Raw genomic sequence first — 282,920 nt, forward strand, 5'->3', positions numbered from 1 at the left:
TTATTATTATTATTATTATTATTATTATTAACAATAATTGTCTTATTTTTGTACTTTGTATGTCTAATTTATTTTGACCTGCTGTTCACATTTTATTATGCTTTTTCCTTTCTTTCTGTATGTTATATATTATGTCTGATTTCTACTTGTTGTTTACATTTCATTATTATTATCATCTTATTCAGATTTGTGTGTAAAATTGTAGTGTACTTTGTAAATTTGTAATGTTTTCTATAACGCAGTTTTACTCCTGGTTAAGTATTAGAGAAGTCCGTATGGCCTTAAATCTGCCAGGTTAAATATATCATTACTATTATTATTATTATTATTATTATTATTATTATTATTATTATTATTATTATTATTGGGGGTCATCAGTGTGCTTTTAGGCGTAATAGATCGACTATTGATCAGAATTTTTTGTATTCGACAAATATTAGAGACAAATGGGAGTATAAGGGTACAGTAGGGTAAAGTTGCCTAATTCCGTGACATATTTAATGAAGTCTACATTTATGCCAAAATTGTAATACAAATTTTCAAATAACACCTAAATGACGTTATTTGGACCTTTAGCTACAGCTTTTACAACATTCAGTGTCAACAGTTTCACAAGTTTGATATATTATATGATTTTTCATTGTTGTAAAGTGACTCCTAAATCCGTGACAGGGATCCAAATTCCGTGATAGTGGTTTCCTAGTTGCGTGACTAATATCCTAATTCCGTGATATTAAAATAATCCTCATTAACTGCTCAGAAAACAAACGTGTATTTGTAAAAACACATTATATTGTTTTAATATGGATTAAGCAATAAATCAGAACATAGAAAAAGGGCCTAAGCGACAAAATTCATAGAAAATACTTGTGTAACTACAGGAATACATATTACATATTAATATATTATAAACAAAGTAAACTGAAAGTTAAATTCAATACAAAATTAAATTTGAATAAATTGAATTATAACACAATTATTTCTCATTATTTATATTTCTAACAACAGCAGTAATTAAGTTAAATATATGCCCTATTATTTTATTATAATTATAATTTATGTTTTCTATAACTTATTTCTATTATTATTTTCACGAACTATTTTCTTTCATAGACATTAATTTTCACAATTTAGCGTTGGCATCACTGGTCGAGTGAGCCACGAAGGAGAAATATGAAAATACTGTAAGTCCGAAAATTGGAAAGCTCCTGTAGTATTGTTATTGTCTCATAATGTTTAAATAACCATACACATCGATTCAGCTGACTATAATCTACAGTAATATATCATTTTTGTAATGCTATATTAATTCTTACCTCAAATATAAAATGTTTCTTCAGGAGCGGTCACAAGAGAAAGAAAAACGCACTGGTCAACCACCTTTCACTGAACAAAAGCTTCTGCAGTCGATTGCTTCTATTCAAAATGCGGTTAGTCAGTAGAATTGAAAAGAAGACATCTACTGGCATCTGTTAGTTATTTCAAAAACTTAAAAGTCAGAGACCACAACTCCATGGCAGTCAATTGAAATTTTATCACGGGATTAGGGGTATCACGGAATTAGGCACTTTTACCCCACATCAGTTGTTCATTGATTTAAAAAAGGCATATGACTCGGTTAAGGAAAATTTTTATATAATATTCTTATTGAATTTGGTATTCCCAAAAAACTAGTTCGATAAATTAAAATGTATCTCAGTGAAACGTACAGCAGAGTCCATACAGGCCAGTTTCTGTCTGATGCTTTTCCAATTCACTGCGAGCTGAAGCAAGGAGATACACTATCACCTTTATTTTTTAACTTTGATCTAGAATATGCCATTAGGAAAGTAAAGGAAAACAGACAGGGCTTGGAATTGAACGGGTTACATCAGTTGCTTATCTATGCAGATGACGTGAATATGTTAGGAGAAAATCCACAAACGATTAGGGAAAATACGGGTATTTTATTTGAAGAAGTAAAGAGATAGATTTGGAAGTAAATCTCTAAAAGACAAGATGTATGATTATGTCTCGCGACTAGAACATAGTACGAAATTGAAATATAAAAATTGGATATTTATCCTTTCAAAAGCTGGAAAATTCAAACATCTTGGAGCAACAGTAACAAGTATAAATGACACTCGGAAAGAAATTAAACGCAGAATAAATATGGGAAATGCGTGTTATTATTCGGTTGAGAAGCTTTTGTCATCCAGTCTGCTCTAAAAAAAACTGAAAGTTAGAATTTATAAAACAGTTATATTACCGGTTGTTCTGTATGGTGAAACAGAAGTTAATAGTGTTCGAGAATAGCCTAAGGTGCTTAGAAAAGGTGCTTAAAATTTTTGTTTCTTTCTTTCAGGGAAAATTATTTTTTATAGCTCTTGTAATTGCGTTTGAGTGGCCAAAATTTGTATAAGCACTTGTTTTTGGTATTGCTAACATGGTGGAAGAAAAAAAAATAACGTTTTTATTTGTCCCCATAAGAATGTTTGCTTGCAAGCTGGATGAAGTTACAGGAGAATGGAGAAAGTTACTTAATTACTTACTTACTTACTTACTTACTTACTTACTTACTTACTTACTTACTTACTTACTTACTTACTGGGTTTTAAGGAACACGGAGGTTCATTGACGCCCTCACTTAAGCCCGCCATTGGTCCCTATCCTGAGCAAGATCAATCCAGTCTCTATCATCATATCCCACCTCCCTCAAATCCATTTTAATATTATCTTCCCATCTACGTCTCGGTCTCCCCAAAGGTCTTTTTCCCTCCGGCCTCCTAACTAACACTCTATATGAATTTCTGGATTCGCCCACACGTGCTACATGCCCTGCCCATCTTAAAAGTCTGGATTTAATGTTCCTGATTATGTCAGGTGAGGAATACAATGCGTGTAGTTCTATGTTGTGTAACTTTCTCCATTCTCTTGTAACTTCATCGCTCTTAGCCCCAAATATTTTTCTAAGCACCTTATTCTCAAACACCCTTAACCTATGTTCCTCTCTCAAAGTGAGAGTCCAAGTTTCACAACCATAAAAAATAACCGGTAATATAACTGTTTTATAAATTCTAACTTTCAGATTTTTTGACAGCAGACTGGATGATGAAAGCTTCTCAACCGAATAATAACAGGCACTTCCCATGTTTATTCTGTGCTTAATTTCCTCCCGAGTATCATTTATATTTGAAGAGTCCACTGCAAGAATGATGGATGTTACTTTCTTGTCGAAAATTAACCAAGAGTGTCAATGCATAGCTTCAGACATATAGAATGTACATATAGAGTTATATGACATGAACACTGATAGTCATTGTACAGTAATGATCGGAAAATCAGAATTAAGCTTTGAGCGCTAAGCGTTTCAAACTTTCATTTGCTTCTCCTGCAAAATGTATTCCAAATGACATCCATCATTCTTGCAGTGGACTCTCCATTTGTTACTGTTGGTCCCACGTATTTGAATTTTTCCACCTCTTCAAAGGATAAACTTCCAATTTTTATATTTCCATTTCGTACAATATTCCAGTCACGAGACATAATCATAAACTTTGTCTTTTCGGGATTTACTTCCAAACCTATTTCTTTACTTGCTTCAAGTAAAATTCCCGTATTTTCCCTAATACACAACGCAGAGCTGCACACATTGTATTCTCACCTTACATGATTAAATCCAGTTCCACATTAAAATCCACATTAAAGCCAGACGTTTGAGATGGGCAGGGCATGTAGCACTTATGGGTGCATCCATAAATGCATATAAGTTAATAATAATAATAATAATAATAATAATAATAATAATAATAATTTATTTTACCTGGCAGAGTTAAGGCCTTCTCTTCCACTCAACCAGCAAAAAGTATATATATATACATATGCATGAACTTACAAAGAACTTAATAATTTGATTTAGATGAGAGTTACATGTATACAATAGTTATTTACGAATTGAACAACAAAATACTATGAACTATTAATTAAATACTGAAAATAAACTGTGTAGCAGAATTAAGCTAAAATACATAGAATATTAATATATTTCAGATAATATTAGATAATAGAAAGAGATTATTATGAGACAATTTTGAAAATACAGCACTATCAGGATGATGTCTAAAGAAAGAAGTAACATTGTAGTCAGTGATAGTTTAAAACAGTATGATTGGAGTGAAATGCTAATAAGGTTATCTTTTAAGCTGTTTTTAAAGGTTTTTATTGTCTTGCAGCAGAGTGTTAGTTGGAAGACCTGAGGGAAGAAGATATTTGGGGAGGCCGAGACGTGGATGGAAGGATATTAAAATTGATTTGAGAGAGATGGATATGATGGTAGGGACAGGATTAATCTTGGTCATGATAGAGACCGATGGCGGGCTTGTGTGAGGGCGGCAATGAACCTCCGGGTTCTTTAAAATCCATTTATTCTTTAACTCATATAAAAGGCGACTTGGACGTATCAACTTATTAATTTAGCCGAGGTGTCCCAAAAGATAACATAGGAGGCACACGGATTTTCCGATACGTCACTGGTCTTGTATAAACAGAAGTAAGGAGGCACCAGCAATCTCTAATATTTGACCGTTGAACGGAGCCCCGCAGGTCACGGTTTGCGGCCCCTCACCGTCAGCTCGTCCGAGTTTCGTTATCAGGACGCGCTGAGATAAATCGCGGGATGGACGACAGTTCTTCGAGTCGTCTGTTCGCGTCGCCACATCCTGCTGGTACACTGCCATTCATAATCCTAATATATTATGTCGGTTATTAGTGTTTTCTTCGGATTCACGTAAAACAATAGTGCTAAGACTATCGGTATTTGTTCTTCGTATGAAGTGACGCCAATTGTTTGTAGTTCTCTCGTTTGCTAATACTAAAATCTCGTGTGCAATGAAAAATATTTGTCGCTGTATTTAAACAGTTGATGGTGTGATAGACGAACAGTGCCTGTAACGTGAAGTTGAATTAGTTTTGTTCGTGCTTTTATCTCATAGCCAGCCGTCGTTGGTCCAGAAACTTCCAGCCTTTTCAGTGATTTACTGTGGACAACAGAAGATTTAACGAATAACTAACCAAAGGTGCGTCATATAATATGTTTTAAATGTATAGGCAACTTTTTTAGTATTGCGCTACATAAATCTCATTTTTACATAAATGAAATCAAGACTTTAAAATACCTGGGAGCAACAGTAACAAATATAAATGATACTCGGGAGGAAATTAAACACAGAATAAATATGGGAAATGCCTGTTATTATTCGGTTGAGAAGCTTTTATCATCCAGTCTGCTCGTCAAAAAATCTTAAATATAATTTGTAAAACAGTTATATTACCTGTTGTTCTTTATGGTTGTGAAACTTGGACTCTCACTTTGAGAGAGGAACATAGGTTAAGGGTGTTTGAGAATAAGGTGCTTAGGAAGATATTTGGGGCTAAGAGGGATGAAGTTACAGGAGAATGGAGAAAGTTACACAACACAGAACTGCACGCATTGTATTCTTCACCTGACATAATTAGGAACATTAAATCCAGACGTTTGAGATGGGCAGGGCATGTAGCACGTATGGGCGAATCCAGAAATGCATATAGAGTGTTAGTTGGGAGGCCGGAGGGGAAAAGACCTTTAGGGAGGCCGAGACGTAGATGGGAAGATAATATTAAAATGGATTTGAGGAAGGTGGGATATGATGATAGAGAATGGATTAATCTTGCTCAGGATAGGGACCAATGGCGGGCTTAAGTGAGGGCGGCAATGAACCTCCGGGTTCCTTAAAAGCCAGTAAGTAAGTAAGTATGAAATCAAGACTAGGCGCTTACTATAGGGTTTCATGGAGTTGTCATCCTGAGAAGATAAAACGGTGCAGTATTTTTCCCTTCCTTTTTGCTTCAGGATTCAAATTATCATGAAAAAAGATACAATTAATTAAATCCCTTGGATTGTGTAAAACTTCTTTATCCATAACTAGTACCTAAACTGGTCTTTATTTCAACATCCTTATCAACCTAAACAAATGCTTCATTCACAGCACTGTATTGAAGCATTTAATTCACTATTGTCAATTAAAAACTTTTTTCATGACAACCAACATATTAGCAACCATAAAATTCATACTTTCATTCATTTCTCTACGATAGTGCGTAAAGTTGCATTTTGTGCGAGATCGTGCGTATTTGCTTGGTTTCCGCACAAAACCAATCCGCGGTAAGTCTAAAATTCCACATTCAGTATTCCCAACATAACACACATAACAATTTCCCTCTTCTTATCGCTTAAGTGACATATTCATTTTACTGCTTTAGGCTTTTAACATATTATTTTTAGAGACGTTCAATATAGTAATAATTATAAATTGGAAACTTACCACTGCAATTTCACCTAAATTGTACTGTTAATTATTGTTTTTAAATATTTGCAAAATTAAGTAAACTCTACAACTCCACTAAAGTTACTGCATTCGTGATGCATGTAACATTAAGGAAGCCGTTTGTTTTAAGTTCGCATTTATAGACTGGGGAACAAAAAAAAAGACAGACGTATAACACGGCCTGCTGGAGTATAGTAAACACAGAAAACATTTTAAAGCAACAATGTTGAAGATAGATATTTTTGTTTTGCAAATTTGCCGTCATTGAACAGAAACCAAGATGGAGATTTCATTGCAACTAATTAGAAATTCCTCTTTGAGGTATGTAATAAACGATCTTCGCACAAAATAATGTACGATACGCGAGCGGTATGTTTTCTTTCAATTCTCGGAAATTATAAAAAGCTCAACTACGTTTCGCTTTTTCAAACTTTTCCTCGAACATGAAAACTTCAACATACCGCTCTTGTAACGCATATTACTATTACCCACTGTTACCAGTGCATGAAGTGAGTCTTTAAAACACTAGTTCCTAAAAAAAAGTAAGTAATCACTTTAGGCACTTCTATTCATTTTACGCACTGCCAAAGAAATTGTAATATTCAATGTACAAATTTCATTCAGTAAGAAATTAATGCATTATCTAGATCTTTCATTACTTAAATATTACACGTACACGTAACACAACTAACAAGTAACAAATTTAACATTCATATCTATTACATTTTAGCCCGTATTATCACAGTCTAGTATATACAGTCGCGAAGCTCAATACGTAGGGAACATGCATTCAATGACAGCTGAACTTTAGTTGCTAGCCACTAGGAACGTTACTAAAGCCTCATCACGGACAATGCGAAATAGTACCGGAACAGTCTATTGTTCCTAGTACTTTCAGTTGTTAACCGCTTGGAGCATTGTATCGCGAGAAATGCAAAAAATTACCTGAAGCTTCTTGCCTGTATATACTAGATTATGGTATTATTCTGAAGTTATATGTGTAGTACTCATTGTAACACGTTTTATCATGTAACTTTGTGCGAGATCGTGCGTATTTGCTTGTTTTCCGCACAGAATCAATTCGCGGTAAGTGTGAAATACCACATTCAGTATTCCCAACGTAACACACATAACAATTTCCCTCTTCTTACTGCTTAAGCGCGACATTCATTTTACTGCTTTAGGCTTTTAACATATTATTTTTAGAGACGTTTAACATAGTAATAATTATAAATTGGAAACTTACCACTGCAATTTCACCTAAATTGCAATGTTAATTATTGTTTTTAAATATTTGCAAAAATTAAGTAAAGTCTACTACTCCACGAAACTTATTGCATTCGTGATGCATGTAACATTAAGGAAGCCGTGAAAAAATCAACGAGATTCCAGATGCCGATGTTATTACTGCAATATGTTATAGCCTATAAGTAATATTGTTAAAATATTAAAATGAAAAATAAATCATTACATAACCTTACCGTTTGTTTTAAGTTCGCATTTATAGACTGGGGGAAAAAAAAGACAGACGTATATCACGGCCTGCTGGAGTATAGTAAACACAGAAAACATTTTATAGCAACAATGTTGAAGAAAGATATTTTGGTTTTCCGAAGTTGCCGTCATTAAACAGAAACCAACATGGAGATTTCATTGCAACTAATTAGAAATTCGTCTTTCAGGTATGTAATAAGCGATCTTCGCACAAAATAGTGTACGATACACGAGCGGTATGTTTGTTTTCATGTTCTCGGAAATTAAAAAAGCTCAACTACGTTTCGCTTTTTCAATCTTTTCCTGGACCATGAAAACGTCAACATACCGCTCTTGTAACGTATATTACTATTTTCTAACCGCTTTGTTGATTATATGGCCGGTTTAGGTGGCCATGAAATTATGAACATGAATAAAACAGACTCCCATTCCATGGATACTTACTTCTTAATGGTTCTGAGTTTAGATGACCATGACTAGGGCTAGAATATTGATGAAATTGCATCTTTTTTCTAGTAAGCCAGAAACATAGCTGCTTTAGTATTTATATGTTATGTGATAAACTGAATATTTTAAGATATATATGTTAGGGCATTTTTTGCATTTTTTGCCTGTTTCAACTCATAAGACCATCTCTTGTTTTTCGGACATTTTTGAGGCATTTTCATTTAATTTTGCCCATAAATCCTCATTATTTTTTACTTGGTTATTTAACGACACTGTATCAACTACGAGGTTATTTAGCGTCGATGGAATTGGTGATAGTGATATATTTGGTGAGATGAGGTAGAGGATTCGCCATAGATTACATGACATTTGTCTTACGGTTTGGAAAAATCTCGGAAAAAACCCAACCAGATAATCACCCAAGTGGGAATCGAACCAGCACCCGAGCGCAACTCTGGATCGCCAGGCAAGCGCCTTAACCGACCAAGCTACACTGGTGGCTAATACACGTTATTTTGTATAATATTTTAATCGTTTTTCTACACAAATATTGTCATTTTAACGTAGTACACTCCAACCACCCTTTCAATACAGACTCCTCTGTACTTGCTAATTCCGGATAAGAGTGGCCTTGTGGTGGACTACATGGAAACTACATCAGGTAAAATAATTAATTGAAGTGTACTACTTAGAAAAAAATATGTAAAATTAAATAAACTTAAATGTTGGCACTAGAATTTAATTTAATTACTAGTCTAAATATTAAGTAGTACAAAACCTCTTTTCCTACTAAGCCAATTATGTAAGATCAATTTTTAGGGCATTTATAGGGGCATTTTTGAAAGATTTTTAGGTCATAAATGCATTGCTTTTAGGACATTTTCTCATGATATATAGGTCATCAAAATCCTAGCTCTAGTAATGAAGTATCATAATAGAGTCAGTCATTGTAAATATCTGTACCAAACTTCAAATGGATAGCTAAAAAATTGTGGATCAATGATTAATTACATATAACAGTGTATTTGAGGCTACGTAACCCCTTAAAACGATCCACGTATAGGACGATCTTGGAAATTATCTATATCAGTGGTTTCCAAACGGGGGGTCGTTTATAGACACAATAATCTAAACTCTAGTAATGAGATAAATAGCCTACATTAAACTCAATAGATCACAGTTAAGAGAAACCCATTTACACTTATCTGCACTTTAATGAGGCACACATATAGCCGAACAGGCAGATAAGAGCTCCTATACTAGACATAGGGTTCGTATTTCCATGAGGCACAGAGGACTAAATCGATTCGGTGAAGTTTTCCTCAGAGTGTTCTCGAATTCTCTGTTGAAATCCATCGTATTTCCAAGATAATAATTCCATTGGAGAAGAAGGCAGAAAGAATTCCTACATTTTACACCAGTGTCCGAGGCAGTAAGTCCAGTCAATCACATAATCAATCAGTCAGCCAGCAAGTAAAGTTAGTCAATTAATCATTCAGTGAATGAGTCTGCCAGTTAATCATTTAGTCAACCAGCCAATCAGACATTCAGCCATGTCAACAAGTCAATCTGACAGTAATTTTGTCAATCAGTTAATCAGTCAGTAAAGTTGTAAATTAATGACCCAACCAATCAGTCATTCAATGAATAATTCTGCTAGTCAACTATTTATTGAGTCAATCATACATTCAGCCATGTTAACAAGCCAATCTGACATTAATTCTGTCAGTAACTTAATCAATCCGTAAAGTTAGTAAATTTGTGACTCAGCCAATCAGTCATTTAGTGAATGAGTCTGTTAGTCAATCATTTAGTCAGCCAATCACACATTCAGTCATGTCAACAAGTCAATCTAACAGTAATTTTGTCAATCAGTTAATCAGTCAGTAAAGTTAGTAAATTAATGACCCAGCCAATCAGTCATTCAATGAATAATTATGCTAGTCAACTATTTATTGAGTCAATCATACATTCAGCCATGTTAACAAGTCAATCTGACATTAATTCTGTCAGTAACTTAATCAATCCGTAAAGTTAGTAAATTTGTGACTCAGCCAATCAGTCATTTAGTGAATGAGGCTGTTAGTCAATCATTCAGTCAGCCAATCACACATTCAGTCATGTCAACAAGTCAATCTAACAGTAATTTTGTCAATCAGTTAATCAGTCAGTAAAGTTAGTAAATTAATGACCCAGCCAATCAGTCATTCAATGAATAATTCTGCTAGTCAACTATTTATTGAGTCAATCATACATTCAGCCATGTTAACAAGTCAATCTGACATTAATTCTGTCAGTAACTTAATCAATCCGTAAAGTTAGTAAATTTGTGACTCAGCCAATCAGTCATTTAGTGAATGAGTCTGTTAGTCAATCATTTAGTCAGCCCATCACACATTCAGTCATGTCAACAAGTCAATTTAACAGTAATTTTGTCAATCAGTTAATCAGTCAGTAAAGTTAGTAAATTAATGACCCAGCCAATCAGTCATTCAATGAATAATTCTGCTAGTCAACTATTTATTGAGTCAATCATACATTCAGCCATGTTAACAAGTCAATCTGACATTAATTCTGTCAGTAACTTAATCAATCCGTAAAGTTAGTAAATTTGTGACTCAGCCAATCAGTCATTTAGTGAATGAGGCTGTTAGTCAATCATTTAGTCAGCCAATCACACATTCAGTCATGTCAACAAGTCAATCTAACAGTAATTTTGTCAATCAGTTAATCAGTCAGTAAAGTTAGTAAATTAATGACCCAGCCAATCAGTCATTCAATGAATAATTCTGCTAGTCAACTATTTATTGAGTCAATCATACATTCAGCCATGTTAACAAGTCAATCTGACATTAATTCTGTCAGTAACTTAATCAATCCGTAAAGTTAGTAAATTTGTGACTCAGCCAATCAGTCATTTAGTGAATGAGTCTGTTAGTCAATCATTTATTCAGCCAATCACACATTCAGTCATGTCAACAAGTCAATCTAACAGTAATTTTGTCAATCAGTTAATCAGTCAGTAAAGTTAGTAAATTAATGACCCAGCCAATCAGTCATTCAATGAATAATTCTGCTAGTCAACTATTTATTGAGTCAATCATACATTCAGCCATGTTAACAAGTCAATCTGACATTAATTCTGTCAGTAACTTAATCAATCCGTAAAGTTAGTAAATTTGTGACTCAGCCAATCAGTCATTTAGTGAATGAGTCTGTTAGTCAATCATTTATTCAGCCAATCACACATTCAGTCATGTCAACAAGTCAATCTAACAGTAATTTTGTCAATCAGTTAATCAGTCAGTAAAGTTAGTAAATTAATGACCCAGCCAATCAGTCATTCAATGAATAATTCTGCTAGTCAACTATTTATTGAGTCAATCATACATTCAGCCATGTTAACAAGTCAATCTGACATTAATTCTGTCAGTAACTTAATCAATCCGTAAAGTTAGTAAATTTGTGACTCAGCCAATCAGTCATTTAGTGAATGAGTCTGTTAGTCAATCATTTATTCAGCCAATCACACATTCAGTCATGTCAACAAGTCAATCTAACAGTAATTTTGTCAATCAGTTAATCAGTCAGTAAAGTTAGTAAATTAATGACCCAGCCAATCAGTCATTCAATGAATAATTCTGCTAGTCAACTATTTATTGAGTCAATCATACATTCAGCCATGTTAACAAGTCAATCTGACATTAATTCTGTCAGCAACTTAATCAATCCGTAAAGTTAGTAAATTTGTGACTCAGCCAATCAGTCATTTAGTGAATGAGTCTGTTAGTCAATCATTTATTCAGCCAATCACACATTCAGTCATGTCAACAAGTCAATCTAACAGTAATTTTGTCAATCAGTTAATCAGTCAGTAAAGTTAGTAAATTAATGACCCAGCCAATCAGTCATTCAATGAATAATTCTGCTAGTCAACTATTTATTGAGTCAATCATACATTCAGCCATGTTAACAAGTCAATCTGACATTAATTCTGTCAGTAACTTAATCAATCCGTAAAGTTAGTAAATTTGTGACTCAGCCAATCAGTCATTTAGTGAATGAGTCTGTTAGTCAATCATTTATTCAGCCAATCACACATTCAGTCATGTCAACAAGTCAATCTAACAGTAATTTTGTCAATCAGTTAATCAGTCAGTAAAGTTAGTAAATTAATGACCCAGCCAATCAGTCATTCAATGAATAATTCTGCTAGTCAACTATTTATTGAGTCAATCATACATTCAGCCATGTTAACAAGTCAATCTGACATTAATTCTGTCAGTAACTTAATCAATCCGTAAAGTTAGTAAATTTGTGACTCAGCCAATCAGTCATTTAGTGAATGAGTCTGTTAGTCAATCATTTAGTCAGCCAATCAAACATTCAGTCATGTCAACAAGTCAATCTAACAGTAATTTTGTCAATCAGTTAATCAGTCAGTAAAGTTAGTCAATTTATGACAGCCAATCAGTCATTCAGTGAATGAGTCTGCCAGTCAATCATTTAGTCAGCCAATCAGAGATTCAGTCATGTCAACAAGTCAATCTGACAGTAATTTTGTCAATCAGTTAATCAGTCAGTAAAGTTAGCAAATTAGTGAGTCAGTCATTCAGTGAATGAGTCTGCCAGTCAATCATTTAGTCAGCCAATCAGACATTTAGTCATGTCAACAAGTCAATCTGTCAGTTGGATAATCAGTCAGTAATCTACTCGGCCAGCCGGTTTTTCAGTCAGTGAGTAAGTCAGTGAATATATGAATAAGTCAGTGAGTCAATCAATAAGTGAGCCAGTCTGAAACCACCTAGTCAACAGGTTCCTCAGTCGAGTCTAACAATAAATCAGACAGTAATTTCTTCAATTAAATAATCAATCAGACAGACAGAGAGCTTGTCGGCTAGCCAATTGACCAGTCAATCAGCAAGTGAGCGAGTTGATCAGGCAGCGAGTGAAATGGTTAGTCGGTGAGTCGGCAGGTCAGTCAGTCAGCCAGGCAATCAGTCAAATTTTAGTGTAGCCCTAGAATTACATTTTCCATGTTCTTAAGCGACTTAAAATTTTAATGTTCTGTTTTACATGTATTGTCAACAGCCTCCACTCTTTTTTATTGATTTAAAATAAAAATATTGATGATAACTGAATGAACTAAAATATACCCTCTTACACGTGCACATTTCTCAGGTATTTGGAATTAAAACGAAGGTAAAAATTTCGCAACACATATCTATGTTTGAGAGACACCGTAGTTGTTCTTACATGAAACAATAGGTACGAATGACTGGCGCCGACAATTTTTAATCTGTGAACCATATTATGTACTCTAGATAATACTGTGTATGTTGTATGTGGGAAATTTCCGTGATAGTTCAATAACAACACTTTCGAAAGACAGCACTGACACTTATCACGTCCTTCTTTTAGGCCATCATCATCATCATCATCATCATCATCATCATCATCATCATCATCTTAAGGTTGACTACTTATCCGTATTGTCTTCTCTGTTGAAAAGAATCTGGAACCACATTAGACATACCCGATTACTGGTACGGTATTTCCCAATTAACACAATGAAAAGCCAAGGGTGAAGGCATCGCAATGATATTATCAAGTGCTGCCCTGGCCTTAAATTATTAGAAAACTATCAACGTTGTTGATTAACAATAGCAAAGACTAATTTTTGGTGCAATTTCGGTATTTATATGATGACTGTTACTACTTATAGAGAATTTATGTTTTTCAAACAAAATAAAAATCTTACATTTTCAATATTAAAGTTGAAAATGAATAACTAATTGGTTCACAACTCTCAACTGTTGCTGGATGATGTAGGATATATTATTCTTTAAATTAGTAAAGTTCGAATATTTGTAAAAAAAAATCTTTGTGGATGTCCTAGCAGTTTCTAAGGTTTGAAGTTAAAAAGAAATTGGGAAATTTTGTTATTGGTCGGTTCATCTATAACTGTTGATTGGAGGCCTCGACATCTGGCTCCATATTCTTCATCTTAAATATTATGTCTATTACAACTCATCGCTACGAGTAATTGAAAACCTAACACACATAGAATGCCAATGCTTATATCTTTTAAGTGACTTTTCTTATCTGAACATAGTATCACTAGCGGGTAATTACTGCTATTTTAAACTTCTAAATATTTTAAATTTCAAATATATGTGCATACAACATGACCTAAATTATTGGCTATATTACATTTATAGACTCAATTAAAGTGTGGTTATCATTATAAAAATACAGTGGAACTCCATAAATAGACGCTCACTCTCGTGTACTTCACGATACAAGGTAAGTCAACGCATCCTGTCCCGTGCTGCACAGGGCTGACCAGTTGAACCAGTGCAGTAGTGTGCAGATACTCGTACACGTTGACAGCATGGCAGGGAACAAAAAATGTGTACTTATGTTGAAGCAGAAGTTACAAATATTGGAACGGTTTAAAAAGGTGAATCAATCAGAGCCATCCCTCAAGAATTTGACATTTCGATCAGAACAGCATAGGATAAAACAAAATTCATCTACCGATTACGAGGCATTCTGTACTGATTATAAGAAGCTTTGCTATTATCAGTTGATTGTAGGATGAAAACACAGCTTATTTTGTGTATTTCCTGAATTTAATCAATAGGGATGATTTATGTTTTCTCTTAAAGGTTATACACCATTTTAAAATAATTTAATACACAAACACAACTATTACAAGAAATGCTCAATATGTTTTTGTAGCTTTATTCTCTTCGACTCTAATCAACAATAAGAAAAATGCAGGTTGCCAGGCGACGATAGAAAAGAAAAGATGCGAAAACAAATTAATGTGGTGTATAAGCAATTGAATGCTCTTTCATATTCAAGTATAAAAATGTAGGGGTGCCGTTTGAAATTTCAAAGTGGGGGTGGCGGGGGGTGGGAGGTGAAATCTAAAATGCAATTAAGCCTTGTTTAAGACTTCCCCCTTGATATCTAAATTTACGTGTTTTTTTTTTTTTGGTTTAAATTGAATTCAATTAATCAACTAGTTATTTAGAGTGGAAAGTTTTGAAATGAAAGCCCCGTATGTAGATATATTTAGAGAGTTTTTCCTCCAGAAGTTTGTTTTATGTTTCAGATGTATCACGTTTATATTATACTTAATCACGGATTTGTTTTGTTATATATTTTGCATATACTACAATATATTATTTAAAATTATATACAGCACGTTAATTATTTATGTTTCGGTCCGCACGCCATAAAAACATTGTACAGCCCTTATGTTTATCAATGTCCGCAGTACTCCGTAGAAATACAGCGTTCGTACCTCGTCTCGCACACGTACCATTGCTGTGTCTACTTGTGGAGTTCCACTGTAATTTTAACATATTACAAGTTTTATTAAATGTTACAACTTTTGAGGTTGCGAGCCGCCACTGAAATGAACATGTATAAAAACATTATAAAATTATGTGAATACTAAAGTGGTTCTGAGTCATTTTGGCATGTTGTGAGAATGCAAGATGATAGAGTTGTGAAGAGAGTTCTTAAATTTATTCCAATGGAAAGAAGGAAGGTTGGGAGACCGAGATTGAGATGGGAAGACTGTGTGATGGATGACATCAAGACTTTGGGTGTTAGAAATTGGAGAAGTTTGGCATTGGATAGGGAGGAATGGCGAAAACTTCTGAAGAAGGCCAGGGCCCATGAAGGGCTGTCGTGCCATTGATGATGATGATGATGATGGTGATGATGATGATAGGATAATCAGCAAAATATTCAAAATAAAAATTCAATTCCGACCTAAATATATCTTTAAATAACCTATAACTTAAATAAATATCTGAAGTTAAACATATTATTGACTTACTTAGGCTAAATCAAATCAGTTCGCTCGCTATAACTTAATGTGTAGCGCGTGCGCTTTCCAACCAAGAGATCCGTGGTTCGATTCCTGGCGTGGGTCAATAGTGATGATGATAATAATAATAATAATAATAATAATAATAATAATAATAATAATAATAATAATAATCCGTGTCACTACAGCCCGTGAAGGGCCTAGACCGATCAGCCGGCTGCTGGCCTCACGCCCACATGCCGAAGCAGAGGTGGACGATCATCCAACCAGAATGGAGGTATCGTGTGGTTAGCACGATGATCCCCCCAGCCGTTATAGCTGGTATTCGCAACCGGATTTCGCTACCTATCGTAGCTCCCCAAGTGCATCACGATGCTGGGTGGGCACCGGTCCCATACAATGGTCGAAATTTCATGAGAAAATTTCTTCCCCAATGAGGACTCGAACCAGCGCGCATTCCGTAACGCGAGTCCTAGGCGGGATGCCTTAGACCGCGACGCCACGGTGATGATTAGACTTCGTTGAATTGCCACACGCAGCATGCAATCGGGTTGTCGATGTTGGTAGTATAGAGGAGGTGAGCGACCGTCCGGTCTCGTAGTATAAGCAGTTCAAGTTAAGAGATGTGGCCGGTCCAAATAGATAGAGCAGCTACAGCTAATGTATACCTATGTAAGCACTTGTTTTTGCATTACTGTGGTTGGAATAGTCAAAGCTTAACATTTGTTCAGTGCAGACAAGAATTCAATCAAACATGCCGCGATATAATGCTTCATAATTGCGTGTGTTTATGGAGGAGTTTGGTACTAAGTATTTTAGTGTTAAAGAACAAACCATTTTTTGTAAAATATGCACCTATTACATCGTGTGTTGTTCAACGTACATTTTCCTAATATAAAAACTGTTTAAGTGACCTCGGAGGAGGTTCACTTTGCAATCGCTCAAAATGTACGTAACTCTTAACTGCAATGCACATATTCAAGGATGATGTGAGTATCTTAAATTTAAGAGTTAATATATCTCACTATAAAATAATTGTGTATTTACATGTTTAGATATTTGCTACTTCAATGATCATTCATTATCTATATATATATATATATATATATATATATATATATATATATATATATAATTTGAACTGGTAATGGAAATTACGGGAAAACGGCTGGACGGATTTTAATAAATGATCCCTCATTTTGAAGCTTGGAACTCAACGTTTTTCGTTTTCAGTGAAATGTCAATTTTTAAACATAATTTTCCTATTTTCCAAAATCCATCTGTCGTCAATTTTGAGAACTAGCTAATAGCATTCACGGCCGACTTGATATACCCTTCGCTTTTTTGTAAAGGAGAAGCGAAGCGAGCATCAAGTCGGCCGTGTTGCATTTCAGAATAAAACAAAACACACACTACAGTAAACAATATTACACGAAGGCCATGATCTGCAAGAATGCTGACATATTTAGAGCTCAAATTAAATTGGTTATTAAAAACTTAACTTACTAAAAATAATTTATAGGTTCGATTCTGCGATGTGTAATTTTCTGTGTACAGCTGTGTATTGGATATTAAAAACTACAAAACTTGAGGTGGTTTGATGACATTATTACCATTAGAAATGAAATATTATTGTAGTTAATGCCATGATGTGACTATTTTTCATTAATTATACATAGTAATCCAAATATTGATGATATGAAAGTGAAACGTTTTGGGGTTATATAAGTAGATGTAGAGAATAACTTAAATTAGATTTTGATTTCTATATTTTACTGAGTGGCGGCTATATAGTATATATAGTATATGTTACTGAAATCTATAAAACTTACGAAAGATAATAATATTATTAAAAATCAAATATTTTTATAATTATTAATGAAGTGAGGTTGGGTCTTTTTCATATATTTAATGGCGGTGTGGTGTAGATATTTTATATACGTGGTTCTCTTCAATATTGGCTCGAGAGAGAGTATCTTTCATTGTTATGGAAGAAAATAACTTTCCGAACGTCTGTTATTCTTCATTGAAAATAAATCTGAAAAATGTTTATTTGAACGTCTAATGAACTTAGTTTGCAGCATTTGCTGCACAAGCCACTAGTATTTCTTGAATGCGGGGTACAGGTTTTATTGTATACTGCTCAGTGTTCACATAAGAGGCATACTCCATTCGTTGCACGCTCCCTTCTCATCAGTGTTGCCAACTGGACGGAAATTCCGTCGAAATTGACGGAATTTCAACGTAGCGGACGGGAAAAAATTGGCTTTGACGGGTGACGGATTTTCTGGCGGAAATTACGATTTACATCGTCTTTTGACATTTTTAGCTGCTGTCATTTTTAATTGTTTAATTCTTGGGAGATTTTACTTTTTATTTGAACGGCCCTGCCTGTTCCGTACTATGTTTAAGAATCCCCTGTTTCAAATTAGCTCATAATCAAGTCAGATGTTGAGGAATAATTATTTTAATCAGAATTGGTAAGTAAGTTTTGTTAAAATTTGCTTATATATGTAGGGTCTTATTATTATTATTTTTTTTTCAATTTTGACGGATTCTGACGGATTTCCACGTGTTATGTTGACGGGGATACAATTTATGTGTTGGCAACACTGCTTCTCAGTCTATACCGCGTGCGCAGTAAACCTTACGATTCTCGTGGCAATTCCACGAAGTCTAGTGATGATAGTGACCGATATTCTCACTGTGTATTGGAGATATGTTGAAGAACTAAAATTCTTGTAAATATTAATACTATCTTATTATTTTCAGAAAGATTCGACAATCTTCATTTATGTGGCCCGCTTCCAATAACAAGCCTGACTAAGAAGTATTTAAAAATCTAATAAAACGGAGAAAAGGCGCCGAATTCGATATCCCAAAAAGAGAAGACAAGTGAATCCAAATTAATTGACTTTAAACGAGAATGAGGAGAGATAGCGCTGATAACAATGGAAATGTAAATCCGAAATTTCCTACACACCTAGTGGACTACAATCCCGTGCTAACGTCTATTAACGTCGTCGAGAGGGAAGGCGCTCGTGTGATCGACGGCGTTAAGTTGAGTGTTCGGGCCTTGGAGACTGTGGACCTGATCGCTACTGTGGGGGTGGTGACTCCGCTGGTGATCGGGCAGTGGCGAGGGACATGGATGCTCTCGGAGTACTACGGCATCCCGTGGTGGGTGTCCTTCCTGGTGGGCAGCGTCATGCACCTCGTGTTCGCGCTCCTCAAGGACTTGCTTCAGGACTTCTTCAGCAAGCAGCGCGAGGAGTGCCTGCTGCAGTCGCCGCTCGTGTTCTTCGTGGTGTCCCGCCTCTACACCTGGGTATTCGGCATCGCCTGCATCTCCTACTGGCGGGGATTGTGGATCGTGATGGACGAGTACTCGGGCCGACATATCGGCCCCGTGCTGGCCGTCACGCTGGTCAGCCTGGCGCTGCTCTCAATGATGAAGACGTTGAGGACCATCAACGCTTCTCCGTTCAGTGTCAGCCTGGATGGGCTGGAACCGGGCTTCTCCTTCCCAACCATGTTTCGCACCTCAGTAAGTACTCAGCACATTACAGTATCTACTGGGTGTTCATTTCAAAGTGTGTCATGACGTCACTGTTGTGAGTCAGCGATATGAAGCGGGTTTCAGCTTTTATGTCAGAGAAGTTGCCTATTAATCAAGGCGTTTAATCTGAACTTGAGAACCAGTGGCGTAGCGTCAATGTAAGCTAAAAAGCTCAGCTTCCCCAGTTAATAATAATTTCATAATAAACCTGCAGTCTATAGACAAAATTATTTAATAATTTTAATAGAGTTTATATTTACGCGTTAAATAGTGTGATGCGGCAGCTCAGGATGATTTGTGATGCAGCAGTAAACAAGAAGCCTGCACATACCAGCTTCCAAGTAGACTGGTTTCTTACACTCATTCTTCTGTGTAACCCACCCCGCAGATTTTCCATCCCTTTCTAACTAAACTATCCTGGTCGCAAGGCACGCAAGAAGCTAGCTTTGACATTGAAAATAAGTAGTTTCCGAGTTATCCCTTTTCGTCAGTTGTGTTCAGTTGAAGTGTTAGTGCGCATTGTGGCTGATATAATAAATAATGAGTAAAATAACAGTTCCTGACACTAATTTACTTGAAATTTGTTAGGACAATTCCATTATCAAGACTGACTTACGAACAAAAGTGTGATCTAAAAAACAAATGACCGACTCCCTTTCTGTCAATGAAGGACACAACCAAAAGACAGATGCATACTTACGTAATGATACTAATACTGTATCTATCGAACGTTAATATTGTGATTTCTGTAACTATGACAGGGAGTGAGCTAATGTTATACGTATACGTGTCTATTTGTTAGAGATATGTGTAAACCATGAAATAATATTTTACTACGTACCATTTGAGGTCATGCCTTATTGGTGTTACTTACGAGGTTCCATACAATCTTCGACTGCTGACTTGACATTGACTACTATTTATTTTAAGACTACACTTTTGTAATACGTTTTCTCATATTGCATGAAAGACAACTTGAATTAGCTTCCCCTGCTCAAAATTTCATGCTACGCCACTGGAACGTGTACGGTATAACTTGAACTGTCTTAGCAACAGATGGCGGTCTGTACGGTCTGTGTACTGCCATAACCTCTTTCGAACTGTGTTTTGCGCGGGCAAGTCGTCGCAGGGTATTTATCATCGATTGCGTACGACAACATTCCACAACACAAATCAAATGCTCCGTGTCCATGTTGACCGTCGAAGTTAATGTCAACAAATACGTAAGTAATCGTCTTAACCCTCTCCCCATATCCCGACAGTACGTATTTCCAAACAGTTCACATTCCTGCCACTACTGGCGTTACCGTACGTATCGGTAAGTACTCTTCAGAATGAACGCCATAATTGCTAGGCAACGTCTCTGGCATATAGGTAATACGCCTCTGCGGAAGTGTAGGAAGATTGAATTTTCTAGGCTCATCGGCTAGCTACATGACGGCATACAGCGAGCCACGACACATTTTGAATTGAACACACAGTACTACAGTTCCCACGGTGCTTATTTCTGTGATGGATTGCATGCTGGGAGCCCTGATGAAAACTCTGCGTGCTTGCTTGCAGGAAATCTTACCTCCAGGGCCGGATTTAGGTACAGTGCCGCCCCTAGGCAGTGCTAAAATTTGCCGCCCTCCAACTCCCACAATCAGTTTATGAGCAGCTATTATACGGGCCATGTTTAGTTTAAATTAGTTTTAAATGAAATGTTACAATTCAGAAAACAATAAATTACTGGAATCAGAATGCAGTGAAACCTCTCCTTACGGACACCTCCAAGATACGGACACTCCTCATATAAGGACAGATTTTTATGTCCCAACAGAAATAATATAGAAATAAGATAAATTTAACTCTCGTTTACGGACATTCTCAGACACGGACACGGACAGCTGTTTAACAATCCTACAGCTTTCTTTACCTCCTGACTGCGGACAGAACTTGGATTTCAAGACCTAATGTGTTACAAAAAGTGGAAAATTTAGTTTCGAGAAGTGTACAGAAATTCCTTAACATGAAAGAAGACAATAAGAGACTCGAAGGCTACCAATAGCTCCTTGTTAGCTAGAAGCGGGTGGATAAACAAAGTCATAAAATTTAACCTGTCTGATGAGTTCAAGGTTTCCGCGATCATGAAATCGTATTCGACACATGATAGGGTTAATAGGATTTTTCTCTTCACTTCAATCAGTTGTTCTGTTTCGAGAGACATGGCACCTGAACGTAAAGGTCAAGTTGAAAACTGTAAATTAGTACTGCATAACTGTAGACCTAGAATAAAATTGCACGGCACAGTATTGTATTTTCCTTTTTTGGTCTTATCTACTATAGTTCGAAGTTGCAAAGAATTTATTGTAGTATACTGTATTTAGAATTAAACTACATTAATACATATCATTTAAAGAGTGAAGGGTACATAATGCATATTATAAATTTACTGTTAGATTGGGGTGCCTCCCTCCCAATAAAGGACACCTCCCAGAAGCGGACAGATTGTTACATACCTTCGATGTCCGTAACCGAGAGGTTTCACTGTACATGCTTCTTACTTGTGAAGCATGTCCACCGAATTAGCTCTGTGGTAACGTGTCTGCCTCCAGACTAGCCGGCCCGGGTTCGATTCCCGGCGGGACTAGGAGAGATGGCGGTGCACAACTTCTAATCACTATATTGTGCAACAATATGCCTGGGTTAAATCCCAAATCTCTCCGCAGTGCATATGAAGAGAAGGCATATTGAGTAGCTTAATATCAAAGCCGGACATCTGTCGTCCCCATAGTTTTGATCTAGACGCAATTTTTTAATTCACAGTGTTCTTTGTAATATTTAACACAATTTATTTTATAAATGTAGTGTTAAAGTTTGCATATGGTTTCACTATAACTGGAAAGAGCATGAAAAATTGTATAAAAGCCACAGCTATCTAAATTTCGATTGAGATCAGATGTCCGTCTTTGATATTAAGCTACTCATATGTCCGTCGGATGGGGACGTTAAGCCTGGCGGCACCCTTGGTGCTATTCGACAGGAGTAGGCTACGTGTCGGCACCGGGTTTCCCTTCCTCATCTTCATCATCATCATCTTCATCTCTCATTCCAGACATTACACTTACACATACACTCACCCTAATACACGACATAACTCTCCACAGATACACATCATGTACAATATGACCCGCCGAAGTGGTGTACAACTAGAAAATGGGTCACAGTTCTGCCATCTATCTGCAGCATGCGGAACCTGAATCACGCAAGTGAAGTGGGTGGGTATTGGATACACACACACTTGTGAAGTATAAAGATTTCCTTCGCATTTTCTTCACAGAGAAAGCTTTGATGATGTCATAAAAGTCGATCTGACGAAGCACATGTTCACATCTGTAAAGTAACGGTTAGCGCGTCTGACCGCGGACCAGGTGTTCTGGGTTCGGGGCAATTTACCTGGTTGAGGTTTTTTTCTGAGATTTTCCCTCAATCCAACTTTTGGTGCTGGACCCCGGACTCATATCACCGGCATTATCACCTTCATCTCATTCAGACGCTAAATAACTTTAAGATGTAGATAAAGCGTCGTAAAATAACCTACTAAACACTAAAAAAGGTATGAACAGTGATAGATGTGGAAAATTTCTGCTTGGCATTTCTAGAGGTCTATGAACTCTGTGTCCCTGTGGAGGAAATGGTTGTTTTAAATTGTAATAAGGCTTGAGAAGGGCGTTGACCTCCCTTAAGACCTTGAAGTTACGCTTCCATTCATGGTCATTAGCGCAGAAGTTATCGAAAATCTTACGCAATTGGGCAAGATTATCTTGGAAAAATTTCGTAAACATTTGCTTAATGGATTCTAATTCCTGCACTTCTGTTCCAAAGCCATTTCTTCAAGGTCTTCTTTAAAAAGCCATGGAGCGTGGCTATCAAGTGATTTCCTGGGTGTTAATGACCTACAATTAGTTAACTACGAGTACATTTTCTCTAGGTCTATACTGTCGAACAATGGCATGTGGTACTAACGTAAACTAAACATTGCAGGCAGTGAAGTGAAACCAAATACCTTAATATAATACTACCGTACAGCTAGCAGTTCTGAGCGCGAACGACGCTGGTGCTGCTACCTATGCGGCCGGTGTGGAGATACTCACGAAACAAGCTGTAATCAACTACAATGTATATTGTTGCTGGGCTAATTAATAGTTTTATTAATTGGTGCTATGTAAAAATGTCAGGGTGTATATGTGCTGTTTGTAATTGCTACAATTACAGTATTACAAATTGCTCCAAATCGTACTTTCGATTTCCGAGAGTTCATAAAACGTGAGCCAACAAAATTCTTTATTAGGCCTAATGCCTTTGTCTCTGTGTTGATAGAACAACAAAAATTAGCTTTTTTATTTAAGCCTAATAAATGAATAGAAGTTAAAATATATTGCAAATTTTAAGGTTTTAGCAAATTAAGTTTTGTATACTATTTTAATGTACAGGTACCGAAGTACATATTAAGTTTTATTGTTGTCCACATGCCTTTACTAATTACTACAAGCATCAGATTACTACCATTTTTATATTTGCAGCTGTCAGCAATGGGTATATAAAGCGTTATTGTAAATTCATTCTTAATGTCAGAATTAATTTTGTCTCACTAAAGCAAAGAAAAAATACGCAATATTTCTCATAATATGCAGCTTTGATATAAAATAATGTTACATTAAATACGGTACTATTCAATTAATATTTGTATTTGTGGACGTAATTCCACGCCGCTCCGCTAGATGTCAAGTCCATGATATTTCGCACTCACGTCAATGCTGCTAGTACACAGCTGTCCGGTATTATTATAGTAAGGTATTTGGTGAAACTAGCGAACGCAGCGTTGCCTGCCACCTACATAGATATTATTTTCTAAAGCCATCACAGTCCTACCATCTAGATGTGCGTAATTTTGAAATTGTGTAATTCACACTATCGTAATTCGAGAGGAAACTTATATTTCTTAATTTGATTCAATCGTCTGTGATACTGAGCGATTCATTATTTGTAGAAGAGTGAAGCCGACCACATCACGTTGTAATCCAGAGGTTGCAGAGGTTAAGAAAACATGGGAAATATAATTCCTTGCTTTCTGTGGGCTTCTATTCAAAGTAGCCTACACCGATGTCCCTTCTCAAGACGCAATCGTATTCATTTTACGTTTCTCCAGTCACTCATTTTGGTCGCTCTTTTTCGGTCGGAAGTTAAGTATTATGTAAAACAAAATATAACAGCGCTTGAAATTGCCAAGTTCTTAGTATTCAAAGTTTCGATCTGTTGCCTGTTTATTTTATGTATCTACTACCTTCCAACTTCTGTAAAGTAGTGAGCAAATATTATACGATAGAAAAGAGATTCCAAGTTCAAAACAAGCTCAGTTTAAACTCTTTTCCTTTTTTTCATGTTACTGTACGTAAATTTTTATAGCTATACCTTATTTATGAGTATGCTTGTACTATGCTAAAATAACGGAGAAAAAGAAGAGCTGATTATCTTCTATATTATATAATTTGAACTGGTAATGGAAATTACGGGAAAACGGCTGAACGGATTTTAATAAATGCCTCTCATTTTGAAGCTTGGAACCCAAAGTTTTTCGAAAAAATAGTAGTTTTCTGTTAAATGTCAATTTTTCAAAATAATTTTCCTATTTTCTGAAATCCATCTGTCGTCACTAACTAATTGCATTTCAGAATAAAACAAAACACACATTACAGTAAACAATATTACACGAAGGCCGTGATCTGTAAAAATGCTGACATATTTAGAGCTCAAGTTAAATTGGTTATTAAAAACTTCAAGACTTACTAAAAATAATTTACAGGTCTGATTCTATTGTGTGTAATTTTCTGAGTACAGCTGTGTATTGGGTTAAAAACTAGAAAACTTGAGGTCGTTTGATGACATTATTACCATTAGAAATGAAATATTATTATAGTTAATGCCATGATGTGACTATTTTTAATTAATTATACATAGTAATGTGAAACGTTTTGGGGTTATATAAGTAGATGTAGAGAATATCTTAAATTATATCTTGATTTCTATAATTTACTGAGTGGTGGCTATAGGCTATAATATATATAGTATAGCCTATGTTACTGAAAACTATAAACTTACGTAAGATAATAATACTGTTTTAAAAACCCAATATTTTTAGAGTTAATAATCAAATGGGGTTGGGTCTTTTTCATATATTTAATGGCAGTGAGGTGTAGATATTTATATGCGTCATTCTCTTCAGTATTGGCTCGAGAGAGTGCAAAAATTAGGGTTCCTAAGGTAAGACCAAAAGGTATTACTTACTGATAAAATAAGAGGCCTACAAAATTATGTAGTCTCCCGATCATTTCAGCAAGATCTCTTAGCAGGATAAAATGATTTTACCCTCTGCATTTCAAGCTCTACATGCAGCAGCTATACCAAGATGCTATGTCTATTGTTCGAAAGCATAGGAAACCTGACTTTCGTTTAATTTTCACCTACAATCCACAATGACCTGAAATAGCTATTGCTTTACTCTCACATGAAAAACCTACTGATCGTCCCGACATTGTTACTTGCGTTTTCGCATTCAAACTAAAAAACTGAAAGTGTATAGGTCCAAGAAAAAGTATTTGGCATAAAAAAAACCATTCAGAGGGAGTATGTTTCATTATTATGGAAGCAAATAACTTTCAGGATGTCTGGTATTCTTCATTGAAAATAAATCTGAAAAATGTTTATTTGAACGTCTAATGAGCTTATTTTGCAGCATTTGCTGCACAAGCCACTAGTTTTCTATAATACGAGTGTTTATAGTTTTCCGGTAATTTAATTGAGCTTAACAAATGTTTGTTGTCATGATAACGGAGGTCGAGAAATAATTATTATCTAATGACAGCAAACATGAGTTTAAAAAGCAAAATTAAATTACCTGAGGATAACTATTATCACTAATTGTATTAGGCAAGATAATCCCAATGCGAACAACTGTAATTCTGAACAACTAAACATTCGAGGTTATAATAATACGAGTAACATCCAGAAAAAGTCGAATGGAAGCAGAGATGATAAGAATAAAAGGCTCCTTGGAATAAAAGCAACTGAACATTTGAGGTTATGACAGCACTTTATTTTGAACTCTTTTATCATTGCTTATCTATAATTCTCAACATGTTTAATTTAATTGTAAACATTTTACTTGTAGTAATTAATTGTGTAATTATTGTAATTAATTATTGTTGCATGTTGAGACTGCGAGTCTGACGTAATTGCTTGATTGCTGATGCATCGAAACAGAGACGATACAAATAAAACAAATGAACATAGGAGGAAAAACTATCACTTGTTAAGTTTAGCAGCATAGTCTAGTACATATAGTCACGAAGCTTGATGTGATTTTTTGCATTTCTCGCGATACAATGCTCCACGTGAATAGCAACTGAGTACTAGGAGCAATATACTGTGCGATAGTAGCGATTCTAGTGGCTAGCAACTACTGAAGTTCAACCACAGTCTAGTATATACAGTCACGAAGCTTGAGTTGTTGAGAGTCAACGAGTTCGTTGTTGAGGGTACTAGGAACAATAGACTGTGCCGGTACTATTTCGCATTGTCTGTGATGAGGCGATAGTAGCGATCCTAGTGGTTCAAAATTTAAATACGCATTGCTATGCGACCACTTGTACAAAACTTAGGCTGGTTGCAGCTTCAGAAAGTCGCAAAATATTCAATTTGCCTTGTTGAGTCAGCAACTTCTTCGACACGTGCATTGTGCTAGTTGCAGATACAGTAGGCGTTGAGATTGTAATACAGTGTTATAAAAATTGTTGTATATTTTTCTTAATTCAAATTTAAATTCATACCATATGGCAAAAGGTGCTAAAAATCTTTGTAAGTTTATTGTCGTAAATATCTTTCTCTTTCCATGTAGAATTTGATATTATTCTCTCAGTTCTGAAACAGCAATTTATTAATTAAAGCTGATCCTTTCTTCCTTCCTTTCGAAAGGACACACAGTGATCCAAAACGTAAATCAAGCTGGCCAAAATTAATAAATTTTCTCCTATCTAACAGATTCTCGTGAAACTTTGTGCAATAGTTAAAGGTAATATATTTGTTTTGTATACAAAATTTCATTACATTTGTTTAAAGAAACTGTCCCATTATAAATATTCATTTAAGTAAAATTACTCCTTCCTTCCTCTCTTTCTAACGTACAGAACATGCTGTTATTCTCACAGAACATGCTGTTATTCTCACAGAATATGCTGTTATTCTCACAGAACATGCTGTTATTCTCACAGAACATGCTGTTATTCTCACAGAACATGCTGTTATTCTCACAGAATATGCTGTTATTCTCACAGAACATGCTGTTATTCTCACAGAACATGCTGTTATTCTCACAGAACATGCTGTTATTCTCACAGAACATGCCGTTATTCTCACAGAACATGCCGTTATTCTCACAGAACATGCTGTTATTCTCACAGAACATGCTGTTATTCTCACAGAATATGCTGTTATTCTCACAGACCATGCTGTTATTCTCACAGACCATGCTGTTATTCTCACAGAACATGCTGTTATTCTCACAGAACATGCTGGTATTCTCACAGAACATGCTGTTATTCTCACAGAACATGCTGTTATTCTCACAGAATATGCTGTTATTCTCACAGAACATGCTGTTATTCTCACAGAACATGCTGTTATTCTCAGTCATTCACAATCTACACCTCTCAAATCTGGTATCTTCTTCCCGCCGATATTAGAACCTGTTGGACGGTATCGTCTTTCAAAACTGAAATGCACAGTTACCTAATTCAACAGGCATAATAAATAAAATTACGTTCGCTCTAAAATAAAATACTCGTAAGGAATAATTGATCATTTGAGTTTTTTCAGATCAGTTTAATGCATTGATTTCCTCTTCATATGATCAACAGTGATTATATTTAAATATCTAAATAATTGTATTTTTACTTCCTAAGTAATTACCTTTACATTTCTAATGTATTCACATTAACTGCCAACTTAAATAAGTTTCAATAACAGTATTTCATATTATTATTATTATTATTATTATTATTATTATTATTATTATTACTTATGCGCTTGTATTAATTGTAGATCTGGTTGAGTGTAAGAGAAGGCCATAAGGCCTTAACTCTGCCAGGTAAAATAAATTATTACTTACTTAGTTACTGGCTTTTAAGGAACACGGAGGTTCATTGCCGCCCTCACATAAGCCCACCGTTAGTCCCTATCCTGAGCAAGATTAATCCAGTCTCTACCATCATATCCCACCTCCCTCAAATCCATTTTAATATTATCTTCCCATCTAGTCTCGGCTTCCCCAAAGGTCTTTTTCCCTCCGGCCTCCCAACTAACACTCTATATGCGTTTCTGGATTCGCCCATACGTGCTACATGCCCTGCCCATCTCAAACGTCTGGATTTAATGTTCCTAATTATGCCAAGTGAAGAATACAATGTGTGCAGTTCTGTGTTGTGTAACTTTCTCCATTCTCCTGTAACTTCATTCCTCTTAGCCCCAAATATTTTCCTAAGCACCTTATTCTCAAACATCCTTAATCTATTTTCCTCTCTCAAAGTGAGAGTCCAAGTTTCACAACCATAAAGAACAACCGGTAATATAATACTGTTTTATAAATTCTAACTTTCAGATTTTTTGACAGCAGACTAGATGGTAAAAGCTTCTCAACCGAATAATAACAGGCATTTCCCATATTTATTCTGCGTTTAATTTCCTCCCGAGTGTCATTTATATTTGTTACTGTTGCTCCAAGATATTTGAATTTTTCCACCCCTTCGAAGGATAAATCTCCAATTTTTATATTTCCATTTCGTACAATATTCTGGTCACGAGACATAATCATATACTTTGTCTTTTCGGGATTTACTTCCAAACCAATCGCTTTACTTGCTTCAAGTAAAATTTCCGTATTTTCCCTAATCGTTTGTGGATTTCCTCCTAACATATTCACGTCATCCGCATAGACAAGCAGCTGATGTAACCCGTTCAATTCCAAACCCTGCCTGTTATCCTGAACTTTCCTAATGACATACTCCAGAGCAAAGTTAAAAAAGTAAAGCTGATAGTGCATCTCCTTGCTTTAGCCCATAGTGAATTGGAAATGCATCTGACAGAAACTGACCTATACGGACTCTGCTGTACGTTTCACTGAGACACATTTTCATTAATCGAACTAGTTTCTTGGAAATACCAAATTCAATAAGAATATCATATAAAACTTCTCTCTTAACCGAGTCATATGCCTTTTTGAAATCTATGAATAACTGATGCTCTGTACCCTTATACTCCCATTTAAATTATTAAATTATTATTATTATTATTATTATTATTATTATTATTATTATTATTATTATTATTATTATTATTATTATTATTATAGCAGCTTGAGGACATATTATGCTTGCCGGTGAAATTGGTGATCTACGGCGCGAGACGGAATTTTGGTGATATGAAGATGTTATTTCGTGATATGAGTACGAGATTTCACTTTAACAAGAATGTCAGATAATCGCAACTGCCAGTGTTCTGATGACGTATGATACAGTATTTTTCCTTTAGTTTCTTCGGTCGGTGACAATGATCATATTTTGGTTTTTCGGAATTTAGATTCTGTTTCAACATACCGACACAGATTCACGATCCTTGAACTCGATTCGTAACTGTCTTGCATCTTGTAAGTAATTACAGTGCAACAACCAGACTTATTCAGCACTAAGTGTCATGCCCTCGACATCGGTTTCACGTAATCCCTAACAGTCGAACACGTTTGCCAACCTTGGCACAATTTTTAATCTTCCCTTCATCAATTTCAAAGACATGTTGGGTATTTTAAATACATATGGGTTTATTACCGTCTAAGTTACTTATTAAGAAGAATCATTCAAGTCATTAAATTATAACATGAGGTAATACGTAGTGAAAGATGAACGTTTTCGCCATAAATATGGTACAGACGTGGACAAATTATTAGCAAAATTGAAGATTTTTATTATATATTTTTACAAAATTCGATTCTTCAATTTTGGCTACAGTTGACATTTTTGCGTATTTCCAAATTATTAGCGAAATTGAAGATTTGTATTGTATATTTTTAGAAAATTTAACTCTTCAATTTGGAGTACATTTGATGTTTTTGCATATTTACAAATTACTTGCAAAACTGAAGGTTTTTATTATATATTTTTACAAAATTCGATTCTTCAATTTTGGCTACAGTTGACATTTTTGCGTATTTCCAAATTATTAGCGAAATTGAAGATTTGTATTGTATATTTTTAGAAAATTTAACTCTTCAATTTGGAGTACATTTGATGTTTTTGCATATTTACAAATTACTTGCAAAACTGAAGGTTTTTATTATATATTTTTACAAAATTCGATTCTTCAATTTTGGCTACAGTTGACATTTTTGCGTATTTCCAAATTATTAGCGAAATTGAAGATTTGTATTGTATATTTTTAGAAAATTTAACTCTTCAATTTGGAGTACATTTGATGTTTTTGCATATTTACAAATTACTTGCAAAACTGAAGGTTTTTATTATATATTTTTACAAAATTCGATTCTTCAATTTTGGCTACAGTTGACATTTTTGCGTATTTCCAAATTATTAGCGAAATTGAAGATTTGTATTGTATATTTTTAGAAAATTTAACTCTTCAATTTGGAGTACATTTGATGTTTTTGCATATTTACAAATTACTTGCAAAACTGAAGGTTTTTATTATATATTTTTACAAAATTCTATTCTTCAATTTGGAATTCAGTTGACATTTTGGATATTTCCAAATTATTAGGCCTAGAAAAACTGAAGATTTTTATTTTATAGTTTTACAAAATTTGACTCTTTAATTTAGATTGTAGTTGACATTTTTGCTAATTTACAAATTATTAACAAAATTGAAGATTTTTATTATATATTTTTAGAAAATTTAACTCTTCAATTGAAACTACATTTGACATTTTTGCATATTTCTGTCTATTGTTATGATAGAGATATGCAAAATTGTCAACTGTAGTCTAAATTGAAAAATCAAATTTTGTAAACAGAATTATCACACAAATCGTCAATTTTGTTAATAATTTGTCCACGTCTGTATCTTCAGGTCTCACGGCGACGGAAACACAAGATGAACACTTATATCTCTGGTATGTAGGCCTATACGATCTTTGGAGTATATGCCTGGACAAACAAATTTAAAATGGTGACCAATACAAACATATATGGTTATGAACGCATGCGTTATTTTAGATTTTGTTGTGTTCATGTTCTGTCGTTCCATCTTCTATTACTGTTATATTTTCCAAATCAACCGTTGTAGTGCAACGGGCATTACATAGTAGGTTACTCTTTGTTCGTTTATTTATTTAATTTAATTTAATTTAATTTTATTTTATTTTACTTTATTTTATTTTATTTTATTTTATTTTACTCTATTTTATTTTACTTTATTTTATTTTACTTTATTTCATTTTACTTTATTTCATTTTACTTTATTTTATTTTACTTTATTTTATTTTACTTTATTTTATTTTACTTTATTTTATTTTACTTTATTTTATTTTACTTTATTTTATTTTACTTTATTTCATTTTACTTTATTTCATTTTACTTTATTTCATTTTACTTTATTTTATTTTACTTTATTTTATTTTACTTTATTTTATTTTACTTTATTTTATTTTACTTTATTTCATTTTACTTTATTTTATTTTACTTTATTTCATTTTACTTTATTTCATTTTACTTTATTTTATTTTACTTAATTTTATTTCACTTTACTTTATTTCATTTTACTTTATTTTATTTTACTTTATTTTATTTTACTTTATTTTATTTTACTTTATTTTATTTTACTTTACTTTATTTTACTTTACTTTATTTTACTTTACTTTATTTTACTTATTTTATTTTACTTTATTTTGTTTTACTTTATTTATTTATTTATTTATTTACTTATTTACTTACTTATTTACTTACTTACTTATTTATTTATTTATTTATTTATTTATTTATTTATTCATTTATTTATTTATTTATTTATTTATTTATGTCTATAACAGAGCAAAGCCCCAATTACTGTAGACAGTACAGATATTTGTTTTAAAAATATATAGAATTGCATATAACATGAAAAAAAGAGATAAAACAGATACAAATGCAAGATACAAGCGTAATTACAAATTAAAAATGAATAAAAAACAAATAGATACTACCTAAATCAAAGACACAGATATAGATGTAAATGAAAAATATTAAAGAAAAATAAATTAAAAAGATTTAAGTATAGATATCATAGCCAAAAATGTATAATGTAGCTATAATTGGCAAATTACAGGGTAAATATAACACTATGTTAATAAATTCAATGTACAGTATTATATAGTAGGCCTAATAGGCTTAATTTATTATTTTTTTTAAGAAATTCACTTGTACAAAACATGTGTTCCAATTAGTAGGATACTTGATTATCACTATAACTAACATGCAACTAGAATTTAACATATCATGAAACTATTGCTGTACATATATATAGATACATATATTGTTCTTTGTAACATAAGATACACATTTAAATATATAAGCATGATAAAATACGAATCAGCTCTAATAATTAATTCTTAACAGTACTTAAATCATTGACATCAAGTAATGCTTTACATAACTTTTTCTTGTACATATTGTACGATAACGAAAAGTCTAAATCCTGTTTATTTGATAGATGATTGTAAGTTCGAAGCATTAATAAAAGTAGAGACATTTTATGAGATTGTGTTTTTAATGTCTGTAAATATATCCAGTAGTGTCCAGTGGCATTACGCTTCATCGAGTAGAAGTAGTAACAAAATGAATGTAACAGAAGCATTGGCTTTCCTTTACTCGTGTAGATCATTTCTACCAGTTCCCAAAGTGCTAAAATGAACTGAAATTTAGAAAATGTATCATATGAAAGAGTAACGTTACTATGCTCACATTCAACAAAGTAGAAATAAATGGAATAATACCGTTACTGGACAACTAGAAATGTCTCGTTGGAAGATACGTTTTACAGGACGATATGCGCTACGAGAGAAGCTTGTTGGACGAAATGTCTGAATGGACTAAATATCTAAATGGACGAAATGTCTCATTGGACGATAAGCGCTATGGACGAAGCTTGTTGGACGAAAAGTCCTGTAAGATAGTGAACTACTGTATGTACTGTCTCGAAGTATGCTGAAGAAACAAAGACTACATGAGACAGGTAACACTGAACAACAAATTATTACTTTTTGCCTTGCTCCGACATAAAAGTAGGTGAATATTACTAACATGTGTGCTCTAAATATGAATTTAAAATCCAAATTTCCCCATCACGTACTATTTTCCGGGGAAAATAAATTGAATTTTTTAATGAAAAAAACTTCTCTTTTTTAATTTTTCACTGCTACTGGTAAAATTACAACACACTAGGGATTCAAAATGCTTCATAATACTTGAAAAATGTGTACTGGATACAAAAATGATGCTATATAGTTTAAGACACAATAAAAACATTTCATGCTACAATAAGAAAAATCTCGGAATTTGAACTTAATATTAAAAGAATTTTCTGGGTGACTTCCGTTTATAATCAAACACGGGACTGTCTTTTACAAGGAACCAACAATAGACTGCAAGCATGCTGAATGATGAGCTTCCTTTATATCACCTTTCCATTTCATATATTTCTTGATGAAATCTTTTCCCCATGCTCGTCGCTTACCGCTCCAAGGTTAGGGGGGAAGAAATCCAAATGATAATGTAAAAAATGTATTTTTAGGGACATATTACACCCCATTTTATCATATGCACTTGATATGGTTTCCACAACAAGTTTTATGTAGTTGTCTGCCCTAGAATTTCCAAGGAAATTTGGGGAAACATCTTTGAAAAGGCTCATGCCATTTTTTTCTGTAACGGAAAGTTGTTTCCTCAAATAGTCAGCCATAACTTTGTGAATATATGGACCGATGAAAATGCTCTCTTTTAATTTGCCTTCACTCAAAATGAGAAACTGAAAACCACATCTTTGTTTGTTCATTGCGTAGACCTCATTTTGAACTGTTATGAAATTTATTGAATAGAAGGGACCAATATCTGTTTATTTATTAGAAGTACAAAAGAATGTGCCAACAACCATAAGAAACTGTAAATCTATACTAATAATAAATCTGTAGCCAAAATTTTTCTGGTAATTTTCGATTTTCCAAAAATAATTGATCCTAACATATATAATTAACAACCCTGAAACCGAAAATCGCATTTTTGAAATTTTTGTTTGTATGTCTGTATGTTTGTTACCTATTCACGCGATAATGGCTGAACCGATTTATATGAAAATTGGAATATAAATTAAGTTCGTTGTAACTTAGATTTTAGGCTATATGGCATTCAAAATAATTTATTTAAAAGGGGGGTTATAAGGGTACCTGAATTAAATAAATCGAAATATCTCGCGTATTATTGATTTTTGTGAAAATGTTACATAACAAACGTTTCTTTAAAAATCATTTGCGATAAGTTTTATTCCTTGAAAAATTGTGATAGGACTGATATTTAATGAGATAAATGAGTTTTAAAATTAAAATAACTGCCATCTAAGGCCGTGTAACGAAATAAAAAACAAATTACTTGGTCTATATGGGGCCTTGGACAATAACAATCGAAACAGGAGCCTTGGACATCAACAATCGAAAGCTATTAAACGTAGCCTACAGAGAATGTTTCTGTGTTTGTATGAAGTCATATCAGAAGCTAAATTAACCGATTTGTATAATTAATTATTATTTCACCATTGGAAAGTGTAGTTTCTCTAGATGGACATAATTCTATAATGTTATTACAGTAACGTCTGAGTAAATCGAAGACAGGTAAGATTAAAATAGCTTCTTATGCACAGAAAATTTGATAGACTATTTTGTACATTCGTTTTTCTGTATTTCTTAAAATAATATTTATGTACACTCATTTTAATATCAGAGAATTAACGAACAACGAGAGTGTATTGATTTAGTATGCAGTAATAATACGTTAGTTTAGCAATCCATTATTTTATAATTCAAATTTTAACTATGCTCAATTGAATCGTGTTGAAATACATAAAATATATGTGCAACAAATGCAATGCAAAAAAAAATGGGTAATGAGCGAAGCAGATTATCTTGTGCTGTTGTAAAAGTTGTTCCCTGGATCAAACGTCCTATTTTAGTTATGTAATTACTTTATATTTATTTCTAACAGGTGCACCGGAGCGCACGGGTACGGCTAGTAAGTCATAAATTCATAAAATGCATTAGCTTTTGTTTTGGTTTACAACCCACAATCCACGCCAGATGTTTCCTGGGGGAGCATTTATCGAAAAGTGAAATCATAGTCTATCATAAAACCCTTACGTGATACGAAGAAAAGAAATGCATTTTCGGATTAAACGCACACCAAACCAAAGGGACACATTGTTTGAAGTCGGAGCAAAATTCTTGCTGTTCAGTGAAAATCGAGACACTCCATCTAAGATTACAGAGCATGTCACACTGAAAATAGACAATCCATGACGCTGGCTTCCACGAAAGTTAATGGCACATGGACATGCCATGCGATGTGCTGTGTTGTGACTATCGGTTGTTTTTCCAGTTTCTGCATATGACCCCTCATACTGCGATCCTGTTACGGGTCAAGATTGCGATAAATAGGAACAGTTGCGATTTGTTTGTATTTACAGACACATAGTCTATTTGTTTACATACATTCCGTAATAAATTAACTCTATAATCATCGTAGATGTGTTTCTTCATTTAAATATTTATTTTTAAATACACACACTAATCATAGGCATTGATAAGATGGTATGTAAATAATTAGGGCGTATTAAATACAGTATGGCCCAGAATAAAATATACCGAAGTTTGATTATGTTGCACTCGGTGAGAAAAAAATTTCTGGCGGCTTTGTTAATTGTTACTTCAATTGTTGCTAAAGAAGGCTGTTAAGGATATATGTACGTGACGACCATAAATATTATCAGAAAATGTAGGCTCTAAATTTCTACAATTTTGTAAGAAAATGAACTCACAATTGTACAAAAATTACAAGGTACCACAACAAGACTTATTAGAACTTAAATATCTGATAAAAGTATAAAAAGATTACTAATAATATTTTTCAAATCAGTTTTATCAAAGTATGAAAAAAAAAAACAAAAAAGTTCTGCAGTTACATCATTTGGTAATCATAACATTGTTATGGTCTCTCTGATATCTTTAATATTTTTCCTGCATGTAATAAAACATTTATTTCTGAAAAGTAGACTACTCTCAGACATGTAGAGTTGTTTACTTTAATACAATTAATTTTTCATTTGTCCTATATAAAATATATTAAAATTTGCATAATGTTTTGTGACCTAATTTTTTATATTTTCAAAGAAATGGACATTATTTATAGTCTATCTTTTGCATTAATGGGTGTTAAATCAGTGCACAAAATTTCAGAATTCTATCTCTAATGGTTGTGGAGTTATGAAAAAATGTGTGGAAATTTTCAAATTATGGAAAATATAATTTAAAGTAAAAAGTGAATTCTTAAAAATATTATTAGTAATTTTTTTATACTTTTATCAGATATTTAAGTACTAATAAGTCTTGTTGTGGTACCTTGTAGTTTTTGTCCAATTCTGAGTTCATTTCCTTATAACATTTTAGAAATTTAGAGCCTGCATTTTCTGATAATGTTTGCGGTCGTTCACGTACATATACCCTTAAAGAAACATAATCAGAATGGTGCTCAGTACCCAAGAAAAATATTTCTTCAAAGAGCGTTATTTCCGTTGATGTACGCAGCTGGTCGAGATGGCGGAGTTAGTGTGAAAGCGGTATGTGAACTTTATGAAGAGGAGTTTCTCATCAAAGCGGACAATATTACTCTTGGTGAGTAAATTCAGACGAAATGGCTCAATTTTGTGTCAACGCAAAGGAAGAAGTGGGAGGAAAAAACAGCTACAGACAATACACATAGGCGTATCACAGTCTACTGGGTGTTCATTTCAAAGTGTGTCATGACGTCACTGTTGTTGGGTCACCGATTTGAAGCGAGTTTCAGCTGATATGTTAGAGAAGTTGCCTATTATTTAAGGCGTTCTTCAATCTGAACTTGAGAACGTGTACGGTATAACTTGAACTTCGTAGCAACAGATGGCGGTCTGTACGGTCTGTGTGCTACCATAACCTCTTTCGAACTGTGTTTTGCGCCGGCAAGTCGTACGCAGGGTATTTGTTATCATCGGTTGCGTACGGTAACATTCCACAACACAAATCAAATGCTCCGTGTCCATGTTGACCGTCGAAGTTAATGTCAACAAATACGTAAGTAATCGTCTTAACCCTCTCCCCATATCCCGACAGTACGTATTTCCAAACAGTTCACATTCCTGCCACTACCGGCGGTACCGTACGTATCGGTACGTACTCTTCAGAATGAACGCCGTACTTGCTAGCCATCTTCTCTGCCTCTTAGGTTAACACCTGAGCTGCGGAAGTGTAGGAAGATTGAATTCTCTAGGCTCATCAACTAGCCACATGACGGCATACAGCGAGCCAAGACACATTTTGAACTGAACACCCAGTAGTATATACAGTCACGAAGCTTGAGTTTATGAGGATACTAGGAACAATAGACTGTGCAGGTAATATTTCGCATTGTCTGTAATGAGGCGATAGTAGCGATCCTAGTATTTAGCAACTACCTATGGATGCATATTTACTACGTATTGAGCTTCGTGACTGTATATTCTAGACTGTGGGGTTATGGTGTATGATGATTCCTTGGCGACCCGTAGCTGGAATTTTATCCTTTAAATGTACAGAAATTTGATCCGAACAAATATAACATTTTAAAATTCTTTTGCAGAATGAAAGTTGCATTTGTGCCGAACAAATATCTGCATATTTAAAGCAATATGATACTTAAACCAAGATTAAGAATACGGAAGATCGATAAAATGGAATACAGAAGAAAATCTTAAATTGAAGCACACTACAGGAGTTATATTTTATTTATTGCAATCTGACAACTCGCAGACAGTGCACTGTTGTCGGCGAATCATTTTGGATAAATCCTTGGTAATCAAAAAAGCACTGCATTGCTGACTCTGTGCAAATTTACAATATTGGGATGTTATGATGGGTGAAAGTTGTGATTAAAAGAACAGTTAAGTTATTCAAAACAAGAAGCCACCTTATTGTCTATTCCGCACGTGCATAAGATTTTGTCGCTAGAACGCTGCAATATGATTGGAACAGAAGTTACAGAAAGTGTTCATAAGCTTCTTTGCACTCGCTAAACTCGAATTTCTTCACCTGTCAACAATAATACAGGCACGATAATGGAATCTTCCGTCTTTTACGTATACCAACGTGACAAATCAGAATAATTCATTTTATTATAATGACAGATCTTAGAAACTTGGACAGTGTGTAGACTGCATTGTATTTTAGAACAGCTTAGCTGCAAGAAAATTATTAATTTTATCATCAATGCCTAACGAAAAATGTGCTAAAATGTACTGTTTAAGCTGTGGGTTGGAGGACACGCAATTTTAGCACTGATGGCGTCTCAATATTCTTATAATAATAATAATAATAATAATAATAATAATAATAATAATAATAATGTACTTATTTATACTGGCAGAGTTAAGGCCATAGGATCTTTTGTTACACTCTACCAGGTCACAAAGTATACAAGCAGTGAAATTTAACAAAAAGTTAAAGAACAGAATATTAACATATTATTACAAAAAATAATAACATAACAAAATCGATACTAAACAATATCAAAAATAATGTAAAATATAGATCTAAAGATTGGAATATAATAAAAGCAACTGAGTTAGTACAAATAGTTAACAGAAAAACGTAAGGAAGAATACAACAAATGGAATGTAATAAAATAATAATAAAAAAGAAGAAAAAATGCGAAATTTAAATAAAATCCACAATAAAAAGGGCACGATAATAAATTCATCTGGTGGTCAAGAGAACAAAAAAAAAAAAAGGAAAAATGAAAAATAAATATATATTTTTGACAAAATTATCGCAGAGAAAAGGGTTTGTAATTGAAAAGAATCTGAATTGAAAAAGCGGAATTTTATTTCATTTTTGAAACTAGATAATGTCTGACAGTCTTTGACATGTGATGGTAGAGAGTTCCAGAGATGAGGTGCAGAGACGGTGAAAGATGAAGAGCATGAGGATGTTCTGTGTTTAGAAATGGATAGTGTGATATGGTGTTCTAAGCGAGTATCTATTTCGTGATACATTCATTCATTCATTCATTCATTCATTCATTCATTCATTCATTCATTCATTCATTTTATTCCATAGATCTTACACGAGCAATGAAGCTTTAAGATGTGGAACAAGTCAAAATTTTACAATATTACAATTAAAATTTTTACAGTTTTACAATTCAGTAATTTTCTACAATTTTTACAATTTTGTGCAATTTTTTACAATATTTTGGCGAGATTTAGTGAGATGAGATGAGGTCCGAGGATTCGCCAAAAGATTACCCGGCATAAGAGGACAAATGTTGAAAACGAGAAGCTGAGTAGGTAGGGTTAGAGTTCTGAAGAATATTGAAGAGTAACGTAAAAGTTCTTCGCTCTTTGAGACGGACACAGGACAGCATATTTATTCTTATGTGTAACAGAAAAACCATCAATAATAGTAAATTTATATTTTTTTTTTGTTTTCAATTTTAAGAGTGCATAATTTGTTATTTTTAGTACATTATATCGTAGTTATAAGTGTATAAATATATGCATATTTTGTCGTTTTTAGTGCATATGAATCCGCCTACTAATTATCATGTAATTAGGCCTAATTAAACTGTTAAGGCCTCCCCAAACAGACGCGATACGGAATGCGTTACGATAGTGTTACGATTTCGCGGTAACGCAATATCGCACTATCGCGAAGAGGTGCCCAAACTGGCGCGTCCGCGATATACGATATTCTAACGTCCCCAGTCAATCAGAGTATCGTAATGGGTGACCACATATGCGGATTTTAGTTTTCCAGCCACAGCGCAAGGACCAGTTACCTTCAGCAGGTGTATATCACTTGTGCTCACAGATTGCGATTTCGGATTACTTGTAAACGAACGTGGAATTTTTTATTGAGTTCGTAAAGGAAAATCCGTGGCATGGAAAAGGAGAAGAAATGGAAGGAGATAGCTACAAAGTTAGATGTAAACAATAAGTGCAATTATTTATTTATAATTTGATGTCGTACTGGCTTGTAGACTGACGCGGGGCTTAAGCTAGAAAATAAATAACTGTCGCAAAAATGCACAAATGGAAAAAAATATATTTGTGCAAATTGCGAAATGCTTGTACAATATTATAAATAATTGTGCAGAAAGATAAAATTAATAAAGTATGTGGAAACAAAAACTTATGTAATTTGTTTGTCGGAGTTTTATTACTTTCAATATCTTACCACACTCTAGATACACTTATGTAAGTAAATCATTAGACGTAGGTATGTTTAGAATAAATTACTACTGAATTTACTTCACATTAAAATTCGTTATTTTATGGGTACTCTAAACATTGAAATTCTTTACTAGTAGGCTCTTCAAGGTTAGCAGAGTGCTAAGGTTAGTTGTTGAACTAAGGTATAAAATTAATCTTTTTCTTCCCTTGTGGCATTTAACTCGTGAATCCACAACCTCCTGCAACAAAAAGAGCAAATTAAAAAAAAAATAAAGTTTATAATCGGGTAGGCGTACTTGTTATTTATTTCACGTTCTTGGCAAAGAAAAGCTAAATCATCACTTTATACCTTTTTATATTGTTTATCTTAACCATACATGACTACCATGGACTTACCTGCACCTGCTTTGCCTGCGACGATTCTCATCCAAGAAAGAGAAGTTCCTCTTCCTTTGAAGATGAATCCATAAATGACACACTTCAACCCAGCATCAAAATAAACGCGTGGCGTTCTCGCGATCTACATCTCCGGGAGAATAGAACGCAGAATCGTCGCGTTCTACTTGCTGCGATAATAACGCATCTTGCGATAATCGCGTGTGTGTGAACACAATCATTGAACGCAATGAAAACATTTATCGCAAAATCGTAACGCTATCGTAACGCATTCCGTATCGCGTCTGTTTGGGGGAGCCTTTATAATATATTCGAACATACTGGTCAGTGCTACTAGACAACAGGACAATAGATAAAAACACGATCAAGAAAAATCGTAGTGCAGGCGATTTATTCTACGCGCGTCGTTGGTAATTAGACCTACATCAACCGAGTTGAGCCCCGCTGGCCTGTAGTGGGAGGAGCGTTTTGCATTTAGGGAAGTAGGGGGACGTGATGCATCTGTGACAGACACCGAGACCGTGTAGGTGGCTGCGGTCCGCTGCGAGTGTTAGGCAGGTCTGATGGGTTTACACGCTGTAATCACGATGATTGTGACAGCCGCAATCCACGTCGGCGGTGTCTGGTAGTCGCTGGCGGTCAGTTCGCACGGTCACCATGAGAGGTAGCACTGCTGGCATCGCCGACAACTTCAAAGGTTCCAAAAGAAGGCACTATGTGCTGCTGTCCGTGCTGGACACCATGTTGTCCGCGCTCGTCGTCTCCCCGGGGGTCGTCGGGTACTGGCGCGGCACTTGGTGCGTGATGGATTACTACGTCTTCCCGCAGCACCCCAGTTACACCGCGTGGGTGTCCATCGCCATCGGCTTCTTCGGGCACATGTTCTTCACGCTGCTCCAGAGGCAGTTCACGAGGTATTTCCACCCGGATGAGCACCGTCTCGTGTATTACGTCGTGTCCAGAGTGTACACGACAATCTTCGGCTTCGTCTGCGTCAACTCCTGGCGAGGAGCGTGGAAGATGCTGGACCACTACACGGGCCTGGAGGTGTGGTCCGTGACATCCACCATGGTGGCCAGCGCCGTCATCCTGGCGGCCATGAGGACGCTCAGGAACATCTCGGCGCCCCCCTTCTCCATCGTCACAGACAACTGTGAGGGGTACTTCCAGGTTCCCACCATGTTCAGAGTCTCGGTGAGTCATGAGACCAAGATGCTACCGACAATACAATGCTTGCGATCGTTTAACTATAAATTAGGCATATACTTTTCTATCTTTCACCTCTCTAAGTATGGCAATTAGTACATTGTGCGTTCCAACAAAAATTTGAATTTAAAAACCAATACGTGTCGTAAACACCGATTGTGCTAATTCTTTCAGAAAGTGTTTAATATGCGTTATGAAACAGTATTCTATCACTCGTTTCGATTTTCTACTCAAACAAATTTTTTCTAAAAATTTAGTTTTTGCGAGATTTTAAGCTATATAATCATGAATAAAAACTACAAATCCCAACGGATTTTTCTAATTTCTTAAACAAATATTAAATTCATGTGTAAGCACCAACTTCTATCAAAAGATTCATGTTCGTATTCGGAGAAATATGGGTTTGTTACTGTAAATCGTCCAATTGGGAAAATCGTCGTTTCTCGAACTAAAAACAAGATTTTTGTATAAACGTTAATAAAATCTATAAATTCCAACCGACTGTGTTAATTCTTTCAGAAAGTGTTTAATATGTGTTATGAAACAGTATTCTATCACTCGTTTCGATTTTCTACTCAAACAAATTTTTTCTAAAAATTTAGTTTTTGCGAGATTTTAAGCTATATAATCATGAATAAAAACTACAAATCCCATTGGACTTTTCTAATTTCTTAAACAAATATTAAATTCATGTGTAAGCACAAACTTCTATCAAAAGATTCATGTTCGTATTCGGAGAAATATGGGTTTGTTAGTGTAAATCGTCCAATTGGGAAAATCGTCGTTGCTCGAACTAAAAACACGATTTTTGTATAAACGTTAATAAAATCTATAAATTCCAACCGACTGTGTTAATTATTTCAGAAAGTGTTTAATATGTGTTATGAAACAGTATTCTATCACTCGTTTCGATTTTCAACTCAAATTTGTTCTAAAAATTTAGTTTTTGCGAGATTTTAAGCTCTATAAACATGAATAAAAACTACAAATCCCATCGGATTTTTCTAATTTCTTAAACAAATATTAAATTCATGTGTAAGCACCAACTTCTATCAAAAGATTCATGTTCGTATTCGGAGAAATATGGGTTTGTTAGTGTAAATCGTCCAATTGGGAAAATCGTCGTTGCTCGAACTAAAAACACGATTTTTGTATAAACGTTAATAAAATCTATAAATTCCAACCGACTGCGTTAATTATTTCAGAAAGTGTTTAATATGTGTTATGAAACAGTATTCTATCACTCGTTTCGATTTTCAACTCAAATTTGTTCTAAAAATTTAGTTTTTGCGAGATTTTAAGCTCTATAAACATGAATAAAAACTACAAATCCCATCGGATTTTTCTAATTTCTTAAACAAATATTAAATTCATGTGTAAGCACCAACTTCTATCAAAAGATTCATGTTCGTATTCGGAGAAATATGGGTTTGTTAGTGTAAATCGTCCAATTGGGAAAATCGTCGTTGCTCGAACTAAAAACACGATTTTTGTATAAACGTTAATAAAATCTATAAATTCCAACCGACTGCGTTAATTATTTCAGAAAGTGTTTAATATGTGTTATGAAACAGTATTCTATCACTCGTTTCGATTTTCAACTCAAATTTGTTCTAAAAATTTAGTTTTTGCGAGATTTTAAGCTCTATAAACATGAATAAAAACTACAAATCCCATCGGACTTTTCTAATTTCTTAAAAAAACATTAAATTCGTGTGTACGCACCAATTTCTATCAAAAGATTCATGTTCGTATTCGGAGAAATATGGGTTTGTTAGTGTAAATCGTCCAATTGGGAAAATCGTCGTTGCTCGAACTAAAAACACGATTTTTGTATAAACGTTAATAAAATCTATAAATTCCAACCGACTGTGTTAATTATTTCAGAAAGTGTTTAATATGTGTTATGAAACAGTATTCTATCACTCGTTTCGATTTTCAACTCAAATTTGTTCTAAAAATTTAGTTTTTGCGAGATTTTAAGCTCTATAAACATGAATAAAAACTACAAATCCCATCGGACTTTTCTAATTTCTTAAAAAAACATTAAATTCGTGTGTACGCACCAATTTCTATCAAAAGATTCATGTTCGCATTTGGAGAAATATGGGTTTGTTTGTGTAAATCGTCCAAACACCAATACGTGTCGTAAACAAAAATGACCCACTCAAAAATTGTGAGCTTGTAAATTTTAATAAAGGAACGAATGAGTGGTAAACGATTACAATGAATGAATTAATTAAAATAAATTCATTAAGTGTACGAATAAACAAGAGAATCAATAGATGAACGAATAAATAACTAGATAAAACTGACTGGATCGATTTGCGAATGAATTAAAGGAAAGAAATCGATGTACAAGTGAACGAGTGCAAGAGAGAATGAATGGTTAAATGAGTCAATGAGTGGATAAACGAATGGAAGACCGCAGGTACTGTATATGTCTATGAAGGGATAAAAAAAGTACAGTAAATAAATGGGTAAATGGATAAGCAAATCGGTTAATAAATGGACGATTGTATATAGTATGTGTGCATGCAATTCGTTAATAATATAGTTAATATGCAAAAATTAACTATACAGTTAACGAATTAAATTATTGGGCAAGTGAATAATAATAGTAATAATAATAATAATAATGATAATAATAATAATAATAATAATAAAAACTAATAATAAATTTATTGCTAGAATAAAAATACATATGTTTTATAAAAAAATCTCTGGCGCCCACAAAAAGAGTACATAAGCGTGCTCAGTAAGCATTTCACAAAATTTGAAGATAAGTATTTTATTAATTAACAGAATAAAATGTAAAAAGAGGAAAAGAAGAACACATATAATACAATAATTAAAATTTTATATTTTCTCACTAAACAATAATTTTATCGAAATGGAAATATAAAAATTGGAAATTTATCCTTCGAAGAGGTGGAAAATTTCAAATATTTTGGAGCAACAGTAACAAATTTAAATGACACTAGGGAGGAAATGAACGCAGAATAAATATGGGAAATGCCTGTTATTATTCGGTTGAGATGCTTTTGTCATCCAGTCTGGTCTCAAAAGACCTGAAAGTTAGAATTTATAAAACAGTTATATTACCGGTCGTTCTGTATGGTTGTGAAACTTGGACTCTCACTTTGAGAGAGAAACAGAGACTAAGGGTGTTCAAGAATAAGGTGTTTTGGAAAATATTTGGGGCTAAGAGGGATGAAGTTACAGGAGAATGGAGAAAGTTACACAACGTAGAACTGCAGGCATTGTATTCTTCACGTTTCATAATTAGGAATGGGCATGGTATGTAGCACGTATGGGCAAATCCAGAAATGCATATAGAGTGTTAGTTGGGAGACCTTAGGGAAAAAGACCTTTAGAGAGGCCGAGACGTAGATGGGAGGATAATATTCAAATGGATTTAAGGGAGGTGGGATATGATGATAGAGACTGGATTAATTTTGCACAGGATAGGGACCGATGGCGGGCTTATGTGAGGGCGGCAATGAACCTCCGGGTTCCTTAAAACCATAAATAAGTAAACAATAATGTTATAATTGATTTTTTTAAAGGAGCGTCAGCAAATTTAATGTTTGGGAATTTATCTGTTATCTTGTTATAGAGGCTTGGACCGAAGTTGCCTGTGATTGTAAGCTACAGTCGTGTTGCATCAAGCATATGCTGTCTGATGTTTTAGTTTCACCTATATTTATGTGAATATAAATTAAATATATTTCGGTTTTTATGTAAGAAATTCAATAAGATATTATTATAAATTTTATGGACATCAAGTAGGCCTACTTTAAATTCAGAACACAACAGGTTTGAGGGATAATCAAGAGGCATATTGAGACATATTTTTATTATTATTTTCTGTCGTTGTTGGCATCAGGGAGGTACTGAAAGTACAACTCTATCCTATAATACCGTATTGTAATGTAGCTTGTACTAATGCGAGGTAAATCATTCGTAAAGTATGGATTGTCAAGTCATTTTGTAGGATAAGAAAATAGTGAACAATGTTTCTTAATCTAATGCTTAAAGAACGAGAACAATGGATGGATTAAAAAGTTTATTTATAAATGTGTATCAAATATGAATGAGGTCTCGCCCACCTCATTATATTTTGCTCGACTAGTATGTGGCTCGAAAATCGAAGGAGAATTGGGAGGAAAATTTAAAAGGTACGCAAAACGCGTCCTTGCAATGGGTTGGGGGCTGTACAAAACTAAATATGTGAGCTCCAAGCCTGTTGGCCACTAGTCTCACTCCGGGTTACGCTGCTCCCCTGAGGGAGCTCTAGATAATTTTGAAGGGGAAGCCGAAATTGGACGTAACCTCTTAGGTACCACATACGCGGGAGGGGGCTGACATTGATCAATTGATCACGGAACGGGGCGAGGAGGAGTTGGCTGGTGTTTGCCGTTAGAATGGCAAGACGCCGTCATCTGTTGTTCGATGACAAAGCACGTGAAGGCCGTCGGAAGAAGCGCCGTGAAATCTAATCTGCAATTTGAGAGTTCCCTGTCCTTTCAATTTGCTACTTATTGAGTGAAATCGTATATTTAATAGACTATTTATATTATCTGAACTAGGGCATACATAGTTTATAATAAGGGTGGAATATATATGGGGAAGGGCATATAGGTCCGTGTCCCATTTCTTATATGGCTCATCCCGACATTTATCTCACGCCTGAGGAAAACCACGGAATACCTTAGGCGAGATGAGTTGTCTCATGTATAAGAGACTAGCCAATTTGGCTATTATGTAGGAGGTGATTGTTGTCATAAGCCTTGTTGAATCGTCTCAATTTTGAGACAAGCCATTTGGCTATATGATGGCTCAATTACGAAGAGGGGGGAGAGATGTAATTAGTTAATTAATTTAAAGTAATTAGGGAGATTAATGGGGATATGAGTGCAGGTCCGTGGCCCATTTCTTTTAGGGCTCATCCCGACATTTGTCTTAGCGCCTTAGGAAAACCACGGAAAAACCTAGGCAGGATGAGTTGTCGACTAGTATGACTAGTCAGTTTGTTTTTATACCATTAAGTACGAGAAAAATTCGTACCGGCACCGGGAATCGAACCCAGGACCTCTCAGCTGTGCGCGCTGAGTGCTCTCTAACCAACTGAGCTATGCCGGGACCCGATTCACGACGCCGGCCGAACTCCTCTCGTAGTATCGTGTTACGGCCTTACTGCCTGCACTTGAGACGATACACGTCATATATGTACAGGAGCGCATATTACATGACTTTATGGCCATATTCAACAACAGTTTCTTTAAACTGTTAACATCATATATGTATCAAATATGAATGAGGTCTCGCCCACCTCATTATATTTTGCTCGACTAGTATGACTAGTCAGTTTGTTTTTATACCAGTTGGTTAGAGAGCACTCAGCGCGCACAGCTGAGAGGTCCTGGGTTCGATTCCCGGTGCCGGTACGAATTTTTCTCGTACTTAATGGTATAAAAACAAACTGACTAGTCATACTAGTCGAGCAAAATATAATGAGGTGGGCGAGACCTCATTCATATTTGATACATATATGATGTTAACAGTTTAAAGAAACTGTTGTTGAATATAGCCATAAAATCATGTAATATGCGCTCCTGTACATATATGACGTGTATCGTCTCAAGTGCAGGCAGTAAGGCCGTAACACGATACTACGAGAGGAGTTCGGCCGGCGTCGTGAATCGGGTCCCGGCATAGCTCAGTTGGTTAGAGAGCACTCAGCGCGCACAGCTGAGAGGTCCTGGGTTCGATTCCCGGTGCCGGTACGAATTTTTCTCGTACTTAATGGTATTATTTATAAATTATTTTTTGAATGTAAAAATAAACGAGTGAATGAATAAATTCATGAATAAACACATGAATAAATGGAAGAGTAAATAATGGAATGAATGTGTGAATCACGTAAAGAGTATATGAACAGAGTAAACAAGTCAATTACATTTAATTAACGCATATGAATAAAGTAAATTCCACTGAAAGCAAAAAATAAAAGCAGGAAAGCCTACCAAGCATAAGCTGTCATGACATGAAACAAAGTTGCTTTAACATTGGAGATTATCACGTCTCAACTTCAGAAGTTATCTATCTGATGATTTCGTAAACATGTCACTTATTGTACTCAGGAAGTAATAAAAACGTGTAAAATAAGTCAATTGTGAAGCTTGATAATAAGTGTGACGACATATTCACGCAGTACACTTTGAAGAATGTTTCTACGACTCTAAAATGAATTCGGGATAAGTGTTTCGCCCAGCTTCTCTTCTTCTTCTTTTTCTTCTTCGTCAATATTATTTATTTCAAATTGAAGCTTATGCAGTACACGTGACAGCAATATCCTTGGCCTTCCTTTCCTGTTAACTACTTAAAATCGATTTTTTTCATTATATCCAAAGGCTGTCACTTAATTTTAACGCTAACTCTCCTTCTGAACGGAGGATTAAGTTAGACTAGTAGAATTCGAGTATGTAACCTATGTATGTATAGAAAGAGGGAAAGTCAGGATTGTTTTCAAATCGCTTAAACTCTGTTAAAAACAATATTTTTGCACGATAATGAGTTTACTTGTTTTTATAGCAAACGGCCACTACGATTGCAAGTTGATTTTACTGAATTCAGAGTTGCCAACCTAGATAAGTATGTTGAAATATTACAAATAACTGCTCTAGAGTTGTAATGAAAATCACTGCCTTCTATGTGTGCTACAATCCTACAATGCATATAAAATTCATATTCAAAAGGCAGTGTTAATTAATATATATTTTCTTTAATCCAATGTCATTCGACATTTCTGGTCTTTCCTGGCCATGGCTTATTTGTAACCCACTTCTGAGGTTGGGGCGCCCGGAAGGCGGAATTACGCTGCCCCGATTATGATATTATGACAGGATGGTTATGAAATGCCAGGAGAGGTCTTAAACCTAAACCTAACATAATTTCCAGATCATGGACGTACACAGGAACATTCCCCTTTAAGGAAAAATTCCTGTGTACTAACCGGGAATCGAATCCGGGACCTCATGAACTGTAGTCAGCTCTGACCACTAGCCCATGAGGCTGATCATGTTGATTAATATTATGTTATATGAAACAAATCACTGCATTTGAAATGTACTGAACTTCATTTAAATAATTCAAACTTTACTTAACTAAAACAAATAAAAATTATTCTAATTGAACACGAAATATTACAAGTATAGCTTGCGCAAGAAACGATTACCGAAAACTAATGGTGGCGTTGCTGTCTGTTTTGACGTGTGTATGTAGACACGCCGAGGGGGGAGAGGTGCGAGCCGATAGAAGTACTGTCTCTTCCAAGAAGATGAACAAATGAGGACATCGCTGTGGAAATAAAGAACGTAGCAAGAGAAAAATTCGAAGCTAATTAAACGCGCAACATATGTTTGTGCGAGATCGTGCGTATTTGCTTGGTTTCCGCACAAAACCAATCCGCGGAAAGTCTAAAATTCCACATTCAGTATTCCCAACCTAACACACACAACAATTTCCCTCTTCTTACCGCTTAAGTGACATATTGATTTTACTGCTTTAGGCTTTTAACATATTATTTTTAGAGAATTTCAATATAGTAATAATTATCAATTGGAAACTTACCACTGCAATTTTACCTAAATTACACTGTTAATTATTGTCTTTAAATATTTGCAAAAATTAAGTAAACTCTACAACTCCACTAAAGTTACTGGATTCGTGATGCAAGTAACATTAAGGAAGCCGTGAAAAAATCAACACGATTCCAGACTCATCGTAGACTGGGGGAAAAAAAGACAGACGTATATCACGGCCTGCTGGAGTATAGTAAACACAGAAAACATTTTAAAGCAACAATGTTGAAGATAGATATTTTTGTTTTGCAAATTTGCCGTCATTGAACAGAAACCAAGATGGAGATTTCATTGCAACTAATTAGAAATTCCTCTTTCAGGTATAGCGGTATGTTTTCTTTCAATTCTCGGAAATTAAAAAAGCTCAACTACGTTTCGCTTTTTCAAACTTTTCCTCGAACATTAAAACTTCAACATACCGCTCTTGTAACGCATATTACTGTTACGAATGAAATAATAATACCGTGCGATATAAGACACGTATTCACATGCAATGGAACAAACTAAAGTCGTAATGTGACTATCACAACGCAAGACTGATTCTATCGAAGTCATTTCTCTTCCGACTGTACTCTCGAATATCATTCAAGTTATCTCGTGACCTTTCCTCTCGCCCGCTCTTCCTTATCGCATTGTTTGATTCGCATTCCTTCCGTCGGTAATCCCTGCTTGCGAGACCTATACCTGAATCATTTTTACTCCTTCACATTGAAGCTGATGGTGAAGTTTGTACGTTGGCCAGACTGCTAATCTTCAGTCAGCTATTTATAGTGTAATCTACGTACTGCATATTAAGATTTTTTAAAATATTATTTTCAAAACGTACTACGTGCAAGAAATACTGTAGTCTACAATACACGTTTGTGAAGTGCATTACAAAATCTCGGAAATTAAAAACCGCGCTCCGTTCGTTGTTCAGACTTTTCCTCGATTTTGTAATAATTAGTTTCTAACCTTCTGTAGTAATATAATAATAATAATAATAATAATAATAATAATAATAATAATAATCCGTGGCGCTACAGCCCGTGAAGGGCCTAGACCGACCAGCCGGCTACTGGCCTCACGCCCACATGCCGAAGCAGAGGTGGACGATCATCCAACCAGAATGGAGGTATCGTGTGGTTAGCACGATGATCCCCTCAGCCATTATAGTTGGCATTCGCAACCGGATTTCGCTACCTATCGTAGCTCCCCAAGTGCATCACGATGCTGGGTGGGCACCGGTCCCATACACTGGCCGAAATTTCATGAGAAAATTTCTTCCCCCATGAGGACTCGAACCAGCGCGCATTCCGTAACGCGAGTCCTAGGCAGTATGCCTTAGACCACGACGCTACGTGTGTAATAATATACTATTACATAGACTATTACACTCTTACTACGTCATACTACTTTTGACCAATAAAACGGTACGAAAGGACGTATTTCAACCAATCATGGCTGCTTATCGCACAATTTTATCGCGTCCCTAGCATTTGTTTAATTTTATCGCGTCCCTAGCATTTGTTTAATTTTATCGCGTCCCTAGCCTTTGTTTCTTTGTTTGCCAACATTTGAAACTGCGCTGGTCTGGACGTCAAAAATATATATAAAAATACAAACCACTCCAGTCGACGCACAGCAGTTTCAAATATGACTCGCATTGGCATTCAAGAACAAGAATTAATAAAAATCACTGATCATACCTATGCATCTTCAGAAATCCGATTTACAAATAAATGAAGAGCACCATTCGGAAATCCTGAATAAGTTGAATACACCATGTAGGCCTAAATCAACGAGTTCCACTTCTATTACGCACACGTCCAATATAACATCAATTGAACCACCAACCACATTCAAATTTGAAAACTGTTCATTTAATAATTATTCCTTTTAAAATTATTCATTCGGAAATCCTGAATAAGTTGAATACACCATGTAGGCCTAAATCAACGAGTTCACTTCTATTACGCACACGTCCAATATAACATCAATTGAACCACCAACCACATTCAAATTTGAAAATTGTACATTCAATAATTATTCCTTTTAAAATTATTCATGTTTATTTTTTATGTCATCGTCGTTAATTAACACTTTTCTAACACTTGTGTATATTAGTTAGGTTATGTTATAGCTTCCGCTCTGAGAGGATAAAAAGAACTTCTGCTATATGATATTATGGATAGTCACGTATCAGAGATTGTTTAATATTAAGATTTATTGAATAGTTATCATTACAGTGTCTGTATAAAGACACTACTGCCATCTAGCATGCATCTAGCGTAATATTTGTAATGTTGAGATGGTACAATAATACATTTGAAGACAGTTGTATTTTCGTAAGTCAATTAATATTTTATTGTATTGGAGTACTTCGTTACTTCTAATCTTTATATACTTTCTTCTAATCGTGTAATAGTCAATTAAATCCCACTCGAGTTTTGATTTTCTCTAGATAAATCAAAACGTCTAGTGAGATTACTGTTGATAAAATAAAACCAACATTCCATTTAAAGGAACGGGATTTAATATCAATATGCTTATTGTTAATTGTCTTATTTGAATTGCTATAACAATATTTATTTCAAAATGTGAAAAGTCTATTCATGATTCTTATGTTGGTTTATTGCGTACTTCCTCGCACATTTATTCCTGGAAATACTGATTCTGTGTCTGTTCTCCGCTAACTCGAATTGGTCTTATTTGGCGTAATTATGGGTATAATTGAAAATTCTCCAACGCCTCAAAAGATTAAGGAATCTAAGAGATTTGAAGTGTGGGCAATGTCTTTATCCTGTAAAAGACAGGCCGCTTGACAGATAAAACCGTTCTTATAGGGTAAAGTAGCATAAATCGCACCGCTTCCTAAATGGCACCACTGCTAGTTTAAGACAAGTTACTGTAGTAGTATTGTACAGAGATGATGATGGTAATAATAATAATAATAATAATAATAATAATAATAATAATAATAATAATAATAATACCACTTAACCTTTTAATGTTTCATGAGTGACAAGTCGACCTGGTTGGCGAGTTGGTATAGCGCTGGCCTTCTATGCCCAAGGTTGCGGGTTCGATCCCGGGCCAGGTCGATGGCATTTAAGTGTGCTTAAATGCGACAGGCTCATGTCAGTAGATTTACTGGCATGTAAAAGAACTCCTGCGGGACAAAATTCCGGCACATCCGGCGACGCTGATATAACCTCTGCAGTTGCGAGCGTCGTTAAATAAAACATAACATTAACATTCATCGAAAAATCGAAAAATCGAAGGAGAATTGGGAGGAAAATTTAAAAGGTGCGCAAAACGCGTCCTTGCAAGGGGTTGGGGGCTGTACAAAACTAAATATGTGAGCTCCAAGCCTGTTGGCCACTAGTCTCACTCCGGGTTACACTGCTCCCCTGAAGGAGCTCTAGAAAATTTTGAAGGGGAAGCCGAAATTGGACGTAACCTCTTAGGTACCACATACGCGAGGGGGGCTGAGATTGATCAATTGATCACGGAACGGGGCGAGAAGGAGTTGGCTGGTGTTTGCCGTTAGGATGGCAAGACGCCGTCATCTGTTGTTCGATGACAAAGCAGGTGAAGGCCGTCGGAAGAAGCGCCGTGAAATCTAAGCTGCAATTTGAGAGGTCCCTGTCCTTTCAATTTGCGACTTATTGAGTGACCTCGTATGTTTAATAGACTATTAATATTATCTGAACTAGGGCATACATAATTTATAATAAAGGTGGAATATATATGGGGAAGGGCATATAGGTCCGTGGCCCATTTCTTATAGGGCTCATCCCGACATTTGTCTTACGCCTGAGGAAAACCACGGAATACCTTAGGCAGGATGAGCTGTCTCATATAAGAGACTAGCCAATTTGGCTATTATGTAGGAGGTCATGAGCCTTGTTGATTTGTCTCAATTTCGAGACCAGCCATTTGGCTATATGATGGCTCAATTGCGAAGAGGGGGGAGAGATGTAATTGTTAATTAGGGAGATTAATGGGGATATGAGTGCAGGTCCGTGGCCCATTTCTTTTAGGGCTCATCCCGACATTTGTCTTAGCGCCTTAGGAAAACCACGGAAAAACCTTAGGCAGGATGAGTATTAACATTCATGAGTGACATGTAGTATAATACCGTTTTAAGTAATGCAACCGTTTTCCTCGTAATACTTGTGAACAAATCATACATTTAATATTCTCATCATATTGACAGCAAAAAATGCGTCCTCCCATCCTACTTGACACTTCCGTTTTTGTAGAGGTACATGGTTGAGAGAGAGAGAGAGAGAGAGAGAGAGAGAGAGAGAGACATTGCGGCAATACGCCACTCGCAGGACAGAGACAAATACAAATGGAACGGAGTTTGACTCCAGTGAGTGAGAGGGTGGGTGTTGGAGGAGGTAGGAAGCAAGAGAAATGCATAGCTATCATTGCGAGCTACAATGTGCTCACGGGTCACATTTTCGCCACGGCTGCCTTAGATAAATGGCGGTTTGACCTGGGATGGACGCGTTTAATGGAATTACTTTTAGCTACAATGTCCAATTTATAATTACATTACGTTACATTTGTCAATTTAACTTTACTTCTCTTCTGAAGAAAACAAAAATAAGGATCTTTTTCATCTCAGTGTAACACTCGTCGTCGGCCAGATTTGAACCTGCGAGCCTTGGCAAGCTCGGTAACCACTAAACCACTGAGGACGAGTGAGAGTTCGTAGTTTGTAAACAGAACCACGCTGTGAAGCACAGGGAACCGACAACCTCAGCAACCGCGGTTGTTGTTACTGCAATCAGAGATGAGAATGACCTTATTTCCATCTGCACCCGATTTAACAGCGCCATGCGTTTCAAGTGGGCCCTACCAATTGATGCCCTAAGGACTCATTTAATAATAGGACGCAGTACCAGTCAAAAGTAGCACACATCACATAAGTGGGAAGAGCCGATTTAGATAGAAACTCCTATCTAAAACTTACGAACAATAGAGTTTCTGGCTACAGATATGTCGGAATAGGATTCGATTCCCAGTGAGAGATTGGATGCAGCTTCTGCCTTTTGTTTATCTTAAGCAGTGTATAAGGGTACAGTACATCAGTTATTCATAGATTTCAAAGAGGCATATGACTCGGTTAAGAGAGAAGTTTTATATAATAATCTTATTGAATTTGGTATTCCCAAGAAACTAGTTCGATTAATTAAAATGTGTCTCAGTGAAACATACAGCAGAGTCCGTATAGGTCAGTTTCTATCTGATGCTTTTCCAATTCACTGCGGCCGAAAGCAAGGAGATGCACTATCACCTTTACTTTTTAACTTCGCTGTAGAATATGCCATTAGGAAAGTTAAGGATAACACAGAGGGTTTGGAATTGAACGGGATACATCAGCTTCTTGTCTATGCGGATAACGTAAATATGTTAGGAGAAAATCCACAAACGATTAGGGAAAACACTGAAATTATACTTGAAGCAAGTAAAGCGATAGGTTTGGAAGTAAATCCCGAAAAGACAGTATATGATTATGTCTCGTGACAAGAATATTATACGAAATGGAAAACTTCAGATATCTTGGAGCAACAATAACAAATATAAATGACACTCGGGAGGAAATTAAACACAGAATAAATATGGGAAATTCTGTTATTATTCGGTTGAGAAACTTTTGTCATCTAGTCTGCTGTCAAAAAATCTGAAAGTTAGAATTTATAAAACAGTTATATTTTCGGTTGCTCTGTATGGTTGTTAAACTTGGACTCTAACTTTGAGAGATGAACATAGGTTAAGGGTGTTTGAGAATAATGTGTTTTGGAAAATATTTGGGGCTAAGAGGGATGAAGTTGCAGGAGAAAGAAGAAAGTTACACAACACAGAACTTCACGCATTGTATTCTTTACCTGACATAATTAGGAACATTAAATCCAGACGTTTGAGATGGACAGGGCATGTGGCACGTATGGGCGAATCTAGAATTGCATATAGAGTGTTAGTTGGGAGGCCAGTGGGAAAAAGACCTTTGGGGAGGTCGAGACGTAGATGGGAAGATAATATTAAAATGGATTTGAGGGAGATGGGATATGATGATAGAGAATGGATTAATCTTGCTCAGTATAGGGACCTATGGCGGGCTTATGTGAGGGAGGCAGTGAACCTCTGGGTTCCTTAAAAGCCAGTAAGTAAGTAGGTAAGAAACTAGTTCGATTAATTAAAATGTGTCTCAGTGAAACTTACAGCAGAGTCCGTATAGACCAGTTTCTATCTGATGCTTTTACAATTCACTGCGGGATAAAGCAAGGAGATGCACTATCACCTTTACTTTTTAACTTTTTGTTGAAAGCAAATTCTGAGAGTTATAGTGGCAGGAAAAAGAGATTGATTTACTGTGAAAGGTGTGAGTTATAGTGAACGTGCTAAAATAGCTTGCAATAGGTCTAGGATAACAATTTTGAGATTAATATAGTAAGTAGGATTCTACGGAATAATAAGGATGTAATTGATATTTTGTTATTTGAAGTGTTGTGTCAGTGAAATGTGTTTGTGTCAGTGAAGTTTTATAGTTTATAGTATTAGTGCAAAGTATTTTAACAATGAAAGGTTTTTGAAGTTTTAGTGAAATCAGGATAGTGTCAGTGAAATGTGTCGTAGTTCCAGTGCAGTGAGCGAGTTCAGAGCGAAATGAGTGTAGTGCTGAAAGGTACTTGTGTTTGTATGAACATATCATACAGTATATACTCGTGGATGTAAGTTCGAACTTAGTGTTAATATAGAAATTAGATTTGCCTTAAATGTTATTTTAAGTGATCGTGTTTCATTTAAATTAGGATGCTCTTTGCTAACATTATTATATTTTATTATTATTATATTTTATTATTATTATTATTATTATTATTATTATTATTATTTGTAATTTATTATTTGTCATTATCGAGTGTAATTAGTTACCACTGCCACCGAGTATTTATCCATGTTCTTTTCCTATTTTAAAGATAAGTATTCTTTCCTAAATTCCTGTACAAGTGTAGTGGGCGTAGAACGCTTTACACTGCCGTGTTTTCAGCAAGTTCCCTTTGCAAGTAGGAATCCCAATCAACTGATTATCAATGTATGCGAAATGTAGTTAAAGAAGGGTAAAATGGCTGTGTTTACTTGTTTCAGGTAGACAGTTAATTGCTTTTGTTAGTAAACTACGCCATTTTAACTACCAATCACGATCGAAAGGAACGAAGCACAAAAGTCAGCAATACCACGTAATGCACCATGACTAGACCGCTTGAACAGCTTGCCCCTACCTCATGACGTCTTGACTATACAGTAGAACCTCTATTATCCGTGGTAATGAAGGGGGTGAGCTGAACGGTTAATCGAGAAAATCGGATAATCCGTACGATAAAATATTTTCGTAAATTTAGTGAATAATATTTACACTTTCGTAATTCCCTACGTGGTTTTGCCGCTGTTGCGTTTAATATGCTAGATAGTGGATCAAAAGTTCACTAATTTAAGTCTGGTTATCAACGATGGGTTTTTAACCCTATATTGCATAGTGTTGCCTCAAAGCAACACACTACTTTTTGTTTTTTGTTTTGTTTTGTTTTTTTTTTCTGTGATGTTTATATGCATTCTGTAGCTCTGAAGCAACGCTCTGAAGTTAGCAACGAAGACAGAGTCGAAGAAAATTTAAGAAGTTGGTATTTCTGAGTCTATGGCGCCAATAAAACAGCTGAACGTTATTTGAGAAAAAAATAACTCATGCCATTGTAATGGCTGTCTGTGGAAAAATATCAGTATTAGAGGTCTCGTGTTGTAGATTTACGTACTTTCTACACTCCAACCTCGTATTCTTATGCGAGATGAGCCACGCTTTATCTTTCCCCAAACCACTAAATTATTTACACTTTTTTTCGATTCTTATCACAATGAGTGTTCGTTTAATAGCCGTAGAAAATATTTCATATGGAAGTTATACAGTACGACAATTCGAACAATAGACCATACTGTGTAAGGGAAAATGCTTGTAATAACCCTCTCTAGAAAAAAAAAAATAACGTGCTGATACAACGTGTCATACTTCATATACTTCTACAGCAAAAAAAGCGAGAGAAAGACAGACGGTTAATCCAGCAATCGGTTAATAGAGTGACGGATAATCGGGGTTCTACTGTATATTCACTGTAAGCAACTAACTTCAATCAGGTGTCTAGGGTACCTGTGTCTGGGCATTAGTGATCAACAGGGAAAGGATTTATATGTAAATACATATTTACTTATAAAGCTAATATAATTTATATTTTGCATTATCTTTATGTTTCACAATGTGTAGGGTTGAAAAATCCTACTTTTATTTTCCATATTTTTCCATATTTTAGAGTTTAGTACATATTTTCGTTAATTTCCATATATTTTCCATATTTCATATAAAACAGTCCATATTATATTAGGTTTAACAATAAAACAAAACAAAATTCCATTAACTTTTAAAAATACATTTCAACAATAGAGATTTAAACACATGTTCAGTAATCCCTTTAACATCAGAGTTATTTGAAAATTAGCAGTCCTATCAACAATGGGAAAGTAAGTTACAAAACTGTATTAATTTAATTTAAAATTTTTAACAGACTTCAGTTGTGCAGCTCAACAGTTAAATGCCAGTCAGAGTACACATAGGTTCAGTTTTGTAAATCATACTATAAAGACGGTAAATATGCCAAAAGTACGTCATTCAGTCAATTTAAAATCAAAACTAACAAGTTACATTTCAGAATTTAAAGAAGATGGTTTATCAACTGACAATAAAATATTATTTTGTAATTTGTGTCAGTGTGCAGTATCATCTACACAAAAGTTCCTGGTGCAACAACACATTACAACTAGTAAACATCAGGCCAACAAACAACTAAATTCCAAGCAGAGACAATTGTTTTTAACACAACCAACAACATCGAATGTAAGATCTGAGTTTAACATCGACCTGTGCCGTTCTCTCATCTCTGCTGATATTCCTCTCTACAAACTAAAGAATAAGGTCTTCAGGGAATTCCTTGAAAAATATACTCAACATACAATCCCGGATGAGTCAACACTTAGGAAGACGTATGCTCCATCCATCTACGATGAGACAATACAGAAGATAAGAGATGAAATTAAAGATAGTTCAATTTGGGTTTCCATTGATGAGACTCCCGACAAAGAAGGTAGACTTGTTGGTAATGTAGTTATCGGTTTGTTAAGTGAACAATATTCTGAACGAATTCTTTTACATTGTGATGTTCTAGAAAAGTGCAATAACAAAACTATAGTTAAACTGTTCAACGAAGCTATGGGTATCCTGTGGCCAAAGGGTATTATGTACGATAATGTGTTATTCTTTATTAGCGATGCTGCCCCTTATATGGTCAAAGCTGGACAAGCATTATCTGTTGTATATCCTAAATTGACTCATTTTACTTGTGTGGCGCATGCATTTCATCGTGTGGCAGAAGTGGTCAGAGACAATTTCCCTAAAGTAGATTTGTTGATTTCATCAGTGAAAAAAGTATTTCTCAAAGCTCCCAGTAGAGTTAACGTGTTGAAAGAAATGTACCCTGAAATTCCATTGCCACCAAAGCCAATTTTAACTAGATGGGGTACATGGCTAGAAGCAGTTGAATATTATGCCGAACATATAGACTCTATTAACAATGTTCTCCTTGCATTGGACTCTGAAGATGCAGTCTCAATTGATACTGCGAAAACAGTTACCTGTGACATAAGTGTGAAGAATGACTTAGCTCACATTCAGCATACATTTTCATGCATCATAAAAACGCTCAAAAGTCTCCAAAATAGGCACCTTTCACTATCTGAAAGTTTTGAAATTATAAATAGTACTGTGGAACAACTGAATCGTGGTAGAGGTAAAGTTGCAGATGCAGTAAGAGCTAAGGTGGACACTGTACTTTCAAAAAACCCTGGATATGAAGAACTACAAAAGGTTGTTGCTGTGATGAGTGGTGAATCAACAGTGAAGATTAACTTGGACTTATCCCCAGCAGACATTGTGAAATTGAATTATGTACCAGTTACTTCTTGTGACGTCGAACGCTCTTTTAGTCAGTATAAATCTATCCTCAGAGACAATAGAAGAAGATTCACTTTTCAGCACTTGAAAGAAATGTTTGTAACCTATTGTTATGGTAACAGACAATAAAAATTGTGTTTTGTTGAAACTACATTGGAAGATAAGGTACGTCCATTATATTTTTTGTTTAGTTTGATTAAAATGTACCAATATTTAACGTACATAGTCATTTTTTTATAATTTTAAGTCCATATTTAATTCCATATTTTGGTAAAAATCCATATTTAATTCCATATTTTGGTAAAAATAACTACATATATATTTACATATTTCATATATTTTTAGTCCATATAAATCCGTTCCCTGGTGATCAAGTATGTTCCGAAGGAAAAACACTCCACGACGTTTCAGAGTATGTTATTGTTTTTGTTGTTATTATTGTTGTTGCTGTTGTTGATGATAACGATGATGAATTTAAAATAACTTACTTCCGTTTTTCGAGATCCTTTTTACATGAAAGCTGAGAAGCAAACAATCTCATGGGGGGCAGATAAAGAAGTTTTTTTTCTTCCACCATGTTAATAATGTGAAAACAAGAGCTTGTACAGGGACATAATTTTATTTTTACTTCAACTTTTATTGTACCTGAGTTTTTGAATGTACTTCACTCCCACCCCTTCTACTAACGAACTCCACACAGAACCAAGGCCGCAGTACTGAGTTAGTGAGTATAGTACGTTTCACAAATATGTTCGCGTTTTGCAGTGACGAAAACTTCCAATATTGAATCATATTTTCGCACAGGTACTGTCGTCCGTTTGCCTACGTCGCATCCCGATTTCCCCCACCTGCTTCTGCTCGCTCCACTGTAAAGACTAGTGGCTGGGCTTTCTTAGCTCTTTTCTGATAACATTAATTTCTGTTAGGAATGAATTGGACGTCTACGTAATATTGTCCAACTGTTTAAAATAACTGAAATAAAAGGGCCTCGTTAAGTAATTAACTATCACGTGATCCCCCCCCCCTTTTCTACGATCCTGCGACATAACCACTTGGACGGACAGTAGATAGCATGTCTGAGTTATTTTATCTGTGCGGGTCGGGCAGAAGTGAAGACTGAATTTACAGTACGTAAGGTACTCTTTTATAGAGTAGGTACAGAATTATTTCAACATGAGTTACTAAGTATGAAGGACGAAACTGGCAGTTGGAATTAGATGCAATAGTCTATAGTGCGATAATAGCCACAAAAGATCTGAAGCCTGTATCGAGATGAACGGCCACCATTTTCAAAAATGTGTTTAAATATCCATATTATGATTATTTTTCAATTTAACTTCATTCTCTATATTGTACGCCAATGTGCTGTAGACAGTATAATATATGCTGCATAATGAATACGTTCACATGGATAACTCAGTTCGTAAGTATCAAACTCAAAATCGCGATATTTCCTACTTTACGTAAATGGATGAACTACTTTTCTTCCCTCTTATACCTAATAAAGTGATTTGTTTGTATTTTACGCCAGTATCACTGAACTCCAGTCGTGGAAGAAGGTAGCAAACTGTGTTTCCGGGTCTCAATCATTAATCCAAAGGTATAGCCAGGTTGATATTAAAAATGTTAGTAAAAATAAAATCATGTCCCTGTACAAATTTTGGCCACTGGACCGCAATTACGAGGGCCATAAAATAAGTTTCCCTGGGGCCGTTTACAGAAATAAAACACAATGTCATTGGAAACATTTATTGAAACAGATACAACAACAGTTGAGCTATTTTTCAACATAGTCTCCACTGGAATTGAGATATTTGTCATACCGTGGGATCGACAGAGAGGTGCAGACGGCTGTCACACACTGGTTCTGATCCCAGAGGCTGACTTCTACGACACACGGATACAAAAGTTGAAGCCACGGTGTGTCAAACGTCTCAATTCCGCTAGGGAATATGTTGAAAAATAGCTCAACAATTCCTGTATCTGTTACAGTAAATCTTTCCATTAAATTGTGTTTTTTTCTGTAAACGGCCCCAGGGAAACGTATTTTTACAGCCCTCGTAATTCCGCTCGAGAGGTCAAAATTTGTGTAAGCACTTGTTATGACATTATGAACATGGTAGAAAAAAAAACTTCATCTACCCCCATGAGAATGCTTGTGAGAGGAAATAATGACGAGGATGGGATTTACTTACTTACATATGGCTTTTAAGGAACCCGCAGGTTCATTGCCGTTCTCACATAAGCTCGCCATCGGTCCCTATCCTGAGCAAGATTAATACAGTCCCTACCATCATATCCCACCTCCCTCAAATCCATTTTAATATTATCCTCCCACCTACGTTTCGGCCTCCCTAAAGGTCTTTTTCCCTCAGGCCTCCCAACTAACACTCTATATGCATTCCTGGATTCGCCCATACATGCTACATGCCCTGCCCATCTCAAACGTCTGGATTTAATGTTCCTAATTATGTCAGGTGAAGAATACAATGCGTGCAGTTCTGCATTGTGTAACTTTCTCCATTCTCCTGTAACTTCATCCCTCTTAGCTCCAAATATTTTCCTAAGAACATTTTTTTCAAACACCCTTAATCTCTGTTCCTCTCTCAAAGTGAGAGTCCAAGTAACAAGGGTGGGGTTTGCAGGAGAATACAGAACTTTTCCTTCCACTCCACACCAAAAATCATTTAATCTCTGTCCTTAATGTTTATCTCAGCCAAATATATATCCCTTATTCGACTATTCACAAAGAAATAATTATAACTTCTACAGTTAGAATCAAGTTTACAGACATACAGAATAAAACAATATTATGTAAAACATGAATAAGACTCAGTTTAGCGTATTCTTCTGAAATTCGGATTCTGACAAAGATGAATGAATGAATGTATAGCCTGATAATGTCCCTGTAGGGAAAAGGCCTCCTAAGAGAGGGGTGGCTCGATGTAACTTACTTGGTGAGCCATTCCAAGTAAGACTTGTGGCACTCTGATATACATCACTGACACTAACTTTCCTCTTACAAGCTATTTACACTTTAGATTGTACAATGTTCACTTCACTCAAGTGTTACTCTAGTTCCTTCCACTTTTTCCTGTCTCTTGCTATTCTTGACCGGCCCTCGCTGCGAGTATGTCTGCCCATCTGCGCCTTGGTCTTCTCTTCCCCGTGTATGGGTCCCACATTGTAGCTGCGTACGCCCATCTTTCTGGATCTAGCCTTGCCACGTGTCCTCCTCACTTTCATTTTAGCTTTGTTGCCCTTTCCAAGACATCGCGTCGCTGGAGAGGTTGCGTAGTCCTTCGTTTGAGATCCTGTCGTGGAGTGAGATACCCAGTATCTTTCTCTGCATATTCCTTTGACATACTTGAATGGATTGTTTGAGTTTATCTACTAACGACCACGTCTGGCATCCGTATAAGAATATTGGGAGTATGCGTGACTCGACGACTTCGAATCTAAGTTTTCTGTTAATGGATTTTTCGAGTAATTTGGACTTTAGGCTCCAGAATGCTTTCCAGGCTGCAGATGTTCTCCTGTTGATTTCTTTCTTTGTGTTCTGTCGGAATGTGACTAATTGTCCCAAGTATACATATTCTGTTGTGTCTACTCTAATGGGCATCTCTGGTGCGTTCGTCATCACTTTGGCTTTATCTTTATCCATCGTGAGTCCTATTTCTTTGCTTTTTGTGTGCAATTCTTGTAACATTTCTTGCAGTTCTCTTGCTGACTTGGCGAACAGTATTATGTCGTCTGCAAAGCAAGTTTTTTAGTCTTTTCCCATTCATACTTATTCCGCTTTTCTTCTTCCAGTTTATTTTACTGAAGACGTACGTCTTCAAGCACACATGTGAATAGTTTAGGAGAGATTGGATCGCCTTGGTTTATTCCTCTCTCAATTTGGAATGGGCGCCTAGATAAGCAAAATATTAACACATTTCGAACACTATATGCAATGCGAGTACAACAAGAAGCTCTACGAAGTATAGAAAGAGGCGGATATAATGACTTGTGTAAAAGTACAGGAATTAACACAGGCGGACATGTAGCAAGGCTGGGTAATCACTAATCACCTACCCATCTAAGGGATTCTAACTGCAACAGTTGAGGGCAGGAGAGGGAAAGGAAGGCCTGAGCTCAAATGGGAAGATGGAATAATTAGAGCTGTAAAACTCCAGCGTCAATCTAATTGGAGGTATTTAGCAAAAGATAGAGAAGCCTGGTAGGAGATTCAGAGGAACGCTCTATCCCAAAGAGAGTTCTAAAGCCTTGGTTTTTCTGAACCGACGCATGCGACGTGCGGTGGTTTCTATGACTGCGAGGTACGAGGTCTGCGCACTAGAGATGGCCGATATTTCACAAACCGATATTTTGTCACAGATAAACCTGTGACTGATGACGCGAAATATCTGTGACAAAATATCTCTACCGAAATCTGCTCCATATTCAGTACTCTGTGACTGATATTTTCTCCTCTACGTCGTGAGTTTGCGCATGCGCATGATACAATAATATCAATCGGGCGGTACGATTTAAATAATAATAATAATAATAATAATAATAATAATAATAATAATAATAATAATAATAATAATAATAATAATAATAATAATAATAGCATTGGTTACCAGTACTTATGTAAAATCCTGTCTGATCAACTGTTTTGTTTTGTAATTATTTTCCAATATTTTTCCGAATACTTACAGTATGTTTCGTTAATTTTTATTATATGACTCAATATTATAATGTTAATGCACGACTTAAAATAATTTATCCATTATATATACAATAAAAAGGATCAATTTTTAAAACGATAAAATAATCACATAACCTCAATTTTTCCATACCCAACTACATTTAAAAATTATCAAATGATTCACTATCTACAATATAACCTCTTGGTACATGAGGTTAACTTTCCGACATACTGTTTAGTTAGGTAGGTATTTATTTGTTAACGGCATATGTACATAATTTATTTGTTGGATTTTCCCATATAAATCACTGATGTGTGGTGTGTATAGAGAAATCGCATTCACATTTCATTGCTCTTTAATATTTCCTGTTAATTTTTATCGGTGTGACAAAATATCGGTGTAATTCATGCATATTGTGCTTACTTATCGATATAAAATATGGGTATGACAAAATCACCGATAAAAGTCACAGATATTTAATTGTCACAGTCACAGTTGTCTCTACTGCGCACTATCTCTTATGTAGTCCGGACTTGTGAGAGGTGGGCCTCGCACCTCGCACGTCGCATGCGTCGGTTCAGAAAGACCAAGGCTGTAACACTGATTATCAGGCTTCGAGACTTCGGACCCGATAGAGCAGTTCATTGGGAAATCCGCATAACGGCGAAATGAGTATAGTGGTAAAGCGTACAGTGGGTGGGGGTACTGTAGAATAAATGCCAACAAATACGCAAAGGAAAACGCTCTGGATTTGAAGGTTCTGACGAATCATCTGGTTTTCATACAAACTGTGTCTGAAACTATTACACGGTTAGAGAAGTCAGAGCAAGAGACGCCGGAAGCCCTCAAATTAATTTAGAAAATGATGCAGAGAATTAATGAGACATCAAGTACACCAGTTACTGAACGTCTAAAACAGAAGTGGAAATCAATTTTATGTAAAAAAAAATAACGGATATGGAACATTGTGTAACATAAACAGCAAATTAGTGGACATAGAGTCACCCGAGAAAAAAAGGACTGTCTCTTAGAGACTGCAATGATGTTAGGTTTTTTTCGTTTTGCTTCTATCACGTCATGCGACGTAGAGCGCAGCTTTCTACAGTACAAACTTTGGCAGATAACCAAAAAAGATTTACGTTTGACACACTGAGAATGTATCTTGTAGTAGGTTACATTGCAATTCGGTAGGCCTACTGTAACTGCACTTCCTAAAGACGACCAATAGGATAAATGAAAAAATTAAAATTGCTACATGCTTATTTCCACCATTAACACTGTGTATAATTAAACACAAATGCTTATAAAAGACAGGAGAATAAATGCTTTTCACATTCTTTTGACATTATCATTGTGTAATGTATATTTACTTTCAGAATGTACAAATGTGTGTTTCCCCATACTACCGTCCTCTACTCTAAATAGCAACGTTGTTACCTCAACACATCTCTATCTACCTGCAGCGAGTCAACAACCTATAGTGCATGCACAGTAAACTTATTGTATCGGGTCCAAAGTCTCGAAGCCTGCTGATTATACAGATATTTCGGAAATACTTTGACTAACCTTGGGGGCATGTTCCTCACACCAAAACAAGAAAAAAAGTTCATATAGACATATGTCCGAAAATCCTTAGTTTTTAAGTTATTAATGAAAGAACATACTGAAACATCTGTTCGATATTGTCAGCTTGGCAGCAAGTGTTGCAACTTTAATCAATTCAGAAACTCATAACAAATGTTCAAATGACAAATGACTGTAGTAAACAAGTCTCCTTGGCGACACATAGCCATCTAGGATACAATGGGTACATCAGCAGACTTGTATCGATAACATCATTCGATTATCTAACAAAATTAATATTATTATCGATTAGAAACTTAAGTTGTTGGTTATACCTCGAAACGCGTTGAATATAAACTTTCATTGTTATGAGTTTCTGAATTGATTAAAGTTACAACACTTGCTACCAAGCTGACAATATCTAACAGATGTTTCATTATGTTCTTTCATTAATAACTAAAAAAACTAAGGATTTTTGGACATATGTTTACATGAACTTTTTTCCTAGTTTTGTTGTGAGGAACATGCTCCCAAGGTTTGTTAAAGTATTTCTGAAACATTGTGTATAGTATAGGGTGAAGTGTGCAGATTGAAGAGTGAATAAACTAAATTTTATTTTAACCGAAGGATGTATGAATTAATTAATTAATAAACGAATGAATGAATGAATGAATGAATGAATGAATGAATGAATGAATGAATGAATGAATGCTTTGTGTTTAATTACATAATGAATGTATGTACTGAATATAATTACAATGAAATGAATTAATTCAATTGAATTATTAATAGGAAATGAATGAAGTGAACTTAATCCAATTCTATGAGTGCGTTACATTTTATTTAATCGAACAATGATTAAATGAATGAAGTAACGAACGAATGGACGAAGAAACGAACGAATGAATAAATCAATGAAACAATCAATCAATGAACGAATAAATAATTAAATTTAATGAATATATTAAAATGATTAATTGTAATAACGAACCCTCTGAATTAAATTCGAATGAATAAATAGGGAAAATGAAGTGAGTTTCATTCAACTAAATAGAGACATCAAATTTAGTTTAATCCAACAGTGTGTGAACGATTGAATACAATGGGTAAGATTAAATTTAATGAATGTATAAATAATTATATTCTGGAATAATTCAATTTTATGATCGAACGAATGAGTAAACAGTGAGGAAGAGTGGGATAATATTCTAGAACGGTTGTATTGAGTTCTACCAAAGGGTGAAAAGACTGATTGGAATTATGTGGACTCCCACGTTAACAGTGTAGGACGTAACTCATTCCATTTGGCACTATTCCATTAAGAGGCTTGAGATGGCTTCCCTTACGATACACAAGGAGGATGCTGTAACATGACGGGTCCGCCGTGTGCCTACTGCCATAGGCGCGTGCCGCCCCAAGGTCGGATTGTCGGCAGACGTCAACGTGCCCTATTCGTTCTTAAAGAAAAAGATTTTTTTAAATGCAGCATCATTAAACCGACCTATTGTTTCTTTTCTTGTATCCTCTATCGCTGCAGACCAGTGGTGGGCAAAATGAACGCAACCCACAAGACAGGATTTAAATGGCAACTACATACTGTGGGAGGGGTTGCACTCTACAGTGCAGTGACGGATTTACAGACAGTTGCGCCACTACACTCCTATCTACCATATGTAATTAGAATAGTCCATTCACGTGATATTTAATTAATCATTTTTCAAAGCAATTTCTTCGAAATAGGGATTTATCTGTGCATGCTATTTTCAGTTGCGCAAGGAGATGAGCATCGCTTAAGCAGGATCTGTGGCTGGACTTTATAAATTTCATTTTAGAAAACAGCTGTTCGCATTGGTAGGTTGATGAATATATACCGTCATTTCCCATAACTATGGACCTGGAACACAACTATGGTCCACGATACAACCATTCAAAGATCATTGTAGAAGTAACATAGACCGTTCGTAGATAGCTGCAGTGACTTGAATTCAAACTACAGTACAGCAAGAATATAGATAAACGAGGTACTACGTTATGGAGTACAAAATTTGAATAGTTGTATCGTGGACAATAGTTATGTTCCAGGACCATAGTTATGGGAAATGACGGTACTCATTATTTTTTAAGCAAACTGTCTAAGCAGTGGATATGTAGTACTGGACAGCTTTTAAAAAATTTTAGCCCCCAGTAGACCTTCACATTCTGCTTTCAAGAAGCCATCATTCTGCAAATCCAGTACCTCTAACTGCAATTCTGGGATAACATTTTCAATTTAAACGTGAACAGGAGTGGCAAAAATATTGAAATCTATCTTCAAAATCTTTCAAAATTACTGAATCTGTGTTCTTTGAACTCGTATAACAGGTGATCTATTTTAAGAATGTACATATTAAGTTCGCGTCCTGAATATTTGTAACTGATCCTAAACATGAGAAAGGAAAGAACCGCCTTTCTTGTAAGTGTGATATCCTCTCGATTCATATGATTCTACGAAAGACATTGTATCACTAATGAAGCTCCGAAGTACAGCAATCCAGTATAATCCGCCACGTACACGCGTAGTATTTTCATGGAGTGGGGGAAGGGGAAAGGTAGGGGGTACGTTTTATGCTTCGCTGAGGTCTGACGTCACTGCGGCAATGCCCCAGGAATGTCCACCATTGCTGTAGACGAACCATGGACGCCCATAGATCTCTGAGAACTAGCCGATTTTCGATTTTGTGATCATAATAAATTATTTCACTACAAAAAGAAGCGAACATTTCTTTAACAAATAGCGACGACGATTACCATTATCGTCCTATCTTATTTTTAATTACCTGTGGCAAGGCAAGATTTCTGAGAATACATTTTGGACTGTAGCAAAATAAAGTTTCAGAAAAAAATACATTTATTTTTGAAGTCAAACTTCTTTAGCCAGGGTACGAGCCAAATGCTCTGAAACAAAATTCTGATGAGGGAAATAACTATCTTTATGTGCTGAATATAATAAAAATGTACTAAATAATAAAAATATTTGACAACATTCAAATTATTTTACGTATATACAGGAACATCATTTTATTTTTAATAACATTTCTAATATTAACCAGGGTATATCTTTGGATCTATGATTGAGAACCGGAAACACCTTTTGCTACCCCCTTCCACGATTGGAGTTCAATGGTACTGACGTAATATACAAACAAATCACTTTACTAGGTATAGGAGGGAAGAAAAGTAGTTAATCCATTTACGTAAAGTAGGAAATATCGCAATTTTGAATTTGATAATTTTCATTAGGTTTTTCTTTAATCAAAATACAGTATAGTATTAACAATAAGTGTTTTTACTCACGAACTGAGGTATCCATGCGGACGTATTCATTATGCAGTGTTTATTGTACTGTCTACAGCACATAGAGAATGAAGTTAAATTGAAAAATAATCTTAATATGGATATTTAAACACATTTTTTAAAATGGTGGCCGTTCATTCCGATACAGGTTTCAGTTCTAATGTGCATATTATCGCACTATAGACTATTGTACGTAATTACAATTACCAGGTTCCTACTTCGTATCAGTAACTCATGTTGAAATAATTCTGTACCTACTCTATAAAAGAGACTTTACGTACTGTAAATTCAATCTTCACTTCTGCCCGATCCGAAAACATAAAATTACTCAGACATGCTATCTACTGTCCGTCCAAGTGGTTACGTCGCAGCGTCGTAGAAAGGGAGGGAATCACGTGACATTTCATTACTTAACGAGGCCCTTTTATTTAAGTTATTTTAAATATGGGTATAATATTACGTAGACGTCCAATTCCTAACAGAAATTAATGTTCTCAGAAAAGAGCTAAGACAGCCCAACCACTAGCCTTTACAGAGAGGCGAATAGAAACAGGTGGGGGAACCCGGGATGCGACGTAGGCAAATGGACGACAGTATCTGTGCGAAAATGATTCAATATTGAAAGCTCTTTCGTCACTGGAAAACGCGAACATATTTTTGGAACGTACTGTTTACTACGACCGTACGGCTACTATGACTGTATATGCGGTCTTGGATCTGTGTGGAGGACGATTGAACTTCATTAGTAGAAGGGGATGGGAGTGAAGTACATTCAAAAACTCAGGTACAATAAAAATTGAAGTAAAAATAAAATGATGTCCCTGTATAAATAATATACAGCATCCATTAGATATTATTATACTAAGTCACGCTAACGATTTATTTTATTTTATTATTATATTTTAAGATGTGAACAGAAGAATAGTTCCTAAAAGGCTAATTTGGCCGTCTCTTCAGTGCTGCCAACTAATATCAGATATCACCAAAGAGGGTAAAATCATAATGTCATGTACAGTAGTGGAAAAAAAAACCGGACCGACCCTTGTACCTGATTTCAGAGCCTTATTCACTCCAGAGCGTGATAGACTGGTAACTAAGACTTTCGTGGTTCGAATCCTGCTTGGGAAGGAAACTTTTTTTTTTGTTCCTTATTCAAATTTATTCCCAATTCTTTTCGTTTGCAGCGACATTTTACCAGAACATGAATTTTACCAGCTTATTTTCTAATGGCTTTCGAAATGGGCTACGTCAGCAGTCGAAACTACAACAATTTCAATAGATTACTCGCTATCTTGTGAATGCGGGCGTGGCATGCGCAGTGGCTCATTTCGGGGACTTTGATTATTCCGTCGGTTCGGATTTTTGCCACTACTGTACAATAATAATAATAATAATAATAATAATAATAATAATAATAATAATAATATAGTATTAGCAATAACGATGTCTTGCTTATTTACCACATCTCATCTTTATGTTGGGATGATATTTTCTAAATGGTTCAATAATTTCAATATATCCCTTCTAGACCTCTCGCACATTATGTTGGTAATTAATAGATTAATATGATCTAATATTAAAATGTACTTTGTCTGACAACATGAAATTCATTGCTTTGACTAAACGGTTTACGATTCACTAGATCTAACCTAAAAATCTATTTTGTTTGCTCACGTGAAATCAGTACAAACTCCGAAAACCGAATGTCACTTTGAAATGTATGCTTAAGAATACTTACTTCTAATAATTTTGCTATTCTAGTTATAATCCCTGATGCTGTGCGCATAATTTCTTCTTCATTATCTTCTTTCTTCAGTTCAATATACATACATATGAACTATAGATTCTTGAAGCATACTCTGAATGGCACACGCTTTCTTTCTTGGAGGAGTCACTGCCGTACTATTTCCTCTCTTTGTCATTATTGTAATAATCTATACACGAAAGAAATTAATTAAAATGTGAAACAGTATTTCTATCGATCGCTCAAGTGTATGTACGCACCTTATGTTATATTTATTTACACTTATCTGACTATAATCTTGAATTGTAACCACAACGCAACGCAACACATAAAATAAGTATTATGTATTAATATTAATACTGATATTAATTAATTATTATTAGTATGTTCAAATTCCATTAGCTTCCAGTTATCAGCTCAGAAATCTAGACCAATTTTAATTTTCAGAATATGCACTACCGACAACTGCTGTCATTGCTGCCAACATAACAGTTAGAAAATCACTACCAGTAGTAGTATTTCTCAGTATACTGAAATTCGAAACAAAGTTGGAAAAAGAAAATTCAACCTTCAAACTAGAAAATCACCACAATTCACTAGAATAAGTTGTAATGGGGGAAAAATGATTAGTTTCACCCTTAGAGTATTAAGGTAGGCCTATATGTACACCTTTACATACAAAAATTTTGTTTTGCATAATTTTGCTCTCTAAAATGTTTATACAATTGAGAATGGTACCAGAAAGAGGTTGAAGTGAACAGATCCCTTGAAATTAGGTCTAAATTGTTTATAAAAATTATTTTGTTTATAATTTTGACATACAACTTGAAACATGATAGCTCATGTAGTTTTTAAGATAGAGCCACAGTTTCTTCACTGTTTTATAGCTAAAACTATTCTTTCGTGCCTGACATAGAGCTATTTTTTATTTTCATTTACATTAAATAAATATTACCATATGTGTAACTTATACTAATATTTTATGTTGGATAAATCATATAAAAAATCCATAGATAATTATTAGCTACAATAATGTTATTTTACTCATTGTCAGGCACTGGGGGACTTTTCAAGCTTCAAAATGACACCAATATCTTCTTGGTATCACCATATTTGGCTGAGATGTCATGTTTAAAAGTATTAAATATTCTAAAATTACTATTTGCAGGAAATGATCCACAAACTTTCTGAGCCTAGAAGACTCCATCATCCTATGTCACCCCTTAAGCAGCTTCATGTCGGTCCAGTTTCAACTTCTTTCTGCCTCTCAAATACCTCCTCCTTGTTTTAACTTCAAGTGTTGAATGTTTTTTGGTATTTTTGTCCTTATTTTCCATTGATGCAACAAATCCTGCGATGGTGTTTGTCCCAGGACTTATGCCCATCCTCCTCAGAATTTTAATTTCTACTTTTGGACTCTTATTAAAATGACGTACAACATCACTGACACACAAATTTACAGTTTTATTACTAACAGTAAAAGATTATAAATTACTTCATTATGTAAAAACGTGTTTTCAATCTAATGATCATGCCTTGATATCTGTGCATCTATTTTGGGACTAGAAAGAAGTTTATTTTACAAGCAATGCTGGACGAGGGGATTGACAGCTACGAGGATCACTCCAAAAGTATTCCACAATATTGATTTAAAAATTACATTTTTATCCTACAGCTTTGCTATTTTCATAGAATGTAGATACATCCTTCAGAAACAATACGTCACTTTTCCACATAATCCCCGCACCTTTCAAATGACCTGCATAAAATGTAAAGGTTTAGAATAAAAAATAAATTTAAAAAAATGTTGTGCATTGCTTTTGGAGTGATCTTCGTAGAAGTGACCGTGCCTGATGACGCAGAATTTTGGAAAATGGGACTTATCTGGAAAACCATAAGGCATAAATCGAAAATTCTTATATCAAATTAAAGCGGAGAAAATTCTCTATTAAAATAGTTACATTTTAAAAATTCTAATTTTTCATCATTGTTTGCGTTTTGTGGGTGTACAGTACATATACCTTAAGTAATCTGATCCGGACTACAGGAGAGGGATATCAGAGGAGGCAAGGTTTGAACGCATGGTTTCGCTGGAAAGAAATTGAAGAACAGCACAGAATAGAAATGGATGACATCGCTTTAATAACAAATGAAACAACAAAGTATCTCCTATGAAACATAAAGTTAGAAAGCTATAAAACTGCTTTGATTGTGCGATTCCGACAAGGATATGAAAACGCGAGAGAGGGGGGCGAAGAGAGAATTCTGCACACAATTCATGCAATAAATCATCGTCTGCTCTATTAAAGCCCATTGAACTTAATATATTTCGTTGTAGTACTCAGAACATGCAGCAGCGCATTTCCATGAGATTTCATGTCATATTCGTTCATTACCCCTTACTTTTTATTCCCATACAACAAGCTTATACAAGATCATTCGCAACCCCGTTAAAGTATATGGGACTTCGTTTCAGCACTTCTGAATAGCTTCATTAGTTGGAAATGAACGTTAAGTTAAGGATCACCCTTGCTATTACCATAAAACTGTGAAGCAAACAACGTCACATCCATGGAACATACTTTATCAGCACAATTTTACGCAGCTATTACAGTCGCGTTTGCATATCATATTATGTCACATGAGCCGTCTCTGCACTTTGTCCCAGGAAGCTACGAAGTTAAGTATTATTGGAGTTTTTACTGTAACGGATGAGTGCGTGCATGTAGCAAGCGAAGTATTTCTTTCTGCTCACGCGACTCTTGTTTTATCAAGTAGGGTAGAAGAAAACATAGACCACTTTAACAATTACATTAATAATTACAATTTATATTATTTAAACTATGTACAGTAGTGGCAAAAAAACCGGACCGACACTTGTAGCTGATTTCAGAGTCATAGATTCAAATTTTGCTAGTCACAAAACATATCTATTTTGTATAATGAAAAGTCCTCACTACATTTACAATCAGATATCATGCATAACTGGGGGAGGTGTGACTACATAAATTCTTGTAACAAAGATAGCAGAGCAGGTTTACCGTGGCTAAGATTGGGGGCATGGAAGGGTAATAAAATTGTCAACGAAGAAGGAGAGCACCTTTGTGCGATTTGCAGAGAAAAGGACTCCTATAAATATATTTTATTACAGTGTGTCGAATTGGAACATGTACGGAGAAAAATATCTACCACCCTCGACGCTAAGTCAGAATAGGAATTCGCTTGCATGTCTTGACCTCATGGGGAATAGAGAATGGGAACAAAAGACTGGATTGTTCCTCTTGAAGGCGAGAAAGATTAGAACTTCAGCTGTTGAAGTTTGTGACACGAACTGAGGAAGGGATAATAGTATCCACCCAACTGTACACTTTTATGTCTGTTTTAGGTTAGGATATATTATATAATATGTTTTGTGTGCCATTTTCATTTTAATATGTGTGTTCTTTTAGAGAGTAGTGGATATAAACAGAGGTGGGAGGGGGGGATGAAACCTATAACGTAGGACTTGTTTTAGGTACAAAGCACGTACGGTCAGAAGACCCGTGCACTGGATTTTAGAGAAAACTACGATAATATAAATATCTGTATGTATAATATTACTCAATAAATCCATCTATCAAATTAATTGTAACAATGACATTTATTGCATCTGTTCGATTCTTACCGTCATTTGTTTCCTTCAATGCCTCAAACCTACAGACGAAAAAACTTTGAGAGTTGTATTTTCATTTCTACCTCTATACAGCAAAGATAACTGCTTTTTTACATTAAATAGCAGTACATACCTCTGGCTTCACTATCCATATTGAAATTACCACAGTTTGACACAATACACAGCACAGGATTCTTTTGTATCAGCTACAAGGGTCGGTCCAGCTTTTTTTGCCACTACTGTACACTAGAATGCTCTATTTTTACTGTTTAATTATGTGGACCTACATTGATCAAACATTATTTACAATATTATGTACAGTCTTAGAAAAACGTTTTGTCGCACGGATATTTCTTAAGTCACAGAAAGGAGACAGTGCGCATGATCGGACATATAACGAAACAAAACTATTTATTATCTCAACTAGTCCTTCTCTTGTGAACCAGGTCGCTCGTCTTATGATCATGCGCACTGTCTCCTTTCTGGTACTTATGAAATATCTGTGGGATAAAACTTTTTCTAAGACTGTACAGTGTTGTGTATTGTAATGAAAGGTATTTTGTTTAAATATACTATAGCCTACTTATTTTGTAAACAGTATATAAAGGTGCTTCATACATTGACTACTTTCAAAAATCGATTGTCAAAAAGACTGCTTTTCGTCTCTAGAATATGATCTTTCTTCGTATATAACTTTTGTGGAATATGATTTTTATTTTTCATACATCAGTTATCCTTCATTATGAAATATCATTTCTTTGATACAAATTGTCTTATTTAACATTAAATTGTAATTGTTTAACTCTTCGAATTACATGTAACTAAACACATCTACATTTTGCTATTATTATTATTATTATTATTATTATTATTATTATTATTATTATTATTATTACTATTATTATTATTAGTGTTTACTTACTTACTCACAAATGGCTTTCAAGGAACCTGAAGGTTCATTGCCGCCCTTACATAAGCCCGCCACCGGTCCCTATCCTGAGCAAGATTAATCCAGTCTTTATCATCATATCCCACCTCCCTCAAATCCATTTTAATATTATCTTCCCATCTACGTCTCGGCCTCCCCAAAGGTCTTTTTCCCTCCGGCCTCCCAACTAACACTCTATATGCATTTCTGGATTCGCCCATACGTGCTACATGCCCTGCCCATCGCAAACGTCTGGATTTAATGTTCCTAATTATGTCAGGTGAAGAATACAATGCGTGCAGTTCAGTGTTGTGTAACTTTCTCCATTCTCATGTAACTTCATCCCTCTTAGCCCCAAATATTTTCCTAAGCACCTTACCCTCAAATACCCTTAACCTATGTTCCTCTCTCAAAGTGAGAGTCCAAGTTTCACAGCCATAAACAACAACCGGTAATATAACTGTTTTATAAATTCTAACTTTCAGATTTTTTGACAGCAGACTAGATGACAAAAGCTTCTCAACCGAATAATAACACGCATTTCCCATATTTATTCTGTGTTTAATTTCCTCCCGAGTATCATTTATATTTGTTACTGTTGCTCCAAGATATTTGAATTTTTCCACCCCTTCAAAGGATAAATTTCCAATTTTTATATTCCCATTTCGTACAATATTCTCGTCACAAGACATAATCATATACTTTGTCTTTTCGGGATTTACTTCCAAACCTATCTCTTTACTGCTTCAAGTAAAATTCCCGTGTTTTTTCCCTAATCGTTTGTGGATTTTCTCCTAACATATTCAAGTCATCCGCATAGACAAGCAGCTGATGTAACCCGTTCAATTCCAAACCCTCTCTGTTACCCCGGACTTTCCTAATGGCATACTCTAGAACAGCCGTGGCGAAAATGTCATCGTGCGCCGAGCCACTGTGTAACCTGCAACGTGCATAGCACCTATGAAGGGAGGCGGAAACCCGAAAGGGAAGTGAAGCAACTGTCTGACTTATTAACGGATTTTCATTTTCCTTACGTCAAGCACTTAAAAACATTTTTATACAGTACAAGGCTACAAACTAATGTTTAGTACGTGTAACGAAGAAAGAAATGAACAATGAATCATAGGACACAATATCGCAACCTAAAATTAACTGTCTTCAGAATGTCTCTGCGACAGATTTTGAAAATCAGGAATTATGTCACTTACTGCCAGTCGCAGTTGATCACGAAGGTATTTGTCTATCAGTCGTGATCTAAACATGGTTTTTACTATTTTCATTGTTGAAAATAATTTTTCACAAACGTAAGTTGCAGCGAACATGGCTTCAAAAGAGAAAGCAAAAGAACGAAGCTTCGGATATTTATTTTTTTGGCAAAGATTTGAAAAGTTAAACATTTGTCAAGTCCTTACATCTAGCTTTCATTTAACGTCACATTGTAAATCTGTGAGTTTAAATTGAAGATCTAACCGCATTATTCGTACATCTGCTGAAAAAGGATCGACGTACAGAGGTAATAACACTTAACCTTTTAATGTTTCATGAGTGACATGTAGTATAATGCTGTTTTATGTTATACAACCGTTTTCCTCGTAATACTTGTGAACAAATCATACATTTAATATTCTCATCATATTGGCAGCAAAAAATGCGTCCTCCCATCCTATTTGAAACTTTCGTTTTTGTAGATGTAGCCTACATGTATTTGAGAGAGACATTGCGATGATATGCCACTCGCAGATCAGAGGCAAATACAAATGGAACGAAGTTTGACTCCAATGAGTGAGAGGGTGGGGTTGTGGGAGGTAGAAAGCAAGAGAAACCACTGCGAGCCACAATGTGCTCGTGAGTCAGATATTCGCCACGGCTGCTCTAGAGCAAAGTTAAAAAGTAAAGGTGATAGTGTATCTCCCTGCTTTAGCCCACAGTGAATTGGAAAAGCATCTGACAGAAACTGACCTATACGGACTCTGCTGTACGTTTCATTGAGACCCATTTTAATTAATGGAACTAGTTTTTTGGGAATACCAAATTCAATAAGAATATCATATAAAACTTCTCTCTTAACCGAGTCATACGCCTTTTCGAAATCTATGAATAACTGATGCACTGTACCCTTATACTCCCATTTAACATAAAATTATTACTTACAATAATTCTGACAAAATTTATAATAGCTGGCAGTGAAACTAGGGTCCTTTCCGTGAATAATGACTGTAAGATTAAAGTGGATTGGCTGCACTCATTCATAGTGGTCTGCCCAAGGGCAGGTCTTTCACTGTAAATCCAGCATTCTCCAGTCTTTCATATTTTCTTTCTGCCTTGCTCTTTGTCTGCTCATATGATCCATATTATTTTAATATCGTCTATCATCTGATACCTTCTTCTACCCCGAACTCTTCTCCCGTTCACATTCTTTCCAGTGCGTCCTTCAGTAGGAGTTTCTCCTCAACCAGTGACTCAGCCAATTTCTTTTACTCTTTCTAATCAGTTTCAGCATCATTCTTTCTTCATCCACTCTTTCCAACACAGCTTCGTTTCTTATTCTCTCTGTCCACTTCACACGCTCCATCCTTCTGCATATCCACATTTAAAATGCTTCTAGTCGGTTCTTTTCACTTAGACGTAATGTCCATGTTTCTGCTCCATACGATGCTACACTCCAAACAAAGCACTTCACTAGTCTCTTCCTAAGTTCTTTCCCCAGAGGTCCACAGAAGATGCTCCTTTCTCTATTAAAAGCTTCCTTTGCCATTGCTATTCTCCTTTTGACTTCTTGGCAGCAGCTCATGTTACTGCTTATAGTATACCCCAAGTACTGTCCGTTACTCAGGAGAAGACGAGCGGAAAGAATGTGACCCCTTCTTGATTATCGCTGTTGATTATTATTAGACTTCGTTGAATTGCCACACGCAGCATACAATCAGGTTGTTGATGTACGATAGTATAGAGGAGGTGAGCGACCTCCCGGTCTTATAGTATAAACAGTTCATGTTAAGACCGGTCCAAATAGATAGAGCAGCTACAGCTAATGTATACCTATGTAAGCACTTGTTTTTGCATTACTGTGATTGGAATAGTCAAAGCTTAACATTTGTTCAGTGCAGACAAGAATTCAATCAAACATACTACAATGAGAGTGTTGCTGTTCCAAACAATTGCCCCTGGAATACCTTACCCCCGCAGCCAGTCTTGACCCGTTGGGGAACGTGGTTGGATGCTATTAATTATCATGCAGAACATTACGACAAAATAATGGAGGTAATTGATGCATTGGATAGCATAGACAGTTCCGCTGTTATCCAAAATAACAATTCACTAATTTCAGAAAAAGTGAAATGTAAGTTGAGAAAAATTATTGCTAAAAATTCTGCTTATTCATAACTTCGTATTATAAATGATGTACCATTAGGTCACGACAAGACGTCTGAAGTTGGTGTACTAAAAAGTAATGACTTTCCGTTCTTCAAATAGCTATGTACGTATTACATCGTCTGATGTTGAAAGTACATTTTCCCAAATTAAAACCTGTTTAAGTGACCATCGGAGGAGGTTACTTTGCAGTCGCTAAAAATGTTCGTAACTCTTCCCTGTAATGCACATATTCAAGGATGATGTGAGTATATTACACTTAAGAGTTAATATATCTCACTACAAAATAATTCTGTATTTACATGTTTAGACGTTTCCTACTTCATTGATCATTCATTATATTTCTTGAATGCAGATACAGGTTTTATTGTAACCGCAGTATACTGCTCAGTGTTTACATTAGAGGCCTACTCCATCCTTTGCACGCCCCCTCCTCATACAGTCTATACCGCGTGCGCAGTAAACTTTGCGATTCTCGTGGCAGTTCCACGAAGTCTAAATATTATAAACATCGCTCAGATAAGCATCCCAGTAGCCAGGTTATTACTCGTGCAGGAAACATGAGTAACAATGCGTATGGAAATTAAAGCTGAGTTGAACAGAAGGAGACCTAATGTTTCCGCTTACTGCAGTACAAATATTGATTATTATAAACATCGCTCAGATAAGCATCCCAGTAGCCAGGTTATTACTCGTGCAGGAAACATGAGTAACAATGCGTATGGAAATTAAAGCTAAGTTGAACAGAAGGAGACCTAATGTTTCCGCTTACTGCAGTACAAATATTGATTATTATAAACATCGCTCAGATAAGCATCCCAGTAGCCAGGTTATTACTCGTGCAGGAAACATGAGTAACAATGCGTATGGAAATTAAAGCTAAGTTGAACAGAAGGAGACCTAATGTTTCCGCTTACTGCAGTACAAATATTGATTATTATAAACATCGCTCAGATAAGCATCCCAGTAGCCAGGTTATTACTCGTGCAGGAAACATGAGTAACAATGCGTATGGAAATTAAAGCTAAGTTCAACAGAAGGAGACCTAATGTTTCCGCTTACTGCAGTACAAATATTGATTATTATAAACATCGCTCAGATAAGCATCCCAGTAGCCAGGTTATTACTCGTGCAGGAAACATGAGTAACAATGCGTATGGAAATTAAAGCTAAGTTGAACAGAAGGAGACCTAATGTTTCCGCTTACTGCAGTACAAATATTGCACGTGTTGTCGTACGTTATCTGTTCACATCCCTTCCTCCTCAGTCCGCTCTCGTCTTCTCCTGTGTCACCGACAGTATTTGAGTTGGCTGCATTAATATTCAATATTGGGTCTACGGTAGCTACAATATAATGTAATATAACAAGAGAAATCATCTACGATTCTAGTAAATACTATATTTCTACAGGGACACCACTTTATTTTTACCAACATTTTTAACATTAACCTGGCTATACTCGGAAACACTGTTGCCCCCTTCCATTACAGGAGTTTGATGTTACTAGTGCAATATGTAAACAAATCATTTTACTAGCTATAGGAGGAGAGAAAAGTAGTGTATCCAGTTATGTTGTAGGGAAATGCGATATTACGATTTTCAGTTTGATCATCACTTTTAAGGAATTTATCAAAATACAGTAGAGTAGTAACATTTTTTTTCAAAAACTCAACTTTTCAGGCGGCTATGTTCGTTATGTAATGTCTACTTTATTTAGCATATTAATTATTGATGTTATCATACAATATAGAGAGTGCATTTAAATTGAGGGGGTCATAATTAAAGGGCTGTAAGTGCACTTAAGTTACTTTTGAGAAAATGGGGTTTAAATGTTTAAGCTTTCGTAAAATCGGTGAAATTTTTTATTTAAATTTTAATGTGTGATGCGATTAAAATATCCCTTTGCCACTAAAATTTTAGATACTTTTGCTTACACTGGATGCACTTAACTCATGTTATTACAAATGTCACTAGCATTCCTAGCCACCTCAATTCAAAAAAAGCTAATCTGAATTTTTAAACAAGTTGCTGAAAATGGTCGCCGTTCATTACAATGCAGGCTTCAATTCAGTACGCATATTATTAAAAACATTTTGAAGCATATTCTCTGAAATTGAATTTATCGTTTCTTGAATATAATTTTTAGAACGATATTATTAATATAGGTTCTTTCTTCTATAGAAAACGCAATCATATTTATGAAACACACTATACACTGCAGTGTTTACTTCACTGCTTGAAGACTTCGAATGCAACAGCGGCCGTAAGTTTGTGTGTCTGACGGGAGCAAGGACATTAGTGAAGGGGTGAGAGTGAAGTACATTCAGAAATGCAGGTACAATAAAAATGCAAGTAAAAATAAAATGATGTCCCTGTACAAGATTGACGTAAGCTTTAAAGTTTAAATCAACGGTTTCTTCCACAGAGGTGACGAAAACTCTTGCAATCGTCGATGGCATGTTATTGGAAATATCTACGATAACCATGAACTTTGTTTTGATTTATCATACATTCAAAAGCACACATGTTTCCATATTTCCCGGCTGCAGCCAATCGACAGTCAGCAGTGTAGTGCTTTTTGAGTGCTATCAACAAGTTCGGTGTAGTTAGCTTCACGTTTCTCACAAATCGGAACCTCGAGTAACACAATTGTATCCTTCTACCTAAATCGACGGGCCAACTGTTATCTACCCATGTTTCGGCTAATAACAGGATGTCCTTGCTACTGATAACAGAATTCGTGACAAAGTCTTTGGCAACAAACTGCGACGTAGAACACTGTCACTTTGTAGCAGGCATTGCACGTATAGTTTCTTAGTGAATCACTCTCTGTAACACGAAAACCATACCGATTACATAGAATTCGATTGCAGGCTCTGAAATCTCAGATGTCCAGATTCACGTCCTTTAGTTTGGGAGAGGCAGATATCTAAACGTGTTTGTTGAGTAAATTTTACATCCAAGTCTTTTAAACAGGTATTAAATGTAGACCTAATATTAGGTAAGGACCGGATTTTTAAGTACTGTAGTCTACTAAATGTTATAAATGGAGGTAGCGCTGCCAATTCAAGCGGTCCGTGGTTCGATTCCCGGCGTAGGTAGTGGAAGAAATTTTCCTTCCGTCTACGGGACTGAATGGTTGTCTATTGTCTTGTGGTTGTCCTGTGATGTCTCTTTGGTGGCCCTACGTTGTGCCAGGGAGGCCCGCAAGGTGCAGACGTCTAGCGCTGACTCACAGATAATACACTCACTCTTCTACACCGTATAGGTCTGGAAGTCGGTACTACGTACATGGGAGGTAAAACGGATGAAGAAAGAAAGAAAGAAAGAAACAAACAAATAAACAAAGGAAGAAAGTGAAAGAAAGGAAGGATAGAAAAAGAAAGAAAGGACGAAAAAGGAAGAGAAAAATAAAGAAAGGAAGAAGGAAAGAAAAAAGAAAGAAAAACAATGAAAGAAAGAAAGAAAGAAAAAAGAAAGAAAGAAAATGGAAGGAAGAAAGAACGAAAAAGAAAGAAGGAAATAAAGAAAGAGAGAAAGGGAGAAAGAAAGGAAGAAGAAAAGAAAAAGAAAGAGAGAAATGAAGGAAAGGAGGAAAGAAGAAAGAAAGAAAAACAATGAAAGAAATAAGGAAAATGAAAGGAAGAAAGACAATGAAAGAAAGAAAGGAAAAGGAAGAAATAAAGGACGAAAAAGAAAGGAAAAAAGAGAAAGAAAGAAAGAAAGAGAGAGAGAGAGAAAGAAAGAAAGAAAGAAAGAAAAAGAAAGAGAGAAATAAAGAAAGAAAGAAAGAAAGAAGGAAAGAAAAAAGAAAGAAGGGAAGAAGAAAAGAAAAAAGAAAGTAAGAATAAAAGAAAAAAGAAAGAAAGAGAGAAATAAAGAAAGGAAGGAAGAAGGAAAGAAAAAAGAAAGAAGGGAATAAGGAAAGAAAAAAGAAAGGAAAAATGAAAGAGAACTGAAAGAAAGAGAGAAATAAAGAAAGTAGGGAAGAAAGAAAGAAAAAAGGAAGAAAAACAATGAAAGAAAGGTATAAAAAAGGAAGAAATAAAGAAAGGAAGAAAATGAAAGAAAAAGATAAAATGAAATAAAGGACAAAAAGAAAGAATAAAGAAAGAGAGAAAGAAAAGAAGAAGGAAGAAGGAAGAAAAAATAAAGGAAGAAGGAAAGGAAAAAGAAAGATAGAAATATTAGCCATGGGCTCACCTCTGTCACCTGCCATAGCCAATTTGTACATGGAAGACTTCGAGCACAGAGCCTTGGAGAACGCGCCCCTGAAACCAGCTCACTTCTACCGCTATGTAGATGACACTTTGGTCGTCTGGCCTCATGGAGAAGAAAAACTTCAGGAGTTCCAAGAATACCTGAACAATATCCACCCGAACATCCAGTTCACGAAAGAGGTGGAAAAAGACGGATGTCTCCCCTTCTTAGACATTCTCATCTCCAGGAAGTCAGATGGCACACTGGGTCACAGAGTATACAGGAAACCGACTCATACCGATCTATATCTCAATGGACACAGCCACCACCATCCGGCACAGAAACGAACGGTCCTGTCGACTCTTCTACACAGGGCGAGAGGGATTTCGGACAAAGAGAGTCTCCCTTCTGAGATCTGTCACCTACGTAAGACGTTCCTACAGAACAACTTCGGCAACAGGGAAATCGGCTTGGCCCTCAGAAGGGCCTTTTCGGACAAACCACCTGCCGAGGAACAAGAGGAGACAAAGGGCATGGCATATATCCCGTTCTACGGCCCCATCTCGGGCAAAATTAGCAGAATGCTAAGAAAACACGGGATTAAAACCATCCATAAGCCGCCCACAAAGATCCAGAACTTGCTGAGACCAGTTAAGGACGACCTTGGTCTCAGGACACCTGGTGTCTACAGAATACCTTGTGAGTGTGGGAAATGCTACATCGGGCAGACGGGACGCACTATTATGGAACGCTGCAAAGAACACCAACGCAGCATAAGACTATATTATCCTGATAAGTCTGCAGTAGCCCAACACAGCCTAGAAACTGGCCACAAGATAGATTTCAGCGCCACCACCATCTTGGACAAGACATCAGGTTACTGGGACTTAGTTATCAAGGAAGCCATCGAAATCCAGCTAGATGGCAATAATTTCAACAGAGACGGGGGTCTACAGCTGAGTACGGCATGGAAACCTGCCATCAATACGCTTAGACCACCAGCACACGGCAGACAGTCGGGACCAGCAAGTAGCTCCTGATTGGCTGACGTGTCCACCAACCAGAATGCGCCTGGCGGTCGGGACTGGGAACTAGCTCCTGATTGGCCCGCAGCGTGAAGTCCTACTTTTGCATATATACCGGCTAGACGTGGTCCCTGAAGAAGATGGCAGAGCTAGCCGTCGAAAGCTTGGAAGCTAATCTCCAACTCACCTGGCTGAGAACCCGAGAAGAGTTATTCTACATCAAACGCCGGGAAAGCCTCAAGTCATACACATTACTTACTGTTCACTTTGTATAGGCCTACCTAACTTTCTTTAATAGGAATGTTATAGACAGTCTGTTTCTGCTACAAATTCTGGTATATTTATCTTTTAAAAAATATTTTCTCATCAAATAGCTAAAAATGCACACATGGCCCTTAAATTAATTCTTTTTGTTACTGAACTGGAATAAAAGCTATGGTACTTATTGCTTATATCATCTGAAACAGGATGAAGAGTGCAACAAATTTATTAGATAAAATATAGAATGTCTCAATTTCTTTAAAAAATTGATGTTACTACGAATTTCTGAAATATTTTGTATAATTTCCAACTACTAATAACAGTAGGCTTTGTCTATCCTGTAACTTAAATAGGTCTACATAACTACTTTTAGACACACTAAAGGGTTATGGGTCACAGTGTGAATGTGTACTTACTTACTTACTTATAGCTTTTAAGGAACCAGGAGGTTCATTGCCGCCCTCACATAAGCCCACCATTGGTCCCTATCCTGTGCACGATTAATCCAGTCTCTATCATCATATCTCACCTCCCTCAAATCCATTTTAATATTATCCTCCCATCCACGTCTCGGCCTTTTTCCCTCCGGCCTCCCAACTAACACACTATATGCGTTTCTGGATTCGCCCATACGTGCTACATACCCTAATATAATAATAATAATAATAATAATAATAATAATAATAATAATAATAATAATAATAATAATAATAATAATCCGTGGCGCTACAGCTCGTGAAGGGCCTAGACCGACCAGCCGGCTGCTGGCCTCACGCCCACATGCCGAAGCAGAGGTGGACGATCATCCAAACAGAATGAAGGTATCGTGTGGTTATCACGATGATCCCCCAGTCGTTTATAGCTGGTATTCGCAACCGGATTTCGCTACCTATCGTAGCTCCCCAAATGCATCACGATGCTGGGTGGGCACCGGTCCCATACACTGGCCGAAATTTCATGAGAAAATTTCTTTCCCAATGAGGACTCGAACCAGCGCGCATTCCGTAACGCGAGTCCTAGGCGGGATGCCATAGACCGCGACGCCACGGCGCGGGACGTGCTACATACCCTACCCATCTCAAACGTCTGGATTGAATGTTTCTAATTATGTCAGGTGAAGAATACAATGCGTGCAGTTCTGTGTTGTGTAACTTTCTCCATTCTCCTGTAACTTCATCCCTCTTAGCCCCAAATATTTTCCTAAGAACCTTATTCTCAAACACCCTTAATCTCTGTTCCTCTCTCCAAGTGATAGTCCAAGTTTCACAACCATACAGAACAACCGGTAATACGTACAACTGTTTTATAAATCCTAACTTTCAGATTATTTGACAATAGACTAGATGGCAACCGAATAATAACAGGCATTTCCAATATTTATTCTGCGTTTAATTTCCTCCCGAGTGTCATTTATATTTGTTACTGTTGCTCCAAGATATTTGAACTTTTAACCCTCTTCGAAGGATAAGTCTCCAATGTTTATGTTTCCATTTCGTACAATATTCTGGTCACGAGACAATCATATGCTTTGTCTTTTCCGTATTTACTTCCAAACCTATTGCTTTATTTGGTTCAAGTAAAATTTCCGTGTTTTCCCTAATCGTTTTTGGATTTTCTCCTAACATATTCACGTCAACTGCATAGACAAAAAGCTGATGTAACCCGTTCAATTCCAAACCCTCTCTTTTATCCTGACCTTTCCTAATGGCATATTCTAGAGCGAAGTTAAAAAGTAAAGGTGATAGTGTATCTCCTTGCTTTAGCCCACAGTGAATTGAAAAAGCATCAGACAGAAGCTGGCCTATACGGACTCTGCTGAAGTTTCACTGAGACACATTTTAATTAATCGAACTAGTTTCTTGGGAATACCAAATTCGATAAGAATATTATATAAAACTTCTTTCTTAACTGAGTCATGTGCCTTTTTGAAATCTGTGAATAACTGATGTGAATGTGTGTTATGTTAAATTTTAATATACCAAAGACAAAACTCTAATTCGCAGAAATTTAAGTTTCCTACATCCGTGAATGAAAAGAAAACGGAATATGTAATTAATTATACATTAATTTATTTTGACTTTAGTTATAAGAAGAATTATTAACAATGAGTGGAAGCAACGGGTTTAGTGTTTGAAATATTTTCTAAGGAAGAAACACTTGCTTCATATGGACTTGGGCAGACTCTTCAAGGACCGCGGAGGCGTCATAGATTGAAGTAGTAATCAGAAAAGTGCTAAGTGTTACCTATCACGATTGTCAATACTGTTACAAAAAATATTTTAACATAAAGATCAAACTTCCTCTAAGTGTAACCTTAATAAAAAAATGTTTGCAACTGTTGGCAGTTGTATTATAACAATGTTCAGTCTGTTTCGATACACGTGACTTACTGAACACAGTTTCATTGATAAGTAGAGCATACCGGCTGAATACCGAGTCGTTCAAGGACAGCAGACATATACATTATTTCCATATGGGCTATTCCATCTCAAATCGACCGAAATATAGAGAAAATTGATCTGCAATTTTTAAATACAATGAAACTTTTTCTGTCCGTTGACAACTGTGATACAATACTTTGTGCAAAGTTTGAGGCATCAGAACTTCATAGTGTTTAAATTAAAAATATTTAAATTCATCGTATTTTCATAAAATTAGCAACTTTAAACTGTTGTGGCTCCGAAACCCTTTCACCCAATGATCAAAATCATGGTTTATTTTGATGCTTAAAAGTTAAAGTTTATATTGACATGTAAACAGTTTTTCTTACTTTTTATGGAAATGGAGAAATTTAGATTTTTCTTAATTAAGACACCTTTGCCCACGAAAAAATATTTTTAAAATATATGGTTAGATTCCGCATTGAAAGTACAAATAAACACGTATCTTTTACTGGTGCAACGTTAGTAAGAAAGTATTGAAAAATCAAATAAAGAAAATAAATAGTACGCGCGTGAGCTAACCAGCTGACTGTGAGGCGGGAGCTAGCCTAGGCAAGCAAGGCCAGGAGACATAAACACGTGATGTTTCGTCTAGTAGCGCATAGCTGTGCTAGCTTTATCACAGGTTTTCATAAACACAGGAGTAAAATGACGCCCAATGCTCGCTTATCTTCATCTCTCGGCCAGTGTGTGCTGTGATGCGCCTTTCAAGTCTAGGCGTGTGAAAATAATTTATTGCCGTGACACTAATCAAACAATGCCGAATCCCTCTTAATAATGCAAGGTTTTTTCTCAATATTTTTTTACATTTTTACAAATGGGCAGAAAGCCTAAAAGTAAGTAAAATCAGATTATCTGTCTCTCTGTATACAATAAAAATAAGGATTACTTCTTATCATAACCTAACAAATGTCAGCTTCAAAATGAGCTCTCGTTCAATGTTCTGCAGTAAATGGTTCCAGAGTTCTGAGCGCTGAAAGAGGCTTGTTTTTCTAAAATACGCTAAATTTGTCGCTCAATAACACGAAAACCGTTTGACTTTCGATAGTATATTTTTGCAAATGCACTCTCCTCAGCACCTTGTATAAATAGGGAAAAAATTGGAGTATTAAAAAATGCGAGGTTTTTTACTGATCGATTTCATATGGAATAGCCTATATGTGTATTAGGCTCTATGTCTACAGGGTGATTCAGTGACTATGTTACAAACTTTTAGGGATGATACAGAAGACAATTATGAACAACTTTCATATAGGAACCTATGTCCGTAAACGTTCCATTTGCTAATTACAAACCTAGATATGTTAGTCTGTGTAACCAGCTAGAATCGAATTCAAGGTCATCCTTTTGAAATTTGGTTGCAGAACGTTGGTGATTTCTCATAAACATGAGATAAGCTAATTGACATCGTAAATTATGAGTATATTTTGACTCATTAAAACTTGCATTTTCTTTTGCTCTTCATAAATGAAATATATATCAGCAAGGGATAAGGTTTAATCACTCAAAATATTATTTACGATACCAACTAGCTTATCTCATATTTATGAGAATTCACCAAAGTTTGCAGAAACAGGTCGTCTGCAACCAATCTTAAAAAGGATGACCTTGAGTTCGATTCTAGCTGGTTACACTGACTAACATACTAGGTATCTAGGCTTATAACTACCAAAAGGAACGTTTTCGGACATAGGCTCCTATATGAAAATTATTCATAATTGCCTCCTCTATTATCTCTAAAAGTCTGTAACATAGTCACTGAATCACCCTGTATATTGATCTCTACCATCTTCTGCTGCTGCTGCTACTGTTCTCCATCCAGGAGATCAACCGTGAAAGGAATGTGCTTACTATTTCGTCATCTATTGGAGCGAAGTAGATAATATTACCGTTATAACGTCAGTTTAAAAAACATGCGCTCTCCTGCATATGTTATTTCCTGTATGGAGGGATTAAAAGACCAGAAGATTAACAGTGATCTAATTTTGTAATTAGGGTAGTATAAGAATGTGTGTATCAGTGTTACCGTTTGTGCTTTGAGAATTAGCCAATAGAGATACGTGTACCCACGTGTGTGACCTTATGACATCTTATGACATCAACATTCATTCACAGCATTACCCCGCTTCGTTTCATTCCCCTGAGACTTTCTCCTGGTTGGAGTACATTACTACTGCTACTGCTACCGCTATTACTACCACTACTACTACTACCACTACTACTACTACTACTACTACTACTACTACTACTACTAATAATAATAATAATAATAATAATAATAATAATAATAATCCTGCTCTGCATACCCTTTTTGACAGGTTTGGTTACTGTATACCTGGTGGTAACAGACACCCCACCTATTCTTTTGGGCCTATTGTGTACCTTGGCTTTTATTTTGTATTGTATTCTTTATGGATATGTTATGCAAGGATTTCTGGATTTTTTTTACTTGGTTATTTAACGACGCTGTATCAACTACGAGGTTATTTAGCGTCGATGGAATTGGTGATAGAGAAATGATATTTGGCGAGATGAGGTCGAGGATTCGCCATAGATTACCTGACATTTGCCTTATGGTTGGGGAAAACCTCGGACAAACCCAAACAGGTAATCAGCCCAAGCGGGAATTGAACCCGCGCCCGAATGCAACTCCGGATCGGCAGGCAAGCGCCTTAGCTTTTTGGATTATGAAAAAATAAATTTGAAGTTGAAAAGGCAAATTAATTTCATAAAATTACAGGATTTCTGAACTTAATAACTAATAACGGAAATGTCAATGTTTGGAACTTGCTGATAAGTGATCAAACAAGAGAAAACAAAACATATTTTTTCGTTTCAATGTGAAAACGTTTCCTGAATTAGGCTAAATGACGTATTTCCGGTAATATGATTATTAACTGGCGATAAAATGCGAATACTTACTTACTGACTTTTAAGGAACCCGGAGGTTCATTGCCGCCCTCACATAAGCCCGCCATTGGTTCCTATCCTGAGCAAAATTAATCCATTCTCTATCATCATATCCCACCTCCCTCAAATCCATTTTAATATTATCTTCCCATCTACGTCTCGGCCTCCCTAAAGGTCTTTTTACCTCCGGCCTCCCAACTAACACTCTATATGCATTTCTGGATTCGCCCATACGTGCTACATGCCCTGCCCATCTCAAACGTCTGGATTTAATGTTCCTAATTATGTCAGGTGAAGAATACAATGCGTGTAGTTCTGTGTCGTGTAACTTTCTCCATTCTCCTGTAACTTCATCCCTCTTAGCCCCAAATATTTCCTAAGCACCTTATTCTCAAACACCCTTAATCTCTGTTCCTCTCTCAAAGTGAGAGTCCAAGTTTCACAACCATAAACAACAACCGGTAATATGTTTTATAAATTCTAACTTTCAGATTTTTCGACAGCAGACTGGATGATAAAAGTTTCTCAACCGAATAATAACAGGCATTTCCCATATTTATTCTGTGTTTAATTTCCTCCCGAGTATCATTTATATTTGTCACTGTTGCTCCCAGATATTTGAACTTCTCCACCTCTTCAAAAGATAAATTTCCAATTTTTATATTTCCATTTCGTACAATATTCTCGTCACGGGACATAATCATATACTTTGTCTTTTCGGGATTTACTTCTAAACCTATCTCTTTACTTACTTCCAGTAAAATTCCCGTGTTTTCCCTAATCGTCTGTGGATTTTCTCCTAACATATTCACGTCATCCGCATAGACAAGCAGCTGATGTAACCCGTTCAATTCCAAACCCTCTCTGTTATTCTGGACTTCCCTAATGGCATATTCTAGAGCAAAGTTAAAAAGTAAAGGTGATAGTGCATCTCCTTGCTTTAGCCCACAGTGAATTGGAAACGCATCAGACAGAAACTGACCTATACTCACTCTGCTGTAAGTTTCACTGAGACACATTTTAATTAATCGAACTAGTTTCTTGGGAATACCAAATTCAATAAGAATATCATATAAAACTTCTCTCTTAACAGAGTCATATGCCTTTTTGAAATCTATGAATAACTGATGCACTGTACCCTTATACTCCCATTTTTTTCTCCAATATCTGTCGAATACAAAATATCTGGTCAATAGTTGATCTATTACCCTAAAACCACATTTCATCTATAATGCGAATATAGGCTAGTGTTTATATAACGAATATTTCCTAAGTAAATGCGAAATACTGTGGTCTCTATTCATATCGATTGCTTCACGTCCGTTCATAAGCGTGCCTGGAACTATTTCTGTTTGATTTGTAAATGATATCGTAATTACTGAGTAAACTCTTCATATTTGTTTGGTCTTCTCTTCAAACTGTTTTTGTTACTTCGTTTGCACACGTGGGTTGCAGATTGCAGTTTCTTGACACAGTGATACAGATCCATTCCGTACGTTCGTTGTACAGTAGTATACAGACCGATTATTTAGTCCTGACAGCTCAGCGACGCAAAAGAGGGGAAGCAATAGGAGAAGTGGGGAGAGTTCCGGAGTAGAGATAAGGGCGAGCGATCAGTAAAGGAATGCAGTACAGCTTAATTGTACTGGAAACATACCGCTCTACCGCACGCATGACATCCGATCGCTCCGAAGGCAAGCGAGTGAATAACCCAAACACCCCTTGGCGTAACTAAGTGGACTCGTCTGACCCAGGCGCAGATCGCCGGGGACTGTCAGGACTAAATAATCACACTGTACCTATTAATCCTTCAGGTATGTAATAATCTCATAATAACATTTTGTATTTTGTATCATAGCGTGTTTGGGAAAGCCATTGATTTAATTCCCAATATGCTCAGTCAGCTTAAGAGAACGGTGTATTAAGATAATAAATTATTGAAAGAATTTTAGTTTTGTCCTTTAAATGAGCCGTTGAGAGCAGAAGTGGTGTAAGTCAATGGGTAATGAGGGTTAAAGTAAACATTCTGTAAAATACAGCGCAAAGTAGCAATTAATATTCAGTTTATTTAAACTATTAGTAGTCAGTGGATAGCATGAAGGACATATTAACTGCTACTTTGCGCTGTATTTTACAGAATTTTTACTTTAAACCTCATTACCCAATTTTGACTTACACAACTTTTGCTCTGAACGGCTCAAATATACAGCAATTTGGTCCGAATAAATATAATTTTTCGTTCCGAAAAACCCATCACCACCTGACTATGAACTTGATCCCCTTGTTTACTTCGCTTATCTTAGCTATAGCAGAGTTCAAGATACACTTTCAGACCCCAGGGCAGTAAATTCGAAACGTGTAGCAGCTATAAAATTTAGGGAAAGTTAAATTTCAAAACGCACAGCTACAAAATCCAAAAACATCATAACCAAATCATCTAGAAGTGGTTTGTTGTTGGGACGACAATCCAAGCCCCCGCTTACCGGTAAGGCATCATGTCACAAACACGTTCACGTCTGAATATATCTCACAAAGTAAAATGACGCAGATACTAAGGATATTGCTGGAGAGTTTAAGGTAATACTTATTTACTTATTACTTGTTTATTAGTTAATTACTTTTTTATTAGTTACTTATTTGTTTATTAGTTACTTACTTTTTTATTAGTTACTTATTTGTTTATTAGTTACTTACTTTTTTATTAGTTACTTATTTATTTATTAGTTATTTACTTTTTTATTAGTTACTTATTTGTTTATTAGTTACTTGTTTATTGGTTGCTTACTTTTTTATTATTTACTTATTTGTTTATTAGTTACTTTTTATTAGTTACTTATTTGTTTATTAGTTACTTATTTGTTTATTAGTTACTTACTTTTTAATAGTTACTTATTTGTTTATTAGTTACTTATTACTTGTTTATTAGTTACTTATTTGTTTATTAGTTATTTATTTGTTTATTAGTTATTTATTTCTTTACTAATTACTTACTTATTTGTTTATTAGTTACTTATTACCTGTTTATTAGTTATTACTTGTTTCTTAGTTACTTATTATTTGTTTATTAGTTACTTATTACTTGTTTATTAGTTACTTATTACTTGTTTATTAGTTACTTATTTCTTGTTTATTAGTTACCTATTATTAGTTTATTAGTTACTTATTTGTTTATTAGTTATTTATTTATTCTTTTACTAGTTACATATTTATTAGTTACCTATTACGTGTTTATTAGTTACTTATTTCTTTATTAGTTACTTACAGTATTATTGGTTTATTAGTTACTTATTCTTCGTGTATTAGTTACTTACTTATTTGTTTATTAGTTACTTATTTGTTTATTAGTTACTTACTTTTTAATAGTTACTTATTTGTTTATTAGTTACTTATTACTTGTTTATTAGTTACTTTTTATTAGTTACTTATTTGTTTATTAGTTATTTATTTGTTTATTAGTTACTTATTTGTTTACTAATTACTTACTTATTTGTTTATTAGTTACTTATTACCTGTTTATTAGTTATTACTTGTTTCTTAGTTACTTATTATTTGTTTATTAGTTACTTATTACTTGTTTATTAGTTACTTATTTCTTGTTTATTAGTTACTTATTATTAGTTTATTAGTTACTTATTTGTTTATTAGTTATTTATTTATTTTTTTACTAGTTACTTATTTATTAGTTACTTATTACGTGTTTATTAGTTACTTATTTCTTTATTAGTTACTTACAGTATTATTGGTTTATTAGTTACTTATTCTTCGTGTATTAGTTACTTATTAGTTTATTAGTTACTTATTTGTTTATTAGTTATTTATTTATTTTTTTACTAGTTATTTATTTATTAGTTACTTATTACGTGTTTATTAGTTACTTATTTCTTTATTAGTTACTTACAGTATTATTGGTTTATTAGTTACTTATTCTTCGTGTATTAGTTACTTATTATTAGTTTATTAGTTACTTATTTGTTTATTAGTTATTTATTTATTCTTTTACTAGTTACTTATTTATTAGTTACTTATTACGTGTTTATTAGTTACTTATTGCTTTATTAGTTACTTACAGTATCATTGGTTTATTAGTTACTTATTCTTCGTGTATTAGTTACTTATTAGTTTATTAGTTACTTATTTGTTTATTAGTTATTTTTTTATTTTTTTTTACTAGTTACTTATTTATTAGTTACTTATTACGTGTTTATTAGTTACTTATTTCTTTATTAGTTACTTACAGTATTATTGGTTTATTAGTTACTTATTCTTCGTGTATTAGTTACTTACTTATTTGTTTATTAGTTTCTTACTTGTTTATTATTTATTTATTTACAATATAGGGTAAAGGTTGGTAATATTGTGATACTAATAATATTATGATAGTACTTTTTGAGAATTTTTTTACAATTTTACTGAGCGAGACAAGGACCGGTTTAGTGCAGAAACTTGTCCACGAACATTCCCTTAAACGTTGACGCAAAAAACCGATCTTCCTCTCGCGCAATAAAATTGTAAAAAATTCTCAAAAAGAACTATCATAATATTATTAGTATCACAATATTACCAACCTTTACCCTAATACGTCGTCTATATTACGTTGTCTCAGATACATTTTTATAATCAATTAAGAACTCTTAAATATCCATTCCCGTACGATGTATTTCTTACTATCCATAATAGTCCTTGATTCATGCTCTACCTAAACATGATGCTTGCCGATTGCAGGGGACTTGCTCCAATATCGACTGAGCAGTGTATAGATAAATATCTACTTCCGAAACGGTGATCGAACTTGGATACTCTGAATTTGTAGCTAGAATACTGTCGTTTGAGACACGCCGAAGGAAATTAAAATCTCCTTGTGACTGATGCCATCTACACTGAAAATAGCAAACGTGCATCAGTGTGAATACTGGTTTTCTTGGGCCGATCAGCCAGGTCTACATGTTCCCAAGCAATCTTCTTTAAACATGCTGACGTGAGGCCTGTTTGAGGCTGGGTGACGTGACAGAGCGGGGACGGGAGGGCCGGCCGGATGGATCTGATGAAACGACCCGAACTGATAGGTTGGGTGTTCCCCTAACACACTATTCAACATCTTTCCAACAAGTGGACTGCTTTTTACATACTATGCTTGTCAAAGAAATTCTCCGTTTGCCTTTAATATCCCGGGAATAGAGATGCTTGTTGACCGCGATGTATGTAACGGCCAATAGCGTGATGATTAGTGTGTTGGACATTGTGCCACTGTCACAATCTGTGACACAGTGCATGAGGGTGGGCCACTAAAGGTGCATACACAGCGAACGAACAACTAACGAATGATGAAGCAAAACTTCGTTGTTCGTTCGCTGTTTGGAGCAACGTACAAATCATCAGCAAATGGTCAGAAAACATTCACGTTCGCTGATTATCCGCAATAAAGGCAGACGAAAATATAATTATAGCAAGTGCAGCCATTGTTATTATAGGCAGTTTAACAAAAAGAAAGTTAAAAAACAAAAGGCGGTGGTGGCAGACGCCACTCTAAAAGTCGCAATCAATATAGAGGCACTGACTTGCTTCATGATTTACGTCGAATGGAATCGGGACAGTTTCACAACTTCTGTCGCATTTCAGAAACAGACTTCGAAATAATACTATGCAAAATGGGGCCAAAAATTTCCAAGAAAGACACAGGCTGGCGAGAAGCAATACCTATTCATGAAAGGCTAGCATTAACATTTCGATATCTCGCTACAAGGAGATTCGTACCTATACAAGTTTAATATATTTATTCAAACAGCTGATTACCAGGATTATTCCCGAAGTACCTATGTAAAGCTATAATTGAAGAACTGGAAGATTTTATTAAGGTATGACTGCAAGACAGGGGAAAGTTTCAATATACGGATACCTCACTGACAATAATTATCTTAAAATACTAAAAAGAGAGATTTGTCTGTGTTTGTCGAATGCGCATCGTGCTTACGAAAAGGCACTTTTCAGTGTCAATAATTTATTTTGTGTGCAGAAGGTTGCAACTTTGTTTTTTCTGGGCGTGAATTTGTCCAACAGGAACGACATATGTTTATACGCGAACCAAGTTCCACGTCATCACTCCCCATTCCAGACCTTTTTGTGGACTTCCGTCTTTCCCTCCGGAATGATGTCAGTAGGGACTCAGTTTTATTTTTGACTTCTGCTTCCACAATAAACAACAAATATGCACCCACTGAAAATAAATAAACAAAAATAATTTTCAAATTTTGCACGTGTTTGACTCGCCCAACTTGCAGCTGAAATCTTTCCAATAGCTTCCCAAACATCATGTTTTCTTATTTTATTTGTGATAAGTAGGATGCTTGGGATTCCATAAAATTTCCTGCTCCCTATATGCATTAATAAGATTTATAACAGCGTCTTCCGTCCACTCCAGTTTCGACATCCTGTTGGTGAAATTGAACTAAGCGCTGCGTTCTGCTACGAACTACAAGCTAGTGGCAAATCCCGTTCACAACAAATACCAACTTCCTTTGATGTACCGACAAGCGACGGATCACTTCCGAAGGCAAACCAAACGATCGGTTTGCCTTTGCTGCGACGAACACACATTCCGATTTCAATCAGCGAATGCATTCGTTTGTCGTTCGTTCGTTGTTCGTTCGCTAAGTGTGTACGCGCCTTAAGGGAAAACTAAGAGGTGGAGCTTAAACTGAGAGGATTCAATCCGGCATCGTAACAGGAATTCGGTATGGCTTAGTGGATAGAGCGTCAGCACGTACAGCTGAAAATCCGGGTTTGAATCCGGTGCCGGAGAGAATTTTTCTCCACTCCATCCATCCTTCATCATATTATGATAATGCAGAATTCCTGTATGGAAATATCAAATGTACTTCGGTACATCGCTATAATATGATATGCGTATATAATCACTTAGTGATTTAAGACGGCGCTCATTCCGTCGGATCCCGGCCACCTAGTCACTCGTAATGAGTGCACCTCTGCACATTAGTGTGTTGGACATTGTGCCACTGTCATACATCTGTCACACAGTGCATGAGGGTTGGCCATTAAAGGTAAACTGAGAGGTGGAGCTTAAACTGAGAGGATTCAATCCGGCATCGGAATTAGAATCCGGTGTGGCTTAGTGGATAGAGCGTCAGCACGTATAGCTGAAAACCCGGGTTCGAATCCGGTGCCGGAGAGAATTTTTCTCCGTTCCAGCGATTCTTCATCATATGATAACGCAGAATTCCTGTATGAAAATATACCGAATGTACTTCGGTACATGGCTATAATAAATTGACTTACTAAAATAGTAAACTGTCTCGAAAATGTATTATTGTACCATCTCATCATTACAAATATTCCATTAGATGGCAGTAGTGTGTTATGATTAGCTGTTCTCTTGTTACCAGTTATGCCTATTATACAAACTTAATTAAACTCTATGGACGATTACTAGTTAAGAAGGCTTTGTTGATTCAGTTCCATTTTTATTAAAACAGTTTAATAGTTTAAATTACATGTCTAAAAACAGTATGTATAGACAAGGTCAGTTAAAATGAAACAATTACAAAGAGATTGTACAATCAAAAAATTCGTCAAGTTATAAAAAGGATTTGAAATTAACCAACTAGAGGTGTAAAATTTGAGAGTAGCTCTGCTTAAATTAAAAATATGTGATGGAAATTTATTTGCAACCTTCAATGACATTTGACAAATTTTTTTTTTTTTTTTTTTTTTGCGATTTAGCAAGTCTACATGTAAAATCATTTTCTTGTCTTGTGTAATAGGAATGAATATCATTTCTTAATGTTAAAGTTGGAAGATTGTCCTTAACATACAAAATTAACTCTAGAATATATAAATTTATTACAGTCATGATTTTGTTTTTCACAAATAATGGTTTACAGTGTTCATTAAAGGTTGCATTTGATATAATTCTTATGGCCCTTTTTCGAAGCAATAGGACACTATTTATAAAAGCACTGTTGCCCCATAGAAATATTCTATAGGTAAGAGGACTTTGAAAGTAAGCAAAATAAGCATCTCGAATATAGTTTTCAGGTACAACAGTTTTTAATCTCTTAAGGAGAAACAAAGTTCTTGAAAGTTTAGTAAAAATATGATCAATATGATTTTCCTATGTCAACTTAGAATCAACAATAATTCCTAACATATTAAGGGTATATGTATGTGAACGACCACAAATATCAGAAAATGCAGGCTCTAAATTTCTAAAATTTCATAAGAAAATGAACTCACAATTGGAAAAAAAATTACAAGGTACCACAACAAGACTTATTAGAACTTAAATATCTGATAAAAGTATAAAAAAGGTTACTAATAATATTTTTCAAACCAATTTTATCAAAGTATGAAAAAAAAAAACAAAACAAAAAAATTCTGCAGTTACATCATTTGGTAACCATAACATTGTTATGGTCTCTCTGACATATTTAATATTTTTCCTGCATGTTATAAACACTTATTTCTGAAAAGTAGACTACTCTGAGACATGTAGAGTTGTTTATTTTAATACAATTAATTTTTTATTTGTCCTATCTAAAATATATTAAAATTTACATAATGTTTTGTGACCTAATTTTTGTATTTTCAAAGAAATGGGCATCATTTTAGTCTATCTTTTGCATAAATGCATGTTAAATCAGTGTACAAAATTTCAGAATTCAATCTCTAATGGTTGTGGAGTTATGAAATAATATGTGTGAAAATTTTCAAATTTTGGAAAATTTAATTTAAAGTAAAAAAGTGAATTCTAAAAAAAATATTATTAGTAACCTTTTTTTATACTTTTATCGTATATTTAAGTTCTAATAAGTCTTGTTGTGGTACCTTGCAATTTTTGTCCAATTGTGAGTTAATTTCCTTATAAAATTTTAGAAATTTAGGGCCTGCATTTTTTTATAATATTTGTGGTCGTTCACGTACATACACCCTAAACTGACTTTGTTCATGATCGGTCTTCTTTAGGGTAAAAATCACACTTTCAGTTTTAGCTGAGTTCTACTTCAATTCTACTTTAATTTTATCGATATATATATCAGCCGCGGCGAAAATGCGACTCACGAGCACATTGTGGCTCGCAATGCATTACTCTCGCTTCCTACCTCCCCCAACCCCCACCCTCTCACTCACTGGAGTCAAACTCCGTTCCATTTGTATTTGTCTCTGACCTGCGAGTGGCGTATCACCGCAATATCTCTCTCGAAACCATGTACCTCTATAAAAAACTAAAGTTTCAAGTAGGATGGGAGGATGCATTCTTTTGCTTACAATATGATGAAAATATTAAATGTATGATTTGTTCACAAATATTACTAGGAAAACGGTTGCATAACATAAAACGGCATTATAAGTTACTACATGTTACTGATGAAACATTAAAAGGTTAAGTGTTGTTGTTGTTATTATTATTATTATTATTATTATTATTATTATTATTATTATTATCATCATCATCATCTCTTTACGTCGATTCTTTTAAAGCAGATGTACGAATAATGCGGTTAGATTTTCAATCTAAACTCACAGATTTACAATGTGACGTTAAATGAAAGCTAGATGTAAGGACTTAACAGATGTTGAACTGTTCAAATCTTTGGAAAAAAATACATATTTGAAGCTTCGTTCTTTCGCTTGCTCTGTTGAAGCCATGTTCGCTGTAACTTACGTTTGTGAAAAATTATCAACAATGAAAATAGTAAAAATCAAATTTAGATCACGAATGACAGACAAATACCTTCGTGATCAACTACGACTGGCAGTAAGTGACATAATTCCTGATTTTGAAACTCTGTCGCAGAGACATTCTGAAGACATTTAATTTTAGGTTGTGATTGTGTGTGCTATGTTTTCTTGTTCATTTCTTTCTTCGTTACACGTCCTAAACATTAACTTCCCCTTCGGTTGTCCGCCTCCCTCCACAGGTGCTATGCACTTTGCAGCTTACATAGTGGCTCGGCGCACCATGGCCTTTTCGCCACGGCTGATATATATTAAACAATCTCTGATACGTGACCACCCATAATTACATGCAGCAGAAGCTATAACATAACCTAAATAATATAAATAAGATAAATTATAGAAAAATTTTAATTAAGGATGATGAAATAAACATGAATAATTTTAAATTGTACAATTATTGAAAGAACAATGTTGGCAAACAAAGAAACAAATGTTAGGGAGATGATAAAAACAAAGAAATGCTAGGGAGGTGATAAAAACAAATGCTAGGGAGCTGATAAAAATTGTAGGATAAACAGCCATGATTGGTTGAAACACGTCGTTCCGTACCGCTTTATTGATCAAAAGTAATATGACGTAGTAAAAGTGTAATAGTCACATTAATATATTCACCCAACACAGTGCGGTATGATTGACGTACAAACGGCATCAGTCTGAGGAGACTATGACCTGAAGACTTGCATGCTGTCAAGTTTCGTGTTTCTAATCTTTAAGTAACACCGGCATTAACAAATTCTTAGGCCTACACCATGTATTCTAAACTTAGCTCTCGTGATATTAGGTTGGCTCTTAACTAGTTGTCTGCTTGCAATGCTGACTTAATTTAGTCATATCAGATCGCACGATAACATTTTCTTCCGTTACATAGCATCACTTTCTGTCAGTGGTGTTATATTTAGGATTAAGTGAGATTCCCTGCATGCTTAAGGAACAAATCTGTAACATCACAGTCCCCATCAAATGTTTATAAAATTATGGTATTATGTCCTCGCTCACCTACTCGGAAAATATCTCAAATTGATACTTTTTGACGTGAAACGTGTATGCCCGAGAGTGTAATGAATAAACCGTTACTAAAATTTCAACATCTGACGTCACTTAAGCCCCATTCACAATGAAAATTAAACATAAAGGTAAAAGGTATAGGTATCCCCGTAACATGCCATGAAGGCACTTGGGGGGCATGGAGGTAGAGCCCCATGCTTTCCATGACCTCGGCACTAGAATGAGGTGGTGTGGTCGGCACCACGCTCTAACCGTAACATAAACACAGAGGTTTGCGCCCAGGTTAACAAATGGGATCATTCACAATGATTCACATGAACACCGACATTAACATTACCGTAAGACGTTAACATGAAAGTTTGCAAACTCCAAACTTTCATGCTTATGCTTACGTGATTTGCAAACAGAACACAATCGTGGAGCGCTGAAGTATACGACAGAATACGAGGAAATGGCGTCGTTCTTATGTTTCCATGGTTACTAAGTATGTTTGCTGTTATGTTTATGTCCCCATCGTGAATGGTGACTTCTTGATTTTACCGTAACGTTTAAGTTAACGCTTACGTTATGTTTAATTTTCATTGTGAATGAGCCTTTACTTAGGAATAGCAATGTGTTCGTACGTCACACTATTCTGATGCACGAATCAGAGTCACATGGTTATCATGGTCTAGTCATGGCCATCTTGACAATCGCCTAATATAAATACATGTTCAAAGTTCTAAAAAAAAAAAAAAAAAAAACAAAGTAATTGCTATATTAAACTCATGTTAAACGTGTATATAAACTTATTCAATGTTGGCCATGTTATGACTACGAATGTGACGTCGCGCCGTAGTCTGTGATGTCAGTTGCTTAGCAACGGATCAGACTCACATTGTTATAGTGTTACCTAACGGGATGGGCTTACATTATTGCATGAATAATTATATTTCTTACTTATATATATTACTATTATTATCATTAAGTACGAGAAAAATTCGTACCGGCACCGGGAATCGAACCCAGGACCTCTCAGCTGTGCGCGCTGAGTGCTCTTAACCAACTGAGCTATGCCGGGACACGATCCACGACGCCGGCCGAACTCCTCTCGTAGTATTATGTTACGGCATTACTACCTGCATTTAAGACGATACACGTCATATATATAGGGACATCATTTTATTTTTACTTCAATTTTTATTGCACCTGAGTTTTGGAATGTACTTCACTCCCACCCCTTCTACTAGTAAACTTCCAACCTTTCACGATACAGAGCAGAGGGCGCGTAAACAGTACTGAGTGAGTGAGTATAGTACGTTCCAGAAATATGTTCGTATTTTCCAGTGATGAAAGAGCTTTCAATATTGAATCATATTTTCGCAAAGGTACTGTCGTCCGTTTGCCTACGTCGCATCCCGGTTTCCCCCCACCTGCTTCTGTTCGCCCCACTGTTAAGTCTAGCAGCTGGGCTGTCTTAGCTCTTTTCTGAAAACATTAATTTCTGTTAGGAATTGGACGTCTACGTAATATTATATAACTGTTTAAAATAACTTAAATAAAAGGACCTCGTTAAGTAATTAACTGTCACGTGATCCCCCCCCCCTTTCTACGACCCTGCGACAAAACCACTTGAACGGACAGTAGATACCATGTCTGAGTAATTTTACCTTTTCGGATCGGGCAGTAGTGAAGATTGAATTTACAGTACGTAAGGTACTCTTTTGTAGAATAGGTACAGAATTATTTCAACATGAGTTACTCGTACGAAGGACGAAACTGGTAATTGGAATTAGGTACAATAGTCTATAGTGCGATAATATGCACAAAAGAACTGAAGCCTGTATCGAAATGAACGGCCACCATTTTCAAAAGTGTGTTTAAATATCCATATTATGATTATCTTTCAATTTAACTTCATTCTCTATATTGTACGCTAATGTGCTGTAACAGTACAATATACATTGCATAATTAATACGTCCGAATGGATAGCTCAATTCGTGTGTAAAAACACTAAGTGTTAATACGGTACTGTATTTTAATTAAACAAAAATCTAATGAAAATTATCAAACTCAAAATTGCGATATTTCCTAGTTTACATAAATGGATGAACTGCTTTTCTTCCCTCCTATACCTAGTAAAGTGATTTGTATTTTACGCCAGTATCATCGAACTCCAGTCGTGGAAGGGGTAGCAAACGGTGTTTCCTGTTTCAATCGTTAATAGAAAGGTATAGCCAGGTTAATATTAAAAATGTTAGTAAAAATAAAATGATGTCCCTGTATATACAGGAGCGCATATTAAATGACTTTATGGCCATATTCAACAACAGTTTTCTGAAAACTGTTAACATTATATATGTATCGAATATGAATGAGGTCTCGCCCACCTCATTGAATATTACACGACTAGTGTGAACTAGTCAGTTTGTATTATTACCATTAAGTACGAGAAAAATTCGTACCGGCACCGGGAATCGAACCCAGGACCTCTCAGCTGTGCGCGCTGAGTGCTCTTAACCAACTGAGCTGATCCACGACGCTGGCCGAACTCCTCTCGTAGTATTGAAAGTATAGAAGCCTTGAGTGTACATTGTAAGTGTATCCTAGGTAACAACATTTGTTTATTAAATTTAACGTGAAATGAAAAGTAGGCCTAATGGATAAATTAAGTAATGTGATTCATTGTATTCAAAATGGAATTACTAGTATTTCAAAACATATTTCGTGGCAGAGCTTGGGAAAGACAATACTTCTGTTTGGGGCATCTCACATTTGGGACTATTATTTTAAAAAACGAGAAATTACAATCGAAGATATTAGAACCACAGTCTACTATATACAGTCGCGAAGCTCAATATGTAGTAAAAATGCAAACATGGGTAGTTGCCCACCACTAGGATCGCTACTATCGCCTCATCATCGCAGCTCTCTCTCCTAGCAGACGACAAAATATGTTACACTTTCGTTGTCGTGTTCTTTTTGAAAAATTAACACCTTCCTTCCATTATTGAAATATTAAATGCATAAAGTTAATTTATTATTTTAATGAAGTATATTAAATTCCACCATAAACTCGAATATACCTGCAAGAAATAAGTTAATATAATGTTTGTTTGTGCAAAACGAACTGAAATTTACTATAATAGCTTCACTCATTCAAGATTATAGCGATAATTAACTATGAAACCAATAAATATTAATTTGCATTTCCCTTTACAACAATAATAATGGAAATATGAATTAATGGAGTAACTTACGTGCACCGGTATTTGTAGTGTAGGCTTACGTAGTTAACAAAGTGGGGTGAGGTTAAGCGATAATAATCACACCAGAATTGGAAATAAAACGTGATCAATAAATTTTATTGTAACAGACTTTTTCTACGTCTCTAGTGAAGCAACAAATAAAAATAACAACAAAATTAACAGCTATAATTAAAAACATATCTTTTGAAGAAAAAAAGTAGGCCTAAGCAATAATAATCCCACCAGAATTGAAAATAAAGCGTGATCAATAAATTTCATTAAAACAAACTTAATATTTCTACGTCTTTAGTAAAATAACACATAAAAATAATAACAAAATTAATAGCTACAATTAAAAATATATCCTCTGAAAAAAAAAGTAGACCTAACCTTTATTTCTCTGGAAATTTAGCAGCCTAAGTGACAGAACTTTAACCGGTATCTAATGTCCTTTCAGTTAGACTGAAGCATTTTATTGTGAAATTTAAGGATATAATGTATTCTAACAGTCACAAAGAACTATAAAAAGTAAGAGTTTTGTTTCTGCACAGCATTCTTGTGGAAACCCAGGAACCTTTCGGAAATCGGAAAAAGGATAACTCTGGCCTCTTTCTCTTACTGTTGCTACAATTTATAGCAGTACAAACGTCTCCTCCTTGTCCCATATTATTATTCAAATTATTATATTTTAGCCATTAACATTTACATTAAAACCAATAACGAACATTTGACAAGCATCAATGTGAAATACGCAATGAGCTAGCACTCGATAGAAATACGACACAGTCCAAAGTCGACCATGGGCAGTCTATTGTTTCTAGTTGCTAACCGCTTGGAGCGCTTTATCACGAGATTTGCAAAAAAACACCTCAAGCTTCGCGACTGTATATAGTAGACTGTGTTAGAACGATCGTCCGAGCTGAACTCTGTGAAATGCGTAAGGCAAGCCGCCAAACAATTCTCAACAGATTACGTGGGTAAAGTCACATAAAACATTATGATGTTATTCGTGTCGGCCTATAATGTATAATTCTTCGTAAATGTTTTGTTACGCGTCATGGGACATATCTGTGGTGTTTGGGTAAAGGGAGATAAATCATAAAAATGAGTTCGGAGAGAAATGAAAATTAAACTTGGAACCCTTGACATCTAGGAGAGAGAAGTTGAAGAGAAAACAGAAGAAGGGGAGACGTGCAGGAAAAAGCCTTAAAATTATTTTAATTCAATTCAAAAGAATTGAATCAAGAACTAATTCAATTGAATTATTGATTCAGCGACATCTCGTCTATAATTAACGAGGGGTTTAACACCAGGGTAATTGACAGGTTCTGCAGTAGGAAGGAACGTCGTATGGATTTCATATTTCGTCACTAGGCGAGTCTCAAATTAAGATAAATACATATAAGTGTATACAGTAGGCCAATATAGAAATTGTAGCACACTTATTATTTTGAGCACCAGCCGCTACTGCAGTGAAAGTCATCCGTCTATAATGTAATAAACCTTACGATAAGTGTGCGGCCCAGTGGTAAGAAGTCTGACATCTGTGCCAGAGGTTGTGAGTTCGTCTCCTGGTGCTGTAAAGTTATTTTTTTTATTTTGACTTTTACTTAATTTATTAGTTTAAATGTGAAATGGCATTTGTTAACAAACTTCGTTATGCCTGCCTTGTAAAAATATTATTACCCATCACCTGTGGGCTATTAATAGGCGAGACCTGGTCTATATAAACAAAAATACTTGTTTCACATCCTAAAAAAACGGACGCATATCAAACACAAATAAATAATTAAATTAACAAAAACAAACAATTTGTTAATATATTAACAAAAGAAGGCTGTGCCACAGTGGGCCAGAATTCGAATCTAGCAGGAAAAAAATAAAAATTCAGCTTACTTTATTCCCCATTTTTTTTCCTCTGAATCTGTTAACAGATAATCATAGCTTAAGAAAATCGACCTTAGAGATGAAAAATAAACGGACATGTTTATATATAATAACCGTAATCTGCACTTCCTTGAGGGAGCGTTCCGTCTCGTCGCTAGTTATGTGTTAGCAGTGAACTTTGTTGGTTGTTAATTTGGTACCAGTGCATTATTGTGAATATCTGAAGTATGGAAAAGAAAGCTACAGATATGCACTTGCACATCAATATAGTTAAAATTCTCATTTTTTCGTCAGTAATTTATATTGAAGGTGTTAACAAGCTGATGTAATCAGCGAGTGAAATTCTTATTCTCTAAATTTACACAGTAATTTAAAAATGTATCCAAATGTATCCGTTTAGATTTTTAGACCAAAATGTGTAGAAACTCATAACGATTGAGGGTAAAGTTTCAGTATGTGCCCAAATTTGCCCCATTCTTAGATATTTTATTTTATTTGCAGAGGTGCGCGTTTCGCAGCGACCTCCCATAACGCATCGTGAGCTATGAAAAGTGTTGAGTGATAAAACACACAGTGAGGATCAGCTGGTGCATTATGTAGAATCTAAACTAAACATAGAAGACTCTTCTTCTTCTTCTTACGTTGTATTAAATTGACATTGAGTGTTTTCAAATGCAGATTTCAAGAGCAATGGCAAAAAGTAATAGAATGAAACTAGGTTTCTAACAATAAATTCCAATTCGCTAGAAAAAGAACTACATTTTTCTGATGAAGTTTATAAAGCTACATCCCAAAATTTTAAAATGGCCAGTCCAGTTCCGTTCACCTCTAAACGTGGAAGGCCTAGAAACCTCTTTGACTAAAGAGAAATGAAAACTAAACAGAAAAGGTTAGAAGCTTTAATTAAAGACCGATCGCAATAAGAATTAACAGTGGCTGCTCAAATCTCACCTCGAGCTTCCGGTAAAAGGGACGCAGAAAAAATGATTAAGAACAATACCGAAACTACCCCTTGCAGAGCCACTAGATACAGAAAGGCATACGAGTCATCCCACCCATTACCTATTACATATTCTCCAGAAGAAGGTTTGTCATTTCTTATAGACAATAATTTATCTAAAATCCAATAGAGTAATATACGCATGGGAGCTAAACAGAGGCACAGTAATATTATCCATCATACAATACTGTCGGGGAAGCAAAATTAAGAAGTTATCCACCAAAAGAAAACGAGAAAGTTACAGAATATTTCGCCGAAATAGATTTACAGTCATTGTTAGATCACATAATTGAACGACTTGTGAAGATAAATGCAAACAAGTCGAAGAGTGAAGGAAAATAAAGCAACTAAAAGTAAGAATTCTAAATGAGGCAATAGAACAAGTGGACAGCTTCAAATATTTGGGGTGTACTGTAAGCAGTAACATGAGCTACTGCCAGGAAGTCAAAATGAGGATAGCAATGGCAAAGGAAGCTTTTAATAGAAAAAGAAGCATCTTCTGCGGACCTTTGGAAAAATACCTAAGGAAGAGACTAGTGAAGTGTTTTATGTGGAGCAGAAACATGAACATTATAACGAAGTGAAGAGAAACGACTAGAAAGGCTTTTGAAGTATGAATGGAGCGTGTGAAATGGACAGACAGAACAACAAATGAAGCTGTGTTGGAAAGAGTGGGTGAAGAAAGAATGATGCTGAAACTGATCAGGAAGAGGAAAAGGAATTGGTTGGGTCACTGGCTGAGAAGAAACTGCCTACTGAAGGATGCACTGGAAGGGGTGGCAAACGGGAGAAGAGTTATCTTGCCAATTGGAATGTTACCAGAAGAGGCCCTAGAGGCAAGAAATAAGCACTTAACAAAATACAGGGAAAGCCATGCTAGAAAGTTTTCTCGTAGGGCTCCTATACAGGATGTTTTTAATATCTTACTTGTAACTTCGGATCCTGTGATTGCTCAGTTGAGTGCAGCATTGAGGAATAAAAAGAAGGTATCATTATCCTTAGATGTTCGTTGTTTGCTAATGGAACCAAGAGTAACTGGAGCTTCTTATGAAAAGGTAAGAACCGAGGTGGCGGTGACGACAACGACGACGACGACGATAATGACGATGATGATGATGATGATGATGATGATGCTAACAATCAAGACGACACGAACGAAAATGGTGATAATTCTACAGATGATTCTAGTCCCTCATCAAACGCTAATTTACAATTCCGAATAGGTAAGCTCCAATATTACTAAAATATTTGCTTGTGGTACCTAACCACTGAGTTCTTGGGCATTCTTTTGTTTTTTCTGTTATCTATTATGTTTAATTTTCCTTATATAATTATTTTGTCGCCTACTGATATAACATTTTATGTAAATTAATTTTTTCCCGCTAGAATCGCATTCTGGCCCACTGTGCTGTGGTGGGGACTAGCATCTCGTCCACAAACCACCTGCGTCAACATCTGCCCTCATTCTGCGCGGCATGGAATCCACAAACTTACGGAACAGGTCTAAATTCTTGGCCATCTTCTCCCTTGCATCTAGAACTATGTCCCATAATTCCTCAGGTGTCCGAACGGGTGGTTGTTCTGCCCAATTAGAGCGTAGGATCCTTTTGACTGCAGCCCACAAATTTTGAAACTGATTCATATCTGGTGAATTTGGAGGCCAGTCGACTGGGTCGACATCACGCCTCCTCGTAAACCATCTTTGAATCCGGTTGGCGGTGTGTATCGGATGATTATCCTGCTGGAAGAAAAGTGTTCCTTCTGGATATCGTTTTCGGGCGGAAGGGATCATTACATTTGCCAAAATGACATTTCTCCAATCGAAGTCCTGTCAGAGAGTAGCATACGCAGAATAACCTATGCGAACCAGGGCAATGAGTTATTGTTTCTGCGCCATCTTCAAGCGTAATGACGAGACAGAACGTTATATTAACAGATAGCAGTATTGCTTGAAAGAGAGAGGGAGGTTTATTATTATTAGAGTTTGGGCATATTCTAAGATATATCGCCACATAATTATAGCTTTGCGAGACACATATGATGGCAAATTTGTAATAAAAAAAAGAAGAAAATTAGGGGAGAATCGAACGTAGAGCTGCTACAGTACTAACTTGTTCAATATAACAATGCCGTGACAACTTACGCTACTGCAACTGTTTATATCGGTTCGGCATGATACATGGTTTTTCTGTTCATATTCGCTCCGGTCGATTTTGTATTTATCAATTTTATTACTATTTCACTCTTCAGGGCCCTGATGTATCTAGAATCAACCCGCCATTCGATTTTATTACAAATTTTAGCCTCTTAAACAAAATACAGCAAATTTAAATGGTTTAATTATGTGTTATCTAGTGAACTATAGCGTTGACGAGACGAGCATGCGCAATGTAAGTCACTGTAGTGTATCCTAGGTAACAACATTTGTTGATTAATTCTATTGAAATTTCTGTAATATGGACATGGAAAGATTAATATCAATCACAAAAAATGCGCTCGTATGGTTTTCAAATTCTTATACATCAGTGGCAAAGCCAATTTTTTTATTTACAGTTTCTAAACTATGGGATTCTTATTTCGGGGAGAGGCGTATTTCAGTGGACGACATTAGAGAAATTGTTCGTCAAGAATTGCGAGAGATTAGGAAAGAAAGAAGATTACGACGTTTTAATGCTCTGCGAGGGTAAGTTCAAATAAAACATTATGATGTTATTCGTGTCGGCCTATAATGTATAATTCTTCGTAAATGTTTTGTTGCGCGTCATGGGACATATCTGTGGTGATTGGGTAAAGGGAGATAAATCATAAAAATGAGTTCGGAGAGAAATGAAAATTAAACTTGGAACCACCTTATGGGTAATTATAGACGAGATGTCGCCGAGTCAATGAACGACTCCTGTTGCTAGGTGACTCGCTCAGAATTAAATAGTTCACTTAAAGCAACGATTCTGTTCATATTCGCTCCGGTCGATTTTTTTGTATCAATTTCATTACTATTTCACTGTTCACGGCCCTGATGTATCTAGAATCAACCCGCCATTCGATTTTATTACAAATTTTAGCCTCTTAAACAAAATACAGCAAATTTAAATGGTTTAATTATGTGTTATCTAGTGAACTATAGCGTTGACGAGACGAGCATGCGCAATATAAGTCACTGTAGTGTATCCTAGGTAACAACATTTGTTGACTAAATTCCATATAAATATCTGTTATACTGTCATGGACAAATTGTTATCGGCCACCAAAAATGCAATTACCTGGTTTTCAAATTCCTGTTCGTCCACGGCTAAGCCAATTTTTCTATTTACGCTTTCAAAGATTTGGGACTCATATTTCGGAAAACGAAGTGTTTCGATGGATGATATTAGAAAAGTCGTTAGACAAGAAATCCGACAAATTAGAAAAGAAAGGAGACTACGTCGTGTTAATGCGCTCCGCAGGTAAGTTCAAATAAAACATTATGATGTTATTCGTGTCGGCCTATAATGTATAATTCTTCGTAAATGTTTTGTTACGCGTCATGGGACATATCTGTGGTGTTTGGGTAAAGGGAGATAAATCATAAAAATGAGTTCGGAGAGAAATGAAAATTAAACTTGGAACCAAGTTTATTTCGTTCAGTAACAATGCAATTAATCGGATTGCAAACGTATGTTCCTGGTCAAGCCTGGCGAAACCGATTTTTCTATTTGGATTATCACAAATGTGGGATTTATATTTTAAGAAACCAAACATTTCAATCGAGGACATTAGGACAATCGTTCGACAAGAAGTTCAACAGATTCGAAAGGAAAAGCGCCAGCAACGTCTTGATGCGCTCTACGGGTAAGTTCAAATAAAACATTATGATGTTATTCGTGTCGGCCTATAATGTATAATTCTTCGTAAATGCTTTGTTACGCGTCATGGGACATACCTGTGGTGTTTGGGTAAAGGGAGATAAATCATAAAAGTGAGTTCGGAGAGAAATGAAAATTAAACTTGGAACCCTTTGGTAATTATAGACGAGATGTCGCTCAGTCAATGATTCAATTGAATGAACGACTCCTGTTGCTAGGTGACTCGCTCAGAATTAAATAGTTCACTTAAAGCAACGATTCTTGTTCCTAGGTGACGCTCAGAATTAAATAGTTCACTTTAGTGAACGATTCTTTGGTGATTGCTGTAATCAAAGATGATTTGCTTATTGTTTATTACACGCACATGATGTAAATAGTGTGGTATCCGACGTGTAGCACATGATGTAAAAAGCGGGGTATCAGGGCTGCAAGCCCCGATGATGATCCGACGTGTAGCACATGATGTAAAAAGCGGGGTATCAGGGCTGCAAGCCCCGATGATGATCCGACGTGTAGCACATGATGTAAAAAGCGGGGTATCAGGGCTGCAAGCCCCGATGATGATCCGACGTGTAGCACATGATGTAAAAAGCGGGGTATCAGGGCTGCAAGCTCCGATGATGATCCGACGTGTAGCACATGATGTAAAAAGCGGGGTATCATGGCTGCAAGCCCCGATGATGATCCGACGTGTAGCACATGATGTAAAAAGCGGCGTATCAGGGCTGCAAGCCCCGATGATGATCCGACGTGTAGCACATGATGTAAAAAGCGGGGTATCAGGGCTGCAAGCCCCGATGATGATCCGACGTGTAGCACATGATGTAAAAAGCGGGGTATCATGGCTGCAAGCCCCGATGATGATCCGACGTGTAGCACATGATGTAAAAAGCGGGGTATCAGGGCTGCAAGCCCCGATGATGATCCGACGTGTAGCACATGATGTAAAAAGCGGGGTATCAGGGCTGCAAGCCCCGATGATGATCCGACGTGTAGCACATGATGTAAAAAGCGGGGTATCAGGGCTGCAAGCTCCGATGATGATCCGACGTGTAGCACATGATGTAAAAAGCGGGGTATCATGGCTGCAAGCCCCGATGATGATCCGACGTGTAGCACATGATGTAAAAAGCGGCGTATCAGGGCTGCAAGCCCCGATGATGATCCGACGTGTAGCACATGATGTAAAAAGCGGGGTATCAGGGCTGCAAGCCCCGATGATGATCCGACGTGTAGCACATGATGTAAAAAGCGAGGTATCAGGGCTGCAAGCTCCGATGATGATCCGACGTGTAGCACATGATGTAAAAAGCGGGGTATCATGGCTGCAAGCCCCGATGATGATCCGACGTGTAGCACATGATGTAAAAAGCGGGGTATCAGGGCTGCAAGCCCCGATGATGATCCGACGTGTAGCACATGATGTAAAAATCGGGGTATCAGGGCTGCAAGCCCCGATGATGATCCGACGTGTAGCACATGATGAAAAAAGCGGGGTATCAGGGCTGCAAGCCCCGATGATGATCCGACGTGTAGCACATGATGTAAAAAGCGGGGTATCAGGGCTGCAAGCCCCGATGATGATCCGACGTGTAGCACATGATGTAAAAAGCGGGGTATCAGGGCTGCAAGCCCCGATGATGATCCGACGTGTAGCACATGATGTAAAAAGCGGGGTATCAGGGCTGCAAGCCCCGATGATGATCCGACGTGTAGCACATGATGAAAAAAGCGGGGTATCAGGGCTGCAAGCCCCGATGATGATTCGTCGTGTAGCACATGATGAAAAAAGTGGGGTATCGGGTGGAGGTCGGGGTTTTGAATGGCTCGCAAGCAACAAGTTATACTAAATATGTTTAGGATTAGTGTAAAACTGGCCTATGTCTCCTATAGTGGGCGGGACATAAGTAACATTCACCTAATTGAACACTTCTTTAACTGAACACTTCTCACAATCATTGTTCTCATTGTAATACGAAGCTAGGTAACACGCTCAGAATTAAACTACCAATAGTTCATATAAATGAGTGATTCCTTGGTGACCGCGTATACTATTCACTGTTAACTGAAGACTTCCTACAATATTATTCGTATTATAATACGTAACACTGTATAGTTCGCCAAGTTTTTCTTTCAATAATTGAACACTTCCTAAAAAAAAAACATTGTTCGTATGACACTATCACTCATTGCTAAGGAATGTAGTCTTTAGGTTTTAATCCTTCTATTCCGTACCCTGGATATGTGTCGTGGATAAGCTGTAGAAACTGCGGAAACATTTCACTGGGTGTAGTCATTCCTTTCAGTTTCTGTTGTTCACGATATAATAACTCAAACACGTATAAATGATCATTTTCACTTTCCCTGTCTTCTCTTTTTAAAACCGATTTCAGCGTTTTCCACATTCGTTCCACTTTTTGGGTGTGTACAGAACGATCATCTTCACGTACAAATTCTATCGAGTGATTCACAACTTCATGGATATATCCTTCATCTTTCAAATCACTGTAAGACTTCCAAACATCCGTCATAATTTTAGTATGTGGTTTGATGAATGACTTAATTATGGGTATCAAGGTATTTTTATCTCTTTTTTCCACTTTCAATACAAACGATTCTTTCGTCTCTCTATCGAAACCTCCAAAAACACATACGCTATTTTTCTCGTTTTTGAGAAGTCTGCCCCTTTTATATTTTCTGGTGTAGACATGTGTTTCATCTAATTCCACGATGTGTCCTTCTCCTCCTATGGGTTTGGTATTTTGTGTAATTATAACATAACATATTTCTCTGCAGAAACAGAAATAATCTAGTGCAGTACTGAAGTGAACTTCTGCCTCTGAAGCAGCTATCTGAAGAGTTGTTTGAAGCAACCACATATAAATAAGAACCAAGCTTTGACGTATAGTTATTTTTGTGTTTTCGAACCATGTGTTGTGGGTTATAGACGTTTCCTGTTTACACTTTTTACACTTCAAACAGAATGAATAGTTTGAGTATTTTGCCCTTCTCTGCCAATTCACACTATCACTTGATTTGCAACTCACACATTTCTTTGCACTTTTGTCAGGTATAAGTTTATATGACATGGCGAAATCAATCTCTTCTTCTTCACTGCTCAAATTACTGAAACGTTTTCTCAAATTACAATTATTTTTACTTTCTATGGCTCATGCAATAAATTATATTACTATCGTTACGTCGTAGTATCTTGGAAATGGCGCTTCAACTATCAATGCTTGTTTATCAGGTTGCTTTGGAAATGTGACGTCATAGATAATGTTCGTCAATATTGTCCTCTTTATTGATATTGATATTTATTTGTCATTCAACTTTACAATTCACAGTTATGGTGGACCTTCACATTTCTGTTTTTCGATCCACCATCCCTTTATCCATATAACTCTTTTCTATTAATGTATTCTTTGCCGAGAATTTCTTGATTACTTTCTAATATTCTGTTATGACTGAATTGCTATATGTCCTTCCCCCTCTATTCTCTTCTATTCTCTCCCTCCTACCTAGACTGTCTCCCTTCCATTTCTCACTCACCTATTAAATATTGCATATTCCTTCCTTAATAATTTGCGTTATTTATTTGTTTTCTTCTCTCACCTCGAATCCTACCTACTCTTAATCATTGTTTTCCCGCTATTTTCTCCTACATTACTTGCTGACTTTTCCGTTTACTCTATTTTACAACACTTACATCACTTTTTTTTCCCCCATCCTCTGATTATTTACATATTTATCTCTTTCTTTTCGCTTCGATCCTAAATTTCCTATTTTATTACCCCTATCCATATATTTATTTCGATAATACTCCTACAGTTATAGTACCCCTGCTACTGCTCCCAATCCAATACATTGAAAAACATCAAATATCTAATTCACTTAAATTCACTTCCAATTTCTCTCTCATTCCACTTCACATTTGTTTTTTTTTTTCCCCCCACTTTAATTCTCATTGTATTCATTGTTTGATAGTTTATCTTATTACACTCTTACCCTATCTTCTTACACTTAACACTCTCTTCTCTGTTCCTTTTCTTACACTTTTGCCACCCCTAACTTTCCTGCACTCACTTTTTAGCACTCTTCTTCTTCGCTATAACCTCTCCAACGCCCTATCTATTCAGTCTTCACAATCACTAATATCTGGTAGTCGCTTCATTCCTTCGCTCGTTCTTCTCATGTCTTCTCTTGCATTTCCTCCATTAGTCTTGTCTAGGCTCCTGACCTCAGACACTACCAGCTGTTTCCCTAATCCTTCGTCCGCAGTATTTTATATCTGCCTCACGTTATGTTTTCCTCCTTGGTTTATTCTGGTCAGCTGTTTCGTACTCGAAGTAGACGTCAGGTTCGTCATTGTCCATCTCTCGTTTCATTGATATTGAAGTTTAGTGTCGTATGCAATTGTCCTCTTTATACATATTTTTCCAGCTTTCCTTTACTATAAACAAGTAAGTTAATTTATATACATATATACTGTTAACAGTTTTCTGAAAACTGTTGTTGAATATGGCCGTAAAGTCATTTAATATGCGCTCCTGTATATATATATATATATATATATATATATATATATATATATGACGTGTATCGTCTTAAATGCAGATAGTAAGGCCGTAACATAGTACTACGAGAGGAGTTCGGCCGGCGTCGTGGATCGTGTCCCGGCATGGCTCAGTTGGTTAAGAGCACTCAGCGCGCACAGCTGAGAGGTCCCGGGTTCGATTCCCGGTGCCCGTAAGAATTTTTCTCGTACTTAATGGTAATAAAACAAACTGACTAGTTCACACTAGTCATGTAATATACAATGAGGTGGGCGAGACCTCATTCATATTCAATACATCGATAGGGCCTACATACTACCTATTACTACTATATATTTTTTTCTCCCTGTAACATAGTTCTAGTAAGCTTATATTAAATTAATTTTCATCATTTTACTAGCTATCTCCAATCTCAAATTAATCATAATTGATTGAATTAAATTAGCTCATAAATTAAGTTACTACTTTACCTTATAGGTTTATCTAAATTTAAATAAATATGTGGTGTGCTAGTCGTTAAAACTTAACTGAAGAATATTGCTGGAGAACTTTTTAAGTATAGTGTAAATATTCGTAATTTAAATATGTATTGTATTGATTAAGGCTGGTTGAGTGGAAGAGAAGGCCTTATGGCCTTAACTCTGCCAGCGAAAATAAAATAAATTATTATTATTATTATTATTATTATTATTATTATTATTATTATTATTATTATTACTTCTCTAATCATACCCACACTCATACGCCGATGAAAGACAGTAATTTATTCCATCACAAATATCTTTATAGATACGGTACAACATGAGATGTTATCTAATCAAGATTGTTCAAAAGTTGCTTTCCCCAATATTCTCTCTTTGGCTTCATACTTGTACACATATAGACCTACAGATGTCATAACTTGAACAAACGAATAGCTGGTGTAAGAAGTGGTGTCCACACCTGTGGAGTAACGGTCAGCGCGTCTGGCTGCGAAACCAGGTGGCCCGGGTTCGAATCCCGGTCGGGGCAAGTTACCTGGTTGAGGTTTTTTCCGGGGTTTTCCCTCAACCCAATACGAGCAAATGCTGGGTAACTTTCGGTGCTGGACCCCGGACTCATTTCACCGGCATTATCACCTTCATATCATTCAGACGCTAAATAACCTAGATGTTGATACAGCATCGTAAAATAACCCAATTAAAAAAAAAAGAAGTGGTAGGTTGGCAACCATGTTCGTGCGTCAACTGTTTTTCCGATGTCATGTCTTGTTATTGTTGTTGTTTTGTGTTTATTGTGTTGGGTCTGTACGTAATAACTGCTAGTTTCTAAAACAATTCTAGGGACTGATGAAGCCACATTTAAGCTAAACGGCAAAGTAACCGGCACAATTGTGTAGAATATCCTGAAAAATGATGTTTTTTCCTAAGAAACCTCAGCAGCTGCATCAGTTGCGACAGATGATCGAAGTCATTCGTGAAAATCGATTAAAGTCTTCAATTATGTTCTGCCGTCTGTAAATCTGTGCCTGAAAATTATGAATCGAGAAGCAGGGCCTTCATTTTGAACAACACCTGGAAAGGAATGTGTAATCAAATGTAAATTGAATGTAATCAAATGTAAGGAAGTGTTTGGGGAAAGCGACTTTTAACCCACTCTATATATTCAATACAGAAATAAAGAGGAAATAATCATTAATATTTAATTAATACAATACATAAATTTTATTAATTTTCACTTTCAATCATATTCACAGTTCTTGTAAGTTAAGTAAGAAACATTTTTTTTTTTTTTACAAATTTTAATATCACAGTGTAACAAAACCCAGCCGACAATATAAACGTTTCCTGCAATTACAAAGCTCCTCAGAATAGTCTGTCACTTTTCCTAACAGTTATGTATAGACTTCGTGGCATTGCCACGAGAATCGTAAGGTTTACTGCGCACGCAGTATAGACTGTATGAGAAGGGGGCGTGCAAAGGATGTAAACACTGAGCAGTATACTGCGGTTACAATAAAACCTGTATCCTGCATTCAAGAAATATAATGAATGATCATTGAAGTAGCAAATGTCTAAACATGTAAATACACAATTATTTTATAGTGAGATATATTAACTCTTAAATGTAAGATACATTATCCTTGAATATGTGCATTGCAGTTAAGAGTTGCGTACATTTTGAGCGACTGCAAAGTGAACCTCCTCCGATGGTCACTTAAACAGTTTTTATGTTGGATAAATGTACGTTCAACATCACACGATGTATAGTAGGTGCATATTTTAACAACGGAAAGTCACTACTTTTTAGTACACCAACTTCAGATATCTTGTCGTGACCTGATGGTACATCATTTATAATACCAAGTTGTGAATAGGCAGAATTTATAGCAATGTTTCTCAACTTACATTTCACTTTTTCTGAAATTAGTGAATTGTTATTTTAGATAACGGTTTGTGATACTTTATCCACTATATTAAGGGCTTCTGAGAGTTGTAGTTTAGACGATTCTAACAGGGTGATGCTTTTGGACACGGTTTTAAAATCAGAATAAATGAACAATATCTTCCAATAGCTGTTCAGAAGGCAATGATTTTACAGCTGCAACAGCGGAACTGTCTGTGCTATCCAATCCATCCACTACCTCCATTATTTTGCCGTAATGTTCTGCATAATAATTAACAGCATCCAACTACGTTTCCCAACGGGTCAAGACTGGCTGCGGGGGTAAGGGTATTTCAAGGACAATTGTTTGGAACAGCAACACTCTCATTGTAGCATGTTTGAATTCTTGTCTGTACTGAACAGATGTTAAGCCTTTGAATATTCCAACCACGTAATGCAAAAACAAATGCTTACATAGGTATACATTAGCTGTAGCTGCTCTATCTATTTGGACAGGTCACAACTCTTAACATGAACTGCTTATACTATGAGACCGGGAGGTCGCCCACCTCCTCTATACTACCGTACATCGGCAACCTGATTGCATGGTGCGTGTGGCAATTCAACGAAGTCTAGTTATGTAAAATGGAGTGTTTTTGGAAAGGATCAAGTAAATCAGATCATTTTGTCCTAGCACGAGCATATGCTCATTTCGGGTATCTATTCATATGTACCATTTCAATTGTAAATTGTGAATAAATTTGAATTTGAATTTGAAAAAAAAACTTAAAGGCATTTCTTATTTTACTAAATGTATAATATAGGCCTATAGATCTTTAACTATAAAAAAGGCTTCCTACTGGAAACTACTTGATATGAATGCGAAGAACGTCATTTTAGAAATATTTCAAACTGTCTTATGTTGTTCTTTGCAAAATAATTATTACAAACTAGCAACTTTAGAATAAATTAAATCTACAGAGTGAACCATTAGTGATGTCATTAGCTTAAGGGGTTATTCTTTGAGATACTTCAAACACAAAAGTTGAATACAATTTTGCTCGTTTTTTGCTTCCTTTCCGAGATAAAAATTGTTTTATATGAAACAGTTCATAGCGTGTTTCAGGAAAGACATTGATTGAATTCCCAAAATGCTCAGTCAATTTAAGAGAGCTGTGTATTATGCTAATAAATTACTGAAAAAAAATTGAGTTTCGTCCTTTAAATATGCAGAAAATTGATCCGGACAAATGTAACTTTTCGTTCTGCAAATGAATTTTATAATGTAATATGTATGTATAATTGTATATCACCTTGTTTAAACCTATGCAAAACACATCTTATTAATTAATAATTTTCATGTAAACTGACGCTGAAAGAATCTGACCCTACTAATCCATAGTGATCGATAATTTGTTGGTGTAAGTCTGGCTTCTTCAGTTATTACTTCTATGAATAGATGGCGAAGATAATAGTCAGTGTAGTCATTCGTACATAAATATATCCACATTATAGAATTCACTTTTTCATCCCACTCTACTGATTGTAAAACAACACCGAGTTTAGCTGGAAACCGCTGATATTGTCAATTATGAAAATAATTCATCATAATCATCATTTTCCAGGCACGAAATTAGGCCATTGTTGGCCTGTTTCTGTTCCAGCTATACAGGATCCAATAGACGTTTCTGTGGACGTCCAGGTCGTCGTCGTCCTTGAGGATGGTATTTTAGCATTTCTTGGGATGTCCGGCCAGCTTCCATACGAGAAAAGTGTTCAAGCCATCTGTTTCTGTATTCTGTAATTTTTTCCTCTTGTGGTCCAGAAGTGTGTATCCTGCAGTTCGTCGCAGATATTTCATTAATCTGCTGATATCTCTTTGTTTCAGAACCCAAATTTTGCTTCCATAGAGGAGAGTTGGTAGTGCAAGGGTTTTATATAGCTTTATTCTGGAATGTTTCTGTACTAAACTTGGTTTTAGGGTATGGTTTAGCAGTCCTAATATTTGTGAAAATTTGTTAAATTTCCTGCTTACATCATTCTCTCCTTCGTATGATATATTACATATTAAGTATGAAAAGGAATTTATCTGTTCTAAAATCATATTTTCAACAATGATTTTGCTTCGGATTGGGTTTGTACCTTCAAATGCCATTATTTTGTTTTTTTTTTTTTTCTGGTGAAATCTTCATGCCATGTTCTTCTATGATTTTATTTAGTTTAGGCCTAAATATACCCATCTGTAGATGCGCAATAGATCTTATAGGTCGCAGTGCTTGGGCCGGAAGGAACACCCCTGTTAAATCTAATCTAATCTAATATACCCATCTGTAAATTGTCTTCGGAGTTTGCAACTAATACTTGGTCGTCCGCGAAAAGAACTTTGTTTAGTCTTATGGAAGTTGAATTTTGAACTCTTAATTTGTACTCCTCACACCAAAGGCGTATTATTTCATCCATGTATATATTGAAAAGACTTAGTGACAATGGGCAACCTTGTCGTACTCCTTGATTTATGGATCTATAGTTAGAAGTAAAATGATTAAATTTTATATTTATTATATTGTTAGTGTAAATATTGCAAATGTTTTGAAGCAGGATATTTGTTACATTGAGAATAATTTATGCTTAATATACATAATCAATTTCCTGACACTTTTTAATGACTCCAGTAATGGTGCCACCTATTGAGAACTAGCGGAACTCTTTCAAAGTTTGTCAATTTTTTATATCTTTGGTTCTGACTTATCCCGTAGTTGGAAATTTCGCTTACACGATCATAAAATCGTAGGTCAGATATCTTTGAACGCCAGTGTACACTCTTTGATACGGAAAATGATCGCTGTCCCGTAGGGTGAATTTGTCTAGTGTTCGAATTAACTCGCGATTCGCCGTCAAAACGACAAAAATTAAGCATCGAGGATGAAATCAAGTCGTAGCAGTATGTCACGAAATTATATATTCCCCACGAAGCCTTTATGGCTTAGCGATAGAGCTCTTTCTTCTCGTTACAAAGACCAGGCTTCGAATCCCTCTATGTAAAACGCACGCGTGTAAACCCAGCGCACACGAAGATTCCCGAGCTATTCCGAGGTAGAACTTAAGGCTGGTTCACAATAAACCGGAAACGAGAATCGGAATGAAAACTAAAACGGTAAAATTGTTAAAATATGTACATTTAAATGTGAGCATTCACAATTAACGAAAAGCTTGCCGGAGCCCGGGATCGGGAACGGAGAGTTGGCCAAGTTTCAACTTTGGCTTTCACGTTTCCGATCACAGCCCACTAGATTTATTCTATTGCCATCTAAAAGTTATTTTGTCGTCCTAGCCTATATATTTTGTAGCAAGACGACCGTGACATAACCTATGCATTATTTTGTTCTGTGCTGTGCATTATGGAGCAAGTTTTATTTGAGAATATTGAGTGTTGAGGAAAATCCTCACGTTTACGATAGGCGGCGCGCCTCGTATAAAGATGAGAAAATGAAGGATAATAGCCTACGTGGCTTTCAATAGCTGCGTCTTTGAACACGATCGGAAGCGAATCATATTGTATTGCTGTATTGGTTGTATTACACACTACATATTTATACTTCAATTCAATAACTACTGTTGTGTTCATTTTTGTTCTATTACAAATGTTTCTTCCCTAATTATTTTACGTTATGATAGACTTAAAATAGGTTGTGATAATAAAGATGCATGGGCATATTTATAGTAGGCCTACCTTACCTAATGAAATGTTTCAGTTGAAGTTTCGAAGTTGGTTAACCTGTGTTTATGTTGGCTGCCTTGTACTCATGAGAGAACGCCATTGGTCAATTATACACAAATAACATCAGAATGCGTAATATCGACTTTACATATCGTTATTGACATACATATCGATATGCATAGTCGTCTACGTTCTCGGTTTATTGTGAATCAAAAATTTTCATATTCACGTCTTCTGCTTCTCGTTTTCATTCTGGTTCTCGTTCCCGGTTTATTGTGAACCAGCCTTAAGCCTCTGAACAGCAATCAATTTCCGTATCAAAAGGTGTCTCAACGTATTTACGGTCGAGAATGTGTTCCTTAATGTCACAACTTTTGTTTTTTTTTAATTGGTTATTTTACGACACTTTCTCAACTGCTATGGCTGTCTAGCGTCTGCTTGTGATGAAGTTTATAATGCGAGATGAATCAAGGGTCCAGCGCCGAAAGTTACCCAACATTTACTATTAATAAGTTGAGGGAAATCTCAGAAAAAAACCTTAACCAGATAACTTGTTCCAACCAGGATTTGAAGCCGGACCCGCTAGTTTCACGGTCAGACGTGCTAATCGATACTCCACAGCTAGGGTTACCATCTGTCTGGCAAAAGGAGGACGGGTCCTCTTTTTTTAATCATTTTATCCTGTCCGGCAGGCATTTTTTTTTAATTTGAAATGTCCGGCATTTCGCATTTCAACTAGAATTAATATGAATATTGAATAATGTGCGATATTATGCATAGAATATCTAAACAAATGGTGAAAACTTATGAAAGAATTTAACTGCTTTCAATGGTTGAAGCTGGAGCACATAAAAACATAAAATATGATGACCTATTGACATGCATTGAATTCTTACACTCTGAAAACGTCACTATTCATGATTCTAAGCCAGCCGTGGCGAAAATGTGACTCACGAGCACATTGTGGCTCGCAATGATAGCTATGCATTTCTCTTGCTTCCTACCTTCTCCAACCCCCACCCTCTCACTCACTGGAGTCAAACTCCGTTTCATTTGTATTTGTCTCTGACCTGCGAGTGGCGTATCGTCGCAATGTCTCTCTCGAAACCATGTACCTATACAAAAACGAAAGTTTCAAAGTAAGATGGGAGGACGCATTTTTTTGCTGACAATATGATGAGAATATTAAATTATGATTTCTTCACAAGTATTACGAGGAAATCGATTGTATAACATAAAATGGCATTATACTACATGTCACTCATGAAACATTAAAAGGTTAAGTGTTATTATTATTATTATTATTATTATTATTATTATTATTATTATTATTATTATTATTATTGCCTCTGTATGTCGATCCTTTTTCAGCAGCTGTACGAATAATAAGGTTAGATCTCCAATTTAAACTCACAGATTTACAATGTGATGTTAAATGAAAGTTATATGTAAGGACTTGAAAAATGTTAAACTTTTCAAATCTTTGCCAAAAAATAAATATCCGAAGCTTCGTTCATTCGCTTGCTCTGTTGAAGCCATGTTCGCTATAACTTACGTTTGTGAAAAATTATTTTGAACAACGAAAATAGTAAAAACCAAACTTAGATCACGACTGACAGACAAACACCTTCGAGATCAACTACGACTGGCAGTTAAGTGACATAATTCCTGGTTTTGAAACTCTGTCGCAGAGACATTCTGCAGACAGTTAATTTTAGGTTGTGATAATGTCTCCTATGTTTTCTTATTAATTTCTTTCTTCGTACTAAACATCAGTTTGTAGCCTTGCACTGTATAAAATTATATTTGAGTACTTGACTAAGGAAAATGAAATCCGTTAATAAGTCAGACAGTTGCTTCACTTCCCCTTCGGATGTCCGCCTCCCTCCACAGGTGTTATGCACGTTGCAGGTTACACAGTGGCTCGGCGCACGATCACATTTTCGTCACGGCTGTTCTAAGCTATTTTATCAATTTTATTCTGCAATGTACAAAGATATGCCAATCAAGTTAATTTAGACAAAGATTTAAATTTAGATAAACAATGGTGCAAATTCTACAATTCCAATAGTTCTGCGATCACTGAAACTTTCTCAGAACTCTTAAAAATATGTCAATTCTATTTATTTATCCCAAGTCACAATGGAAGTGCTGAGAGAGTATTTTCCCCAATATCTGCTCAATGGACAAAAGAGAACGAAGTCGCATGCTTATAGAGACAGTCAGAGGTATCATCATGGTGAAATATAATTTCAAGGACATGTCCTGTGAACAGTTCCATAGTTATTTGTTACAAAATATAAGTTTGTCCCTTCAGGTTCTTGTGCAGAAAATTGGCTCCACCGATAAGTAGGGTACAGATGTAATACTGATCCAGCAACTAGTGAGAAAACTAAGGTGAGCCATTGTTGTTATCTTTAATTTTGTTTATACCAATTTTTAAAAAGTCCTTTTTTCAGCAATGTCCTCTTATTTTAGATTCCATGTTCTCCTATAGAATGTCTTCTCATGGTAACCCTATCCACAGCGGTGGACACAACTTTTGTTAAGAGTGTACTTTTTATACAAAACTCCTCGATGTATACGAGACACCAGCAAAAATATTTCGTATACTAGAATGATCATAGCACATCTGTAATATGTTAGCCACGTTACTTCAGTTGGTGAAGCAGGTTGCTAGGCACTGAGACAAAGAATTCTTTTCTCCCCGCTATCAAACAGTGGCGTGGCCTTGATCAAACAAGCAAACTTCCACGATGAGCTATCTCAGACGAAAGCACCCTCTTAAGCGATCTCCTCAAGTTACTTGCTCCATAAAACGTATGAAAAATATTTATAATTCTGTAGTTCCGCATTGTACGTGCTTTTCGACGTTGCCATTAAATCCCACTAGTGGCTTGTGCAGCAAAATGCTGCAAACTAAGTTCATTAGAAGTTCAAATAAACATTTTTCAGATTTATTTTCAATGAAGAATACCAGACATTCTGAAAGTTATTTGCTTCCATAACAATGAAAGATACTCTCTCGAGCCAATACTCAAGAGAACCACGTATATAAATATCTACACCACACCGCCATTAAATATATGAAAAAGACCCAACCCCACTTGATTAATAACTATAAAAATATTTGATGTTTAATAATATTATTATCTTACGTAAATTTTATAGCTTTCAGTAACATATACTATATATACTATATAGCCGCCACTCAGTAAAATATAGAAATCAAAGTCTAATTTAAGTTATTCTCTACATCTACTTATATAACCCCAAAACGTTTCACTTTCATGCCATCAATATAGCATTAATATGTAGGGTATAATTAATGAAAAATAGTCACATCATGGAATTAACTACAATAATATTTCATTTCTAATGGTAATAATGTCATCAAAGCACCTCAAGTTTTGTAGTTTTTAATATCTACCCACAGCTGTACCCATAAAATTACACACCACAGAATCGAACCTGTAAATTATTTTTAGTAAGTTAAGTTTTAATAACCAATTTAATTTGAGCTCTAAATATGTCAGCATTCTTGCAGATCATGGCCTTCGTGTAATATTGTTTACTGTAGTGTGTGTTTTGTTTTATTCTGAAATGCATTAGCTAGTTCTCAAAACTAACGACAGATGGATTTTGGAAAATTATGTTGAAAAATTGACATTTCACTGAAAACTACTATTTTTCTGAAAAACTTTGAGTTCAAAGTTTAAAAATGAGGGATCATTTATTAAAATCAGTTCAGCCGTTTTCCTGTAATTTCCATTACCAGTTCAAATTATATATATAGATATAAGAAACAGTGACTTGCATTACCCCCAATATTACACAGTAGCCTATTTTATTAGTCATGAACCCTTTAATTGAACAAACTGAATTATACTTGTATTGTAACGGATGAACAAGGAGTGCTGAACAGATGGACTAAATATGTAGAAGAAATATATGTTAAATGTCATGTTTTATTTAACGACGCTTGCAAATGCCGAAGTTATATCAGCGTCGTCGGTGTGCCGGAATTTTGTCCAGCAGGAGTTCTTTTACATGCCACTAAATCTACTGACCTGAACCTGTCGCATTTAAGCACACTTAAATGCCATCGACCTAGCCCGGAATCGAACCCTCAACCTTGGGCATAGAAGGCCAGCGCTATACCAACTGCGCCAACCAGGCCGACAGAAGAGATATATGAGACAGGGGATCGTCCAGATGACTTGGCTATAGAAGAAGAAGTAACCATATCAGAAAATTAAAAAGAATTTTCTATTTTACGGGTAAAGGAAGAAGTTGATCTGTCGCTTAAGAAAGAAGAATGAGAAAGCAACAGGAGTTGGTGGAATCCCTGAAATGCTTGGTTCAAGACAAGAAAGAAAGTCTATCATTATGCAATATATTATATAGAACTATATGAGCGAGGCGACTAGCATGAAGATTTTACGGAGACATTGTTGCTGCCAATACCAAGGAAAAGTAGGCCTAATCCCAATAAATGTAACGAGTTCAGGACTATCAGCCTGATATCGCACTTGGCGAAGATTCTTCTGCGAATACTGAATCGACGTTCATATTCTAGGATGGAATAACAGTTGGAAGAAGAATATTTTAGCTTCAGGAAGGGAAAAGGTACGAGAGATGCAATTGGACTGCTACGAACAGTCGGCGAAAGATATTTCGCGAAGAATAAAGATATGTATACAGTATTTGTGAACTTAGAAAAGATGTTTGACAGAGTGGATTGAAATAAACTGATTTGAATCGTGAAGAAAATTGGTGTGAATTGGAAAGAGAGAAGGCTGTTCAGTAACCAGAGTTAAATCGCTCTCTTGAACTCGGTCGAATGTCGCACCCTCGAGCGAGATAAGATCGGTCGTGATACGCTCGTAATAAATAGAAGCACAGTACAAGGTCATCTCACCGACATGGAAGGCGACAGATAAGATACACATATGTTTTGCCCACACGGTAAAAATTAGGCTTTATTTTCTGCGTTTATGACAAACGTTTAATGGAACGTACCAAAACAGTAACATGAAGTTATAAATAAAATAGTATGAAAAACTTCGATATACAGTTATTATTTATAATTAATAATTATTCAATATTTGATTTACCACATATATAATATGATAGGTCCATACATAGTGTTCCGCCTATATACTGTGACAATGTAGAAACGTTTTACAAAATATTATTGATATAGCGGTAGATTAATAACAATATTAGTACAGAGATAACGTCACAGAAAATATAGTAAGACGAATAATCATGCTGCACAACTGTTACAGACGCAAAGATTGATACACTAATTATTATTATAGATTATTATTATTATTACTAGAAAACTTGATACGGTTCTTGTATTATCGTGATTGTGTTCTCCGTTTATAATTATATTTACATCCAATAACATCTATCAGATGTGGAAAAAACAAAATCAGTACTGTTTGGAAAAAAAAAAATTACCTGCAACAATTATATTACATTTTAAAGCAAGTTTTGTAGTTTTACTATGGAGAGGTTAGTTAAACACTGCAAAGTTTTGAAATGATAAACATCTATGATGTTACTACACAGTTCATCACTGTAACAAGAACGAATGCCTAACGCTTGGCTTATACCGTTCGAGGATTTATCGCTCGCGACAATTTTACCCATCAAGCATGTGCGCTACATATCGGATTATGCTATGAACTACTTGGCGCTCGAGCGAAAACGTCCGATGCAAACCTCTGTCAGTAATCTTTATATGAAACGAGTCAAAGTCAGGATAGGAGAATAAATGTCGGAAGGAAGTGAAATAGGGAGAGGAGTACGACAAGGATGCCCTTTGTCACCTATCCTGTTCAACGTCTACTTGGAGGATAAGAACTGTTTTCAGAACATAGGAGAAGTGATAGTAGGAGGAAGAAGAATAAAGTGGCTAAGATTTTCTGATCATATGGCTTGCTAGCAGAAGAGGAAACGATACTAAGGGATATGCTAGTGGAGCTAAATGACAGCTGTGAGCAGTATGGGATGAAGATAAATGCAAGCAAGACGAAGACCATGGTTGTCGGAAGAAAATCAGTGCTATTTTTCCGAATCGCACTGAAATGTATGTAAGAATAAATAGAAGAAGTTGTCTTTACATCGCGACACCTGGGGCCTGTTTCTCAAAACTCACGGACTAGTAATACTAGTCTGTACAGTAGTAATAATAGTTTGTTTTACAAGTCTGTGTTTCTAGAAACTACAAGGGTAAAGTAGTAGTTACCAGTTCACAGACTAGTAATATTGGTTGATTTCACCAGTTCTTAAGAGATTCTGTTTCTCAAAATGCTAATCTAGTTGATTATACTAGTATTCAACAGGAATATTCCTACAAGACTCTAAAGACTGGTGATTTCTATATTATCAGTTAGTAGTAGTATTTATTCCATATTTATAAACCCTATTTTACATATAGTATATTAGGGTTATATTTTTAAACTAATCATAACAAATTGAAACTTACAGACTACCATACAATAAATATACACTTGTAAGAGTGTAACATATATAAATTAATTAGATTAATGTCTTGAAATTACAGTCGAAAAACATAGAGAATTTAACATGAATAACATGTTGCACTTATAGATAATATTATGACACTTAGCTAATATACACACATACACACATACATACATACATACATACATACACACATACATACACACATACATACACACATACATACATACATACATACATACATACATACATACATACATACATACATACATACATACATACATACATACATACATACATACATACATACATGCTTACTTACGTATGTAGAGACATAACATATAGATACATACGGTGAATAAACATTAATTTGATTGAAGGCTTGAAATTATAATCGAAATACCTAGAGAATTTAACATGAATAGACATGTTGAACTTGTAGATCATATTAAGACATTTCGCTAAAATATGTACATTTGTAGACATAATATAACAACATGTAGACATATATTTATAAATATACACATGCATACATACATACATTCATACATACATACATACATACATACATACATACATACATACATACATACATACATACATACATACATACATACATACACTCACACACAGATACATATATATATATTATATATATGTATATATATATATATACACACAGCAAGATGTACGTCAGTAACAGATAATTGGAAAGGATGAACAATATTAAATACCTTGGACATTCATTATCACTTACACATGACTTTGATATACAAAATAAATTTACCAAATTTATAAAAACATAATGCATAATAAATACAATTTTAAAACCATCATTTATTTAGAGTTATACACGAATCGCAGTTAAAAAAGAACTCTTGCCCGACAGTTTTAATCGCTGCCGAGATGGACTTCATGAGACACAAAATGGAACCACGAAAGAAATAATGATATCCTGAAATAACTCAAAGTCGAATCAATATTACAATATGTTAATCATTTCAAAAGGATGGATAGAACACTGATACCGAAACAAATCCTGCAGTACGCTCCTCGTGAAAGAAAATTTGTTGGTCGCCCTGCTAAGAGTTGGACTGACGTGAGACCTTAACAGACCATCTAGTCTAATACATGTTTTGGATTATCATGATGATAAAGATGAAATTATAACCATGAATATATAAGATGTATGAATTTGACGAAACGTTTGTAGCAACAGTGCTTTTGAAAAACAGTGCATATTGGTTGCTCATAGGTTATTTTACAGTTTAGAGCATGGACAGTAAGGTATTGTCTTTGCATGTAAAATATAGGACATTCAAACAGTAGATGTTCAACCGACTGAATATCTCCACACGAGCACATCGATTCTTCTCCAGTCTTAATTTTGAATCGTTCAAAATAAGCTCCAAATTTACCATGACCTGATATAAATTGTGTACTAATAAAGTTTGGAGGGTAAATTTTGCATTTCAGTCGATCATATACCTGAGGAAAAAATAGGTTTTTGGTGACTGAACCTTTATCACTTGTAGACCAGTGTGAATTCCAATTAGAAGTAATATGTTCTTTCATTTTACATTTGATATATGAGATTGGGCACTTTATGTATGAATAGGGTATGTCTGCGGAAGCAGCTTCTTTCGCAAGTTCGTCTGCTCGTTCATTGCCTACAATACCTGTGTGTCCTCTAACCAAGGATAGGCATATGTGATTATTGTGATTTTTAAATTCAGACCTTATATCCAAAGCAATGGGGTGAAGATTCCTATTGTTTCTGACAGAAGTGCTGCTTGTGAATCAGACAGTATGCAGGAGTTCGTTTTGTTGATACTACTCCATCTTATTGCTTGAAGTATGGCAAATAGTTCAGCTTGGTACACACTGCATACTGGTGCCAATCGATATTTAGAATAAAATATTTCTGTACCATTATTAAAAGCGGTAAAAGCACAACCTACAAAGCTCTTGCCATCTTCTCCCTGTGTTCGAGAACCATCTGTGTATATATACACATCGTGCTTGCAAAGGCATCTTGAATTTACAACAGGATGGAGATGATTTCTTGGATGAACCAATGAGAGAAAATTAGCTCTTTGTTCAATTTCGTATTGAACACCTTCGTCAAGAAATAATTTACCCTGTTTATAACTAAGGAGCTCAGTTCTTGCAATGGCAGTTAAATAGAGTGGTGCTATGCCTGCTATAATCAGAGCTGCATCTGTTGAGATAGTTCGAAAAGCCTGTGTGATACGTAAAATGAATCCACGTTGAATCTGTAGTAATTTTTTCTGAGCCCATTTTTTATCTAGAATGTTTCGAAGAGCAGAAGTACAGTAGAGTATTGAAGGTTCAAATGCTCCATGATAAATAATACGTAAAATATCAGAGTTTAGTTCCCAAGTTGGTTTAGCAGCCCTAACTAGTGATGAATGAAATTTACTGGCTTTCTTAGCCAGATTATCAAAGTGTAGTCTGAATAGCATACGACTATCAATTACAACACCTAGGTAAGTGAAGTGACTCACTGTTTGAATGTATTCGCTGTTAAACTTTATTAACGGGACATCCACATTCTTTTTCTTAGTGACTAACATGGCCGTTGTTTTGTGAGGATTAAAGTGAAGTTTGTTGTTAATACCCCATTTCGAAATGATCTTCAAAGTTGAATTAGCTTTTTCTGTTATGGTTTGTATATCTTCCCCCTTTATTAATATGAGAGCATCATCCGCATATGCAATAATGTTGCAGTTTACTGGCAAATCTATTTGCAACAAACCATCATACAGGATTACCCAGAGTCCGGGACTACAGACTGAGCCTTGAGGACAACCTTTGGTAATATGTTTAGATACAGTCTTCAGTCCTAATGTAAGTTGTGCTTTGCGATTACAGAAATAATTTTTGATTAGCTTGTATAAGTTTCTGGGACATTCTTTTCTCTTAAGTTGTAACAAAATCATGGGCCACCAGGCATTATCAAAAGCACCTTTGATATCCAGAGATATTAGTAGTCCGATCTGTTTGTTTGGCAATACCTCTTTAGCCCAGTTAACCACATTAAGCACGGCATCTTCTGTGGATTTTTGGGGGATGAATCCATACTGGTTTGTATTTAAAAGATTATTTGAATGCATATGATACATAATCCTGTCAATGATCAACTTTTCAAAGACTTTTCCCATCACAGGTAGTAGGCAGATTGGTCGAAAGGCACTAGCTGTTAGTTTGTCAATGCAATGTGGTTTTGAAATTATTCTTACAGCAGCAATTTTCCAATGGTCAGGAAATATGTGCAGTTCCAAACATTTATTAAAAATATTTACAAATAAGTCAGGACAACAATTATGAACATTCTTAACTATGTTTGCTGACAGTGCATCTAATCCCGGGGCTTTCTTGTCATCTAGTTTGTTGATGACACTATTCACTTCTTCGTACGTGAACTCTGGTTCATCTTCTGTACGTGGAGTTAGTTCAGTAAGATACCGTACATGTTTATGAAAATTTAAATCCTGCGTGTCATCAGGGAAGAAGTTGTTAATCAGATGGGTAGCAGTTTCGTGTTCATTGATCGTATCACCATCAATTTTTAACAGTCGTAAGTGTACGATTGAAATTTTCGGGTTTGCGGCAAATTTTATATATTACACTCCATGGATTCTGTGATGTTTGTGTGGAGCAGAATTCTTTCCACGTACTGATTTTTGCATGAATGATTTTATTTTTGTATTCTTCTCTAATAATGTAGTATGAATCCTTATACTTCCTACGTAACTCGTCACATCTACATCTTCTAAAGCGTCTATAGCTAGCTAAGACTCTCTTCCTCAGTATAGTTAATTCAGTAGACCACCAGTAATTTTTCACCACAGTTTGCGACTTTTTAGGTAGGTGTTTTTCACATAAGCTAATAATATCGTTAGTGAGATTTTCAATTGTTACATTAAGAACTTCAGATGAAACTATGTTATTTATTTTGGAAGAGATTGGTTGCAATTTCTTCTTTGCAGAGGTTTTAAAGTGATCCCACTTGACATTTTTAGTTCTATATTTACGAGTAACACCAGAGAAATTAGAATTACAAGATGCTGACTGGATTCGGATTATAATCAGTTCGTGATCTGACATAGTTGCCGTATCACTCACTGCCCAATCTGAGATGAGTTGTAAGAGCCTGTCACTACACACACTTACGTCGAGAAAACTTGCGCAGTTATTTCGACGGTAAGTTGGTTTGTTTCCTTTGTTGAGTATGGTAAGATTATTGGCGCAACAAAAATCGTGGAACTGTATCCCTTTCCTATCATTTATAGGACTGCCCCAAGCATGGTGTTTGGCGTTGATATCCCCCAGTATAAGCAGGTGTTTATCTCTAAGATCTAGGCAAATTTTATGAAGATCATTTAAAACAATGTCAAAATCGCACGCAGGATCACAATAAATATTACAAATATATGTCAATACCAGTGAAATCTAAGCATATAACAACTCTACCAGAAGAACAATATTGAGGTAATTGTATAATGTTAGCATTTCTAGTGATTATAGCCGCGCGTGGGATGCTTTCGTTACCATCAGAACCATTCTTGTAAGAATGTACAAAATTATGAATACCAAAACCAGAAATGCGATTTTTCCTATAATTAGGTTCCTGAACACATAACAATTTAATTTCATTGTTCGACAGCTGAGAGTTTAGTCCCGTCGTGTGAATAAGTTCTTGTGTAGGAATAAGTGATTTATGTACATTCTGTTGGAAAATAATAAGTTCAGCCATAATTAATTTTCGACTTAATAATGTCTACAATTTTCTTGTACGCGGGACAGTCAGGTGAGGTGGCTACATGTTCGGTGTTCACAGGTTTGAAATTTCTTCTGGTCTCCATTTTGTTGTTGTAGCGCTTACAGTTTATGCACTCCGTTTTAGTTTTTTCACAGTCACTTCTGTCATGTGAACCAGCACAGTGCGAACATCGTTTTTCAGAGCTGCATGCAGATGAGAAGTGCCCGTAAGCGCAGCATTGATGACAACGCACCACATGAATATGGTCTCGCACCGGGCATCTCATGTAGCCAATATATAGCTTTCCTAGTGACATCATGGCGCGGTAGAACTTAGGTGTGACCTCTAAAACCGCAAACTGAGACTGACCGTTGCGTGAATGTTTCATGAAACGCAGTGTCACGTGTTCATTGGAATCGGCCTGGCACTGCTTTAAGGTAGGATTTTGCTCGATAATGGCTTCCAATAGTTCTTCATTTGGAAAACTACTATCTATGCCAAATACAATTATTCGTGAGTTCTTTTTTTTCTGGGATTTTTATCACTAAGTTCTTGTTTTGTTCCTGAATAGATCTAACAAAGTCATTACATTCTTCTTTATTCCTAAGTTCAAATAGAACACTTTTATTCCTCATCTTTTTAATGTTATTAATGCCTATTCTCAACTTGTTGCCTGAAGTAGATTGGACCAATTTTAGAGTCTGTTCTGAATCAGCGACCATTTCTGGAGTCTTTGGAGAAATAATGACCACATTTTTTGTAACGTTAGCCTCCCTGTCTCCTGACGCTTGCTGTAAGGAACTAGCATAAGAAATTTGACTGGGATGCCAATCTAAATGGGTATGTCTATCGGTGATTTGCTGTGCAGATAACAATTGATGAAATGTATTTAAAGTTTTTCTTATGGATGCAGCTGATTCTAGAACTTTTTCATTCCATTTTTTGTCTGATCTCTTGTCTTTCTGCATGGTCTGTATTATAAAATTAATTTCATTTTCGCTTGACCGAAACATTTCTTCCACAGCATGCACCATAATCTCTTCATTAACAGTCATCATGTTCTCCTCCTACACGATGAGTTGCGTACAGCAAACAACCATGAGGCTTTACTCTTACGGGACGGAACTCGGGCACGAGAACAGCTTCTTCCCAAACCAGGAATAACTTGCAAGCATACAGTTCCTTCCCGGGCGTTTACTACCTCAGCGACGATCCTAGAGGCAGTGCCTGTGAAGTCGCAACTAGCAGCGCCTGGCAGTGAAACAGTTTACTACACTTCAAGTAGGCGGTGACCAGTCAAAACAAAACTCACTATTTTTGTAATATAAACATAATCCAAGCAAATTAACACTTGCTAATATTAACATAAAGGTTTTACACAACACACATTAAGATCCTTGCTTCAATCACACACTATTTATTAATAAAACACGCAATCACTCTTCAAAGATGATTGGATGTACACAGCACATCACACTTGACGCCATCTTACTTCAAAGTCAGTTACCAGTGGCAACCTTTCTCAGATAATCAAAACAAAATATTGTAGTTATTTTTTTTAATATATGTGGTTTAGTGAAGTAGAAAAGAAGTTCTTGTGGGAAGAGCTAAACCTATATCGAGAAGGAACAATTATTATTCCTTTACAGGAGCATTGTTTAAATATAATGAACGGTTTAAATAAAGTGCTGAAAAGCTTGGAGAGTTGTTATATATAGTGGGACCTGCCATAACAAGACAAACAAATAAAAGTCACGCATTATCAGCAAAGCTTCAAATACAAATTGCTCAACAAATCGGGATGTTGATTATTTTCCAGTGCCATCTGGTTTTTCTGCTCTAGACCAGCAACACATGCAGAATTTTTTTCCTAATAATCTGATACCAATTCATCAACTGCAGTAATTTTCGCTGGCTTTCCTCCTCCACTGGCAGTTCTTCTGACATTGTCAACTTTAGCCTACAAATTAAATACAAGACGACATTAATTTACGAATAGATTAAACGTAAAACTGAAAAAAAAAAAAAAAATAGCGAATTTTTCAAGTCATAAGTGGCATTCATGTCGCCAGTAGACCCACTAGCTACTTAATGTGTTCATATTATGATACTGTGAACTTGAATTGGTACTCCTCGTCAAAGTTGCTTTCTCAATGTTGGGCCAGTAAGTGTCCCTAACGTATGCATAATCTTTGTTCTGAGGTATCAGTTCCATAGCCTCACATATTACAAATATTTTTGTCCATTCGTTTACTTTATCATTTTTTGTTACTATGCTTGAAAAAGCACCAAATAATACATCCTTTGATTCATTAATCATATTGAGTATAGTTAATTTGCTTTCAACTGATGGAATTTCAACCGAAAAGAGAAATCGAAACCACAATACAAACAACTTAGCCTTCTAACCTCAAATAAAAATACCTACCAATGACTATAAACAAATGAATTCAATCAGCTGACTAGTGAAACAGATCATGTAACTAGTGAAAAATTGTCACAAGTTACTAGACTGGTGAAATAGTTTGAGAAACAGAATCTACTAGAGCTGGTGAAATATACTCTGGTAACTAGTAACTGGTGAACTTCTAAATTAGTATTTTTGAGAAACAGGCCCCTGGAAGCGAGGTTGTAGTTCCCTAACTTGCCGCTAGATGGATCTTAGCAACTGTTATTCTCGTACGAAATGGTGCGAGTTTCGTTCCCGAAGTTCTAACAAAAGAAAAATTACAGGAACTCTGCCAAGAGACGAATCTACAATGAAGAATTGGCAAGTTAACGAACTAATATTTCTCACTTTACATAATTTGTATAATTGCATTGATTAAATCTTCGATTAAGACACGACATGGATATGAATAATCTAATAATTAATAATTTGATAGAATGACTGCTAACATTAGGAAAAAAACGTTTTGGAAAAGCTGAGTGGACGTATAAAAAGAAATTGTGATCTTACAAAAATCGATTTAAAAGTAATCACGATCTTTCTCTTAGTGCAGGATTTAGGCCTAGGCAACCTAGGCAGTTGCCTAGGGCGGAAATTTCCAGGGGGGGGGCATTTTCTCTCCCTCTCTCTTTCTCTTCCTTTTTTTTAAATTCATTTTACAGTGAAATTTGTTTTTAAAACACTTGTTGGTAAATCTTTTCTGAAGTTTCTTCTTGAACACCTTGTGGAAGTCGGATATTGTTTTGTTACCGCATTGTTTTGGTCGTGGCGAGAGTAAAAGGAAAGTGTGCAGCTGCATAGTTGTATCACAGTCTAGTACATACAGTCACGACGCTTGAGGTGATTTTTTTGCTTCTCTCGCGATACAATGCTCCAAGCGGTTAGCAACTGAAAGTACTTCACTTGTTCTTTTGAAAGATGGGACATGACAGGAGCGTTGCGATCGGAAAAACAACTGAATGTCACATAGCGTGGCAGGCCTGTTGCTATGGTAACAACGGTTGAGTTGTCAAACCTACATTTCGCACGTGGCGAGTGCTTAATAACTCACCTGGCGAAATTTATTGTGCACACAATGTTAGGATTGACACGTTTCGTCTTTGATTCTCTGTCGATTTTTGTATTGTTTTCTTACCTTCGCGTCAATTGTCAATGAATGTTTTAACGTAAGCCATCTTAACTACAATTGCTAGCTTACATCAGCTGGCAGCGTGGTAGTCCATATTGGTAACATGGCACTGTAGTTCCAAGCTCGGCCGCTTAACTGTCATGTCCCATCTTTCAAAAAAACAAGTATAGGAACAATAAATAGCCTGTGCGATAGTAGCGATCCTAGTGGCTAGCAACTAAAGTTCAAATATTATTGGATGCATATTTCCTACGTATGTGACTGTATGTACTAAACTGTGGTTATATTGTAATGCCGGTATCACGTTATTATACTATTAAACTGCTTAAATTTAACTGCTTGTATAAACAAGAATGCATTGTTAAAAATCAAATTGGGTATGTGTTTATTATTATTATTATTATTATTATTATTATTATTATTATTATTATTATTATTATTGTTATCGCTATGAATAGTAACCAGAACTCTCAATTACGTTTCCAATATAATATATCGTCAACAATATTATTTAATCACTTTCCAGCATGTGCACTATATAATTCGATAGGAAAGGTTTATTCCGCAAAGAGTTGGAGTTTATTTTTTAATATACTTATACTTCCTATCGAAGTAATAAATAATAGTTATAGCTACCACCAACAAACCCAATGCTTAAAAATAAACCACAGCCTAGCTTTCTCAAATCAATTTTGTTTCAACAATGAATAAGTATGAATAGGGTAAACTAGGTAGTTATTGACCAGTATACGATGATTCACCGCTTCCTTTTTTCAAGTTTATTTTGAATAAACCACGATCGAGATTTCACTTTTTGCTGCATATACCTCTAGTAAGAACCCTTATTTGTGGTTAGTTGTCGCTGTTCATCGCACTGAGTTAGTGTCTGTTGTCTGAGAGGACTGAAATCGATTGGAAATGCAACTGAACTTAAACAAGTGTAAGTAACTAGAGTAATTGCTAAGAATAATGCTCACAATAATTTATTTATTCTGCAAAGAATACATAAATTCTGGTGCTCGTTTTTACATTCATAGTGTGGGAAAAGGTATAAGGTTTCCGTCCATAGAATATTATTTTGTAAAAGTTTTTATATGACATAAAAATGCCCCGTGGTCAATCACTATAAAGTGAATGTCCGCAAACTACAGTGATTGGTCGTTTATAAATTATTTGTTAGAATAACGACCAATTTGCTCCAATTCTATATATGTTATCGGTTAAATGATGGGGATTTTTACAGGACTGATACTATATTATAATGCCCAAGCCAGGTAAAATGCATTATACAGGGGAAGCTTTACGAAACGCTATAGAACCTGTCCGCAGTGGAATTGGTTTAAATGAAGCTGCTAAGAAGTTTGGTGTCCTAAAAGCAACCTTAGCGTCCAGAAACAAATATCCCGTTGAAGGAAAAGTGGCCTTTGGTCCTCGTCCAGTGCTGGGTGAAGTCATTTGTAATAACATCAGAGAAACGACACACACTTGCTTCTGATAAGACACAAAAGAGAAAAATGGAAGAAGAGGCAAGAGAGGGAAGGAAGCGAATAAGAGATGAAAGAAAAGGCAGCGAGAAGAGTTCTTTTTATATTAAATTTTTTTAGCTTGGTTATTTAACGACACTGTATCAACTACAGGGTTATTTAGCGTCGATGGGATTGATGATCGCGAGACGGTATTTGGCGAGATGAGGCCGAGGATTCGTCATAGATTACCTGACATTTGCCTTACGGTTGGACAAACCCTCGGAAAAAACCCAAACAGGTAATCAGCCCAAGCGAGAATTGAACCCGCGCCTGAACGAAACTCCGGATCGGCAGGCAAATGCCTTAGTCGACAGAGCTACGCCGGTGGCAAAGAGTTGTTAATGAGAAATATCAGAACAAGAGAAACGAAACAAACAAGAAAAAAGTGAAAACTGCGAAAATGTGTTGTTCAATCACTAATAAGTGAGTATTCAATAACTGTGCAGTGGACGGTCAATCACTAATAAGTGTGTGGTCAATAACTGTGTAGTAGACGGTCGATCACTAATAAGTGTGTGGTCAATAACTGTAAAAGTGGACTTGTTGTGTTTATTTAATTTACCTTTGCAATAAAATTTTATTTTTTCGTTTGTTTATTGATTTTGATTTTTTCTGAATCTTCACTCGATCCCATGCCTTTAAAATTCTCTCAATAAGTTATCACTGTTTTCCGCTATTTCATTGTTTTATTATTCATTAGCTTAAGTGGTCAATCACTATGGACTACAGTTTACCCTAAATTTCTTTGCATCAAGTCTAATGCGTTTCATCAAATCGACTTTGATGACATAATCTATGCTTTCTCTGTGAAGAAAGTGCGAAGGAAATATAATTCACAAGTAAGATGCATGTAGGCCTATTTTTATTACTGTAATTTGTTTCCTGAATTATAACAGTTCATTTAAAACTAATTTAAACCAAACATGACCTGTATAACAGCTGCTCATAAACTGTTTTTGGGAGTTGGGGGCGGCAATTTTAACACTGCCTAAGGGCGACTCTATACCTAAATCCGGCCCTGCATGGCGCACGTATAAAAAGAAATTGTGATCTTACAAAAATCGATTTAGAGATAATCACGCTCTTACTCTTAACATCCGTGTATCTAAAACATGCTTTCGCTCAGTGTAATAGTGCTGTATTAATAGTACATTATGCAACGAGCCTATAATGGTAGTAATTAAGACGCGAGTATGTTTATGAAACGAGCACAAGCAAGTTTCATAATTTTCATACGAGCGTCTTAATTACCATTATAGGCAAGTTTCATACGACTTTTTATGCTTGACCATATGTCTAACTTGAAATTATTGATAAGTATTCATGTTATGCTTATCTAACTGAGGAGCGGAACTGACCTTGTGCAATACCTCGTAAATTGTGAGATGTGCGCAGACGCGAAAGTATTGATTTTTTCCAAGAAACAAATGTCGACATTGACCTTGATATAATCTAGAGAGTAAAATAAACATTAATCTTGATATAACCTTGAAATTGAGTTAGACATTGAAAAACGAGATGACAAACTGAATTTATTTGAATATTATTTACAATTAACGCTAATTATTATAGTAACAGAACTGACTTTATTTAAAATATAGGTGATTTATTGTGCAATTGGTGAAATGAATTTGCGGGAATGTGCTTTGTGAAAGGCTGGAAGATGACGGTGAATTGATGTCAATTTTTGTGTTGTTTTTTTCGACTGAGTTTAATATTGTATTTGACATTTCAATTTCATTTTGGATCGATTCTTCAACATAACCTTCTGCGACAGTATTGGATTTCCAGCCTCCGTGACGTTTCAGTGAATAGAATAGAGTAGAATAGAATAATCGATACTTGCGCTTTCATATTGCTACAATGGTATTTTCTGATTGGTGGAACACCTGAACTTTAATGAATAGGTGTACTTTAATGAGGTCCATTAAAGGGCTGCTACCAGGTGTATAATTACTACATTTCGGCATGGTCGAGCATAAATGTATAACAATAACGTATAGTTGTCTATTAATATTGTCTGGTCACTTATAGGTACACCTATAACCAATGCACCAAGAAGTTAATATTTATGAATGGAATATTTTCCAGTTCTGTTTTCAGCTTAAGTGACTGGTCCGTTATGAATTATTCCTTACTAGTGAATATTTTACAGTGTCAGGTAAGCTCCTATCGGCGAATGACGCGACTAGAAAATGAAAACCGCGCGGCTAAACAAAACAATGTCACTGTAGCATTAATATCCATACGCACAACGTACGTATGTACACCCCTTGACACGGAAAATGGTCGCTCTCCTATAGCGTGAATTTATCTAATCTCGTTCGGATTAAAGCGCGATGCACCGTCAAAACGACAAAAATTAAGCATCGAGGATGAAATTAACGCGTAATACCAGCGACGTCACGGAATGATATATTTTCTACAAAGTCTTTATGGCTTTATGGTCTTACTGTAATTCGTTCACAAATTATTTGTGAGATTTATTAAAAATGCTTATAATAATGGATTGCAGCATCCTTATTTTGTAATAACTGCATTCATTTTTTTATCAGAGATATTGAAAATATGACAAAGTTTCAATGCATACGTCTTGTAGCATCAGAATTATACGAGGGGCATACTGAGTCATGGGCAACCCATTGTTATAAATCTTGATTTTCATTATTTAAACAAACCAGGTACATCATCTTATTCCTGCAAAATGAATTGAAAGAAACAGAAGACTGGCTAACTAAATGGAGAATACAAGCGAGTGAAAACAAATCAGTTCATGTTACTTTCGGAACCAGAATTGAAAACTGTCCTCCTGTAACACTTTACAACAAAGAACTTCCTGAAGCAGACGATGTTAAATATTTAGGTATGCATTTAGATCGCCGATTAACATGACGTAAACATATTGAAACTAAACGTAAAGAATTAAATTTTAAGACATAAAAATCTATTGGTTATTGGGACCTAAATCAAAACTGTCATTAGAAAATAAACTTTTTGTTTATAAAGTCACACAAAACCAATCTGGACATACGGCATCCAACAGTGGGGAACTGCTAGCAATTCAAACTTTGTATGACTTGAAGCTTTCCCGGCGTTTGATATAGAATAACTTTTCTCGGGTTCTCAGCCAGGTGAGCTAATCTCAGTTAGAAAAGAGTTATTCTAACTCAAACTTTGAAATACTGCAGAGGTATCAGTCTAAAACTTTACGTTCCATTGTCACTGCACTGCACTGGTATGTCCGTAATGATGTCATTCGTCGTGACCTCAACATTTCAACTGTGAAACAAGAAATCTCTAAGTTCAGCAAAAAAACCCTGCACCGATTAAATCAACATCCCAATCATCATGCATTAAATTTGCTTGATAATAGTAAAACAGTAAGAAGACTTAAAAGAACCAATGCCCTTGACCTTCCATTCATTTTTACTACAGCTATTTGAAACATTGTTATTTTTATTTTGGAGTGTTGTCATGGGATAATATCTCCACTCATGTCTTATTCTTTTATAATATTTACTTATTCTCTATTGTAGACAGATTGTAAATGTGGCATAAGTGTTAAAAATCATCTTATTCTACAGACTTTTGTGTCACTTTTCAACATAGTCTCCAGTTCTTTGCACACATTTTTCCCGCCGTTCTGTAAGTTTTAAAATTCCCTTGCTGTAGAAGTCTGTTTCATCTTCCCGAAGACACTGACGCACTGCTTTCCGGATGTCCTCCAGCGTCTCGTAGCGTTGGCCTCGCAGCTGCTCCTTTACAGAACCGAAAAGATAGTAGTCGGAGGGTGCCAAGTCGGGACTGTAGGGAGATTGCGGAAGAGTTTCCCACCCAAATATTCTGATTTTCTCCACGGTGACACGAACAGTGTGAGGCGGCCACGCATTATCGTCCTGCAGGATGATCTTCTTTCCAGGGCATTTCTTGCGCAATGCACGACGGAGCTTCAAAACTGTCTGAATATAGCGGACAGCATTTATGGTCTGTTCAGTTTCAAGAAATTCAACCAAAATGCAACCTAGAACTCATCAACTCTTTCCTTGTTGCGTTCCGTGGAGGCAGTTCGAGGACGACAGCTACGAGGCTCATCTTGGATGCTCGTGTTTCCATCTTCGAAATGTTTCACTCATCTCCTAACACTGCTGGCGCCCACATCTCCGTATGCAAGCTGAAGTCTGAGATGAATTTCAGCAGCAGATTTTTCTTCTTGTACAAGGAATTTAATGACAGCACGCTGTGGAAACGAACCATCGTTGTCGACCATTTTGCAAACATTGTCTGTGGTCACATGATAAAAGCGTGGCTAATGAGAAAGACAGGCTTCGGCACGAATAGGGATATCCTGAACTAGCACCAACAGATAGCGCACGTGTACTTTGAGGGATACGCTTTGCGTGTGCATTTGTTTTTCGGTATATAAACATTGAGGATATACGTAGTGTATTAGTATATTAAATACTCCTAAAAACAACTAAAAATGGCAAATTTTTGTTATGTTCCTATATGTAAACACCTGGGAAAGCTTTTTTTCTTCAATCAGGTCTCGAAATATTCTGAATATATGCTTTAAACCTTAAAAAATATAAGTAATTAAATTGCGCCTCGGAAGTATTAAATAAAAGTTACTACCGGTACTTCAAGTAAGGAATTGTTTACTACAGTTTCATTTTGGAAGAGGAAAAAGAAAAATTAATAAAAACATATGCAACCTCGACAGCGAGCTATGTTAGCTTACATTGGAGTCTCCGAAGTTTACGCCTGCAGTAAACTCTCGATAAACTGGGATGTTTATAATCCAGGACGATCCATAGTGAAATCCATTTCGTGAATAATGTTTTTAATGTATTGTACCCTAATTATTAAAACCATGTTTTAACTTAATTTTCAAAATCATCCTACATAGTATTCATAACTGCATGTCCTTAACCTACAAAACGCACGACTAATCGTGATACTACTGCGATCATATTACATCATCCTATTAAAAATTGCATTTGATCTTTCTGCAATTACAGAAAAAAAATACAAGGAATTCAATCTCGATAGTCCCTTCCCTATAAAAAAAAAACACTTTGGTGGCTGCATAACCTATTTTTAGCGTACGGTTCTTAAATACTAATGATTAAAGAGAGCAATATTCACCTTCAACATCCCGGTAGTTCCTATTTTTTTATTCGTGCACCTCGTTCTCAGAGTTCTCGTTTAGGTTCATGAACATTCAATTTACTCGTATCTATATTCTGCATACTGCAGATTTCCCCACCCATCTCGGGGAATCGCTCAATATTATACAGGTTAACGTTATTATTTATTGCACATTAAATTAAATTATGAGGTAAGAAAATATTGAATTATATTAAATTATACTAGGTTATACAAAATAATTGTAAATATAATTTTGACACGCACAGAAAACCAACAAGCGGGAAAACGTAATCAACTGTAGCATATGACATAAAGGTACGGTCACACGTCGCTACTTTTGCTGCGCAACTTTTATACTGCAGCTGCAAAAGTTGCGTGTCGTGTTCACACGTAAGCCAAAAGTAGCGCGCTGCACGCTACTTTTCGTGCTGCGCAACCCGAGTGCTGCAAAAGTTGCAACTGGAGGTTGCGAGTCTGTTCACACACAAGGCGCTACTTTTGCAGCCGCAGTCATGCTGCAGGTTTCCATCTCCGTGTTCACTTCTCAATATACAGTTTGTGGTTATGTTCGCATTATTAAGAAACTCATGCGAAAGCTTACTTATCTATTATTTGCTTTTCTGTCCTAACTAGTATTCAGAAATTGGCATTACTTTAACTATAAAGCTTTTAAAAACGCCTATATACTTAAATGATAACCAACAGCATATTCACGTAATCAATGTTGGCAACCCTCCTGTTTGAAACTACGCTACAGAAAATTAAAAAAGTGAATTATATCGTCAGCAAATATGCTCAGACTGTGTTGCGCATTTAATAACTGTTACAAATAATTTATTTTCATCACATCTAACATTAAAATACATCCAAACAATAAAAGCATCATTGGCACTTTTTGGGTGGCAACACTGGTCGCAACCGCAGCAAAAGTTTCAACAAAACCGATATCAGAAATGCTGCGGCTGCAACCCTGAGAACCCTGTTCACACGTCGCTACTTTTAAGCTGCGCGCAGCATGGAAAAGTAGCGGGCAGCAGGTTCGGCAGCCGCTACTTTTCGGGTTGCACCGTTGTTCACACGTCGCAGTACGAGAGTTGCGCAGTTTTTTGTACTGCAGCGCTGCAAAAGTAGCGACGTGTAACCGTACCTTAACATAGCCCTACAACATGTTGCGCCGCATGGAACGCTCCTGCCATCTAGCGGTAAAACTTCGAATAAGATATCCCTATTGAAGTCACGTGATTATCATGTTCCAGCCATGGCCATATTGACAATCGCCTAATATAAATACACGTACTAAGTTCCAAAAAAAAAAAAAAAAAAAAAAAAAGGAATTGCTATATTAAACTCCTACTAAACTTGCATTTATATATAAACTTGTTCAATGTTGGCCATGTTATGACGTCGCGCCGCAGTCTGTCTTTCTCGTTAGCCATGTGATAGAAGTTAATGACGTCACAATGTCAATACATAATGTAAAGTCTTTAGATTATGATAATATAATCGTTTTGTTACATTGTTGCAATTGAAATTATAGCAATGTGTTGCTCATGACTTTCAGTACGACCCTCCGTACATGCTATAATTAATTGTGAAAGTTGGCAGAATTCCAAGAGGTTAAACATTTCTCAGAAGTGAATATTGCAAGAGTCAGAACTGAGTACGGTATCCTGGTTGCGCAGGGCTCCAGGGAGACGTCCCTGTACGTGCTGGACTGCCTGTTCAGCGTGCTCATCGTGGGCACGCTCGTCGTGTTCGTCTGGAGGGGCGCCTGGACCGTCCTGGACCTGTACCTCTACCCGAGCCACGCAGACTGGTCGGCCTGGGCATCGCTGGTGAGTTCCAACTACAACCTTATTATTATTTATTGTCGGACCATCGGATGTATGCCCCTTCAGCGCTGTCGTCGTTCTTGGAAAAGTTAACGCCTCTACTCACCCCATTCCACCCGTTTCTCTCCCACTACGTCAAACAGCAGGCCACGAAACTTGCCGAATAGGGATGTTGCCAAACTTCCGTCAAACAATGTCATGTCTCTTGAATTTTGCTTATAATAATGTAGGCCTAAGGTTAATTATTACTTATTCATAATTTAATTTAAGTAGGTCTAATGACGCTGATTGACTTATGCAAAATGCTATTACTTGCTTAATAATATTTCTTTCACCACTCAGTGCTGCAGTATTCATGTTGAGTTGACAACACTGGACTGCAAGTGCAAATAAACTGTCCCGCAAGAAGGCTCAAAATTGTGAGTAGTGGGGGAGAGAAAGAGAGAGGGGTAGAAAAGAGAGAAATAGGAATACAGGGGGAGAAATGAATTGCCGAGGCTGAAAAGGAATTAAGGTTCAGTTAGCATATCTTAAGGGGGCACAGATCCAATGGTCGGACTATATACAGGGACATCATTTTATTTTACTTCAATTTTTATTGTACCTGAGCCTTTTAATGTACTTCACTCCCACCCCTTCTACTAATGAAGTTCCAACTGTCCTCCACACAGAACCAAGGCCGCATATAGTAAGCAGTACTGAGTTAGTGAGTATAGTACGTTCAAGAAATATGTTCGCGTTCTCCAGTGACGAAAGAGCTTTCAATATTGAATCATATTTCCGCACAGGTACTGTCGCCCGTTTGCCTATGTCGCATCCCGGTTTCCCCCACCCACTTCTGCCTGTCCCTTTGTGGCTGGGCTGTCTTAGCTCTTTTCTGAAAACATTAATTTCTGTTAGGAATTGGACGTCTACGTAATATTATACAACTGTTTAAAAAAACTTAAATAAAAAGGCCTCGTTAAGTAATTAACTGTCATGTGATTTCGCTCCTTTCTACGACCCTAGGACAAAATCACTTGAACGGACAGTAGATAGCATGTCTGAATAATTTTATCTTTTCGGATCGGGCAGAAGTGGAGATTGAATTTACAGTACGTAAGGTACTATTTTATAGAGTAGGTACAGAATTATTTCAACATGAGTTAGTAGTACGAAAGACGGAACTGGTAATTGGAATTAGGTACAATAGTATATAGTGCGATAATATGCAAAAAATTAACTGAAACCTGTATAGAAATGAACGGCCATCATTTTAAAAAATGTGTTTAAATATCCTTATTATGATTATTTTTCAATTTAACTTCATTCTCTATTATTGTATGCTAATGTGATATATACAGTATAATATGCACTGCATAATGAATACGTCCGAACGGACAGCTCAGTTCGTGAGTAAAAACACTTATTGTTAATATTTTACTGTATTTTGATTAAACAAAATCTAATGAAAATTATGAAACTCAAAATTGCGATATTTCCTACTTTACGTAAATAGATGAACTACTTTTCATCCTTCCTATACCTAGTAAAGTGATTTGTTTGTATCTTACGCCAGTATCATCGAACTCCAGTCGTGGAAGGGGGTAGCAAACGGTGTTCCCGGTTTACACCTTTAAGCCAAAGGTATAGCCAGGTTAATATTAGAAATGTTAGTAAAATTAAAATGATGTACCTGTATATATTAAAATAACGTAAACAAAAGGGTCTCGTTAACCCATTTGTTCCCAAGACACTTTCAATGATTGGAATATAAATATTTCAGAATTGATATTAACCCATTTATGCCCACATTATTTTTTATTAAAAATGTTGGTGTTTCTTATATTACTACTTATTGACACATACGAAACAAAATAAAATGATTATTGGTCCTCTCAAATCATTTACGCCGTAAATAATGCATGTTCCCATTTGGGAACAGTGGGAGTAAAGGGGTTTTAAGTAATTAACTATCACGTGATCTTCCCCCCTTTCTATGACTCTGCGACAAAACCACTTGGACGGACAGTAGATAGCATGTCTGAGTAATTTTATCTATGCGGGTCGGGCAGAAGAGAAGATTGAATTTACAGTACGTAAGGTACTCTTTTATAGAGTAGGTACAGAATTATTTCAACATGAGTTACAGTACGAAGGACGAAACTGGCAATTGGAATTAGATGCAATAGTCTATAGTGCGATAATATGCACAAAAGAACTGAAGCCTGTATCGAAATGAACGGCCACCATTTTCAAAAAATGTGCTTAAATATTCATATTATGATTATTTTTCAATTTAACTTCATTTTCTCTATACTGTACGCTAATGAGCTGTAGACAGTATAATATGCACTGCATAATGGATACGTTCGCATGGACATCTCAGTTCGTGAGTAAAAACACTTATTGTTAATACAGTACTGTATTTTGATTAAACAAAAAAACTAATGAAAATTATCGAACTCAAAATCGCGATATTTCCTAGTTTACATAAATGGATGAACTACTTTTCTTCCTTCCTATATCTAGTAAAGTGATTTGTTTGTGTTTTACGCCAGTATCATCGAACTGCAGTCGTGGAAGGGGGTAGCAAACTGTGTTTACGGTTCTCTAAAGGTATAGCCAGGTTAATATTAAAAATATTAGTAAAAATAAAATGATGTCCCTGTACTAGCATGCATTGAAACATTGGCGGTGGAGATGTGGCGGGAAAGATTTTCTCAGGACATGAAGATGAAGTAGAGGTTTTTGCGGCTTGGCACGAGTTCACACAAAAATCAGTAATAAACTCATTTTACAGTAAACTGTCGTTAATCCAAATTCCAAGGAACTGAAAAAGAGTCAGTTCGGTTTAAAAAAGTTCGTCCTAACGAGGTTTTGGTAAAAAAAAGTAGGTTCCTATTATCTGCAACAATTTGATCCGAAAAAATGTAACATTTTTTTAATTCCTCTGCAGAACAAAACGTTTCATTTGTTCGGATAAAATTTCTGCACATTTAAAGGACAAAACTAAAATTCTTTCAATCATTTATTATCATAATGCACTGCTCTCTTAAAGTGACTGAGCATATTGGGAATTAAATCAATGGTTTTCATAAAACACGCTATGAAATGTTTCATATAAAACAATTTTTATCTCCTATATTATTACTAGGGCTAGGATTTTGATGAAATTGCATCTTTTTTCTAGTAAGCCAGAAACATTGCTGCTTTAGTATTTATATGCTATGTGATAAACTGAGTGCTTTAAGACATATTTGTTAGGACATTTTTGTTTTGCATTGTTTGCCTGTTTCAACTCATAAGAGCATCTTTTGTTTTATTCCGTAATTTTTTAGGCATTTTCATTTAGTTTTGGCCATAAATCCCCATTATTAATATAGAATAATGTTTATATCCTTCTATATTTTCTTTACATATTTTGTCCATTAATACCCATTATTTTGTATAATATTTTAATTGTTTTTCTACACATACATTGTCATTTTAAAATAGTACACCCCATATAATGGATCAGTCCAACCACCCTTCAATATAGATTCCTTTATACCTGCTGATTCCGGATAAGAGTGGCCTTGTGGTGAACTTCATGGAAACATCAGGTAAAATAATTAATTAAAGTGTACTACTTAGAAAAAAAATTATGTAAAATTAAATAACCTTAAATGTTGGTACTAGAATTTAATTTAATTACTTGTCTAAATATTAAGTAGTACAAAACCTCTTTTCCCACTAAGCTAATTATGTAAGATCAATTTTTAGGGCATTTTAAGGGCATTTTTGAGAGATTTTAGGTCATAAATGCATTGTTTTAGGGCATTTTTTAATGATTTATAGGTCATCAAAATTCTAGCCCTAATTATTACGATGTACCGAAGTACATATGATATTTCAGTGCAGAAATTCTCCGTCATCATTTGATGATGGATGAGTGGAACAGAGAAGAATTCTCCCCGGCACCGGGATTTGAAACCGGGTTTTCAGCTCTACATCTTGACGCTCTACCCACTAAGCCACACCGGATTCCCATCCCGATGTCGGATTGAATCTTCTCAATTTATGTTCCAACTCTTGGGTTCCCTCTAGTGGCCTACACTGCGTCATCGATGTATGACAGTGGCACAATGTTCACACATGTGCAGAGGTTCACTCGTTATGAGGATAGGCCACTAGAGGGAACCCAAGAGTTAGAACTTAAACTGACAGGATTCAATCCGACATCGGGATGGGAATCCGGTGTGGCTTAGTGGTTAGAGCGTCAGCACGTAGAACTGAAAACCCGGGTTCAAATCCCGGTGCCGGAGAGAATTTTTCTCTGTTCCACTCATCCATCAGCAATTTTATGTCGCAAAGAAAGCAAAAACGAGCAAAATTTAATTAAACCATTTTGTTTTAAATATCTTAAAGAATAACCCCCTGAAATTAATGACATTACTTACGGTTCATGTTTCCAATGTTTCCATGACTATTGTGTTGGAAACCTTCCGAGTTAATTAACTAATAAAGACGAAAATGGGAGGAGGAACAATTGGACGTTGTTGCAAAGGAATTTGGGACTGTAAGGAAGTACCTATGTGAGCTCCAAGCCTGTTGACTACTTGTCTCACTCCAATTTTCACTGTTGCATTGAAATAACATAAAAGAATTTTGAAGGAAAACTAACTAGAGAAGAAACCAAAGTGAAGTGAGATACCCTGCAGAGTATTATCTCTATGCCTCCATGTTAATAGGGCGCGAACTTTTAAAATCCCTGTCCATATTTTTTTGAGTAGCGTAACTTCATTTAGCGATATGACTGTGAAGGGATTAATTTATTATCCATCTTGTAAGATCGTGAGAAATAGAATCACTATCATCTTTCGCCCTGTTTAATTCATCGGAATAAAATGAAACAGATGTCATTGATTTCGCGTTATTATTACTTATATTAATATCTGAAACGCCTGGCTCAGATAAATCACACGTCTCATTATTTTCTATACTGTGCGTCGCATTATGACACTCAGATTTTTGTAGGCCTGATAGTTTTCCACAAGACATTATTAGCTAATGTAAGGTACTCCATGGAGCTAAAAACTGTATATTTCCCTTATAACTTCAAATTTATAAGATGAAATCCTGATTATGGTTTACACTACACATCATTTGCATATTGTACCATATACATATTCACTTGCTCTTTTATTACTTTTATAATAATAGTATTATTATTATCATTATCATTATCATTATTATTATTATTATTATTATTATTATTATTATTATTATTAGTCTAGTCAAAGAGTCTGTATGATACAAATTTATGAGTTCGCGCCAGTTCCAACAGCAATAAGCCACAATGCACTACCGCACAACTTCACAACGTCGCTTCCTTCCCGCGTGTGAGAGAGAGAGAACTGTCAATACCTTTCTAGTTTTGTCCTAGATCATGTATACCCAGATTGCTCGGCCTTATAGGCTTTGACGGTAACAACTTTTATCAGGTTTACTATGCTGCCATCTAGTTGTTACATAAGGAGTCACGTCATAACTCCCATTTGAATTGCATTTGCGACTGTACTGCTATCTTGTGTTCGTTTACGGCGGACAGGTGGTGATCCCTGGCGGTTGTTCTCTTCAAAATGCTACCGATTTTAACATAGGCATGAGCAATCTGTTGTATATGTGATCTGGGGTTTTGTATAGACTGTAGATCGGTTCAACGTAGGTGGGGTCGGTGGGCTTGCAACTCATCCCAGGGGCGCACAATATACCTCAGGTCGCAGTGCATAGTATGTTCCCCTCCCACTCTCATAGAGAGAAAAGAAAAAGTGTACGGACCCAATGTGAGGCGCACTATTTTTTAAATAATCAACCAAAGGAGTAAAAAGTAAGCAAAAAAATATATACAGTAGAAGATTTTTACGTTATTTATATTTTAAAAAACATCACGTGTCGTCTTATGACAAGCAAATTTCATATAATCAGTTACTTTTTTAATTTAGTTATAAAACTTTAAAATCTCGACAATTAATAAATAGTCAAATTTTACTCTATAAGACTGTTAATGGTATATTGAATAACTGTGATTTTCTTAAATTCCTTCAGTTTAATGTAAAAAAAAAACAGAATTACGTCATAGGCAACCTTTTGTTATTCCCATTCCTAGAACTGTTTTCTTCAAGAACTCTCCATTGTTTGTTATGTGTAATACTTATAACTCTGTCTTTAAACTGTGATTCTCAATTAGATTTCAGTTTAACAGTTGACAAATTTCATACAATATTAAAAGGAATTGTATTTTCTTAGATATTTTAATTATGAAGAAGTGTATTATTATGTTTTTACTCTAGTTTTTAAATAATTCTGCATCATTATATTGACATTTGGCACTATATTAACTGCAATATTATATTCTAGCATCCATTGCCGTTATGTATTATCTTTCTTTCGTTTGTGTTGTTTGTTTTGTTTTTTCTTATTACGTATTATGTGTATATATCTATGTAAGCCACCTGTAATTGGAAGTCTGCTTCTGTTGGTGGTGGATTTAAATAAATAAATAAATAAATATTATAAATATAGGGTGGTAACGAAATAAGGCGTCCTGCCCTTACAGTGATGGTAAACATTTGCTCATTTCTCAGAAGATCTTAATTTTAGGACCCATATTTGGAACCTTTTTTTTCAGAACACCCTGTATACATACATAATGTGTATGGTGCTTAATGTTTAGAAAGTGAAGGGTGTGTTTATTCAAATCTCTACATACCTACTATTCCAAATCCGAATAGCCACAAAGATAATTGCGCGAGTAAAACTAGGCCTTCTTGCGGGTCCAGGCATTATATCTGCAACTGCCGTGCAATGTCATGATCAAAGTCCGTAAATTGCTAATGGTCTATACATGCCAGCTCACGTCTGGTGAGTTGATTACCGTTGCTGCTAAATACGCTACGTTAAAAGTGGTGTCTTACCGATCAACAAGTGAAGTATTTCGTGCATTTCTCACGTTGTTTTAAAAAAAATGCCATTCTTGTACTCGCATCATTGCTTCTGTTACTCCAGCCAAGAGCCAAGAAATGTGCTCCTCCTTAGGGCCCGTTACACACTTGAAGAGATCTCGCTAGCGAGAAATGTGTTGCGAGAAAAATCAAAGATTGATAACATGGATTCAAACGGACGTCCACAGACTGGAAGAGATTCTCGTTCGAGGCGAAAACCTCGAGCGAATTTCTCGCTGCAATCGGTAGCTCAGCGAATTTTCTTGACACGTTTATCATTGATGTTTGACATTTATACTCTTTATGACGATATAATGTAGAAAAAGATGAAGAAGTAATATCACAGGTGGCGGTGAATTGTATTGTTTTTATTGACAATGAGGAAAGATGGCTGATAATTGCAGTTAGAAACTTATCGAACTTGTACGATGTCACCCGTAGGCCTATTTACATGATACACGGCATGAAAAGTATAAAAGCACGAAACTTAAAGAAGAAATCTGGAGAAAAATATCAGATGATCTGAAAACAAGTAGGGCTATATTTTATTTTCACGAGATTTAATAGTAGGCCTATTAATTATGACACTTGAAATAATATATCTACTGTATATGTCTTAACAGTTTACATAATTTTAATTAGAACATAGCAAAGAATCCTCTATCATATCATGAATGGCGAAAAACTGAAGTCTATTCAACCTGAAATAACGCCTAAACGAATCATCATCCAAATCGAAATCAGTGACCAAAACTCGCCTTTATCTTCGTGAGATACGACGTGATTTCCAGATATTTCTGGCTTTAATTTAGGCCTACTTTTTCTTATCATTAACAAAATATGTTCATATAACTCCATTTCCTTATCATCTGAATATTGAGATTCAAAATAGTAGCGTTCGTACATAATTTGTAAAGTACGAAATATGCTTACTTTACTTACTGGCTTTTCAGGAACCCGGAGGTTCATTGCCGCCCTCACATAAGCCCGCCATTGGTCCCTATCCTGAGCAAGATTAATCCAGTCTCTGTCCAGCTGTCAAGAAATCTTAAAGTTAGAATTTATAAAACAGTCATATTACCAATTGTTCTGTATGGTTGTGAAACTTGGACTCTCACTCTGAGAGAGGAACAGAGATTAAGGGTGTTTGAAAATAATCTTCTTAGGAAAATATTTGGAGGTAAGAAGGATTAAGTTACAGGAGAATGGAGAAAGTTACACAACGCAGAACTGGGCGCATTGTATTCTTCACCCGACATAATTAGGAACATTAAATCCAGACGTTAGAGATGGGCAGGGCATGTAGCACGTTTGGGCGAATCTAGAAATCATGTAGAGTGTTAGTTGGGGGAGGGAAAAAGACCTTTGGAGAGGCCGAGACCTAGGTTGGAGGATAATATTAAAATGGATTTGAGGGAGGTGGGATATGATGATAGAGACTGGATTAATCTTGCTCAGGATAGGGACCGATGGCGGGCTTATGTGAGGGCGGCAATGAACCTCCGGGTTCCTTAAATGCCATTTGTAAGTAAGTATTATTATTATTATTATTATTATTATTATTATTTCAGTACGTAGTATTGTGCTTTCACCCTCTTTGGTGATATCTGGTATTAGTTGGCGACACTGAAGAGACGGCCATATTAGATTTTTAGGAACTACACTTACGTGATCCTCACTAAAAATATTGAACAAAATATGGATATATTAGCATATAAATCGTTTCCCACAGCGTGATTCACATGGAAGGCATGGTCAGGGCCAAATGAATTGATACAGTGCTCGTCATCAAAGCACCGAGACCTAGTAGCAAAGTGGTCACAATTGACGGACTCACCCTCCGTTGTCCACTTGAACGAAGTCCAAAACTTTGTCCTCGAAGATCTAGCGTAATAGATCCTAAACGGTAGGCACACTCTAAGAATAGATTGTTCACACGTGGCTAACTGTCTTACCATTAGGAGATCAAACTCGGTTGAGACACTCGTCGAATTGGCATGCTAATGAATTCAACGCGACATGAATTGTGTAAAAAGAATTAATATATCCATTCTAGACTAGGCTGTCCGACCAAGACACTTGTCAAAGACTGCAGCAATCAGATTTCATATAGGCTTCTAACAAGGTCGACTTTAATGCTATTCCTAATGCTACTTTTCTTTAAGCATAATTAATCACAGGTAATGCCACGAGTGCTGTTCATTCGGCTAAAAATCTACGAGTAAAGTCAGCAAACAGCATGTGTGATATTTGTTTAGACTATTTCACGAATTAATAATTTTATAATAACATTCATAAGCTCTGAGCAAACAAATAAGAAATTTTTTGTTTCCCGATTTTGAAGGATCTAATTGATTACTTTAGTTATTGTTTTATAATTATTAATAATATTTAATTAGTAGTGAAATGTTATTCGGCTTCAATGGTTTCAACGTCTTTTAGTACTGTATAATACTAAGTTAAGTATGGGTAGAATAATAAACCCGCTGTGATTCTTTGCATCAATTTTATTTTCCAATTGAACGTGATTATCGCTGAATTTATGTGCATCGGATTTGTTTCGTGTTCCTAACAGACTTAATAACCTGGATAACTATGTTGTTGTTATCCAAAAGTTGAAATGGCACTGCCAAAAGTTGTTATATTATTAAATCATGGTATTAAAGGCATGTAGATGCTAAATATCCTATAAGTCTTAAAAATGTATTTATTTATTTATTTACTTACTTACTTACATACGTAGTTACTTAATAATATTAATAATAATAATAATAATAATAATAATAATAATAATAATAATAATCCGTGGCGCTACAGCCCACGAAGGGCCAAGACCGACCAGCCGGCTGCTGGCCTCACGACCACATGCCGAAGCAGAGGTGGACCTTTGGGGAGGCCGAGACATAGATGGGAAGATAATATTAAAATGGATTTGAGGGAGGTGGGATATGATGATAGAGACTGGATTAATCTTGCTTAGGATAGGGACCAATGGCGGGCTTATGTGAGGGCGGCAATGAACCTCCGGGTTCCTTAAAAGTCAGTAAGTATTTATTTATTTATTTATTCATTTATTTACTTATTTTATTTATTTATTTACTTATTTATTTATTTATTTATTTATTTATTTATTTATTTATTTATTTATTTATTTATTTATTTATTTATTTATTTATTTATTTATTCATTTATTAATTAATCTATTTATTTATTTACTAGCCGTACCCGTGCGCTCCGCTGCACCCGTTACAAATAAATATAAAGTAATTACATAATTAAAATAGGACATTGATCCAGGGAACATTCGTGTTTGACAGAAGAATAAATCGTTTAATATGTTACGTAATTTAAATTGTATTTAAAATATTAAAATGCGATCATTTTGATCCAGAGACCACTCATTTGGTGCAATGACAATTCCTTTAACATGTTTCTTAATTGTTATTACCAATTATTTTTGGAAAAGCGAAAATTAACAGAAAAATTTTGACTACAGATTTATTATTATGTTTATATTATATTATATTATATTATATTATATTATATTATATTATATTATATTATATTATGAAAAAGTGTGTTGATAACGTATGTACTCGAATTAGAAAGTTTTTAATTTGTTGTGGGAGCTCTTGAATCTCAGGAGGTACAATTTTACAACAGCGCAACATAATCTGCTTGGCTCATTACCCAATTTTTTTGCATTGCATTTATTGCATATGTATTTTATGTATTTTAACACGATTCAATTGAGCATAGTTAAAATTTGAATTATAAAATAATGGATTGCTAAGCTAACGTACTATTACTGCATACTAAATCAATACACTCACGTTTTTCGTTAATTCTCTGAGATAAAAATGAATATGTTCATAAACATTATTATAAGAAATATAGGAAATGAATATAGAGAATAACCTTAAAAGTTTTCTGTGCATAAGAAGCTATTTTAATCTTACCTGTCCTCAATTCACTCACAAGTTACTTAATAACATTATAGCATTATATCCATCCAGAGAAACTACACTTTCCAATGGTGAAATAATAATTGATTATACAAATCGGTTAATTTAGTTTCCGATATTACTTCATACAAACACAGAAACATTGTCTGTAGGCTATGTTTCATAGCTTTCGATTGTTGTGTCCAAGGCCCCTTATAGACGAAGTCATTTGTTTTTTATTTCAATGCACCGCTTTAGATGGCTGTTATTTTAATTTTAAAACTCATTTATCTCATTAAATATCAGTCCTATCAAAATTTTCAGAGAATAAAACTTATCGGAAATCATTTTTAAAGAAACTTTTGTTATGTAACATTTTTCACAAAAATCAATAATAAGCGAGATATTTCGATTTATTTAATTCGGGCCCCCTTATAACCCCCCTTTTAAATAATGTATTTTGAATGCCATATAGCCTATAATCTAAGTTACAACGAACTTAATTTATATTCCAATTTTCATCGAAATCGGTTAAGCCATTATCGCGTGAAAAGGTAACAAACATACAGACAGACAGACAGACATACAAACAAAAATTTCAAAAAAGCGATTTTCGGTTTCAGGGTGGTTAATTATATATGTTAGGACCAATTATTTTTGGAAAATCGAAAATTACCAGAAAAATTTCGGCTACAGATTTATTATCAGTATAGATTTATTTATTTATTTATTTATTTATTTATTTATTTATTTATTTATTTATTTATTTATTTATTTATTTATTTTTTATTTATTTATTTATTTATTTATTTATTTATTTATTTATTTATTTATTTATTTATTTATTTATTTGCTTATTTATTTAATCTGATAGGATTAAGGCCATAAGGCCTTCTCTTCCAACCTACTAGAAAGCACATATAAATACAAAAAATTACAATCTCTGATAAAAATCATACAAAATAAATTGAAGCCCTGTAGAGGGTCAGCAGGTTCAAAGAACACTGTAAAGCACTTAAGCTAATACAAAAAAAATAGTTAAAATAACAGGGAGCTCCAAAGTTTATTTCCGTATCTGACATTATATACGCCTTTTTCTCAAAAGTATATTTTCGACTTACAAGTTAATATGTTTTGCTTGTAAACCGACGATATTCCCAAAAATCACCTTTTAGTTATCGATCTTCGGCAGAGTCAAAATAATTTCTTTTTATTCTTCGTACAACGACAAAATATAATCATTTATAAATATATTGTAACAATTCAAAACTGATTAAGAAAATATTCTAAATCACAGATATACACACAATTGAGTAGTACTGAAGAGTAGTCAACACAAAAAAAATATATTGGAATTTGATATCTGAGCCGCAAACTGTCATAAAACTGCGTTCTAATCGTAAAGACAATGGGAAATTTAAAGAAAATTGAAATGTATGACAAATTTAGAGAACATTATGTCGTGACAAAGTTAAGACTAGACGTCTTAAATGAATGGAACGTGTTATGAAACCCACAGAGGGAAGAATGACTAAGAATTGTGGAAGAGAGGTCAAAAGGAAGATAATTAGGCAGTCTAAATTACCCAAGGTAATTTTCTAATCTAGAAGATGATCTCAAATTTCTTCAAATACGTAACCACAAGATTTACTGTTTAAATGGACTTAGTGGTTCAACACTGTGAAGTCACCAGCAAAAAAATTACGTCTTACAGGATGCCTGATGAGAAGGAATGTAAAGTACTTCAGTATAATGTAGTTTTTGTTAATCTACATCGATTTAACTTGATGTACCTATGTCCGAAATGTAACGGTAGGAAATGTATTGACGGACGAACTTTTAATTGGAGAGAGGCATTACAGACGAATTTCTACGTTCTAGAACATTCAAAATTCTGCAAAGATTCACAATTGACTATTATGAATGCTCACATTTAAATACATTTATTTTAACATTATTTCCGTTCTCGTTCTCGTTGTCGTTTCCGTTCCCGATTTATTGTGAACCAGCCTTAAATCTTCAATTCTCTCATTCCCAAATTATATTTATCGAGAATAATAATAATAATAATAATAATAATAATAATAATAATAACAACTTACAAACTTACTTACAAATGGCTTTTAAGGAACTCACAGGTTCATTGCTGCCCTCACATAAGCCCGCCCTTGGTCCCTATCCTGTGCAAGATTGATCCAGTCTCTATCATCATATCCTACCTTCCTCAAATCCACTTTAATATTATTAATATAATATTAATATAATTATTAATATAATAATAATAATAATAATAATAATAATAATCTATACTAATAATAAATCTGTAGCCGAAATTTTTCTGATAATTTTCGATTTTCCAAAAATAATTGGTCCTAACATATATAATTAACCACCCTGAAACCGAAAATCGCTTTTTTGAAATTTTTGTTTGTATGTCTGTCTGTCTGTCTGTCTGTATGTTTGTTACTTTTTCACGCGATAATGGTTGAACGGATTTCGATGAAAATTGAAATATAAATTAAGTTCGTTGTAACTTAGATTTTAGGCTATATGGAATTCAAAATACATGTATTTAAAAGGGGGGTTATAAGGGGGCCTGAATTAAATAAATCGAAATATCTCGCTTATTATTGATTTTTGTGAAAAATGTTACATAACAAAAGTTTCTTTAAAATAATTTGCGATAAGTTTTATTCCTTGAAAAATTTTGGTAGGACTGATATTTAATGAGATAATGAGTTTTAAAATTAAAATAACTGCCATCTAAGGCCGTGTAATGAATAAAAAACAAATGACTTCGTCTATAAGGGGCCTTGGAAAGCAACAATCGAAAGCTATGAAAGATAGCCTACAGAGAATGATTCTGTGTTTGTATGAAGTAATATCGGAAGCTAAATTAACCGATTTGTATAATTAATTATTATTTCACCATTGGAAAGTGTAGTTTCTCTAGATGGACATAATACTATAATGTTATTACAGTAAATTCTGATATAATACATAATATAATATAATATAATATAATATAATATAATATAATATAATATAATATAATATAATATAATATAATATAATATGTAATATTATATAATATAATTTAAGTTATTTGAAGGGTTCAGAACCATAGTGGGCCAAGCGCCATTTACTGAATACGTAGAAAACAAGGGTTAAAATTAAGTTATTACCATAATTCAATGGAAACCTATAACAAGTAAAATAAAATATACACATTAAATCTAAATGATGTCAATCTTCATTAAGCTATGGTTGCATGTAATAAAAATTAAGAAACATGTTAAAGGAATTGTCATTGCACCAATGAGTGGTCTCTGGACCAAAATGATCGCATTTTAATTATTTGGATGCAATTTAAATTAAGTAACATATTAAACGAATTATCCTTCTATCAAACACGAATGTTCCCGGGATCAAATGTCCTATTTTAATTATGTAATTACTTTATATTTATTTCTAACGGGTGCAGCGGAGCGCACGGGTACGGCTAGTAATAAATAAATTTACACTACAAATAAGTATTCATTAAAATATTATTGTGAAGAATTTCTTATTCGAAGAAAATTGGTGTAGGAATAATATATTAAAAGTCTCTTAAACAACATTCATCTTACCAGCTCTATTTAATAACAGAGAGAAGTAAGTTTCAAGAGTCTTTCACTTAAACCGGTCAGTACAGACGAAATCTTCTATGACACAAGAGGAACTGGTTGAGCATCTTAAAGGACGCTCTATCATAGAGACAATGACATAAGAGTTGCCCTTGGCACCAATCGTCCCAAACTGCTCATCATTAGACCAGGAAATTCAGTCAAGTTCCTTTATTTGATAATCGCCATATTACACCAGTGAGCGTGGTCAACTGTCTTGAAACTTAACGACCACGATTATTCCTTGAGTTTCTTTCCTACACAGAATAAATTACATGTAAGGACGAACACAAGAAACACCCAGTCCGTATGGAAGGGAGTGTGAGTGTATGTGTAGAGGAGTGAAAGGAAATCCTTCTGCGCGCAACACTAGGATGTAGAAGCGAGATTAATAAGAAACCAGATAGTTTTTCATCTCCGAAGATACTTCAAGAATGACTTAGACACATAACGGTCATCAGATATCACAGGTCATTTGCTTACACCAGCTTGACATTTAGACGGCCACCGACTAAGACAATAACGATTCTAGCCGCAACGAGTTCTTTACACAGGGACATCATTTTATTTTTACTAACATTTTTAATATTAACCTGGCTATACCTTTGGATCAACGCCGTTTCCTACCTCCTTCCACGACTGGAGTTCGATGATACTGGCGTAATATACAAACAAATCATTTTACTAGGTATAGGAGGGAAGAAAAGTAATTCATCCATTTACGTAAACTAGGAAATATCGTGATTTTGAGTTTGATCATTTTCATTAGGTTTTTGTGTAATCAAAATACAGTACAGTATTAACAATGAGCATTTTTACTTACGAACTGAGCTATTCATTCGGACGTATTCATTATGCAGTGTATATTATACTGTCTACAGCACTATAGCGTACAATATAGAGAATGAAGTTTAATTGAAAAATAATCATAATATGGATATTTAAACACATTTTTGAAAATGGTGTCCGTTCATTTCGAGACAGACTTCAGTTCTAATGTGCATATTATCGCACTATAGACTGTTGTACCTAATCCCAATTACTAGGCTCGTACTTCGATCAGTAACTCATGTTGAAATAATTCTGTACCTACTCTATAAAAGAGTACCTTACGTACTGTGAATTCAATCTTCACTTCTGCCCGATCCGAAAAGATAAAATTACTCAGACATACTATCTACTGTCCGTGAAAGTGGTTATGTCGTAGGGTCGTAGAAAGGGAAGAAATCACGTGACAGTTAATTACTCAACGAGGCCCTTTTATTTAAGTTATTTTAAACAGTTGTATAATATTACGTAGACGTCCAATTCCTAACAGAAATTAATGTTCTCAGAAAAGAGCTAAGACAGCCCAGCCACTAGCTGGCGAATAAAAGCTGGTGGGGGAAACCGGGATACGACAAAGGCAAATGGACGACAGTACCTGTGCGAAAATGATTCAATATTGAAAGCTCTTTCGTCACTGGAAAACGCGAACATGTTTTTGGAGCGTACTGTTCACTATGACCGTAAGGCTACTATGACTGTATATGCGGTCTTGGATCTGTGTGGAGGACGGTTGAACTTCATTGGTAGAAGGGGTGGGAGTTAAGTACATTCAGAAACTCAGGTACAATAAAAATTGAAGTAAAAATAAAATGATGTCCCTGTATAATACCGGAAATACATCCGAATGTTAGCGAGTATCATCCATTTAACTTCTCTCTATATCACCGGTGCACGGTCTTCTATGTATCAATAAATGCACTTCATTCATTCATTCATTCCTTTAATCATTCAGTCAATCATTCATGCATTTCAATCAAGTCATTTCAAATAAGTGTTCCAACTTTCAGGCAGACACGATTAAAAGTGTGGAAGATATGAGCATTTTTTATTTTTTCAAGTTTTCTGCGCATGTCTACCCTTAATGACTCATTTATTCTTAGTCATTTTCATCGTATGTGTCCTTTCTTTCTCTTATTTTCAAAATTACACTATTCTTTCACAAATTTCACGTTTGGTATACAAAAACTCCAAGATTTTACTAGCGAAATTAACCATTAATATTGTAACTAATTGCCTCTCATTGAAGTTCTGGCTGATATTATATTATCAGGCAGTATATCTCATTTGACGATATGTGTCAGAGGAAAAACAATTTGTTTGTATATCATAGGCTGCTATGACACTGTCAAAGTTCTTTGACAAAGATCTTTTATAAAACATAATATATTATAAAATATATGACAGTGTAATGGGTGTTCTTTCATAAAAGTTCCTTTGATAAAAGATCTTTTATAAAATGTAAGTACATCTTGCTATCTTTGATAAAAGATTTCTATACCTTGGAACAAATATGGCGGAACGCAAATATAACTTGACTGTTGCTACCACAAAAATTCTGATATCGGAGTGTGAAGGAAATTAAATTTTGTAAATAAATAATTTGTATAATATAATATTAATATTATATAATAATGATAATATTTTATAATAATTTTTATGCTCGACCATGCCGAAATGTAGTAATTATACACCTGGTAGCAATCCTTTAATGCATGTCATTAAAGTACACCTATTCATTAAAGTTCAGGTTTTCGATTATTCTCTGATGTGCAATCGAAAGACAACGAGGGAAACGTCACGGAGGCTGGAAATCCAATACTGTCGCAGAAGGTTATGTTCTGTTACTATAATAATTAGCGTTAATTGTAAATAATATTCAAATAAATTCAATTTCTCATGTCGTTTTTCAATTCTAAATCAATTTCCAGGTTATATCAAAATTAGTTCACGTTACATTACATCAAGGTCAATGACATTATTGTTCCTTGGAAAAAATCAATACTTTCGCGTCTGCGCACATCTCACAATTCACGAGCTATGAACAAGGTCACTTCCGATCTTCTGTCAGATACAAATAAAATGAATACTTCTGAATAATTTCAAGTTAGAAATATGGTCGAGCATAAAAAGTCGTATGAAACTTGCCTATAATGGTAATTAAGACGCTCGTATGAAAATTATGAAACTCGCTTGCGCTCGTTTCATAAACAAATATACTCGCGTCTTAATTACTATCATTATAGGCTCGTTGCATAATGTACTAGTATAACTTACTTTTCAAGTCCTCGCATTGTAGCTCTTTCAATAAGTTCTGATGGATACCTCTCTTATCACGTTTTGCAGTCCACGGTTTAACCCACAGGCGTTTCGTTTTCTGTTTCTTTTTCAGTAACATGCATATTGTAATAATTGAACTAACTGTAGCTAAACAAGCATAATACTATTCTTCATTCATGGTGTTATAAACTTAACGCGTAAATATTAGTATCAACAAATCATAAACTTAATGCCTAAATATTAGTATCAACAAATCATAAACTTAATGCCTAAATATTAGTATCAACAAATCATAAACTTAACGCGTAAATATTAGTACCAACAAATCATAAACTTAACGCGTAAATATTAGTATCAACAAATCATAAACTTAATGCCTAAATATTAGTATCAACAAATCATAAACTTAACGCGTAAATATTAGTATCAACAAATCATAAACTTAACGCGTAAATATTAGTATCAACAAATCATAAACTTAACCAGTAAATATTAGTATCAACAAATCATAAACTTAACCAGTAAATATTAGTATCAACAAATCATAAACTTAACGCGTAAATATTAGTATCAACAAATCATAAACTTAACCAGTAAATATTAGTATCAACAAATCATAAACTTAACGCGTAAATATTAGTATCAACAAATCATAAACTTAACGCGTAAATATTAGTATCAACAAATCATAAACTTAACGCGTAAATATTAGTATCAACAAATCATAAACTTAACCAGTAAATATTAGTATCAACAAATCATAAACTTAACGCGTAAATATTAGTATCAACAAATCATAAACTTAACGCGTAAATATTAGTATCAACAAATCATAAACTTAACGCGTAAATATTAGTATCAACAAATCATAAACTTAACCAGTAAATATTAGTATCAACAAATCATAAACTTAACGCGTAAATATTAGTATCAACAAATCATAAACTTAACGCGTAAATATTAGTATCAACAAATCATAAACTTAACGCCTAAATATTAGTATCAACAAATCATAAACTTAACGCGTAAATATTAGTATCAACAAATCATAAACTTAACGCCTAAATATTAGTATCAACAAATCATAAACTTAACGCGTAAATATTAGTATCAACAAATCATAAACTTAACGCCTAAATATTAGTATCAACAAATCATAAACTTAACGCGTAAATATTAGTATCAACAAATCATAAACTTAACGCGTAAATATTAGTATCAACAAATCATAAACTTAACGCGTAAATATTAGTATCAACAAATCATAAACTTAACGCCTAAATATTAGTATCAACAAATCATAAACTTAACGCGTAAATATTAGTATCAACAAATCATAAACTTAACCCGTAAATATTAGTATCAACAAATCATAAACTTAACGCGTAAATATTAGTATCAACAAATCATAAACTTAACCCGTAAATATTAGTATCAACAAATCATAAACTTAACGCGTAAATATTAGTATCAACAAATCATAAACTTAACGCGTAAATATTAGTATCAACAAATCATAAACTTAACCCGTAAATATTAGTATCAACAAATCATAAAATTAACGCGTAAATATTAGTATCAACAAATCATAAACTTAACCCGTAAATATTAGTATCAACAAATCATAAACTTAACCCGTAAATATTAGTATCAACAAATCATAAACTTAACGCGTAAATATTAGTATCAACAAATCATAAACTTAACCCGTAAATATTAGTATCAACAAATCCTCGGAACACGTATTAACTGTTGTGAAACAAGTTTTAGATGAGCTTTTGTTCCTAATTTTAGGTTATCTTTGATAAAAGATTTTATGTAGTGTAATATACCCCAAATCCTATCTTTTATCAAAGATCTTTGTTGAAGCATTATATTCTTTGTCAAAGAACTTTGATAGTGTAATAGCAGCCTTACATCTGAAGTCTGACTAGTGTAATACTGTATGTTAATAATCAGCGATGTATGAAAGAAACTTGCCATTCTACCCGATTATCTCCTGGCTTTGTTGCCTCGTGAGTGATACTCTATTGGTGTCACTTATGAGGTTCGAACCTGTCTTCGGACAGTTGACTAAAAAAAACATTGCGACTAAATAAGATCAACGAGATATTTTTAAAAAATCGTTTTACATTTTCAATTTTTGTTTCTGATTAAATTAATCTTTAAACATTTTTAGAACGACCCGCATTCCTAAGTAAAGGATGTCGCACTTTCCGGGTACTAAGCACGCCAGGATATATGTCACTCTTTATAAGGTAAAAGATCTGAAAGATTTACAGTGGTTTTTACTCCCATATGTTCTGTGTTTTTGTTGTAACTTTCTAGGTTGTGTTTTGTTTCCAGAATAAATATAATTTGCCTTATTAAGTAAAGTGGGCTTGAGAAACATTGAATCAAATTATAGCAGTGGTTAGTGCTCTATTAAAGCGTGTCGAGGAGTACATCCTTGAGAGATGTCGAGTGAATCACCCGTTCACGTCAGACTGGAGTGTGGGCATAAAGAGACCGTTCGTTTGCCCGTCACGTTCCTGAAGGATGTAGGGCGACATTCAGCCATCACAAATCTTCCGAAAGAACTGACTTAACGTTTTTTTAGTGGGTTATTTTACGACGCTTTATCAACAGCTTAGGTTATTTAGCGTCTGAATGAGGTGAAGGTGATAATGCCGGTGAAATGAGTCCGGGGTCCAGCACCGAAAGTTACCCAGCATTTGCTCGTATTGGGTTGAGGGAAAACCACGGAAAAACCTCAACCAGATAACTTGCCCCGACAGGGAATCGAACCCGGGCCACCTGGTTTCACGGCCAGACATGCTAACCGTTACTCCACAGGCGTGGATTGCCTTAACGTCCAGAGTTGGCGAAAAGAATCAATTTATTTAATAGATTTACTTCTACTGGCAGAGTTAAGGCCATAAGGCCTTCTCTTCCATTTAACCAGTATAAGAACAATAGCAGTCCATATCTGTGGAGTAACAGCATGGATGCAGACTTTACCATTGCGCTGTACACTAAATACCCAAAGAATACAATCCCAATTATCTAACCTTTTGCTTTATTTTCTCTCTCTCTCTGGTTATATTTTAATTGGATAGTGTAAAATAGATCGTCTCTTTTATCTTCCTGTTGGCTCCGGTAAGAATTTTCAGTGGAAGACGCTTTGAGGAATAAAAATTTAAATATTTTATTTTAAATTGGATTAGTTTGAGAATAGGGATGAGAGTGGGGGGGGGGGGCGTATAGGTAACTAAGTATGGACACTTCGCGTCGGTACCTTTGATACAGCCGGACTAATTTCAATGACCTTCAAACCACCTAGAGCGTGAGATTCTGCTTTTTCCCTAGAGTTGGCGCTGACATTACACAAGCTAGCATCGACACAGCGGGAATACAACACATACAATTAATACATCTAGGTACATTATGTACTCAAATAAAATTAATTGGATCCATAAAATAATAAATTCGTCATTAACTGTAATGTCTAGACTCTAGAGTTCCTTTATAATGAGAGCTGAGACGTTGACCTCATCAACAATTAAAATATGTAATGATTTGATAGCACTAAAAATGGAAAAACAGAACTCTTATGAGAAGTAAAACCATATACCTATATTATATTATATACAAATATTAAACGAATTTGATACATAATTTTATAATGTATTACATTATTTTATAATATAATTTATTATAGCTGAAATATAAAAATTATTATTACAACTAGTATGTCACTGAGAAATAAGGAAAAACTGTTAACTTGAATTCATTTGAAGTAAAACGTTACTGGATTATGCAGTAAGGTAGGCGATGTTTGGATCCTGTGTCTCAACTCTATACTCAATTATTATCTTAGCGTATGCTCGATTACACTAACCTCTAGCGCTTGAAAGTGGAACTAAACGCTGGCGCACAGAGAAACAAAACACAGGAAAATTCGCTCATTGTCCATTCTTTATAATCCCTATTCGCTGGGAATACTTTCTACATAATTTAACATTTTCGTCACCAGGTGTGCTGCTAAATGCATGGAGTAATTAGTTTTTATTTTCGCTACTTGGTGCGCTGCTAGATGTAATAAGTTCTCCACCGTCCAACAGGTGGCAGCAAGATCAATTTCTACATTAGCACCTCTAGCATCTGTTAAGGGAAACTCAGTAAGTTTCGCATCCTATTACATATTTATCCATGGTAACGGTTTGAGCGTCTAACCGCAAAACCAAGTGGCCCTAGTTTGAATCCCGATCGGGGTAAGTTACCTGGTTGAGATTCTTCCGGGGTTTTCCCTCAACCCAGTATGAGCAAATGCTGGCTAAATATCGCCGCTGAACTCCGGACTCATTTCACCGGCATTATCACCTTCATCTCATTCAGACGCTAAATAACCTGAGATGTTGATAAAGCATCGTAAAATAACCTACTAAAAATAGACCAGAATGCACTTTGGTTTTAATTTGTGGAACTAGCTCACTGGTGTTACATTTTTGTACCGTAGAAAGCCCGAAATAACACGTATATGTCAAATTACAATAAAATATTGCAGTAAACTCATTAACTACGATTGTTTATGTGAAAAGGACCTTACCGGAGATGAACTACAGGCGTTGTGTTTGTTTTGCAGGCCCTGGGCTATGCCATCGTGGTGCTCACGTTCAGCTTGCAGACTCCTCTGAAGGGGCTGTGTGGTCGCCTCGAAGGCTTCTGGAGGGTGTGTGTGGTCGACGTGTACCTCTTTTTCTCCTTCTGCGGCACCGTCAACGTTTGGAGGGGGATATGGATGCTACTCAACATTTATTTCCTGCCAGGTAAACACTCACAGCTCTATTGAGGTACGTTATTCAAAATACAAAGACGAGCACGTTGACAGAGTGATCAGTTCAAGCTTCACGGATTCAAACATGGCTGGGACCATCATAAGAATCCTTAGCACGTAATTTCTCAAGAGGAAAGTTCAGTAAATCCGACAGACCGAACCCATGGATAAATATATAATAGGATGCGAAACTGTGGTCAGCACCAACTGGCGGCGGGGGGCTGAAATAAGATGATCAACGCCCAACGTCGTAGGTGGCGAACATTAGAACTACGTGTTGGATACATTACCCAGAGTTCTCTATTTATCCGTTCGAGATATTGCTCGAAAAGACAATGTTGGCAGACAGAAACTTGCTAATAAGTGAACATAAAGTGATACTACGTGTGTATAAGCAGTGTATGTTAAACAGTGATGTTTATGGACGTTGTAAAAATAGTGTTGTTGAATGTATTGTAAAGTAATAGTAATATAATAAATTGAACTATCTAAGTAGTTCTTGCAGACTTTTCCATTGCGCTGTACAATAAATATCCAAAGAATACAATCCCAATTATCTAACCTTTTGCTTTATTTTTTGTCTCTGTCTGGTTATATTTTAATTGGGTAGTATAAAATAGATCGTCTCTTTTATCTTCCTGTTGGCTCCGGTAAGAATTTTCAGTAGAAGATGCTGTGAGGAATAAAAATGTAAATGTTTTATTTTAAATTGGGTTAGTTTTGAATATCGATGAGGTGGGAGGGAATACTTTCTGCACAGTTTAACATTTTCGTCACCAGGTGCGCTGCTAAATGCATGGAGTAATTAGTTACTCTTTTCGCTCCTGGGTGCGCTGCTAGATGTAATAACGCCCCTCCTCCCAACAGGTGGCAGCAAGATCAATTTCTACAACAGCGCCTCTAGTATGTGTTACGGGAAACTCAGTAAATTTCGCATCCTATTACATATTCATCCATGCCGAAGCAGTGAGTGTTAATGTTCCCAGACAGGATATGACCCGCTCCGTCGCTCTCTTCCTCTGCCCGCCATAGGAAAGATCAATTTAAATTTAATTATTTTAGATTATGAAATATGGAAAACAGGAATATTACATTGGACCATAATAAGGCCAGTTGTCACCTACGCTTGTGAAACTTGGGTATTGAAAGAATCAATCAAACGAAAAGTGTTAATTTTTGAAAGGAGGATTTTAAGAAGAATCTTTGGACCCTCCAAGGATAGAGATGGCTACTGAAGAATAAAGACTAACAAAGAACTAAATGATTTAATATACAATCAAAATAGTAATAAATTTCATCAGGGCTGTGAGGTTATGTTGGTTTGGCCATGTTAAAAGAACGGAAGACCAGAGGCTAGTGAAAGGTATATATAATGGAAACCCCTGGGAACTAGAGCAGCGGATAGACCGAAAAGCCGCTGGGAAGATGATATTGTGAATGATTTGAGGAAGCTATGAATCACGGATTGGATGATGGTCGTACAGAATAGAAATTCTTGGAAAAAAAATTGTTGAGAACGTCAAGACATTCAATTTTGAAGTTGTTATGCCTTGAGAAGAAGAAGAAGAAGAATAAGAAGAAGAAGAAGAAGCAGAAGAAGAAGAGCGGAAAACAGGAATAATAATATTTAATTGCTAAGTTGTAAACTGGTACCTATGTGCGGGACTGAAAATAGTTTGGGATACTGACATTGAAAAGTCACATTAAGTACAAATCAAATTATGGCTTTTTTATGTAGATCGTCAGAATAATCAGCATAAAAAGTATGTGTGCCAATTTATCTTTCGGACGTATAAAGATGGAGATAAAAAGTTAATTGAATATGTATGTAACGCAATATAATTAGTTCTATATAAAATATCCGATAAAAATTTAAAAAATCCAATGAAATACACGAAATTCCTGAGAAAAATAAATTAGAGAGTACTGACAATAAACAGAAAATCCTGACATGAACTTCAGAAATAAGGCTATGGACTAAAGAGAACCACTGATGCTGCTGATGACGACGACGACGACGACGATGATGATGATGATGACGCAATGTTATATTCACAAAATTAGTTCAAATTTTATTTAATTACAAAGTTCTGGTCTATCGTGTCTTCACCCGGTCGAAATTCAGTCTGATATTCATCTAGAATCGTTTCAGTATATTTGCTGATATTTGTTTACATTAATTTCGACGACCAACATAGGCACGGAGCATTTGATTTGTGTTGTGGAATGTTGCCGTACGCAACCAATAATAACAAATACCCTGCGTACGACTTGGCCACGGAAAACACAGTTCGAAAGAGGTTATGGTAGCACACAGATCGTACAGACCGCCATCTGTTGCTACGACGTTCAAGTTATACCGTACACGTTCTCAAGTTCAGATTGAACGCCTTGATTAATAGGCAACTTCTCTGACATAAAAAGCTGAAACTCGCTTCAAATCGCTGACCCATCAACAGTGACGTCATGACACACTTTGAAATGAACACCCAGTATAACAAATGAAGATCGCAAAGCATATTTTATAGTAAAGAATTTCCAGTTTGAAATGTTGGCAAACAAAGAAACAAATGGTAAGGAGGTGATAAAAACAGAAGAAAATATATAAAGTTTAGAAGAAATAAAGTAGTCTAATACAATAAAATAGATATTAATTTACTTACTAAAATTCTATTTCGCTAATGTTACCTTCACGAAAATTTTCAGTCGACTATCTATGCGGGGAACAAATTACGACCGCAAAATGTGTTTCATAGTTCCGTAAAACGTTTGCAGTTTGAAATGCTGACAAACAAAGAAAGGTAATGATAAAAACAAACAAATGCTAGGGAAGTGATAAAATTAAACAAATGCTAGAGACACGATAAAACTGTGCAATAAGCAGCCATGATTGGTTGAAAGACGTCCTTTCGTACCGTTTCATTGGTGAAAAATAGTATGACGTAGTAAAAGTGTAATAGTCAAGAGTCCACGCCTTTGGAGTAGCGGTTAGCACGTCTAGCCGCGGGTTCGATTCCCGGTTGGAGCAAGTTACCTGGTTGAGGTTTTTTTCGGGGTTTTCCCTCAACCCAGTATGAGCAAATGCTGGGTAACTTTCGGTGTTGGACCCCGGACTCATTTCACCGGCATTATCACTTTCATCTCATTCACGCTAAATAACCTAAGCGTTTTAAAATAATCTACTAAAATTTACTAAAATAGTCAAGATAAAACGACAGATACTGCACTGTGCTCAAAGTGAAGAAAATCTTGTGCCAAGATTGTTCATGACAGACAATCATAACAGATATTGCAAGAGCTAAATGTTCATTAAAATGCGCTTGTCCACAGGTAATCCTGCAGCAAGCTACTGGATAACCCACGCTGGCTGTCTTCTAATTCTGGTTCTCATCAACTGTTCCAACTCCATTCTGGTGCGCGGAGTGTACATAGACGCGGAAGAAGAGGGTGGAAAGTGTGCTGTCTTCCCATGTTACTATCTCAGACTATTCTTCCAGGTAAGAATGGTCATTGGACCATGTCGCCGAATAGGCCTATACGTTTCTAAGCAACATCCTGACTCCACTTTCGTTGTTATTCTATCGACAAGACGTACTTTCTCAAGTATTAGCATTAAAGACCACTTTAATAAATTGTACCTTCACCTTTTTTACATGTTGGGAAACATATTTCCCAAACAACTTGGCTAAAACAATTGAGTATTACATAAATCTTCAGGACAGGTCTTTCGTTGCCGTTGTGTGGTCCAAAGGTCCGTGTGTGGACGAGGATTTATTCCAATTCGATAGAACTGACTATTTGACTCTTAATTTGTGATTATCCTGTGATGTCTCTGCGGCTGTCTTTCGTCACGCAGACTCCACGACTAGGGACACCTACAATGTGAATTTGTCTATAGAACGTTCGGTGTTTAGAAAATGAAATTGTGTACATAGGCGTCTTCGTAGAGGACATTCTTCCTCATTATAATATAACTAAAATAAGTTACTTGCGTTTTTTCAAAAGTATATAACATAAAAATAAATTTAAATATTGAAACTAAGCATTACTTCAAATATAAACGCTTTATACAGGGTGTTAATGAATTCATGTTACAAAGTTTCAGGGTAGGAAGTAGGTGCTATAAGGATCATATTTTGCTAATAAACCTACAGCATGGGTAGATTACCCATTGCGCACGACATTTGACGTCACTAGTTTTGTCTCAAATTGCCTGTCATTTTGTAGAGGCTAACAAATCTTGTAACTGATATGTGGCAAGGAAAGAGAAACTTCAGGCGATCCAAGAAACGATAGACTGATACCATAAAATGCCATATGGCTAAAGATTTGGAGAGGTAATACTAATAGTGGACAATCTGCAACATTCGCAGAGTTTTGGAGATTAAAATCACATATTTAGATCTGCTTCTGGAGAAACTGGACGTAATCTTCGTTTATATTAAATATTTTGTCGAGATGAAGGGCAGCTAGTAGTAGTAGTAGTAGTAGTAGTAGTAGTAGTAGTAGTAGTAGTAGTAGTAGTAGTAGTGGTGGTGGAAGAGATGGGTTTGGAAGTAAATCCCGAAAAAAGTATATGATTATGTCTCGTGACGAGAATATTGTACGAAATAGAAATACAAAAATTGGAAATTTATCTTTTGAAGAGGTGGAGAAGTTCAAATATCTTGGAGCAACAGTAACAAATATAAATGATACTCGGGAGGAAATTAAACACAGAATAAATATGGGAAATGCCTGTTATTATTCGGTTGAGAAGCTTTTTATCATCCAGTCTGCTGTCAAGAAATCTGAAAGTTAGAATTTATAAAACAGTTATATTACCGGTTGTTCTTTATGGTTGTGAAACTTGGACCCTCACTTTGAGAGAAGAACATAGGTTAAGGGTGTTTGAGAATAAGGTGCTTAGGAAAATATTTGGGGCTAAGAGGGATGAAGTTACACAATACAGAACTGCACGCATTGTATTCTTCACCTGACATAATTAGGAACATTAAATCCAGACATTTGAGATGGGAAGAGCATGTAGCACGTATGGGCGAATCGAGAAATGCATATAGAGTGTTAGTTGGGAGACCGGAGGGTAAAATACCTTTAGGGAGGCCGAGACGTAGATGGGAAGATAATATTAAAATGGATTTGAGGGAGGTGGGATATTATGATACAGAATGAATTAATCTTGCTCAGGATAGGGACCAATGGCGGGCTTATGTGAGGGCGGCAATGAACCTCCGGGTTTCTTAAAAGCCAGTAAGTAAGTAAGTGGTGGTGGTGGTGGTGGTGGTGGTGGTGGTGGTGGTGGTGGTGGTGGTGGTGGTGGTGGTGGTGGTGATAGTCTGCTGGGTATCTAGCGGAGTGATTCACTCATTAAAGCTATTGAAACACTTTCTTCCTGATAAACTAAAATTAACTTGTAAAACACTCGTGATGCCACACTTCGACTACTGCGATGTTATATTAAGTAACCTAAATGCAAATTTGGGCAGCAGGCTACAACGTGTGCATAATGCGTGCGTCCGTTATATTTGTAATATTCGTATGATCATGTTTCCCCGTCTTTCCAAGCTCTGTCTTGGCTAAGGCTAAGCGATCTTATACCAAATTCTGCGCACCGCTACCCCAATCTATTTGGCTTCTCGTTTTAAAAATTTATCTGCATATCATCAGCTAAGTACCAGGTCCCATCATAACAATTTACTCATTATAACTTACCCTACGACAAGACATCTTTATATTCTTCATCCTATACAGTTTCAGTTGCTAGAAATTGGAACTCGCTTCCGAGTGATGTAAGGGGTTGTTGGACAATAACTTCATTTAGGTCAAAATTACATAAATTCTTGCTTAACAGATTAATTACTGATTAATATTTGTTACTTATAATGAAACTAACATCTGCCTATTCTTATTATTATCTCTACTATTAATTTCTCTAAATAGAATATAAAACCTCTAATGGCAAAATCTCACTACATTAATATTATTTTCATTATATCAATATATTTTAGATTTTTATTGTGCTCCTTATAACATAGTTCTAGTAAAATTCTATTGAACTAATTTTCATCATTTAACCAACTGGCTATCTCAACTTAATTATAATTCTTTACATATTGCATATAGACTGAATTGAATTACATTAGCTCATAAATAAAGTTATTATTTTTTCTTATAGGTTTTATATCAAGTTAAATAAAAATGTGCTAGTCGTTAAAACTAGAGCTGGGGACGGAGCGAGTAGAACTGTTGAGTTACTCGGTTCTATCGGTTTCTGTGCTTGGCAGCGGAGCACCGAAGTTATCGGTTAACCGTAGCCGTTACCGGTCAGTTCAAACAGAGTTCACGTGTTTTACTTAATTCTAGCAGACAACAACGTAGGTACTGTTGTATTTAAATATTTTCTGCTGCAGGACAAATTATTTCCTTATCCCCAAGGCGGGCTGAGACCTCTAGTATTGAAGAGGAGTTCATCCTATTATATGACCTGTCAAGTGAGCCTAATGAACACTGACAGCCTGAACATATTACTGTACATAATAATAATAATAATAATAATAATAATAATAATAATAATAATAATAATATTATTATTATTATTATTATTATTATTACTATTATTATTATTATTTATTATTACTATTATTATTATTATTATTAGAGTGTTTAATTAATATTAAAATGTTAAAAAAGGAAGTGCATTATGTTTTTCTTCTATTTGTGTTTATTGGAATTGTGTTACCTCATCAGTCATCATTTTATTTGTATTTATTTCTACGAATTATGTTACCTAATTAATTTAATTTATCAATAATATTACTCTTCACCAAAGAGAATATCGTTGTATTGAAGGCTAGTAATATAAAATAAATAAACATCATGTTCTTCAGTTTAAGATTCCACGTTTTATTGATTATTTTATCCACTTTCCGTAATAGTAAATAATTCTGTGTGTTATTTTTAAGTGTTTTAAGGCAGTGCTTCATGGAGGCCGTTTCTTTCTATCTTCTTTTTACTTAGCTACAGCGTTTAACGTTTACCTCACATGTTAATTTATTAGCTGTTAGTATTTTAAATTATTTTATCAATTTTATTTCGTCTGCCATATATAACAACACTGAAAGTTAAATAGGCCTTTCATACAAAATAACTCCGCAAATAGTTGTAATCCACCAAATGAAATTTCCAACCGCCATTTTGTAATGAAGAGAAGCACTTTCTTCTCGTCAATTGGCAAAGCGAAAGCGCTTTACTGCAACGCTTTTAAAACACGCTTGGTTTCACTTTCAAAGTACGTTCTAAAATCGACTCAATCTATCTAAATTTTAAATCTACCGCCACAAATTTGTACTCTGTACTGTACTCGGTTCAACCGAGTAATGACGTCACAGTAACTGCTCCGAACCGAACCGCTCCGTCCACAGCCCTAGTTAAAACTTAACTGAAGAATATTGCTGGAGAATTTTTAGTGTATTGTAAATATGCATAACTTAAATATGCATGTCACTGTTGTATTGATTAAGGCTGGTTGAACAGAAGAGAAAGCCTTATGGCCTTAACTCAGCCAGCGAAAATAAAACATTCTATTCATTGTATTCTAAACTAGATTCTTTAAATTTAAAGTATGAGTGATCTTGAAAAAAAAAACATGATAGCTTAATTTAACATATCAGGTGCTGATACAAACACCCATTTTTATTTCATTTCAGAACAAGAGAAAGGAGAAGCTACAGCAGTTACAAATCCAGCAGCAACAGCAGCAAAAGGCGCCACTCGTAGCCACATCGGCAAAGAGAAAAAGCGACGGTGACAAACACCTACCTGGAAGTGTCGTGCTAGACATCCAGCCGAACAGCGCCAACCACGTGCAGGCGCCCCTCATGGGGATACCTCTTGAAACTCTGCAAGACATCCCCGAATCACTGCTATAGGACTTTCGCTGGTTACGAAGTCTAGACTTGTAAGTGTGGGACCACGACGCGATAGAAACTCGCTCTACCTGAAAGACACAGAATCAGAAACATCCATGTTTAGAAGGTGACTCAATTTAACCCAACGACTTATGAGCTTTTAAGGTAAGCGTTCACAACATCGTATCGCACTCCTCGTACGAATCGCACGCAACGGATATTTTAAGTGCAGTGCGTTCACTGTAACGGCTTCACCTCATCGGATTCCCCTAACAGCTGTTTAAAACATGACGTCGTACGATATTGACATTACTGAAAGCAAAGGAGTTGAGGTTAGGTCTATTAATTATACTGATTTCGCTGTAAGAAAAATCATAATGTAAACACAAGCATGTGGCTGTCATACCCGTGATTGGCTCACAGTCGAAACACTCACACGACGCAGGAAAATATAGTCCGTATTTGGAAACTATCATCTTGTATTATTTGAAAATAAAAAATGAATTCTAGTTGTTAAATACAATGAAACATATAACTTCACTCATATGTAAAACGATAATATATATAAAAAAAAACTACTTTTATATTTTGTTATGTACTATGAACGCGGATGAATACAAACAGTAATACCGAAGTAGTCTGTTCTTGTAACAAGCTGGCGTCACTTGAGTCCATAATTATCCACGTAAGCACGTGGTACTGAAGTATAGCTTCTGCATCCTCGGTGTGTGTGGTTATTAAACATTAGAGTGGAAACCCTTTCAAAAGCGGAGGAAAACAAATAGTCTTAAATGTATATAATAAGTTAAGTGAGTTTTGATTAGAGTAATTATAAAGTAAATGTTTCCTAAGCAAATTAATGCATAGTAGTGAGGTTAGGTCTACTTGACGAGTAACGAGAAATGTTTAACATGAAACAGAATGTACAACAGTAGGTGGGGGAACATGTACTGAGAATCTATGGCGCCAAACAGTGGCCAATGAAGCCTCACTTCAGTCACGTGCTATTGTTTATATTAGGATTTTTCTTACAGCGAAAAAAATATACGTCTGTTAGCGAATAAGAATTTGTAATTGCTTCATGCGTCTTAATTGAAGAGGAAGAAACGAAAGAAATAATGGTTACATAATATATTTGCAAGAAATGACTTGATTACTGTAATGGGAATGCCTCAAATTATATAATTCTTCGCAATTTTTTACACGCGAAATAAGTTTTTCGTCTGCCATTTTGGTGCGACACTGAACATGGCACAACACAATAGTAACAGTTGAGCAATTAAATTTGATTTATTAAAGAAGGCCATGATCGCACGCATCGGAAAAGTTGCCCATCCGAGAAACGTGGACGGATTTGCCGTGAGGCGATGCGTGCGATACGATGTAGTGAACGCGGTTACATAACAATTACAGCAAAGATAGTCTTTTTCCGATCCGTGCGATTCGTCCGATGCGTGCGATACGATGTAGTGAACGCTTACCTTTACCCTAACATTCACTGATTTGCTAGTCACTCATATATTATCGTTAGATGGCTGGTTTGCTAAGCTGCTCCTCCCATCTGTTGAGGAAGTATTACAAGGGGATTCGTAAGTCCGTGGGTTAATGTAGGCCTATTCAGAGGACGGGCTCCTCAAAGAGAAAACTGTTCATTTTAGTTGCAAACTAATATCTTCCGACGATAACATATTTTCCGAATGTTTTTAGAAGTATATGACTGTAAATTCTGTGATGTATATGCGACGTTATAGAGTTAATGGAACATTTCAGTTTCGTTTCCTGTTTTATATACGTTCTCATAAATGCCCTCTCTACGGAAGTAATTGTCCGTTACGGAGGAAGCAGTAAATGACTCCTATGAAGTTCAAATCGAATTTGATTTTTACGATATTATTTATAACACATAATGTATGTTGAAATGGATATAGTGATACTGATGTATAAATAGATATAAATATATATGCACTACAGAACTTTTTGCAGGAAAATGAAATGTAAGTAATTTTGTACGTGCCAACTTGCGTTTAAGAATGGAACATAAATCATTAAATTTAATTTAAATAAAAAGTATTATCACAAAAATGCAATGTGTAGTTTATTTTAACAATACCTTTAATATGGCATATCATAAAGACGTTAACAACTGACATATCGCGGTATAACCGTAATGATGGACTATGAACAAACCCTAGCAATACCAAATACTTTGTACACATCTCTAAAATTTATATTTAAATATGTAATTGAAATATTAAAAATATGAAAATATTATTTATTGTCAGTTATGAATTCTTCTACCTTATTGTATTATTTTTTAATCGTTCTCACTGAGAATTTTACTAAAATACGGAAATATTTAATTTTATTTATTTATTTATTTATTTATTTATTTATTTATTTATTTATTTATTTATCTATTTATTTATTTATTTATTTAACCTGTATTCATATATTCATATTCTTTATTTGCCTGAAGGTACAAGAATACAAGAGGCCTCGTCAATGTGATAATATAAAAAACAATGTGTCAATATTTAAAATATTAAAAGAGTAAAAAATGATAAAATTTAACTAAAATACTACATCATTTTCAAAAAATTCATTCATATTATAAAAGGGATTATTTTGTAGCCATCTCTTAATCTGAAATTTAAATTGTGTTTCGTTGAGTGCCTTTATATTTGTAGGTATCTTATTATATACTTTTATTGCAGTAATTACATAGCTTGATTGTATGATTTGAGGCTTTCTCGGCGTTGGTTCGCTAATATGTTTTCGCGGGATATCAGCCGAGTTAAGATGGCTGCAGAGATAGCAGTCGAAAGCTTGGAGCATTCCAAAATCTTAAGTCGGCTGATATCCCGCGAAAACATATTAGCGTAGCTTGATTGTGTTTTTTGCAACCTGACATGTGGTACATTTAATTGATCATTATTTCTTGTTTCGTAGCGATGCAGATCTACTATACTTGTATAATTAGTAATATTCTTGTTTACATACATTAAAAGTTCAAAAATATATAGATTGTAGACTGTTATAATCTTTTCATTTTTGAAAAGAGATCTACATGATTGGGTGGTGACATTGTTATAATACGAACTGCCTTTTTCTGCAGTAACAGAACGTTTGGAAGGTCAGAATTATTTCCATATAAAAGTAATTCATATCTAATAACACTTTCAAATAGTGCATAGTAAACTTGTTTTAAATAATGTTTGGGAATCTTGTACATGATACTTCTCAAGAGATAAATTACTCTAGAAATTCTTTTACAGACATAACTGACATGGCTATTCCACCTTAGTTTAGGATCCAAATATATACCCAGCATCTTTACAGATTCATTTATCACATTATTTTGGGTTTGTTTCAAACTTAGAGTTAACACATGAGTTTTTTCATCATTAACAATAAATCCATTAATTGAAAACCACTTTCTTATTTCAGCAAATACAGCTTGCTTCATAAAATCTAACTCAGCAGTATTATTATGTGTGATAACAAAAATTGTATCGTCAACATACATTATAGTTTTAGCCGACACATTGTATGGCAAGTCATTTATCAGGCCTTCTCTTCCCCTCTACCAGTGGATTACAACTACAATATTAAGAATACAATTACAATTATAATTACAATTAATATTAAATTTACAAATACAATAAAAATCAAAGTACTAAAAGATTAACTGATTAATAAAAGCTAGACAGTTTATTGTGAAAGTTAAGGAGAGAGAAGCATTTCTTTTATTGATTAAGTCAAAATTAAACCTACTCTAAGCAGTAAGAAAATGCTTAATAAGCTTGCTTTTGAACGCTACTAAATTCCGACAATCTCTGATGTCACTGGGTAGGGTATTCCACAAGCGCGAGAGCGAGATTGTGTATGATGATGAATACGATGATGTCTTATGTGAAGATGGACAAAAAATATCACTCCCCTTGTTGAAGTAATCGTTCAAAAATATACATTTCAATTTGTCTCTTTTATTACAGTCAGGGTTGGGACTTCACGCGTAAAAAAGGTTATTTACATTACAGTAAAATACACGTAAATAACGTAATAAATGTAAAATGCATAAAAAATCTCCAAGAACTTTTATTTTTAGTCTTTCTTTGTTCAGTTAGTGATGAAAATTACCGTTTGAACTGTCAACGAACCTAACATAAACTCGAGGCTACCAATTAACGTTAAAAAATGGAGACCTTAAGAAGATTTTGCAATTCATACCGGATGAATTGAAAGGTTTCTACACAGAACTGTACACATGGCCTACGACCAACAAATATAGTAATGCCAGTGGAAGCGAAGATTGAAAAAATAAGTTCATTAATGTTCTGACATACAAAAAGTCTATTTAGCCATGCTTTCCAACTCTTTGATGATGTCGTTTACCACATAATATTTGGAAAATTATTACATTTAATGTGTTATTATGTTAAAATCATAATGCATACCTTAAACTATAAAAAGGCCTTCACCACTTGAATCGTTTATTTTTAAAACCTCACGAGTGACAAAAACAAAACTTTCGGGAAATCAATAAAAACTGTTTAATTTAATTATTTTTATTTTTATTGTCAAAATTTATTTAACAAGTAATATTAGTTGCTAAATGTTAGGTTTATTTATTGTTAATTGTGTTTTACAATATATATAAAGTCCCCCAAAAAATAAATTAGTTAGGATGTTACGGGGTTTTTCCAAAAACAAACTGAAAGTAAGCAAAGCATTGCTATTTTTATAAGTATTAGAATGACTGAAAGTATGAACAAATGTTATAATCTATGTACAAACTACAGTATAAAATCACAAATAATTTTTTTTTCTGTTGCAACAGACATTTTTCTTATCAGGACTTAAAAGGAATGAAATAATTGATGTCTAGTTTGTCAGAATCAATAAATGTTAGTTTATTACTCCGTGTATAAAATAGTTTTCTACATGACGTATTTTACACGTAAATTACACATAAAATACGTGCAGGTAATTTACTCACGCAATCCTGATTACAATAAACACTATTTGCTGATTAATAATGTTAAAAAATGAGCAAAATTAAACATTTTTGCAGTAAAACTGTGGTCTGTTCAAAATGTGAGGATGGGTGTGAAGAAAGAGATGCGTAATATTTTCCAGACTGTTATGTTGGGAGTAATTTGTTCAAAATATACAATGACATTTCAATTTTTCTCTTTTATTACAGTAAATAAAATTTCTTGATTACAAATGTTAAAAAAATCGTTAAAAATTAAACTTTACTTTAGTGGTCACAAAATATCTCCCACCGCGTTGATATGCATTTTATTTAAAATACGTTGGTATTGCTTGGGTTAACGCAGTCCACTTACTTTAAGATGACGAATTGTAAGATATTTTTCGCCAAAGATTTCATTTTCTTTATTTCCGAGCAAGTGGTATTCACGAGCAAAACTCAAAATAGCGTAATAAAAATGAAATGGGTAAATAAGATATCAAATTTCTAATCAGTTGCGCTGAAAAAAGCTTGAAAGATGCTCGTGATGTCATTGTTTGGCTTGTTTAATTTATTGACATGTCCCTAAATGTGAAAATCAATTTACCAGCAGTTATTTTACAAGAAGTTTATGAAACAGAATTGAGTTTCTCAAAATAAATCTCGTGAAAGTTATGGAAGAGTGCACGAGAAATTTACTAAATAGTTGGAAAGTAAGAAAATGAAATTCATAGGCGCCTGAACGATTTCCAATTTATAGGCATACAAACGACGTCTTTTATGCAACAGCTTAATATGGACTGTTGGGCTTGGTATGTTCAGCTCTCGTGACGCTAGATGGCAGCATAGTGAAATTGATAAACGTTGTTGTCTTGAAAGTGCATTATACTGATCAATCTGTTATATGTGATCAAGGAGGAAAGTAAGATCAACTCTGCAACTGATGACTGTTCTGTCGCCAGGCTAGGAGAAGTTTACAATAAGAAGTTATGTCACAGTCTAGTATATACAGTCACGAAGCTCAATACGGAGTAAATATGCATTCATAGATAGTTGCTAACCACTAGGATCGCTAGTATCGCCTCATTACAGACAATGCGAAATAGTACAGGCACAGTCTAGTGTTTCTAGCACCCTCACAACTCAAGCTTCGTGACTGTATATACTAGATTGTGGTTATGTGTCGAAAGACATACTATTGTCCTAAGGCCTAGGAAAGTATGAGGAGGATTACCAGATAACTGACGATGTTTTTAGTGCGTTTCCTGTCCATTATTGAGAAATTATTAAGTCAATAATGTGCTGTCCGTGATATTTTTAAATGTCCGTGCAATATGGGACGATAAATTAAAGTTGGGAAGCGGAATTCTCGTCACCGGAACTCCCGTCATTGTCCCATCTAGTCACTGCAATTTTGTCACTCGGTGTTTTGGTCACTTCGACTTTTTGGTCACCAGTACACATTTTGTTAAAAACAATAATCTATTTTGACAAGTAAAATATCCATAGGTAACTGTATAAAATGTTATGTGATTAATGTTTCAAAATTGCCACCCAAATTGTGTCCGATGGCTTTGAGGTACGTCAGAGCATCACCATCTTCTTTATAATCAGGGTATCGTTCTCCGATCCTACTAATCCATCTGTCTAAATCCTCCACTTTCTTCTTCTTACGGGGTGAGAATTGATTTTCTTCTACCCGCTCGATATGAAGGGTTCAGAGCCATAGTGGGCCAAGCGCCATTTATTAAAAACGGAGAAAGCAAGGGTTAAAGTTAAGTGAATACCATAGGTTAATGAAGATTGACATATCATTTAGTTTTAATGTGTATACTTTATATTACTTGCTGTATGTTTCTATTGAATTATGGTAATAACTTCATTTTAACCCCTGTTTTCTACGGTTTTAGTAACTGGCGCTTGGCCCACTATGGTTCTGAACCCTTCATATGTTCATGAATCCTTCAGCTTCACTTCGCAATAACCCTAGGAAATGGTATAACGACGGATGAGCTTTCGCCCGATATTTTGGTCACCAGTATTCACATTCTTAACATTCTTAACAATAATAATCTATTTTGACAAGTAAAATATCCATAGGTACACTGTACAAAATGTTACGTGATTGTTTCAAAATTGCCGCACTGCATAAAATGTTACAGGATTTATATTTCAAAATTGCCACCCAAATTGTGTCCGATGGCTCTGAGGTACGTAAGAACATCAACATCTTCTTTATAATCAGGGTATCGTTCTGTGATTCTACTAATCCTTCTATCTAAATCCTAATTTTTTCCAATAAAACATGAATAATAAATTATTAAATGCAATCTATGACAAGACAGATATTGGAGAAAAAATGGGAGTATAAGGGTACAGTACATCAGTTATTCATAGATTTCAAAAAGGCATATGACTCGGTTAAGAGAGAAGTTTTATATAATATTCTTATTGAATTTGGTATTCCCAAGAAACTAGTTCGATCAATTAAAATGTGTCTTAGTGAAACTTACAGCAGAGTCCGTATAGGCCAGTTTCTATCTGATGCTTTTCCAATTCACTGCGGGCTAAAGCAGGGAGATGCACTATCACCTTTACTTTTTAACTTCGCTCTAGAATATGCCATTAGGAAAGTTCAGGGTAACACAGAAGGTTTGGAATTGAACGGGTTACATCAGCTTCTTGTCTATGCGGATGACGTGAATATGTTAGGAGAAAATCCACAAACGATTAGGGAAAACGCGGAAATTCTACTTGAAGCAAGTAAGGGGATAGGGTTGGAAGTAAATCCCGAAAAGACTAAGTATATGATTATGTCTCATGATCAGAATATTGTACGAAATGGAACTATAAAATTTGGAGATTTATCCTTCGAAGAGCAGGTATCTTGTAGCAAAAGTAACAAATATAAATGACACTCGGGAGGAAATTAAACGCAGAATAAATATGGGAAATGCCTGTTATTATTCGGTTGAGAAGCTTTTGTCATCCAGTCTGCTGTCAAAAAATCTGAAAGTTAGAATTAATAAAACAGTTATATTACCGGTTGTTCTGTATGGCTGTGAAACTTGGACTCTCACTTTGAGAGAGGAACAGAGATTGAGGGTTTTTGAGAATAAGGTTCTTAGGAAAATATTTGGGGCTAAGAGGGATGAAGTTACAGGAGAATGGAGAAAGTTACACAACGCAGAACTGCACGCATTGTATTCTTCACCTGACATAATTAGAAACATTAAATCCAGACGTTTGAGATGGGCAGGGCATGTAGCACGTATGGGCGAATCCAGAAATGCATATAGAGTGTTAGTTGGGAGGCCAGAGGGAAAAAGACCTTTGGGGAGGCCGAGACGTAGATGCGAAGATAATATTAAAATGGATTTGAGGGATGTGGGATATGATGGTAGAGACTGGATTAATCTTGCTCAGGATAGGGACCCATGGCGGGCTTATGTGAGGACGGCAATGAACCTCCGGGTTCCTTAAAAGCCAGTAAGTAAGGAAGTAAGTAAGTAATCGGTGACAAGAAGGTATAATGACGACATCTCCGGTGACGAGAATTCCTAGACCCTTAAAGTTGCTTAACACTTTTCATTCAATAATCTCCGATTGGTTCGTTGGTTTGTAATAGTAAAATAAGTTATGTAAAACAAAGTACACAAAACCAAATTAATTGTTTATAAACCGCTTTTCAAATACAGGGTGTCCACATGAAATCTCCCTAGTTTCAATTTTAATTTTTAAGGAAAGTTTTAGTCCTAGAGGTATGCAGTTTGCGGTGTCATGTAAAGCAACTCAATGTTGGTTGCTTGACGGTTGTCAGCCCACTTTGAGTCTGTGGATATAGAGGGAAAAATTTGGATCTGTGTCTGATAGAGTTCCCGGGTAGCTCACAAGCTCTGTATATCACCGAATGGAATAAGATTGTGTGAGATGAAAGTACAAGACGTACTGTTTAAAGTCATACTTGGTATGGGTGGCCAATGACCCCTCGTTTTGAAAATATTGGCTATTATTTGTGACATGCTTCCGTTAGGTGCTCAATAGGGAAGCATTAGACTGTGTAACAGCGTAGCCCATATGGATGGATGCTGAGTTGTTATCCAGACAACCTAAGTTCGAATCTTAACTGGTCCTATATTTTTTTCCTTTTAATAATGAATAATATTGTGATCACAGTAATCCATTTACATATATCATATTTCTCAATGTACTGAACGCTTCCTCATGTTTTAAACAAATTATAATTAACTAACATTGTACTGTAAAGGATAAATAATGAAATATTACTCATGTAGGCAGGTAAGATGTGTGACTGGTGTCTGTTCTGTGTTTGTAGGAGCTATTCCACTTCATTTTGTACCAGATTCATTATGACAAATGTTATAAAAACACACAAAACATACATATTTCCTGCACCATGCACAGCAAATGAAAGAAGGTTGTCCACAGTCACACACATTTTTCCGCACTTCTGCTGCGAAACAGATATCCTTCACATTCACAAACACTTCTCATTCGTTTATTAATTTTGATGCATACCACGCATATTTCAACATGGCTTTGAAACTGAAAGTGAATAAAAAATAAAAAAAGAAATAATAATAATAATAATAATAATAATAATAATAATAATAATAATAATAATAATATAAAGCTTTAAAAAATGAGAAGGCATTAGGATTCGAACTCAGGTTGCCTGGATGACAACTCAGCATCCAACCATATGAGCTACGCCGTTACACAGTCTAATGTTTTCCTATTAGACACCTAACGGAAGTATGTCACAAACAATAGCAAATATTTTCAAAACGAGGGGTCGTTGGCCACCAATAGCAGGTATGACTTTAAACAGTACGTCTTATACTTTCATGTCACAAAATCTTATTTAATTCGGTGATATACAGAGCGTGTCCTCTCCTTGTCAGTTGGTAGAGCGTTGGTACGTTTGACCAAAGGTCCCGGGTTCGATACCCGGCCCCGGAACAATTTTTTCCTCGAAATTATCCAAAGCAACTCAAAAGGTTTACTACATAAGTTATTTACAGTTTAAAATATTTCACTTGTCTCACGCAGAGACTGCAAACTTTATGTTTTAAATTTATATGTTGCTGGCTGTTTTCTACTTTGTCCTATAATTAATACAAGGAAGTAGGCCTACGTATCAGAATATTTACTTAAACACTGAAACCTCTACTTGAAAAATCCTAAAGCAGATTTAAGCCATGGTTTTTCTGAACGGACACATGCGTCGGTTCACAAAAACCAAGCCTTCAGCAATCAAGATAGGGAGCCACTTCGTGTAATGCACGTAGCCTACATTTCATCCTAGATCATATTTCATAAAGGTACTTTGAACTTGAAAAAAATAATTCCTCTAGACTCATTAATTCACTTGGTCTAATATCGGTAATCTTATATTAGTGGTCTGGAAATGTTAATATTTGAGATGGAAATAAATAATAACAATAATATGAGGAAATTTTGACATGAAGGCTGTATATCATATCCATATTACGACTTAATTTACTGTCTCCCTTTACCAAGAAAATTAACACAGTCTAGTACAAATAACACCTTGATTACCTTATCACTAAAATGGCACAAATAAAATCAAGGTGACTTCTCGTAAGTATTTTCTAGCTAATGCAGCAGAATGATGATGCAAAAAGTATGGAATATTTTACAGCGAGAAGTTGGGATGTACTACATAAAGCAATCTACATTATTTACTCCAAATATTTACCTCTTTAAATCTTTAAATATCATTATGCAATAAATACACGATAGCGAATTTCCTACTACAGTCTTAATCACTGAATTTATTTGCACCACCGCGTACCAAAGTTGCATGACAACACAATATAAGAATTACCAGAATAAGCATGTTCTTAGCATTCTTGAAAAAGGGGGAAAAAGCACTTTTCCGTTTATATTTGTAGAGACCTGCTCATCAAAAGTTAAATATAATTTTTAATATTCTTAGGACTCGTATTAATACAGACTGAATCGTAAATAATGTCATTAACTTCAGTGGTTATTCCTCGAGACATTTCAAACAAAAAAGTTTAAGGGTATATGTACGTGAACGACCACAAATATTATTAGAAAATGCAGGCTCTAAATTTCTAAAATTTTATAAGAAAATGAACTCACAATTGGACAAAAATTACAAGGTACCACAACAAGACTTATTAGAACTTAAATATCTGATAAAAGTATAAAAAAGGTTACTAATAATATTTTTCAAACCAGTTTTATCAAAGTATGGGAAAAAAAAAAAATTCTGCAGTTACATCATTTGGTAACCATAACATTGTTATGGTCTTTCTGACATCTTTAATATTTTTCCTGCATGTAATAAACACTTATTTCTGAAAAATAAACTACTCTCAGACATGTAGAGTTTACTTTTCAGAAATAAGTGTTTATTACATGCAGGAAAAATATTAAAGATGTCAGAAAGACCATAACAATGTTATGGTTACCAAATGATGTAACTGCAGCATATTGAAAATTAAATAAATGGCTTTCCCAAAACACTCTATGAAATGTTTCATATAAAACTGTTTTTATCTCGAAAAGGACGCAAAAGCGAGCAAAATTGCATTAAGGGTATATGTACGTGAACGACGACAAATATTATCAGAAAATGCAGGCTCTAAATTTATAAAATTGTATAAGGAAATGAATTCACAATTTGACAAAACTGACAAGGTACCACAACAAGACTTATTAGAACTTTAATATCTGATAAAAGTATAAAAAAGTTACTAATAATATTTTTTTAGAATTCACTTTTTACTTTAAGTTAAATGTTTTATTTGTCCTCCTAAAATATATTAAGTTTACATAATGTTTTGTGACCTAATTTTTCTATTTTCAAAGAAATGGGCATTATTGTAGTCTACCTTTTGTATAAATGTATGTTAAATCAGTGTACAAAATTTCAGAATTTTTTTCTCTAATGGTTGTGGAGTTATGAAATAATATGTGTGAAAAATTTCAAATTTTGGAAAATTTAACTTAAAGTAAAAAGTGAATTCTAAAAAAATATTATTAGTAACTTTTTTTATACTTTTATCAGATATTAAAGTTCTAATAAGTCTTGTGGTACCTTGTCAGTTTTGTCAAATTGTGAATTCATTTCCTTATACAATTTTATAAATTTAGAGCCTGCATTTTCTGATAATATTTGTCGTCGTTCACGTACATATACCCTTAATGCAATTTTGCTCGCTTTTGCGTCCTTTTCGAGATAAAAACAGTTTTATATGAAACATTTCATAGCGTGTTTTGGGAAAGCCATTTATTTAATTTTCAATATGCTCAATCAGTTTAAGAGAGCAGTGTATTATGGTAATGAATGAATGAAAGAATTATTTTAGTTTTCTCCTTTAAATGTGTAGAAATTTGATCCGAACATGTGTAACTTTTCGTTCTGCAAAGGAATTTTGCAATGTTACATTTGTTCGGATCAAATTTCTGCATATTTAAAGTACATAACTAAAATTATTTCAATCATTTATTATCATAATATACTGCTCTTTTAAATTGACTGAGCATATTGGAAATTAAATCAACAGGTTTCCCAAAACACGCTATGAAATATTTCATCTAAAACAATTTTTATCTCGAAAAGGAAGCAAAAATGAGCAAAACTGTATTAAACTTTTTTGTTTGAAATATCTCAAAGAACAACTCCCCGAAGCTAATGACATTACTTATAGTCCATTCCGTAGTCCAAAACGTTAATCATTTCAGATAGGTCTAAAGTAAAATAATGGAGTAATTACGTGGTACAGCTCTTGTGCACTCAATATTTACAACTCAATTAATTACACACAAATCTAAGATTATAATGAGGATTCGACTGAAGAAATGACATTCTCCCGGTGTAAAAAACGATAATAAAAAAAAAACAATTCTTGTGTTTATTAATGTTTAATCCTTGGCGCTACAGCCTTTTAAGGGTCCATAACGAACAGCTAGTTGGTAGTTCATATCGACATACCGAAGCAAAGGTGGACGATCATCCAACCAGAATGAAGGTATTACGTAGTTAACACGATGATCCTCCCATTCGTTATAGCTGGCCGGATTTCGCTACCTATCTTAGCTATCCAAGTGCATCACGATGCAGGGTGGCACCGGTTCCATACACTGGCCGACATTTCATGAGAAAATTTCTTCCCCTTTGAGGTCTTATCAGCACGCATTCTGTAACGCGAGTCCTCGTACAATGCCTTAGGGTACGTGCAAGACGGAGCCTGGTTGGTAGTTGGTAGCCTGACTGGTTAGCTGACCGTAAGCAATGCCAGAACTTTAAGCAATGGAGACGCGCAAGACGAGACCCGTTCGGTCGACTGCCACCTAGCATATTAGCCCGCTAGTAGCTGGTAGAATGGATCCCTTGATTTTTCCAGCTACCAGTGACCTAAATGCCTTTACTGCGCATGCGTCCTGTGAATTCCCCACGTGCTAAACGCCTATTGCTATCCATTTCGACGAATACAATGGATTGCGAAAGATTAATTTCAAATAATAATAATAATAATAATAATAATAATAATAATGTTTATTATTGTAAGAAAAGTGCAATGCAAAGAAATTGTAGATTTACAACATTCTAGCACTGCCCTAAAAGAGTGTTCTCGTGTTCAGGTGAAGATTCGATACATAATAAATGTAGACGCATAAATTACAATATAATATAATAAATTTAGCTTCCCTTATGAAAAGGTTGCCAGATTTGACAAAGCGTATTACATATAATTTGGAAACACACCTGCAAGGTAAAATGATATAAATTTGAAAAGGGTTAGAGAATCGAATATACAAAATGACAGAAAAATTTACATCTAAGTAGCGTTTGTGCTCATTTACAGTTAAGAAAGGGGAAAAAATATCATCAGATATACCGCGAGAAAAATAATAATACGGATTTATTGGGATTGATATCTAAACCAATTAACAGCCATCGGTTAAGATAACTTGAAATTTCCATTATCACTCCCATACAAATGATTTCTCAATATCTGAACCGATCCTTTGAGGGCACTAACGGCTATTTCCTTCACAACGCTGTGTGTTAGCTCCAGGTTTTTACATTTGTTGTATGGTACCTCGAGCTCCCACCATCATACCTATTACATCAATGTGGGACAGGCTATATTTATCTTTATAGAACGGGATTGTTGGTTCATAGATCCGTTTCTTTTCACTGTTCACCTCATGCGGTTGATCTGCATGTGTCTCAAATCTATTGGTGGGATCGAGAATGTATGCCGAGTTGTTCTTAATGGCAATGATATCAATTCGCCAAACACTTCCTTGTGTGGCTAGTCCCTGCACCTCGTGATGGACTGTAAACCCTACTTCCTTCAGTGCCTCGGCCAGCATAGAACGGACAGCATGGTGACGGATGTTGCGAAGGGCCTCACTATAGGGGCAGAAGCCAAGGATATGGGGAAGAGTTTCAATCTCGCTGAGACAGCGCCTACAGCGAGTACCATCCCGACTTCTACCTACAACTACAAAATTAATCGTTACTCATAACAAATAGCTTACATCCATTTTTAAATTTAAAACTGTTGGAGGTAAATAGATGTGCGTATTTCTTTATTAATATGTTATGAATTCTAGGGCCGATATTAGTACTATGGTTGAAAGCAGTGCTCGTTGAACACTTGGGTTCAAACAAACGTATTGTATCCATGCCTTTGGTGTTGTGTTTGTGAGTATATGATTTGAGATCTATGTGTGATTTTTATGAATAAAATGTAATAATGCATTGATATTAATTTGATGTATTTTCAAGATTTTAAATTCTAAAAATAATTTTTGGTTAATCGATGTTTACAAATTTGGAATCAGGCTCAACCCAACCATATCTTATTGTGCAATTGTGAGATGAAGTAGGATTTGAAATGGATACTAATAAAGGTAAAGGTAGCCCCTTCACATGCCATAAAGGCACTAGGGAAGCATGGAGGTAGATCCCCATGCTTTTTTGATCTCGGCAAATGGATACCAATAATAAATAAATTTATAAATGAATAATTGATATTTTACAGAAAGTGAAGATTTTATAAACAATAAAATTATCGGTGCTGACTTTTTGGAAATTAATACATATTATTTGATCAATGTCCTATTTGCATCAGAATGAACTATATAAGAGTTAATGAAATGGTTTTATTATGACCGAAGACGCTTTCCAGAAAAGTTGAATTATTTACGTGGTTATTTCCGTAAAAAGCCCAAATATCTAAGGTACGTCTAGGAGAACCTGAAGACCAATACAATTCATCCTAGCCCTTTTACAAATTATTGTTTTTAAAGATAATTTTGAAAAAGCAGAGGGAGTTCGGCTACACTGATTGGAAGGCGCAACCAAGCTTCGTTCTGATCACCCCGACTTCCTGCCCAGCGAGCAGCTAAGTTACGAGCAACCAGCTCGGTAAACAACTATAATTTTTTTTAAATCGTAAAAATATTTGTTTCATATAGCAGAAGGACAGTGTTTAACATATACCAATTTTCATTATTGTACAAGATACAGTAATGGAGGAAAAAAATGTTGACTATTTCCACAAGTTTTACTGCTTTAAGCTATACCTAACCCCTTAAACATGTTTACTGACTGCTAGCAGAGTTCGTGCTATGCCAACATTTGAAACATAATAGTTTATAAAAGATCCTCCAGAAAATGCAGGGCTGTTGAACTATGATATTCTGCCAAGCCATTTATTTTGAACTGAGCCGTAGACTGTTTCAGGAGGAAAAACTTTGATTTATTTTCTTCCAGTATTTGTGGTAAAAAGACTACAACAGATGCAGCGCACTTCTCTAATTAGAAACTTTCTACAGCCAGCCAACGGGATGCAGTCCCCTTCTTCGTGGTTCCTGCTGCCCTTGATTGCAGTTGCGTGCAACAATTTATAATTTTATTTTTAAATACTCCCCTAGCCTCCTTGTTAATTAAATGCACATCACACAAATTGCTCTCAATTGATGAAGCCGCATCCTGTTGCCCAAGAGAACAAAGCAGGACATCCAGCAAATCTCGACTCTTTTGTGTCGCCCAATCTAACTGATTGTAGTGCACACAAGTATGAGCGACATGCACGTGTACACAGTCGGCCATTTTAATGAGGAAGTGTGAGTTCGGACTTGCATGTTCCGATATTTACTTCTTCCTTTTTCATCCCCAAACAGGCTTCTTTGATGCACCTACACAAAGAAACAAATTCCTGGCATTCAGCCTGAAAACACATTTTTGCTTTTGTTCTCAACAGATACTGAAGTAATAATTATTTAATTTTTCATATCCGAAGTGAGCTACTGGCTTTTCGACTTTCGTGGGCGTCTCTTTCAATGTGATTCTTCATTTTGGATCAATTTTACATATCCGAACTTAGCTACTGGCTCTTCGACTTTCGTAGGCATCTCTTTTAATTTGATTCTTCATTCTGGATCAATTTTACATATCCAAACTTAGCTACTGGCTCTTCGACTTTCGTAGGCATCTCTTTTAATTTGATTCTTCATTTTAGATCAATTTTACATATCCGAACTTAGCTACTGGCTCTTCGACTTTCGTGGGCGTCTCTTTTAATGTGATTCTTCATTTTGGATCAATTTTACATATCCGAACTTAGCTACTGGCTCTTCGACTTTCGTAGGCATCTCTTTTAATTTGATTCTTCATTTTGGATCAATTTTTCATATCCGAACTTAGCTACTGGCTCTTCGACTTTCGTGGGCATCTCTTTTAATTTGATCCTTCATTTTGAATCAATGTTTCATATCCGAATGGTACTAGCATCCTGGGCGTCTCTTTTAATTTGATTCTTCATTTTGGATCAATTTTTCATATCCGAACTTAGCTACTGGTTCTTCGGCTTTCATGGGCGTCTCTTTTAATTTAATTCTTTATTTTGGATCATATCCGAACTTCGAAAACTATTGGAAGAATAGTAAAAGAGAGGGCAAACGAAATTTCAAGACAAGATATTTTTAGTAATATTAAAGACCTAGGATCACTAAAATACTATAGGGAGGTGAAGCAGTTTTGGGAACAGGAAGAATATGTTAGACTAAATTCAAGGGAAGAGAGAACGGGAATGGCATGGTGGAGATTAGGTATCTGGAGACTCAAGAATAGCAGAGGGAATGTAGAGAAGGATAAATGTCCTTCGTGTGGACTAGCTGAAGACGCAATGCATATTGCGTTAAAGTGTCAGGCAACGAATGATTTGAGAAACAGTTGGGTGGATAAAAAATTTCTACAAATAAACGCTATAGTAGCTTATAAAAAAATGAATGGTCCCCTAAACGCCAGCAATCTGCATAAATTAGGAACATTTTTGTTTAAAGTTAAAATTAGATGGGAAGAGAAAGTCAAAGCTCTAACGGAGATGGAATTATAAATGTTGAGGAGTCACACGATAAGAAACTACGAAGAGTAGTCAATGAAGTAATAGAAAAATTCTTAAGAGAGTAGGAGTTTTAAACAAAAGAGGTATACTTATTAGTTGATTATTATTATTACTTTTATCATTATTATTATTATTTTTATTATTAGTAGTATTACTATTGTAAATAAAGGATACATATAAGTTCAAATGTATTAATTTTTTGTTATATTTGTATAGAGAGTGATGGCGGATTAAGAATTGGAATACATCTAATCCGCCATGACGTGAACAATGGTTGATGAAATAAATAAATAAAGAAATAAATAAATATCCGAACTTAGCTACTGGCTCTACGGCTTCCTGGGCGTCTCTTTCAATTTGATTCTTCATTTTGGATCAATTTTTCATATCCGAAGTGAGTTACTGGCATTTCGGCTTCGGTGGACGTCTCTTTCAATTTCAATCTTTATTTTGAACCTGGGGTGCAAAGGCTAATTGGGATTTCTCGGTATTTGATCGGGTCAAAAAACATGATACTGATATTTTAAGCCTTGCGGCAAATTTCGGTGAAGTCCGGAAGGCCTAATTAGTCAAATCCACTCTCCTCACTTCCACGCTGGGACCCCCTGGAAAATTTTAATTTACTCCATTTTGAATCTTGCGTACACTACTTTTAACACTTGAATATAAGTAATTGATTAACTAGCGGACATGGAAATCCTACACATACAACCCAAGAACCAAAAACTCAACACACTAGAACAATACGAAATATACAAACACACTAAAACACACCCCGATCAAATTCTCAACACACAGATCAATTTCAGTACACACACACACTATTTGACTCCACTATTGAACACCTTTCAACAATCAAACGCACCCACACAGCAGGCAGAGAAGTTCGAGATGACGCCGAGATCTAGTAGGCTCTGAGGATGGTGTGATGAAGCACCGAAACAACTGTAAGCCGCACAGACTTACATAATTTCCGTTAGTTAATCAATTACTTAAATGTATTGTACACATTACCTCACAGTGTCAATGGTAACATATCTAATGCTCGTTAATTTTGGTATACGTTTTCAACAAAGTGAAACAGGACTTTTGAATCACTCTACATTTTTAAAAATAGGATGATTATCTTATAATTTTACATTTGTTGTAAGTCTATAAGCCCTAGTCAACAACACATCAAATGTTTATATTCTAAACGCTTAACAAAGATCGATAGGCCTATATGATTTTGATGAGGGTAATTACATTACTCCCTTGGTAGTAGCACAGTCTATTATATACAGTCGCGAAGCTTGATGTGATTTTTTGCAAATCTCGTGATAAAGCGCTCCAAGCGGTTAGCAACTAGAAACAATAGACTGTCCACGGTCGACTTTGGACTGTGTCGTATTTCCATCGATTTCCATTGATGCTTGTGAAATGTTCGTTATTGATTATAATGAAAATGTTAATGGCTAAAATACAATAATTGGAATAATAATATTTTACTAGAGATGTAGAAAAATTAAGTTTATTTTAATGAAATTTATTGATCACGTTTTATTATCAATTCTGGTGGGATTATTATTGCTTAGGCCTACTTTTTTTCAAAGGATATGTTTTTAATTATAGCTGTTAATTTTGTTGTTATTTTTATTTGTTGCTTTACTAGAGACGTAGAAAAAGTCTGTTACAATAAAATTTATTGATCACGTTTTATTTCCAATTCTGGTGTGATTATTATTGCTTAACCTCATCCCACTTTAACTACGTAAGCATACACTACAAGTACCGGTAGACGTAAGTTACTCCATTAATTCATATTGCCATTATTATTGTTGTAAAGAGAAATGCAAATTAATATTTATTGGTTTCATAGTTAATTATCGCTATAATCTTGAATTAGTGAAGCGATTATAGTAAATTTCAGTTCGTTTTGCACAAACAAAAATAATATTAACCTATTTCTTGCAGGTATCTTCGAGTTTATGGTGGAATTTAATATACTTCATTAAAATAATAAATTAACTTTATGCATTTAATATTTCAATAATGGAAGGAAGGTGTTAATTTTTCCAAAAGAACACGACAACGAAAGTGTAACATATTTTGTCGTCTACTAGGAGAGAGATCTGCGATGATGAGGCGATAGTAGCGATCCTAGTGGTGGGCAACTACCCATGTTTGCATTTTTACTACATACTGAGCTTCGCGACTGTATATAGTAGACTGTGGTAGTAGTAAGTTTGATAAACCTTAGTGCAGGAGGGTTAAGGAAATATTTGCTTGTGATTTTGTTTTCGCTGTACTTCGGTGAAAATTACAATATATACGGGGGAGAGTCAAAAAGTGACCTTAATAATTGTTTTATTAATTGAATATGTACAATAAGACTACAAATACTTCGTCACTTTTCAACATAGTATAACAGGAACACTTGGATTGAACGTAGTGGGCACTATGTTGAAAAGTGATGAAGTGTTTGTAATCTTATTGTACAAATTCAATTAATAAAACAATTATTAAGATTTCTTTTTGACTCTCCCTCGTATATATACATATATATATATATATATATATATATATATATATATACATTTTTTTTCCTAATAGACATTTTACCTTTGGATACTTCACTACTGTATCAATTTTTAGATGTGTTTCAATCCGGAATTTTTGCAATGCGTCTATGGTTGATGGTTTTTATTAATATAAATATGTTTTAAGATGACGACAGAAGCTTTGGAGCCATTAGTTGTGCGAGGTACAGTAGTGGCAAAAAAAACGGGACCAACCCTTGTAGCTGATTTCAGAGCCTTGTTCACTCCAGAGCACGATAGACTGGTAACTAAGACTTTCGTGTTTCGAATCCTGCCTGGGAAGGAAACTTTTTTTGTTCCTTATTCAAATTTATTCCCAATACTTTTGGATTGCAGCAATATTTTACTACTTAATTAATTTATTATTCCCAGAACATGAATTTTACCGGCAATCGAAAAGTATTGGGAATAAATTTGAATAAGGAACAAAATAAAGTTTCCTTCCCAGGCAGGATTCGAACCACGAAAGTCTTAGTTACCAGTCTATCGTGCTCTGGAGTGAACAAGGCTCTGAAATCAGCTACAAGGGTCGGTCCGTTTTTTTTTTTTTTTTTTTTTTTTTGCCATTACTGTACAATAAACGGTGTCTGCCATAACATAGGACAGGCTTTTAGAACTCGCAAAATAGGGGAACTATGACGTCAGCCTCACTCCACTACTATTGGGGATGATCGACTTCCGCCCCGAGAATGAATGTTGATGCAGCCGTGACCGCACAGGTAGAAAAGGTGGGTGGGGTAAAAGAGGGGAGGAAAGCAGTCGCTCTCAAAAGCTACAGTTCTGCAGGCATGACATAGGAGAAAACAAAGTGTTGTTTTCTACATAGTTATTTAGAATGTAATCGGTAAAACTCATTATTAAGTGACTGTCTGGGCCGTTTGGCATTATTTCAATAAATTCGTCTTCGACTTCAGCATGTCTGAAGAAAGGAAGTCCGAAAAATTGCTTCATCGCCGTACTATCGGGGCCAATTTCTTTGTTTAAACTAGACAGTCCCAATTCAGAAATTTTCCTATACCAGCTTCGACTGAGATGAAAGTTATAATAATTCTGGTATGTGAAGTGATCACATGATTTTGTTGTGAGTATATTCATACGTAAGTAATCATAAGAACGTGTCACGTGATATGACAAATGTAACCATGACGACATTAGTACTGAGAGTTATTTATTACCATTTCCATTAGGTGTATCAGGTGAGCATTTAAATAACATACTTTTTTTATTTCGTTAAAACTGCACTTTTGAATAATTTAAAATTTGCACTTACAAAAAATTGGAAAATGGTCAAGTGTACATTTTTTCTCTAGCCGCCATGGACGCTGATTAGAATCACGAATGATAGTATTGTACTAAGGCTATATGATATTATAAAAACTTAGGTGACATTATGCAGGATGTTTCGAAAGTAATGACCAAAAACTTAGGAATGAAAAGTAAAAACGAAGACAAGCAAAAAAGTTCCGGTAAACATTTACGAGATAACGCCATTTTGTGCTGGTTGGGGGCCTACTGAATACTAAGTACTAATTCCAACAAAAACAGGTATAATTTTATTTAATTTATCAATCATGCGAAAGTAAAATTCATAATTTTGGCTTCTATACCACAGAAATGTTATTGAACATACACGAAAGAAACTTTTTGTTTAAACAATAGTGAAGTTTGTGGGTAAACAAGGTACAGTACAGTATGAACATGTTAACTGAAGAATTTTACAGCAGGTGTTCAAAATGCTGACCATGCACTGGAATGCATTTTTCTAGTATTCTCCGTGAAGACCCGCGAATGCGTTCGAGCAATCCTGAGTTATTCTTCATTTTCTGGAAGGCATCTACAATCCTAAGCTACAATTCTTCAGGTGTGGTGATGTCTGTTGCGTAAACTAGGCTAACTAGGTGAATATAGGTTGAATGGGTCCGTCGTCTTGCTTATCCAGTAATGTACAGTCTTAATTATTAACTATGTCACATTTATTGATTGGATTAACGTTTTCGAAACCAGCTGACTGATCTTCGAGACGTGACAGCCAAATTTGTACCACATTTAACCTACCTCAGCTGTATTTCAAATATTTATTTAACACTTTAATATTTATCACTATTTTAATTCACATGTCAAGCTAACATGGGTAACTACTAGAATATGTAAATGCAATTTTAACAGCAAGACTTTTAACACACAGCAATCATTTGTATCAAGCATGCTCTTAATTTACATGTTTTCAACTTACATAAGATATGGAACATAATATTCTCCACATGAAAAGCCAATAGCATATTGTCATTTTGTTTTCACATTTCATTCTGTGCTCAATCTTTAACATTTATGATAAAATGCAATACTACAGGGTGATATCTTGACATATGTACATGTATTCCTCAATAGCATAATTTTCAAGCAGAGTAATCATTCAGCATCAAGCATGATCGTAACCTGCTAGTTTAATTTACGTATTATATGGAACACAATACTTCCACATGAATATATAATAATATATGTAATTATTGCGCGTCATAATTCCATTTGTGTCTAATCTTAACATTATGATATTGTTCATGTAAACAGCTGAGTCAATGCACGTCTAATTATAATGTAACATTTTTTTTAGTCAAGTGGTAACCATGCTTGCTTGCCCGAATATTACTTCATTCAACTTATATCTGTAATTAATATTCAGTATGTATAACATGATACTTATGATGATCTGATGATGGCAAATTATTGCCGAAAACGTTAATCCAATCAATAAATGTGACATAGTTAATAATTAAGATTATGCATTACTTGATAAGCAAGAAGACTGACCCATTTAACTTATATTCACCTAATTTAATTGCTTATCGGTCTAATTTTTTAATTTTATTGGGTTATTTTACGACGCTGTATCAACATCTAGGTTATTTAGCGTCTGAATGATATGAAGGTGATAATGCCGGTGAAATGAGTCCGGGGTCCAGCACCGAAAGTTACCCAGCATTTGCTCGTATTGGGTTGAGGGAAAACCCCGGAAAAAACCTCAACCAGGTAACTTGCCCCAACCGGGATTCGAACCCGGGCCACCTGGTTTCGCAGCCAGACGCGCTGACCGTTACTCCACAGGTGTGGACCTTATCGGTCTATACCGCCTTTTCAAAATGAAAATATGCTAACTAGGCTTTTTGCATAACCCCATACAGAAAAATCCAAATGATTTAAATCCGGTGATCCAGGTGCAGTCCTCCTTTACCTATCCACCGTTCACCATATCGTCTCACATTTAAAAGGAAGTGGGATGGGAGAGTGCGGCATATGTACGAAGCATGAATGCTGCCGCTTTACCGTATTCAGGTGCTCGATCACTGGCGGCGCCAATCAGCAAAAAAGAAAATGGCGTAATCTCATAAACGGTTAATTTTCGGACCCATGTTTACTGGAAATGGTTTGCTTCTCTTCGTTTTTAATTTTCGCCTTTAAATTTTTACCATCACTTTTTAAACACCCTGTAGTATTTTAATAAATAATTCTTCAACGACGAAGTCTTAAAGCGTCGGAATTTTACGTGTGTAACAAATGACCCACAATTTGTTTCCAGATCTATCAGGGTTGGGATCTTTTACGTTCTGTAAACCTTATAAGGTGGGACCTACAGTTTTACTTCTTTCTCGAAGGAAGCCACAGCCCTTTAAAATGTATCTCCCTCAGCAGATTTTTAGCAGTAAAACCTTCGATCCAAGTAACAGCATGGTAATAAGGCTGTTGAAATAAAAATTTGAATTATTAAGTCTCACATGAACAAAGAATATTGATATCTGCGAATGCCAACAGTTTGTTTACAAGCCTCACAGAACAATACAGAATATGTCAAATAAACTACTAGTTGGAAAACAAAACATCTATGGACTTCTTACGATTAAATTCCTTAAATTCTTTTGGAAAATCCCACATACAGAGTGTTTCCGAGGTGGTATTACGAACTTTCAGGGATGATGGGGAAGGGCACATGTATCAATTTGAGTTAAGGAACCCTGGTCAGGAAATGACTGCGTCGAAAGTTATAAGCAAAAATAGTTGTGTGGAAATGGAATTGTAATTTCGCACCACGTGCCCTCTTTCCTTTAACTTTTGGAACAGTCGTGAGTGGGTACTTGGTCCGATACAATCTGTGAGCTTGTCTACTGTTCCCATTGGCTCATCCGTATTCGAAAATCATGTCTGCATATTCCGCTGTAGTGTACTCCTCCATTTCACTAGGACTGATCGACTGGACACTGCAACTTGTTCACATACACTGCTGTTTACAGACGTGCATATCAGGACCGACCATGTCTGTTACACATTACGCTATCTGCATTGCTTTAGTGTAGTTTCCTGTCCCCATCCCTCAGACAGCGCACTGAATGGAATACTGTAAGTAGACAACGTAAACAACGTCAGATGAATGCAGTATGTGTAAGATGTACAGATAAATACACATAAATAAGGAGTACAGAGGAATAAAATTATTTCATTTCCACAACTATTTTTGCGTGTAACTTTCGACTCGGTCATTTCCGGACCAGGGTTCCTTATCTCAAATTGATACATGTGGTCTTCGCCATCATCCCTGTAAGTTTGTAACACCACCTCGGAAACACTCTGTATATGTCGAACAAAGACAAATTATCATCACTGTTTTAATCAAGAAAGAAGAATTCTAGAGTTGATTCCATCTGAACAGGTCATTGTCAATTGTGAGCTGGGTTTGTATCCAAGACTGTTGTGCAGTTGGCACGATCTGAATGGCGCATCAAGCGATACCAAATTGCTCAAGACTGTATCAGCCAAGCTGTGGCTTTGTCAGCTGACGCTTTGTCGCCAAAGGAGCCAAGAATTCAAACTCAGCAGGTCTACTCTATGAGATTCGTGGAGAAAAACACTGCGGTAGGGCAGATTTCCTTCAACTAATTTCACATTCCCTCAAATTTTCCTATTGATTTTCATCAATTTCAAATTAAAAACTGTGTAAAATGTACATTTTGTGGCTCGGTGATTGAAAACACAGCAATACAGCGCCTTCAAGCACATGCAAGACTAACTAACTAACTAACTAAAGTGCTTGAACTTTTGTATGAAACCAAGTTGGTCGTACACTATGCAAAGGTCTTTGTGTGTACGACATATCGTCTTCAACTTCTATGTTTAATATAGATTCTTACTAAATTCAAAATCACTATTACGAACTCTTACTGAACGCATCGGAGCTATGCTGTGGACTCTCTCACCCAGTTTTCCAAAATTGTCTTTGCCACAACTTCTAATGTCATTGAAACTCAACTGACAACGCGTTTGTTTTTGAAGTTGAAAACCATCGACTGCAGGGCAAAAAAAGAAAAGACTGTACATAGGCCTACATTATGTACTTCATATAAATATGACCCGGAGTTGAGCACAAGATGCTTAACAATATTTGATTATGTAACCAGAAGGTAGTTACCTCATCATGATAATGGATCTTAGACTTAAATTGTGATGAATTATTCCGTCAAGTATGTTGTGATATTTATTCAGACAGTGAGAATACGTTTACATATACGTTTGTCTCCAAACAGATTTATATAATTTGTCTTCTGTCTGCTGCAGAACAACACGACATTTTGGCACAGTAACAAACACCGATGTCATGACATTTACTTCGACAGAAGTTCATTTTAATTCAACAAATTTAAAACTGTCTACGAAACTTCGATTACTATTTAGCCAAATAAACAAAGAAACGCTTATCGTAAAGTAATGAATGATAATCAGCACATAAACTTAACTTTTATTAACGGATCAAATTGACCATTAATTTCAATATTTTAAACAGTAATGTTCTAATAAACGTTTTCAACTAAAGATGGTAATCTTCAGATCTATAAAAATTATTTACATTATGAACGCAGTAAATTTAATTTAATTTTTTTATACTGATACAATTTGTTACACGGTTATTGGCTTCTCACCTGTGGAGTAACGGTCAGCGCGTCTGGCCGCGAAACCAGATGGCCCGAGTTCGAATCCCGGTCGGAGCAAGTTACCTGGTTGAGGTTTTTTTCCGGGGTTTTCCCTCAATCCAATACGAGCAAATGCTGGGTAACTTTCGGTGCTGGACCCCGGACTCATTTCACGGGCATTATCACCTTCATTTCATTCAGACGCTAAATAACCTGAGATGTTGATACAGCGTCGTAAAATAACAAAATAAAATAAATATTGGCTTCTACCTGAAAATGTTTTTTAATTACAGGGTGATTCACGAGGATTTATCGCCACTTACGGAGCTTATTTCCGAAGACATTCTGAGCAAAAAATGTCATATAAACATGTGTCCTAATCTCAATATTTTCAGAGTTACACTAATTTGAAGTTGTTTGTAAAATACCGTTTTTGTTTAGTTTTAAGGGTAAAACAATATTACAAATAGAGAATGAACTATTCAGAAGTATCATTTCTTTAATAAATTGGCTAGTGTTCTGAAGCTAAAATGTGTTGTTAATTACTTTGTACAGATTTTGTTTTTCAATATTTAACTAAAAAATACATTATTCTTACGCACTTATCACAAAATTTTTACAAATCATCGACTTTAGGAACTTGATTTTTTACAATTTAATAATGCAAACTAATGTACAGTCTTAAAGAATTTACAAGGGTGGCGTGATTTGTAGCAATTGTTGTGATTGCCTAAATGCGTAAGAAGAATGTAATTTTGTAGTTAAAAATCGAAAAAAAAAAAATCTGTAAGAAGCAACTATGGAATTCACAGCACATTTTTAGCTTCAGAATACTAGCTAATTAAAGAAATTATGCTCCTCAACAGTTCATTCTTTATCTGTAATATTCTTTTACCCTCAAAACTCAAGAATAATGGTATGTATTTTACAAATTAATGTAAGTCTGAAAATATTGAGATTAAGACACATGTTTATATGACTTTTTTCGCTCAGAATGTCTTCGGAAATAAGCTGCGTAAGGGTCGGTAAATCCTCGTGAAACACCCTGCATATCTATAAATGCAATAATCACCATAAAGGCCGGTATTATTAACGCCGTTTAAACCTTAAGTTCAGTTTAAATGTAAGTTTTTTTTTTTTTTGCTCTCTTTCGTATTATAAATCTTAACTACCAGTTAATCTTGAGTTAACTTGGGTTTAACTTGAACGACAGTCTTCTGCCGTTTAAACTGCAGTTCAAGGCCCAACAGTGCAAGGTGTTGGCTTCCGCTATACACATGGACATGACAGATTTTTTTCCAAGAATTTATGAGTGACGATGAGAAAGCGATCAATATCACTGAACGACCACGGTGGACAAGAATTTTTCGAAATAGAGTGCACCACTTTGAAATATAAACGAACATGAGTTTGAAAACAGATTCAGGCTTTCGAAGTAGACAGCTCTAACATTCAGAATTATGTATTAATATTAATACCAGTATTGCTAATTAATTATTAATTACGTCCAAATTTCACAAGCCTAGTTACTTGCATTTTATCACATTCCTTTTACTGCAAACCAAAATTATTGCTGCCAACGTAACAGTTAGAAAATAACTGCCAGTTGTCGTATTTGTCAGTACTCGATATTCAAAACAAAGTTGACAAAACAAATTCAACCTGACATCTAGAAAATCACTATAATCCACTGGAACAGCGGTGACCAAAACTCGAGCTGCAGTAATTACATGCGACAGACAGCCTATGAAGTAAGGAGACGGAGGAAAGGTGCTTGGCATGAAAACTACAACCAGTGGTGGTTCCTGTACTAACAACTTGATCAATCCCATGGATAAAAATCTCAAGCTTTGCTGTATCAGTAATGTCATCAAGAGCCAGTGAATAATATACGATTTTTTTGCTTCTTTTTTTTAACCTTCCTCTTGAATATAATCAGGAATTTTCTAAATTATTCTCTCGTTACTTGGTCGAGAAATTCGTAGTTTTTCAAAATTAAAAACTTCTTATGGACAAGTTATTTAAGCTATTTTAATCATTACTCTTTTGAGAAATTCTGTTCTATTACAAGGCTTTAGAGCACGAGATATTTCAATCCCCATTAGGTAGCTGACTTCCTTACATTTATTTATCTCATCTTTCTCTTCCTGGCTATGATTTAAGACATGTCAATTCCTGGCGTTTAACAGTTCGTTGGCATATAATATTGAATCAGTTTTTCTACAATATTATTATTAAATGATTAACTAATAAATAGTTACCCTCATCTAAAGAGTAAGAAGATTAAAATTGAGATAAAATGTAATAATTTCATCCTTCTAGGGAGAAGATCTAAAAATATCAATATTCCTGCACGTACAGGAGAATTATAGAAACACATACTTAGTGGTCAATAATAATAATAATAATAATAATAATAATAATAATAAAATAATACATTATTCAGCATGGCAATTAATGTTTCTATACACTCCTAATTGAACTGTTGAGCAAATTAAATATATTACATTTTGTCCGACAGAACAACAAAAAAGTTTTCCTTCTCATTCTTTACGAAACCACCTCTTACTGCTTGTAGAGACAGAGTTTGTAGAGCGACATGATACCGTCACTGCTTGCCTTCAGTACGTGAATGAAACACAAAGCAATGTACAGGAAACTCCTCGAACCCGTTTGAATGTTTGTGATTATTACACGATGTAATCACGACACCCGCTTTGGTCACCGCTGCTCTAGATTCTAGAATATGTAGTAATAGCGGGGGGGGGGGGAATGGTTAGGTTTCACCCTTATGGTATTAAGTAAGCTGATCTGGACTATACTACCCGGCAAAGCGAACTTTGGACGCGGAAATACTGTATTTGCAACATCAATGCTGTGACGTATCGTAATGTAACAGAAACAGACAACTAATCGAATGCAGCGCCCTGACCTACAAGGCCAAGTTGGAAGTTTGCCTTGCTGGGTATTAGATATAAGGTGCACGACTAAAAAAATTAACATAAACAGGTCGAAAAGACACATTAATGTGCATATAATTCTGAAATATTCATAATAAATAACAATAATGATCACGAACTAATGAACCTATTGAATTTATGTACGGTACCTGTTTGTTTACTATTTACACAAGAACTTTGGCATACTTGGCGTATGCACTACGAAAATGACGCGGCGTTTCTATTTTAGTTCAAAAGTTGATTTGATCAAGAACTTTTTTCTGTTTTCAGACAAACATGGAGAAAAGCTGACAAATACATGATATGCACAGCTTATGTACCTATAGGCCTATTGGCACATTCGTGAGTGATCACCCAGTGTTTTTCCTGAACTTAGATTTAAAAATATATATAAAACGCACAAAGGATCGAACGAAAGGGTAAATCGAAGGCCAAGTAACCTATTTTCTTATTTCGGGGACGCTCAAACAACGCATTGTCCGTTAGAAAGTGCTAGAATGTTTATCTCATCGTAAAGTCTTCTTCCTGCTCTTGTTTTGTTGGCAACGTTAGAATAAATGCCTGGGCAGGCGTTACCCACAAACCCATGTGCTAACCCAGAGGTACGCAGTTAATTAACAACCACAAGGTCATTATTGCAGTTGGCTTATCATTTTGAAATGACGCGTTGTCTGCTGTTATTTTCATACAAATTCTTTAGGTAATAATAAACACAATTTACATCAAAGAAAAGTCAAATATTCTGTAATAAAGGTTTGCTCGGCCTATTTCAATTTATGCTTGATGATAAATTGTCTTTGTTTTTTTGTTTTATTTCAAGTACATCTAAAATATTAAAAGTACAGGATATTCGGAGAAAAAGCAGCACCATGAAGGACGCAATTTTTCGTTGCATGTTTTACCAGCTTCTTCACAACTCAGTCCACCATGATCGCCATGATATTCTCTCTTACATAAACACATACGTATATATACCAGTACATACATTACATGTGCACGCATACATTAGCCTACATGCATAAGTACATGCATACATACGTACATGTGTGCGTGCGTATACATAGGCCTACATACATACACAGGCTACATACATACATGCATACATACATATATACATACATACGTACGTACGTACATACATACATGCATACATACGTTCATACGTACATACATACATACATATATACATACATGCATACAATTGTATTCTATAAATAGCGTCACAAACGTATGTATTTATTATATGATCCCAATTGTAAATATCAAATTGTACATTTTGTCATAACATTTCATTTGAGATCATTTTGTAAATATATATACTCAATTAACTTGTAGATACACAATAATGGAATCAATTATAAAATAACAATAAGATAAACAAACTGTAAATATAGAATATAAGAAAACAGATGGTTAAGCAGATATAAAATTCAGGTAGTCGGTCTTACAAACAAATACAATCTAAGGGTAAAAGAATAATAAAATTGTACATATGGCTCACTTTAGATATAATGTAGATATTTCAAGTTTTTTTTAGGTAGGCTATAAATGATAAAAATTGGCAAAGATAAAATGTACTCATTTTCATATTATGGAAACATGTAAGATAATCATCAGGAATATTGTAATTTTAAATGTAAATAACACAAGGCATATATATAGAAATTTCAAGCTTATAAGTAGAGGATTAAAATTAGTTAAGGTGATGGGCAAATTCAACTCTCATATTATGAAAAAAGGAAATTGTAGCATATTATTGTAATACCACGTGTAAATTGTTCAGTATAATGCATGTAATATTACTATGTAATGGGGCATGCAGTTGATGTTCTCAATAAAATAATACATACATACATACGTACATACATACATACATACATACATACATACATACATACATACATACATACATACATACATACATACATACATACATACATACATACATACATACATACATAGGTACACACATACACACATACATACATACATACATACATACATACATACATACATACATACATACATACATACATACATACATACATACATACATACATACATACATACATACATACATACATACATACATACATACATACATAGGTACATACATACATAGGTACATACATACATAGATTACATTATTATTATTATTATTATTATTATTATTATTATTATTATTATTATTATTATACTGCAACTTTACAGAGAACCCTATTTTACCTGAGATAGGTATGTTAGGGTTATAAATACATAATAATAATACTAATAATAATAATAATAATAATAATAATAATATGATATTGATTAATGAATTCTCCTATTGAATTAATCTTACGTTTCAATTATGAAATTAATACAATTTTACAAACCTATAAATTCAGCAAATCTCTGCAAAGTTTTATAATTTATACACATGAATGAATGAAATGCAATGAGATGAAATTAAATACTAAAATACAATCTTATATTTCTATTAACAAGTTTCATTAAATGTACACTATATTATAACCTAAGCAAATAACTAACCCTAATATTCACTAGAATGTAGTTTAAATTACTGTGGGTTGAAATCTCTGAAGACGTTACACAGTTTTCTGTTAAACAATGTTGTTACAAGCAGTTTCTAAATTTTATACAACACATGTATCGGAATCTATTTTAGATTATTATCCTAATTTATTTCTATCAACTGTTAATTTAAATAGTTATAGCAAAATATATAACAAGAAAAGAAACTATTGAAAAAAAAACAGATTACAGATATTAAAACAAATGCTCGTAGATAACAACACACCACAAGAATACATCGAAGAAATCATCGAAATCACAGACATCATAACAAAGCAAAACTATTTCACACACAACAACAAATACTATACCCAAACAGAAGGATTGCCAATGGGATCACCCATATCCAGCATACTAGCAGAGATATTTTTACACAACATAGAACAAACGTATATATTCAACAATGAACACAACAAATATGTAGACAACATAATATACTGGCACAGATACGTAGACGACATACACATAGATTACATTACATACTGTAAGTACGTACATACATACACACATACATAGATTACATTACATACGTATGTACATACATACATGCATGCATTACACACATACATACACACAGATTACATACATACATACACACAGATTACATACATACATACATACATACATACATACATACATACATACATACATACATACATGCATGCATGCATTGCATACACACACACTCAGATTACATACATACATACATACATACATACATACATACATACATACATACATACATATGACACGGAAATTGGTCGCTGTTCAGAGACCAAGTCCCACCACGAAATAGGTCAGGAATCATCGTATACGCTGTGTTTACATGCGTACATTTTACATAGAAAGATTCGAACCCCGGTCTTTGAAATGAGAAGAAAGAGTTCTACCGCTTAGCCATAAAAGCATCGTTGGGAATATGACGTTTCGTGACGTACAAATACGTCACTTCTACGACTTGATTTCATCCTCGTTGCTTAATTTTTGAGCGACCATTAACCGTGTTAAAGTATGCACACAAACACATACACACATAAACACTTTGCATATAATATGCATTCAAATATTACATCACATCACATCACATAGCCTATGAAGGGTTCAGAGCCATAGTGGACCAAGCGCCATGTATTAAAAACAGAGAATACAAGGGTTGAAATTAAGTGAATACTATGATTTAATTAAACATAAGCAAGTAATATAAAGTATTCACATTAAAACTAAATGATATGTCAATCTTCATTAAAGTATGGTATTCACTTAACTTTAACCCTTGCTTTCTCCATGCATTCTCTTAACCCATTCAGAAACTTCCTCCCGCCAGAATTAAAACAGACTTTAGTGCAAACCCTCGTACTACCACTGTTTGACTATTGCGACGTGATACTTACAGACTTGACAACTGACCTTTCGAACAAGCTGCAGCGTGTGCACAATATGTGTGTCAGATTCATCAGTAATGCTCACAAATTTGACCACATTACTCCCTCGTTCAAATCTTTATCCTGGCTGCAACTTAATAACCGTAGAACACTTCATTCCCTCTCTCTTCTGTTTCGAGTTTTCCACACTTCTACTCCAAATTATCTTCGTTCCCGGTTTAACTACTTATCCTCCAATCACAATCTAAACACCAGGTCACAGGAGAGCCAAACCCTAGCAATTCCTGCCCATAGAACATCCCACTATTCATCCTCTTTTACTGTCTCAGTTCCCCGTGAATGGAATTCTCTACCTCAGAAGATTAGGGGCTGCCAGACAATAAACACTTTCAAGAAAAGGCTAAACGATTTCTTACGGGCGCAGTCAAATTGAAATTATACTTGTGATCGAGCTTAATAATTTAATTTAATTTAGATATGACTATCATTACTACTACTATTATTATTATTATTATTACTATTATTATTTTGTATGGTATTTTAGGTTGGGGAGGAATGGCAAAATCGACTCTCCGTCCTCTAAATCTGCTCCAAAAAATAATTATCAAAATTTGTCTATATAAACCTTTTGATTACCCAACAAAATTAATTTTTCAGGAATTTGGCGTATCAAATCTAGAACAAATTTATAAACAAAAATTGCTGATTTACTTCCATAAAAAACACAATAAATTTAAATATGATCCTCATGAATACCAGACGAGACAAAACTACAGTTTCTTTCTAAATACTCCCAAATGCCACACAACTGCTGGATTAAAACACAGCAGAAATTTTGGACCCAAAATATATAATACATTAATTAGAGCTTACCCTGAGCTAAGTACACTTAACACACATAGATTTAAGAAACAAATCAGATTAATTATTTAATTGTTTAAGCTAATTGAGTTAAAATTGTTACTCTAATATTCATGTACTTCTGTATTTTCTATTTGTATATAGACCCTGTTATTACATGCTGTATGTATTTTACCATTTATTAATGTGATTGTGCTCAATGAACTCTCGTAATTTTGTGATATATTTTGTATAACTGATCTGAACTGCGCCCGAGCACGAGCGTCTGCTCTTTCGGGCTGCAATGCCTAATGTAGCTCAAGTGTATAGTATTAATAAATATTATTATTATTATTATTATTATTATTATTATTATTATTATTACGTAATTATTTTATTGGTGTTGTGAAGACGAAAAGTATTATCATTGTATTATATTAATTATGTATTATATTGTCTTGTATTTGTAGTATTGTATTGCTTTGAATTGTATTGTATTGTATTGTATTGTATTGTATTGTATTAATTATGTTATATTCATAGCACTGTAGTAATTTTTTATCATACTGGTTGAGTGGAAGAGAAGGCCGAATGGCCTTAACTCTGCCAGTTAAAATAAACCATTATTATTATTATTATTATTATTATTATTATTATTATTATTATTATTATTATTATTATTATTATTATTATTATTATTTTAATAAATGGCGCTTGGCCCACTATAGCTCTGAACCCTTCAATTATTACGTAGATAAGCAGACAAAAAATAATAAAAAATACTCGACTTTTATTACAGGAATTATATTTGTAAAGTATTAATTTACAGGACTTCTGAATCATACCGCGAATCGTCTCTGAAATACTGCATGGAGAAGTTTTACTAGGCCTACGCAGAAGCAGATATTCCACACTAGTGGAACTGAGTTATTTAAGGTATAGTGTTACATACGTATAATGAGGAGCAGGACGTTTCAGTACATTCTTCAGATAAAATTCCTATGCAATATACTGGACGGTTATTAAATGTTGCCTGCGAACGTCAGGCCTCAATAAACCGTGTCAGGAATGGACGGTCATAAATAGGATAGGAGGGCGCGCTGTTTCTTGTCATTTATCTCGCAAACCAAATAGGCGGAAGAGATGCTGCCGTTCTCGCGGTTTAAACCGGGACTCTATTTCCCACATAACATCGTCGAGTACCTATCCCACGTTCTTTCTTCCAGATGCTGTACATGGATGTAGATTGTAGACTATGTCTAGAGGTGGAGGTATTTATTGGATGACTCATCATTAAACAGCCCAGGAAAATTATTTGCCAACCAATTGGACAATCGCCAACAAGAATTCGTTTGAAAAATAAAGGAAATAAGGAAAAATAAAGATGTGTTTCATGTTGTAGATTTAAAGAAATCCCTTGTTTTCAGTTATCTATACTAATAATAAATCTGTAGCCGAAATTTTTCTGGTAATTTTCGATTTTCCAAAAATAATTGGTCCTAACATATACAATTAGCCACCCTGAAACCGAAAATCGCTTTTTTGAAATTTTTGTTTGTATGTCTGTCTGTCTGTCTGTCTGTATGTTTGTTACCTTTTCACGCGATAATGGCTGAACCGATTTATATGAAAATTGGAATATAAATTAAGTTCGTTGTAACTTAGATTATAGGCTATATGGCATTCAAAATACATTATTTAAAAGGGGGGTTATAAGGGGGTCTGAATTAAATAAATCGAAATATCTCGCTTATTATTGATTTTTATGAAAAATATTACATAACGAAAGTTTCTTTAAAAATAATTTCCGATAAGTTTTATTCCTTGAAAAATTTTGATAGGACTGATATTTAATGAGATAAATGAGTTTTAAAATTAAAATAACTGCCATCTAAGGCCGTGTAATGAATTAAAAAAACAAATGACTTCGTCTATAAGGGGCCTTGGACAGCAACAATCGAAAGCTATGAAAGATAGCCTACAGATAATGTTTCTGTGTATGAACTAATATCAGAAGTTAAATTAACCGGTTTGTATAATTAATTATTAATTCACCATTGGAAAGTGTAGTTTCTCTAGATGGACATAATGCTATAATGTTATTACAGTAACTTCTGAGTGAATCGAGGACAGTTAAGATTAAAATAGCTTCTTATGCACAGAAAACTTGATAGGCTATTCTGTACATTCGTTTCCTGTATTTCCTAAAATAATTTTTATGATCAAATGAGTGGTCTCTGGATCAAAATGATCGCATTTTAATTATGCAAATACAATTTAAATTAAGTAACATAATAAACGATTTATCCTTATATCAAACACGAATGTTCCCTGGATCAAATCTCCTATTTTAATTATGTAATTAGGTACTTTATATTTATTTCTAACGGGTGCAGCGGAGCGCACGGGTACGGCTAGTAGATAAATAAGTCTAAACAATATGCATGTATATTATTATTATTATTATTATTATTATTATTACTATTATTATTATTATTACTACTATTAGGGGAAAGTCGGGTAGTATCGGACATTGGGTAATATTGGATAGTGCGTTTCTTTCATCTACCACCATATGGTAGCACCTGAATGACATGGTTACGTTTCTCTATGCGACATCACAGAAACGTAACCATGTCAATCAGGTACTATCATCGTGTGGTAGATGAAAGAAACTCACTGTCCGATATTACCCGATGTCCGATACTACCCGACTCTCCCCTACTATTGTTATTAATATTATTATTATTATTATTATTATTATTATTATCATCATCATCATCGTCATCGTCATTAAAAATGTCCCCTACGAAATCCTTTTCTCCCGCATGTCATCGCTCGCAGGTTGGCAGGTCTGATGTTACATGCGCTCTGTGATTGACAAGAATTCCTTAAGTCGTTTAGTTCAGTATTTTGCCAATATGGCTGGACTCTTGGTGGCATTTGTACAAATCGTTTGGGTCTTTCCCGTTATAATATGCAGTAAACAAAATTGATAAAGAGGATAAGATAGAGTGTAATATTATGTAACAACTTTCAACATGTATTCCACCCTGTAATAGTACATTAGATAGGTTTTTTAATGATTGTTTTAGTTACTCTACAACTATGAAATCTACATCGACAAATTTCTTGGCTTAAAAATCGATAATGTGTTAAATTGGAAAAATCATATTAAAGAAATTACCCCCAAACTAAATTCAGCTTGTTTTGCTATTAGATCTATGCAAAAGATAGTAAATATCAATACCTTAAAAACAATATACTTTGCAAACTTCCACTCGGTAATGAGTTTTGGAATAATATTCTGGGGAAATTCCACAGATAGTAACAATATATTTCTATTACAAAAAAAAGAGTAATTAGAATAATAGTAGGTGCCAAATCTAGGGAATCGTGTAGGACTATTTTCAAAAAACTACAAATAATGCCCATGGCTTGTCAATATATCTTTTCATTAATAGTCTTCCTCGGATGTAATCGTGAAAACTTTGTAACTAATTCAACAGTTCATAGTATAAATACACGTCAAAAAAATGACTTTCATACTCCATCGGCAAGTCTATCCTGCTATTATATGGCAGTAAAAATTTTTAATACCTCCCTATCGATATAAAAAATGAAACTCAAAACATAAAATTATTTAGGGCCAAATTAAAGAAGTGCCTAATTTCTCACGCCTTCTATTCTGTAGGTGAATTCATGACATTCAATAACACTTCATGAAATTGATGTAAAACTATGTGTTGTACTAGTAGACTATATTGTAAATCTCGTCTGTATATATTTCATCTAGACTGTGACTATAAATTAAGATTTTATAATAGTATTAAGTTTTTTGACTTGTTCCATATTCTAGCCGTAAGCATGTATGAATACCATGGAATGTTAATAAATACAATACAATACAAGATTAAATACAGTAGTGATAGAAAGAAAAAAAAAAGAAAAAAAGAAAAAAAGATGGGTGAAGAAACAATATAATAAACAGTAAGACCGACAGGAAGATGACAAAGAAATAAGTAAAACAGAAATTTGGCGAAACGAAGTTAATTAAAGAAACAATAAAAATGGAAAAGAAACGAAAGAAAAAGCATTGAATTTAGTTTTTTACATTACCAGTGAAGAATAAAAAAATCATAGTTTTTTTTTTATTTTTATTTATTAAGGATGGATTTACTTTCGTCTTCAGGTAAAGGGGAGTCAAGAGGAAATCCTACTTTTTGGCGACGTTACAAACTCTTAAATCAATGCAATATAAAGAGAGAAGTAAAACATACGGAGCCATTTCAGAGATTGATTTTTAAAAGTTGGTAACTCTAAAACGCAATGTTTGCACGGAACTGTCTTGAGTTCCAGAACACTTGATACATATACTAAAGTTAGAACGATTGCTACGCCCGTGATGCAATTCCCGGCACTTAAAACAGTGCAGAATGTTCACAAGTGGATGGCATAACAAGCATTCAAATACTTTCAATGACATAAATAACTTTATTATGAATTATATAATATGTATAAAAATACAAAATGAGAGAAATCAAATAAATAAGTATTTTATATTGATAAAACCCACACCTTCTTTTGAACATAGTAGAATATTTCTTTACTGTCTTGTTCGATTCGATAACAGCTACTGACCACAGCCGCGTAATGGTAGGTCTACCTGAAGCGACGCTACTTACTGGCTTTTAAGGAACCCGCAGGTTCATTGCCGCCCTCACATAAGCCCGCCATCGGTCACTATCCTGTGCAAGATTAATCCAGTCTTTATCATCATATCCCACTTCCCTCAAATTCACTTTAATATTATCCTCCCATCTACATCTCAGCCTCCCCAAAGATCTTTTTCCTCCGGTCTCCCAAGTAACACTCTATATGCATTTCTGGGTTCTCCCCTACGTGCTACATGCCCTGCCCATCTCAAGCGTCTGCATTTAATGTTCGTAATTATGTCAGGTAAAGAATACAATGCGTGCAGTTCTGTGTTGTGTAACTTTCTCCATTCCCCTGTAACTTCATCCCTCTTAGACCCAAATATTTTCCTAAGAAACTTATTCTCAAACATCCTTAATCTCTGTTCCTCTCTCAAAGTGAGAGTCCAAGTTTCACAACCATATAGAACAACCGGTAATGTAACTGTTTTATAAATTCTAAATTTAACATTTTTGACAGCAGACTAGATGACAAAATTTTATCAACCGAATAATAATAATACGCAAGAAGCCACGCTACAGAACCAATAAGTATTTCAGATGTAAAATGATTTTATCATTTGGCAAGCAGCTTCATCCAGCATGACGTATCTCCTGGCAACAAGCAATAACAACGAGTTATTATACATGGAACCTAATGGAATATTTGCAAATTAATGAATTAAATGAAAGTCTAATAGATTAAATGTAATAGATATTTAGTACCTTATTTAGTATTTAGTATTTATTGCTACATGCAATACAAAATAAATCGGCCTATACAGGGTGATTCACGAGAATTTACCACCACTCACGGAGCTTATTTCCGAAAACATTCTGAGCAAAATATGTCACAAATATGTGTCCTATTTCCAATACTTTCATAGTTTCACTAATTTGAAGTTGTTTGTAAAATACTTTTTTTCTTTAGTTTTAAGGGTAAAAGAATATTAAAAATAGAGAATGAAGTATTGAGAAGTATTTCTTTAATTGGCTAGTATTCTGAAGCTAAAAATGTGTTGTGAATTCCATAGTTGCTTCGTACAGAATTTGTGTTCGCTTCGTAACCACAAAATTACATTTTTCTTACGCGTTTATTACAACTGTTACAAATCACGCCACTCTTATAAATTCTTTAACAGTGTACATTAGGATGCAGAATTAAACTGTAAAGAATCGAGTTCCTAAAGCCGTATGATTTGTAACAATCGAGGCTATCAAGTGCAAAACTCGCCCTAGCCAGAATTTAAAAAAAAAAAAATGAGTTACATATGGGATTTTGTACTTCTTGCAGCTCTGTATCTACTGACATAGTCGGTTTGTGCAAATCTTGTCTAATTCCTCTTCCATAGAGCTCAGAAAACTACTATAAAATGCAAAATTGTCCATATCCATAACGATTTTTCCTGTTTTCTGACAAATCACTTTATCTGGATAAGGCGAGTTTTGCATTTGATAGCCTCATTGTTGTAATAAGTGCTTAAGAATGATGTAATTGTTTTGTACAGATTTTGTTTTTTCAAATTTAACTAAAGCCGAAGTTGCTCAACCTGACAGATGATGAGTAGAAATGTTCTGTGCAGAGGAATAGAGAGAAGGTACATGTTCCGGGTTAGAGATAGTGAAAGGTAAACAAAATGATATGCTAGGTAAGAGTGTATTAGTGAAGTGTTCAAATTTATGAGTGGATGTGTTGACGTTAGATTGCGTGTTATTCTTGTTATTGTGTTAGTGAAGTGTTTACATTAGCTTGCACAATGGCACCACAGACATTTACACAAGAATAACGTATTTTCAAGGGGGAGACTTCCCTGAAAAATTGAGATTGCGGAAAGGCAAAATGACGATTTGCAAGAACATTTTCTAATATTACCGTTCCACACAGCAACATCAGCAAAAGACAGCTCCTAAATCTAAACCTAAGCACTGCACTAACACAATCAGAAGAATAAAACGCAATCTAACGTCAACATGACCGCTCCTACAGGAAAACGTAATTGAACTGCCGAGCGCGCGGGAGAGTTTCCCGTGTATTGCATGGCCTTCGTGTCGGTCGCGCGCCGCCCGGTCGACATATATTATATAAACGAACACTCTATACTATGTACAGGGACATCATTTTATTTTTACTTCAATTTGTATTGTACCTGAATTTTTAATGTACTTCACTCCCACCCCTCTTAACTTCCAACCGTTCTCACACAGAACCAAGGCCACGCATGCGGTCATAGTAAGCAGTACTGAGTGAGTATAGTACGTTCCAGAAATATTTTCGTTTTTTCCAGTGACGAAAGAGCTTTCAATAATGAATCATATTCTCGCACAGATACTTTCGTCCGTTTGCCTACGTCGCATCCCGGTTTCTCCCACTTGCTTCTGCTTGTCCCTCTGTAAAGGCTAGTGGCTGGGCTGTCTTAGCTCTTTTCCGAAAACATTAATTTCGGTTAGGAATTGAACGTCTACGTAATATTATACAACTGTTTAAAATAACTTAAATAAAAGGACCTCGTTAAGTAATTAAATTAAATGTCACGTGATTTCCCACCTTTCTAGGACCTAGTTACATAACCACTTGGACGGACAGTAGATAGCATGTCTGAGTAATTTTATCTTTTCGGATCGTGCAGAAGTGAAGATTGAATTTACAGTACGTAAGGTACTCTTTTATAGAGTAGGTACAGAATTATTTTAACATGAGTTACTAGTATGAAGGACGAAACTGGTAATTGGAATTAGGTACAATAGTCTGTAGTGCGACAATATGCACAAGAACTGAAGCCTGTATCGAAATGAACGGCCACCATTTTCAAAAATGTGTTTAAATATCCATATTATGATTATTTTTCAATTTAACTTCATTCTCTAAATTGTATGCTAATGTGCTGTAGACACTATAATGTACACTGCATACTGAATACGTCTGAATGGATAGCTCAGTTCATGAGTAAAAACACTTATTAGTAATACAGTACTGTATTTTGATTAAATAAAAACCTAATGAAAATTATCAAACTGAAAATCGCGATATTTCCTCGTTTACGTAAATGGATGAACTACTTTTCTTCCCTCCTTACTTACTCACTGACTTTTTAAGGAACCCGGAGGTTCATTGCCGCCCTCACATAAGCCCGCCATTGGTCCCTATCCTGAGTAAGATTAATCCAGTCTCTACCATCATATCCTACCTCCCTCAAATCCATTTTAATATTATCTTCCGATCTACGTCTCAGCCTCCCCAAAGGTCTTTTGCCCTCCGGCCTTCCAAGGCTTTCTGTTAGGTTTCGTAACAAGCTGTTTTTACGGTGATGGGTTGTTAGCCCATCGCCCAACCCCCAAGCTGGAGGATCACCCCTTATCGTCTCTCCATGACTGCTTATTCAATATATTCGCAGCTACCCTCCATATCTGGAGGCCGTCTCCTCTATCCGCAACCTGAGGACGCGCCATGCCGTGGTGATAGGGACCCACAATAAAATTCTTCCCTCCTATACCTAGTAAAGTAATTTGTTTGTATTTTACGCCAGTATCATCGAACTCCAGTCGTGGAAGAGTGTAGTAAACGGTGTTTCCGGTTCTCAACCGTTAATCCAGGTTAATATTAGAAATGTTAGTAAAACTAAAATGATGTACCTGTATAATGAGAAAGCAAAAACGATAACATAGCATGCATACTCACACACACATACACGCATAATGTAAAGAAAAGAAAGGAAAAGGAGTAAGACTGAGGGAATGGAATATAAATATTAGGCCTAATCAGACCAAAAATAAAAGAAAATGATAGAAGAGCGAAGTATAAAAACAAAGAAACAAGCAAAAGAAAGGAGAAAAAGGATCACAGGGAGAAATTAAGTGCAAAGAAAGTAAAGAAGAGAGTGACAGAGGAAAGAAGACGGAAAATAGAAAGGAAAAAAAAGATTAAAAGCAAAAGCGAGTCGACATAAACAATGACACCACAGGGACGGCGGGCGGCGGAGCGTTGTTACAACACCGCTGGCCGGAAATAGCCGCTCGCTGGGGTGGGATGGGCCCTCACCTCACACCGGCGGGCGGGCGGGAGCGTCGCGACGCGGATGACCGAGGAGTCCACAGTGGACAGTTGCAAGCGAGCGACATGGGTGCTCAGGACGGACCTGCAGCTATTGTTTCCGCGGAGTTTGAAGTCTTCGGACAAGTGCAAGGTTCGTATGCAACCCCTTTCAATGAAAAATGACAGCCAGCATCCCCAGCTGCAGCCAAGTTTTATACCGTCAAATTGTTTTAACACTCGTGTAGTTTTTCACGCCTTATCAAGTGACGCGTGTAACACTGAATGAGATATAGCATGAAATTAAAATTAAAAGCAAATGTATCCCTTGTCATTCCTTCTGGTGAAACAACTTAAAAGAAAAGATAAAGAAGAAAAAATTATATAATTATGACCACTACCATTATCATCATCGTCGCCATCATCATCATCATCATCATCATAATCATCATCATCATGTATATTTTTACGTTCTTGTGGCTCAAAATCACATTCGCTTTATTGATATTCAAACCATATTATCATTTTCATCTTAAATCACATTATTATTATTATTATTATTATTATTATTATTATATTTTCATTATTATTATCATCACTAGAAAAATCAAGACATCACCATAATTTTATTATAGTTCTTGTTTTATTTTTAAGTTTTTGTGGCTCAAAATCACAATCGCTTTATCGATATCCATCTTATATCACATTATTGTTAATATTATTATCATTACTATTGTTATTATTACTATTATTAGTATTATCATCATTATCACTACAAAAACCAAGACCATATCATCATGGTTTGTGTTTTATTTTTAAGTTCATGTGGTTCAAAATCACAATCACTTTACAGATACCCAAACCATACTTTCAGTCTCATCTTATATCACATTATTATTATTATTATTATTATTATTATTATTATTATTATTATTATTATTATCATTATCATCATCATTATAATACAAAAACCAAGACAGTCCCCATCACCATAGTTTGTGTTTTGTTTTTAAGTTCTTGTGCTTCAAAATCACAATCACGTTATAGATACCCAAATCATATTTTAATTTTCATCTTATTCATTCATTCATTCATTCATTCATTCACAAGGGCAGGTCTTTCACTGCAAACCCAGCATTCTCCAGTCTTTCCTATTTTCTGCCTGCCTCTTTGTCTTCGCGTATGATCCACATATCTTAATGTCGTCTATCATCTGATATCTTCTTCTGCCCCAAACTCTTCTCCCGTTTACCATTTCTTCCAATGCATCCTTCAGTGAGCAGTTTCTTTTCAGTGACCCAGCCAATTCCTTTTCCTCTTTCTGATCAGTTTCAGCATCATTCTTTCTTCATCCACTCTTTCCAACACAGCTTATTTTCTTTCTCTGTCCATCCTTCTCCATATCCACATTTCAAATGCTTCTATTATATCACATTATTATTATTATTATTATTATTATTATTATTATTATTATTATTATTATTATTATTATTATTATTATTATTGTATGACTTGAGGCTTTCCCGGCGTTTGATGTAGAATAACTCTTCTCGGGTTCTCAGCCAGGTGAGTTGGAGATTAGCTTCCAAGCTTTCGACGGCTAGCTCTGCCATCTTCTTCAGGGATTATTATTATTATTATTATTATTATTATTATTATTATATTGGTAGTAGTAGTAGTAGTAGTAGTAGTAGTAGTAGTAGTAGTAGTAGTAGTAGTAGTAGTAGTACAGTCTGTGCCAGCGTCTTTGACGCGTATCCTTGAGTAAAAAACCAGTCAGTGAGCACTTATTGTCAGTGCAGTTGAGAACGATACCACCCTACACGTTACGTCAGCAATCTGTCAATCACAGTTGTCATTCTTATTGCCAATTTTGCGTTTCTGACATGTGTCCTTGAGTACACTGCCCAGTCATGGCATCTGTTGCCACTTCGGCTGAGAGTGGTACCACCTCCTAAACAGATGTGACGTCAGCAACCTGCCAATCACATTTGTCAGCTTTCTCGTCCACAGACTGTGGTAAAAGTAAGATACTCGCTCTCAACGTTCTCATTACTTATTTTACCCGCCAGAAACGATGGCTTTGATTAGAGTATCAGTAAGCGTGTGTATTCAAATTTTAAGCAACAGAAGACATTTAGAAACAGCGGAATTTCTTGTAAATGCGGTTAACATGGTACACCGTATCCTCTAGGTACACGTTATTACAAATTTTCAAAAGGAGTTCCGACCTTAAGTTGTATAAGTGTTCCTTTTTATTTTGGAAATCTGGTCACCCTAACTTACAATTTAGCAATTTCTCTCTATGCCTACTACCGTAGCTCACGATGTTGAGCATGTGTATTATCTTTATAACAGAGAATTTTTTTTTTCGTTATACGTCAAACCTACACTTCGCGTCTTATAGTCTGTATTGATATTTTTGTAGTTCTACCGTTTTTATAGAAGTTATCCGTGTGTACAAGTTTCCAAAAGAAGTTTCGATCTGAAGTTATGGAAGGTTACCTTGTCAGCTGATTGGGTCAAGAGAAGCCACGTGATAATGGGCATAGAAACGTTCCTTACAACATGACAAGCGTAACAGTTCAGAAAAGTCACAGCCATTACACGAACATGCAATTCTCTGGTTTTAGCTAGCAATCTAATGGATTTGAGTTAGAATCGCGGAATGTAAATGGCGGTTATCTTTTCCAAAGAAACTGGATTTGTGTTTTATGTTGTCAATAGCTATAGCCTTACACTATGTTAACCGTCAACTAAGAGATTCCCGATAGTTATGAGCAATTAAAAAGGCATACGTCTATTTAGGCCTATTAATATAATCACTCAAACTGTAAATCATTATTATTATTATCAACAGTAATCTCACTAGAGGTTTTGATTTATCTAGAGAAAATCAACACTCGAGTGGGATTTAATTGACTATTACACGATTAGAAGAAAGTATATAAAGATTAGAAGTAACGAAGTACTCCAATACAATAAAATATTAATTGACTTACGAAAATACAGGGACAACATTTTATTTTTACTAACATTTTTAATATTAATCTGGCTATACCTTTGGATCAACGCCGTTTGCTACCTCCTTCCACGATTGGAGTTCGATGATACTGGCGTAATATACAAACAAATCACTTCACTAGGTATAGGAGGGAAGAAAAGTAGTTCATCCATTTACGTAAACTAGGAAATATTGCGATTTTGAGTTTGATCATTTTCATTAGTTTTTTGTTTAATCAAAATACAATACAGTATTAACAATGAGTGTTTTTACTCACGAACTGAGTTTTCCATGCGGAAGTATTCACTATGCAGTATATATTATACTGTCTACAGAACATTAGCGTACAATATAGAGAATGAAGTTAAATTGAAAATAATCATAATATGGATATTTAAACACATTTTTGAAAATGGTGGCCGTTCTTTTCGATACAGGCTTCAGTTCTAATGTGCATATTATCGCACTATAGACTATTGTACCTAATCCCAATTACCAGTTTCGTTCTTCGTACTAGTAACTCATGTTGAAATAATTCTGTACCTACTCTATAAAAGAGTACCTTACGTACTGTACATTCAATCTTCACTTCTGTCCGATCCGAAAAGATAAATTTACTCAGATATACTATCTATTGTCCGTGCAAGTGGTTATGTCGTAAGGTCGTAGAAAGGAAGGAAATAACGTGACAGTTAATTACTTAACGGGGCCCTTTTATTTAAGTTATTTTAAACAGTTGTATAATATTACGCAGACGTTCAATTCCTAACAGAAATTAATGTTCTCAGAAAAGAGCTAAGACAGCCCAGCCACTAGCTGGCGAATAAAAGCTGGTGGGGGAAACCGGGATACGACGTAGGCAAATGGACGACAGTACCTGTGCGAATATGATTCAATATTGAAATCTCTTTCGTCACTGGAAAACGAGAACATATTTTTGGAACGTACTGTTTACTATGACCGTAAAGCTACTATGACTGTATAAGCGGTCTTGGATCTGTGTGGAGGACGGTTGAACTTCATTAGTAGAAGGGGTGGGAGTGAAGTACAGTCAAAAACTCAGGTACAATAAAAATTAAAGTAAAAATAAAATGATGTCCCTGTACAACTGTCTTCAAATGTATTATTGTACCATCTCAACATTACAAATATTACGCTAGATGCATGCTAGATGGCAGTAGTGTGTTCTGATTAGCTGTCTTCGAACAAAAAATATACTTTAATGCTCGAAGTTAGTTCGAAGTTGCTATCAGTTGTGCCAACTATGGAATCTTCATTGAATTCTGCAGACGATTACTAGCAATGCCTTCTCGATCTAGATCACTATGGCAGTGTTACTAGTCAAGAAGGCTTTGTTGATCCAGTTTCACTTTTATTAAAACAGTTGCATTCCACTTCAATTACCGAATCCCAGTAATCAACGTCACTTGACAGATGATTTTCAATAAATCTTAATATTAAACAAAATCTGATACGTGACTATCCATAATATCATATAGCAGAAGCTATAACATAACCTAAAAAATATATGCAAGTGTTAGAAAAGTTTTAATTGACGACGATGACATAAAAAATAAACGTGAATAATTTTAAAAGGAATAATTATTGAATGTACAATTTTCAAATTTGAATGTTTTAGTGGTTGGTGGTTCAGTTGATGTTATATTGGACGTGTGCGTAAAAGAAGTGAACTCGTTGATGTACATGGTGTATTCCTCAAGTTATTCAGGATTTCCGAATGGTGCTCTTCATTTATTTGTAAATAGGATTTCAGGGAAGATGTATAGCTATGATCAGTGATCTTTATTAATTCTTGTTCTTGAATGCCAATGCGAGTCATATTTGAAACTGCTGTGCATCGATTGGAGTGGTTTGTAATTTTTTTTTTTTTTTTTTTTGACGTCCAGACCAGGGCAGTTTGAAATGTTGGCAAACGAAGAAACAAAAATGCTAGGGACGCGATAAAATTAAACAAATTCTAGGGACGCGATAAAATTGTGCGATAAGCAGCCATGATTGGTTGAAATACGTCCTTTCGTACCGTTCTAATGGTCAAAAGTAGTATGACTTAGTAAAAGTGTAATAGTCAACATAATTAATTATTATCATTAGGTCTATCATTATTATTATTACTATTATATTATTATTATTATTATTATTATTATTATTATTATTAATACTACTACCTACTATTATTATTATCAAGGTAATCATCATCATCCTGACATGAGAATGACGTAGGATAGCCATTCACCGTGCATACTTGTTGAGTGTGATTTCACGCCAAAATGTGATTAATGTCAATTTCCTTAACCTCATTGCTTCGTTGATAGTACAATAGCTAGTTATTTCAATATCGTAGACATTCTTTCGACATTACAAACTTCCATACCACGATAATCATTATTTATCATGCACTGCTTTTGTTATTTGTGTCTTTGTTGATTTAAATTTTAAATTACAGTCTGATCCGTTTGGGTATGGATAATATTAATTTACTATTACAAAGCTATTATGATAGTAGGAAAAATTCTTGCCGGTTACATTATGATTAAAATATGGAAGCTTTCATATGACAATCAACAATGCATAATCTGAAAGGACAAAAGAAAATCGTAGATGATTAAAATGGCTACTACAAATCAACGGCGTGCACAATGTGTTCTTTGGTATGGTAAATTTGAGAGTGTTAAAAGAGTTCAAAGGGAATTTCGATGTGAATATGGTGTGCGTAATGTACCTAAATACGATTCCATAATGTTGTGGTATCGAACATTTGTAGAAACAGGTTGTGTTAAAAAAAAACATGCAGGAAGTCGCAGGCGAAACCCAGTACGAGAACAGCTATCTCTTGGCTTGGTCCCCAAACTCCCCAGATCTAACCCCTCCTGACTTCTTCGTGTGGGGTTTTGTTAAAGACATTCCCTATTAACAGAAACACAGGAACATTGATGATCTGAAATTAAAAATTACTCAAGTTTTTCAACAAATCACCCCTCTTATGTTACAACGGACATGGGCTGAATTGCATCGCCGTTATGAGTTGCGCAGGGTGCGCAATGGGGGTCATGTTGAGCTCTGAGGAATCTCCCATCTTTCAGTGTTGTATGCGCAAAGTTTCAAGAAATAAAGTTCAGTAGTAAATGTTTTACGGTGTTTTTATTTTATCCATACCCAAACGGATCACCCTGTATTTTAAATTCTACTAGGTCATTCGTTAAGTAATGACAACAATCCTGTAAATCAGTGATCCTAGGGGTAGGTAACCATTGAATCTTGTACTACGTAATAGAGCAATGATTGTTTCATAAATTTGAAATATTGCAAGTTTCGAAGTATCCATATTTCGTAAATACAATGGCTGTTTCTGATTTGTAGTGAACAATACAGCCCTAAATGTACGAAGAAAAGTGCTTCATAAAAATCCAAGTTGCAAGAGAAAATAATACAACTCAGTGCTTGAGGCCATTACAAGAAACTTATGGGAGAGAAGTCCTGCCATACTGAACTATTGCAAGTTGAGTGGAAGAGAGGCATTCGCTTTCCATCAAGAGCTGACATCCGAAGAGCTTTAGATTGATCAGTGAGATGGGTAGGACATGTAGCACGTATGGGCGAATCCAGAAATGCATATAGAGTGTTAGTTGAGAGGCCAGAGGGAAAAAGACCTATGAAGAGGCCGAGACATAGATGGGAGGATAATATTAAAATGGATTTGAGGGAGGTGGGATATGATGATAGAGACTGGATTAATCTTGCTCAAGATAGGGACCGATGGCGGGCTTATGTGAGGGCGGCAATGAACCTCCGGGTTTCTTAATAGCCATTTGTAAGAAGTGAGAGAGATATCCAGAAATGCTGCTGCAGATGGAGTCCGCCGTCTTTCAAGGGCAATGGATGGTCGAGGAGGTCCAGTAGCATGGCTTTGGATTTCTGACTATGGGGATATTTAAAGACACTGGTGTATGCCACACCATCGACATTAAAGGAGCGTGTATCGAATGCATGTGAGAAAATCCGACAACAGCCAGATGTGGTCGCAAAAGTTCGTGATTCACTGAGAAGAAGGGCTAAAGTATGTGTAACAATGCGTGGTGTCTACGTAACAGACAGGTCGGTAAATTGTAGGCCACAATACAGCATGGCCCATATCTCAACAGATATTTGTTTCCGGACACATGTTTATAGGAACTTTTTTTCTAGTTTCGATCTATGCTACCTCCTGTAAAAATATGCGACAATTTTTCTAAACACCCTGTATATTTAATGCAGTCGGGAAGATTCTGATGATACTGTTGAAAACGATGGCAATTTTAGTACATTGTTTATGCATTTCTATCTGGAAAATACATTTTCGTTCAGTGGAGGTTAAAAAATGTGCTTAACACTTAATCCTGTACGAAGGAGAGTAAACCTGTTTCTGTAACATCTTATTCCTGGTCGAAAGCCAACATTACATACCATGGACCAAGGTAAAGAACTAAACTGTTTGGACGGAACGAAATAAACAATAAGATAAAAATCCAAGTTGTAATTCGTTGAAAGTATAAATCGTGCGAGGAAGATTAAATATTGTACTTGAGTCACCTTTCCAAATTATAAACTCGCCTCATGTTTGAACGGGGCATTGAAGTCGCTATTGTTTTATTGTTGGCAACTGCCGTCCATTTAAAAAATAGGTCACTATTCAGTACTGGGGCCTGAACAACTAACCTCAGAACAAAGTGCAAATGCGGAAAAGTATTCTTGTAACAGTTGCAGTGGCGCCAACTTTTTAAAAACATTGGGTGGGCTCAAACTCTTGATCACAATTTCCCAAAAGAATCTCATAAATCCTCCCTTTAATATTATTTTTCGTAATATTGATGTAATTATGGATGGTATAGGCTTATACAATATACTGTAGAATGCAAAAAATAACAAAATGGAGATCTAAGAACGATTTTGTAATGTATGTAGGCTACTTAGTATAAGGTCCAGGGGCTATGTTCCACTTACTTGTAGGTAACATTCTTTTGGATTTTATCGGTCTTACTAATAAAAACTCTATATACAGACGTTTAACTGTCTTACATTTATACAATGAGTAGCTCGTTTATAAGTCGTGTGTAAATTCCTTACTAATAATCACTACATACGTCGTGTATAACAGTATAACTGTTACACAGATACGTCATAGTTTCGTCATTACTTCCTTACGAAAGGTAATGGAATATCTGAGGTTCTCTATTGCATCCGGTAGAGCGCTGTAGTGTGGCGTTTTAAATATAGATAGTACAACTGGCTCTAATCGATTACCATACTATATTTTGGTCAAAGAGTGCGAGCTACAGCAATATTATTCTAATAATTCTATGATCTTTGGTTTGTTCTTCTGTGGTTACAAGGTAACCATCATCATAAAATGACAGTCGATACGAACAGCTGTTAGAGGGGCGGCCATTTTTTCGCTATATACAACGCTTAAACAAGGGGTTTCGTGTATATAACTACTGAAAAGCAATTCCCATTGTATAGTTACAGCCTGTTTATACGTCCATAGCTTATTCAAGGTTTATTAGTAACGTTTTCTGTCTCAACTCTGGATAAATCTGGTATAAAAACTATACACGGTTTATTAGTAAGACTGTATGTGAATACCAATTTGTTCCTTCATACTAGTAACTACAATATAGAGAAAAAAAATCTCCGCATTATCTTGCAGCTGTTCTGCACAATCATCGATTTTTAGTAATTAAATAGAACATTTTAACTTGGGAACTTGAATTCTTTCTAACTATAAATTGATAATACGAAAATGGACTCACTATTACGTAGCACGGAGCGATGCAAATGTGTTTCTTCCTATAAATTCGTCACAAACATCTTCTAAATCTAACTTTCCAGCACTATCCTTATGTGGCACTAGGAGAGTTGAATAAAGTGCACATCAACAATGCATCCTTAGTTACTGAAATTTTACTTACTGTAATTTACCGATTTCAATAAGCAAACATCACATATCATGTTTTTGTTTCGTCAACTGTCCGAAGACAGGTTTGTACCTCATAAATGACACCAGTAAGGCATCACTCATGAGGTAACTAAGCCAGGAAAGAATGGAAAAGGAAATAATAATAATAATAATAATAATAATAATAATAATAATAATAATAATATGACTACAAATTATTGGTTGGGTCAGGCCCCACGAGCCCATATAAGTTGGCACCACTGAATAGTTCCTATTACGAGAATCAGAAGAATCGGACTGATCTGGAACAAGTTTTTGGTTTGAAATTTACACTTCTATATAAATTATAGTCTTAAAATCAAAATTGAAGTGTTGAGACTTGCGTGTTTCCAGTAATGCTATACGTGTATCGAATATGATGGTGGTGGTGGTGGTGGTGGTGGTGGTGGTGGTGGTGGTGGTGGTGGTGGTGGTGGTGGTGGTGGTAGCGGTAGCAGCAGTAGTAGTTAGTAGTAGAGATGGGAAAAAAAAGCCTTCATGCAACAGTAGCCTATGTAGGATCGTGCAATTTAATTGTACGAATCAAATTCCCTAATAAATCTCCTAATCATTAGCTGTCCATTGATGGAGAATATGTTCACGGTGCCCTAACACAGTGTTAATTATTAATATAACGCGAAAAATATCATCGGCTAATGTCATCGTTATTAAACTCTCCTAGGGTGGTGGTGGTGGTGGTGGTGGTGGTGGTGGTGGTGGTGGTGGTGGTAGCGGTAGCAGCAGTAGTAGTTAGTAGTAGAGATGGGTAAAAAAAAGCCTTCGTGCAACAGTAGCCTATGTAGGATCGTGCAATTTAATTGTACGAATCAAATTCCCTAATAAATCTCCTAATCATTAGCTGTCCATTGATGGAGAATATGTTCACGGTGCCCTAACACAGTGTTAATTATTAATATACCGCGAAAAATATCATCGGCTAATGTCATCGTTATTAAACTCTCCTAGGGTTATATGTGTTATTTTTACTAAAATCGATTTATTTTGAATTGTAGTTATTTACTGTACCCTTAATAGTAACCTACTCTTTCGTTGTCATAATACACTGAACAGCTAATTTAAAGACGATTCAAGGGCCTTGAAACATGTTCCCAAAGCAGATGAGAGGTTGAAACAGCTGGAACACTTGGCACTGATGTTGTAAACATATTCTTATGAAACTGTTTCTTTGAAACTGTTATTTTGGAACAGTTTCGTTCATGAAACAGTTACAGTCGAAACTGTTTCTTAAAAAGAACAGTTTATCCCATTTCTAGTTAGTAGTATCAGTAATACTGGTAGTAGTATTTTGTTTGGACGTTTATTACTACTAGGGATGAAATGGAATATAATTTCGGCAGGGTAGCACTATGACCCAGCACTGCGCCCATTCAAGATCTATTTCTCTAACCCTCAAGCTAGATACGTTTCCAAACCCACACCAGTTGACTAAGTTTCGCTGCGTACCCAGGTTTCGAACAGGGAACCCCACTCGTTCCTAGGCCAGCTCCCTCCGTGCGTCGCCATTTGGCGTTTGTGGAATGCTATGAAATGATGACGAAGTGGAGAAATGTTGACGGAATGATGTAGATTTCTAATATGGGGCAACAGAGTAACTCCGAGAAAAAATCCAACTGTGATCTTGTCCGCCACAAGTGTCACTACGGATTTTTCAATGAAAAATCCCGGACCTGACCGAGGCTCGAACAGGGACCGCCTGCGTGATAGGCAGAAGGTCTGACAACTCAGCCACCGCAGGACTAACTACTAAGGAAAGTAACGAATATTCACTGTGGCTTCGTTGTTGGGTTCTCCCTCCCTAAGGTTTAGACAAATAGGAATTCGCACACAGAGATAGGAAAGATCATCATTGGCGAAAAGAGAGTTAATAATAAAGGTATGTATTTTAAACATAATTATTATAAGATAATGCAAGGAGGCAGGTTTTAAAAAGATGCCGTATAAGAGGCGTACTGGCAGAACGAAAGGCGGGTGTGGAGATGATAATAGATAAACACTATGGTCCGTCCCAGGTATGTGTGGAGTATCTTCACGCATATGGGGGTGGCAGGGTGCGAATTAAGATTTCTGATGAGGGGGGATAGAATCCTAGATAGAGAATACCATACATAACATTATTATTATCCTCATTCAATACGGCTCAACGCTTGGTCGCACTGAGTTGCTTGTCTTGCATCTTGATGATAATAATAATTATATCCATGAGCAGGCTTAAAGTAAGTTGTGTATAACCAAAGCCACCGCTTTTGGCGAGTGAAGTAAGTAATGGGAACGTTAAGAGCGAATATCTTATCTTTTCCGCAGTCTGTAAGCGAGAAAGCTGACAACTGTTATTAGCAGATTGCTGAAGTGACTTGTGTCTAGAACCTACCTGCACAAACAGCGCTCAACGAGCGCGCGCACCCCTTTGGAGCGGGAGAGCCGTGTTTACCGCTCGCCGAAACGTAGAGGAAGATACGTCAGAATGACATAGACTTACTATGGTAGAGGAGAGGGAAACGACCACTCAGTTATCTAGTGGAGTGCAGTGTGTAGGCCTATTCTCAGTAACTGTTTCACGTTGCTTACCTACTGCTACAGTACAGTATGGAGGAATCTAAAAGACGGAACATAACATTTAACATTCAACGATTTACAGCTCGAACTTATTGATCTTCAATTGTGACCTAAGGGTTAAAGATCGTTTGAATAATACTACTAGCCTGGTTGAGTTTTACAAGACTAAACATTAGCAATAATATCCATGACTACACAGGATGGCTGTGAAAATGATTGCTATGTTTGGATCAACATTTATATTTCTGAGCAACTGTTTTCTATAATCAACTTTAATAAAGGCAGACATCGAACATCTGTAACTGATGTTTCATTACGATCAGTAGGCTACTGTTCCTTTCAGCTGCCAACAGCATAAAACCTCGTTTTGATGTACTAATAAATAAAAATATAAGAAAATGATATTGTACATTTAAGTAGCTATAGAATTTCTATTATTTCTGTAAAATAAATATTTCTTTATTAATTAATAATAGTCCAAGATAGTTTTGTAAACACTGAACTGGAATTCATTTCATAAACACTGGTAATAGTACTTCCTTTTGTACATATTTTGTACGAGATCACCCCTTCTTCCAGTCCACCTTAGTACAGAGCGCAGCTAATATCTGCATTCCGCTCATGAGATGTGAGCCGGCTCAGAGGGCGCAAATCTTGTGCAGGCCTGGTCTAGAAGGTGGTGCCACTCTCATCTGAATTGGCAACAGATGCTACTGACTGGGCACTGTACACAAGGACACACCCCAGAAACGCAAAGTGAGAGTATCTTGGGATAAATCGCAATATAGCGAACGCCAGTAGGGGAAGTTATCCCCACCCACATGAAATGTGCATTCGACACAACACTCACATATCATGTAGAGTGTCTGATGAGCTAGTAGGGGAAAAGTGGAAGGGGTCGTGGGCGGAGCTTCTACATTCGCTATATTGCGATTTGCCCGTATCTTGCCTTTGCTGCAGTGTGTGGAGGATAAGACTAACGACTATGATTGGCAGATTGCTGACGTCACGTGTATTTGGGTGGTACCATTCTCAGCTGCACTGGCCCACTGACTGGGAGCCGAAAACGCTGGCGCTGGCTGTGATTCCAAAGTTATTGATTGTTGTTAGCTTGCTGGTGATGATAATACATCAATATTATTTTCTTTGTTTACTTTATACTTTATAAAGTACATGTACTCGTATTAAAAATTATATTTTGTAAGGAGAGATAGAAATTATCTCTGGAAGGGATGTTAATATGAATTTATGAGAGGGGGATAACTTTTCAACAGAGGGGGAATTCGCACCTGGGAGGTGGAGTCTATCTGTGCCGGAGTGCATTGCGGGTAGCATGAGCTCGAAGGAGCTAAGGGGTAAGATTTTGTGATAGAAGGTAGAGTTCAGATAGAAATGATCCAATCCCTCCAAGCGATTGCTTGCTAGCTTCGCTCATCCAACACCTCCCCTCAGAAGGACCATTGGCCCTAGCCTTCTTACATACCTCTTGCGAAGAGGACTTGTTTCATCTTTCTACTCTACAGAATCCTGGGACGGACTATGGAAAAGAAAAAGTATTGTCGGACCATCAGATCTGTGCCCTTTCAGCGCTGTCGTCGTTCTTGAAAACGTTAACGCCTGTACTCACTCCATTCCACCCGCTTTCCTCCCACCACGTTAAACAGCAAGCCACGAACCTTGCCGAATAGAGATGTTGCCAAACTTCCGTCAAACGGTGTCATAAATAACTGATCCTCCATGTTACAATATCATTTCTTTCAATTAAAATACAACTTGTATTTTTACATTTTTTAAACCTAAATCCCATGTCTCGAATCACTTTCCGTAGTTTTCTGTCCAACCTTGGAAATTATTGCTTCTCTCGCAACCTTAAGTAATTTCTTTAATCTTGGAACTTCTTTCATCTACAAGAATTAGGTTCCCTTGGTTTGTTCTTCCCTGGTCATTCTAGCTTTTCATCTCCTGTACAGACACTTTCTCTCTCCCTCCCTCCCCCCCCTCTCTCTCTCCTGATTTTCTTTATTAGGCGCTCTGACCTGCCTATATAAATTACATAAAATGTTGTATTATTAGTATTAGTTAAGTAAGTAATTTTAATATGTAATTAATTTAAATAAAATAACCCCCACCTGTGACCGCAGCTGCTCTTTTCTTTGCCTAATTTATAGGAAACAGATATTGACCTGTTTGTTTCTCTTCATCGCAAAATGCTATTACGTACGTATTTAATACTTGTTAATATTTCTTTCGCCACTCCGTTCTACAGTATTCATGTTGAGTTGACAACACTGGACTGCAAGTGCAAATAAACTGTCCCTCAAGAAGGCTCAAAATTGTGAATAGTGGGGGAGAGAAAGGGAGAAAATAGGATAGAGAGAGATAGGAATGCAGGGAGAGAAATGAATTACCGAGGCTGAGAAGGAATTAGGGTTCATTTCGCGTATCTTACGGGGGCACAGATCCGATGGTCCGACAATACTAGGATCACTATTGCATCCCCTGGTCACCAACGTGGAGGCTCCCTCCCACCTCCATCGCGTAATGCAACATAGAAACATGAGTAAAATAGCACAGACACGAATACACTCACACGTCTGCCTCCAGACTAGCCGGCCCGAGTTCGATTCCCGGAGCGGTAGGAATTTTAATATAAAATTTCTACCTCGGGACTAGGAGAGGTGGCAGTGCACAACTTCTAACCACTAAATTGTGCACCATTATGCTTGGGTTACATCCCAAATTTCTACGCAGTGCATTTGAAGAGAAGGCATATGTCATTGTTGATAGTGATTCGTCCGTCGGATGGGGACATGGTGTTTCGTCTAAAAATAATTATATTCCTATATAAAGGAAGTCTTAACAGATGAAGGTCTTTGGCAAGTTATAAATTTAAACCCAACGTGGAGAATGAAGAGCATTAATATAGGGACATCATTTTATTTTTACTTCAATTTTTATTGTACCTCAGTTTTTTAATGTACTTCACTCCCACCCCTTCTACTAATGAAGTTCAACCGTCCTCCACGCAGAACCAAGACCGCATATACAGTCATAGTAGCCTTACGGCCATAGTAAACAGTATGTTCCAAAAATATGTTCACGTTTTCCAGTGACGAAAGAGCTTTCATTATTGAATCATTTTCGCACAGGTACTGTCGTCCGTTTGCCTACGTTCCATCCCGGTTTCCCCCACCTGCTTCTATTCGCCTCTCTTTAAAGGCTAGTGGCTGGACTGTCTTAGCTGTTTTCTGAGAACATTAATTTCTCTTAGGAACTGGACGTCTACGTAATATTATACAACTGTTTAAAATAACTTAAATAAAAGGGCTTCGTTAAGTAATTCACTGTCACGTGATTTCCCCCCTTTGTACGACCCTGCGACGTGACCACTTGGACGGACAGTAGATAGTATGTATGAGCAATTTTATCTGTGCGGGTCGGGCAGAAGTGAAGACAGAATTTACAGTACGTAAGGTACTCTTTTGTAGAGTAGGTACAGAATTATTTCAACATGAGTTACTAGTACGAAGAACGAAACTGGTAATTGGAATTAGGTACATTGGAACTGAAGCCTGTATCGAAATGAACGGCCACCATTTTCAAAAATGTGTTTAAATATTCATATTATGATTATTTTTCAATTTAACTTCATTCTCTATATTGTACGCTGATGTGCTGTAGACAGTATAATATACACACTGCATAATGAATATGTCCACATGGACAGCTCAGTTCGTGAGTAAAAACACTCATTGTTAATACTGTACTGTATTTTGATTAAACAAAAACCTAATGAAAATTATCAAAGTCAAAATAGCGATATTTCCTAGTTTACGTAAATAGAAGAACTACTTTTCTTCCCTCCTATACCTAGTAAAGTGATTTGTTTGTATTTTACGCCAGTATCATCGAACTCCAGTCGTGGAAGGGGGTAGCAAACGGTCTTTCCGGTTCTCAACCGATTCAAAGGTATAGCCAGGTAAATATTAGAAATGTTATTAAAAATAAAATGATGACTCTGTACAATAATTCGTGGTGGCAATGATGTGCTGTTACTGATGACGATGACGATGACGATGAAATCAGAGGATTCCGGAGTAGTAAATAGATTGCAATACGATAGTGTTTGGCTGTCACTATGTAGAGTATATCTATAACATAGCAAACACGGAATTGTAATTGGAACTATAATTTTATAAAGTAGGGATATAAAAATTCGGTTTACACAACGTGGACAAATACCAACTTAAAATGGTGCCAAATTGCATCACAAATACTTCGTAAACAAAAGATGCTCGTGGACTTTGACATGATGCCAAAGCGGAATTCCCTTACTCACTCGCTCATGTTTACAATGTCTAGACCCGACGTCTTACATCAACATGACATAGAACTTTTCAGGCGTTTCCAGGTTAATTATGTATCCGTCACAGTGATAAATGAAAAAAATATATTTTTATAAACTGTCACTTCAAAATTCAGCATATGAAATAGTAGGCCTACGTAAATTACTCTTTTGCACGATCGTGTCTTTTGCTGTATTTACAGCTATTGCTGTCAGGCCTTGAAATTTAGAATTCCCACATAGAAACTTGTTGCTAGGGAAACCATTCTTCATAACATAAAACTATACTGAAATAGACCCATTACAGTGCACTTATTGTTACTTAGTTACGATTACAGTACAGTTTTGCGAAGGCTTTGGAATAATATTGGTTTAAATGTTCAATGCAAAATATATTGTATTTTCAATTTTAAAAATATTTATTTATTTATTTATTTATTTATTTATTATTTTGCTAATAATTGTAACATAAAATATAATATATACAGAAAAACTTTAGCTCGCCCCTGAAAGATTAGAACTCGTGCACAGGGGCGGATTCCTGAATTGAAATTAATAATTATACAATACAATTTGTCTTACAGCTCGACCAAGTTAAGTCTGCGAGCCGAGAGGGGAAGTTGGAGGCAGTTCTGTAGTGAAAGTAGGCGGTAACGAGAGGAGACCAGTACAGTCTCATATGACAGCAAAGTTTTCCTACTGTGCTTCAGTTCATAGAGCGGTAACAATTTAAGACACTTTTAAATAGACTGTACTTCTACTTCTGCTTGACAGTGAGGTTTGGCGTTCTGATTGGCAAGCGTGGAGAAAGTTGCATGAGGGGGAAGGCTGGGAGACAGCGTAACTGTTGCCTTTATCTGAAGACAAGGACAAAAAATCCGTGCGCTCCGTAGTGTATTTTAAACGATGTGCACACGTTGAAATCTGAGCGTCAAGTGACCTATGTGGCAACTGTGTTTTGCCTCTACATTCCATTCCGATATCCCCACTCGCAGACTTGACTTGGACAAGCTGTATGTCTACTGTGCAATTATAGTATATATATATATATATATATATATATATATATATATATGATCGTGCAAAAAATATTGTGCAATACACGTTTGTGAAGTGCATTACAAAATCTCGGAAAATGAAAAAAGTGCTCTGCTTGTTTTTCAAACTTTTCATCGATTTAGTAAAAAGCACTTCCCAACTTGCATTCAATAACCCTGTAGTAATAGAAGCAGTAACAGCACTAGTAGTATTTTTCTAGGACGTCGTAACTATTTTCGTCGTTTGACGAAAGTAGCTAAAACTAACAACAAACTTTAATGGACACAACGTAAAGTATGAACTAAATTTAACACCATTATCAAATTAAAAACCTGAAAACAAATTGTAAAACCATAAGGTACATTATGTTTAAAGAAACTGATATAGTCTATTATAAAATTTAAAAAAATATAAAGTTCGAAACAATTCATACGAAAATCTGCAACAAATGACGAAAAAGACTACAGTACGATTATTTAGTCCTGACGGTAGCCGGCGATGTGCGCCTGGGTCAGGCGAGTCCATTTAGTTACGCCAAGGGGTGTTTGGGTTACTCACTCGCTTGCTTTCGGAGCGATCGGATGTCATGCGTGCGGTAGAGCGGTATGTTTCTAGTACAATTAAGCTGTACTGCATTCCTTTACCGACCGCTCGCCCTTATCTCTACTCCGGAACTCTCCCCACTCCTCCTATTACTTCCCCTCTTTCGCGTCGCTGAGCTGTCAGGACTAAATAATCGGTCTGTATAATTTGTAGAGCAGTGATGTCAAAGAAAGAGTGCATAACGGACGTTCGATTCCTTCCCGTGCTTAAGTGCTGGAGTGGGATGCCGTAAACACAGATAAGAGCAAGACACAGGGGCGAACAAAGTGAATTATTTTCACACGCCTAGACTTGAACGGAGCAGTATATACCGCACGCACTGGAGATAAGCGAGCGTTGGGCGTCACTTTACTCCTGTGTTTATGAAAACTTGTGATAAAGCTAGCCCAGCTATGCGCTATTAGACGAAACATCACATGTTTTGTCTCCTGTCCTTGCTTGTCTCTGCTGGGTCCCGTCTCACAGTCAGCTGGCTAGTTCACGCGCGTACTATTTATTTTCTTTATTTGATATTTTCAATACTTTCTTTTCAACGGTGCACCAGTAAAAAATATGTTCATTTGTACTTTCAATGCGGAATCTAACCATATAATTTAAAAATATTTTTTCGTGGGCAAAGGCGTCTTAATGAAGAAAAATCTAAATTCCTCCATTTCCATAAAAAGTAAGAAAAACTGTTTACATGTCAATATAAACTTTAATTTCTCAGCATCAAAATAAACCATGATTTTGATCATTGGGTGAAAGGGTTTCGGAGCCACAACAGTTTAAAGTTGCTAATTTTGTGAAAATACGATAAATTAAAATATTTTTAATTTAAACACTATTAAGTTATGATGCCTCAAACTTTGCACAAAGCATTATATCACAGTTGTCAACGGACAGAAAAAGTTTCATTGTATTTAAAAAATGCAAGGTCAATTTTCTCTATATTTCGGTCGATTTGAGATGGAATAGCCCATACATTAAATTTGAACACTATTTATTTAGGCCTACAGGACTGTCTTCAATTGAATACCTCTTTAATAACTGTACTTGATTTTTTTGTTATGTAGCCCTATACATCTGTCAATTCAGTTTACGTATTTGGAAATTAGAAGTTTATCACATTAGTATATACACTGAACTTTTGTAAACTTTGTGTTTACAGCACATGTTTATGAATCATTTGTTTTTAATTTGTTGTTTGTGTTTCTTTATGTTGGTGTGCTTGTAATTGGGGATAACTCCCTGTAAGGACCCTCAATAAAGAAATAATAAATTAATTTATACATAGTAAATAATGTAGATATTTGCACTTACGGTAGTCTGTACTGTATGTAATAATTTTAATCGTTCTTCCCCCTCGATATCTCTGTATGTTTGTTCATTATATGTTGAATAATGTCGCTGTATGCTGCTTTTCTTACTAATCGTATGTTGTCCACATATTAAGCACTATATTATACTTGGCTCGGAAACATGACGGCCTCTCTTCTTGGAATTGGTAATCTCTCATAAACCCCCATCCTCTACTCAACCCCTAGCCGCGTGGCAGAAATACAATAGATCCCAGCATTGCCAAATCTAGTAGTCATTGCCTCTACCTGTTGGTTTTCACCCATTCTCAGTGTCTTTGTCGACGTGTTGTTTTATACCGTTGTGCGCTTCAATATGTCTAATTTATTCCGGCCATGATTAATGAGTGTTGGAGCAGATGATCCGCAGTCAGGCATCCTGATTCACCTGAAGATCACGACAAGAACAACAAATAACACCGTCGAAGAAAACAGAATATCTTATTTGCAGAGGAGCGTAGCTAAGAAAACAAAGTGTTAAAATTGTGTCTGACGTTACAAATTCTATCCAGAAAGTAATCGAAAGTTCAGGCAGTTTAATAATTATAAATCTTAATCACTTAACATCGGACGCAACAGGCGGAGTTGGATATATGGGGCATAGAAATTAAGAATTACGGTTCACCAACTATAGAGAAAATAAACAAATTAAAACATAATTCGGTAAGATAGACGATTTTATACGTGATTTACTTCGCCGAACAGTATGTGAACAGTATGCGAAAGAGATATCGCCAACAGCAAGACCGTCCTTAGCAACCTAAATAATGACATTATTCACAGCAGTGCTTAAAAGTTTTCTAACTTACAGCAGTGAATTAAATGTTTTTAAATCACTCTACATGACAATCAACATATTAGCAATAGTAAAATGAATATATATGAACTTCTTCGCCAACAACACATTACAAAGAAAAGCCCTACAATTTAAAATTAAATTTACATACCAGTAATGAATAAAATATTGCATAGCATACTAGAGTAAACAGATTTTATGCGTTCGTAGAAATTATCACCCAAGGCGAAGCTGATAAAATCTAACTTTACTCTTTTGTACTATAAATTCTATAACTATTCATTGATCACAGTTTCAGAAAATTTTACCAGCGCAACATTCTTAATTAAGTATAAAATTCTGGAACTTCAATAACATGAGAATTTAACACTTATTATAGAAGTCTGCATTTTTTGTTTATTTAGGCAAAACATGTTAGTGAAAATATAAATATGAAGTGTTTTTAAAATAAGTTTGTTCATTTTTATACCAATTTTGTTTTAGTAATTATAAATTAAGGTATATTTACAAAGATAATATTAGTCTTTCTGAAAATCGCGGTTTCACGGAACACAGTTTGAAAAACGTTCGCAAATCACAATGACTTCAAGAATTGGCAACTCGGCTAAGGGTTTATCCCTTGCGCGTGCCTGCAGTTAACTGGTGAAGGGGATGAGGGAAGGTCGTCATGTTTTCGTGCGAAGTATACCTCCTTCCTGTTCCTTGCATAGGAACTGCAGTGCTCATTCGAACTGGAACTTGTTATACGATCTCTTCGCTGGGTGCATGATTAATGCCAACTGTACACTGTACAACCCTCAGTGAAGCTCGTATTCGTAGCTGGCGCGCTCTGCGTGCTCCAGTAGAGCAAGCGCTCTCTTAGCGCATATACGCTCTGATTGACATCACTGATGTAGTGTGTTTGGATTTGTTATGTCTGAAAACGTAATAATATTAGGCTATTCAGAGAATATTACGCATTCAGATGAGAGGAATACAAACCCCGTGTAGAACTCAAGTGATTATCCGCTGTAAATATATTTCTTTGTGTGGTTGTATGAGGTTAAAAATGGCCTCTATAAACTGAAGATGAGAACGGCTGTAATATAAATACATAAAGTTAGCATACCAATTTTAAAAGCAGTTCGATAAATTTAGTATATGTCATGATCTTAATTTGTATCTTTATTGCATAACAGGTGTATACTTCACAAAATATTGCAGAGATCTGTGCCTGCAACTGGGGATTGGAGGCTGGGTGAAGAACAGCAAAACCGGTACAATCGTGGGCAAGATTCAAGGAGAGAGAACAAAAATTGAACAGATGTAAGTATACCTTGTTAAAAACTTCGCAAGAAAGCAAGATTATGACCAACCAGAAACTTATGACAGTTAACTGGCAATATTTAATGCAATTTTTTTCTTTTTAATCATTATAGGGGCCATTCAGATAATTCAGTGGTAATTGAAAATTGACGGCATGAGAATCGAGAAAGGAAGCCAGAGTAGTCTGAAAATGTTTTCGCCAAAGTCGTTTTGTTACTTATAGATCTCACCAAGGATTGACTTAGGTTTTCTTCGTTGAGACGCCAGCAGCTCAATAAGCTACGGTTAACCTTTAAGTAAAAGAGGTTAAGATTTGTGGATACTCGATAAGCATGATACTAATGCCCTGTTTCTGGTACACCTCAGTTAACTCTCAGTTACTTAATTCTTCTTATAAATTTAACTGAACTGATAACTTTCATGAGTTTCCTGAAAGTTAAATGTAGATTTATCAGTGCTTGTAACTAACAGTTGAGGTAACTTCAAGTTCAGTATCTCTTGTCGTCCATAGATGTCTCCACTAGTATTTTGTTAGTGATTTGTTTAGTTATTTATAGTTACTTTTTTTTTTTTTTGCAGAAGTTTTCAGTAGTAATATGGCTGATAGGTACACAGTGGGCTCTGTACAAGTAGGTGCAAGGCTTTTTAATTAAAGAACCGTGTGATAAAACGATAGTGTACATGTACACTTCCAACTCAATCATAATATGATTAAAAAAGCAATAATTGTTGGTATTTGGCGTGATCATCGAGGTAAATAACACTAGTGAAGAGGACTAGATGTAATTTCTGCTTCAAAACTGCAACCATATTCAGCTGTGGTGGCTATGGCAGCCATACTAATAAACATATCAAAATATTTTACATTCGTCCATTTGAATGCTTTCATGTATTCAAATCGACTTGGCATTGGCATTGGTAGAACACCCAAGAATAAAATATTCCTCGACTGACGACAAAGAATCTTTAGTTGATGACGAAAATTAAACTTGAGATGTTCAAAATTGTGTTTAAAAACACACATTATTATCCTAATATGTCATAGAAAGTAAAACATTTACCGTAAGTTACGTAAATAAAACGCCAAATTTTTAAAACTATACAGATAATATAGTAAATCAATTTATTGTGATCTACATTATTATTTAATATCGGTTATTATAGTTTACGAAACAGTAATGTAGTAGCGTCGCATGTCGGTATTTGTTCGAATCAGTACTAACAGCCAGGTAACTACAGGCCGAGGCACAGTTACCAGTTGAAGCATAGATAACTGTAAAGATGACGATAACTGCTGTTTCGGAAATTCATTTTAAACATATCAGCGCGTTAAATCATAGATAACTCTGTATGTACAGGTAACTGTCTTTTCCGAAACTGGGCATAAATATACTTACAAAATAATGCAAGACTACTTCGTTTATTACAAGACAGCAGTTTTCACAATTGCTTGAGAGCTAAGGATAATAGCTTCACATTACAAAAATACCAAATACAGGTTGATTCACGAGCCAGCATAGCTGGCGACGCACGGAGGGGGCTGGCCTAGGGACGAGTGGGGTGGCTTGCTCGAAACGTGGGTACCCAGCGAACCTTAGTGTAGTCAGCCGGTGTAGTTTGGAAATACACCTAGCTTGAAGGTTAGCGCAATAGATCGTAATAGGTCGCAGTGTTGGGTCGTAGTACCCCCTCCCGTAAATTATATTCCATTGCAAAAGGTGCTTCCATGTACAGTGCATACATTTTATATTTCCACGCTCGCATGTGTACAACTGCGCTGTGTACTGCCACTGCCGATCTCCGCTCGCAAGCGTCGAAAGATAAAATATATATGCAGTAGTGGCAAAAAAAAAACCGAACCGATCCTTGTAGCTGATACAAAAGAATCCTGTGCTGTGTATTGTGTCAAACTGTGGTAATTTCAATATGGATAGTGAAGCCAGAGGTATGTACTGCTATTTAATGTAAAAATACGCAGTTATCTTTGCCGAATAGAGGTAGAAATGTAATATTGGTGCCAGATGAAAATAAAACTCTCAAAGTTTTTTCGTCTGTAAGTTTGAGGCACTGAAGGAAACAAAAGACGGTAAGAATCGGACAAATGCAATAAATTTCATTGTTGCAATTAATTATACAAGATGGACGTGTTTTGTGACTAGAAAATTTGAACCTGTGACTCTGAAATCAGCCACAAGGATCGGTTAGGTTTCTTTTGCCACTACTGTACTATATAAATCATGCTAAGGATTTCATCGCTCTTAAAAGTCATCTACATGGTTTGAACCCACGATATCTTGCTGGCATGGCATTTATGGTAACTATTATACCAAGGATGGCGAATAATAATGGAAAAAACAAAACTATACTCCAGGCAAATAACCGTAATAGAAATAACCTTTGGAAAGAAGTTCAACATAGTTAAGCTAATTACTTACTTACTTACTGGCTTTTAAGGAGCCCGGAGGTTCATTGCCGCCCTCACATAAGCCCGCCATAGGTCCCTATCCTGTGCAAGATTATTCCACTCTCTATCATCATATCCCACCTCCCTCAAATCCATTTTAATATTATCTTCCCATCTACGTCTCGGCCTCCCTAAAGGTCTTTTTCCCTCCGGCCTCCCAACTAACACTCTATATGCATTTCTGAATTCGCCATACGTGCTACATGCCCTGCCCATCTCAAACATATGGATTTAATGTTCCTAATTATGTCAGGTGAAGAATACAATGCGTGCAGTTCTGTGTTGTGTAACTTTCTTCATTCTCCTGTAACTTCATCCCTCTTAGCCCCAAATATTTTTCTAAGCACCTTATTCTCAGACACCCTTAACCTATGTTCCACTCTCAAAGTGAGAGTCCAAGTTTCACAACCATATAGAACAACCGGCAATATAACTGTTTTATAAATTCTAACTTTCAGATTTTTTGACAACAGACTGGATGATAAAAGCTTCTCAACCGAATAATAACAGGCATTTCCCATATTTATTCTGTGTTTAATTTCCTCCCGAGTATCATTTATATTTGTTACTGTTGCTCCCAGGTACTTGAATTTTTCCACCTCTTCAAAAGATAAATTTCCAATTTTTATATTTCCATTTCGTACAATATTCTCGTCACGAGACATAATCATATACTTTGTCTTTTCAGAATTTACTTCCAAACCTGTTTCTTTATTTGCTTCAAGTAGAATTCCCGTATTTTCCCTAATCGTTTGTGGATTTTCTCCTAACATATTCACGTCATCCACGTAGACAAGCAGCTGATGTAACCCGTTCAATTCCAAACCCTCTCTGTTATCCTGGACTTTATGGCATACTCTAGAGCAAAGTTAAAAAGTAAAAGTGATAGTGCATCTCCTTGCTTTAGCCCAAAGTGAATTGGAAACGCATCTGACAGAAACTGACCTATACGGACTCTACTGTACGTTTCACTGAGACACATTTTAATTAATCAAACTAGTTTCTTGGGAATACCAAATTCAATAAGAATATCATATAAAACTTCTCTCTTAACCGAGTCATATGCCTTTTTGAAATCTAAGCTAATTAATAAATTAAAATATCACAAGTAAATGGACAAATCAGTACAGCGAATAGGTGTATTGAGGCCATAATAAATATGTAGAAGAATCAGTGGATATAAGAAGGCGATATGTTCGAGATTATGTAGATTTCTAAATGTAAATATGTCTAATACATGAATATGGATGATGGTGTTAATGATCACAACGACGATGATGGGACAAGAGATGCTGTGAAGTGCAAACTACATCATGTATATTTTAATAACGAATTTTCAATGTTAATGGAAGATTTTCGTTCGGTTTTTACTGCATAGAATGTACACAGAAATTAAGAGTTCAGTAATAAATACATGACCTCGTTCACAGCGTAAGGTGCCAAAGCAAATAGATTCATGGTCATCCTCCCCTCCCTCCTGGAGGAGGAAGCGCCTTTTTTCTGGACTATGACACATTATACAGTTATATCAACACTAGCTGTACCCGTAGGAGACAAGGGTTTAAATCCCGACGTCTTTGTTTCAGTTCAAATTGTGCATCACTGAGCAATTATAAAGTAACGCTTGAGTAGCAGTTCACCGCTGTGGAGTAAAGGCTGGTTCACAATAAACCGGGAACGGAAACGACAACGAGAACGAGAACGAGAACGGAAATACATTTATGCTCGACCATGCCGAAATGTAGTAACTATACACCTGGTAGCAGTCCTTTAATGCATGTCATTAAAGTACACCTACTCATTAAAGTACAGGTGTTCAGCCAATGACAAGTCAGCTTACAGGTGTCCAGCCAATGACAAGTCAGCTTTGTACCGTTATAAAACCTCAAGTATCGATTATTCTCGGATATGCAATCGAAAGAAAATTACCGAAAAGTCACGGAGGCTGGAAATCCAATACTGTCGCAGAAGGTTATGTTCTGTTACTATAATAATTAGCGTTAATTGTAAATAACATTCAAATAAATTCAATTTGTCATCTCGTTTTTCAATGTCTAATTTAATTTCAATGTTATATCAAAGTTAATATTTAGTTTACTCTGTAAGTTCTTATAGGCTATCAAGGTCAATGTGGACATCTGTTCCTCGGAAAAAAAATCAATACTTTGGCGTCTGCGCACATCTCACAATTTACGAGGTATTGCTCAAGGTCAGTTAGATACAAATAAAATGAATAATTTCAAGTTAGAAATATGGTCGAGCATAAAAAGTCGTATGAAACTCGCCTATAATGGTAATTAAGAAGCTCGTATGAAAATTATGAAACTCGCTTGCGCTCGTTTCATAAACATCCATACTCGCTTCTTAATTACTATCATTATAGGCTCGTTGCATAATGTACTATTATTTTAACAATATTTCCGTTATCGTTCTCGTTGTCGTTTCCGTTCCTGGTTTATTGTAAATCAGCCTTAACAGTTAACACGTCTGACGAGAAACGAGAGGTCCCGGGTTCAAATCCTGGTTGCGACAAGTTACCTAGGTGACGTTTTTCCAAATGAAGCAGAATTGCGATAACTTCCGACGCTGGACCTCAAACTCATTTCGCCATCATTAATTTACATCATCATCAATTCTATAGACCGGGGATTAAGTTCATGGTGAGGCGTGCATGTAACCAGAAACAAAATTTGGGCCACCTGAATTTTCCAAGTTCTAGTTATAATTAGGGATCGTATTTTGTCCAAGGGCGTACGGATATAAGGTTAGCTGTTCATAGACTATATTGACGTGACGTCATATTTGACGCGTGCCACAGCAGCTTGTTTGTGCATGAAGTTGAATTCTGTTCATGATTCAAAACTAGACCTCATAGCCTGTCTGCAATGCTTTTACTACGTCGTACTACTTTTCACCAATAAAACGGTACGGAAGTCTTTCAACCAATCATGGCTGCTTATCGGACAATTTTATCGTTTCCCTAGCATTTGTTTAATTTTGTCTCTTCCCTAGCATTTGTTTGTTTCTATCACTACCCTAGCATTTGTTTCTTTGTTTGCCAACATTTCAAACTGCAAATGCTTTACGGTACTATAAAACATGTTTTGCGATCGTCATTTGTTTCCCACATAGATAGTCGACTAAAAATGGCGGCTCCAAACATTTTAGTGAAGGTAACATTAGTAAAATAGAATTTTAGTAAGTCAATATTTTATTATATTATAGTACTTTATTTCTTCTAATCTTTATATATTTTATACTCGACCATGCCGAAATGTAGTAATTATACACCTGGTAGCAGACCTTTAACGCATATCATTAAAGTACACCTACTCATTAAAGGTCAGGTCTTTCAGCCAATGACGACTCAGGTTACAACTGTTCAGCCAATGACAGGTCAGTTTCCTACCGTTATAAAACCGCAAGTATCGATTATTCTCGGATATGCAATCGAAAGAGAATTAGCGAAAAGTCACGGAGGCTGGAAATCCAATACTGTCGCAGAAGATTATGTTCTGTTACTATAATAATTAGCGTTAATTGTAAATAATATTCAAATAAATTCAATTTGTCATCTCGTTTTTCAATGTTATCTCTGTAGGTTCTTATGGCCTAGCAAGGTCAATGTGCACATCTGTTCCTCGGAAAAAATCACATCGTCTGCGCACATCTCACAACATACGGGACATTGCTCCAGGTCAGATACAATAAAATTAATAATATCAAGTTAGAAATATGGTCGAGCATAAAAAGTCGTATGAAACTCGCCTATAATGGTAATTAAGAAGCTCGTATGCAAATTATGAAACTCGCTTGCGCTCGTTTCATAAATATCCATACTCACTTCTTAATTACATTCATTATAGGCTCGTTGCATAATGTACTATTCTTCTAATCGTGTAATAGTCAATTAAATCCCACTCGAGTTTTGATTTTCTCTAGATAAATCAAAACCTCTAGTGAGATTACTATTTATAAAGACTGATAACGATAATGTTTGTTTCCTACAATTTAAATTAGTTCTTCGTTTATTTAATTTATTTATTTTCTCTAGAAGAGTTAAGATTATAAGCCCTTCTCTTCCACTCAACCAGTATAAAAATACACAGCTAATATAAATAGCAGCAACACAGAAAACAATGGAATAATAATAATAATAATAATAATAATAATAATAATAATAATAATAATAATAATAATAATAATAATAACAGCAAAATGTTGATATGTTTAGTTACACTTACGTAAGTGAATTGTAACATAAGAGGACAAAAACAAAAGTACTATCAGCGTAATTCCAACTACAATTTAGTGTTAAATAAGAAAATTTATATTAAAGAAACGATATTTCATAATGATGGGCAATTATTGATATATTAAAAATAAAAATCATACTCCACGAAAGTTATATTTGAAGAAAGATCATATTCTAGAGACGAAAATCAATCATTTTGACAATCGGGTTTTGAAAGTAGTCAATGTCTGAAACCCCTTTATACACTATTTACAAAATAAGTAGGCTGTAGTATTATGAAATAAACTACCTTTCATTACAATACACAGCACTGTACAGGGTGGGCACTAAGTCCCGTTACTCCCTATAAATACCTCAAATATACACAATATTTATGTAATTCCGGTCGTAATTCAGACATACATCCACTTTACACTAACTGTGTGTCCTAAGTGTCCAAAGGATCAGTATGTCCCCCAACATTCTTCTCACACAAAATAATGTGTCGCCAGATTCAAAAAGTTTGATGTTTTTATACCTAAGACACAGTGCAAGAAATAAACAAAATTTCCACCAGGATGTACAAAGTAAAGATTTGAAATAATATCGAAGAAAAACGTTTTTAAAATTCCAAGCCTTCAAAACAATTCCTGACTGCAAAACTACACCACAGATTATACAAAATACAAATACGTACCGGTACTAAAGTTGAAGTATTGAACAAAATTTCCTTATATTGCTAAATGAACAACTATAATCATAAAAAAGGAATTAGAGATGAATTTAAAAAAATTGACCTTGAGTGATAACATTTCGCAATTACTAATGTATAAAAATAACTAAAACAATAATACAGTGTAGTGTCATGTTAATGAAATTATCGGTGAATGAAGTACAAGCTTGTCGATGTAGTAACAATACCAACCATGTGTGATGCAATTGTCTGGCAACAGCATTGTGCCACGTAGGAACAGACAAACAACGAAGCAAAACTTTGACCTTGAACGTGTGTTCTATAAATAACTCTTCGCCGATGGTAGAAGTTGGTCAAATGTCAAGAAGACACAATAAATATAAACAGAGACACAACAGTCCCGCACATTCCTGTTACCGTACGTTGCTTTCCAGAACGTTTCTCCTACGTATTTCAGATTTCTCTGCTTTCATAATCTCCTTACACATTAAATAACGACAGAAAACATAGCTAATAGCACTCATGGTGTTAAAAATAAATACATTTCGTGGATAATTAAGAAATAAGATTAAGAATTTCAATGCTTCTGTAATTACTAGAGTCCTGAGTTTGGTTACTTCGAATACAGGTTAGGTGTACATCGATCATGTTAGCTTCACTTGGTACGGAGAGCAAGTTGCGAGTCAACAATCTACTACAGTTCAGTAATCTTCCCGCACGCTATGTTACTGTGTGTTTCAGTGAGGGAAGTGAGACGGTATGCGCGGTAAGGAATACCGCCATTGGTTTCTATGACCAGATGACATACCATTAGTGAAAAATGACATAGACCTACCGTCATGAAAAAAATGTGATCCATAAAAATTTGTTTATAGGCTACATTTCTTCACAACAAAGAGTACAATCTGTTTGCTTCGTAAATCTAAACCACAGCCTTCAGGAACTGTATTCAACGTGTATTTAGATACGTTTATTTGATAAGTCAACCCTAAGAATGCTTACAATGGTAGTATCACAATCTAGTATATGCAGCAGTCATGTCAACTGATGTCCATATGGGCAAGCGCGCGCTTTAGAGCTCAGGAGAGCCTGAGCGCTTTACAGCGGAAAGGAAAGAGACAGACGAAAGAGGCAGTATATGCTGCTTGGTAGAGCTATATACAGGGATGGCCAGCACTGATTCAATGGATGAAGGGAAGAGAACTTATTAAAACTATATCCATGTTAATTTTTAGATTTGTCTGAGAAGTACAAGTGCATTATAAGAATATAAGTTTCAGTTTTAATGCTCATTTTTCATGAGTTTCCTTTTTATTCAAAAGCAGTGTTTTCTCAACTTTTTACAGAAAGGTGAAATTTTCAGATGTGTTTATTTAATAGCCTTACAGGTACTGAAAATCTTATATATCGTAAATATATATTATTGAAGATAACGTATTAAACATTTTGAAAATATTCGCATGGAAAATGTTTGTAAGAAAATGAATTAACAAAGCAACTACTGTTACATCATAAATAAAAGATACGTGCCCATGTGTTGTAATAACGTGAGCTCTATAGCTTCAGCAGATTTTGAGAAAATAATTTAATATTCTAATGATAGAAAGTTGCTCACTAATATGATCTTAAAAGTATAATGCGATAAGAGTTTTGTTATGTAATATTAGTTACAGCTGAAACATACACATAGGTAACTTTGCTTTGTACTATAATATTGTTTTGATTAGTTTATTGATTACTTTTATAAGGCTAAAGATACCATCAATATCAATTCCAACTTACCATGTCATACTTAATCTCTCTCTTTGGGATATCACTTTCTTTATGAATGATGTTCCATTCACTTAGTATAGTATAGTTTTACTAGGCCTACCATGAAATTTATGTGAATATTCCTTCTTAACTCTTTAATATGTTATTAACTGCAATATTAAGAAACTGGTCTTAGTACTTTGTTTTACAGACAATATAGAAAATATCAAACAGCAAATAGTCATATAAAATAACGACATAAAATTTCACGTTCTGTTTGAAGTTTGTACACCACTGTTTTCTTAATCCAACAGGCTCCTTACTCATACACATAATCCTTACTCCTTCCATACCTAGCGCTTGATGCCCGCGCACGACGTCAATGTGCTTGCTTTGACATCACTGATATACAGTCACGAAGCTTGAGTTGTGAAGGTACTAGGAACAATAGACTGTGCAGGTACTATTTCGCATTGTCTGTAATGAGGCGATAGTAGCGATCCTAATGGTTAGCAACTATCTATGGATGCATATTTACTACGTATAGATCTTCGTGATTGTATATACTAGATTGTGGTAGTATTTCAAGTATAGAAGGCTGTGGCCTGTAGCTTGTGGTGGCCATTGTTGCCAATTTAGTGACTGTGTCATTTTTGTTGTTGTTGCACTTTTTATTTACAATTAAGTAAGGCACTTTGAAGCTTTAACATTATTTTAAATGATAAGTCTCAATGGACATTGCAGAATAATCTAGCAAATAATTGAAGTAACTTGAAATTGTTTTATTAAGAAATTTAAAGTGTTGCGTAAGCTTCAAAGATTCCCGTTATTTGACTGCACGAAACAATTTATTGTATACATCATGTATGTGTATGTTGTAAGGGAGGGAGGGTGTGTATTTTTTAAATCGAGGTATACCAGGGGAAAATCTTGGGGTAGCATACCGCTTCTGATTTTTTCCCCACTTTCCCCACTGGTGTGCTTACACCTGTCTATTCGTATATCTGTGTGTATAATTCTGTCAACAACAGAAATAGTACTCATGTACAAAAGATCACTTGGATTTAATAACAACAATAACAAAGTATTAGCATTAGGGATGTCAGTCCTACATGCTTGCTGAATTTACTCCTTGGAAATGTCCCTGGTATTCAATTATGTTAGAGACTGAGTAAACCCCAAGGCTATAATGCGGACGGAAGGATTAAATCACTGGAGAAAATGCATTACCCTTTAAGGAATCGAAGCCGCGACTTTCCGATTTGCGGCACAAGTCCTTAGCCACGAAGCAACCGCGCGCTTAAAAGTCTCATGAAACACAAAATTAAAATAATTTCAGATTAAAAACGTATCTGACTTAAAATCTTAGTCCAACTAAAACTGTAATGACAGTCATTTTAAAATGAATCACGTTTAAATTCATTCTTACAACATAAAATTATTGGATGTTGAACCATAAAAATACTAAAAAATAAACAAGTAATTAGGTTAAAATATTGAACTTAGTTACGAAATAAAAGCATTGAAATTCTAAAATTTGGAATGCAAATGGTTCGATTTTGTAAAAGAAGGTCAAGGTTTAAGACATTCCATACAGTCCACGAATGCTTGTCCTTAAAAAATTCTATATCTTAGGTTAAGACTCGACGTCGTGTTAACGCCTCACCAAAGGAGTCCTGCTGTGTGTAAAACCGTGTCAAGTCTCAAAAAGATTCAGTTTTGAACTTAGGTCATGTATGTCTAAAAGTATGTCAAGTCTCAAAAAGATTCAGTTGTGAACTTAGGTCATGTATTCTAAAACTGTGTCAAGTCTCAAAAAGGTTCAGTTGTGAATTTAGGTCATGTATTCTAAAACTGTGTCAAGTTTCAAAAAGACTCAGTTGTGAACTTAGGTCATGTATTCTAAAACTGTGTCAAGTCTCAAAAAGACTCAGTTGTGAACTTAGGTCATGTATTCTAAAACTGTGTCAAGTCTCAAAAAGATTCAGTTGTGAACTTAGGTCATGTATTCTGAAACTGTGTCAAGTTTCAAAAAGACTCAGTTGTGAACTTAGGTCATGTATTCTGAAACTGTGTCAAGTCTCAAAAAGATTCAGTTGTAAACTTAGGTCATGTATTCTAAAACTGTGTCAAGTCTCAAAAAGATTCAGTTGTGAACTTAGGTCATGTATTCTAAAACTGTGTCAAGTTTCAAAAAGACTCAGTTGTGAACTTAGGTCATGTATTCTAAGACTGTGTCAAGTCTCAAAAAGACTCAGTTGTGAACTTAGGCCATGTATTCTAAAACTGTGTCAAGTCTCAAAAAGGTTCAGTTGTGAACTTAGGTCATGTATTCTGAAACTGTGTCAAGTTTCAAAAAGACTCAGTTGTGAACTTAGGTCATGTATTCTGAAACTGTGTCAAGTCTCAAAAAGATTCAGTTGTAAACTTAGGTCATTTATTCTAAAACTGTGTCAAGTCTCAAAAAGATTCAGTTGTGAACTTAGGTCATATATTCTGAAACTGTGTCAAGTCTCAAAAAGATTCAGTTGTAAACTTAGGTCATGTATTCTGAAACTGTGTCAAGTCTCAAAAAAGATTCAGTTGTATACTTAGGTCATGTAACTTAAAGCACGGTATCCAACATAAAATGAGATATTTCGTTACACCCATAAGTCCGTGGGAAAGGAAAATCAACGATATCTTCCACACTATTCTTTGCATGTACCCAAAATAATGGTTGAGATAGATAAAGGTGAAAAGAAACTAAGCTATTATCGCCTAGCATTGCTCCAAAGAACATAATATATGAGTCCAGACCTGGACATTCTCTCACGTTCAGAATAAGATATGAAAGCGCGCAATCCGCTAGAAGCCAATATGTTCTGATCAAAAAAAAGATTAAAATACACTTTAAGAAATGCAATTGGGATCCTCAGAAATATATTGGCATTGCGAGTTGAAAGTAATATTTTTAGAAATCGTTCTGGGTTGGCGCGCTTCTCGTGCTGCCAGAATGCGGAACCCTCGACACGTCAACACCTCTTCCTTGCTTTACCAATTTATAAATAATAACTCTGTAAGACGTTCCAACCTTTGCTTACATGTAACGAGTCAATGTCCTTCATTCTCTTGTTACACAAAAAGATCACTCTTCTTCCTAAGTACGAGTATGCTTGTGACAGCACCTGCTCTGAAGACCTAGTTGTAGCTCAGTTGGCTGACAAATGTCCCGAATGCAGTTCCCCCAAGACTTTCGGGCAGAAGTTCTTGAATATGTAGACCTTTCTGTGAGTTTCATTACACCATCACCACGTTATCGACTTATCCCCACTTCTTTATTTCCAAATAGCATTTACCATTAAAAATGACTGTCATTATTACCTTAATCCAGCGTTTCTCATCTGTGGTCCTCGAGTTCTGCCCTCGTGGTCCTCCAAAAAAGTCAGAAGAAAAAATAAAATTCAAACGAATTGCGTATCACACTATAGCTGAAAATCTCAGACTTTGGAAATGACACATGGCAATCGCCTTTCACTTTTTCTCCCAGTACTAATATTTTATGAAATTTCTTACCCTACCCGTCTACCCACTTCCCACTCTAGTCTCAGCAACAAAAGAGGGATTTAAAGCACTATGAACGTGACGTTTCTCGCCATCTTTTCCCTGGATATCTGGTGCCGAGCCTGTAACCCAACCAGGAACCACCTGAATTCATAACAGAGGACCAAAGTACCGAACCTTTTCATGTATTGATGACTTCTTAATAGTTTTCCCGACATCCAATCTGCACATTGAAATGGGCACGTAGTATACGTCGTACACCAAAAACAGAACGTGCCGTCGACCTGGTTGGCGAGTTGGTATAGCGCTGGCCTTCTATGCCCCCAAGGTTGTGGGTTCGATCCCGGGCCAGGTCGATGGCATTTAAGTGTGCTTAAATGCGACAGGCTCATGTCAGTAGATTTACTGGCATGTAAAAGAACTCCTGCGGGACAAAATTCCGGCACATCAGGCGACGCTGATATAACCTCTGCAGTTGCGAGCGTCGTTAAATAAAACATATCATTTAACAGAAAGTGCCAAATTCCATCTTTGCTTGTTGAAAATCGGGCATGTTTCTGCATTAATTTCTTTATTTGTTTTTCCAGATGACGATATAAAAAATTTTAGACTCCGCCTATTTTAAAATCCGACAGGTTTACTTTTTACACTTCCGTGTTTCGTCTCTAAATGTCGTTTCAATTTCGCGGGTTTCATACACTCGTTTGAAAGCACTTCGTTAACAACGCACCGAGGTTTTGGTTCACTCTCATTGCCACGCCAAGCAAATCCAAGTTCCAAATAACTCTTGTCATATTTACGGAAGTATTTTTTTCTTTGAATAGCTACCACTAGGATTATATATTTCTTTAATGGCACTACAATTAATATATTTCTTCACACACAACTTCTGAACTATTAGCACTGCCTAAATGAAGCGTATCATCATGTCCCTTTCTTTTCAAAGATCCGGATCGAAACCAGTTTTCCATTATTTATAATGGGCACTATTTAACTGAGACATGGACAACTGCTAGCGTGTACCACATAAGAAGGATTTCAAACAAGTAACTGCTAACAGGCAAGCGATGAATCAACAATGCACAGAATTTGTTATAAGTTACTTGTGACTGGCTACAAGAAATATAATTACAAAAGTATTATAATTAATTAATTCTATTTTAAAATATAAGTATACTGGTATTAAAATATTCTACAAAAATGATAAATTTGCTTTCGAAGGGAACAAGAGTAAGGTGGTCCGCGGAACTGTTCTGACTTTAAAAAGTGGTCCCCACTTCAAAAAAGTTTGAGAAACGTTGCCTTAATCAATATAATCTTCTGCATCAACGTCATCTACAACTTCACTTCCAGAAAATTCATTTCCAACGCTTCCATTTGTATCATTTATGTCATCTTCAACTACTTGATCTGCTGTATATCTTCATTAATTGTATGTGTGTCAACTACATCAACTTCACCTGCAAATCCTCACCAACTTAATGTACGACATCTCCACCAATTTTGTATACATTATCTGCATCAACTTTATCTATGTAACTTGCATCAATTTCATATAGGCTTACATAATCTCCATAAACTGTATCTACATCATCTTCATTAACAACATCTCCTTCAATGTAACAGCAGGATTTGGAAACAAGCCATTCAAATTTTGATTTTAAAAATACCCCCAAAAATTACACAAAATAGTAAAAAAAAAAAATTTCAAACCTCTTGATGTGTTTACCAGATGTTTAAGCCGTAGTAAGGTTCAAGGTGAAAAAGAATTTTTAAGATAAAAACAAATAGTTCACTCGTGTTAGTAATATTTGCGATTATTGTAGTGTAGTAAAATGTCGACTTTGAGATAGCAACCGGCTTGAAGTACAGGAAAGAGAGCGGAATTAAAATTAAACAGATATATTGATGAGCCAGCTGGCAAGCTGACAACAATGTTTAGACCCAGCCCTAACACAAAGATGGTGCGTGTATATTATATCCTGCGGCGATCCAATCTGTGACGCAGCATGCCGTCAACTTAGCAAATTACGAAATTCTAATCCTACATGCGTGCGATTTTAGAAACATAACTAACCGCAAAGAAGGGTTTTGATTTTTCGATCAAGTGATTTCCCCGACACTCTGGAATCGCTTCTAAGTTCTATCGACGTATAATGAGAAAAAGTATTTTGATATCAAGAATACTATTTCGATATTTTCAACAAAATTCACCAGAAGAGTGGTTTTCGGCACACCATCGCATCGGTCTGTATGTGTAGGCCTATAGCGATTTTTCTCATTTGACGTATTTTCAATATCTAATTCATGCGGGAACCATACACATGAAATACGATTTATTTATTTTATTTATTTATTTACTTACTTACTTACCTACTTATCTATCTGTCTATCTATCTATCTATCTATCTATCTATCTATCTATCTATCTATCTATCTATCTATCTATCTATCTATCTATCTATCTATCTATCTATCTATCTATCTATCTATCTATCTATCTATCTATCTATCTATCTATCTATCTATCTATCTATCTATCTATCTATCTATCTATCTATCTATCTATCTATCTATCTATCTATCTATCCATCCATCCATCCATCTACCTCTCAATCAATCTATTTATTTAAATATTTATCTATCTATTTATTTATCTATTTATCCATTTATCTATCTATTTATTTATCTATTTATCCATTTATTTATCTATTTATTTATTCATTCATTCATTGTTTATTTATTTATTTATTTCTTCATTTATTTATTTATTTATTTATTTCTTCATTTCTTCATTTCTTCATTTATTTATTTATTCATTTATTCATTTATTCATTTATTCATTTATTCATTTATTCATTTATTCATTTATTCATTTATTCATTTATTCATTTATTCATTTATTCATTTATTTATTTATTTATTTATTTATTTATTTATTTACAGAATGTTCCAGAAATACTTTTACAAACCTTGAGGGTATGTTCCTCACATTAAAACAAGAAAAAAAGTTCATATAAACATAATTATGTCCGAAAATCCTTAGCGTTTTAGTTATTAATGAATGAACATAATGAAACATCTGTTAGATATAGTCAGCTTGATAACAAGTGTTGCAACTTTAATCAATTCAGAAATTCATAACAATTAAAGTTTACGTTCAACGCGTTTCGAGATACAATCCAACAACTTAACTTAAGTTTGTAACTGATAATAATTCATTTTGTTAGATAATCGAATCATGTTATCGATACAAGTCTGCTGATGCACCCATTGTATCCTAGATGGCTATGTGTTGCCAAGGAGACTTGTTTGCTACAGCCATTTGTCATTTTAACATTTGTTATGAGTTTCTGAATTGATTAAAGTTGCAACACTTGCTGCCAAGCTGACAATATCTAACAGATGTTTCATTATGTTCTTTCATTAATAACTAAAAAACTAAGGATTTTCGGACATATGTTTATATGAACTTCTTTTTTGTTTTGGTGTGAGGAACATGTCCCCAAGGTTTGTCAAAGTATTTCTGAAACACCCTGTATACTATGTATTTAACCTATCGATCCCATGTCGGAACTTAGGCAACAATAAAATGAAAAAAAAAAATTATATAAAATTTCAGATTATATCGAATAAATAAGCTAATGGGTTCATACCCCATTTATAGAGGAAATCCTGGCGGAGGTTTTAGTACATACAAGGAATTTAGTTATACTTATTTGCCGACAGGGGTAGAGAAACAAGTGATAAACTCATCGCCTCAAACGCCACTAAGTATGCAACAAAGATATTCCTAGGACGCGAGAGAGGATAAATTTGGTCCAGAGGCACTAATTCCGACACGGGACACACGGCTTGAAGTCCCTCCCGGAGGACTTTCATTTATTTACTTTATTTACAAATAATAGACAATAATGGCGATTTAGAGTACTGAAAACAAACTCTAAATATTTTTTTATTATTATAATTCTCATACAGGGACATCATTTTATTTTTACTAACATTTCTAATATTAACCTGCCTATACCTTGTTGAGAACCGAAAACACCGTTTGCTACCCTCTTCCACGACTGGAGTTCGATGATACTGGCGTAATATACAAACATATCACTTTACTAGGTGAGGGGAGAAAAGTAGTTCATCCATTTACGTAAAATAGGAAATATCACGCTTTTGAGTTTGATAATTTCCATTAGGTTTTTGTTTAATCAAAATACAGTACAGTATTAACAATAAGTGTTTTTACTCACGAACTGAGCTGTCCATGTGGACGTATTCATTATGCATTGTATATTATACTGTCTACAGCACATTAGAGTACAATATAGGTAATGAAGTTAAATTGAAAAATAATCATAATATGGATAAATTTAAACACATTTTTGAAAATGGTGGCCGTTCATTTCAGTTCTAATGTGCATATTATCGCACTATAGACTATTGTACCTAATTCCAATTACCAGTTTCCTCCTTCGTACCAGTAACTCATGTTGAAATAATTCTGTACCTACTCTATAAAAGAGTACCTTACGTACTGTAAATTCAATCTTCACTTCTGCCCGATCCGAAAAGATAAAATTACTCAGACATGCTATCTACTGTCCGTCCAAGTGGTTATGTCGCAGGGTCGTAGAAAGGGGAGGAAATCGCGTGACAGTTAATTACTTAACGAGGCCCTTTTATTTAAGTTATTTTAAGTAGTTGTATGGGTGTAATATTACGTAGACGTCCAATTCCTAACAAAAATTGATGTTCTCAGAAAAATGCTAAGACAGCCCAGCCACTAGCCTTTAAAGAGAGGCGAATAGAAGCAGGTGGGGGAAACCGGGATGCGACGTAGGCAAATAGACGACAGTACCTGTGCGAAAATGATTCAATATTGAAAGCCCTTTCGTCACTGGAAAACGCGAACATATTTTTGGAACGTACTGTTTACTATGATCGTATGGCTACTATGAATGTATATGTGGTCTTGGATCTGTGTGGAGGACGGTTGAACTTCATTAGTAGAAGAGTGGGCGTGAAGTACATTCAAAAACTCAGGTACAATAAAAATTGAAGTAAAAGTAAAATGATGTCCCTGTATAACATGTGACAAATTAAACGGTACAGAGAGTTTTTCGTCCAAAACGCTTGTCAAATATATTATTTATATATAATATCAATCGAAAACTTGAAAAAAAAAACTCTTATTAAAATTACGGTACCTGCAAGAATTTAGTTTCAAAGTTGAAGTAACTTTATCTGCTATAAGAATAAAAAAAGAGATTTCCTTTTTTCTTAAAATAATGAATTATTATTCAAAGAACTAAACCTATCCACCGCTGTGGAGTAATGGTCAGCACGTCTGGCCATGGAACGAGCGGGCCCGGGTTCAAATCCAGCTTAGGACAAGTTATTGGTTGGGGTTTTTCTGGGGTTTTCCCTCAACCAACTGAAGCAGAGTTTCTGGATAACGTTCGACGTTGGATCTCGGACTATTTTCGCCATCATTAATTCACATTCATCATCATATCATCATCATCATCATCCATACAATAGTCCGGGTTAAGTTCACGGTCCGGCGTGTTGTACATGTACAAGAGAGCGGCCGTTCGGCTACCCAATCATTCACAGAAAAAGAGTGGTAAGTACTGTAAGCCTCAGGCTGCAGTGCAAGCCTTCGGGTCCCTTCTCCATACAAGGAAAAAAAGAAGAAGTATGCCTGCACTTGCTACAGTCACCATTTTTTTTTTAAATTTAAAGATACCCACATTAATTATTTTGAAAAAATTGACGCCATTAAGAAAACAGAGCAAATAAAAGCCAGGGCCGGGTATTTATGGAGATCGCGAAAATCACGACATAATACAGGGACATCATTTTATTTTTACTTCAATTTTTATTGTACCGGTACCGGAGTTTTTTAATGTACGTCACTCCCACCCCTTCTACTAATGAAGTTCAACCGTCCTCCATACAGAACCGAGACTGCATACACAGTCATAGTACTCTTAGTAAACAGTATGTTCCAAAAATATGTTCGCGTTTTTCAGTGACGAAAGAGCTTTCAATATTGAATCATTTTCGCACAGATACTGTCGTCCATTTGCCTACGTCGTATCCCGGTTTCCCCCACCAGCTTTTATTCGCCAGCTAGTGGCTGGGGTGTCTTATCTCCTTTCTCAGAACATTAATTTCTGTTAGGAATTGGACGTCTACGCAATATTATACAATTGTTTAAAATAACTTAAATAAAAGGGCCTCGTTAAGTAATTAACTGCCATGTGATTCCCCCCCTTTCTACGACCCTACGACATAACCACTTGGACGGACAGTAGATAGTATGTCTGAGTATCTTTATTTTTTCGGATCGGGCAGAAGTGAAGACTGAATTTACAGTACGTAAGGTACTCTTTTATAGAATAGGTTCAGAATTATTTCAACATGAGTTACAAGTACGAAGAACAAAACTGGTAATTGGGATTAGGTACAATAGTCTATAGTGCGATAATATGCACATTAGAACTGAAGTCTGTATCGAAATGAACAGCCACCATTTTAAAAAATGTGTTTAAATATCCATATTATGATTATTTTTTAATTTAACTTCATTGTCTATATCGTACGCTAATGTGCTATAGACAGTATAATATACACTGCATAATTAATACGTCCACATGGACAGCTCAGTTCGTGAGTAAAAACACTCATTGTTAATACTGTACCGGTACTGTATTTTTATTAATCAAAAACCTAATGAAAATGATCAAACTCAAAATTGCGATATTTCCTAGTTTACGTAAATGGATGAACTACTTTTCTTCCCTCCTATACCTAGTAAAGTATTTGTTAGTATATTACGCCAGTATCATCGAACTCCAGTCGTGGAACGGGGTAGCAAACGGCGTTGATCCAGAGGTATAAGCAAGTTAATATTAAAAATGTTAGTAAAAATAAAATGATGTTCCTGTAGATAGGCTATACAATACATTTTTGCTAATCTTTACGAATTAAGTGATTCGATTAATAATATGCGAATAAAACAATCGCAACAAATCGCGAAATGGAGTTCTAATAGCGAAATATGAACACATTCGCGAATTATTATTATTGCGTCGTTTTATAGCGAATTTCATATTGTTTTTTTTTTTCGGAAATTTCTTTTTATTTGAATTTGTTATATATCCAAGTAGCCTACATTACATGGTATTCCAGGTGTTCTCACTACGTTAGTGAACCCAAAAGATGGAGAATTCAACATTTCACTAATAATTTGAAAGTATTGAGGGCTGCAAGTTTTTTTTTTTTTTCGTTTTTAATGACTGTGTGTCAAATACAGTCTCAATCCAACAAAAATTGTCTGTTGGCCATACCGCACCTTTATCAGAATCCAATGAACCTTCAATGTTAATTATTTAGAAAGTAATGTTCATACTGAGTTAATACTCCAATTCCAAAGTAATTGTATTTTCCAAAATTTCCATTAATCTCCGCCACGAGTTCAAATCAATCTCCAACAATCTCCGCCGACACCAATATTAAAAAACACAAATGATAAAATGAATCTCCATAAATACTTGCTCCTGTGAATAGCTATAATAATCCACGGAAATGTGTACTTAAACCGTTTTATCACAAATCTGGTCCACGGTAAAATACTAATTTTACTTCATTTGTATTGTATCCTTGATCCGGGGAAAATAATCGGGTCAATGTAGAGTATCCACCGCCTACTGAACGAATATTACTTGAACGAGCGTTGAGCGATTTCCGCCGATTTTGGAATAGACACCGACGCACTTAGGTTAGGTTAGTTTAGGCTTTTATTATCCCGTCAAGATGAAGGTGAAAGCGATTGAGTGTGATTTTTTTGTTTTCTATGTTGGCAGTTCAAGTGCGTCGGTGTCTATTCCAAAATCGGCGGAAGTCGCTCAACGCTCATTTCACCCGAATATTTCACACTTTTATCACTGTCAATGTTGCGCTATAAACCAATTTTCGCAAATCTAATGTAAAAGACTGCCTACACAAGCAACAAGTTATACTAAATGTTTAGGATGAGTGTAAAACTGGCCTATGTCTCCTATAATGGCGGGACATAAGTAACATTCACCAATAATCGTATTTTATTTACTTATTTACAGTAACTTACTACCGTGCATCACTATAACGAAAACTTTAATTTCGTATGAACTAAACGGCAAAAGAGAAAGGAACTGACCATCCTACCCTTTTATCTTCTGGCCTAGTTGCCTCATAAGTGCTGCCTTGTTGGCATCACTTGTGAGAAATTAGGAATAGTCAGGGTCCGTCTGTGCTTATCTGCTTAACAAAATATTAATTGTTAGAATACTTGTCACAAGTCTAACAATTAATATTTGTTAAGCAGACGGACCCTGACTATTCCTAATTTCAATGTATTAGCTTATCGGTCCTCACTATGCCTTTCAAAAATCACTTGTGAGGTTCAGGTCTGTTTCCTGACAGTTGACTATACAACAACAAAACAAACTGCAAAATTGTATTCTCAAAATCCCTGTTCGCTTTTCGTCACGAATAATTTAAACGCTAGTAGCCCCATGGGAGGTCGCTAAATTTTGAGTATTATTGAAAACTGATGTTAAATTCTACTTCCGTCGCATCGGGTGATTGACCACGGCTGAGTCTCGAAGATTCCGCAGCTACTAAAGAACGTACGCTGCCTCGTCCCACCCGGGCGCTCTTCGTGGTTAAATCGGGCCCGTAACCACATCAAGATACAAACAGATTAAATTTGTTTGTTTCACTATTACATACAGATTGCGGGAACCAGTTACGATAAGTTACTCTTGAGACTAGATCATATTCACTTCATTTATGTGTCACTTGTGTTTTGTATACACCAGCGGTGACCAAAACTCGAACGGCAGTGATTACACACGAGAGACAATCTAAGAAGTAAAGAGACGGGGAAGAGGTACTTGGCATGAAAACTACAACCAGTGGTGGTTCGTGCACTAACATTGAGTTCTTTATCAACCCCGCGAATAAAAATAGCAAGCTTTGCTGTATCAGTAATGGCACTACTGTAATCAAGAATCAATAAAAATATATACACATTTTCTTGCTTTTTTTAAATATTCCTCATGAACACAATCAGAAATTTCCTGAATTCTCTTCTGGATATTCAATCAGTTCTTGGAGTTTAATAGTTCGTTTCATTACTACAGTAGCACGTAATATTCAATCAGTTTCTCTATATTATTGTTATTATTATTATTATTATTATTGTTATTGTTGTCGCTCTCGTTCTCGTAATTATTATTATTATTATTATTATTATTATTATTATTATTATTACTATTATTGTTATTGTTATTATTATACTTCGTGGAATTGCCACGAGAATCGCGAGGTTTACTACGCACGCGGTATAGACTGTATGAGAAAGGGGCGTGCAAAGGATGGAGCATGCCTCTGACGTAAACACGCAGCAGTATACTGCGGTTACAATAAAACCTGTATCCTGCATTCAAGAAATATAATGAATGATCATTGAAGTAGGAAATGTCTAAACATGTAAATACACAATTATTTCATAGTGAGATATATTAACTCTTAAAATATAATGTAAGATACTCACATCATCCTTGAATACGTGTAGGGCAGTGAAGAGTTACGTACATTTTGAGCGACAGCAAAGTAACCTCCTCCGATGGTCACTTAAACAGTTTTTATTTTGGAAAAATGTACGTTCAACATCACACGATGTAATACGTACAATTTGAAGAACGGAAAGTCACTACTTTTTAGTACACCAACTTCAGATATCTTGTCGTGACCTGATGGTACATCATTTATAGTACGAAGTTGTGAATAGGCAGAATTTTTAGCAATAACGTTTCTCAACTTACATTTCATTTTTTCTGAAATTAGTGAATTGTTATTTTGGATAACAGTTTGTGATACTTTATCCACTATATTAAGGGCTTCTGAGAGTCGTAGTTTAGACGATTCTAACAGGATGATGCTTTTGGACACGATTTTAAAATTAGAATCAATGAACAGAATATCTTCCAATAGCTGTTCAGAAGACAATGATTTTATAGCTGCAACAGCGGAACTGTCTATGCTATCCAATGCATCAATTACCTCCATTATTTTTCCGTAATGTTCTGCATAATAATTAACAACATCCAACCACGTTTTCCAACGGGTCAAGACTGCAACACGCTCATTGTAGCATGTTTGATTGAATTCTTGTCTGCACTGAACAGATGTTAAGCTTTGGCTATTCCAACCACAATAACGCAAAAACAAGTGCTTACATAGGTATACATTAGCTGTAGCTGCTCTATCTATTTGGACCGGCCACATCTCTTAACTTGAACTGCTTATACTACGAGACCGGACGGTCGCTCACCTCCTCTATACTATCAACATCGACAACCTGATTGCATGCTGCGTGTGGCAATTCAACGAAGTCTAGTTATTATTATTATTATTATTATTATTATTATTATTATTATTATTATTGTTATTGTTATTATTATTGTTACTGTAATTATTATTATTATTATTATTATTATTATTGTTATTGTTATTCTTATTCCTATTATTATTATTATTATTATTATTATTATTATTACTGTTATTATTATTACTACTATTATTGTTATTGTTATTATTATTATTGTTATTATTACTATTATTATTATTATTATTATTGTTGTTATTCTTATTCTTATTCTTATTATTATTATTATTATTATTATTGTTATTATTACTGTTATTGTTATTAATACTATTATTAGTATTATTATTATTATTATTATTATCAAATAACTAGTAAATAACAGATAATAGTCATAAAAAATTTAAAAAGAAATTAAAATGGAAAGAAATAATAATAATAATAATATTAATGATAATAATAATAATACCAGTTATGCCTGTGTATTCAGCGTAATGCCCTTTAATGTCGCTTCTATATACTACTACTAATTGAGCCGTTGAGCAAAGCAATATATTACATTTTTTCCGACAGAACAACGAATAAATTCCTCTTCCCAGTCTGTACGAACCTTCTGTTCCTGCTAGAGACAGAGGGTTTGTAGAGCGACATGGTACCGACACTGCTTACCTTCAGTACCTGAGCGAGACAGAGAGCAATGTACAGGAAACTCCCCTTACCAGTATGAATGTCTTTGATTACACGATGTAATCACGATACCCAGTTTGGTCACCGCTGGTATAGATGTAAGTAAAGTTTCTTGGTTGCTCTCGCTGCTGGCGATTTGGATACCCTGATTTCCTGAGCTTTTAAAGATTTTGCGCAGATTGTTCGAGCTTGAAACCTATTTGATCTAATTTTCTCTTAGTGAGAGAGAACAAGAGGCATACCAGATTTTCTCCTATTTAGAACGGAGACTATTTCTTCAAACTTTTCCATTAATCTAAGGATTGTGATTCTGTTAGGAATATTTTTACCTGAGAACTCACGTTGACAGTTGAAATGCACGACGACACTTTCTTCATAACTCGGTATCTGTCCCGTAGTAATTCTTCACTCGTTTACATTACGACTAAGACTGAACACAGCTTGTGTAACGACCACGGACCGCTTGCCTACCAACAGACTGCCTGTCCGCAGCGATATCGAATGAATCACCCCGAGCCAGAAAAAAGAAATTAGTTTATGAGATAGGCTTATTGTTGAGTTATTTTTCAAGTGTTTAATATGAAAATTTCAAAACTATCAAAGCAGAAACCATCGCAACATATGTGTAGCAATTTTTTTGTGAATTTGCGTAAATTTAATTGCATTGTAAGTGTGGTTAGGTAGCATGCTTTCTTTTATTAATAATAACAACGAATATCTTATTTGGATACACAATAAAATAACTCTATTATTTTGGATGACAGTTAAATCTTGCTTACAATGTTGATAGAAAATTAAATTTTTTAAATGAAATAAAAATTTTGTTTGCTAGTATTAATCAGCTTCTTGTCTATGCGGATGACGTGAATATGTTAGGAGAAAATCTACAAACTGTTAGGGAAAACACGGAAATTTTCCTTGAAGCAAGTAAAGAGATAGGTTTGGAAGTAAATCCCGAAAAGACAAAGTATATGATTACGTCTCGTGATCAGAATATAGTACGAAATGGAAATATAAAAATTGGGAATTTATCCTTCGAAGAGGTGGAAAAATTCAAATATCTTGTAGCAACAGTATAATAATAATATAATAATAATCCGTGGCGCTACAGCCCACGAAGGGCCAAGACCGACCAGCCGGTTGCTGGCCTCACTGCCACATGCCGAAGCAGAGGTGGACGATCATCCAACCAGAATGGAGGTATCGTGTGGTTAGCACGATGATCCTCCCAGCCGTTATAGCTGGTTTGCGTAAACGGATTTCGCTACCTATCGTAGCTCCCCAAGTGCATCACCGGTCCCATACACTGGGCGAAATTTCATGAGAAAATTTCTTCTCCCATAGGGACTTGAACCAGCGCGCATTCCGTAACGCGAGTCCTATGCAGGATGCCTTAGACCACGACGCCATGGCGCGGGACCTTGGAGCAACAGTAACAAATATAAATGACACTCGGGAGGAAATTAAACGCAGAATGAATATGCGAAATGCATGTTATTATTCGGTTGGGAAGATTTTGTCATCCAGTCTCCTCTCGAAAAAGCTGAAAGTTAGAATTTATAAAACAGTTATATTACCAATTGTTCTTTATGGTTGTGAAACTTGGACTCTCACTTTGAGAGAGGAACATAGGTTAAGGGTGTTTGAGAATAAGGAGCTTACAGTGCATGAGGATTAAGTTGGCGTGATTTCTACTGTCCTTGTCTGAGGTCCTTGTCTACCGATTGCCACCAGATGTGACGGGCAAGAGGTTTCCTTTTGTACAATTCTTGGAATTCCCTTTCTCCTCTCTTCTCCCTTCACACTTTTGCAAACCCAATTAGTGGATCTCTCAGTGGCGTCTCGGGGTTGAGTTCATTAGTTAGTAGTATTTTGTGAATAGTGAAGTGAGTTTGTGCCTTTTTTATTGGGTTATTTTACGACGCTGTATCAACAGCTCAGGTTATTTAGCGTCTGAATGAAATGAAGGTGATAATACCGGTGAAATTAGTTCGGGGTCCACCACCGAAAGTTACCTAGCATTTGCTCGTTTTGGGTTGAGGGAAAACCTCGGAAAAAACCTCAACCCAGGTAACTTTCCCGACCGGGATTCGAACTCGGTCACCTGATTTCGCGGCCAGACGCGCTGACCGTTACTCCACAGGTGTGGACGAGTTTGTATCTTGTTGTACCAATTTAATATAATATAATTCACAAATTAAAATGTTTTCGGAGATGCATGGTTTCACTGTTACCTTAAATATTGTAAAGAGTGTTGTGCTCTTGTATTTAATAATAATGGTAGGCAATATGGGAAAACGCGGGCAAGCCTTGAAGTCGGACGGTATGAACATGGTTATTAATGCACATAAATTCTTTACTGGAGAATATGAGGCACTGAAATGCGGAAAACAAACAATATCTGTGTCGAGTGTTATCGAAAGAACTGCTGCAGCGACAGATATATCATCTCGTGGTGTTAACAGGATTAAAATAGAAAAAACAGAAACAAACCAAAAAAAAAAAAAAAAACAAAAGAAAGCGGAAGCGGAATTGGAAGCGTGCTGCGATCTCCAGGAAAGAAACCCCCGAATAGGATTCTTAAAAAACGTGTGTCACAGGTTAAAAATGAGCGCACTTGCAAAAGTGACGGAAGAAAATTAGAGGAAGGCCTGTAGAAAAAGTTGAAAAATTTTATTGGGCGAAGGATGGACTTGTAGATGGAAATTTATTATTCGTTCGTAATCAATTTGGACGACACAGACATGGACGAACTTTCTGGCGGAGTGGAGTCAGAATTTGAAGAGGAAGAGAATGCCGCCACTGGTAACTCGTGGTCGTTTGAAGGAGTGTCGACCATCATAAATGAGGGTAGAGAGAGATGGTGAGCATTCTCTCTCTTTCTAAAAGGGACTAGACAAGTAAATCCTCATGGACTGTAGGAAAATATTTGGGGCTAAGAGGGATGAAGTTACAGGAGAATGGAGAAAGTTACACAACACAGAACTGCACGCATTGTATTCTTCATCTGACATAATTAGGAACATTAAATCCAGACGTTTGAGATGGGCGGGCATGTAGCACGTATGGGCGAATCCAGAAATGCATATAGAGTGTTAGTTGGGAGGCCGGAGGGAAAAAGACTTTTAGGGAGGCCGAGACGTAGATGGGAAGATAATATTAAAATGGATTTGAGGGAGGTGGGATATGATGATAAAGAATGGATTAATCTTGCTCAGGATAGGGACCAATGGCGAGCTTATGTGAGGGCGGCAATGAACCTCCGTGTTCCTTAAAAGCCAGTAAGTAAGTAAGTTTTTTGTTATATATAACATGAGCTATTTGCTCTGGAAATCTGCAAGGCTATTTCACCTCCATTCTGTACGTATATATAAAAAATTAATTACTATGCATGATGCAAAATAATGACAATAATAATATCAGTGCTAATGATGACATCAATAGTAAAAAAATGAAATAATAATAATTATTATGTGAACTGTATTGTACAAAATGTAATAAAAACTTTAAAAACAACAAAATTACTGTATCGAACAACATTTCACACAACTTGGATAGAAGCAATTGACTTACATTTAATGCTACCGTTTGCCCGTTCCATTGAAAATAAATCAGATGTATTAATCGTAGCTCACCACTGATGCACCTACAGGACTGATGTTTTCTTTGCTTATTCAGTGATCGTATTCCCCACCCCTTCCTTCATGTGCGCGTATCTACGTCCAATGACAAGACATTTTACCCCATGCTCCGGAAAACTAGCGTTGCACATTTCTGCAGTTCGTCCTAAGAACCGGTTACGTCGCGCAGGTGTTCGATTAACCCAATACAACCTCTTCGTTTCTTTTACTAAAGGTGGATGCTTGAGCTTCACTTTTCTTCATTTACCCACATGAAGCCAGTTGTGTAGACCAATTTATCAACAAAGTCGCTTATTTCAAATGTCTTTGTCGCATTTACACAACTCTCTTCGCGATATGGAATATTATATCGAAATAAAATTCGATAACACATATTATTTCATTTTATACATTTTTATAATTGCCAGTTTATTCGATAATAGTTTATTATGAAATAAGTTCATAATTTTATACGTTATAGCACGAGTCAATTTGTATGGAAAGAGCGAAACGAGTTTACTAATTTTTACGAGTGCAATTTATTTAATTTATTTAACTAGCTAGATATCTAATGAATACAAATTAAAATTATTAAAATTATAATTATAATTACAAAACAAAAATGTATAACAATAACATTAACAATAACTGCATAACGTTAAAAACGTGTTTCATATGTTATTTTTTGTACGACAGCATTATAAAACAAATTAATAAAGAAATAACATCAGATTTTTAATGATGAGTAGTTTGATATCATGGTCTATGAAGAAAGAGGTTGCTATGGCAACAATGATGTATTAAATTATAGCGTGGCATAGAAAATCATTTCAAAATGTTAACTTCATGGCACAAATTATGCCGTCATGATAGACGTCATGACGTTTTAGTTGGCATGGTAATATTTTACGGCTCTGCTATAACAATGTGGCATATTATGCACGATTTTAACTTTCGATAAAGACAGTTTATAATGCTGGAGTACATAAACACATATTCACCGCTATATTTGTTATGTACTGCCATAAAAATGTTTATACATCACTTTTATGATAATTTCACATTATATGTCGTGTATTATTTTAAGGAATAAGAAGGGTACGACACGTCATTAGTAAAAATAAACTGTGAAATAATTCGTATTGCCTAAGAAAAATGAAAAGTAAAAAACTCTTTCTTTTCTTCCGCCCGAGTACCTCGGTCTGTGGCAGAGCCTTCTTCAGTTACAACCCGGAGCCATACGTCGGCAACACCGTAATTAACTGTCAAGCGGAGGCCTACGATGCATAATATGTGTTTGTGCTAATGCCGATTTTCAATGTAAATTAATGTTACAATATAAGTGTGTGTCGATGGAATTATGTTCGTGATCGTACAAAACGTTCATTGTTTATGTATTATAAACTAAGTGCGTGTTGGCAATAAAAACAAGACAATAAATGAAAATATGGCTGCAGTTGTTAGCAATTTTTACGGTTATTAATAATGACAAAGTGATTGACAATTCTTCTAAATATTAAATATTGTATAAACTACATTTTTACAGTCTTACTTGTGGTTTGTGGTGTATCAGAATTCTAGCCAAATTGTAGGGTCTAGACTGCTATATCAATAAAGTTACGCCGTTGATTTTCAAGTTCATTGTAAACAGCTGTTTTGTGATCCCATAAATGTTGCAGTTTTGTTGAAGATTCGGAATGCCTGCTATACGTCAGAACTAACTGTAATTTGTAGATACATACACTCGCTTTATTGGTTTTCAAGATATGTTTATTAATATTATCATTTTGTAATAGATTAGTAATAAACATGTTTCTTTTCACTTAATATTTACATGATTTAAAGTTCACTGAGTTTACGCTAATTGGCACATACTTAATAGATAATGATGTGTTTTGTTACGTATTATGTTGAAGGTATGTTTCTTCATTTTTCATAGATCTTTATACTTGGCCTAACTTTATTTACATCCTCATACTGTATTAGTACATGTCAATAGTTTCCTCTGTTTACATTTTTATTTTATTTGTATAATTTACATTCTTAGCTCATTTTCTGTAGTTATATTTATTTAAAATTATATTTTAAAAAGTTTATAACAAATAATTTAGGATAACAGTATCGTTATGGTGACTGATCAGGTTCAAACTAAAACTGGCTTCCTGGGCATCTGAAACATTTATAGAAAAGTACGACAGGTAATCACAAGAAATTAAAATGTACATGATATCCTAGATCTTTCACGTCAGAAGTGAAACAACATTAAGCGGCAAAACATTGTCAATTTACTAGCCACAAATATGTTAATTGAATGGAACTTAAGAATACTGCGTAGAAATGTCTTTATTGCATTATTGATTTTATTACATTCGGTGCAAGGAATATCTTTTTTATAAATTTATTTACCTTTGTACTATCAATAAAAAACATTTTTTTTTTTTATTATTTCAAGTGGAGTCTTTGTATATAAGTAGCCTACTTACGCCGTATTCTGAAGTATAGCTAATTGATTGCAATAAAACACTATTTTCAAATCCGTAATAATATAATTCACATCATTACTCTGAATCTTGATCTTACCTTTGTGCATAAAGTAATATTGAAAAAATACACGTTACGTACAACGAAAGCAATGAGCAAGCCCAATTACATCAATATCACCACAGTCTACTATATACAGTCGCGAAGCTCAATATGTAGTAAAAATGCAAACATGGGTAGTTGCCCACCACTAGGATCGCTACTATCGCCTCATCATCGCAGATCTCTCTCCTAGCAGACGAAAAAATATGTTACACTTTCGTTTTGTGTTCTTTTGGAAAAATTAACACCTTCCTTCCATTATTGAAATATTAAATGGATAAAGTTCATTTATTATTTTAATGAAGTATATTAAATTCCGCCATAAACTCGAAGATACCTGCAAGAAATAGGTTAATATTATTTTTGTTTGTGCAAAACGAACTGAAATTTACTATAATCGTTTCATTCATTCAAAATTATAGCGATAATGAACTATGAAACCAATAAATATTAATTTGCATTTCCCTTTACAACAATAATATAATAACAATAATAATGGAAATATGAATTAATGGGAGTAACTTACGTGTACCGGTACTTGTAGTGTAGGCTTACGTAGTTAACAAAGTGGGATGAGGTTAAGCAATAATAATCACACCAGAATTGGAAATAAAACGTGATCAATAAATGTTATTGTAACAGACTTACTTTTTCTACGTCTCTAGTAAAGTAATAAATAAAAGTAACAACAAAATTAACAGCTATAATTAAAAACATATCCTTTGAAAAAAAAAGTAGGCCTAAGTTGTCTGAAAATGTACAGTTATTCAAAGGAATCAGCTGATACAGACGTAGAATTAGTGCAAAGCTTTTGTTTCTCAGCTGCAGGTAATAACAGAACAGGTTTATTTGAAACATCAAATAAAGTTGGAACTGCATTCCAGATTAATTTATTTTTGTTTTCATTCATGAATTGTGTGTTTTCGAAATGAAGAGAGCAAAACTTTATATTATTATAAAGATATGCTTCATTCTTTGTCATTAGATCTTCCCTCCTGCTGTTTATTAACCATTTTTTGCATCTAGAAGTAAAATAAGAAATAGATGTTAGGATTTTTCTTCACAAGCATCAATGCGAAATACGCAACGACCTAGCACTCGATGGAAATACGACACAGTCCACTCTAAATCCAAAGTCGACCGTGGACAGTCTATTGTTTCTAGTTGCTAACCGCTTGGAGCGCTTTATCGCGAGATTTGCAAAAAATCACCTCAAGCTTCGCGACTGTATATAGTAGACTGTGGTATTATGTTGAAGGTATGTTTCTTCATTTTTCATAGATCTTTATACTTGGCCTAACTTTATTTACAGTCTCATACTGTATTAGTACATGCCAATAGTTTCCTCTGTTTACATTTTTATTTTATTTGCATAATTTACATTCTTAGCTTGTTTTCTGTAGTTATATTTATTTAAAATTATATTTTTAAAAGTTTAGAACAAATAATTTAGGATAATAGTATTGTTATGGTGACTGGCGAGGTTCAAACTAAAACTGGCTTCCTGGGCATCTGAAATATTTATAGAAAAGCACGACAGATAATCACATGAAATTAAAATGTATATGATATCCTAGACCTTTCACGTCAGAGGTGAAACAACATAAAGCGACAAAACATTGTCAATTTACTAGCCACAAATTTGTTAATTGAATGGGACTTAATAATACTGCGTAGGAACTTACGTCTTTATTGCATTATTGATTTTATTATATTCGATGCAAGGAATATCTTTTCTATATATTTATTTACCTTCGTACTATCAATAAAAACATGTTTTTTTATTATTATTTTAAGTGGCAGTCTTTGTATGTAAGTAGCCTACTTACGCCGTATTCTTAAGTATAGCTAATTTGATTGCAATAAAACCCCTTTTTTCGAATCCGTAATGATATAATTTACATCATTACTCTGAATTTTGATCTTACCTTTGTGTACAAAGTAATGTTGAAAAAATACACGTTACGTACAACGAAAACATTGAGCAAGCACAATTACATCAATATCACTTTAGAATCTTCCGCCTCCACTCAGTGTTGCCAAACCTACCCATTCTCCGGCTTGTAACTGAAGAAGGCTCTGTCCCTCTACAAAAGACATGTTCAAACTAATAAAAAGAATACAATTAGTTTTATTTAAAAATTAATTTTTTATCAGAGTGGATAAAATGTTGTACGATATACAGTGACTGTGACAATGACTGTTATTTCAACTCTTGCGTTTTGTGACTGATGCAGGGTGGATTGGCTGTCCAAAACAGGAAGTCCAGGAAGCAAGATAGATCACTGTGACTTCGGCAACTGGGAATATCTCGCGAGACAAGAATTCCGCAGCTTCAGCATCAGATTCTGAATGGCGTGCCAACTAAGTGATTTCCTACTCTCGTCTTTTCAAAGATCAAAGAACCAAATGATAAGTTCAGCAAGTTGTGAATTGTTGTGTTGATAAGTTATCGTAAAATTTTATATTTATTATAGTTCTTCATAAAAAAATTCTGCCCTAGATTTAAATTCAAAGGGAAATAACATTCTGCAATTTACAAGCGAAAATAAATTTCGTGTGAATGGGTTCCAGAACTGGTGCAACAAGATAGAACGATGATGAAGACTTGTACTGCTTTATCAAAAAGACATAATGAGACCAAATGCAAGTTTTATTTGTCTGTTATGTGTATACTCTCTGAGATATGAAGTGTGGTTTTATATACAGCTCTAAGAGTAAGCAAGCCGTAACAACGGCATACTATGATAATAAATTGAAAAGAGGAAACTGTACTTCATAACATGTATGTAAATCGAGGTAATATAATAGTTTAAGTACAACGGATGTGCTTTATTTTATAATCCTTCGTGTCATGAAGAAAAATCAAACCTAGATTCCATTATCCTGATTTAATTTACCGGTAACACCAATCCGTCATGAACACACATCAGAATAGCTTTAAATCCCACCAAACCTTCTAAAATAAACGACATGTGATAGAACATTTGCTTATTGGTGTTCATAAATTTACAGTGTGTGTCAGGAGTTGAGACTATTCAAGCCCTTATTCGAGTTATTTTACTATAAGATATTCGTGCGTTTTTCTTTTTAAGCAAGACGTAAAGCGCTGCAGCAAGACCGTTCTTTTGTTACATTTGCTTCACCGTCGCTGCAGCAACCGTGCAGCAAATCAAAACACCGCTTTACGAGTTTTCTGCACGAGCCATCATGGCGGAATCCGAGTTTTGGTCTTTTGCAACGTTTAGCCTATTATTGTTAAAATCGTCTAGTAATAATAATTCCATGCCATTATCATGGAAGTCGAAACTATTTAACATGTTCGGTTCTTTTAAGGTTAAATTTATTACTGCAGTAATAGAAACCAATATTAATTGTCCACCATTTTGCAGTCAGTTGACCTAATTGCGTTTTATTTTCGACCCTCATTTTGCTGCAGCGCTTTAAAAAAACCGCACGGTATCCGGGTTAAGAATATGTTGTACTCACGTTCTACTGTAAACAAAGCTGCAAAAGGTATCCATCCGCAAACTGCTGTGATTTGACAGAATTGCGGCACTACTTTACCCGCCATGTGGCTGTCACTTTTAACTGTATGTCACCGCTCGGTAGGGGTCACGTTCTTACGAGAAAATCGGGAAAATGACGACTAAAGTAAGTAGGAAATATGAATGCAATCCAGATTCAATTTCATGATCAGGCCTGTAAAGAGCGTCAGAGGCCTACTAGTATGAATGAAAGACATAAAGTAACTATTTTAATTGCCTATCTAATCAGAAACAGATAAGGCGCGAACTCCTTCCAGAAAACTCCCCTCTTCCTCTTCACCTTCGTCGACCCACGTCTCGTCAAGAAAACTTAACACGTCCCTCTCGCCTATATTCTCGTATTTTCCTCAAATACTTTCTACGCCACAATAATATAATTTATCTTCGCGGTCAACAATAATGTTCTTTCTGTTTCTCTGTACAAACCGTTGCTTACGAGATTGCTTTCATTATATCATAGCATTTGATATTACTATCCACTACTGGATTAATCTTGCACGACCGATGGTGGCGCGCTTATGTGAGGGCGGCAATGAACCTGCGGGTTCCTTAAAAGCCATTTGTAAGTAACAGGTTAATCAGCAGGCCTATTAGATATTTATTTCACCGCTGTGCAAGATAAATCGTACATTTGTACTAATCATGTATTGTGACTGCTGTTTGCTTTAGTAAAAATCATAACACTTCAACGTCAATATATTTTTAAAAGAAAGGGATAAGTTAGACCTACTTACAAATGATTAAATTATGAAGTCAGGGAAATGGAAGATAATACAGTACCTTAATTCATTGGAATAATAATAATAATAATAATAATAATAATAATAATAATAATAATAATAATAATAATAATAATAATAATAAATGAATACGTGAAAAGGGTAGACTACAGTGTTCATGTAAAATATATTAAGTTTCTTTAATTATTTCCGAAAAGGTACGGTGTATGAATTGAACAACAGAAAGGTAGTACCTTAGTTTATAATATGTAATATCTTTTCATATCAAGAATGACAGCCTTTTATTGTAATATAATTGAGACATAGAAGTTTTAAAATTACGTCTATTGTCCATAAAATATTGTACGAAGCATTTAATAAGCAATGGTGAGTCCTTTAAATGTTCCAAATGTCAATGTCATTTAAGTGTTCTGCTATGAATATTTAGTATAGAACAGCGCTCCGAGCGGCGAAATTGGCATTACGAGGGAACCACTTCAGACCCGTATTTCAAGCGCTATGCGCCAGCTTGTATAATCTCGTAAGCAACGGTACAAATTCAAACCCGATCTCCCGCAGAATATTGTGAAGACTTGTCTTCTTGAAGTTCGGCAAGTCGGGATCACTATTTATAAAAATCATTACTTTATTTATTGTAGGTGACTCGTTCATTTCAAAAAAGAGTGATGCACTTTACGACGCATTGCACTTCTTACAAACTCGTCACAATGCATTTCTGTCGCAGGTTTTTTGTTAATGCTTGGTGAAGAAACATCAGTAAACTCTGCCTTCAAATTCACTATTTTTTTAGTTGGTTATTTAACGATGCTGTATCAACTACGAGGTTATTTAGCGTCGATGAGATTGGTGATAGCGAGATGGTATTTGGCGAGAGACAGAGGATTCGCCATAGATTACCTGGCATTCACCTTACGGTTGGGGAAAACCTCGGAAAAAACCCAACTAGGTAATCAGCCCAAGCGGGGATCGAACCCGCGCCCGAGCGCAACTTCAGATCGGCAGGCGAGCGCCTTAACCGATTGAGCCACGCCGGTAGCTAATTCACTATATTCTGAATACTTAATGTTGGATACTTTTCACAGAATTTACTGAACACATTTAGGACAATTTGCTTTTTTGCAACTTCTTAACGGTTTGCCTTTCCGATGCTGAACATATTCTATGCAAGCAGCCATTTTGGAAAACTGAAATTTAAATTTCCGCTCTTCTCCTTCCTACCATAGCATAGTGTATACGGGATGACTTAAGGAAAAGTGAAGTTGTTTCGTATCAGAGTATATGGCACGTGCCGCGCCGTCCGTCTTTTGTGTACCTAGCGAGTACAGCAGTGTACAAAACGAAGGAACCCCGTTGCGTTTATAGTAACATTGCAACGCAATGTGTGCAGTTGTGTTATCCTGCTCAAGTATTTAGTACGCGTTGAATATGTTGTGCTGATCCATTCATAATGGTAAAACGTTAAATTCGCTCAGAGATACGAAATGCAATTAAGAAGTATGACAGTGACATTTTATGTATTAACGAAAACAATATCGTGTGTAATGTATGTAAAATTGAAATAAAAACCAGAACAACTCAGGCTATAGAAAAACATTGCAACAATATACATGGCACAGGAAATGCGTTGAAATGAAATCTGAGGTACCATCATCATCATTTACTTGTGCGGGTCTGACGACACGTGCAACATGATGCTCAGTGCAAATATTCCTCTAAAGAAATTGAGTGATCCCCATTTTAGAGATTTTCTTCAGAATTTCTCTCGATATAAAAACTGTTTAAGCGATAGGCGAAGACGATTCAACTTCGACAACTTACGAGAATATATCGTCGTTTACCTCAACGCTGGTAATTGCATCAATGATGACGAGTACTGAACCTTGCAAGGTATGTACTACAGTACGTTATTTTTCTTTTCTTTCTGACTGTACGGAGATACAGTAGCATGTTGACGTCGACTGTTTACGTTTAAAACCTTTTGAGCCAATGGTCTGAATGAAAAAATGTAACATATAGTAAATGTGCACCTACATTCAACGATGAGTCATCCCGCATCAACTGTCTAGTTATAATATGTTAAATAATTATGAATTTATGACATGTTTTCATAATTATATAACTAAACAATGTTTCAAATTGTTTTAGAAAATTATTGTTATGATTGTATTGAAGTGATAGGTTGATTTTGCGAAATATACAGCGAACTACATTTTCACCTACGCCAAGTAGCACAAAAGTTGTAAGGTTCCATCAGCCAATGGCATTTTACTCATACACGTGCTTTTGTTTACATGGTAACATATTCTAATCCCGGAATTAGTTTTATTTTTATAGATTCGATCGTCTCAAAAGCACCGCCTGCTTGAATGCATCCATGCATCTGCTGGCTGCTTATACTGCCTGATCATAAGATCATTCTAACAATACTTTGACTGAAACAGCGTATTTCCGAATTCCAACGGTATGTGGCAGCACCAAATATACCCTGCTCATGAGCATATGAATATGTACTTTTGCTTCAAACTAAGGAGAGAAAAAAAAGTTGTTCTACCTATTTTGTGCCAGTGTGACACATTGAAGTGTGTTACGAATAATATATTATATACAAGGCAGAGCATCCACCCACCACTATAAAAGAATATTGCATACTTTTATCATTGCCAATGTGGCGCTTTCCCCGTCATCACGTTCCACTTCTTCCACTAGATGGCTCCCGATAAGGCGTACAGCAGGGACGGCAACATTTGCAAACGAAATTATACTAAACGTGAGAAATATTACTATAGGTTAAGATGTGTAGTATTATGTGACAGGTTAGGTTAGATTTGTACTTTTTAGTTGGTTATTTAACGACGCTGTTTCAACTACTAGGTTATTTAGCGTCGATGAGATTGGTGATAACGAGATGGTATTTGGCGAGATGATGCAGATTCGCCATAGATTACCTAAAATTCGCCTTACGATTGGGGAAAACCTCGGAAAAAACCCAACCAGGAATCAGCCCAAGCAGGGATCGAACCCGCGCCCGAGCGCAACTTCAGACCGGCAGGCAAGCGCCTTAACCGACTGAGCCACGCCAGAGGCTAGGTGTGTATTATGTGACAGGTTAGGTTGGGTTAGATTAGGTGTGTATTGTGACAGGTTAGGTTAGGTCTGGTTAGGTATGCAGTATTATGTGAGAGGTGTTGGCGACACTGAAAATTCCTTTATTCCCTTCCTCAAATTACGTCACGAACACATGACCTGGAGAACAAAATCCGGAGAGTGATAAATGAAATTACGCAAGAAGAGTTGCAACGAGTGTCACAAAACTTTCTTCGGAGATGCCAGAAGTGCTTGGACCAAAATGGACATCACTTTCAGCAGTTCCTATGATATTCAGGTAAGATTGAGAAAGAGAATTTATTTTTTAATTTATCTTCAACTTGCTTATTTGTGTGTTACGTTGCCGAGAAAATGTAATTTAGTTTATCTTCAATTTATCTTTTAATTTATTTTCGACTTATTTGTTTTATGTTGCCAAGAAAAGTTAGTTTAATTTATCTTCTATTCTTTAATTCATCTGTTAATTTATCTTCAGCTTGCTTATTTGTGTCTTGTGTTGCCGAAAAAAAAAAAATTAATTTATCTGCAACTTACTTATTTTTGTCTTATGTTCCCGAAAAAATTTAATTTAATAAAATTTATCTTCAATTCTTTGATTTATGTTGCTGTAATCCTTAAGCGGGGTGACTGAAATCAATGTGGGCCATGCATCTTCCAGATTGTGATATCTGCGAGGTGCTAAAATGCCGTAAAGTCTTGTGTGGTTTTCTCTGTACAAATCCTAGGCATTTTCAGGGTATTTCAGCAATTTCATCTTGTGGAAAGTACATAAGTAACCTTCACCGGAGTAATAATAATCAGAAACTTGTGTCAGAAACTCTTGTAATGTAGGAAAGTTGCACACAGAATTAATTTAATAGGTTTCCCAAAATACGTTTGTTTCATATATATATATATATATATATATATATATATATATATATATATATATATATATAAGGGTTCGAATAGATGGGCCTACTAATCAATTCATAAAGAATAATCATGAAAACCATTTGTGTGATAATTTGAAAGGAAAAAGAAAACATTAAGATAAATGATATGAAAACATAGGAAATCATTTACAATAAAAGTTTGTTGGGTACAAATGATTACTAATTATAGCTAAGGATGATTTTAACACATGAGATCCTATGGCATCAATCGTTGCATCAGAAATGTTGAATTGTTTAAGTTGAATTAAGGTTTCTCGTGGGATCGCGCTACGGGCACCGAACACGAGCCCAAAAACTGTCCAATGTGTGATGTGGTATTGTGCTCCAAGATGCTGACAACAAGGCTCATATATGACTTGTTTTTCACGACACACCTCTTGTGGCTGTTGCTCGTGCATCTCGAAACGGATTGTGCGATCAAGAATGACACCCTTATCCTTCTGCCGATCAATTATGATGATATCAGCACGTCTAGTAGAGCCATCAGAAGAGACGCAACCAACCTCCTCATAACCTCATAGGAAGCATTTTGACGGATTGAAGATGCGATGAGAGAACGAACCGTATTATGTCTGTTGATTCGGAGTAATTCTCCATGATGGCAGAAACCCAAGACGTGAGGACGTGCAACGGGTTGAGTAGAGTTCTACCAGGGAGAGTACGTACAGGTATTGTATTACAGTTCATCTTAATGGCTTGCGTCCACTGACTGCTCGAAAGTCCCTTTCTTCCAGTGAGAATAGAAAACAACTCCCAAACCTTTACTTTTCAATTTGCTCCATTGACGAAAAGAATCTTCACGCAATGCAATATATTTTTATTTTCTTGGTAAGGAAGCAAAAACGAGCATTTGTATTAAACCTTTTTGTTTGAAATATCTCAAAGAATTTGGGTCTCTGCTCTGTATAAAGGTAAACAAATCTCGATTTTTCGGAAAAGTAAGCCTTAGATCCACGAGTTTACAAGAGCACGTCGATTCCACTTTCGATAAGAAATTGTGTTATGTCATAGCGAGTTTGGGACATTCTATAAGGTGTAATCGGGCATGGGTTCGATTCCCAACTGGCTGGTTATCTAGTTAGGTTTTCAACTGTACGGCGAATCTCAAGTAATACCATAGCAAATCATCGAACTCTTCTAGCCAAATGTAATGTCGTCACCAATTCCACCGACACTACACAGAATGAACTCTAAGTAATATCATTAACTTCAGGGGTTTATTCGTGCATTACCCTGATTGTATGGTACATGAAAGCTACAAGGCTTTTAAAGTAGACTGTAAAAGGGTCAAAATCAAGCAAATGATCAGACTCTGAAGTACACCAATTTCTATAACGTGCTTGGCAATATGTGCACTATAAATCTAATGTATGTATGTATGTATGTATCCAATGCCTACCCATTTCACTTTACGTGATTCGGGTTCCGCATATTGCAGATAGATGGCAGGACTGTGACCAATTTTCTAGTTGTACACCACTTTGGCGGGTCACACTGTACATGATGTGTATCTGTGGAGAGTGATGTTGTATACTAGGGTGAGTGTATGTGTAAGTATAGTGTCTTGAATGAGTGATGATGAAGATGAAGGGAGAAGGGCAAACCCGGTGCCGGCATGTAGCCTACTCCTGTTGAATAGCGTCAAGGCGGCCGCCTGGCTTAAGGGGAGGCAGAGGCGAAATTTTCGAACAAAACTGAAGAAAATATGAAAATTTGGTTTTTTCCATTTTTATTATCTTTATTTTCATATTCCGATGTTAGTTTTTGATTTTGTGCACTTAAAAGTATGAAATTAAAACCAAGATAACTGTATTACTATATTATTCCCATAATAAACTAATACTTATCATTATTTATATACCTTGTCTGAACATATAAATAAAAAGAAATATTGAAAATTTCTTACAATATGGTGCATGGAGCATTTTATATCAAACGATATAAAGTTTTATAAAATTATTAATATTTACAGAACTATTGTACTTAGAAAGATGAAACTTGGTATGTCCATTTTACTAATAACATACTTAGTATCCATGATCAATTTCAAACAAATCGGATAAATTTCGTGGATTTTGAAATATTCACCTCTGCCTCCCCTTAACGTCCCCATCCAATGGACGAATGAATATCAACAGTGACATATGCCTTCTCTTCATATGCACTGCGGAGAGATTTGAGATTTACTCCAGGCATATTGATGCACAATCCAGTGATTAGAAGTTGTGCACCGCCATCTCTCCTAGTCCCGAGGTAGAAATTTTACATGAAAATTTCTGACCCCGCCGGGAATCGAACTCGGGCCGGCTAGTCTGAAGGCTAACACGCTACCACCGAGCTAACTCGGCGGACAAATCTATAATATTGCTATGTCTCTCCTTCAAACCGGCTTCAAATTTATCGCATGACAAATGTCTCCTTCTATCCCGCCAATATCTTTGGAATCTTGCACACGGCTGGCTTGCTTGTGACGCATTTACTGCCTCAAAAGAGCATCTGAGTTTGTGACCACTGTTTTAAAACATTTTTTTTTTTTTAATTTACTGGTTTTCACCATATTTTATCATCCTTTCCCTTGAAAACTCTGTGCACCAGAGCTTTAAAAATAGGTTGCAGCAGTTGCCAAGGGCATAAATAAGCATTACATTTTATGCAATATATTTTTCACATAAAGTATGTTTCAAAGCAATCTCCCCCCCCCCCCCAAATTCACTTATTTTCCACCATGTTAAAAAGTACTATGAGTACCCATAGGTGTTATTAATCTGCTTTTCTCTAAACAGAGTTTGTCACCCTAGATCTCAAACTTTTCCGATCACAGTGTTGGGTGCAACCCATTTCAAACTCAATACCCTTGAAAATTTTGAGTACAACAGGGAATCTTACCTAGGACCTCCTGGTTCACAGTTAGGCGAGCTAACCACTATACGAGCTATTCCATCTCAAATCGACCGAAACATAGAGAAAATTGACCTTACAATTTCTAAATACAATGAAACTTTTTTTGTACGTAGAGAACTGTGATACAATGCTTTGTGCAAAGTTTGAGGCATCAGAACTTCATAGTGTTTAAATTAAAAATATTTAAATTCATCGTATTTTCGTAAAATTAGCAACTTTAAACGGTTGTAGCTCCGAAACCCTTTCACCCAATGATCAAAATCATGGTTTATTTTGATGCTGAGAAATTAAAGTTAATATTGACATATAAACAGATTTTCTTACTTTTTATGGAAATGGAGAAATTTAGATTTTTCCTCATTAAGACGCCTTTGCCAAGGAAAAAATATTTTTAAAATATATAGTTAGATTCCGCATTGAAAGTACAAATAAACACACATTTTTTACTGACGGTATGTTGATAAGAAAGTATTGAAAATATCAAATAAAGAAAATAAATAGTACGCGCGTGAACTAACCAGCTGACTGTGAGACGGGAGCTAGCAGAGACAAGCAAGGCCAGGAGACAAACACGTGATGTTTCGTCTAGTAGCGCATGGCTGTGCTAGCTTTATCACAGGTTTTCATAAACACAGGAGTAAAATGACGCCCAACGCTCGCTTATCTTCAGCTCTCGGCTAGTGCGTGCAGTACTGCGCCGTTCAAGTCCAGGCATGTGAAAATAATCTATTTAATACCCTCGAAACTTATTGCCGTACCTCTAAGCAAACAATGCCGAATCCCTCTTAATAATGCAAGGTTTTTTTCTCAATATTTTTTTACATTTTTACAAATTGGCAAAAAGCCTAAAAGTAAGTAAAATCAGATTATCTGTCTCTCTGTGTACAATAAAAATAAGGATGACTTCTTAACATAACCTACCAAATGTCAGCTTCAAAATAAGCTCCCGTTCAATGTTCTGCAGTAAATGCTTCCAGAGTTCTGAGCGCTGAAAGAGGCTTGTTTTTATAAAATACGCTAAATTTGTCGCTCAATAATACGAAAACCGTTTCACTTTCGATAGAATATTTTTGAAAATGCACTCTCCTCACCACCTTGTATAAATAGGGAAAAAATTGGAGTATAAAAAAATACGAGGATTTTTACTGATCGATTTCATATGGAATAGACCATACCATGGAGGCATTCAATTTGCAAGCTACAGACAGCACTAATTCAGAATATAATGCAAACACAGTCACAATTTTTTTTGTTCCTGATGCTTTTTTTTTTTGGCACTTATCATAGATATAGTATTACTCGACTGAGGCGAGTGGAGACGTGGGCATAATGTGAACTATCGCGATGATGTATTACGAACACAGGGGCAGTACAAGTGGCGCTCCAGGCTGCAGGACTCCACTGCCTCGGTCGAGTAATAACAAACACTGGCTTCATCATCAAGGAAAGGAAGAAAAGAGGTACCTACTAATGGATCCATTGCTAAGAACAGCTATCCTCCATGGGTGATGAAGCCATGTGCAGCTCCGAAACGTCAGTTCTCACATCTATGACATGTTGCAAGAATACAAATATTTCACGCACCCCCTTAAAGACTGTGAAAAATTTTAAATCATATTCAATTATTTCGTTCTGGTTACAGTGAGAGAGTTTTTCAATGTGTAATTCAATCACTAACAGCAATCAGTTTTTAATAATAATTAATAATAGTAATAATAATACTCCAATAGCAACTTAAATAGTCATTGTATGCTTCTCAAACAACCAAGAATAAAATAAAGCTCAATTTTGAGTAAAAGAGTGTGTTCTGACTTCTAGAATTTCTTGCAAAATTCCGTATTTTCTCGAATAAGTCGCAAATCCTGCTTTCAAAAGGCAAAAAAATAAATAAAGAAAACAAATATAAATAACAAAAATAAAATTTTCAACAAACCTTTTCACGACAAATTAAAAACAAACACAAATACCGTTCAGTTTCAGTTAATAATAAATAGATAAATTTTATCCTGGAGCAGGACACACAATGCTTAATTGGCCGTTTCTGCAACATAAATAGTATGCATCACGTTTTCTATGTTTCTCTGCACCTTTGATAATTTTAAGTTTTCCGCTGCACGTAAAGGATCACAATCTCACATTTAGTAGTACTCATTTTCAAAATTGAAAATATAAGATGCACAAACTATACATTTATCAATTATCACTAAGGAGCGGATTCCTATGACATGTCATATTTTTTCCTATGGCATTGTTTCGGTTTTCAGACTGATTTAAACTTGATTCCAAGCATTCTGAAGAAAATGGAATGTTTTTTATTGGGCATATAAATGCATATTTGGACCGTTTTTTATTTTGTAGCATATTTAGTACGAAACTGCATATTAACATTATATTTTGGGAATAACTGTATGTCTATTTAGGCATTCTTTAAGTTTATAGCATATTAGTAAAA

The 282,920-nt window shown here is 35.3% G+C and overlaps 2 protein-coding genes across 3 annotated transcripts; both read left to right on the forward strand.

Moving 5' to 3' along the window:
- The first annotated feature begins 4,649 nt into the window (after positions 1 to 4,649).
- Positions 4,650 to 176,351, forward strand: fusl (fuseless). Of its 2 annotated transcripts, XM_069820241.1 has the most exons (6): positions 4,650 to 5,054; positions 18,904 to 19,678; positions 145,257 to 145,409; positions 167,710 to 167,893; positions 171,232 to 171,398; positions 175,608 to 175,975. In XM_069820241.1, exons 2-6 carry the CDS (start codon positions 19,058 to 19,060, stop codon positions 175,827 to 175,829), a joined length of 1,347 nt encoding a protein of 448 aa, XP_069676342.1. In that variant the 5' UTR covers positions 4,650 to 5,054; positions 18,904 to 19,057; the 3' UTR covers positions 175,830 to 175,975. The 2 variants fall into 2 exon arrangements, with proteins under 2 accessions (XP_069676342.1, XP_069676343.1); XM_069820242.1 differs by lacking the exons at positions 4,650 to 5,054; positions 18,904 to 19,678 and adding an exon at positions 42,161 to 42,859 and having other exon boundaries at positions 175,608 to 176,351.
- A 41,806-nt stretch (positions 176,352 to 218,157) lies between these two features.
- On the forward strand, positions 218,158 to 271,990 carry LOC138695897 (acylphosphatase-2). The gene is made up of 3 exons (XM_069820243.1): positions 218,158 to 218,387; positions 239,101 to 239,227; positions 271,477 to 271,990. The coding sequence occupies exons 1-3, from the start codon at positions 218,231 to 218,233 to the stop codon at positions 271,589 to 271,591; spliced, it is 399 nt and encodes a 132-aa protein (XP_069676344.1). The 5' UTR covers positions 218,158 to 218,230; the 3' UTR covers positions 271,592 to 271,990.
- The last annotated feature ends 10,930 nt before the right edge of the window (positions 271,991 to 282,920 follow it).

This window comes from Periplaneta americana, chromosome 3, assembly GCF_040183065.1.
Source record: "Periplaneta americana isolate PAMFEO1 chromosome 3, P.americana_PAMFEO1_priV1, whole genome shotgun sequence".
Taxonomy (NCBI): Eukaryota; Metazoa; Arthropoda; class Insecta; order Blattodea; family Blattidae; genus Periplaneta; species Periplaneta americana.

Bases quoted from the DNA above. Each gene is read 5' to 3' on its own strand.
- LOC138695897 (XM_069820243.1), top strand. From the start codon at position 218,231: ATGGGCCCTCACCTCACACCGGCGGGCGGGCGGGAGCGTCGCGACGCG. The intron at 218,388-239,100 runs GTTCGTATGCAA...ATTGCATAACAG, and splicing joins AGTCTTCGGACAAGTGCAAG to GTGTATACTTCACAAAATAT. The intron at 239,228-271,476 runs GTAAGTATACCT...TGACTGATGCAG, and splicing joins AGAACAAAAATTGAACAGAT to GGTGGATTGGCTGTCCAAAA.
- fusl (XM_069820241.1), top strand. From the start codon at position 19,058: ATGAGGAGAGATAGCGCTGATAACAATGGAAATGTAAATCCGAAATTT. The intron at 19,679-145,256 runs GTAAGTACTCAG...CTGGTTGCGCAG, and splicing joins CAACCATGTTTCGCACCTCA to GGCTCCAGGGAGACGTCCCT. The intron at 167,894-171,231 runs GTAAACACTCAC...GCTTGTCCACAG, and splicing joins CAACATTTATTTCCTGCCAG to GTAATCCTGCAGCAAGCTAC.